A 288,358-nucleotide genomic window follows, 5' to 3' on the forward strand; every position below is an offset into this window, starting at 1 on the left:
TTAAGGGGGCTTTACACGCGACATCGCTAATGCGGAGTCGTTGGGGTCACGGAATTTGTGACGCACATTCGGCCGCATTAGCGATGTTGCTGCGTGTGACACCGATGAGCGATTTTGCATCGTTGCAAAAACGTGCAAAATCGCTCATCGGTTACATGGGGGTTCCTTTCCGATTATCGTTACTGCAGCAGTAACGATGTAGTTCGTCGCTCCTGCGGCAGCACACATCGCTATGTGTGACGCCGCAGGAACGAGGAACCTCTCCTTACCTGCCTCCCGGCCGCTATGAGGCAGGAAGGAGGTGGGCGGGATGTTCCGGCCACTCATCTCCGCCCCTCCGCTGCTATTGGGCGGCTGCTCAGTGACGTCGCTGTGACGCCGCACGGACCGCCCCCTTAGAAAGGAGGCGGTACGCCAGTCACAGCGACGTCGCCGGGCAGGTAAGTATGTGTGACGGGTCTGCGCGATGTTGTGCAGCACGGGCAGCGATTTGCCCGTGTCGCACAACAGATGGGGGCGGGTACCCACGCTAGCGATATCGGGACCGATATCGCAGCGTGTAAAGTAGCCTTTACTCCAGCACACTCTTCATCAACACTAGAATAAAAACATCAATCTTTATGATTCAATACGATTGATGGTGTGTGTGCAAACATCAAAGAAGCAGAAACAGATATAATCTGAACTTGATAGAAGTGGAGCGAGGTTATATTTGCCAATATCTTTCTCGCACCTCAGAATAACACTGTGTAATTTTGAGCACATACACGAGGTAATTCATTTAGTCATTATGCCAGAAAAGTGTTGTAAAAGTGTTGAATAGTCGCAAAGTTTTTGAGCAACACTGTTGTTGTGCAGAAATGATGCAACTTTTGGTGTTTTCACACCATTTTGAATCAGCTCCGCTAAGCTCGTCCAACTCATCTTAAGTGCCGGCGTTTTGTACGGCCGAAATGCCATACACCAGTCCCTGATTGGAGCAGCATTTCTAGTGCAGCTTTCACCACTCAGAAGGTGCACTGAATTCATTAAGGTGGGCTGCTTTCACACTACGTTTTTTTAACATGCCTCATGAACTTTTTTTTGCTGCAAAAGCGGATCCTGTTTTTGGAAAGAGAAAAGCATGCAAACGCATGTGTTATTTTACAGGATCCTGTCACTTGACGTTTATGGGCGGGCATTGGAGTTATGTGATCGAGAGTGACTGAACGTGAAAGACTGGAAATTCAGATGCAGCTGGGGGCCAAAGAGAGGAGAAAGTGGGAGGAGGAGAGAGAGGAGAGAGAAAAGAGGGGGAGCAGAGAGTAGAGGTGAGAGAAGAGAGAGGAGAGAGAAGAGAGGAGAGAGAAGACTGATCACGCCAGGCTGATTTGTGGCCAAACAGGATCCTGTTTATCAGTATACCACCGTTCACCTGCGTTTGCATGCTGTTTAGTCAGTATCCAGCAATTTGCAGTATTTGAACGCAGCTCAAAAATGCTACAAGTAGCGTTTTTGAAAAAAGTAAAAAAAAACTGCAAGTCGCTGGATCCTGACTAAACCGCACGCAAACGCATGTGAACGCATGTTGATGCAAGTCCATTGCAAATGCATTGAAATGAAAACGCATTTGCACTGGATCCGTTTTTGCGTTAAAAAAACGTTCCGGACGCATGTTAAAAAATTGTAGTGTGAAAGCAGCCTTAAGTGCGTCTGTTAGGTCCCTTTCACACATCAGTTTTTTGCCATCAGTCACAATTCCTTTTCTCAACAGATCGGTCGCAGATTGTGGCTAAACTGATGTGATGGATCCGTTTTTCAACGGATCCGACTAGATGGGGGCTAAATAATAAATTGGAGCATGCTCAGTTAAAAAAAAAAAAAAAAATAGAATCCGTCGGCGGATTCTATCATTTAATGGATTACGACGTATCCTGCACCCATAGGCTTCCATTCTACCAAACGACGGAGGGCAACGAATCCGTCTTTGTCCGTTTTTCGACGTACACAGAAAAGTTACTTTGTCCGTCGCCTCCATCCAACAGACAACATTTTTCAACAGATCCGTCGAACGATGGATGAAACGTGAGGCCATCCGTCGCAAATACAAGTAGATGGAAAAAAAAAAAAAAGGATCCAGCGGCATCAGTTGCCGGATCCGTTTTTCAAAATTAGACGGATTGTGACTGATGGCAAAAAACTGATGTGTGAAAGGGGCCTTAATGAATTAAGCACCTTGTACGCTATGAAGACTGGCGTAGCCTGACCATACACTACCCCAGAGTTGATAAATCGCGCCCACAATCTTTCCCTTACATGGCAAAAACTTCTTTACTTTATACATTAAAGGGAACCTGCAAACAAGACACAGGGATGATATGTTCAACAAATTGATTTTGCAAATGAAATGAAGGGAATTTTGTTTACTTACCGTAAATTCCTTTTCTTCTAGCTCCTATTGGGAGACCCAGACAATTGGGTGTATAGCTTCTGCCTCCGGAGGCCACACAAAGTATTACACTTTAAAAAGTGTAACCCCTCCCCTCTGCCTATACACCCTCCCATGGATCACGGGCTCCTCAGTTTTGGTGCAAAAGCAGGAAGGAGGAAACTTATAAATTGGTCTAAGGTAAATTCAATCCGAAGGATGTTCGGAGAACTGAAACCATGAACCAAAAGAACAATTCAACATGAACAACATGTGTACACAAAAGAACAACAGCCCGAAGGGAACAGGGGCGGGTGCTGGGTCTCCCAATAGGAGCTAGAAGAAAAGGAATTTACGGTAAGTAAACAAAATTCCCTTCTTCTTTGTCGCTCCATTGGGAGACCCAGACAATTGGGACGTCCAAAAGCAGTCCCTGGGTGGGTAAAAGAATACCTCGATAAAAAGAGCCGAAAAACGGCCCCCTCTTACAGGTGGGCAACCGCCGCCTGAAGGACTCGCCTACCTAGGCTGGCATCTGCCGAAGCATAGGCATGCACCTGATAGTGTTTCGTGAAAGTGTGCAGACTCGACCATGTAGCCGCCTGACACACCTGCTGAGCCGTAGCCTGGTGCCGCAATGCCCAGGACGCACCTACGGCTCTGGTAGAATGGGCTTTCAGCCCTGAAGGAATCGGAAGCCCAGACGAACGGTAGGATTCAAGAACCGGTTCCTTGATCCACCGAGCCAAGGTTGACTTGGAAGCCTGCGACCCCTTACGCTGGCCAGCGACAAGGACAAAGAGCGCATCAGAACAGCGCAGGGGCGCCGTGCGAGAAATGTAGAGCCTGAGTGCTCTCACGAGATCTAACAAGTGCAAATCCTTTTCACATTGGTGAACTGGATGAGGGCAAAAAGAAGGTAAGGAGATATCCTGATTGAGATGAAAAGGGGATACCACCTTAGGGAGAAATTCCGGGACCGGACGCAGAACCACCTTATCCTGGTGAAACACCAGGAAGGGGGCTTTGCATGACAGTGCTGCTAGCTCAGACACTCTCCGAAGTGATGTGACTGCCACTAGGAAGGCCACCTTCTGCGAAAGGCGTGATAGAGAGACATCCCGCATCGGCTCGAAAGGTGGTTTCTGAAGAGCCGTTAGCACCCTGTTAAGATCCCAGGGTTCTAGCGGACGCTTGTAAGGTGGGACTATGTGGCAAACCCCCTGCAGGAACGTGCGGACCTGCGGAAGCCTGGCTAGATGCTTTTGAAAAAACACGGAAAGCGCCGATACTTGTCCCTTGAGAGAGCCGAGAGACAAACCCTTGTCCATTCCGGATTGAAGGAAAGAAAGAAAAGTGGGCAAGGCAAACGGCCAGGGAGTAAAACCCTGATCAGAGCACCAGGATAAGAAGATCCTCCAAGTCCTGTGGTAGATCTTGGCGGACGTTGGTTTCCTGGCCTGTCTCATAGTGGCAATGACATCTTGGGATAACCCTGAGGACGCTAGGAGCCAGGACTCAATGGCCACACAGTCAGGTTGAGGGCCGCAGAATTCAGATGGAAAAATGGCCCTTGAGACAGCAAGTCTGGTCGGTCTGGGAGTGCCCACGGTTGACCCACCGTGAGGTGCCACAGATCCGGGTACCACGACCTCCTCGGCCAGTCTGGAGCGATGAGGATGGCGCGGCGGCAGTCGGACCTGATCTTGCGTAACACTCTGGGCAGCAGTGCCAGAGGAGGAAATACATAAGGCAGTCGAAACTGCGACCAATCCTGAACTAATGCGTCTGCCGCCAGAGCTCTGTGATCTTGAGACCGTGCCATGAATGCCGGGACTTTGTTGTTGTGCCGAGACGCCATTAGGTCGACGTCCGGCGTTCCCCAGCGGCAACAGATCTCTTGAAACACGTCCGGGTGAAGAGACCATTCCCCTGCGTCCATGCCCTGGCGACTGAGAAAGTCTGCTTCCCAGTTGTCTACGCCCGGGATGTGAACTGCGGAGATGGTGGAGGCTGTGGCTTCCGCCCACAGCAGAATCCGTCGAACTTCTTGGAAGGCTTGACGACTGCGTGTGCCGCCCTGGTGGTTGATGTACGCAACCGCCGTGGCGTTGTCCGACTGTATTCGTATCTGCTTGCCCTCCAGCCACCGCTGGAACGCCTTTAAGGCTAGATACACTGCCCTTATCTCCAGAACATTGATCTGAAGGGAGGACTCTGTCGGAGTCCAGGTTCCCTGAGCCCTGTGGTGGAGGAAGACCGCTCCCCACCCTGACAGACTCGCGTCCGTCGTGACCACAGCCCAGGATGGGGGCAGAAACGATTTCCCCTTCGACAAGGAAGTGGGAAGAAGCCACCACTGAAGAGAGGTTTTGGCTGCCCGTGAAAGGGAGACGTTCCTGTCTAGGGACGTCGACCTCCTGTCCCATTTGCGGAGAATGTCCCATTGAAGTGGACGCAGATGAAACTGCGCAAAGGGAACTGCCTCCATTGCTGCCACCATCTTCCCTAGGAAGTGCATGAGGCGCCTCAAGGGGTGTGACTGGGCTCGAAGGAGAGAGTGCACCCCTGTCTGTAGTGAACGCTGTTTGTCCAGCGGTAGCTTCACTATCACTGAGAGAGTATGAAACTCCATCCCGAGGTAAGTCAGCGATTGGGTCGGTGTCAATTTTGACTTTGGGAAGTTGATGATCCACCCGAACCTCTGGAGAGTCTCCAGAGCAATGGTCAGGCTGTGTTGGCATGCCACCCGGGAGGGTGCCTTGACTAGAAGATCGTCTAAGTAAGGGATCACCGAGTGGCCCTGAGAGTGTAGGACCGCCACCACTTCTGCCATGACCTTGGTGAAGACCCGTGGGGCTGTCGCCAGGCCGAAAGGCAGTGCCACGAACTGAAGGTGTTCGTCTCCGATGGCGCAACGCAGAAAGCGTTGATGCTCTGGTGCGATCGGCACATGGAGATAAGCATCCCTGATGTCGATTGATGCTAGGAAGTCTCCTTGGGACATCGAGGCGATGACAGAGCGGAGAGATTCCATCCGGAACCGTCTGGTTCTCACGTGTCTGTTGAGCAGTTTGAGGTCCAGAACGGGACGGAATGATCCGTCCTTTTTTGGCACCACGAACAAGTTGGAGTAAAAACCCCGACCACATTCTTGAAGGGGAACGGGGATCACCACTCCTTCTGCCTTCAGAGTGTTCACCGCCTGAAAAAGTGCATCGGCTCGCTCGGGGGGCGGAGATGTTCTGAAGAAACGAGTCGGAGGACGAGAACTGAGCTCTATCCTGTAACCGTGAGACAGAATGTCTCTCACCCATCGGTCTTGGACATGTGGCCACCAGGCGTCGCAAAAGCGGGAGAGCCTGCCACCGACCGAGGATGCGGTTTGGGGAGGCCGAAAGTCATGAGGAGGCCGCCTTGGGGGCGGTTCCTCCGGCGGTCTTTTTAGGACGTGACTTAGACCGCCATGCAGAAGAGTTCCTCTGGCCCTTCTCCGACCTGTTGGACGTGGAGGAATGGGACCTGGCTGAGGGCCGAAAGGACCGAAACCTCGGTTGTATCTTTCGTTGCTGAGGTCTGTTTGGTTTGGACTGGGGTAAGGACGAGTCCTTTCCCTTGGATTGTTTAATAATTTCGTCCAATTGCTCGCCAAACAAACGGTCGCCAGAAAATGGCAAACCGGTTAAGAACTTCTTGGAAGCAGAGTCTGCCTTCCATTCGCGTAGCCACATGGCCCTGCGGACTGCCACCGAATTGGCGGATGCTACCGCTGTACGGCTCGCAGAGTCCAGGACGGCGTTCATGGCGTAGGACGAAAAAGCCGACGCCTGAGAAGTCAAAGACACAACCTGCGGAGTAGAGGTACGTGTGACCGCATTAATCTCAGACATACAAGCTGAGATAGCTTGGAGTGCCCACACGGCTGCGAATGCCGGAGCAAAAGACGCGCCTATGGCTTCATAGATGGATTTCATCAGGAGCTCTATTTGCCTGTCAGTGGCATCCTTGAGCGATGAGCCATCTGCCACTGATACTACAGATCTAGCCGCCAGTCTAGAGACTGGAGGATCCACCTTGGGACACTGAGCCCAACCCTTAACTACGTCAGGGGGGAAGGGGTAACGTGTGTCATTAAGGCGCTTAGTAAAGCTCTTGTCCGGAAATGCTCGGTGCTTCTGGACAGCATCTCTGAAGTTAGAGTGATCGAAAAACGCACTCCGTGTACGTTTGGGAAATCTAAACTGGTGTTTCTCCTGCTGTGAAGCCGACTCCTCTATAGGTGGAGTTGGAGGAGAAAGTTCTAGCACCTGGTTGATGGACGCTATAAGGTCATTTACTATGGCGTCCCCTTCAGGTGTATCAAGATTGAGAGCAACGTCGGGGTCAGAGCCCTGAGCTGCGACCTCCGCTTCATCCTCCAGAGAGTCCTCATGCTGAGACCATGAGCAGCGTGATGAAGTTGAGGAAGGTTCCCAGCGAGCCCGCTTAGCCGGTCTGGGACTGCGGTCCGTGTCGGAGTCCTCACCGTGGGACCTAGGTGCCACCCCAGGAGCACTTTGCTGTGCCGACCGAGGGGGGCCTGGGGGCGATGAACTCACAGTGCCCTGGGCCTGTGTTACCGGTCTGGACTGCAAGGCTTCTAGTATCTTAGCAGACCATCTGTCCATAGACTGAGCCATGGATTGTGAAAGCGACTCAGAGAGTTTCTCAGCCAAAACTGCAAACTCTGTCCCTGCCACCTGGGCAGTGGAAGCCGGTGGTTCTACCTGAGCCGAGGGTCCCACCAGTGCCTGAGGCTTCGGCTGAGTGAGTGCCACAGGGGCCGAGCATTGCACACAATGAGGGTAGGTGGAACCTGCAGGTAACATAACCGCACAAGAGGTACAGGTTGCAAAATAAGCCTGTGCCCTGGCACCCTTGCTCTTTGCGGACGACATGCTGTTGTCTCCTCTTAGAGTAATCAGTGAGGGTATATAGCCAAAAGCAAATAATGCGGCCGAACAGAGAAAATGTATACAATATATATATATATATATATATATATATATATATATATATATACACTTCGGCACCCAAGGGGGCCAGCACCTGGTAACCGGTGCGGCTTACCGACCGCCCAAAGCGGTTGTGTGTCCACCAGATTCCCTGCCTGGGCCTCCCAGAGCTGTGGAGCTCGTTCTGAAGTCCTCCACCGGCAGAAGTGATTATAACAATGGCTGCCAGCGTTCTTAGGGGAGGAGGGAGCCGTGGGCGTGACTAATAAAGTGCGGGAATCTGGTGCCCCACAGTGCTCAGTGAGGGGGGAGGAGGATACCTAAGTATGCTCCAGCCCTCACTGCCGACGTCCAGTCGAGCGTCCCGCCCTTACCCCTGACTGGCAGGCCCGGGGGCGGGAGTTATGGTACTAGGCCGCAGAAGCCGGGGACTAAATTTAATAACGCGGCCGGCAAACAGGCGCGGTCGGCGCGGTAGTCCCGGCGTCACAAAAAACACAGCAGCCGCTGCAGGGTCTGTTACACAGGCGCTCCATGCGCCGTCCCCAAGGGGACACAGAGTACCTCTTAGAAGCAGGGCCTGTCCCTGATGATACCCAGTCTCCTGTCCGTCAGATTCCCCCAGGGGCTGCGGAGGGAGCCCGGTCCCAGTGCATGGTGACCGGTTAGGATCCCACTTCTCCCAGAGCCTCTAAGGGATGGGGAAGGAAAACGGCATGTGGCTCCAGCCTTTGTACCCGCAATGGGTACCTCAACCTTAACAGCACCTCCGACTAAGTGGGGTGAGAAGGGAGCATGCCGGGGGCCCTCTTTTCTTCCATCCGATAATCAGCAGCTGCTGCTGACTAAAATGTGGAGCTTGCGTGAATGTGTGCCTCCTTCAACACAAAGCATAAAAACTGAGGAGCCCGTGATCCACGGGAGGGTGTATAGGCAGAGGGGAGGGGTTACACTTTTTAAAGTGTAATACTTTGTGTGGCCTCCGGAGGCAGAAGCTATACACCCAATTGTCTGGGTCTCCCAATGGAGCGACAAAGAAAACCTGTATTACGAATAGTATTGCCAATAAAGTGACCTGTGCAGAATATCAAGAAAATTAATGCATAAAAAGAGCTAGTTTTATATGATAATAGTAATAGCAAAATGTCTATAACAATAACACTATCTTTGAAGTAAGGTAAATAGCAGCAACAATTGATAAGGTGCAGAGGTGCTTATGGTAATATGACAATTGCTTACCAAAAAATAGTACATTAGATAATAATGTGATAGTAATAATCACTAAATTAGCAGCACTCACATTAAAGTAGAGTAAAATAGTAGCAAAGGTTAACAAGGTGCATAAGTGCTTAAAGTAGTAGAGCAATTGCTGGCAATGAGGTGTTACGGTATACAGTCAGCAATATATCATTGTTGTCAGTGAAAGTTAATAAGGTACCAAAACTAGCAGAATTGAAGCATAATACCTGTGTTAGGAATAAAAAAGGCGATGATCCAGCACCATCTAAAATTCAAAAGGGAAAAAGAGGGGCATACACCATCTCCATAAAAGCTTTTATGGAGATGGTGTATCCCCCTCTTTTTCTTTTATTTTAAATGATGAAATAAAGAAGAAATTTTGAATTTTATATGGTGCTGGATCATCACCTTTTTTTTGTCCATATTACCATAAGCACCTCTGCACCTTATCAATTGTTACTGCTACTTGTATTTACCTCAGTTCAAAGATAGTGTTATTGTTATAGACATTTTGCTATTACTATTATTGTTACACATAGCACTATCTCTTTTTATGTGATCATTTTCTTGATATTCTGCACAGGTCACTTTATTGGCAATACTATTCGTAATACAGGTTACTTCATTTGCAATATCAATTTGTTGTATGTAGCATCCCTGTGTGTTGCAATATATGTTCATTTTTTTCTGTATTTTATTTTATTCAATAAAGAAAAAAATTTATACTGATTTTGGTCCTTGGTGCATATTTATCTTGTAGGTCTCATTGTATGATGCTTGACCATTTATTTTAATATATGCATACTGTGTGTATGTATATATGTATATATATATATATATATATATATATATATATATATATATATACATACATATATATATATATTAGTACAGACCAAAGGTTTGGACACACCTCATTCAAAGAGTTTTCTTTATTTTCAGGACTCTGAAAATGTAGATTCACATTGAAGGCATCAAAACTATGAATTAAAACATGTGGAATGAAATACTTAAAGTGTGAAACAACTGAAAATATGTCTTATATTCTAGGTTCTTCAAAGTAGCCACATTTTGCTTTGATTACTGCTTTGCACACTCTCGCCATTCTCTTGATGAGCTTCAAGAGGTAGTCACCGGAAATGGTTTTCCAACAGTCCATGGAAATGGTTTTCCAGAGATGCTTAGCACTTGTTGGCCCTTTTGCCTTCACTCTGCGGTCCAACTCGCCCCAAACCATCTCGATTGGGTTCAGGACTGGTGACTGTGGAGGCCAGGTCATCTGGCGTAGCACCCCATCACTCTCCTTCTTAGTCAAATAGCCCTTACACAGCCTGAAGGTGTGTTTGGGGTCATTGTCCTGTTGAAAAATAAATGCTGGTCCAACTAAACGCAAACCGGATGGAATAGCACGCCGCTGCAAGATGCTGTGGTAGGCATGCTGGTTCTGTATGCCTTCAATTTTGAATAATTCCCAGCAGTGTCACCAGCAAAGCAACCCCACACCATCACACCTCCTCCTCCATGCTTCACGGTGGGAACCAGCCATGTAGAGTCCATCCGTTCACCTTTTCAACAAAGACACGGTGGTTGGATCCAAAGATCTCAAATTTGCACTCATCAGACCAAAGCACAGATTTCCACTGGTCTAATGTCCATTCCTTGTGTTCTTTAGCCCAAACAAGTCTCTTCTGCTTGTTGCCTGTCCTTAGCAGTGGTTTCCTAGCAGCTATTTTACCATGAAGGCCTGCTGCACAAAGTCTCCTCTTAACAGTTGTTCTAGAGATGAGAAGGTGTGTCCAAACTTTTGGTCTGTTATATATATATATATATATTTTTTTTTTTTAAATGGAACCTGTCAGGTCCAATATGCACCCAAAACCACGAGCAGTTTTGGGTGCATATTGGAATTCCCTGCCTCTTGTAGCATAGATAGAGAAAAAGTATTTCTAAAGATCCTATATGATATGCTAATGAGTGCAGGGACTAGTCACAAGATGTTCGTTCCTGCGCTGTTTCTGCCTCTTAACATGTTTGCACACTTAAGAGGCGTGCTAACATGCTATTCAATGTCCATTGCCCAGTGTCATTGGTGGTGACATGCGTGCCTGTGTCCGTTGTCACCGCCTCAGTATGCCGGTTTTAGGGTCAGTGTGCATGTTCAGAAGTCCCAGTCTTCCAGTCATGCACACTATGAAGCCGGGTATACATGTCCTGACTTCAGAGAGGTGTAGTGTACATGACCAGAAATGCCAGGACTTCTGACCATACGCACTGACCCTAAACCCGGTGTCTGATGTGGTGAACGGACACACGTACGCAGTCACCAATGATGATGCCGGGCATTGAATAGCATGTTAGCATGCCCCTGTGGCTGTGCTAACATGCTAAGAGGGCAGACTACTTGAGTCATATAACACCCTTGTGACTAGTCCCTGCGCTGATTAGCATATCATAAAGGATATTTAGCGATACTTTTTCTAAAGATGTCATTATCTATGATAGTGTATACAGGGACGGTTAGGCAGGGATTAGAAATATGCACCCGGAACTACTCAAGGATCTGGGTGTATAATGGAAATGACAGGGTCACTTTAAGTAATTATTTGACCCTTGCAAGTGGCCAGAATATGTTTTGCCCACTGTATATCTAGAAAGCCTAGAATAATAGAGGCGCACTATACTTGCAGATCACGCACACATGACGTGTAGTTATCAGTAGAGTGGACGTCAGCGGCCCCACTCACCACTCAAGTGGAGCAGGATACCCCTTTAATAACAGACGTATGTCAAACTTTCTGACCATAGAGTCTAACGCAGTTTTACAGATCTCAATAAACAAGCTCAATTAGTGGTAACCCTGAGATAAAAGATTTATTAGCGAGAGGTAATCAGGAAACACTTTATAGTACAAAAAATAAAGAAAACAAAATGTAGCTGCAAATTTTTGTCAACACTCACTGTTGGACCTCCCCGACAGATTAATATGACCATTCTGTGGACGCTCTACCTATACCACCATCAAACCTTCCCTTTACAGAGCTGAGCCAATTCCATATGCAGCCACTGCCATAAGCCGTCTGCTGTAGCTCGCTAGCTTGCAATGATGCTCTGATAGTAAAGCACTGGAATTCGCAGCCATTATATCAGCCACAGGACCAGCCCACTATATCCGCTGCTAAACTGCAGGCTGTTATACCACTTATCTGGATAATTTGTGTAATTTTGTTCTCTGTTGCAGCCATGGACAGATACTACTGCTCAACGTCAACAAGACAAAGCTGGAGTAGAGTCCAAGATTTGCAAAGCTGCTGCAATCTGCTGGACATGTGCCATTTGAAGGCTTGAGAGACCAGTCATTTCATGGAGCTGGTTCTGTACTGCAGAGCTGCGCTCACATTGCTATCATGAAAGTGCCCTCTTTAGTTGCAGGATAATATCTCATTTCATTTCTCCATGATGGAGAATAATAAATGAACCCTTTCTTTTCTTTAGTTCAATACTGAAACCTCCCTTTTAAAAACACACAGAGCCATGAACCTCTCCATTCAAGCATGGTGGTGGAAGTGGAGACCACTGGTTTGGTGGTGAGATGCTGCACATCGACATGTTGCTTTATTCTTAAATTTACAGTCAATAGGAGGCGGCAGCAACGTTTCAGTCATTGCCAGCCCTGCACATGTGCACTAGGCCGGTGCTCCTGGAGAGAGGTATCTCCGTCTCCACCCTGGTCACTCTTTCTAGGGGTGTCTTTGGGGAACATTGGGTGTGAGGGCATTGTGGGGCCTCCATTAGGAGCAGCTAGGTGTTTGGGATGGATGGAGACACAGACATCTCTGCCCCTGCATGGTGACCCCTGCATAAAAGGATCCGGCGAGAGGCGTGGGGGGTCTGTACAATATGATACAGGCAGATGAAATGTAGCAAAATTTCAAGTGGGGAGTTTGGGCTCCAGCCGGAGAGAAGCTTCATAAAGACCTTCTTCATCCAGCACTCCTGTGGTGTCCAAGAGGTACTGTGTAACCTGTAAGATACCAAACACTTCATGGTTAGATGTGTACAGTTACATCTCAGGTACTGAACCCTATAAAATATTGTGTTAAAGAGAACCTGTTAAGTCCAATATGCACCCAGAACCACAAGCAGTTCTGGGTGCATATTTCTAATCCCTGCCTAACTGTCCCTATATCTAGTAGCATAGATAAAGAAATCTTTAAAAAAAAGTATTTCTAAAAATTCTTTATGATATGCTAATGAGTGCAGGGACTAGTCACAAGGGTGTTAGTTCCCCCAACTAGTCAGCCCTCTTAACATGCCCACAGGGGCGTGCTAGTGTACTATTCAATGACCACTGTCCAGCGTCATCAGCGGTGATGTGCGTACCTGTGTCACTTGTCAGCGCCTCAGACACTGGGTTTAGGGTTAGTGTGCATGATCATAAGTCCTGGCACGTCCAGACATGCGCACTAGACCTCTCTAAAGCTGGGATGCGTACATCCGCCTACATAGTGTGCATGACTGGAAGTGCCGGGACTTCTGATCATGTGCACTGACCCTAAAGCCGGCGTCTGAAGCGGTGACAATGGTCACGCGTCACTACCGATAACGCTGGGCAATGGGCATTGAATAGCATGTTAGCATGCCCCTGTGGGCGTGTTAACATGTTAAGAGGGCAGACTAATTGGGGGAACTAATACCTGTGCGAATTGTCCCTACACTCATTAGCAAGGGTGTTAGCTCCCCCAACTAGTCAGCCCTCTTAACATGCCTACAGGGGCGTGCTAGTGTACTATTCAATGCCCACTGTCCAGCGTCATCAGCGGTGATGTGCGTACCTGTGTCAGTTGTCAGTGCCTCAGACACCGGGTTTAGGGTTAAGCCTGCTTTACACGTTGCAATTTCGCATACGATATTGTATGCGATTTGCAACGCCCCCATCGTATGTGCGGCACGTTCAATTTGTTGAACGTGCCGCACAAACGATTAAACCCCGTCACACGTACTTAACTGTCCATACGACCTCGCTGTGGGCGGCGAATGTCCACTTCCTGGAGTGGGAGGGACGTTCGACGTCACAGCGACGTCACGCGGCAGCCGGCCAATAGAAGCGGAGGGGCGGAGATGAGCGGGACGTAAACATCCCGCCCACCTCTTTCCTTCCGCATTGTGGGCTGGGAGCCGCAGGACGCTGGTAAGATCTGTTCATCGTTCCCGGGGTGTCACACACTGCAATGTGTGCTACCCCAGGTACGATGAACAATCTGATGTGCAATTCTAGAGAAAGGTACGATGTATATGCGTTGAACGTTTTAACGTTCAATCGCAATTGCACGTACCTGTCACACACTGCAATGTAACTTACGATGCCGGATGTGCGTCACTTACGACGTGACCCCGCTGACACATTGTAAGATACATTGCAGTGTGTAAAGCAGGCTTTAGGGCGGCTTTGCACGTTGCAACATCGCATGTGCGATGTCGGTGGGGTGAAATCGAAAGTGACGCACATGTGGCGTCACTTTCGACATCGTTGTGTGTAAATTCTAGATAATAGGATAAACGAGCGCAAAAGCGTCGTTATCGTATCATCGTTGCAAGCTCCGACTTTTCCATAATTTTGCTGCAGCGATGGTACGATGCTGTTCCTCGTTCCTGCGGCAGCACACATCGCTGTGTGTTACGCCGCAGGAGCAAGGAACTTCACCTTACCTGCCGCCGGCAGCTCTACGGAAGGAAGGAGGTGGGCGGGATGTTTACATCCTGCTCATCTCCGCCCCTCCGCCGCTATTGGCCGCCTGCCGTGTGACGTCGCTATGATGCCGCTTGACCCGCCCCCTTAGGAAGGAGGCGGGTCGCCGGCCAGAGCGACGGTCGCAGGGCAGGTGAGTGCATGTGAAGCTGGCGTAGTGATAATGTTCGCTACGCCAGCTATCACAAGATATCGTACCTGTGACGGGGGAGGGGACTATCGCATGCAACATCGCAGCATCGGCTTGCGATGTCGCAATGTGCAAAGCCCGCCTTAGTGTGCATGATTAGAAGTCCTGGCACTTCCGGTCATGTGCACTAGGCCTCTCAAAAGCTGGGATGCGTATATCCGGCTTCATAGTGCGCATGACTGGAAGTGCCGGGATTTCTGATCATGTGAACTGACCCTAAACCCGGCGTCTGAAGTGGTGACAACGGACACAGATACACGCATCACTACCGATAACGCTGGACAGTGGGCATTGAATAACATGTTAGGAGGGCGGACTAATCGGGGGAACTAATGCCTGTGCGAATTGTCCCTGCGCTCATTAGCATATCATGAAGTATCTTTAGAAATATTTTTTGTAAAAATCTCTTTATCTATGCTACTATATACAGGGACAGTTAGGCAGGGATTAGCAATATACTCAGAACTGCTCGTGGTTCTGGGTGCATATTGCACCTGACAGGTTCCCTTTAATCATTCTATAGCCATAAAAACCTGCACTTTTGTCTCTCTAGGAGATAATCCACCATCGGAGATTTCTGCGAGCGGATCTTTCAAACCTCCCCACTAAGGGCGGCTTTGCACGTTGCGACATTGCACGTGCGATGTCGGTGGGGTCAAATCGAAAGTGACGCACATCCGGCGTCGCAGTCGATATCGCAACGTGCAAATCCTTTTTGATACGATGAACGAGCGCAAAAGCGTCGTTATCGTATCATCGCTGCAGCCTCCGACATTTCCATAATGCCGGTGCAGCGACAGGTGCGATGTTGTTCCTTGCTCCTGCGGCAACATACATCGCTGTGTGTGAAGCCGCAGGAGCGAGGAACTTCACCTTACCTGCCGCCGGCTGCAATGAGAAGGACGGAGGTGGGCGGGATGTTTACATCCTGCTCATCTCCGCCCCTCCACTTCAATTGGCCACCTGCCGTGTGACGTCGCTGTGACGCCGCACGACCCGCCCCATTAGGAAGGAGGCGGGTCGCCGGCCAGAGGGACGTCGCACGGCAGGTATGTGCGTGTGAAACTGCCGTAGCGATAATAATCGCTACGGCAGCTTTCACTAGATATTGCACGTGCGACGGGGGCGGGACTATCGCTGCAGCATTGGTAACACATTGTTACCGATGTCGCAGCGTGCAAAGCCCGCCTAAAAACATGTGAACAATCTATTGAGACAAGCATTATTTGGAATGGGGATGTCAGGAGAGCCAGCGGTCAGAGACACATCTGTATGGCTAGGTTATTGCTGTGGCTGGCTTACTTACCTTAGGCTGGTGCTCTATTTTGTAGGACGTCTGCTGAAACTGTCTTATCTCCCGAATTATATGTGAAATCTGAAGTTAAATATAAATCATTGAATTAAGCAGAATTAAGAAAATAGCGATAATTGGAGGAATGTGTGTCTACTAGGACTTATCCCCTGTGAAAACCCTTCCTTTGTTGTACTACATGTTGCTTCTGTTGTACCTAAAAAGCATTTAGCATGATATGTAAACTATGCTGCTCGGTGCGTCTTAGGGATGGTCAGGAAATTTGGTGCAGCGGTCAGACCCCTCAATTAAAATGAACCGCCGCTTCTATATGATTTACAGCACGCACTTGGCGAAAGCAAGTGTTGCCTAAATTAACAATCAGGAGCCGGCGTCCATGGTCGCAGCCTGTTCTCTCTGTTGTGTCACTGCGATCCTCCACTCTGAAAATCGTATCAGAGGATCGAGCGGTCACAGCAGAGGTTCGTGAGCACATATAAATTGTGTGCGGGCACACCGGAGGATTCTTTTCATGCAGCATCCGCTATAGCCAATCTAGCGCTGTCAATCTACAGCGGGATCTAATGATTCAAGAGAATCGAGGAGGCTGAACAATGCACGAAATCTCTTGGCCATGTCCGGGGTACATAGCAAACCAAATGCTTTTTCTGCACAAAAAGGCAGCTTTTACTACAAGGTAGGGTTTTTATACGGGATAAGTCCCTTATAGGACTAGTTTAAACAGTCATTTTAGGTTGACAGTTTCTTTAAGGATTAAGACAAAAATGTATCAACATTTCCTTCATACGAAACAAATATTCATTACTTCATAGACCTTATATGCTGTGTTTCTGTATATATAGCTCACCATCCTCATCTTTGAGAAATTGACCAGGCCGTCCTCTGTGTAATTCGGGGTTCCTTCCTCTATAAATGCCAAATCTGTCAGATACATGCCCAGGTATGGCACACAAGGAGGATCACAGCTGGTGGCAGAAGAGAAAGCCAGGTAAGATCTGCTTCTCTGTGCAGTTTTAATATAGCAACAAGACAGCAGGGGGTGAAATTCTGAAGGTCTTAGGCTAGTTTCACACATCCAACATTTCACCGGATTGCTGGATCCGGCACACTCCAGTACAGTGTTAATACTGTACAATGGCATCGCGTCAAGCTCCGGTCACATGACAGCATATGACCGGAGGTTGCCGCGATGCCATTGTACTGTACTACACTGTACTGGAGTGTGCCGCATCCGGCGAAATGCCGGATGTCTGAAACTAGCCTAAGCAGCTCACGGAAAGCTGGTACGAGGGCCTATCACTGTTTACAAATGATGAAGGGTGAAACCGGAACTGGCAGTGCTTCAAGTGTATCAGAAATTTTAGAAAACATGTGAAAAGTCATAGAGACATCGCAGACGTTCTACTGAGTCTGTCTTCTGAGCGCTTCTGCTCCTTTGTTTTACTGATCGGTGAGGATATTGGCACCTGGACCCCACCAATCAAACCTTCTCAAGTATCCGTGGCATTTCTTGCTTTTTGACAGTTCGGTTACACTTTATTAAAAGTTATACTATGAAAGGTCTTTTGTAATGCACGTAAATCCCACAGTTGTTACACCGATGTTTCTCCCACGTGAACATGCAATACTTAAGAAATAAAAAGCTTACTTCTTCAAGGCCTCTCTGAGATTCTTAAATCGCCCTTCTGAAGACACCAACTTCTGAAGTCGGTCAATTAAGGTCTTTGTCTAAAATAAATAATCAGGGTTCAGAATTAAAGTAAATAAATTACACAGTTACATAGGTTGAAGAAAGATCTAGGTCCATCTAGTTCAATCTTCATCCACCAATTCTACATTTTGTTACTAAATCATTTATAACAATAATATGACAATGTTGCGTAGTGAGCTAATCATCCAGCCCTTTTTTTAAAAAAGTTGTTATAGTATCTGCCATTACTACCTCTTGTGGTAGGACATTCCACAGTCTGACCGCTCTAACTGTAAAGAACCCTTTCCTATTTAGCTGAGGGAATCACCTATCTTCCACTCACAGTGTATGCCCCCTGGTCCTTAGTATTGTCTTTGGAAGGAATAAGTCATGTGCCAGTCCTTTATATTGTGAATTAAAATTTCAGTCTGGTTGAGCGCTAATGAATGGGCTGCCAGCTTTGTGGATGATTTGTTTTATTATTAATAGTAATAAAAAGGATAAACTCCTGTTTTATACAACGCGTTTCAGCAAAGTCTCTGTTGCTTTCCTCAGGTATCAGAGCTGCTTTGAGGAACAGGACCTGCCAGGCAAAATTTGAACCACTCCAACCTGAAGGACGGAGGATCGCACAGGAGCTCCAGGATCTAAGGTGCCGGAGAATCCTAGGAGCCAGCAGCGATTCCTAACTCGGATCCACAATTTTTATTAATAACTCCAGCCCACGGGTGCTTCTCATATGCGCTACCCTTTTCCTTTTCCAGTCCTTTATATTGATCACACATATATTTATACATATAAATGAGATCTCCTCTGAGACGTCTTTTTTTTCTAAGCTAAACAAATCCAACTTTTCTTATCATATGTGAGGCCTTTCATTCCTTGTAGTAGTCTAGTTGCCGCCTTTGAACTAACTCTAACTTCTGAATATCCTCTTTAAAATGTGGAGCCCAAAACTGGATCCCCTATTCCAGATGTGGCCTTACAAGTAATTTATAGATGGGTAACAATATGTTGGGATCACGGGATCTAGTTTATCTTTTTTTTACACACCCTAAAATCTTGTTTGCTTTTGCAGCTGCTGCCTGACATTGAGAAATTATTATATTTGCCACAAATTCATTACACAAAGTTAATATATTCCAGTATTGAATTTAGATACCTACAGAACCACGAAGAATTATACAAAACAATCGTGTCTAAGTAAAAGTTCTGTGGCCCAATGGTCTATATTTTTTGTTAATTTATAATTGTGAAAAAACAACCTTTAGGGCTAATTGCCTGATACGGCACTGGCTATGGAGAGGTCGGGTGTTTACTAGTAAGAGAAATGCCGAGATAGACATCAACAAAGCTTAGTGTTACTAGGGAAAAAAAAAATCTTCACAAACATAGGCCTATATTTACGTGTCCTGGCATTATCGACTTTTTGACCTTCCCACTGGCAGCCATGACAGAGGACATACCTTGTTGATTTCCCCCCTCTTGACCCACAATTTGGAGAAGTCTAGTGACTAATTTTCTGACATCTCAGAATTTCAGTGGTCCCAGTTTTGCCTTCAAGCTCTCCACTGAATTGTAAATGCTGGAACCAATTTTAACAATTTTACACCATGCTGGACTGAATTTCACTGTGTTACCTGTTTGGACACTTTGATCCAGGTCCTCTTGAGCCGGAATATAGCGCTCCGATTCAGTGATGAAGTGATCTCCAGAACAGCGTTATAATTGTGTAGACACCGGCAAATATCGGCCACTGCCACCCACTTCTCAATGGTACACCCACGGATGGCTGGCTCTTCACTCCGCAGGATCTCAGTGGCAATCAGGTTACTCATCTGACACATCCAAATACATGGTTAGTATATTATTAAAACTCGCAGCTTCTCATATTAGGTATACATTACAGCTTATCATGGAGGATAAGTCAGTACTATAAGAACAGAGCTCCAGATTGGCACAAGAGAACTATCTATACTGCGGATTTGCCATTGAGTCCTAGCCATTGTAACAATTCTGGGCAGGTTACAAGAGTATATGGAAGGGGACAATATTTATTCCGTATTAAAGCTATTAACTATATACATAAACTGCATTTTATGCATACGAAATATATTACATGATTGAAGTGTTTGCTTGTGCCCATGATGTAGGGTGTCCTCTCGTTCTTGTCGGCTTTCATCCAGCCTTGACCAAAAAATTCCCTATAGGAAAAACCCCAGATAAAGGATTAGGACAAGAATACATATACTGTAATTCGTAGAACTGATTACATAGGAAACTATATAAGTACATGAAATAATGGATCATGACCGCTCACCAGTAAAATGGAAACTTTTAGTATTTTCTAATATAATATGATAATGTACAAGTAACATGTATAACAGCCATACCAAGAGAGATGTCTCATAGACAACTATGTACAGCGAGACACTCCGCACTCTCAAGACTCGCTACTCTGATGGTGATATTTTTTATAAGGAAGGAAGGATTTTATAATGATAGAATGGAATATCTTCTTAGGGCTCGTTCACACAACCGTATATTTGGTGCGAGTGCTACCCATGAAAAAAAATGGACAGCAGTCAGACCAAGGTTATTCAATGGGGCAGATTGTGGGAACTGGAAAGACAAAAGGCGCAGGTGGGGTAAATGAAGTTAGGTGGAGTCTCACTCATCTGAGGTAGTTGTGAGAGTCAGAACTAGTATATGCGCATGGATGGAGAGATTCTGGCTGCAGCAGTCCCTATAGCAGATGAACAGGATCACTTATGGAAATGAAAGGATTAACACTGCGCTGCCATCCCGGAACAAAACCTCAAAGGTAAATTGAAGGTCAAAAGTAATATTTATTGGGGGGCGTGGCCTGCTTGCTAATGGCACCGGTCACCTAGCTGCTGAGCTCCAGCCACCTCGACTCCTAACCGGCTCACTGCGGCTCACCAGTGGCACCAATCTCTCTGCACACGGGGGGAAAGTGCTGCGGAGGTACCCAGGAACGTGGCATGCCAAGGGGAAAGTCCCAGAAGAAGCCGTCCCCGGCGAAAGTTACAGACTTCTTCTCCAGCACGGGAAGAGGGAAAATGGCAGCAGCATCCTCCTCCACAGCTTCCTCACGCTCATCCAGGAGGGGATCCACAGCAGGCCCAGACTTGGACACAGACGCTGCAGATATACCGCTTACCAAAGGTACCATGCAGAAACTGCTCAGTGCCCTCCGCTCATCACTGCAGCAGGATTGGAAAGATATGGTGGCTGAGCTGAGGGGAGATATCACTGCCATAGGCAGTCGCACAGCACACATTGAAACTAAAATGCAGGAGCTGACAAAGTCACACAATAGCGTCATTGATGCCAATGCAGCACTGGAGGAACAAGTGCAAAAGCTCCATACCAAGGTCTTGGATTTAGAGGACAGGTCCCGCAGAAACAACATAAGAATCAGAGGAATTCCAGAGGCCATACCAGACAAGGGGCTGCAGAGCTTTCTAGGCTCCTTGCTGCAGGAGCTGCTCCCAGACCTGTCTGCAACTGATTTCCTGGTGGACAGAATACACAGAGTCCCTAAGCCTAAATCCCTCAGTGCTGATGCCCCCCGGGACACTTTGGCTCGCCTGCACTTTTACAAGACCAAAGAAGCCCTGCTGCAAGCCCTGAGAAGGAGGCCGCCTCTGTCTGAGCAATTCCAGCACCTGTCCATTTTTCCGGATCTGTCTGCAGGAACCCTGGCAAAAAGGAGGGAATTTGCCCCTTATACCAAAATTCTCAGGGATGAAGCTATATCCTATAAATGGGGTTTCCCTGTAAAGATCCTGCTTTTCCGTGCAGGAAACACCCACGTCTGCCATTCCCCACAACAGTTGGCAAAGCTCCTATCCTCATGGAACATGGCAAATCTCCCGGCCAGATCTCCAAGAGCCACAGGATCATCCCAAAGGGATAAAGTGAATGAAGATTGGTCCGTCGCGTGAGTTATGTGATATGTCTGAGTCGCGGCTGAGACTTAGTTGCTACTTTTAAGGTCCGCTGGTTCTGTTCAACCAGGACCCTGAGCCCCCATGGCGGTACATTTCCACCATACCGCAGGCCCCCTTTTTGGGCTTTTTTCTATGTGGACTGATGCTCCCTACATCAGTAATGTTAGTGATGTTAATGTTGTCAGTGTTACCTCTTTCCTGCCTAACCTTCCTTTCTCCCCCCGCAGCTCTAGGCAAGGGATTTTTTTTCATGTACAATGGTACTGAACTGTATGTCTATAAATGTTAGGGGCCTGAACTCGCCGGCCAAGAGATCCATGTTTTGGCGGGAAGTGGTTAAATCCAAATGTGACGTGATTTGTGGTCAAGAGTCTCATCTCCTCCAGGGGGACTCGCACAGGTTAAATAATGCTAAATTTCCTTTCATACTGCTGGCTTGTGGGAAAAAAAAAAAGGCTGGAGTATTCATTTGTGTAAAAAATACTGTTGCGTTCACACTACATTCCCAACATTTAGACCCTGAAGGTAGATACGCCATTATTAATTGCTCCATAAATGGATCTAAGTATACTATTGCAACCCTTTACGCCCCCAACTCTGGTCAGATCAGCTTTCTGCGGAGGTTTCTTTCCAAGCTTTCATCTGTTACAGAGGGTAAGCAAATAATCTGCGGGGATTTTAACATGTTAATGTCCAGCACTCTGGATTGCTCCAATACTGCTGTAAAGAGGAAGGAAATGAGCACAATAATTTCAGAAAGGCATCTCCATGATATATGGAGATACCAACATGCAAATGAGAGGGACTACACATTCTTCTCACCTCGGTTCACCTCATACAGCAGATTGGACTACTTTCTGGTTGAAAGCTCACTTATTATGGATTGCTCAGATTCAAAAATTGGACTTATAGCTTGGTCGGACCATGCCCCCATATACCTGACAGTCCAGGAGCAAAGCCGCACGCCCGTTTTTACCCGGTGGCGCATGAATGACTCCCTCCTGGCCTGTAGACAAATCTCTGAGGAGTTGCAGGCCGACCTCGCAGAGTTTTTTAAATTTAATGACAACAAGGAGGTGATAGAGGAAACGCTATGGTCTGCACACAAGGCCTTTATTAGGGGGTCATTCATCAAAATTGCCACTAGGGAGAAAAGGAGGCGTCAGGCAACTTCCAAAGCTCTACTGTCCCACATAGCGCTTTTAGAAGCCCACAATAAATCTGCCCCAAACATGTCAACATCTGACGAACTCAGGAAACTAAGAACACAGCTCCGCCAATTGCTGATGGTAGACTATGAGAAAAATTTAAGATCCCTCAAACAGCGGTACTATATGATGGGTGACAGGGCGGGTGCCTTACTAGCCAGGAGGGTTAAAAAACGAGAAATGCAAAGCAAAATTGAATACCTCGTGACGGGTTCTAATGCCACAATACGCAACCCAACGGAAATAGCCAATGCATTCGCTGATTTTTATCAGTCTCTCTACAACCTTAAAAATGACCCCAATGCCCCAAAGCCTACCCAATCGGCAATTAATTCCTTCTTAAACAATATTAATCTTCCTCGGTTATCTACAGTACATCTAGAGCAACTAAATTCCCCTTTCTCCCTGGAAGAGGTTCGCCAGGCGGTGATCACAGCCAAAAGAAATTCAGCTCCAGGCCCAGACGGCCTCACTAACTCCTATTATAGGCAATTCACTGAAACCCTGTCTCCTTTCCTCCTGAGACTTTTCTCCTCTTGGCGAGCCACAGCAGATATTTCACCAAATAATCTAGAGGCCATTATAACTACCCTGCCAAAGCCAGGAAAACCCCCTACATCACCAGGAAACTTCAGGCCAATATCCCTCCTAAACTGCGACTTAAAATTGTACGCCAAAATAATCTCAGCTAGAATACATAAAGTCCTTCCATCACTGATTTCCCCGGATCAAGTGGGGTTTGTGGCGGGGAGGCAGGCGAAAGATGGGACGAGACGTATGCTGGACCTGATTGCGGTGGCTGAGGGGAGGAAAATCCCCAGTGTATTCCTGTCCTTGGACGCAGAGAAGGCGTTTGACAGGGTGCACTGGGGATATCTGAAATCTGTACTGGCCAAGTTTGGATTTGAAGGCCCCATACTTACCGCCATAATGGCACTATACTCCAACCCTAACGCCAAAGTTCTGGCATCCGGATTTATATCTCGGAGTTTTGAATTATCCAATGGGACACGCCAGGGGTGTCCGCTCTCCCCTATCATCTATGCCCTTGCTATAGAGCCTCTGGCGCAGACTATCCGTGAATGCCCTCGGATCTCGGGGATTCGAGTGGGGAGTACAAACCATGTGATTAGTCTATATGCGGATGATGTGATTTTATCCTGCACTAATGTAGAGGTGTCCCTAAAACACGTAATGGAGATCCTGTCCTCCTTCGCTCAAGTCTCGTATTACAAGCTTAATATTACCAAGTCCTTAATTTTTCCGCTCTTCCTGCCCGCCTCAACTAGAGCCACTCTTTCTCATCTTTACCCTTTCAAATGGGAAGACGAGGGTATCCCCTACCTGGGTATTATACTGGCCCCGCTACACTCCGTGATCCGGAAAAATCTGCTGACCCTGCACACCTCACTGGATAGAGAACTTACTCGCCTTTCTCTTCTCCCGCTCTCTTGGGTGGCGAGAATGCAGACCTTTAAAATGATCTGCCTCCCAAAAATTATCTACTTACTTCGGTGCCTGCCCCTAACAATTCCGCAACGGTATCTCACCAAAATTCATTCGCTAATGAGTAAATTTATATGGGCTGGGAAAAAACCTAGAATAGCCCTGAGATGCATGCATGCCCCGTTAAGTGGTGGAGGAATGGGTATTCCTAATATTCTAACATACCACAGAGCCGCTATCCTGGAACCGGCTCGAGATTGGTGGAGGAATGATTCAGACTTAAGATGGTTACAGATTGAGTACACCTGGGCACAGGTCCACTCCCCTAAACAATTCATAGACTCCCTGCTCCTAACCCCTTCGCCCCCCGGCGATCTTCTACCCACCACAGCAGCTCTAAAGAAAGCTTGGTCCTTGTGGAGCAAGCCAGTGTCACATGCTTTAGGTCCCAGCATTCCCCTTAGATCGCTAGAAGCCTTCATTCCGAACTTGAATCTTGCCGCCTGGACACGTGGAGGTCCAATCACCCTAGCAGATCTCTATAGAGAAGGCGTCCTACTCCCGTACTCAGAAATGTGTGATAAATTTAACCTTCCCCGACATAGTCTATTCCAGTTTTTTCAAATACGTCACTTTCTTCAGTCCGCTCCTCATCTCCCGGCTCCCACGACAGCTGACCACGCCTCAATTAAAAAATTCTTTCAAAATAGCAAAATCAAAGGCCTTTCATATATCCATAATATGCTAAACTCCCCACAACCGGACAAACAATTGCCGTATATGCTCAAATGGGAAAAAGATCTAGCTTCTCCGCTTCCGCCGCAAGAATGGTTCGCGGCCTCAAAATGGATCCACAAGTTCTCTTCTTGTCTCAATCATAGAGAGCAATTAAAAAAGGTTCATCTGAGGTGGTACAACTCCCCTACTAAACTGGCTTCTTTTTCCCCACATGTGTCACCACTGTGCTGGAGGGGCTGCAACCACAGGGGCACCTTATGTCATATGTGGTGGTTTTGCCCTAAGTTATCTAACTTCTGGCAGGAGGTGTTCAATCTAATCCATGAGGTTACTAGTCTCCGCCTTTCTCCAAACCCAACCTTAGCGGTGCTACACATTGGCTTAGATGGGATCCCGGATCTTTTAAAAAACATCATTTCTCACATTCTCATAGCTGGCAGGTACTGTGTGGCATACAAGTGGAGGTCGGTGAGCCCCCCTACAAAAAGAGATCTAATTGAGAGGATCAACCTACACTGGCTATACGAAACCAACTTGGCCCCCAACCTAGAGAAGAGAACGGTGAGACTTAAACAATGGCACCCGTGGGCCACTTCCCTTTATGCAACGGCCCTCCCCCAGATACCGACACCTACACCATAAATAAATTGATTATGCCTAAGAATGTCTTGTAGAGCTGCTTCCCCCACCCCCTCTCTTTCCCCCCTCCCTCCCTGCTCCTATGTTCAGGTTGTTGTTGTAAGGGGTATTTAATGTCCCAGATTGATATTCTGATAATGGCTTGAGGCTATTCCACCTCTTGCTACTCAATGCTCCTGTTCTTGATGTTGTTGTATGAGAAGTTTGTATTTTTCTGAAAACTCAATAAAAACCTTTATGATAAAAAAAAAAAAAGTAATATTTATTCTACACGTTTCGAAGCAGGAAAGCTCCTTCTTCAGGAATAAATCACAAATGACTCCTGAAGAAGGAGCTTTCCAGCTCCGAAACACGTCGAATAAAAATCACTTTCTTCATCGTTCCTATGGGAGACCCAGACCATGGGTGTATAGCTTCTGCCTCCGGAGGACACACAAAGTACTACACTAAAAAGTGTAGCCCCTCCCTCTGAGCATATACACCCCCTGGATAACCAAATATAGCCAGTTCAATGCTTTGTGTTCAGGAGGCACACATCCACACATGCATTCTCATCTGATTTTGATTTTTGGAAAGAGTTTGAAGAAAAGCGGGTCCAAGCCTGGACTCCCGGCATGTCCCTTCTCACCCCACTGTGTCGGCGGTGTTGTTAAGGTTGATTTCAGGGCTGGAGCCTTACATGCCGCGCTCCTTCACCATCCCTCGGGCTCTGGCTTGAAGTGGGAGCCAGCACGGTTCTCCCTGCCTTGCAGGAGACCAGTCTCCATCCGCAGCCCTTTCAGGATCCTGCCGGACGGAGCACTCATCCCTCAGGGACCTGGCCCTGCGTCTCACAAGCTAAGTATCTGAGACGTTATTGTCGGAGGATCCCTTGTACTTTATTGTTGGGGAGAGTGTGCTGTGTATCTATTCTGACATTTCCGGACGGTTCTCTGGTTTTCACCTGAGAACCGCGCCGATGGTGCCTGCTCGCCGGCCGCATTGTTAAATTTAGGCCCCGGCTTCGCCTGAGGCCTAGTTTCGTTTTCACTGCCCCTGCATGCCAATCATGCAGAGGGACAGTGCGGCTCCGCCCAGCGGCCGTTCGGCACAAAGGAGGGACACTCCTCTCTGAGGAAATATTCCCTCCCCTGTATATCTCCTTGGCCCTCCGGATCCCGCTCTTAGAGTAGGCCCTGCCCCCTCTCCTCGCTCCGGCGCCATTTTATCAGCGTTCTTATGCATGTCTGCATAACCACATTGTGACAGCGATCGGCGCTGGCCATCTCTCTGGGGGTCCGGGCCGTGGGATCTGGAGGGCACAGAGATGTCCCAATGTCAAACGGTCTGGCAAGCCACAACCTCCGGTTGTGGACCTGCTTATATACTCTGCGTATATACTCTGCTGGGGGTCATTCTGGCTCAGAGCCCCCACTTCAGCAGCATGTCTCACGCGAGGAGTAAGGCTGCAAGGCTGTACTTAATATGCACTGCATGTAGGCTCGTACTGCCTGTACTGAGCACATAACCACATTGTGATGCCTGCTCTAACATGGTGGTGCCTCAGCCTGGAGGCTCATCCCCAGTGGTCGGCTGAACCCCCGACTTGGGTAGAATCCCTCTCTCCAGGGGACAGATGTCCCGGACACTGCTGAACATGCATCAGCCCCCTTCTCAGGGCGCTTCTGCTGCTATGGCTTGCTCAGCAAAGCTCACAGAGGATTCTTCATCTGGCTCAGACCCCGTCCTCCTAAAATGGAGACGCAGGGTCCCCTCTCCTTCCTCGTCCCGCGGCTCTGATTCACGAGCTGACTCGCAGGACAAGGAGGATGCCTTTACTGGGGGCTCGGACGCTACCTCCATGTACCCCATTGATCTGTCCGAAAGTGACGCAGATGCTAGTGATTTGATTGCGTCCATTAATTTTGTACTGGACCTCAATCCGCCTGTATCAGGGGAGCACCCCTCTCTGGCAGAAAAGCATCAGTATACCTTGCCTAAGAGAACAAGGAGTGTGTTCCTTAACCACTCCAGTTTTCAGGCCACTGTGACCAAGCCCAGAGCCTGTCCTGACAGACGCTTCCCAAAGCGTGGTTCTGATGACCATTTTCCGTTTCCACCAGAGGTGGTCAAGGAGTGGGCTCATTCACCAAAGGTAGACCCTCCGGTGTCTAGACTCTCAGCCCAGAAGGTTGTATCAGTGGCTGATGGCAACTCTCTTAAGGATTCCACTGACCGCCATCTGTATATGAGGCGACAGGGGCCTCGTTCTCCCCATCTTTTGCAGCAGTGTGGGCTTTCAAAGCCATCTCTGCTTCTCTAGAGGAGATGCATTCCCTCACCAGGGACTCTATGCCCGAGATGGTTGCCTTAACTGCCAGGCTTCAGCCTTTTCATCCTGCCATGTCTGCCATGCTGGAGGCTCCGCACTGCGGTGGCTTCGGCCAATTCTCTCGCTATCCACAGGATCTTGTGGCTTCGAAAGTGGAAGGCAGACGCTTCTTCAAAGAAGTACCTTGCTGGGCTCCCATTTGCTGGGCCCAGTCTGTTCGGTGAACAACTGGATGAAATTATTCAGGAAGCTACTGGCGGGAAGAGTACTTCCATGCCACAAACCAAATCCAGGAAGTCCAGGGCAGGAACCAGTCGAGGTTTCGTTCCTTTCGTTCCTCCAACTAGTCATTCTCTAAGCCCTCGGCCTCGTCCACTGACTCAGCCAAGGACCAAAAACCCAACTGGCGCACAAAGGCGCGTCCACAAAAGACTGCAGGAGCTGCTGCCACTAAGGCAGCCTCCTCTTGACTATCTGGCCGCGCCAGCAATGTCCTTGGTCGGTGGCAGGCTCTCCCGCTTGGCGACATGTGGTTTCAACACGTCTCCGATCAGTGGGTGCGGGATATCATCTCCCACGGCTACAGGATAGAATTCTATCCAGCCCGCCAAACAGATTTTTTCTGTCAACTCCCCCCTGCTTCAAGGCCGCCGCCTTCTCTCAGGCCGTGGCATCCTTGCAGGCCAACGGAGTAATTGTACCGGTTCCCGCCTGGGAACGGTTCAGAGGTTTCTACTCAAATCTCTTCCTAGTCCCCTAAAGGGACGGTTACTTCCGGCCCATCCTGAATCTCAGGCTTCTCAACAAGCATGTTCAGGTGCGGCATTTTCGCATGGAGTCTCTGCGGTCAGTCATTGCATCAATGACCCAAGGAGATTCCTTGCACCCTCGACATCAGAGATGTCTATCTGCATGTGCCAATTGCGGTTTCACACCAGCGTTGGCTACGTTTTGCAATCAGAGAGGAACATTTCCGATTCGTGGCTCTTCCCTTCGGGTTAGCCACGGCCCCTCGAGTATTCATCAGGGTCATGGCAGCTGTGGTTGCGGTTCTGCACCTCCAAGGGTTGGCATCCCTTTTCCTAGACGGCCTTCTAGTCAAGGCTTCATCCAGTGCAGACCGTCAGCGGAGTGCTTCACTCACTCTCGCCACTCTAGTCCAATTCGGGTGGCTTGTCTTTTTCCCAAGTCCACTCTGACTCCGACCCAAAAGCTCATGTACCTAGGGATGCAATTCGAGACTCTGCCGGCACTTGTGAAGCTGCCCTTAGTCAAACAGCAGTCCCTTCACTAGCGGTGTGCTCTTTGCTGAGGCCCCGCCGTCATTCCATCAGGCACCTAATGCAGGTGCTGGGTCAGATGGTGGCATCAATGGAAGCGGTTCCCTTGCCCAGTTCCATCTGCGTCCTCTGCAGCTGGACATTCTCCGCTGTTGGGACAAGCGGACTTCCTCCTTGCACAGGTTAGTGGCTCTGTCGCCACAGACCAGGGGCTCCCTTCAGTGGTGGCTTCGGCCCCTCTCTCTTCAGGGACGCTCCTTCCTGGCCCCGTCCTGGGTGATCCTCACCACGGATGCCAGTCTATCCGGCTGGGGAGCAGTATATCTCCACCACAGAGGCAGGGTACTTGGACTCCGTCCGAATCAGCCCTCTCGATCAATGTGCTGGAAATCAGAGCTGTGCTTCTAGCTCTCTTGGCCTTTCACCAAGTTGGCGGGCAAGCACATTCGAGTCCAGTCAGACAACGCCACAGCGGTTGCCTAAATCAACCACCAGGGCGTGACACTCAGCCGCCTGGCAATGTTGGAGGTCCAACGCATCCTTCAGTGGACGGAGGATTCCAGGTTCACCACATCCGCAATCCACAACCCAGGCGTGGAAAACTGGGAGGCAGATTATCTCAGCCGTCAAACCGTGGACAGCGGCGAGTGGGCTCTGCATCAGTCAGTGTTTCGGTCAATCTGCCGCACTTGGGGCACTCCGGAAGTGGATCTTCGCTCCCACGATCCTCAGGCCTCTGCAGCAGACGCGCTGGTTCAAGATTGGTCCCAGTTTCGTCTGTCTTACGTGTTTCCCCCTCTAGCTCTTGCCCAGAGTCCTGCGCAAGATCAGAATGGAGGGCCGTCGGGTCATTCTCATTCCTCCAGACTGGCCCAGGCGAGCTTGGTACCCTGACCTGCTCCATCTGTCCGTTGAGGTGCTGTGGCATCTCCCGGACCGTCCAGACCTTCTCTCACAAGGTCCGTCTTTCCGCCAGAATTCTGCGGCTCTCAGATTGACGGCGTGACTCTTGAGTCCTGGATCTTGACGACTTCTGGTATCCCTCCTGAAGTCATCTCCACTATGACTCGGGCTCGGAAGTATTCCTTGGCCAAAATCTATCACAGGACCTGGAGAATTTTCCTGTCCTGGTGTCACCCTTCCGGCCATGCTTCTTGGCCTTTTTCCTTGCCGACCCTCCTGTCCCTTCTACAGTCCGGTCTGCAGCTAGGACTATCCCTCAATTCCCTCAAGGGACAGGTCTCGGCTGTACCAGTGTTGTTCCAGCGGCGTATCGCCCGGCTGGCTCAGGTGCGCTCCTTCATACAGGGCGCACCTCACATCATGCCGCCTTACCGGCGGTCTTTGGATCCCTGGGACCTTAATCTGGTCCTCACGGCTTCCAGAAACCCCCCTTTGAGCCTCTTAGGGAGGTTTCTTTGTCTCGTCTTTCACAGAAAGTGGTCTTTCTAGTGGCCATAACTTCCCTCGGGAGAGTCTCTGATTTGGCTGCACTCTCTTCGGAGTCACCTTTTTTGGTTTTTCATCAAAACAAGGTGGTTCTCCGTCCGACTCCGGTCTTCCTCCCTAAGGTGGTTTCTCCTTCCACCTTAACCAGGACATTTTCCTGCCTTCCTTTTGTCCGGCTCCTGTTCATCGCTTTGAAAAAGCGTTGCATACTCTGGATCTGGTGCGGGCGCTCCGGATCTTTGTGTTTCGCACCGCTGTTCTTAGGCGGTGCACCTCTCTTTTTGTGCTGACCACAGGTCGGCGTAAGGGCCTCTCGGCTTCCAAGCCGACCCTAGCTCGTTGGATTGGGTCAGCCATTTCCGATGCCTACCAGTGTACTCGAGTGCCTCCCCCGCCGGGGATCAAGGCACACTCGACCAGAGCTGTCGGTGCCTCTTGGGTTTCAGGCACCAGGCTACGGCTCAGCAGGTCTGTCAGACTGCCACTTGGACTAGTCTGCATGCCTTTTCGAAGCACTACCAAGTGCATGCTCATGCTTCGGCAGATGCGAGCTTGGGCAGACGCACCCTTCAGGTGGCTGTCGCCCATTTGCGAAGTTAGGTTTCGCCTACTTCTCAGTTTTCTGTTTATTCCCACCCATGGACTGCTTTGAGACGTCCCATGGTCTGGGTCTCCCATAGGAACGATAAAGAAAAAGAGAATTTTGTTTACTTACTGTAAATTCTTTTTCCTATAGTTCCGTAATGGGAGACCCAGCACCCTCCCTGTTGCCTGTTGGCAGTTTCTTGTTCCGCGTGTTATCACCAGCTGTTGTTGTAGACAGAGGCTCCGGTTGTTCCGGTTCTTGCTCTATCTCTACTTGTGGGTGGCTATTCTCCTTCAGCTTTTGCACTAAACTGGCTATATTTGGTTATCCAGGGGGTGTATATGCTCAGAGGGAGGGACTACACTTTTTAGTGTAGTACTTTGTGTGTCCTCCGGAGGCAGAAGCTATACACCCATGGTCTGGGTCTGGGTCTCCCATTACAGAACTATAAGAAAAAGAATTTACGGTAAGTAAACAAAATTCTCTTTTTTGACCTTCAATGAAACTTTGAAGCTTTGTTCATCGAGAGCAGCACAGTGTTCACCCTTTCATTTCCATAAGTGATCCTATTCAATGGGGCAATGCAGATGACCAATTTTATTTTTTTTTAACTGAGTGTGGGAAAAAAATTGCAGGATGTCCGATTTTCCTGCAGAAATCGGATGAAACTCACCCATTCACGTCTATGGGTGCGAGAAAGAAAACGGATAACACAGTATAGCATCTGTTTTTTACGAATACATTGCACTTCTGGAATATAGGAAACTGTAAATGCTGCTGCTGTAAAAACACGGATTGTACACGGATGACAAGTGAGAAAAAAAAATGGCCTTACTTTTCTAGATAAAATATCGGACTAATTTTTAATACTGTCGTGTGACACCATCTTTATAGTGTCTAAATATTAAACTGTTCACATGAATAAGGCTATGCTCTCAGGAGTTTTTTCATTTTATAAATGAGGTTTCATGTAGATACCACTTCAGGAACTTGTCATTTTTTGGGAGAGATTTTAGAGGAGTTTTCCTTTTCCTGAAGCTCAAGAATTTTTTTTTTTTTTGCAGTCTTTTGTTTAGACCGTGGCTAATTTGGAGTGGTTTCCCTCAAGATCTGCTTTAAAGGAGTAAAATGCATTTATTTTTTGCACCAAGAGTTTTTCAAAACCTGTTAGGCCATGTGTGCACTAGTACTTGACTTTCTTTAGGAAAATCCGGACCCTCTGAAAGAATCCCACACTGGTGGTAAAATCTGCACCAAAACCGCAATGAAATCCGCATGCTGTTTTGCCGCGTTTTGGTATGGTTTTGGTGTGGATTTGCCGCGTTTTTTCCGCAGGTTGGTCCCTGCAGATTTTTACCATTATCTATGGCAGAAACCGCAGGAACCTGTGGAAAAGAAGTGACATGCTCATTAATTTCGCAGCGTGAATTCCGTGGGTAAATCCGCAACCGCAGTGTGCGCACAGCATTTTTTTATACCCATAGGTTTTGCTGGAGAATGACTGCAGAAAGGTTAGACCCATTTTCTGCAGCAAATCCACGATAAAATCCATGGTAAATCCGCAGCGTATGCACATAGCCTTAATGAGGGTTTTTTCAGCTTTTTTTTTTACCAGCAAAGTGGATTTGAAATAGAAATTAATTGGAAGGGTTTTCTAAGAGTTTTTGAAAGTGTTTTTAGAATGATCAAAGTCTGCCTCTGCAGGACTGCAATGCCGCCTTGTGTGGATGACGTAGGATGTGTCATCCATACTGGGCGGGAAAGAAGGAAGTTGGCGATCGCCGTAGAGAGGAGGCACCGGACCTGTGAGCATCAACACCCATTGGACCGGAGCACCCCTTAGGTGAGTATTACAAAGGTGTTTTTTACAGAGCGGCCTGGGCACTTATATACAGTATTCTAGAATGCGGTATATTAGGGCTCACTGGTGGAGGCCGCAGCTTCTAAAGCCCGCTTTACACACTACAATATATCTTATGATATGTCGGCGGGGTCACGTCGTAAGTGACGCACATCCGACATTGTAAGGTACATTGTACTGTGTGACAGGTACGTGCGATTGAACGTTAAAACGTTCATCGCATACACGTCGTTGAATCCTGACGAATTGCACGTCAGGTTGTTCAATGTTCCCGAGGCAGCACACATCGCAGTGTGTGACACCCCGGGAATATTGTACAAATCTTACCTGCCTCCCGCGGCTCCAGCCGGCAATGTGGAAGGAAAGAGGTGGGCGGGATGTTTACGTCCCGCTCATCTCCGCCCCTATGCTTCTATTGGCCGGTTGCCGCGTGACGTCGATATGACGCTGAACGTCCCTCCCACTCCAGGAAGTGGACGTTTGCCGCCCACATCGAGGTCGTATGGACGGGTAAGTACGTGTGACGGGGGTTAATCGTTTGTGCGGCACGTTCAACATATTGAACGTGTCACACATACGATGGGGGCGTTGCAAATCGCATACGATATCGTAAAGCAGGCTTTAGGAACAAATCTGGTGACAGGTTCCCTGTTAGAGCTGTAATATGGCATCCCACATGCACATACTTTGTATGATGGGCCCAATTTGTTGTTTTTTTTTGTGATAGCCAAATTGTGATCACTATAGTTCTTGGGTCACAACACAACTCCCCACTCATGATTATCAGCTACGATGTTGTAATGTGACACTGTCAATAGAGTCATCATGTAGCCATAGACTAAACATTCTCGGTTTGATAATTTCCTTGGATCATAAATCACTAATTAGTAAATATTTTAAAGGACAAGTCAACTCTTTTGACTGCCTCTGACCTATCTACCTAACTACAGGCTGATGAGACAAAATATTGCTTCCAGCACACTGACAGCTGATGGTGTGTATGGAGTAATCTGGGCCATGTTATGGTTTCATGTCTTGCTGTCACTCACTCGTATGGGATCTTCTTGAAGATCAGATGATCTAATAACGTGACTTGTTCTGCCATCTCCAGAGCAGAGAGAGACTCGAATGGTTCCACGGGAGAGTTCAGCACCTGGAAAGAGTAAGACAACGCAACACTTCATAGTATTGGTCAAAGTTTCACCATTAATTCTATTTTATTCATTAAAATCCTGCTCATTCTGGTCCTAAGTTATGTGTTCACATGTGGTGTAATTATAGCAGATTGCCCTAAAGAGTTGGAGGGAAAAATGCATACAATAGCCATGTTTTATGCATTTTTACAGTGTTCTTACTATTGTTTATAAGTTGAAAAATGTTGCGAAAACACTGAATTGACATGCTGCGGATTTTGAAAAATTGCAATCATGGTTAAAATAGGCAAGAAAAAAAAGCAGAGTAAGCATGACATTTTCAGTAATCTCATTCATTTTACTGGTACTGCGAAACGCTTTGTATTTTGTGCACCAAAATCAGAAGTGGAACAATCAGAGGAAAAGTATAAGGCTCCTTTCACATTGCGTTTCAGTGGCTCCGTCGGGGCATACATCCGAAATCCCGCCCCTCCCCCCACAAAACGTGTTTCTGACGTATGCGCCAACAGGGCCATTGAGTATAATGGAATAATGGAGCAGACAGAGCACGCGTATGTTCTGTCTTGCACCATTTTCAGGTGTATACACTTTTTGCAGGCGGACACCCGAACGTAGTCTGCTACGTCTGGGAATCCGCCTGCAAAAAGTGTATACAACCGAAAATGGTGCAAGATAGAACATACGCGTGCTCTGTCTGCTCCATTATACTCAATGACCCTGTTGGCGCATACGTCAGAAACACGTTTTGTGGGGGGAGAGGCGGGTTTTCGGACGTATGCCCCGACGGAGCCACTGAAACGCAATGTGAAGAGAGACTAATAGAGACACAGGCACCACTTCTGTATTTATCACCCACTCCTGGTTTTTGACTTACAAATATGGAGGTAAAAAAGACCTCACCAAATACTCAATGTGTGCAGGTGTTCTTAGGGTGGACAGAGTAGTGATTTACATGAATAAAATACAAATGTCACTGCATAATTTATCACAAGGCTATATATATATCTATATACCGTGCGGTGCGCTCAGTTTACTTATTTGGCACATAGTTTCAGCAAAATGTCAGGAAACAAGGCGACTTGCAACAGGTATGTAACAAATGTTACATCCTACAGTCCAGTACAACATGCAAACATTTCATCCATGGGAAAAACTTTCCAACTTGTGGACAGGATTACACGATAACAAACTAAAGACAAGTTTTCTATCAGTCAGGGCCGGCTCCAGGTTTTTGTGGGCCCCGGGCGGAAGAGTCCCAGTGGGCCCCATAAACACGCAGACACACACACATACACAGATACGTACATATACATATTTAAAGACAAACTCACAAAAATACATATAAACAGACAAATCTATACAGTCATATACACTGACATACATAGATACACATCATTCATGCATACATACAGAGACACACACTGCTATGCTGCATACATACATATAGACAGACACACACACATACTGCTCTGCTACATACATACAGACACACACATACTGCTCTGCATACATACATACATATAGACAGACACACACACTGCTCTGCTACATACATACATATAGACAGACACACACATACTGCTCTGCTGCATGCATACATACATACACACACACACACACACTGCTCTGCTGCAGACATACATATAGACTGACACACACACACACACACTGCTCTGCTGCATACATACATATAGACAGACACACATATACTGCTCTGCTGCATGCATACATACATACATACAGACACATACTGCTCTGCTGCATACATATATATATAGACAGACAGACACATACTGCTCTGCTTGCATACATACATGCATACATACATACAGACAAACACGCATACTGCTCTGCTGCATACATACATACATACATACATACATACAGACAGACACGCATACTGCTCTGCTGCATACATACATGCATACATACAGACAGAAACGCATACTGCTCTGCATGCATACATACAGACACGCATACTGCTCTGCTGCATACATACATGCATACATACAGACACGTATACTTCTCTGCTGCATATATACATACATACATACATACATACAGACACGCATACTGCTCTGCTGCATACATACAGACACGCATACTGCTCTGCTGCATGCATACATACATACAGACACATACTGCTCTGCTGCATACATATATAGACAGACAGACACAAACTGCTCTGCATGCATACATACATGCATACATACATACAGACAGACACGCATACTGCTCTGCTGCATACATACATACATACATACAGACAGACGCATACTGCTCTGCTGCATACATACATGCATACATACAGACACATGCATACTGCTCTGCATGCATACATACAGACACGCATACTGCTCTGCTGCATAAATACATGCATACATACAGACACGTATACTGCTCTGCTGCATATATACATACATACAGACACGCATACTGCTCTGCTGCATACATACAGACACGCATACTGCTCTGCTGCATACATACATGCATACACGCATACTGCTTAGCATGCATACATACAGACACGCATACTGCTCTGCTGCATACATACATGCATACACGCATACTGCTTAGCATGCATACATACAGACACGCATACTGCTCTGCTGCATACATACATGCATACATACAGACAGACACGCATATTGCTCTGCTGCATATATATATACATACATACAGACATGCATACTGCTCTGCTGCATATATACATACATACATACAGACACGCATACTGCTCTGCTGCATATATACATACATATAGACACGCATACTGCTCTGCTGCATGCATACATACATACAAACACACACCTTGCTCTGCGGGGCCTACACACGCGGCTCCGGGGGCCACACACGCGGCTCTGCGGGGCCCACACATGCGGCTCCGGGGGCCACACACGCGGCTCTGCGGGGCCCACACAAGCGGCTCTGCGGGGCCCACACAAGCGGCTCTGCGGGGCCCACACACGCACGGGGGGACAGGGAGGGGCGGGGAGGGAGTGATGTCCCACATACTGATCAGGTCACGGTGTAGATGAGGCCCACACAGCGCTGGAGTGAAGCGATGTGCTGGGGGTCGCTGGCTGGCACTGTGACTCCTTCATCTGTGCGACCGAGCAGGACGCCGGGCGGTAGCTCCGCCCACAGATGATGCTCAATGCAGGAGAACACAGTGAACGCTGTCTCTGCGGGCCTTAAAGGGCCGGCAGCCACAGTTTCCAGTGCCAAGGACTGCTGTCCCGGGAACTCGGCCCGGGGGCAGCAGAACTGACGAGGCCGAGTGGGCCCCCCCAGCTCTCCAGGGCCCCGGCATTTGCCCGGGTATGCCGCGTGCTGACGCCGGCCCTGCTATCAGTCTCACAAACAGAAACTGTTGAAAACACGTAGAAGACATCTAATGTTATCTAAACATATACAAAGTTTAGAGGCAGAAAATGTGGAGAATATCATTAGGAATAAGGCTATGTGCGCACGTTGCGTAATTGCATGCAGTTACGCTGCTATCTGCACTGCAGCGTAACTGCATGCATCCTGCGTCCCCAGCATAATCTATGAAGAATATGCAGGAGACGTATTAGAGCGCAGCGCTTCAGCTGCTGCCCGAAGCGTGAGTTCTAAGAAGTGACATGTCACTTTTTTCGTGCGCTCTGCCTGCAGGTCCCGCTCTGTCTATGGGAGGAGCTGCAGGCAGAGCGCATGAAATCGGCTTTTTTTTTTTTCATTACAGACTCTTTCTGCAGCGATTTGAAGTGCATGTATGCTGTTCAAATCACTGCAGAAAGTTCTGCACTGACAGTACGCAACGTGCGCACATAGCCTAACACTATATCTGGCCATTACATTACTTGTATCCTGTGCTCTCAATATTTTCCCATCTGCAGACTATCTCTACATTGCAGTCCACTCTGAGCTGGTGGGAGGATACTAGCTGCTGTGATGTCTCCTATGTACAGCACAACACACAGGGATTCCTACTCTTCATTCCTTTTTTTGCAGAGGCAAGCAACATAATAGGAAATTATACAGCAGAACTGAGCTGTCTGGATATGATTCAGCTCCGGTGAAGAAACAGATTTGTTAGAAAGTTCCCCACGCCCTTTCAACTTCTCCATTTGCCTGTTTCCTCTCCCTGCTCCTCACGTCTCCTCCCATCCCTAAAGTATAATGGGTTCTGTCACATGACACCTTCAGTCCATGTTGACGGATTTGAACAGGTTCTTCAGAGTAGCAGGAGAAATAGTGGCTGATGGGGAAGGAAGCTGATTTCTCTGAGTTTCTTATAGCCACTTGTACTATTAATTTCTACAAAGTTTATTGAATGTGTATTTCCTTTTAAAGATTCTGCCAAGCATCCCAATACACTGTGTTCCAAATTATTATGCAAAAAGAGTTTAGGAGTGATAAGGTTAGAATTTTTTGGTTTGTCATTTAAACTCATTGCTGGTGATGCGTGTCAGGGCTCTTCATATCACTGAAAGCAATTGCAGATACCTGTGCAGATTAGTTTGGCAAGTGTGTCCAAATAAAGGCAAGACTACTTAAGAAGACTGTTCCACATTATTAAGCAGCCTACATTTTTTGCCAAACTTGGAAAGAAAAAGGATGTGTCGGCTGCTGAGAAGCAACAAATTGTGGAGTATTTAGGGCAAGGCATGACTACAATCAACATTGCCAAGACACTTCATCGTGATCATCGCACAATCAAGAAGTATGTAGCTGATGCACAGCACACGCATGTGTGTGCTGATAAGAAAAAATTGAGGACTCTTTCCAACAGGCAATTGCGTCAGGTTAAAAGAGCAGCTGCTAAAATGCCTTGTCATAGCAGCAGACAAGTTTTTGAAGCTGCTGGTGCCTCCAACATCCCCCGAACAACAAGATGCAGGGTCCTTCAGAGGTTTGCAGCTGTGCGTAAGCCATCCTGGCGACCACCTCTATCCACTGCACACAAGCAGAAACGGCTCCAGTGGGCCAAACGATACATGAAGACCGACTTCCAAACTGTTTTGTTCACCGATGAGTGCTGTGCAACGCTCGATGGTCCAGATGGATGGAGTGGAGGATGGCTGGTTGATGGACACCCCATGAAAACACGGCTAAGGCGCCAACAAGGAGGAGGTGGAGTAATGTTTTGGGCTGGAATCATGGGGAGAGAGATTGTTGGCCCCTTTAGGATCCCTGAAGGGGTAAAGATGAACTCCATAATCTATGTGGAGTTTCTACAACAGCACTTCCTGCCATGGTTCAGCAGGAAGAACTGTGCATTCCGCAGCAAGATCATTTTCATGCTTGATAATACACCGTCTCATGCTGCAAATAACACATCTGCATCTCTGGCTGCTATGGGCATAAAAGAGGACAAACTTATGGTGTGGCCACCATCTTCCCCTGACCTCAACCCCATTGAGAACCTCTGGAGCATCATCAAAAAGAGTGTCTATGATGGTGGGAGGCAGTTCACATCTAAGCAACAGCTCTGGGAGGGTATTCTGTCCACATGCAAAACAATTGAAGCACAAACCATCCAAAAACTGACAAATTCAATGGACGAGAGAGTTCAGAAGCTTCTTTCGAACAAGGGGTCCTATGTGCAAATGTAAAATCACCTAGCATTATGTTTTGACTTGAAAACTGTTTGATTTCATTTTGTAATAAGCTGATAATGCTTATAATTTCACAATTGATCATTTTGTTTTTCAAAATAAAAAAAAAAAAGGTTGAAAACTCTGCTGTGCATAATAATTTGGAACATACATTTTGAGTGCATTTTGAGTGTTTATTATTTTAAAAAATATACTGTTTTCATAGGCAGTTTGATCAAAAACATTTCAATTATACTCTAGTAGCAGATGACTGGAAAATAACTGACTGCAATTCATAAAGTTAATTTAGGAAAGTATGAAAAAATATTTTTTGCATAATAATTTGGAACACAGTGTATTGCTGGTATGAACAGCGCAAACTAAATTGATATTAAAATAAAACAAGAACCCCATAGAAATCATTAGCAGTTTGTATAGGGATTTGTTAGCATCAATTCAAAGAAACAGATCTGGTATAACTGCATGTCTCTGTTATAAATGAAAGCCAATGATGATAATATTAAATAGAATGCGTAATCAGAAAATGACAAATGTTTTTGGTTTTTTTTGCGTTTAGGTTTTTTTTGTTAAACATTTTTGCCAGTATATATATATATATATATATATCTATATATATAATTGCCTTATTCTGTCTGTCTATCTGTCTGTCTGTCTGTCTGTCTTGCTCCAAAATTGTGTCCTTACGGTGACACAAAGCTGATTGGCCGCTGGGCTCGCCATGGCCCCGCCCCCCCCGCACGGATTGGCCGCTCGCCCAGGCTGCGCCCCCACACGGATTGGCCGGCCGCTCGCCCAGGCTCCGCCCCCCACACAGATTGGCCTCTCGCCCCGGCACCCTGCAGGCATTGGCAACTCGGCCACGCCCCGCCCCCCTCACGCAATGCACGCTAGCTCTGGCCCCCCCCACGCATTCCCCGAACCGACACGGTCACGGAGCCACGACTACCAGGTGAGTACTGTACCCCTGGGAGCCCACATCAGCGTACACCGCCAAACCAGCCGACACATACCCTCGCATTGCTGGGGCTGGCCGGCGTATGCTGGTGTGGGCTCCCGTGCGAGCGGGGGACGAGATACGCTGGTAACCATGGTAGCATAGTTACCAGCGCATCAAGGTCCTGCAGCGGCGGAAAATACACACACACACGCACATAACAGCACACACACACACATACACACACATACACACACACACACACACATCAGATCACACTCACTCTCACACACACCTCACACACACATCACATCGCATCCACACATCAAGGTCCTGCAGCGCCGGAACATACACACACGCACACACATAACAGCACACACACACACATACACACACACACACATCAGATCACACTCACTCTCACACACACCTCACACACACATCACATCGCATCCACATACTCACAACATCCTGGGATATCGCTTGCTTCTCGGCGGTGATACTGTGCTGTGAGCTTCCAGGACCTGCCGGAGGATCACATGGCCAGAAGCATGTGGTATCTCCGGATGTTGTGAGTATGAGCGCGTATGTGCAATATCGTCAATGTGTGTGTGTGTGTGAGTGTACGCGATCGGGTGTGAGTGTATGCGATCGGGTGTGTGCGAGTGTATGCGATCGGGTGTGTGTGAGTGTATGCGATTGGGTGTGTGTGAGTGTATGCGATCGGGGGTGTGTGGGTGTGTGTGAGTGTATGCGATCGGATCTGTGAGTGTCGGCAGAGGAGCACGGCGTGCTGGAGGAGGCTGGGAGGAGAGAGGCTGATCCTGGGGAAGGCTGGGATGGGGAGGCTGAGAGAAGAGAGGCTGATGCTGGGGGAGGCTGAGGCTGGGGTAGGCTGGGAGGAGAGAGGCTGATGCTGGGGACCGAAAAGGCTGATGCTGGGAGGAGACAGGCTGATGCTGGGGGAGGCTGAGGCTGGGGTAGGCTGGGAGGAGAGAAGCTGATGCTGGGAGGAGAGAGGCTGATGCTGGGATGAGAGAGGCTGATGCTGGGGACAGAGAGGCTGATGCTGGGATGAGAGAGGCTGATGCTGGGATGAGAGAGGCTGATGCTGGGGACAGAGAGGCTGATGCTGCGGGTAGAGAGGCTGATGCTGCGGGTAGAGAGGCTGATGCTGCGGGTAGAGAGGCTGATGCTGCGGGTAGAGAGGCTGATGCTGGGAGGAGAGAGGCTGATGCTGGTGCAGCATGGGGGATGGAGCACGATGGGGGGTGCGCAGCATGGGGGATGGAGCACGTTTGGGAGTGCGCAGCATGGCGGATGGAGCGCGTTTGGGAGTGCGCAGCATGGCGGATGGAGCACGTTTGGGAGTGCGCAGCATGGCGGATGGAGCACGTTTGGGAGTGCGCAGCATGCCGGATGGACCACGTTTGGGAGTGCGCAGCATGGCGGATGGAGCACGTTTGGGAGTGCGCAGCATGGGAGATGGAGCACGATGGGGGGTGTGCAGCATAGGGGATGGAGCACGATGGGGAGTGCGCTGCATGGGGGATGGAGCACGATGGGGAGTGCGGAGTATGGCGGATGGAGCACGTTTGGGAGTGCGCAGCATAGCGGATGGAGCGCGTTTGGGAGTGCGCAGCATGGCGGATGGAGCACGTTTGGGAGTGCGCAGCATGGCGGATGGAGCACGTTTGGGAGTGCACAGCATGGGAGATGGAGCACGATGGGGGGTGCGCAGTATAGGGGATGGAGCACGATGGGGAGTGCGCTGCATGGGGGATGGAGCACGATGGGGGGTGCGCTGCATGGGGGATGGAGCACGATGGGGGGTGCGCTGCATGGGGGATGGAGCACGATGGGAAGTGCACACCTCCCCCCAACACACACACACACACACGCGCGCGCACTGCACAACACACCACACACACACACTGGGAACCACAAACAACTGGCCTACACAGACACCCACACACACACAGACAACGCTGCACACACACAACACCCAACACACAAACACCGCGGCACACACAAATATACGCACATACCGCACAACATACACATTGCACAAAACATACCTCCCCCCAAAACACACTACACACACACAAACCGCGCAACACACACACACACAACGCGACAGACACACAGCGCTCCACAAACAACGCAACACACGCAACACACATACAACACCGCTCTCACCCCCCGTCACACTCAGACAACACCCAGAACATGTACAGCGCCCTACACAACCACTTGGTAACTACACACAACAACATCTATATATATATATATATATATATATAACAAAAATCATATATGAACTACACAATATGTAAATTCTAGAATACCCGATGCGTAGAATCGGGCCACCTTCTAGTATATATATAATCACAATCTGTGTTAAGAAATAAAGTAACCTTACAATTTTCACACTGACCACACAGGCTATTTTAGACTCGTGCTTCTTGTTCTGTACAGACGGCTTTTCACAAGTCTCATTATCATCACAGGCTGGATTATAATGACATATTAGACTTCCATGCACAGCTGATAATACAGTATCCACCAATCCTCTCCCATCACAATGATCTTCACACACGCTCATTAGATGCTTTAATACAAAGAAGGGAATTTTGTTTACTTACCGTAAATTCCTTTTCTTCTAGCTCCTATTGGGAGACCCAGACAATTGGTGTATAGCTTCTGCCTCCGGAGGCCACACAAAGTATTACACTTTTAAAAAGTGTAACCCCTCCCCTCTGCCTATACACCCTCCCGTGGACCACGGGCTCCTCAGTTTTGGTGCAAAAGCAGGAAGGAGGAAACTTATAAATTGGTCTAGAGTAAATTCAATCCGAAGGATGTTCGGAGAACTGAAGACCATAACCCAAAAGAATAACCAGCCCAAAGGGCACAGGGGTGGGTGCTGGGTCTCCCAATAGGAGCTAGAAGAAAAGGAATTTACGGTAAGTAAACAAAATTCCCTTCTTCTTTGTCGCTCCATTGGGAGACCCAGACAATTGGGACGTCCAAGAGCAGTCCCTGGGTGGGTAAAAGAATACCTCAATAAGAAGAGCCGAAAACGGCCCCCACTTACAGGTGGACAACCGCCGTCTGAAGGACTCGCCTACCTAGACTGGCGCTGCCGAAGCAAAGGTATGCACTTAATAGTGCTTCGTGAAAGTGTGCAGACTAGACCACGTAGCTGCCTGACACACCTGCTGAGCCGTCGCCCGGTGCCGCAATGCCCAGGACGCACCTACAGCTCTGGTAGAATGGCCTTTCAGCCCTGAAGGGAGCGGAAGGCCCGAAGAACGGTAGGCCTCGAGAACCGGTTCCTTGATCCACCGAGCCAAGGTCGACTTGGAGGCTTGAGAGTCCATACGCTGGCCAGCGACAAGGACAAAAAGCGCATCTGAACGGCGCAGGGGCGCCGTGCGAGACACGTAGAACCGGAGTGCTCTCACTAGATCCAAAGAGTGCAAAACCTTTTCACACTGGTGAATTGGATTAGTGCAACAGGAAGGCAAGGAGATATCCTGATTTAGATGAAAAGGAGATACCACCTTAGAGAGAAATTCCGGGACAGGACGAAGAACCACCTTATCCTGGTGGAAAACCAGGAAGGGAGCCTTGCATGACAGCGCTGCAAGCTCAGACACTCTCTGAAGAGATGTGACTGTCCCTAGGAAGGCCACCTTCTGCGAAAGACGGGAGAGAGAGACATCCCGAAGCAGCTCAAAAGGCGGCTTTTGAAGAGCCGTCCGGACTCTGCTAAGATCCCAGGGTTCCAACGGACGTTTGTAAGGTGGGACCATGTGGCAGACCCCCTGCAGGAACGTGCGGACCTGCGGAAGCCTGGCTAGACGCTTTTGAAAGAAAAACACGGAGAGCGTGGATACTTGGCCCTAGAGAGAGAGCCGAGGGACAAACCCTTGTCCATTCCAAATTGTAGGAATGAAAGGAATGTGGGTAAGGCAAACGGCCATGGAGGAAAGCCGTTATCAGCACACCAGGATAAAAAGACTTGCCAAGACCTGTACTAGATCTTGGCGCTGAGATAACCCTGAAGACACTAGGAGCCAGGACTCAATGGCCACACAGTCAGGTTGAGGGCCACAGAATTCAGATGGAAAAACGGGCCTTGTGACAGCAAGTCTGGGCGGTCTGGAAGCATCCGCGGTTGACCCACCGTGAGATGCAACAGATCCGGGTACCACGACCGCCTCGGCCAGTCTGTAGCGACGAGAATGGCGCGACGGCAGTCGGACCTGATCTTGCATAACACTCTGGGCAGCATCGCCAGAGGAGGAAACACATAAGGCAGTCGAAACTGCGACCAATCCTGAACTAACGCGTCCGCCGCCAGAGCTCTGTGATCCAGAGACCGTGCCATGAATGCCGGGACTTTGTTGTTGTGCCGTGACGCCATGAGATCGACGTCCGGCGTACCCCAGCGGCAACAGATCTCTCGAAACACGTCTGGGTGCAGAGACCATTCCCCCGCGTCCATGCCCTGACGACTGAGAAAATCTGCTTCCCAGTTTTCTACGCCCGGGATGTGAACTGCGGAGATGGTGGAAGCTGTGGCTTCCACCCACTGCAGAATCCGTCGGACTTCCTGGAAGGCTTGACGACTGCGAGTGCCGCCTTGGTGGTTGATGTATGCGACGGCAGTGGCGTTGTCCGACTGGATACGGATCTGCCTGCCCTCCAGCCACCGATGAAAAGCCAATAGGGCTAGATACACTGCCCTTATCTCCAGAATATTGATCTGAAGGGATGACTCTATCGGAGTCCAGGTTCCCTGAGCCCTGTGGTGGAGAAAAACCACTCCCCACCCTGACAGGCTCGCGTCCGTGGTGACCACAGCCCAGGTTGGGGGTAGGAAGGATTTCCCTGAGACAGAGAGTTGGGAAGGAGCCACCACTGAAGTGACGTCTTGGTTGCAAGGGAAAGAGAGACGTTCCTGTCTAGGGAAGCCGAACTCCTGTCCCATTTGCGGAGAATGTCCCATTGGAGTGGCCGAAGATGGAATTGCGCGAACGAGACTGCCTCTATAGCTGCCACCATCTTCCCCAGGAAGTGCATGAGGCGCTTTAAGGGGTGTGACTGACTCCGAAAAAGTGATTGCACCCCCGCCTGCAGAGAAAGCTGTTTGTCCCTGGAGAGTCGCCAGAGCGACGTGTTGACACGCCACCTGAGAAGGGGCCCAGAGGTACTGAAGAAACGAGCCGCAGGACGAGAACTGAACTCTATCCTGTAACCATGAGACAGAATGTCTCTCATCCATCGGTCTTGAACTTGTGGCCACCAGGCGCCGCCGAAGCGGGAGAGCCTGCCACCGACCGGGGATGCGGCTAGGGTAGGCCGAGAGCCATGAGGAGGCCGTTTTGGAGGCAGTGCCTCCTGCGGCTTATTGGGGTCGTGACGTGGGCCGCCACGCATATGAGTTCCTCTGGCCTTACTCCGGCCTGTTGGACGAAGAAGAATGTGGCTTGGCGGAGGGACGAAAGGACCGAAACCTCGATTGGATTTTTCTTTGCTGAGGTCTCTTAGGTTTGGACTGGGGTAAGGAGGAGACCTTTCCCTTGGATTCCTTAATAATATCATCCAATCGTTCGCCAAATAAACGGTCGCCAGAAAAAAGGCAAACCAGTTAAGCCGAGTCTGGTTCCCTTTCGCGCAGCCACATGGCCCTGCGAACTGTCACGGAGTTAGCATATGCTACAGCCGTGCGGCTAGTGGAGTCCAGGACGGCGTTCATGGCGCAGGACGAAAAAGCTGATGCCCGAGAGTCAAAGACGGAACATGCGGAGCAAAATTCCATGTGACAGCATTAAACTCCTTCAGACAAGCCTAGATTGCTTGGAGAGCCCACACAGCTGCAAAGGCCGGAGCGAAAGACGTGCCCGTGGCCTCATAGATGGACTTCACCAAGAGCTCTATCTGTCTGTCAGTGGCATCCTTCAGGGATGAGCCATTTGCAACAGACACAACGGACCTAGCAGCCAATTTGGAGACTGGAGGATCCATCTTGGGAGAATGAGCCCAACTCTTAACGACTTCAGATGGAAAGGGGTAACGCGTGTCAGTGTGACGTTTAACCCAACGCTTGTCCGGGACCGCTCCGGGTTTCTGGACAGCATCCCTGAAGTTAGAGTGATCAAAAAACGTATTGTGTACGTTTGGGTAACCGAAACTGGAGTTTCTCCTGCTGAGAAGCCCAGCACCTGGATGATGGACGAGATAAGATCCTTTACTAAGGCGTCCCCCTCAGGAGTATCAAGGTTAAGGTTGAAGTCAGGGCCAGAGCCCTGAGCTCCCCTGTCCGCCTCGTCTTCCTGAGAGTCCTCAAGCTGGGATCCCTAGCAGCGTGAGGAAGCCGGGGAAGAGTCCCAGCGAGACGGCGTAGCCGGTCTTGGACTGCGGTCCGGGCAGGAGTTCTCCGCCTGAGACCTAGGGCTCAACCTGGGAGCGCGCTGCGGCGCTAACCAAGCGGGGCCTGGATGAGACAAGCTAACAGGGCCAGGGCCTGTGAAAGGTCCAGTCTGGACTGCCATGCCTCAAGGAGCTTAGAAGACCATTTGATCATATGAAAATGACTGAGGGCCAACACCGGTGACTCTGTCCCTGCAGCCTGCTCAGAGGGAGCAGGGGGGTCTAAATGAGCCGAGGGGCCCACCAGTGTCCGAGGCTCCGGCTGAGCAAGCTAGGCAGGAGTCAAGCATTGCTCACAGTGAGGGTAGGTGGATCCCGCGGGAAACATAACCCCACAAGAGGTACAGACCGCGAGAAAAACCTGTGCCTGTTGTCTTCTAGGAGAGTGACCACTGAAGGTAAATGTGAACAAAGGGTATACAGTCTGTCCGAACAGAAATATATATAATATATACATATGTATCCGGCACCCTAGGTGGACCAGCAGCGGGTGCTGTGTTCACCCTGAGCTCCCCTGAGAAGCACCCACCGGCAGAATGCCAGAAAATGGCCGCCGGAGCTCTCAGGGGAGGAGTGGGGCCGAGGGCGGCGCCAGCAAAGAGCGGGAGTCTGGGTTCCCCACAGTGGTCAGTGAGGGGGGAGGAAGACATGCAGGATGTTCCAGCCCTCACATCCGACGTCATGTCGGTAATCCCGCCCTTACCCCTGACAGGCAGGCCCGGGGGCGGGATTTTCGCGACTAGGCCGCGGTGAAGCCGGGGACTAAATTTGAGGCCGCGCCCGACCAGCCGGCCCGGTCGACGCAGAAGTCCACCTGCCTCCTCAGTTTTACAACTACCGCGGCTTCTGGGAAGAAGGTGCGCTCCCTGTACAGTCCCCAATGGGGACACAGAGTACCTTTAAGTAGCAGGGCCCGGTCCCTGGGGTTGAAGAGGCTCCGGTCCGGCAGGTTCCACCAGGGGCTGCGGATGGAGCACGGTCCCAGCAAATGGATGACCGCTCAGGTCCCACTTCTCCCAGCCGCATAAGGGATGGTGAAGGAGACGGCCTGTGGCTCCAGCCTCCGTACCCGCAATGGGTACCGTCTGGGGTCCCCACAGTGGCCAGTGAGGGGGGAGGAAGACATGCAGGATGCTCCAGCCGTCACATTCGACATCATGTCGGTAATCCCGCCCTTACCCCTGACAGGCAGGCCCAGGGGCGGGAGTTTCGCGACTAGGCCGCGGTGAAGCCGGGGACTAAATTTGAGGCCGCGTCCGACAAACAGGCCCGGTCGGCGCGGAAGTCCACCTGCCTCCTCAGTCTTACGACTACCGCGGCTTCCGGGAAGAAGATGCGCTCCCTGTACAGTCCCCAATGGGGACACAGAGTACCTTTAAGTAGCAGGGCCCGGTCCCTGGGGTTGAAAAGGCTCCGGTCCGGCAGGTTCCACCAGGGGCTGCGGATGGAGCACGGTCCCAGTAAATGGATGACCGCTCAGGATCCCACTTCTCCCAGAGCCGCATAAGGGATGGTGAAGGAAAACGGCATGTGGCTCCAGCCTTTGTACCCGCAATGGGTACCTCAACCTTAACAACACCGCCGACATAGTGGGGTGAGAAGGGAGCATGCCGGGGACCCCGTGGGGGTCCTCTTTTCTTCCAACCGACAACTAAGTTATGAGAATGCATGAGTGGATGTGTGCCTCCTTCCACACAAAGCATAAAACTGAGGAGCCCGTGGTCCACGGGAGGGTGTATAGTCAGAGGGGAGGGGTTACACTTTTTAAAGTGTAATACTTGGTGTGGCCTCCGGAGGCAGAAGCTATACACCAATTGTCTGGGTCTCCCAATGGAGCGACAAAGAGACATAGAGTATGAGTCTGTTCATTGCTGCTAATATACATATGCATTTCCAGTCTACAGTCTAGAATACCCCTAAGGGCCAGTGTTAAAATGCAAGAATTCTAATTTTTAATATCGAATCTGATATGTATAAAACATTGCAAAAAAAACCACAAAAATCTGATTTACAGTGCCTTGCGAAATTTTTCGTCTCCCTTGAATTTTTCAACCTTTTCCCACATTTCAGCCTTCAAACATAAAGATAAAAATTTTAACGTCATTGTGAAGAATCAACAACAAGTGGGACACAATTGTGAAGTTAAACGATATTTATTGCTTATTTTAAACTTTTTTAAAAAATAAATAACTGAAAAGTGGGGCGTGCAATATTATTCATCCCCTTTACTTTCAGAGCAGCAAACTCACTCCAGAAGTTCATTGAGGATCTCTGAATGATCCAATGTTGTCCTAAATGACTGATGATGATAAATATAATCCACCTGTGTGTAATCAGGTCTCCGTATAAATGCACCTGCTCTGTGATAGTCTCAGTGTTCTGTTTAAAGCGCAGATAGCATCATGAAGACCAAGGAACACAACAGGCAGGCCCGTGATACTGTTGTGGAGAAGTTTAAAGCTGAATTTGGTTACAAAAAGATTTCCAAAACGTTAAACATCCCAAGGAGCACTGTGCAAGCGATCATATTGAAATGGAAGGAGTATCATACCACTGCAAATCTACCAAGACCCGGCTGTCCATCCATACTTTCATCTCAAACAAGGAGAAGACTGATCAGAGATGCAGGCAAAAGGCCCATGATCACTCTGGATGAACTGCAGAGATCTACAGCTGAGGTGGGAGAGTCTGTCCATAGGACAACAATCAGTCGTACACTGCACAAATCTGGCCTTTATGGAAGAGTGGCAAGGAGAAAGCCATTTCTCAAAGATATCCATAAAAAGTGTTGTTTAAAGTTTGCCACAAGTCACCTGGGAGACACACCAAACATGTGGAAGAAGGTGCTCTGGTCAGCTGAAACCAAAATCAAACTATCTGGGCACAATGCCAAATAATATGTTTGGCGTAAAAGCAACACAGCTCATCACCCTGAACACACCATCCCCACTGTCAAATATGGTGGTGGCAGCATCATGGTTTGAGCCTGCTTTTCTTCAGCAGGGACAGGGAAGATTGTTAAAATTGATGGGAAGATGAATGGAGCCAAATACAGCACCATTCTTGAAGAAAATCTGTCAGAGTCTGCAAAAAAGAGAATTTTGTTTACTTACCGTAAATTCTTTTTCTTATAGTTCCGACATGGGAGACCCAGACCATGGGTGTATAGCTTCTGCCTCCGGAGGACACACAAAGCACTACACTAAAAGTGTAGCTCCTCCCTCCGAGCATATACACCCCCCGGATGACAAATCCACCCAGTTTAGTGCAAAAGCTGAAGGAGGACATCCACCCACAAGTAGAGAGAGAGTAAAACCCGGAATAACCGGAACCTCTGTCTACAACAACAGCCGGTGAAAAACACACGGAACAAGAAAACTGCCAACAGGGAGGGTGCTGGGTCTCCCATGTCGGAACTATAAGAAAAAGAATTTACGGTAAGTAAACAAAATTCTCTTTTTCTTCATCGTTCCTTATGGGAGACCCAGACCATGGGACGTCTCAAAGCAGTCCATGGGTGGGAAATAAACAGAAACTGAGAAGTAGGCAAAACCTAACTTCACAAATGGGCGACAGCCGCCCGAAGGATGCGTCTGCCCAAGCTCGCATCTGCCGAAGCATGAGCATGCACTTGGTAGTGCTTCGAAAAGGTGTGCAGGCTAGACCAAGTGGCAGCCTGACAGACCTGCTGAGCCGTAGCCTGGTGCCTGAAAACCTAAGAGGCACCGACAGCTCTGGTCGAGTGCGCCTTAATCCCCGGCGGGGGAGGCACCTGAGAACATTGGTAGGCATCGGATATGGCCGACCTAATCCAACGAGCTAGGGTCGGTTTAGAAGCCGAGAGACCCTTGCGCTGACCTGTGGTTAGCACAAAAAGAGAGGTGCACCGCCTAAGAACAGCGGTGCGTGACACATAGATCCAGAGCGTCCGCACCAAATCTAAAGCATGCAACGCTTTCTCAAAGCGATGCACAGGGGCCGAACAAAGGGAAGACAATGAAATGTCCTGGATAAGGTGGAAAGGAGACACCACCTTAGGGAAAAAGCCCGGAGTCGGACGGAGAACCACCTTGTCTTGGTGAAAAAACCAAAAAGGGTGACTCCGAAGAGAGCCCAGGCAAATCAGAGACTCTTCTGAGAGAAGTTATGGCCACCAGAAAGACCACTTTCTGTGAAAGACGAAACAACGAAAGCTCCCTAAGAGGCTCAAAGGGGGGTTTCTGTAAGGCCGTGAGGACCAGATTAAGGTCCCAGGGATCCAGAGGCCGCCAGTAAGGCGGAATGATGTGAGATGCGCCCTGCATGAAGGTGCGCACCTGGGCCAGTCGGGCGATACGCCGCTGGAACAACACTGACAGAGCCGAGACCTGTCCCTTGAGGGAATTGAGGGACAGTCCTAGCTGCAGACTGGACTGTAGAAAGGACAGGATGGTCGGCAAGGAAAACGGCCAAGGAGCATGGCCGGAAGAGCGACACCAGGACAGGAAAATTCTCCAAGTCCTGTGGTAAATCCTGGCCGAGGAAGACTTCCGAGCCTGAGTCATAGTGGAGATGACCTCGGAAGGAATGCCTGAAGCCGTAAGGATTCAGGGCTCAAGAGCCACGCCGTCAATCTGAGAGCCGCAGAATTCTGGCGGAAAACGGACCCTGTGAGAGAAGGTATGGGCGGTCCGGGAGATGCCACGGCACCTCTACGGACAGACGGAGCAGGTCTGGGAACCAAGCTCGCCTGGGCCAGTCTGGGGCGATGAGTACGACCCGACGGCCCTCCATTCTGATCTTGCGCAGGACTCTGGGCAAGAGAGCTAGAGGGGGAAACACGTAGGCCAGACGGAACTGGGACCAATCCTGAACCAGCACGTCCGCCGCCAAGGCCTGAGGATCGTGGGAGCGAGCCACGTAAACCGGGACCTTGTTGTCGTGCCGGGATGCCATTAGATCCACTTCCGGAGTGCCCCACTTGCGACAGATTGACCGGAACACTGCCGGATGCAGGGCCCACTCGCTGCTGTCCACGGTTTGACGGCTAGATAATCTGCCTCCCAGTTGTCTACGCCTGGGATGTGGACTGCGGATATGGTGGACTTGGAGTCCTCCGTCCACTGAAGGATACGTTGAACTTCCAACATTGCTAGGCGGCTGCAAGTCCCGCCCTGGTGATTGATGTAGGCAACTGCTGTCGCGTTGTCTGACTGGACTCGAATGTGCTTGCTCGCCGACAGGTGGAGAAAAGCTACGAGAGCTAGGAGCACAGCTCTGATTTCCAGCACATTGATCGAGAGGGCTGATTCGGACGGAGTCCAAGTGCCCTGTGCTCGGTGGTGGAGAAACACTGCTCCCCAGCCGGATAGACTGGCATCCGTGGTGAGAATCACCCAGGACGGGGCCAGAAAGGAGCGTGGAGAGAGGGGCCGAAGCCACCACTAAAGAGAGCTCCTGGACTGTGGCGACAGAGCCACCAGCCTGTGCAAGGAAGAGGTCCGCTTGTCCCAACAGCGGAGAATGTCCAGCTGCAGGGGACGCAGATGGAACTGGCAAAGGGAACCGCTTCCATTGACGCCACCATCTGACCCAGCACCTGCATGAGGTGCCTGATGGAATGACGGCGGAGCCTCAGCAGAGAGCGATCCGCCAGATGAAGGGACTGCTGTTTGACTAAGGGCAGCTTCACAAGTGCCAGCAGAGTCTTGAATTGCATCCCTAGGTACGTAAGTTCCTGGGTCGAGGTCAGAGTGGACTTGCAAGCGTGGCGAGAGTGAGCGAGACACTCCGCTGACAGTCTGCACTGGATGAAGCCTTGACTAGAAGGTCGTCCAGGTAAGGAATCACTGCCAACCCCTAGAGGTGCAGAACCGCAGCCACTGCTGCCATGACCTAGGTGAATACACGAGGGGCCGTGGCTAACCCGAAGGGGAGAGCCACGAATTGGAAATGTTCCTCTCCGATTACAAAACGTAGCCAACGCTGGTGTGAAACTGCGATGGGCACATGCAAATAGACATCTCTGATGTCGATGGATGCTAAGAAATCTCCTTGGGTCATTGACTGATCGCAGAGATTCCATGCAAAAATGCCGCACCTGAACATGCTTGTTGAGAAGCTTGAGATCCAGGTCGGAAGGCACTGTCCTTTTTGGGGACTAGGAAGAGATTTGAGTAGAAATCTCAGAACCGTTCCCAGTCGGGAACTGGTACAATTACTCCACTGGCCTGCAAGAATGCCACGGCCTGTGAGAAGGCGGCGGCCTTAGAGCAGGGGGGAGTTGACAGAAAAAAATCTGTTTGGCGGGCTGGATAGAATTCTATTCTGTAGCCGTGGGAGATGGTAACCCACACCCACTGATCGAAGACGTGTTGAAACCACACGTCGCCAAAGTGGGAGAGCCTGCCACCGACCAAGGACGTTGCTGGCGCGGCCAGATAATCAAGAGGAGGCTGCCTTGGTGGCAGCAGCTCCTGCGGACTTCTGAGGACGCGGCTTCATGCGCCAGTTGGTTTACGGACCTTGGCTGAGTTAGTGGACGAGGCCGAGGGCTTAGAGGACGACCAGTTAGAGGAACGAAAGGAACGAAACCTCGACTGGTTCCTGCCCTGGACAGGTTTCCTGGGTTTGTGGCATGGAAGTACTCTTCCCGCCAAAAGCTTCCTTAATAATTTCATCCAGTTGTTCACCGAATAGACTGGTCCCAGCAAAAGGGAGCCCAGCAAGGAACTTCTTAAGAAGCATCTGCCTTCCACTCTCGAAGCCACAGGAGCCTGCGGATAGCGAGGGAAGTAGCCGAGGCCACCGCAGTGCGGTGACAGTCTCCAGCATGGCAGACATGGCATAGGATGAAAAGACTGGAGCCTGGAAGTTAAGGAAACCATTTCGGGCATAAAGTCCCTGTGAGGGAATGCATCTCCTCCAGAGAAGCAGAGATGGCTTTGAGAGCCCGCACTGCTGCAAAAGATGGGGAGAACGAGGCCCCTGCCGCCTCATATATAGATTTGACCAGAAGGTCAACCTGGCGGACAGTGGGATCCTTAGAGAGGTGCCGTCAGCCACTGATACAACTGTCCGGGCTGAAAGTCTAGACACCGGAGGGTCCACCCTTGGTGAATAAGCCCAGCCCACTCCTTGACCACCTCTGGTGGAAGGGGGAAACTGTCACGCTTTGGGAAGCGTCTGTCAGGACAGGCTCTGGGCTTGGTCACAGTGGCCTGAAAAACTGGAGTGGTTAAGGAACACACTCCTTGTTCTCTTAAGGTATACTGATGCCTTTCTGCCAGAGGGGGATGCTCCCCTGAAACAGGCGGATTGAGGTCCAGTACAAATATAATGGACGCAATCAAATCATTAGCATCTGCGTCACCTTCGGACAGATCAATGGGGTACATGAAGTAGCGTCCGAGCCCCTAGTAAAGACATCCTCCTCGTCCTGCGACTCAGCTCGTAAATCAGAGCTGCGGGACGAGGAAGGCCAGGGGACCCTGCGACTCCATTTTAGGAGGACGGGGTCTAAGACCAGATGAACAATCCTCTGTGAGCTTTGCTGAGTGAGCCGTAGCAGCAGAAGCGCCCTGAGAAGGGGGCTGATGCATGCTCAGCAGTGTCCGGGACAGCTGTCCCCCGGAGAGAGGGATTCTACCCAAACCGGGGGTTCAGCCACCGGAGCCGGAGCAGCTGGGGGGACCACTGATGAGCTTCCAGGCTGAGGGACCACTATGTTAGGGCAAGCATCACAATGTGGTTATGTGCTCAGTACAGGCAGTACGAGTCTACAGCAGTACATATTAAGAACAGCCTTGCAGCCTTGCTCTGATGTGAGACATGCTGCAGAAGTGGGGGCTCTGTCCAGAATGACCCCCAGCAGAGTATATAAACAGTGTATATAAGCAGGTCCACAACCGGAGGTTGTGGCTTGCCAGACCGTTTAACATAGAGACATCTCTGTGCCCTCCAGATCCCCCAGCCCAGGCCCCCAGTTGTCACAATGTGGTTATGCAGACATTGAGAACGCTGATAAAATGGCGCTGGAGCGAGGAGAGGGGGCGGGGCCTACTCTGAGAGCGGGATCCGGAGGGCAAATGAGGCATACAGGGGAGGGAATCTTTCCTCAGTGAGGAGTGTCCGTTCCCTGTGCTGAACAGCCGCTGGGCGGAGCCACACTGTCCCTCTGCACTGACTGAGATGCAGGGGCAGTGAAACCGAAAGTAGGCCGCAACTGAAGCCGGGGCCTAGATTTTTCCATGCGGCCAGCGTGCAGGCACCATCGGCGCGGTTCTCCAGTGAAAACTGGAGAACCGGCCGGAAATGTTAACACAGACATATAACACACTCTCCCCAATATATAAAGTACAAGGGACCCCTGGAAAGACCACTTTCTGTGGTAATAACGTCTCAGTACTTAGCTTGTGAGACGCAGGTGCCAGGTCCCTGGGGGATGAGCGCTCCGTCCGGCAGGATCCTGAAAGGGCTGCGGATGGAGACCGGTCTCCTGCAAAGCAGTGAGAACCGTGATGGCTCCCACTTCAAGCCAGAGCCTCAGGGGATGGTGAAGGAGCGCGGCATGTGAAGGCTCCAGCCTTGTAAAATCAACCTTAACAGCACCGCCGACACAGTGGGGTGAGAAGGGACATGCCGGGAGTCCAGATTGGACCCGCTTTTCTTCCAAATCTTTGAAATCAAAAATCAAAATTCAGAGGATGCATGTGTGTGTGACCTCCTGAACACAAAGCATTGAACTGGGTGGATTTGTCATCCGGGGGGTGTATATGCTCGGAGGGAGGAGCTACACTTTTAGTGTAGTGCTTTGTGTGTCCTCCGAAGGCAGAAGCTATACACCCATGGTCTGGGTCTCCCATAAGGAACGATGAAGAAAGACCTGATACTGAGACGGAGATTTGTCTTTCAACAAGACAATGATCCCAAACATAAAGCAAAATCTACAATGGAATGGTTCACAAATAAACGTATCCAGGTGTTAGAATGGCCAAGTCACAGTCCAGACCTGAATCCAATCGAGAATCTGTGGAAAGAGCTGAAAACTGCTGTTCACAAACGCTCTCCATCCAACCTCACTCAGCTCCAGCTGTTTGCAAAGGGAGAATGGGTGAGAATTTCAGACTTTCGATGTGCAAAACTGATAGACACATACCCCAAGCGACTTGCAGCTGTAATCGCAGCAAAAGGTGGCGCTACAAAGTATTAACTTAAAGGGGACGAATAATATTGCACGCCCCAATTTTCAGTTTTTTATTTTTTACAAAAGTTTAAAATAAGCAATACATTTTGTTCAACTTCACAATTGTGTCCCAGTTGTTGTTGATTCTTCACCATAACATTAAAATGTATGATTGAAGCCTGGAATGTGGGAGAAGGTTGAAAAATTCAAGGGGCCGAATACTTTCGCAAAGCACTATAAATAATAGATAATTTTCAGATGAGACATTTTCTCTAACAGCGCCTAAACTAGACAACATTCCCAGCATCATGCCTGCTATATAATAAAAAAGAAATATTGATTTTGCTCTGTTATCATTCACATGACTTACCATGTGCTCAATCTCTTCCAGCGTGACCTGACTGTCTCCAGGATCCTCCTGTGTCAATGTGCTGCCAACAGAACACAATGTTAGTACCGAGATTCCTGTGTGTGATTGTTAAGACATTATTGTCTATATCACTATATGGGTAGGTGATCTGCAGCAGAGCGGATCAGCTTTTAGTAAAACAGGACAGGCATGCTAATTCAATTTACACTACAGATACACATTGGTGATTTTTCTTGAGTTTCATCAGTCTTTGGTCACTGTGTTTTTACCATCATTGATTTTAAAAAATAAAATTAAAAAAATCAACTGCAACACTCCTACTTATTTTGGCAATTTTAATCAAGGACAGTAAACGGAAATCTCACTGATACCATTTGCGAGCGATCAGTGATTCACAGACCATATACCTAACAGCAGAGAGCGACGCCGGTGACAGAGCTGCCGCACAAACAACGGCAAAAACGATTTCCTGAAGCAGCTTCTTCACCCGGGAAAACTCCATGGCTCTGTTAGCATCTAAGGCCTCTTTCACACGTTCGTGAAAAACGCACATTTTTCAAGGACGTGTCAGAGGTGCGTTTTGCCCTCCATGAGCCGTGTTTATTGCCTACGCGTGTTCTCCGTCTGTTCTCCGTGATAATACACGGAGAACGGGAACTTTCTACTCACCTGTCCCTGGCGTCGCTGTCCGTGGTGCTGAACTTCGGTCTCTGGTCCTGCCGACTCCCCGCTGCTGCTGCTGCTTCCGGCCACAGTGAAGTGAATATTCAATGAGCATAATGAGCGGTGGTCGGCAGCAAGTGACAGCAGCGGCAGAGACAGCAGGGCTGGAAAAGGTGAGTAAAGATTTGGGGGTTTTTTCTCGCAGACACATGTCTTTTCTCCGGTGTGTGTCACACGGAACACATCCGTGTGGTCTGTTTGCATTACGTGTGACACGTTTGCGTTCCGTGTGACACCCGTGATGCCAGAGAGAAAACGGACATGTTGCCGTGAGAAACACACGGACACACGTTCTGTGCGTAACTACATACGTGTATCCAAATCTATTGGAATACCTAGGTCTACGTGTGTACGTGTCTCCGGTATGTGCGGAAACTGACCAAACACGTACCGGAGGCACGTACGTGTGAAAGAGGCCTAAGAGGACATGGATTTTTCAGCCAGGAAAATGCACATAAAAATACTCAGTGTGAATATTCCCAAAGGGCGCAGCTAAAACTCTCCACCAACTTTTGTGATAGACAATGGCTGCATGATTGAGGGTCATACTCTGATTTTTTGCTTTGCGTTGTTTGGTGTCCGCTGTGCATTTTGTTCATTTAAGGCTATGTGCACATGCTGCAGATTTGGTGCAGAAATTTCCTGCATAAAATCTGCACCTTCTGACAGAAAAATGCACCAAAAAACGCATGTGTTTTGGTGTGTTTTTGTGCCATGCGTTTTTTCTTTCTAAATGAAGTCAATAGGTGGAAGGGTAACAAAACAAAGGAAAAACAAGCAACAAGAATTGACATGCTGCAGATTATTTTCTGCACCAAATCTGGAAGGAAAAAATAAGCAACGTACATACAACGGGGACTTCAGAATTCATGACTTTGCTGGCATAAGGATAGGCATACAGATTTGGGCTACAATCAATCTGCACCAAAACTGCATCAAAAACGCCCCATGCGCACACAGCCTTATGGGCGCTTTTTCAGCCATGTGCACATTTGCAAGACACCGTGCATATAGTCTGAAAACATTTTTTGGAGGCAGAAAGATTCAATGGGGTTTTCCAGAGAAATCTAGGTCAGAATCAGGGTGAGTTTTTTCACAAGGTTTTCAGATCTGACATTACTTCTTTTTTTCCTACGACAAGGTAATACTATACACAGACTTTGGATCAAAGTGTCGCTATTTCTGAAAGACAGCTGCCATATTTTATACATTATTAATTTATTTCTATAATTTTATACACCCCTTAAATTTTAGGATATCAGCATTTTGGTAAAGGGAATGTGTCACCATGAAAATACAGTCTAATCTGCCGGCACCATGTAATCTAGCAGTTGGATTGGAGCAGATTGGTAGATAGTTTGGTGAGAAAACATTAAGTATAATCTGTTTTTTGTTTTTGTTTTTTTTTGTTTGCTTTTGTAAATCATTTATTTCTCTGCTCTTACTGGAATTTTGAGTCCAGTGGGCAGTCCTCTGGCATTTTGAGTCCAGTGGGCAGTCCTCTGGCATTTTGAGTCCAGTGGGCGCTCCTCTGGCATTTTGAGTCCAGTGGGCAGTCCTCTGGCATTTTGAGTCCAGTGGGCAGTCCTCTGTCATTTTGAGTCCAGTGGGCAGTCCTCTGGCATTTTGAGTCCAGTGGGCGCTCCTCTGGCATTTTGAGTCCAGTGGGCGCTCCTCTGGCATTTTGAGTCCAGTGGGCGCTCCTCTGGCATTTTGAGTCCAGTGGGCGCTCCTCTGGCATTTTGAGTCCAGTGGGCGCTCCTCTGGCATTTTGAGTCCAGTGGGCGCTCCTCTGGCATTTTGAGTCCAGTGGGCGCTCCTCTGGCATTTTGAGTCCAGTGGGCGCTCCTCTGGCATTCTGAGTCCAGTGGGCGGTCCAGTGTGCATACAGGGACAGCTGTGGGTCACTGATAGGACCACCCATTGGACTCAAAATCCCAGAAAGCGCAGAGGTGTATATATTAAACAGATGATACTGAATTTTTACTCACAATACTATATACCAATGTGCTCCGCTCCTGCTGCATTATAACATGGTGCTGGCAGATTGGACCGCATTTTCATGGTGACACATCCCTTTAAATTACACTTAACCTGATCTTCTTTCACATGAATTGAGTGTAAATTAGTCAGAAAATCCTGGTGTGACTTAAGGCCTCATTCAGACGCCCACCTTCCACGTACCTATTCTATCTGTGGTTATCACAGATAGTGCAGGTACCCGTTATAGTCTATAGGGCTGGTCAGCTGGCATCAGTTCCATGTACTGTCCATGAATAATAATGTAAAGGATAGGAAAGATTTTGTCACTTATTATTTATTTTTCCATATGTGAAAATCAATGAAACTCTGACGGCAAAAACTGACACTCAGACAAGACACTGACAAAATCCGGATCCAAAACACTGTTGATACTCGGAATATTTTTATGCGTATGTGAACAATCACCGATGTCTGATTGGGGCCTAAGTGTGCACTGGGTACAAACTGTACAATCATATTAGGATTTACTTTGTGTGCACAATCCAGTGTATCTCCTCACCGAATAATATTGGCTGCAGCCTTCCTCTCCTGGGCTAGTAGCTCCGGGTTGTGGATAACCTCCTCCAAGAAGCTAATTACTTTGCTCTTCAGTTGCAGGTTTGTCTCAAAATCCTAGAAATGACAAACAATGCATAAGGCATGTAAGTTAACCATTTCATCACTGGGACATTTTCATGTTTTATCATACATGCACTTTTAATGGCTCTAACATTTTTTCTTGTTCAGATATTCAAATAATTTTTGCCCCTTTTTCACATTGGGCTTAATTTTTATCCTTTTTTGTGATATTAGAGAAAAATGTAAAAGCAGAATAGGAAATACGAGTATTTTTTCTATTTTTACAACCACACATAACAGGTTAAAACCTTTAAAATGTATTTCCCCTCTCCGTAAAATTAATTTTTAGATATTGCAAATGCGGTTTTTCAATGGGGGAAGAGGGCTTGAAACAGCAATACACGCTTTTTTCTATTATATTTTTTATTTATTCTATACAAATTTTAACATATGAATAAATTTTTTTATTGCCGATTTTCCCTGTAACTGGTGCTCTTATATTACACCCAGTTACAGGGGAGCTGCCTGCCTGAATAGCAGAGCAGGCTGAATCTCCAGCTCCTCTTCCCTCCCTACAATGATCACATGTTCACATTGTCCAGAAGAGAAAGCATGGTAGGTACTTCTTAATCTACATACAAAAGCTCTAGTACAGTGCTGTCTATAAAGATACTGGAGAGGTATACATGGTAATTAATGGTGTTTATCTTCTCTGTGGGAAGTCTGGCTGTGTCTGTCAGTCGCCTCCCCAGGATATTGCACTGGGTATATTGCAGGATATTGTGCAAGGTGATTAGACTGCACTGACATTTTAGAATATCTGTGCAGAATAATGTATAGGCTGCCTGAATGTTTATAGTCTATGGGCAGTTAAGAATCAGTTAAAGAAGCACATCAATTAAGTTTTTTCTGCATTAAATCTGTTTATATGTGTATGTGGTGTAGTGTGTATGTATTACTATACTCATATGCCGCCTCCTTATCTGAGATCCAGCGCCCTCCTCCTCTTCTCAGTGACATCACCGCACTGGAGGAGCATAATGGCACTGAATCCCGGAGAAGGTGGGTTTAGGTGAGGATATTCACACACTCACATTACACTACATACACACAGATTTAATGATAAAAAAAACTTCATATATGGGCTTTAAATTCGTGCCATTATATTGATCCAACTGGAATCGTCCTCAAGTCTCATGTAATTCCTGGCTGTAGAATGAGTTAACTGATGATAATGCAGTGAGCTTTTTTTTTTTTTTTGCAAAGTTATATTCCCACCATGAGCTTTTGGTAAGTATTTGATGTTGCAGAATTTCTGCACCTACTATATAAATTACGTTACTTGCATTTTTGACACTGCTTTTTTTAAATTCTCTTTGGTATGTCAGGCTTTAAATACAGCTATTTTGTTTTTTAAACTCCCTGGTATTTAGCTTTGACAAAACTTTATTGCCATTCTTAGTTGCAGATTACATGCGTTTTTATACGTTACCACCGAGGAAATGCACTAAGAACGCATAAGTGTTTTTACCTGCTGATTTTCCGCATTTGATGAAAGTCTATGGGGAACATCCTTACAGAAAACGTAACGTACCCGCAAGATGAATTGACATGCTGCAGATTTGAAAAACGCACCGCAGTTCAGATTACACTGAGTAAAAAAGAACACAGAGGCAGGAAATTTCTATAAATCCCATTCACTGTGCTGGAACTATAAGACGCTGAGTTGATGCACTGAAAATACGCAGCATCAAAAACTCACCAAAAGTTCATCGTGGGAACGCAGTATCTTTTATGTCTTTTTCTGAATTTCGCTGTGCTGATCACAGATTTCATCAAAATTAAGCAGAACTCTGATGTGGTCTTAAATCAGCTGAGAAGTGACAAAATACACACGTTTTTCACTGACGTGATAAAGGTGCGTATGTCCCTCCGTGTGCTGTGATTTTGGCACACGTGTGATCTCTGTGTGCTATCCGTGATAATACACGGAGATCAGGCTCTTAGGCTACATGCGCACGCTGCATCTTTTTGTGTTCAAAAACTGCAGCCAAAATGCAGCCAAAACTGCACGTTGTCAAAGAGAGCCTGGAAAAGTCACAAAAAATGCTTGTAATGGTAGGTACGGTTTTGCTGCGTTTTTGTGACAAATGTTGACAAAAACACAGAAAGAATGAACATGCTGTATTTTTTTGTCACAAACTTTTGACAAATAAAGGCTGACAAACTGCAATGTGCGCACAGCAAATCTGACTTCTCATAGACTTTGCTGGGAAGTCAAATGTCAGAAAGTTCTGACGATAAAACTGCAGCCAAAAATGCAGCAAAAAACGCAGCGTGCGCATGTAGCCTTAGGCTACCCAGCAAAGTCTGAGAAGTCAGATTTGCTGTGTGCACATTGCAGTTTATTTGTCAGCGTTTTATTTGTCAAAAGTTTGTGACAAAAAAATGCAGAATGTTCATTCTTCCTGCATTTTTGTCAACATTTGTCACAAAAACGCAGCAAAACAGCATGTTGTGAAAAACGCACAAAAAATGCACCGAAAATGCAGCAAAAACGCAGCAAAAACGCACCTACAAATACAAGCATTTTTTGTGACATTCCAGACTCTGACAAGGTGCAGTTTTGGCTGCATTTTGGCTGCAGTTTGTGAACACAAAAAGATGCAGCGTGCGCATGTAGCCTTATACTCACATGTTGACACTGCTGCTGTCCGTGGGTGCTGAAGTTCCCACGATACTGTGTCTGATTGCTGCTGTCTCCCCGCTGCAGCTACTTCTGGGTCGGCTGTGCAGTGAATATGCAGGAGCATAATTAGCTGGCCTGGAAGCAGAGACAGCAGCGGCTGGAGACGGGTGAGTTTAAGAAGGGAATTTTGTTTACTTACCGTAAATTCCTTTTCTTCTAGCTCCAATTGGGAGACCCAGACAATTGGGTGTATAGCTATTGCCTCCGGAGGCCACACAAAGTATTACACTTAAAAGTGTAAGGCCCCTCCCCTTCTGGCTATACACCCCCAGTGGGATCACTGGCTCACCAGTTTTAGTGCCAAAGCAAGAAGGAGGAAAGCCAATAACTGGTTTAAAGACCAATTCAATCCGAGGAAACATCGGAGAACTGAACCATACCACATGAACAACATGTGTACCCGAAAAAACAGAAAAACCCCGAGAAAACAGGGCGGGTGCTGGGTCTCCCAATTGGAGCTAGAAGAAAAGGAATTTACGGTAAGTAAACAAAATTCCCTTCTTCTTTTTCGCTCCTAATTGGGAGACCCAGACAATTGGGACGTCCAAAAGCAGTCCCTGGGTGGGTAAAAGAATACCTCGTGATAGGGCCGTCAAACAGCCCTTTCCTACAGGTGGGCAATCGCCGCCTGAAGGACTTATCTACCTAGGCTGGCGTCTGCCGAAGCGTAGGTATGCACCTGAAAATGCTTGGTAAAAGTATGCAGACTCAATCAGGTAGGTGCCTGACACCTGCTGAGCCATATCCTGGTGCCGTAATGCCCAGGATGCACCCACGGCTCTGGTAGAATGGGCCTTCAGCCTTGAGAGAACCAGAAGCCCAGTAGAACTGTAGGTTTCAAGAATTGGTTCCTCGATCCCCCGAGCCAGGGTGGATTCAGAAGCTTGCGACTGTTTACGCCGACCAGCGACAAGGACAAAGAGTGCATCCGGGTGGCGCAGGAGCGCCATGCGGGAAGTAGAACCTGAGTGCTCTCACCAGAACCAACAGATGCAAATCCTTCTGAAATTGATGGACTGGACGAGGACACAAAGAAGGTGAGGTGATATCCTGATTGATATGAAAGTGGGATACCACCTTAGGGAGAAATTCCGGAATCGGACGCAGAACTACCCTGTCCTGGTGAAGGACCAGGAAGGGAGATTTGTATGAGAGCGTTGCTAGCTCGGAAACTCTTCTAAGAGACGAGACCGTTACTAGAAGGCCACGTCCCGAGAAAAGCGGGAAGGGAGACCTCTTTCAAAGGCTCGAAAGGCGGCATCTGGAGAGCAATTAGAACCTTGTTCAGATCCCAGGGCTCTAACGGCCGCTTGTACGGAGTGCTGAGACGACAAACTCCCCGTAGGAACGTGCGTACCTGAGGAAGTCGTTTCTGAAAAAATACAGATAGCGCTGAGACTTGTCCCTAAAGGGAACTGAGCGACAACCCTTTTTCCAACCTAGATTGCAGGAAGGAAGGAAACATAGACGATGCAACCGGCCAGGGAGAAACACCCTGCGCCGAGCACCGAGATAAGAATATCTTCCACGTCCTGTGGTCAATCTTGGCGGACGTTGGTATGCTAGCCTGTCTCATGGTGGCAACCACGTCCTGAGGTAATCCTGACGACACTAGGTTCCAGGACTCAATGCCACACCATCAGGTTGAGGGCCGTAGAATTCAAATGGAAGAATGGCCCTTGAGACAGCCAGTCTGATTGGTCTGGTAGTGCCCCCGGTTAGCCTACCGTGAGGCACCACAGAACCGGGAACCACAACATCCTCGGCCAATCTGTAGCGACGAGGATGGCGCGGCCGCAGTCGGTCCTGATCTAGCGCAGCACTCTGGGCAACAATGCCAGAGGTGGCACATAAGGTAGCTGGAACTGCGACCAATGCTGAACTAAGGCGTCTGCCGCCAGAGCTCGATGATTGTGAAACCGTGCCATGAAGCTGGCACATTGTTGTTGTGCCGTGACGCCATTAGATCGACGTCCGGCCTCTGTCAGCGGCGCCAGATGTCCTGAAACCCGTCCGGGTGAAGAGACCATACCCTTTCGGCCACACCCCGGCGACTTAGGAAGTCAGCTTCCTAGTTTTCCACGCCTGGGATGTGAACTGTGGATATGGTGGATGCCGTGTCTTCCACCCACATCAGAACCTGCCGGACTTCCTGGAAGGCTTGCCGGTTGCGCGTTCTTCCTTGGTGGTTGATGTATGCCACCGCTGTGGAGTTGTCCGACTGAAGTCGGATTTGCTTGCTGTCCAGCTGCTGTTGGAAGGTTTGTAGGGCAAGATACACTGCTCTGTGTTCAAGAACATTGATCTGAAGGGTGGACTCTTGCTGAGTCCACGTACCCTGAGCGCTGTGGTGGAGAAAAACTGCTCCCCACCCTGATAGACTCGCGTCTGTCGTAACTATCGCCCAGGATGGGGATAGGAAGGACCTTCTTTTTGACCATGAGGTGGGAAGAAGCCACCACCGTAGAGATTCCTTGGCCGCCTGAGAAAGAAAGACGACTCTGTTGAGGGAGGTCGACTCCCCGTCCCATTGGCGGAGAATGTCACATTGTAGTGGACGCAGATGAAACTGCGCGAAAAGAACTGCCTCCATTGCTACCATCTTACGTAGGAAGTGCATGAGGCGTCTCAATGTGTGCGACTGGTTCTTAAAGAAGAGATTGCAGCCTGTAGTGAATGCTGTTTGTCTAGCGGAAGCTTCACTATCGCTGAGAGAGTATGAAACTCCATGCCTAGATATGTTAGCGATAGGGTCGGGGTCGGATCTGACTTCAAAAAGTTGATGATCCACCCAAAACTCTAGAGAGTCTCCAGCGCAACGTTCGGGCAGTGTCGGCATGTTTCCTAAGAGAGTGCCTTGACAAGTAGATCGTCTAAATATGGGATCACAGAGTGACCCTGAGAGTGCAGGACTGTGACTACTGCTGCCCTGACCTTGGCGAAGACCAGTGGGACTGTCGCTAGCCGGAAGGTAGAGCTACGAACAGAAGGTGTTCGTCTGCTATAACGAAGCGTAGAAACGCTAGTGCTCTGGATCAATCGGCACGTGTGGATAAGCATCCTTGATGCCTAATGATGCTAGGAAATCTCCTTGGGACATTGAGGCGATGACATGGCGGAGGGATTCCATCCGGAACCGCCTGGTGTCCACGAGCTTGCTGAGCAGTTTTAGATCCAGAACGGGACGGAACGGCCCGTTCTTATAGGCACCGCAAATAATTTGGGGTAAAAACCGTGACCTTGTTCCTGAAGAGGAACGGGGGTCATCACTCTTTCTGCCTATAGAGTGCACCCTGTTTGCAGAAGAGCAGCGGCTCGGCCGGGAGGTGGAGAAGTTCTGAAGAATCGAGTTGGAGGACGAGAAGTGAGCTCTATCCTGTACCCGTGAGACAGAATGTCTCACACCCAACGGTCATTGACCTATGGCAGCTAAATATCGCCAAGGCGGGTGAGCCTGCTACCGACCGAGGATGCGGAGAGAGGAGGCCGCAAGTCATGAGGAAGCCGCCTTGGAAGCGGGTTTTCAGACTGTCTCTTTTTTGGGCGTGACTGAGCCCGCCAAGAATCTGAGCTCCTCTGATCCTTTTGAGTCCACATTGGACGAGGAAAAATGGGACCTGCCCGAGCCTCGAAAAGACCGAAACCACGACTGCCTCCTGCTCTGTTGGGGTTTGTTGTGTCCGGGCTGAGGAAAGGATGAATCCTTACCCCTGGACTGTTTAATGGTTACATCCAAACGCTCACCAAACAGTCGGTCAGCAGAAAAAGGCAACTGGTTAAGCAACCTTTTTTGGAAGCAGAATCCGCCTTCCATTCACTTAACGAGCAGACCAGGCTCTGCTTAAAAACACGGAGAAGCGTAGGCTACTGCCGTACGGTTCGCAGAGTCTAGGGCAACCTGAATCGCGTAAGAAACAAATGCAGACATTTGAGAGGTTAAGGATGCCACCTGCGGCACAGATGTACGTGTAACCGTGTCAATCTGTGTAAGACAAGCTGAAATAGCTTGGAGTGCCCCAAGGGTGAGAATGCTGGGGCCAACGGTGCGCCGACAGTCTCATAGATGGATTTAGACCAGAGATCCATCTGTCTGTCAGTGGCATCTTTAAGTGCAGCTCCATCTCCCACTGCAACTATGGATCTAGCTACAAGCCTGGAGATTGGAGGATGCCGCTTGGGACACTGGGTCCAGTCCTTGACCACGTCAGGGGGCAGGGATAACGTGTATCCTAAGCCGTTTGGAGAAGCGCATATCTGGATAAGTGTGGTGTTCCTGGACTGCCTCTCTGAAGGCAGAGTGGTCCAGAAAAATACGTGAAGCTGACTCCTCCACTGGAGGAGCTGGGTGAGAAATAACCAACATTCTATTGATGGACGCTATAAGATTATTCACTATGGCGTCACCATTAGGTGTATCCAGATTGAGAGCGGTCTCAGGATCAGAATCCTGAGCCGCTACTTCCGCCTCATTACACAGAGAGTCCTTCTGCTAGGACCCTGATGAAACCGAGGGCCGCTCATAGTGAGCCCGCTTAGGCTGTCTGGGGCTGACGTCTGTGCAGAGCCGTGACTCTGGGATGCGTGTGACATTCCCGGAGCTGTTAGTTGTTCACACTGAGGGGGGCCATGGATCAATGATTCAACAGTGCCCATGTTGTGAGAGACATGTCCGGACTGCTAGGCTTCTAGTATCATAGCCATAGTCTCAGAAAATCTGTCAGTAAATACTGCAGACACCGTCCTCATCCTCTGGCCATTAGCAGAGACTCCGGCTGAGTTAGACATAATGGGGGTCTATGTAACCTGCCGGCCGTATAGCCGTACAAGCTGTACCGGCTGCATAGAAAAACATGTGGTTCTGCACCTTTGTTTTACACAGAGAATATGCTGATAACTCCTCCGCACAATCCAGGAGGGTATATACAACGTGCGACCAAACAGTGCAATGTATATAGTACAAGCATATCTATAAGTGCACTTCTGCACTAGTGGGGTTAGCACCACAGGTGCTGCTTAACGCCTGTTGCAGCGATTGTGTGACTATCAGAATGCCAGGGTCTTCCACACTTGTCTCTGTATCGTACAGAAACTGACACTAATGGCTGCCGGCGTCCTTGTAGAGAAGGAAGCCGTGGGCGTGCCTGAGAAAGTGCGGGAATCCGGTTTCACAGTGCACACAGTGAGAGGGGTGGAGTATGCAAAACATACTCCAGCTCTCAGCGCTGCTGTGCTATGCAGCGTCACGCCCCTACCCTGACTGTCAGGCCTGTGGGCGGTAACGAAGGGAGACTAGGCCCAGAAGCCGGGGACTCGAGTTAATAAGCGCGGCCGGCATATCAGTGCTGGCCGGCGCGGAAGTCCCCGGCGCACCACAAATCCCAGCGGCGCCTTAAATAAAAGTGGCAGCGGCGGTTAGCGCAGTAGTCACCCAATACACTAACACACCCAGCAACGCTGTGGTGTGCGATGGCACTAGTGCGGACAGCGCCGCTGTCCCTGGCGCACTAACACACCCAGCAGTGCTGCCGTGTGTCTGCGCGGTCCCCACAGGGACACAGAGTACCTCCATGTAGCAGGGCCATGTCCCTGAAGATACTCCGCTCCATGTCCAGCAGATACCAGGGGCTGTGGATGGAGCACGGTCTCAGTGCCTGGAGACCGATAGAATCCCACTTCACCCAGAGCCCTGTAAAAAGGGATGGGGAAGGAAGCAGCATGTGGGCTCCAGCCTCCGTACCCGCAATGGGTACCTCAACCTTAACAAACACCTCCGACATGAAGTGGGGTGAGAAGGGAGCATGCTGGGAGCCCTGTATGGGCCCTCTTTTCTTCCATCCGACATAGTCAGCAGCTGCTGCTGACTAAACAGTGGAGCTATGCGTGGATGTGTTGCCTCCTTCGCACAAAGCACAAAACTGGTGAGCCAGTGATCCCACTGGGGGTGTATAGCCAGAAGGGGAGGGGCCTTACACTTTTAAGTGTAATACTTTGTGTGGCCTCCGGAGGCAATAGCTATACACCCAATTGTCTGGGTCTCCCAATTAGGAGCGAAAAAGAAAAAGCTTTTTATTTTAAATGTTTTTCTGGTACGTGTTTCAGGGATCACACCACAGTGTGGTCTGTGGGACATCAGTGATGCCAGAAAAAAACAGACTTGTCTCCATGCGTGTACGCCACAGGTGAAAAATCACCAATGTGTGCGCAGAGCCATTGATTTTAATGGGTCTGCATAGGTCTGTGATTCTGGTACGTATAAAAACAGCAACATATGTACCAGAATCACTGATGTGTAAAGGAGGCCTTAGAATGGATTCTCATAGTGCATTCAGTGGCCTTATTGGGGATTTAGTCTGCACAAGCGGATTCGAGCATATGCACCAAGAGGCAATTGACTATAAAGATGCAGTCGGAATCAGTGTGTTCTGTTGTGCATTATTTTTGTCCATATACGCCTATTGGAGGTGTGCAGCAAGACGTAGTGGACTACTAACACAGAATTTTGGCACGTACCTGGGCATGTTTGGAAACCCAATGTCTCAGGACATTGAGTACACGGTTTGTTGCCGCTCTTCTGATTACAAATTCTTTGTCACCATTTCTCTGATCTGAAGGAAATCCTGCAACACAAACCACATGCAGATACATGAATTCAGGCTACATGACATTTATTGTAACGCAGTGCCAATGAGAATACATAGTTCTTGGACTCGGATGCTGGAAAAAATTGAGCTTTCCTTAAACCTTTAATTTATCTAACCTGCTTCTGTTAACAAGTTTTGAAGAGATTCCCTAGAATCTTAGGGACATTTCAAAAAGTCATAGTCTTTAAAATAAGACCAACTGAAAGAAAAGGTCCTATTTTACCATTGTGATTTTCTCTTTTTATGTTTTGTGGCATGTGTTGCTATTTTTTGCATCAAATTCTATAAAACGGCTGCATGCGGCTCAGGAAAATTGTGCGAAATCAAACATGCTTATTTGTTCTTTGCTTTCAGAGTAGACATGTCGCATGTTAGTCTTCAACTGTGCAAAAATAAGATTATACAGATTTTGTGCTGGAAAAGATTTCTCCAAAATTTGTTGAATTTTTTTTAAAAGTAGCAAATGATGTAGTAGGATAAAATATTTGGATAACCAAAACTACGCCCAAAACAGTAACAATGCAGTGGCATGATAAGAATCTGCATCACTTATCATATGCTAAATAGCTGCAAGCAAATATTCACAGAAACCTGCCACCACAAAGTCTTTTTGAGACGTAGCGATATCTTTCAAAACTAATGATTGTTATATTTTGCGTTTGCATTTTTTATTATTGAGGCGCTATAATATTTTGGTTTGGTTATGCTTAGAAAATCAAAAGGATGTGTGCAGGAATTTTTACGTAAATACTGTACCCTTGGAGAAGCTACCGTGTTTTTCCAAAAATAAGACCTCCCCCAAAAATAAGCCCTAGGAGGAATTTTCAGCATTTTCAGAGCAAGGCTTAAGGGTGCTTTACACGCTGCGACATCGCTAACGATAGCTAGCGATGTCGTGCGCAATAGCACCCGCCTCTGTCGTTCTTGCGATATGTGGTGATCGCTGCCGTAGCAAACAATATCGCTACAGCAGCGTCACACGCACATACCTTTTCAGTGACGTCGCTGTGACCGCTGAACAATCCCTCCTTCAAGGGGGAGGTGCGTTCGGTGTCATAGCGACGTCACTGCAGTGTCACTAAGCGGCCGCCCAATAGCAGAGAAGGGGCGGAGATGAGCGGGCCGGAACATGCCGCCCACCTCCTTCCTTCCTCATTGCCAGTGGACGCAGGTAAGGAGATGTTCGTCGTTCCTGCGGGGTCACACATAGCGATATGTGACGCCGCAGGAACGACAAACAACCAGCGGCATGCACTACCAACGATATTATGAAAAGGAGCGACGTGTCAACGATTATTGAAGTTTTTGCGATCGTTGATCGTCGCTCCTTGGTGTCACACGCTACGATGTCGCTAACGGCGCCGGATGTGCGCCACTAACTACGTGACCCCAACAATATATCGTTAGCGATGTTGCAGCGTGTAAAGCACCCTTTAAATATAAGACCTACCCTGAAAATAAGCCCTAGTCACAGTTCAATAATGAAGTGTCCGTGCAGCTGAAAAAGTTAAGATATTGCAGCACACTTCATTATAGAAAGCGGATAACTGCAAACATTCTCACCAGATGCCGAGCGGAGGACCTGCAGTGATCGCACCCCCGCACACATCTGATCTCACACACACAACCATCGGATCAACACACACAGAACAAACACGCAGCGTGCGAGGTCCTGAAGCAAAGTGTGCAGGATTTGAAGATAAGTGTGGCATAGTTTCAACACAATTACATAGTTTAACACAAGAACATAGTTTGAATTTATCTTTATACGTTTCCCATTTTTTTTTTTCCTCTTGTTTTTCTACTTTAACGTTTATCCCCATTTAATAGGTGCTCCATGGACAATGCTACCAGGTGTGTATCTTGTCAGATGTATGCATGCCTTGAGCAGCCGTTTGAGGGTGAATATGTCTGCACTCGATGCAAGCATGTTGCGTATTTGGAAGCCAAGGTAACTGATCTAAATAAGCAGCTTGCAACACTCAAGGGCATTGCAAACCTGGAGAGGAGTTTAGAGCTCACTGAGCTTTCTCTGGCTGGGGCCAGTGGTATGAAGGAGGGTGGAGGTGGAGAAGATCAGGACCCAGAGGTAGGTAGCTGGGTAACAGTTAGAAGAAGAGGTAGGGGGAAAAGTGTCAGGGAGCCTAGTCCTGACCTGGCACAACCTGGTAAATATGCCTGTTTGGCTGATATTAGGAATGAAGGGCCAGGACTAGGGTCACTACAGCAGGACATTGCTGCTAGCAACCAGGAAAACAACTGCTGTAGGAAGGAGGGAAAAAGGAGTGCAGCAAAGCCCAGACAGATGTTAGTGGTAGGGGACTCTATAATTAGGCGGACAGACAGGGTCATCTGTCGCCGAGACCGTGAATACTGAACAGTGTGTTGTCTGCCGGGTGCTCGGGTTCGGCATATTGCGGATCGGATAGACAGATTGCTGGGTGGGGCTGGGGAAAACCCAGCAGTCATGGTGCACATTGGTACTAATGACAAAGTTAGAGGCAGGTGGAAGGTCCTTAAAAATGATTACAAGGAAGTAGGAGAGAAGCTGATGTCCAGGACCTCCAAGGTGGTGTTTTCAGAAATACTACCGGTGCCACGAGCGTCACTAGAAAGACAGCGGGAGCTTAGGGAGATAAATACGTGGCTTAGAAATTGGTGCAGGAAGGAAGGGTTCGGGTTCATGGAGAACTGGGCTGACTTCTCAGTCGGCTACAGGCTCTACGGTAGGGACGGGCTGCACCTCAATGGGGAAGGTGCAGCTGTGCTGGGGGAGAAAATGGTCAGACGGATGGAGGAGCTTTTAAACTAGGATCTGGGGGGAGGGAGGGTAGTGGAGCAAATAAGGGGATAGATAGAGCAGATAGAGACAGTGAGATGGTAGGGGTCAAGGAAGGATTAGGGGGATGGGACATGCAAGAAACGTAGGGAGGCTAGGAGTAATAAAGGTGTTAATAGGATTAAATGTCTACTGGTAAATGCAAGAAGTCTTGCAAACAAAATGAATGAATTGGAAACTCTTATGTCAACCATGGATTATGATGTGGTCGGCATTACGGAAACCTGGCTGGATGAAAGCCATGACTGGGTGACAAACATACAGGGTTATAGTACATTTAGGAGGGACAGGAAAGACAAAAAAGGTGGTGGGATGTGTATATTTATCAAATCTAACCTAAAACCTGTGTTGAATGATAACATTGGGGGGAACTGCAACAATGTAGAGTCAATATGGGTAAATGTACATGGGGAGGGGAATAATGGAAAAATGCTAATTGGAGTTTGCTATAAGCCTCCTAACATACCTGAACAAATAGAGGGTGAAATGCTGGAACAAATTGAAAAGGCAGCTAATAATAATAATCGGGTTCTTATTATGGGGGATTTCAACTATCCAGACATACAGTGGGACATAGAATCTTCTGGTTGTGCTAAAAGATGTAAATTCTTATCTACCATTCAAGACAATTACCTCTCTCAGATGGTAGATGAACCGACGAGGGGAGATAATTTGCTAGATTTGGTCCTGTCAAATAGACCGGATACAATTTCAGATCTACAGGTCCGGGAGCACTTGGGCACCAGCGATCATAATATGGTAAGCTTCAACGTAATATTCAATAAAACATTTCAAAGGGGAAATGCTAAAACCTGGAATTTTAGGAAAACTGATTTCAACAAATTAAGGGCTTAAATGTGTAGATTGGGACAAAGTCATGGTAACTGGGGATACTGAACATAAATGGGGAAAGTTTAAGGATATACTGCTAGAGTCCTGTAAAAAACTTATACCCTCTGGTAATAAAACGTCCCGGAATAAAAAGAAACCACTATGGATAAATAAGACTGTACAAAGTATAATAAAACAAAAACAAAGGGCGTTTAAAATCTTGAAGGCTGAGAATACAGAAATAGCATTTCAGGAGTATAAAGATATCAATAGGCAATGCAAAAAAGAAATCAAACAAGCAAAACTAGCTACTGAAACAAAAATCGCCAATGACATTAAAATAAATCCCAAAATCTTTTATAAATACATTAATGCCAAAAGGAAAACAAAGGATAGTATTGGCCCCTTAAAATATAATAACAAGTTAGTTATAGAGGACAAACAAAAGACTGAGATATTAAATAGGCATTTCTCTTCTGTGTTCACCAAGGAACTGACTGTACCAGACATCATTCAACAAGTGAAAAATCAAAGTTCACCACCCGATATAATTAATTTAACACAAAAAGAAGTACGCCTACGTCTGAGTAAATTAAACATTGACAAATCCCCAGGGCCAGATGGCATTCATCCACGAATATTGAGGGAATTGAGCTCCGTAATTGACAGACCGCTGTATCTTATCTTTTTAGACTCGCTTGTAACAGGGTTGGTGCCTCAGGATTGGAGGATTGCTGGTGCGGTACCGATATTTAAGAAAGGTAAGAGGATAGATCCAGGCAACTACCGTCCAGTAAGCCTGACATCAGTAGTATGCAAAGTTTTTGAGGGCATTTTAAGGGATGACATGCAAAAATATGTTGCAGAAAATAATATAATAACTGACAAACAGCATGGATTCATGAAAGATAAGTCGTGTCTAACCAACCTGTTGGGGTTCTATGAGGGGGTAAGTGCAAACCTGGATACTGGTAATGCAGCTGATGTGATTTATTTGGACTTTGCAAAGGCATTTGATACTGTACCACATAATAGCCTTATACTAAAGTTCCAGAAGCAAGGACTAGGGGAAACTATATGCAACTGGGTAAGGAATTTGCTAAAAGATAGGAAACAAAGTAGTCATAAATGGAACATTCTCTAAATGGGCTGTAGTCAGCAGTGGGGTGCCGCAGGGATCTGTGCTAGGACCAATTCTTTTTAATCTCTTTATTAATGACCTTGTGGATTTGATTGATAGTAAAGTGTCAGTCTTTGCTGATGACACCAAACTATGTAGGATATTAAAAACTGACCTTGATAGTATAATATTACAAAAAGATCTGAATAAGATGTCAGAATGGGCAGATACTTGGCAAATGAGATTTAATGTTGATAAATGTAAAGTAATGCACCTAGGACGGAGTAATCCTATAGCTGCGTATACATTAAATGGAAGTAAACTCGGGACTACAGAACAGGAGAAGGACTTGGGTATTCTCATTACAAATAAGCTGAGCAGCAGCACTCAATGTCAAGCAGCAGCTGCTAAAGCAAGCAAGATTCTAGGGTGTATAAAAAGAGAGATTAGATCCCGTGATCCCAACGTATTGTTACCCCTCTATAAATCACTTGTAAGGCCACATCTGGAATATGGGATACAGTTTTGGGTTCCACATTTTAAAAAGGACATTCAGAAGTTAGTCAGTTCAAAGGCAGGCAACTAGACTACTACAAGGAATGGAGGCCTCACATATGATGACAGGTTGAAAAAGTTAGATATGTTTAGCTTAGAAAAAAGACGTCTCAGAGGAGATCTCATTTATATGTATAAATACATGTGTGGTCAATATAAAGGACTGGCACATGACTTATTTCTTCCAAAGACAATACTAAGGACCAGGGGACACTCACTGCGAGTGGAGGAAAAGCGATTCCGGCAGCTAAATAGGAAAGGGTTCTTTACAGTTAGAGCAGTCAGACTGTGGAATTCCCTACCACAAGAGGTAGTAATGGCAGATATTATAACAGCTTTCAAAAAAGGGCTGGATGATTTCCTCAGTACACAAAACATTGTTGGTTATAAATGACTTTGTGACCAAATGTAGAACTGGTGGAGGAAGGTTGAACTAGATGGACCTAGGTCTTTTTTCAACCTTAGTAACTATGTAACTATGTAACACACAACCATCGGATCGCACACACAAACTTCGGATCACACACACATCAGATCTCACACACACACAATCAGATCTCACACACAAACATCGCATCACACACATACTCACCACATCCAGCGACACCGATTTCTGCTGGCTGTCAGAATCCTGAGAGGCTGTGCAGTGGAGTGCAAGGACCTGCCGCAATGCTTGCTTACAGGACTTGCGACACGTGACTTCCTCCCATCATTCCCTGCGGCCGCAAGCATTTTTTAATGTTGGATTTGATAAGTGAGTGTGTGAGTGAGTCTGTCTGTCTGTCTATGATCTGCTGTGTGTGAGATCTGCTGTGAGTGTGTTGGCCAGAAGCAGGGGAGGACGGCGTACAGCACCCAACAGGGAGGACCTGGGAGCCACGCATATGTCCGGGTCTGGTAAGTATGAGTCTCCTGGGAAGTGGGGGTTTGCTTTTTTGGGGGTTAACTTGCTCCCCAACCATGTTTCTCCAAGAATAAGGGGTACTTTGCACGCTGCGACATCGCTAGCCGATGCTTGCGATGCCGAGCGCGATAGTACCCGCCCCCGTCGCACATGCGATATCTTGTGATAGCTGCCGTGGCGAACATTATCGCTACGGCAGCTTCAGACGCACTTACCTGACCTGCGACGTCGCTCTGGCCGGCGACCCGCCTCCTTCCTAAGGGGGCGGGTCGTGCGGCGTCACAGCGACGTCACACGGCAGGCGGCCAATAATAGCGGAGGGGCGGAGATGAGCGGGACGTAAACCTCCCGCCCACCTCCTTCCTTCCTTGCGCTTAGCTGGTGGAGGCAGGTAAGGAGATGTTCCTCGCTCCTGCGGCTTCACACACAGCGATGTGTGCTGCCGCAGGAACGAGGAACAACATCGTATCTCCTATTGGTGCGACATTATGAAAATGTCCGACGCTACACAGATCACCGATTTACGACGCTTTTGCGATCGTTTATCGGTGCATCTAGGCTTTACACGTTGCGACGTCGTTACCGGCGCCGGATGTGCGTCACTTTCGATTTGATCCCGACGATATCGCAGTAGCAATGTCGCAACGTGCAAAGTACCCCTAAGACCTCCTCCAAAAATAAGCCCTAGTGCTTTTTTGGGGGGCAAAAAAAGTATAAGACAGTGTCTTAGTAGTCAGATCGATCCCTTTCTCATATTCACAGAGATCTAGATCTCAGCATACTGTACATACCTTTTATCTCTTATCTTTATTTATCCCAATTGTAATTTTTATTCTAAACAAATGTCTTTTTTTTAATAAAATCAACCGTGAAGGTCAAATTTTTGCTAGAGGAGCTCTTCTATATCAATACAGTAGCTAAAATGCAAAAATTAACCGTCTGACCTGTCTTGTGTAATATTACTTTCCGCATGGGTCCATCACTAGCGGGTCCATCCTATATTCACCCCTCATTGCATCTACTCTTCAGCACAGAGCCGAGCACTTACCTGCTGTCGCCAAAGACATCCGCCTGTACGTCTCCTTGGTTGGAGTACCCTCATTAGCTCCAGCAGTTGCTATGGCAAAAGCAGAGGCTGCGGATAAATTGCTGCGATTGCTGTCATGTTCCCGGCAGGAAGTCATCACAATGCCATTATTATATGAGAAGAGAGTAAAGTCTGTACAGAAAAGTTAGCATGGAAAGTGTGAATGACAGCATCACACCATGTGGTATACACCAAGCTCAAATACATAATATTATGGATTCAGCAATCACTGCAATCTGAATATTCACAGATTACAGGCTGCAGTGTAGGATGCTTTAGGAGGGCCACATATCATTTCTTCCTTGACTATGCCATAAACACACATATTAAAATACTGGGGCTTAGATATTGGGAAATGAGTGCTAAATGAGCAATCAGCCAATGTAAATCAATTTAAATACATGTAAACTACAACATCTTTGATAAAGAACGATAGAAATGTTGCAGCTGAATTTCTGAATCCATCAGCTCTCCTGACGTCTGTTTCACTCCATATTTGTAATTTCCATATTTTAATTATTCTTGGGCATCATTTCTTAAAAACACTACATTGTGCTATTCTGCTGTTATTTCTCCTATAAATTTAGGGATAAATTGACAACTGGGTGTTATCAGGTGAGGTGTCCCTACACAGAGCATTGAATTCAGAGGCGGACGTACTATTGGTGTAATCTGTGCAGCCGCACAGGGACCCAAGAGGTATATGGTCCCATTTCTGCCTCCAAAGTAGTTGCAATTTTGCATTTTTATGAGCTCTTGGGCCCATATATTCTTCTTGCACCGAGGCTCTTTTCTGCCTGTGTCATAGAATCATAGAATATTAAGAGTTGGAATGGACCTCCTGGGTCATCTAGTCTAACCCCCTGCTCAAAGCATAATTCACTAAATCATCCAAGACAGATGTCCGTCCAACCTCTTTTTAAAGACTTCCATTGAAGGAGAACTCACAACCTCTCGTGGCAGCCTGTTTTACTCATTGATCACCCTCACTGTCAAAAAGTTTTTTCTAATATCTAATCTGTGTTTCCTCCCCATCAGTTTCATGCCATTGCTTCTAGTCTTTCCTTGTGAAAATGAGAATAAAACTGATCCCTCTACAGTGTGACAGCCTTTAAGATATTTGTAGACAGCTATTAAGTCTCCTCTCAGTCTTCTCTTTTGCAAGCTAAACAATCCTAAATCCTGTAACCGTTCCTCATAGGACATGGTTTGCAGACCAGTCACCATTCTGGTCACTCTTCTCTGAACTTGCTCCAGTTTGTTGATGTCTTTTTTAAAATGTGGTGCCCAACACTGGACACAATATTCCAGATGAGGTCTGACCAAAGAGGCGTAAAAGGGGATAATGACTTCACGTGATCTAGACTGTATGCTTCTGTTAATACATCCTAGAATGGTGTTTGCCTTTTTGCTGCTACGTCACACTGTTGACTCATGTTCAGTCTGTGATCTATTAGTATACCTAAGTCTTTTTCAGACATGCTGTTGGATAGCTCTATTCCTCCCATGCTGTATTTGCTCTTTTCATTATTCTTGCCAAGATGTATGTCTTTGCATTTCTCCCTGTTAAAAAACATTCTATTAGTTGCTGCCCATTGTTCCAGCTTGTTTAGATCTTGTTGAATCCTCTCTCTATCTTCTCTAGTATTAGCTATTCCTCCTAGCTTTGTGTCATCAGCAAATTTAATCAGTTTACCCTTAATACCTTCATCTAAATCATTGATAAAGACGTTGAACAACATGGGGCCTAGGACAGAGCCCTGTGGTACCCCACTTGAGACAGTCTTCCAACTGGATGTGCAGCCATTTATGACCACTCTTTGACTGCTATCACTAAGCCAGTTATGAATCCATCTAACAGTTGCCTTGTCCATTCCACACTTGGTAATTTTTTCAATAAGGATTGTATGAGATACTTTGTCAAATGCTTTACTGAAGTCAAGATATACTATATCTACTGCATTTCCCTGATCCATCCAGTCAGTGATTTTATCATAGAAGGAAATTAAGTTATTCTGACATGACTTATTAGTTACAAACCCATGCTGGCTCTGGTTAATCACTTCATTCTCATCCAGGTACTTCCATAAATGTTGTTTAATAATTTGTTCAAAGATCTTTCCTGGTATGGAAGTCAGGCTCACAGGCCTGTAGTTCCCTGGGTCCACCTTCTTCCCCTTTTTGAAGATAGGGACAACATTTGCTCTTCTCCAGTCTTCTGGAACTTCTCCTGTTCTACAAGAATTTTCAAAAATTATGAAGAGTGGTTCTAATATTTCCTCTGCTATCTCCTTCAGTACTCTGGGGTGTAATTCATCTGGACTTGGGGACGTGAATTAATGTTAACTAAGTGTTCCCTCACTATCTCTTTGTTTATTGATGGCCTGGATTCTTCTAATCCTACGATAGAATGGTGAAGATCAGTTGATTTTACTTTTTCTTTTTCAGAGAAAACCGATGCAAAATAACAATTTAAAAGTTCGGCCTTCTCAACTTCATGTTTTACAACTTTACCATTTTCATACTGTAAAATTCCTATAACATCTTTGACTTTTATTTTATTTTTGACATAACTCCAAAATCCTTTTTTATTGCTTTTGACATCTCTTGCAAGCCTTATTTCATTTTCAGCTTTAGCTAATCTGATGTGTGCCCTGCAGGTTTTGCAGACGGTGTTATATTCTTCTTTAGATATGCCTCCCTCTTTCCATTTCTTTTTTCCTTTTTAGCATGTGTTTAAGTTCTGTGTTCATCCATCCTGATTTCCTTAAATGTTTCTTATTAACATTCTTATAACAATTGCGCTTTGAGAATCTCATTTTTCAAGATGTTTCATCCTTCCTGGACATTTCTGTCCTTAAGGACATAAGGCCATTGAATCCCTGCTATCCTCTTTCTGAGTCCCTTAAAATCTGCCTTTCTGAAATCCAGCCTTGAAGTCTGAGTTTTCACTGGTCTTCCTCCTCTAGTTATCCAAAACTCTATGATAGCATGGTCACTGCTGCCCAGGATCCCAGCCACCCTTATCTCCTCAACCATTTCCTCCCTGTTTGTAAGGATTAGATCCAAGGTAGCAGATCCCCTTGTTTTCTCCTTGTAAGACAAAGTTGTCAGCAACAGATGATAAGAATTTGTTGGAACTGTTACTTTTGCCTGAGAGAGATTCCCAACAAATGTCTGGATAGTTGAAATCTCCCATGATCACAACATCATATTTTTTTTTGAGAAGTTGGTCATCTGATGTATAAAGAGTTTATCCATATCCTCCTCTTGTTGAGGCGGCCTGTAGTACACGCCTACAATGGTGTTCTTTCCCTTGTTTTCTCCTTGTATTCTTACCCAAACAACTTCCACAGAACTCCCAGTCTCTGAAGCTTCAATCTCTGTGGAAATATATGATTTTGTAACATACAATGCGACACCTCCTCCTCGTTTATTATGTTTGTTTCTTGCAAATAAGTTGTATCCTTCTAGCCTTGTATTCCAGTCATGTGTATCGTTCCACCAAGTTTCAGTGATGCCAATGACATCATATTTCTTTTCCTGAGTTAGTAACTCCAATTCTCCTTGTTTGTTGCCCATTCTTTCCCCCATATTTTCATTATTCTGATTTTTTTGTCTTAGTTCTTCCTTTCCATTTCTAACAGCAGAGTTTTCAATAGTATTTGTCACCTGTATGGCTTTCCCTGGCCTTTTTCTTCCCTTCCCACGCTGTTCTAGTTTAAAGCTCTCTTGATGAGCTTAGCAAGGCGATTTCCAAATATGTGTTTTCCAGTCTTGGTAAGGTGCAGCCCATCTTTAGCAAGTAGTCCATCATACAGGTAATTCACTCCGTGATCCAGAAATCCGAATCTTTGTTGACGGCACCATCGACGTAGCCAGTTGTTCACCTGTAGAATCTTGTTCCACCTCCTTGTTCCATGACCATCCACTGGGAGGATGAATGAGAAGACCACCTGCGCTCCCAGTTCTTTCACTTTCTTGCCTAAGTCTTCAAAATCACTGCAGATGGTTTCCAGCTCGTTTCTTGCAGTTTCATTTGTCCCCACATGTATTAGCAGGAATGGGTAGTCATCTGTTGGTCTGAAGAGTCCCGATATCCTGTCAGACACATCTTTGATTTTTGCACCTGGAAGACACCACATTTCTCTTGAGGTTATATTCGGTCTACAGATGGCGGCCTCTGTTCCTCTCAACAGTGAATCCCCCATGACCACCACTCTCAGTTTCTTCTTCTCAACAACATTTTTGTTTCTCCATCCAAGTGTCCACCAGTAATAAATCAATGCTGACAATGGCAGATTGGACTGTGCAGAAATACACCCCCTTTTTGATAAAGGGAATAGTAACACCCAGTTGACAATGTAATTTTATAAACTACTCAACGTTGAAATACCAAGAAGGAAAAGTCACAGGATTGATAGGCATGTTAATGATGTGCAAATGATGAAAACATGTAAACAACATTTTCAAAACATCTGATACATTCAGTATCGAGAATGTGTAAGGGCTTGTAAGGTGTAGCAGCGGTCACTGTGTAGTGTTGGAAATTGATATGACAGTGCAATGTGTTCAGATAGCCACTAGGTGGCCACAATGCAGTGACGTCTCTGGTACCTTTGGGTTAGGTATGGTATACGGTGCCAGCTACAAGACGTCTGCAAGTTGGACCATGAGAGAAGCCAGCCTTTTACCAGGCCAGGACCCGTAAGAAGAGAAGACGTCGCCCGGAGGAGCCCAGTCGCCCAGTGCTAGAAGAGGAGAAAAAGTTCCCTCTTGCTTCACCTGGAGAAGTGCATGCCAACAAACCTTGCTATCTCTGGAGAGAGACAGTTTCTCAGGACGGTACTGTGAGTCTGCATTCATGCACCTTGGTTAGGGCATAGTGTAGGCCGCAGTTGTTAGAGCACGGTAGCTGCGCGGCTCCAGTAGTGGAGGCCAGTCAGACTGTAGCAAAGTGTACATTTGATGTTCTGTACTGTTCCCACTCTGTTTTGTGATAGTTGAGGAGACAGTTGAAGTGTGCCCCAGCTAAACAGTTTACTTGTTTTTACCTGTGTAATTCCGCATACCCCCTGTCCGCCATCTCGCAGCAGTTGCGCGTCCCTGCCTGTAAATAAACCCTGTTGAACTGTAGTCTCGTCTTGTGCCGTAACTAACTCTGCACTGCGGTGGATCCTGGCTCTCACTTCATATGATCGCCACAAGCAGAAATACATAGAATGTGATTGGTCGACAATTACAAAGGCGGCTGCCAGCAGAGGATCTTGGTAATTTGCTCAAGTGCAATCAATGTGGCAGAACATTCCTCAGACATCCATTAATAACGTCACTGATAGGTAAGTTCATGTATTTCTTCGCATGATGTTCATACTCGATATTAAATAAATTGAGACATTTTGAAAATATTGTTTCCATTTTTTCAATCGTTTGCAAATCATTAACATATCTATCCTGATCCTGCAATTTGCATATGCCCACAACTTTTATTCTTGGTGTTGCAATTTGAATGTTGAGAAGTGTCTTTACAGGAGGTATAGCAGGGATTGCACCATGCAGCTCTCCAAGGAATTGTAAATGTATAGAAAATATAAGTATTCACTATAAGAAACACATCTGACGTGCGGATAGTCCTTCTTTAAGATGTACTCACCTGCAGAGTTACGACCACGTTGAGAGATCGGCGTGGTTGGTGAGCGGGTTGGTGATGTATCAGTCTCTGCCTCATCGCTCTGTGTCTGTTCAGTGTCTGATTCTGCTCGACATGCTTCAGAGTCTGGATGACAAAGTGAGTGAAAAATAGATTATCATTACAGGTAAAAGTAAAAAAGTCAGTACACACTGTACACCAAAACAGCAGCAATGCCTCTTATGCTCCATTCACACCATCAGCTTTTGGTGAGTTTTGCCGAATTTCTGCACCTATTATGTAAATGAGGTTACTTGCATTTCTCATTGTCTTTGTATGCAGTGTTTACATATGTTTTTATTGCGTTTTTGATGCTACTTTGTGTGGTTGCATTACTGTAGGAACATTATTAATGCAATTATAATCTCTATCGGTCATGTTGACTTCCTTCACAAATCACGTTCACTGTAGTGTCATGTTTCACGTGAGCACAGACTACACTAAGCCCCCTGATGAATTATCTTTAAGTGGTACCCCGTAGTAGTAATTTACACCACTTCCAGTCCTGCGTCATGTGACTAATCATGTCACAGAGTGTTTGATCTACTCATTGAATGAGAAATGGGAGTCTCCATTTTGGAATGGCGTGTGATGTCACTTCCGCCAATATGGCGACTCGCATCCTAAACATAATGACCTGTTTTTTTAAGTTATATTTCATCATGACTGGCTACATATACATTGTATTGCATTGTGAGTATCGATTTGCAAAACTATTATGTGATATACCCATCATAAAACATACATACAAAAAGTACTGACATAGGAATACAAGGCTGGCAAGTAAAAGAATAATATCCAAAAAAGTGTACTATATATATATATATATATATATATATATATATATATATATATATACAGTTAGGTCCAGAAATATTTGGACAGTGACACAATTTTCGCGAGTTGGGCTCTGCATGCCACCACATTGGATTTGAAATGAAACCTCTACAACAGAATTCAAGTGCAGATTGTAATGTTTAATTTGAAGGTTTGAACAAAAATATCTGATAGAAATTGTAGGAATTGTACACATTTCTTTACAAACACTCCACATTTTAGGAGGCCAAAAGTAATTGGACAAATAAACCAAACCCAAACAAAATATTTTTATTTTCAATATTTTGTTGCGAATCCTTTGGAGGCAATCACTGCCTTAAGTCTGGAACCCATGGACATCACCAAACGCTGGGTTTCCTCCTTCTTAATGCTTTGCCAGGCCTTTACAGCCGCAGCCTTCAGGTCTTGCTTGTTTGTGGGTCTTTCCGTCTTAAGTCTGGATTTGAGCAAGTGAAATGCATGCTCAATTGGGTTAAGATCTGGTGATTGACTTGACCATTGCAGAATGTTCCACTTTTTTGCACTCATGAACTCCTGGGTAGCTTTGGCTGTATGCTTGGGGTCATTGTCCATCTGTACTATGAAGCGCCGTCCGATCAACTTTGCGGCATTTGGCTGAATCTGGGCTGAAAGTATATCCCGGTACACTTCAGAATTCATCCGGCTACTCTTGTCTGCTGTTATGTCATCAATAAACACAAGTGACCCAGTGCCATTGAAAACCATGCATGCCCATGCCATCACGTTGCCTCCACCATGTTTTACAGAGGATGTGGTGTGCCTTGGATCATGTGCCGTTCCCTTTCTTCTCCAAACTTTTTTCTTCCCATCATTCTGGTACAGGTTGATCTTGGTCTCATCTGTCCATAGAATACTTTTCCAGAACTGAGCTGGCTTCATGAGGTGTTTTTCAGCAAATTTAACTCTGGCCTGTCTATTTTTGGAATTGATGAATGGTTTGCATCTAGATGTGAACCCTTTGTATTTACTTTCATAGAGTCTTCTCTTTACTGTTGACTTAGAGACAGATACACCTACTTCACTGAGAGTGTTCTGGACTTCAGTTGATGTTGTGAACGGGTTCTTCTACACCAAAGAAAGTATGCGGCGATCATCCACCACTGTTGTCATCCGTGGACACCCAGGCCTTTTTGAGTTCCCAAGCTCACCAGTCAATTCCTTTTTTCTCAGAATGTACCCGACTGTTGATTTTGCTACTCCAAGCATGTCTGCTATCTCTCTGATGGATTTTTTCTTTTTTTTCAGCCTCAGGATGTTCTGCTTCACCTCAATTGAGAGTTCCTTAGACCGCATGTTGTCTGGTCACAGCAACAGCTTCCAAATGTAAAACCACACACCTGTAATCAACCCCAGACCTTTTAACTACTTCATTGATTACAGGTTAACGAGGGAGACGCCTTCAGAGTTAATTGCAGCCCTTAGAGTCCCTTGTCCAATTACTTTTGGTCCCTTGAAAAAGAGGAGGCTATGCATTACAGAGCTATGATTCCTAAACCCTTTCTCCGATTTGGATGTGAAACTCTCATATTGAAGCTGGGAGTGTGCACTTTCAGCCCATATTATATATATATAATTGTATTTCTGAACATGTTTTTGTAAACAGCTAAAATAACAAAACTTGTGTCCCTGTCCAAATACTTCTGGACCTAACTGTATATATATTCTCTAACAGGGGGAGGGGATAAATATATATATATATATATATATATATATATATATATATATATATATATATATATATATGTATATATATATATATATATATATATATATATATATATATATATATATATATATATATATATATATATATATATATATATATATTTATCCCCTCCCCCTGTTATAATTGGCATAGGTATTATGCAATCGATTTAATTTTTCACTAACAGGATCTGTGTGAGGTCATACCCATGTGACCAGAAGAAGCGGGGCCTCAGCAAACAAAGCTGATACCAGGAAGCAACATTTTTCTGTTGGCTGAGGCCCCTCCCCTTCTGGTCACATGGATATGACCTCACACAGGTCCAGCAAGTGAAAAATTAAATCGATTGTATAATACCTATGCTAATTCTAATAGGGGGAGGGGATAGCTATGAATTCCCCCTAGATGTTATCTGATCCTCAGCTGCTGTCACTCAAGAAGCTGCCGATTTTATAAACTTTACTTCCTTGGATTTCAAAACCTATACATCCGAGCTGACCACTACAGGTACATATAGAATCAGTACAGCACTGGTTTTAGGTTATATATGAAAATCCTGGTGATTTTGTTCCCTTTATAGGCTTCAATGCTTTAAATAAAGGCGCTTTGTTTTTAACATCTCCTGGAATTTGGCATTATCAATACTATTAATACTTTACTGACATTGTTAGGTGTGTTTTTGATGCGTTTTCACAGTTGAAACAGATTAATGAATATGAGTTTTTACTTGTGGATTTATACCATCTAATACAAGTTTATGAGGAAAATCTGCACAAAAAAAGAAAATTTTGGGTACTCACCCTAAAATCTCTTTCTCAGAGTTTTCATTGAGGGACATAGGAAACCCACCCACCAACCAGAGCCAAGCTGACCAGTTAGTATGAAAGCAATAGGAGAAGCAACCTAAAATTAATATAGACTGGTCCAACAGAAATACGTAAGCAGAGAGGGTGCAGTATGCCACAATGAAGGCTCAAAGAAAGATTTTATGGTGAGTACACAAAATCTTTTTTCTATCGCTTCATTGGGGGACACAGGAAATTATTGGGATGTCCCAAAGCAGTCCTCAAGAATGGGGAAAAAGGACTAGAAAATTAGAAGAGCAAAGGACAATGTAACTTGCAAGACCTTTCTGGCTAGGCCCGAACCTGCCAAGGCAAAGGGGCAAGAAAGGTGAGAACTCTGAAGAATATGGAAAAGGTAAGCACGAATACAAGGAAGCAGCCAACAGGGCTGCCAGATAAAGGCATGATAACAAATGGTCCAGGAGGTCCCAGAGACAGGTGGAGAGCTGCAACCTCAGAGAGGGTGCCCCGTCCCTTGCTCAACATGCATCCATAACTATAGAGCAGATGCTGACTGGAAGACTGATATGATGACTCTTCGGATCATGCACTATGAATCCGAGCATCTAAAGAAGCTGTTCTAGACAGAAAAGGGCGCTGAGACGCACTGACCAGGCACAATATATCTTAAGAGACCAGTCAGTAGGAGGAAAAGCAAAAGAGTGGAGCAAGAGACTCTCCCGTAAGGAAGACAAAAGAGTAAAGATGAGGAAGCAAATACAAGAATACCATGACCAGAAGGTCACGAAGGAAGGATAGAAGGGCGACAAGATAGGGCTACTAGTTCTGAGACACGCCCAAGGAAGAGATTGTCGACGAAAAGATCTATCCGGAAAGTAAGGAAGATTGACTAGAAAGAATACTAAGGAGAGCTTCATAGAGTATTCATCATCAGATGGGATCCCAGAGATCCACAGGAGGCCACTAGGAATTTATCAGGCGAGCACACATCACAGGTAATCTAGAACGGAGAACAAGAAACTAGTTCCCTATGAAACAGACAGAAACCTTACGTTGGAGAGCTGAGGCACAGCCAGACTCAAAGACGGACCGCAAGAAGGTCAAGAGGTATGGAAGTAGAAGAGAAAAGATCAAATGGACTCAATGCGTAGAACACGATCAATGACAAGATCAGAGGAACTGGAAGTCTTGAGCACTGCAGCCCATGAGCCAAACCGATTAACTGAGAGAAGTAAAATTCTGATGAAGGAAGGAAGGGGAATCTGAGAAACAGATATGAAATATTCCAGTAGGAGTCTGAGAGAAGGCAGACCACCCCCGTTAGATAATAGTAAACTACCTCAATAGTCCCAAATCCCATGGACATTTTGGAACTAGAGGGTGACGAAAGGAAGGGGAAGATGAGAAGCCCAGAAGACCACCAAAGCGATGGAGGACAACTGCTGAGGGTTGCAGAACCTGGATGGGGGCTGAGAGACCCCATAGAGCACCATGGATGTCATCAGAACAAAGTGAGGAATGTTCCACAGTCAAAGACTATGGATGAGGACCATTTAATGAGACAACCACACTCCTATCAAAGGCCTTTCGCAGGTTAGGAAGTCGGTGGTCCAGAGCTTACTCGAACTGACCTGCTGAAAAACACTGGCAGACCAAGTTGAGTCTGTGACCAGACACTTCTGCCGAAAACAAAAGGAATAGGGTATCCCCTTGGTGATGAAGAAAGAAGGGAATTTTGTTACTTACCGTAAATTCCTTTTCTTCTAGCTCTTATTGGGAGACCCAGACGATTGGGTGTATAGCACTGCCTCCGGAGGCCACACAAAGCAATTACACTAAAAAGTGTAAGGCCCCTCCCCTTCTGGCTATACACCCCCAGTGGGATCACTGGCTCACCAGTTTTAGTGCAAAAGCAAGAAGGAGGAAAGCCAATAACTGGTTTAAACAAATTCTCTCCGAGTAACATCGGAGAACTGAAAACCGTTCAACATGAACAACATGTGTACCCGAAAAACAACCAAAAATCCCGAAGGACAACAGGGCGGGTGCTGGGTCTCCCAATAAGAGCTAGAAGAAAAGGAATTTACGGTAAGTAACAAAATTCCCTTCTTCTTCGGCGCTCTATTGGGAGACCCAGACGATTGGGACGTCCAAAAGCTGTCCCTGGGTGGGTAAAGAAATACCTCATGTTAGAGCTGCAAGACAGCCCTCCCCTACGGGGAGGCAACTGCCGCCTGCAGGACTCTTCTACCTAGGCTGGCGTCCGCCGAAGCATAGGTATGCACCTGATAATGTTTGGTGAAAGTGTGCAGACTCGACCAGGTAGCTGCCTGGCACACCTGTTGAGCCGTAGCCTGGTGTCGTAATGCCCAGGATGCACCCACGGCTCTGGTAGAATGGGCCTTCAGCCCTGATGGAACCGGAAGCCCAGCAGAACGGTAGGCTTCAAGAATTGGTTCTTTGATCCATCGAGCCAGGGTGGCCTTAGAAGCCTGCGACCCTTTGCGCTTACCAGCGACAAGGACAAAGAGTGCATCCGAACGGCGCAAGGGCGCCGTGCGGGAAATGTAGATTCTGAGTGCTCTCACCAGATCTAACAAATGTAAATCCTTCTCATACCGATGAACTGCATGAGGACAAAACGAAGGCAAAGAGATATCCTGATTAAGATGAAAAGAGGATACCACCTTCGGGAGAAACTCCTGAATGGGGCGCAGCACTACCTTGTCCTGGTGGAAGACCAGGAAGGGAGCCTTGGAAGACAACGCTGCTAGCTCAGACACTCTCCGAAGAGATGTGATCGCTACCAGAAAAGCCACTTTCTGTGATAGTCTAGAAAGTGAAACCTCCTTCAGAGGCTCGAAGGGCGGCTTCTGGAGGGCAACTAGTACCCTGTTCAGATCCCATGGATCTAACGGCCGCTTGTACGGGGGTACGATATGGCAAACCCCCTGTAGTAACGTGCGCACCTTAGGAAGGCGTGCCAAACGCCTCTGAAAAAAGACGGATAGCGCCGAGACCTGACCTTTAAGGGAGCCGAGCGACAAACCTTTTTCTAACCCAGATTGCAGGAAAGAAAGAAAGGTAGGCAATGCAAATGGCCAGGGAGACACTCCCTGAGCAGAGCACCAGGATAAAAATATCCTCCACGTTCTGTGGTAGATCTTAGCGGACGTGGGCTTCCTAGCCTGTCTCATGGTGGCAACGACCCCTTGGGACAATCCTGAAGACGTTAGGATCCAGGACTCAATGGCCACACAGTCAGGTTCAGGGCCGCAGAATTCCGATGGAAAAACGGCCCTTGGGACAGTAAGTCTGGTCGGTCTGGGAGTGCCCACGGTTGGCCGACCGTGAGCTGCCACAGATCCGGATACCACGCCCTCCTCGGCCAGTCTGGGGCGACAAGTATGACGCGGCTGCAATCGGATCTGATCTTGCGTAGCACTCTGGGCAAGAGTGCCAGAGGTGGAAACACATAAGGGAGCCGGAACTGCGACCAATCTTGCACTAGGGCGTCTGCCGCCAGCGCTCTTTGATCGCGAGACCGTGCCATGAAGGTTGGGACCTTGTTGTTGTGCCGTGACGCCATTAGGTCGACGTCCGGCACCCCCCAGCGGCGACGGATTTCCTGAAACACGTCTGGGTGAAGGGACCATTCCCCTGCGTCCATGCCCTGGCGACTGAGGAAGTCTGCTTCCCAGTTTTCTACGCCGGGGATGTGAACTGCGGATATGGTGGAGGCTGTGGCTTCCACCCACATCAGAATCCGCCGGACTTCCTGGAAGGCTTGCCGACTGCGTGTCCCCCCTTGGTGGTTGATGTATGCCACCGCTGTGGAGTTGTCCGACTGAATTCGGATCTGCCTTCCTTCCAGCCACTGCTGGAAGGCTAGTAGGGCAAGATACACTGCTCTGATTTCCAGAACATTGATCTGAAGGGTGGACTCCTGCTGAGACCACGTACCCTGAGCCCTGTGGTGGAGAAAGACTGCTCCCCACCCTGACAGACTCGCGTCTGTCGTGACCACCGCCCAAGACGGTGGTAGGAAGGATCTTCCCTGTGATAATGAGGTGGGAAGAAGCCACCACTGCAGAGAGTCTTTGGTCGTCTGGGAAAGGGAGACTTTCCTGTCCAGGGATGTTGACTTCCCGTCCCATTGGCGGAGAATGTCCCATTGAAGTGGACGCAGATGAAACTGCGCAAACGGAACCGCCTCTATCGCCGCCACCATCTTCCCGAGGAAGTGCATGAGGCGTCTTAAGGAGTGCGGCTGACTTTGAAGGAGAGCCTGCACCCCAGTCTGTAGAGACCGCTGCTTGTCCAGCGGAAGCTTCACTATCGCTGAGAGAGTATGAAACTCCATGCCAAGATACGTTAGTGATTGGGACGGTGACAGATTTGACTTTGGGAAGTTGATGATCCACCCGAACGCCTGGAGAGTCTCCAGTGCAACATTCAGGCTGAGTTGGCATGCCTCTTGAGAGGGTGCCTTGACCAGTAGATCGTCCAAGTAAGGGATCACAGAGTGTCCGTGAGAGTGCAAGACTGCTACCACTGCCGCCATGATCTTGGTGAACACCCGAGGGGCTGTCGCCAGACCAAATGGCAGAGCTACGAACTGAAGATGGTCGTCTCCTATCACGAAGCGTAGAAAGCATTGGTGCTCTGTAGCAATCGGCACGTGGAGATAAGCATCTTTGATGTCTATTGATGCTAGGAAATCTCCTTGAGACATTGAGGCAATGACTGAGCGGAGGGATTCCATCCGGAACCGCCTGGCGTTCACATGCTTGTTGAGCAGTTTTAGGTCCAGAACAGGACGGAAGGAGCCGTCCTTTTTTGGAACCACAAAGAGATTGGAGTAAAATCCTCGCCCCCGTTCCTGAGGGGGGACAGGGATCACGACTCCTTCTGCTCTTAGAGAGTCCACCGCCTGCAGCAGGGCATCTGCTCGGTTGGGGTGTGGGGAGGTTCTGAAGAACCGAAGTGGAGGCCGAGAACTGAACTCGATTCTGTACCCGCGAGACAGAATGTCCGTTACCCACCGGTCTTTGACCTGTGACAGCCAAATGTCGCAAAAGCGGGAGAGCCTGCCACCGACCGAGGATGCGGAGGGAGGAGGCCGAAAGTCATGAGGTAGCCGCTTTGGAAGCGGTTCCTCCATTTGCTTTCCTGGGGCGTGAGTGAGCCCGCCAGGAATCTGAGCTCCCTTGTTCTTTCTGAGTCCTTTTGGACGAGGAGAATTGGGCCTTGCCCGAGCCTCGAAAGGACCGAAACCTCGACTGCCACTTTTTCTGTTGAGGTTTACTTGCTCTGGGCTGTGGTAAGGAAGAGTCCTTACCCTTGGACTGTTTTATGATTTCAGCCAATGGCTCACCAAACAGTCTGTCTCTAGATAATGGCAAGCTGGTTAAGCATTTTTTGGAACCAGCATCTGCTTTCCAGTCCTTTAACCACAAGGCTCTGCGCAAAACCACAGAATTGGCGGACGCCATAGCGGTACGGCTCGTAGATTCTAGGACAGCATTGATAGCATAGGTCGCAAACGCAGACATTTGCGAAGTTAGGGACGCCACTTGCGGCACTGCTGGACGTATGAAAGCATCCACCTGTGCTAAACCAGCTGAAATAGCTTGGAGTGCCCACACGGCCGCGAATGCTGGAGCAAACGACGCGCCGATAGATTCATAGACAGATTTCAACCAAAGGTCCATCTGTCTGTCGTTGGCATCTTTAAGTGAAGCGCCATCCTCTACTGCGACTATGGATCTAGCCGCAAGCTTGGAAATTGGGGGATCCACCTTTGGACACTGGGTCCAGCGTTTGGCCACCTCAGAGGGAAAAGGATAACGGGTATCCTTAGAACGTTTAGAGAAACGCTTGTCTGGATGAGCGTCGTGTTTCTGGATCGATTCTCTGAAGTCAGAGTGGTCCAAAAAAGCACTTAATTTACGCTTGGGATATAGGAAATGGAACTTCTCCTGCTGTGCAGCTGCCTCCTCTGCAGAAGGGGCTGGGGGAGAAATATCCAACAGTCTATTAATTGCCGATATAAGGTCATTAACCATGGCGTCACCATCAGGGGCATCCAGATTGAGAGGGGCCTCAGGATTAGAATCCTGATCACCGTCCTCAGTCTCATCACAGAGAGACTCTTGTCGCTGAGACCCTGAGCAGTGTGATGACGTGGAGGGTCTTTCCCAGCGAGCTCGCTTAGGCTGCCTGGGACTGTCATCTGAGTCAGAGACTTCAGCCTGTGATGCTTGAGACCCCCCTGAAGTACGGATTAGTTCCAACTGAGGGGGACCGGAGAGCATAGACACAGCAGTGTCCATGGTCTGAGCAACTGGCCTGGACTGAAAGGTCTCCAGGATTTTTGCCATAGTCACAGACATTTTATCAGCAAAAACTGCAAAGTCTGTCCCCGTCACCGGGGCAGGGTTCACAGGCGTCTCTGCCTGGGCCACTACCACCATAGGCTCTGGCTGACGAAGTGCCACTGGGACTGAACATTGCACACAATGAGAGTCGTTGGAGCCTGCTGGTAGATTAGCCCCACATGCAGTACAAACAGTGTACACAGCCTGTGCCTTGGCACCCTTGCGTTTTGCGGATGACATGTTGCTGCCTCCTCAGAGCAGTACAGGGTGTCCAGCCAAGAAGCGACCTTACAGTGCAACTATATATATATATATGGTACCAAGAAAAAAGTACACTAATATAACACTGAGGCACTAGTGGGGCCAGCACTAAAGTGCAGCTTACCGCCCGCTTAGGAGCGGGTGTGTGGTCGCCGAAATCCCTTTAGTCTGGGTCCCCCAGAGCCTGCTGCCTTTCCCCAGCCAGACCGCATGTGTAATGGCTGCCGGCGTCCTTGTGGAGAGGGGGGGCGGGCCCTGGGCGTATACAGACGAAGAGCGGGAAGCCTGCTTCCCACTGTGCCTAGTGAGAGGGCTGGAGCATGTAAATAAAGCTCCAGCCCTCGGCGCTGCCAATTGAGCAGCGTCTCTCCCCTACCCTGATTGACAGGGTGGGGGCGGGAACGAAGCGGCGCTAGGCCGCAGAAGCCGGGAGCTAAAGTTAGAAGCGCCGCCGCCGTAAAAGCGCGGTCGGCGCAAAGTCCCCGGCGCACCACAAGTCGCAGCTGCGCCGCCGCTCCAGTAGCGGTCGGCGCAGTAGTTCCCAACATGTAACGTCACTCAGCAAAGCTGCAGTGACCTAACCCCAGCGCACAGCGCTACTGTCCCCGGCGCACTATAACGCTCAGCAAGCCTTGAGAGTGTCCGTGCCTGCCGGGGACACCGAGTACCTGAATGATGCAGGGCCTTGTCCCTGAACGGCACTCCCGCTCCCAATCCAGCAGGTTCTCTGGGTCTGTGGATGGAGCCCGGCCCCAGGGCTTGGGGGCCGGCAAGATCCCACTTCCACAGAGCCCTCCAGGGGATGTGGAAGGAAAACAGCATGTGGGCTCCAGCCTCTGTACCAGCAATAGGTACCTCAACCTTACAAGCACCACCGCGGGTGAGAAGGGAGCATGCTGGGGGCCCCATATGGGCCCTCTTTTCTTCCATCCGATATAGCCAGCAGCTACTGCTGACTACAAACAGTGGAGCTATGCGTGGATGTCTGACCTCCTTCGCACAAAGCAGAAAACTGGTGAGCCAGTGATCCCACTGGGGGTGTATAGCCAGAAGGGGAGGGGCCTTACACTTTTTAGTGTAATTGCTTTGTGTGGCCTCCGGAGGCAGTGCTATACACCCAATCGTCTGGGTCTCCCAATAGAGCGCCGAAGAAAAGATGCGGCGTTACCAAAGTAGAGCAGAACCAGACTCAAAAGAGAATCCTGCCAAGGAGGAAAGACAAGAATGGCTCTGAGTTTCAGATGAAGAAGTAGTAGAGCACAACCACCAAGCCAAGATTAAGTGACTGAGGTGGAGACTGTTATACAAAGGGAATTGCTTGGAAGAAGTGGAATAATGAATTCAGAGAGATTGAGTTCCAAGAAGAGATGAAAACTATTCAACAGGGAGGGGAACTTTTGTTCATGTGGGACGACCTGCTGAAGGTCTATCCCAAAAGGGAAGAGTGCTCCGAGAGACATAAAATTCTCATAGAGTACAGAAGAGTAAAGCCTTGAACCTATGTGATCTGGATAAAGAAGGCTAAGATACATGTGTAAACATTGGAAGGCTCTTCCGCTGACTTGATCTTCGTAAGGTCAAGAAGAGGCTAAGCAGAATGGAATGTCAAGAGCAAACAGAGAGATACTTGGACCACCAGTCCAGAAAAAAGAGAATTTTGTTACTTACCGTAAATTCTTTTTCTTATAGTTCCGTCATGGGAGACCCAAACCATGGGTGTATAGCTACTGCCCCCGGAGGACACACAAAGTTACTACACTCAAAAACGTGTAGCTCCTCCCTCCTAGCATATACACCCCCTGCTAGCCAGATCTAGCCAGTTTAGTGCAAAAGCTGAAGGAGGACATCCACCCACAAGAAGAGACAGAGTAAAATCCGGAAGAACCGGAACCTCTGTCTACAACAATAACAGCCGGTGAAGACACACGGAACAAGAAACCTGCCAATAGGCAATAGGGAGGGTGCTGGGTCTCCCATGACGGAACTATAAGAAAAAGAATTTACGGTAAGTAACAAAATTCTCTTTTTCTTTATCGTTCCTATGGGAGACCCAAACCATGGGACGTTCAAAAGCAGTCCATGGGTGGGAATAAACAGACAACTGAGAAGCAGGCAAACCTAACTTCACAAATGGGCGACAGACGCCGGAAAAATGCGTCTGCCCAAGCCCACGTCTGCCAAAGCATGAGCATGCCTTGGGTAGTGCTTCGAAAAAGTATGCAGACTAATTCGAGCTGCAGACTGACAGACCTACTGAGCCGTAACCTGGTGCCTGAAAGCCCAAAAAAGGCGCCGACAGGTCTGACCAAATGTGCTCTGATCCCCGGCGGGGAAGGCACTTGAGTACACTTGTAGGTCTCGGAAATGGCCGACCTAAGCCAACGATCAGGGTCGGCTTAGATGCCGAGAGACGGCTACGCTGACGAACAGTCAGCACCAGAGAGGTGCACCGCCTAATAACGGCGGTGCGAGACACATAGATCCGGAGCGCCCGCACCAGATCCAGGATATGCAACGCTTCCTCAAGCGATGAACAGGAGCCGGACAAAAGGAAGGCAGGAAAATTGCCCCGGATAAGGTGGAAGCAGTAACCGCCTTAGGGAAAAAAGTCCGGAGTCGGATGAAGACCACCTTGTCTTGATGCAAAAGACCAAAAAAGGGGGAGACTCCGAGAGAGTGCAGCCAGAACTCTCTGGCGGGAAATTATAGCCACTAGAAAGACTACTTTCTGTGAAAGATAAAACAAAGAAACCTCCCCAAGAGGCGCAAAGGGGGGTTTCCGGGAACCGTGAGGACCGGATTAAGGCCCCAGGTCTCCAAAGGCCGCCGGAAAGGCGGAATGATGTGAGATGCGCCCTTAAAGGAGCGCACCGGAGCCAGCCGGACGATACGCCGCTGGCACATACTGACAGAGCCGAGACCTGTCCCTTAATGAGGGATAGTCCTAGCTGTAGACCGGACTGTGGAAGGGACAGGAGGGTCGGCAAGGCCAAAAAGGTCAAAGGACACTTTGGAGCTCGAGTCATAGTGGAGATGACTTCAGGAAGGATATCAGCAGTCGCCAAGATCCAGGACTCAAGAGCTACGCCGTCAATCTGAGAATCCAGAATTCTGACGGGAAAAAACGGACCTCTTGAGAAAAGGTCTGAACGGTCCGGAAGATGCCATGGCAACCCAACGGACAGAAGGAGCAGGTCAGAGTACCAAGCCTGCTTGGGTCAGTCTGGAAGAATGACCCGACGGCCCCCTTTACCGATCTTGCGCAGGACTCTGGACAAGAGGTAGAGGGTGAAATTCGTAAAGAGACAAAGCTGGGATCAAACATGAACCAGTGTGTCTACCGCAAAACCTGAGGATTGTGGACCACGGTTGGACAGCTGACATAGCCTGCCTCGTAGTTTTCACATCTAGGATGTGGACTGCGGATACGGTGGACTAGGAGTCCCTTGTCCACTGAAGAATGTTGAGCCGCCAAGATTGCCAGGCGGCTGAGTGTCCCGCCCTGGAAGCTGATGTAGGAAAACGCTGTCACGTTGTCCGACTGGACTCTAATGTGCCTAGCCGCCCACAGATGGTGAAGGCTTAGAGAGCCAGAAATACAGCTCTGATTTCCAGCACATTGATCCAGAGGGCTGATTCGGACAGAGTCCAAGCGCCCTGCGCTCCACGGTGGAGATATACTGCTCCCAAGGCGGATAGGCTAGCATCCTGGTGAGGATCACCCGGGACGGGCCAGAAAGGAGCGCCCCTGAGACAGAGTGGCCAAAGCCACCACTGAAACGAGCCCCTGGTCAGTTTCGAAGCCACCACCCCGTGGGAGAAATGAGTCCGCTTGTACAGCGGAAAACATCCACTCTCAGAGGACACAGGAAGAACTGGGCAAGGAACCGCTTCCATTGACGCCCTGAGAACCTCTGGTTCGAAGTCAGAGTGGACTTGGCAGAAAGACAAGCCACCCGAAAAGGTCAGAGTGGCGAGAGTGAGCGAAGCACTCTGCTAAGAGTCAGCACTGGATGAAGCCCCGACAAGAAGGCCGTCCAGGGCAAACGATCACTGCCAAACCCTAGGGGGGCAGGACCCTAATCACAGCTGCCCCAATGAGAATACTCGAGGGGCCTTGGCTAACCCCAAGGGAAGAGCCACGAATTGGACCACTCCGATTGTCAAAACGTAGTCAACGCTGGTGTGAAACTGCGATTGACTCCTGCCGATAGGCATCTCTGATGCCGATGGCTGCTAGGGAATCTCCTTAGTTTCTTGATTGATCCGGTGAAAAAAACACACGGAACAAAACCAAGACTCAATGTGAAAACGCCACACCTGGCTATGCTTGAAAAGCTAAAGATCCAGGTCGGAAGGCACCGCCCTCTTCGGGGACTAGGAATAGATTTAAGCAAAAATCTCAGAACCGTTCCCAGTCGGGAACCGGTACAATTACTCCATTGGCCTGCAAGAAATGCCACGGCCTGTGAGAAGGCGGCGGCCTTGGAGCCGGGAGGAGTTGACAGAAAAAATCTGTTTGGCGGGTGGACAGAAGTCCATCCTGTAGCCAAGGGAGATAAAATCTCGCCCCCACTGACCGGAGACGTGTTAGAACCCTACGTCGCCAAGTGGAGAGAGCCTGCCACCGACCAAGGAGGTTGTTGGCGTGGCTAAATAGCTCGGAGGAAGCTGACTCAGTGACAGCATCTCCTGCGGCCTTCTGAAGACGCAGCTTCGAGCCATTTGGTTCTATGAACCTAGGCTGAGCTAGAGGACGATCAGATGGAGGAACGGAAACCACCGAAACCTCAACTGATTCCTGCCCTGGACGGGTTCCTTGGTTTAGGTTTGTGGCAAGGAAGAACACTCCCCGCCAAGAGCTTCCTTAATTTCACCCAGTTGGTTCCGAGGAAACTGGTCCCACCAAGGGGGAGCCCAGCAGGGAACCTCCATAGAGGCATCTGCCTTCCAATTCCGAAGCCACAGGAGCCTGCGGATAGCGAGGAAGGTAGCCCAGACCACCGCCGTGCGGCGTCCAGCATGGCAGACCTGGCATAGGATGAAAAGACTGAAGTCTGGAAGTTCAGGCAACCGTTTTGGGCATAGAGTCCCTGTGAGAGAATACATTTCCTCCAGAGAAGCAGAGAAGGTACAAAAAAACCGCACTGCTGTAAAGCTGAGGAGAACGAAGCTCCTGCCGTCCCCATACCGACTTGGCCCAAAGGACAACCGGGCGGACCGCAGAACCTTAAGAGAGGAGCCATCAGCCACTGACATAACGGCCCGGGCTGAGCCACCTGAGGTGAATGAGCCCACTTCTTGACCACCATTGGTGGACAGGGGAAAAACAGTCCTCAGAATCACGCTTCATGGGAAGCGACTGTCAGAGCGGACCCTGGGCTAGTCACAGGGGCCTGAAAACTGGAGTGGTTAAGGAAAACACGTTGTGTTCACCTAGATAAGGTAACACCGGCGGATTGAGGTCCAGTACAAAATTAATGTACCGTAGGATCCATATAGAGGTGCCGTCAGCCACTGATACAACTATCCGGGCTGAAAGTCTAGACACCGGAGTGGCTACCCTTGGCGAATGAGTACACTCCTTGACCACCTCTGATGGGAGGGGGAGACAGGCAGCAGAACTCCGCTGTGGGGTCTGCAGGATAGGCTGTGGGCTTGGACGCAGCGGGCTGAAAACTGGAGTTGTTAAAGAACACACTCCTCGTCCTGTTAAAGGTATACTGATGCCTTTCTGCCAGCGGGGAATACTCCCCTGATCAGGCGGATGGAGGTCCAGTACAAGAATAATGGACGCAATTCAACCATTCGCATCTGCGTCACCTACGGACGGATCAATGTACATAAAGTAGCGTCCGAGCCCGTGGTAGAGACATCCTCCTCGTCCAGTGAGACAGCTCGTAATCGGAGCTGCGGGACGGGGAGGACAGGGGACCCTGCGTCTCCCTGTCAGGAGGACGGGGTCTGAGCCCAGAAGGAGAGTCCCTTGTGAGCTTTGCTGAGCGAAGCAGAAAACGCCCTGAGAAGGGGGCTGCATGCTCAGCAGATGCCGGGACAGCCGACCCCTGGAAATAGGATTCCCACGGGGGTCAGCCACCGAAACCGGAGCAGCTGGAGGGACCATTAATGAGCTCCCAAGCTGAGGGGCCACAGTGGTTATGAGCTCGGTATAGCCGTACGAGACTACCTGCAGTGGATAATAAAAAACAGCCTGCAGCCTCGCTCTGTGAGACATGCTGCAGAGGTGGGGGCTCTGTCTAGAATGGCTAGAATACCCAAGACAGGGGTTCAGCCTGGGGAGACTCCCGGCTGAGGCATCTTGACCACCATCCACCACATAAGAACCATTACAGTGTGCCGGTTCAGGCAATATGAGGTTACATGCAGAACATGTTGTACAGCCTTGGAGCTTTGCTGCTAGAGTGAGACATGCTGCTGAGGAGGAGGTTCTATGATAAAGAATTAACTCCTTCAGAATGCCCTGAGAGTGAATAAAAGTGCACAACCAGAGGTTGTGACTTATCAGGCCGCTATTATGTGTGCCATCCGAATTCCAAGCCTGGACCCCCAGCCAGAAATTCACTCCCTCTGCACTGCAGAGCAGCCAGCGCCGACCAGTGTACTAAGACGCTGAGAAAATGGCGCCAGAGTGAGGGGGGGGGGCGGGGGTTAACCCAGGAGCGGGAATCGGAGGGCGAAGGAGATGTACAGGGGAGGGAATCATCTCCTCAAAAAGGAGTGTCCTCCCCTGTGCAGAGCGGCCGGCGGGCGGCGCTGCAGTGTCCCCCTGCATGACTGACATGCAGGGGAACGAAACGAAACTAGGCCGCGGCTGAAGCCGGGGCCTAGAGTATATGCATGCGGCCGAGAATCAGGCATCATCGGCGCGGTTCTCAGTAAAAACCGTGGAACCGGCCGGAAACACAGTAAAAAAGCAGCATTATCAAGCAATCACTGTCCCCCCCAATAAAAGTGCCCCACATTGCAGAAGGACCCTCTGAATAACGTCTCTATACTTAGCTTTGAGACGCAGGGCCCAGTCCCTGGTGGGGTGGGGTTCAGTGCTCCTTCCAGCAGGGTCCTGCACAAGGGCTGCGGATGGAGGCCGGTCTCCTGCAAGGCAGTGAGAACCGTGTTGGCTCCAACTTCAAGCCAGAGCCCCTAAGGGATGGTGAAGGAGCGCGGCATGAAGGGCTCCTGCCCTGAAGTCAACCTTAACAGCACCGCCGCCAGGGGGGTGAGAAGGGACATGCCGGGAGTCCAGTGGACCCGCTTTTCTTCCAAATCTTTAGAAAAAATGAAAAATCAAAAAAGGATGCATGTGTGTGTGTGATCCTCCTGACACAAAGCAAGAAACTGGCTAGATCTGGCTAGCAGGGGGTGTATATGCTAGGAGGGAGGAGCTACACGTTTTTGAGTGTAGTAACTTTGTGTGTCCTCCGGGGGCAGTAGCTATACACCCATGGTTTGGGTCTCCCATAGGAACGATAAAGAAAATAAGCAAACGGAAGGATCCTCAAAAACGCCAGTATAATCTGGGAGTTATCTCCGTTAGTGCAAAGTAACGCTGCCAAGCCCTGGGCTACCATGGTGCCGAAGCTAAGAGGATGAAAATGCCTCGATGGCGAAAGATGAATTGGTAGTGACTGACTGGTTGTGAGGGAGAAGGAATAAAACCGGTTTGAAAAGGGTCATTGTATTAAAGAGGAGGTCCCTTCTGATACGTGGGGGAAAAGCAAAGAGACAACATTGGTGGAGACTCTGCTCACTATGAAGGCGATTGATCCTGTCCATGGAATTAAATATTTTTAACTTGTGGCTTCTAGGGTGACTACTGATCGTCGCAGTCCCAGGAAGGCGACCATCTTGAAAAGGAGAAGCGATGAGCCCTCTGCATGGAGAAAAGCCTATCTTGACTTGAGGCATGATGACGATGAGAACTGTCAACAGCTGTAAGGAGAGAACATGGAGGTAATTACTCATATGGGCAGACTGCTTTGCAACGTCCAACTACACGCTGATGGAACTCCGGAAGTATGCCTGGCGCAGGAAACTGGACAGATGGTGACAGTCTTGCCAACGCACACACAACCGGCAGGAATACTGCACGCAAGGGCTGACCTTGTGAACTGCAGGCGCAGAATTTGCCAGGGATCCGTTATGCTGGCATGGGCTGTCCGGTTGGGATTGCACTGAAAATGGAGAATGAGAGATGTGATCTGGTCACTAAAAAGGAAGGACCAGAATTCAAATACTAAAAAAGGATACAAATTCTTGATGTAGAGGAGGACCCAGTTCAGGAACTGTATCCTGTGCTGAAGAGGCTCTCGTACCATGACTATGACATGCAAAGGACCTGCTGAGATCAGATTTCTGCAAGAAAGAAAAGGTAAGGGCCAACAACAGACATGGGTACTGAGGTAATGACACCTTTCGAGGACACTTGGACCATGCTGCAATCAGCCATGTGGTTCGTGGTAGCGGGCGGGTCTGCACACTGGATAGTGGGTAGAACGCTTGGAAAACTGTTGTGATCAGTTATCAGTTGTACAGTGGTAGAAGGTGAGTCTGACTCACTAATGTAATTAGCAGAGCACTAGAACTGCTGCTGAGATCAGCTATGTGGTTTTTGGTAGTTGAACGTGATGTGTCTGACTCACTGGGTGGTGGGCAGAGCTTTAGGACCACGGTTGCGGTCAGGCATGTGGTTGGTGGTAGATGGAGGGTTTGACTCACTGTGGATAGTGAATAAGGGACCAGATGGTTGTCGGTTGTTGCAGTTGAGGAAGAGTTTTGGCTCCATGGTTGGATCAAGCACAGGTCTGAACAGAATATCAGTCAGTGAATGAAGGGATGTTCTCTAGAAACCGGCTGAAGAGAAAATTGGAGTGCACTCACATTGCTGGCAGGTGGGGGGTGGGAGGAAGGGGGCTTTTGGGGGAATTTTCATGAGAGAGATGATCTGTCTCTAGTATGCAGAGCTTACCCCATTCTGTAGCCTGTGATCTAGGAGGATGAACATCCACTGGAGATTGAGGTTCTGTGGATCCATGGTGGAGGATTGCAAGGACTATAGGAGCCTTGGAGACCAAAGGGTTAATGAAGTGCCAGAGTGCAGAATATGATGTTGAGAAAAGGAAGGGGTGACGCTGGAAAGCGCACACAGAGTTTCTGCACAACTGAATGACACAAGCAGAGTGCGAAATTGTGTGAGAGAGCCTGTTAGTGTGATTGGCCGACTGGGGGTGTGATCCAGCCATAGGAGAAGGCCCGTCAAACCAAGGTGCAGCGGAGATGAAGACCCATTAAAAAGGCAAAATTTAGGCTATGGGAGAGGGAGAAGAAAAACAAGGGATACACTGCTATTTGGATACCTTACTGGAGACTCAAGAGGTGGCCCCAAGAAAGCTCACGGAGAAAAGCTGCACGGTGAAAGAGAGGGGAAGGGGGATGTGGGCTAATGGCGCGATAGGCCGTGACCTAAATTTTTAGCTAAGGCTGAGAAAAGCACTGGGGCGACCCAGTAAGGACGGGGTCCCCAACATGTGAGAAAAGAAGAAGAGTGCCTGGAGATCCCTGAAGGCAGTGTAGACAGTCAATGAAAACCTCTGGAAGGACTTCATGGGATTGTGGACCGTCTGATCCAGGTACTGTCTACTTATGGTGGACGATCGGGCCGGAGAGGCAAGGGCAAGGACTGTCCATCTGGTAACCTCAACACTCTTTATGCATTAGGGGTTAGGGTCCAGCAATGCAGACCAGAGAGGGTACCATGTGATGGGTTGTACATTGTTCTCTCGGTCTTTAGTTGGGATAATGGATGGAGTGATTACACTCTGTTTCCCTTACAAGCTGAATCTGGAAGAAAATAGAAAAGATTAATAAAAAAAAATCCCCAAAAGACTATAGGTAAAAGCAGGACTGAATCTGCACCGTGTCTGCCTCCTACGGACACTAAGCTAAAATTTGTCAGCTTGGCTTCAGTCGGTGGGTGTATATTACTGAGGAGGAGCTAACTTTTTTACTGCCTAGTATCAGCCTCCTAGTGACAGTAGAATACAACCATAGTTTCTTATGTCCCCCAATGAATCGCTAAATAATGATGAGCCAGTTTTTCAAATAGTCGGTTTCGCGATTCTCGTAACGAGTACTGTCTAATACTCGCGTATGCATTCCGAATAGTGTGTGCAATGCAAGTCAATGGGGAATACTCGCAATGTAACGAGTAACCCGAATGCCGTACTATTCGCTACTCGCACGAATAGTGCGGCATTTGAGTTACTCGTTACATTGCGAGTATTCCCCATTGACTTGCATTGCACACACTAGTCGGAATGAATACGTGAGTATTAGACAGTACTCGTTACACGTATCGTGAATCCGAGTATTTTGAAACCTGCTCATCATTAGTGCTAAAGTTAGCGTACCCTGCAAAAGAAATTGACATGTTACAGATTTGAAAAACACACCGCAGATCATTTTACACAGCGTAAAAAAAGCTCTGTGGGCCGGAGATTTCTATAAATCCCATTCACTTTGCTGGAACTGTAAGATGCTGCATTTCTGAAGCAAGGAAAACACGCAGCAGCAAAAGCTCATCATGTAGGACAAATTGAACAAAAAAAAAGATAACATTTGTGCTTAGGAGTCTGGTGTAAATAGTGCATCAAAAATTTTCCTGGAGAGGTTAGGGAAATATTAAAAATGATGATGTACTGATCATATGCACCTGACCGCTGCAGGCAATCACTAGTTTCAGAGATCATTTGCCAACCATGCTACCATCACCACTGAAGACGGTGATTCACTGGAAAAACAGCAATTCTGACATGTAGATTTATTTTCTCTCTCTACAGCCTTTACCAAATGGTTAATTAATTTTATATTTTGACAGATGAGACTTTTACTGAAACAATAATATATATTTTCTTTACCCAGTATTGCAGTATATAGTAAAATTACTTATCTCCTATAAAGCCCTGATATAGTTTAGACTTTATAGAAGCACCAAGATGACGGTAAAGGTGACCTTCAGAGGGCCCCCAATTGCTATGGCGTGCTACACCTGTGAGCCTTTTAAATGCTACTGTCAGAGATTGAAAGCGGTGTTTAAATGGTTAACCATTATACGAATGCTGCTGTTAGTGGCAGATGCTGACTGTAAAATGCTGGAACCTACATGAATTGCACTGTATGGAGTCAAGTTCATCCACTCCCACCCGAAATGTGATGGACATGGGCGGCACGGTGGCTCAGTGGTTAGCACTGTAGCCTTCTAGCGCTGGTGTCCTGGATTCAAATCCCACCAAGGACAACATCTGCAAGGAGTTTGTCTGTCCTCCCCGTGTTTGTGTGAGTTTCCTCTGGGTACTCTGGTTTCTTCCCACATTCCAAAGACATACTGATAAGGAATTCAGATTGTGAACCCCACCGGGGACAGTGTTGCTGATGTATGAAAAAGTGCTGCAGGATATGTTGGCGCTATATAAAAATAAAGATTATTATTACATGTATGTCAAATGTAGAGATGGGATTACATTATAACCTTTGTGTCACCTGCAACCACCACTACAAGGCGTTTAGGTCCTAACTGCATACATGTATGTATTGAATTGACTAATAAATCAGTATTATGGAAGCTCCAAAGCTCCCCCTACTGGTGGCTGAAAGTAGCAAGAATGTAGCCAGAACTCTGCACAGCACATGGAGCTATGAGTAAAATTAAAAAAATAATTTTATCTATGAGACCCTTCAATACCTGGGTTGGGTACTTTTCTACAATTTTTAGTAAGAAGAGATTAGCATTCACCAACCTTTATTTTGGCGTGGTACAACCGGCTCCTCATCCTTCTCAGCGGGTGGCTCCTCTCCTTCTCCCACCTTGCTTGGGAAACTTCCAGATACATAGAGTTTGTTGATGTCCAGGCTCGTCTTGCTGTATGGAGGAGGAGCAGGACAGGCACTTGAATATCCATTGGAAGAGCAGCTCAAGGCGGCCAGGTCCAATGCTTTTCCACCAGTAATTATGGGAATATTAAGCGACAATTTGCGTCTACGACTTGGGGATGATGACTTGGTGATGGAGAGGGGTGGTGGGGATGAGAACTTGCGTGTAGCTCTAGGAGACTTAGGCGGTTCGCCATACAGAAGTTTATTATTCTGATTACTTGCAAACAGTAGTTCTAAAGATCTAAAGATGTGAAAATGCAAACAAAATATGATATAAATAGTGATGCTCTGATCACAATGGAACATGCAAGAAAATGAAAGGAAATTCACAATGATTTATCTAGAAATAATAAAAAATAATGGTTAATTCTGGGAAGTTTTGTTGATTCTCGCAGTTCTCTAGTTTTCCTGCTTTTTTCCAAAAACAGCACTTCAACAGGTTGTCCGAAGTACTGCAGCTCAGTCGCATTCACTTTAATGGAGGGAGCTGAAATACCAGACACAACCCATGGACTGGTGTGGCATGATTTTGGTCAAAAAGGTCACATTTGACCAAAAATTGAAAAGTTAAATATCTAGTTATGAATGTTTATGTTCTATTTGTCTTCACAGTATTTTAACTGTTAGAGCAGCAGTTTGTGCTTCAGAGTTGCTTTTTTTTTTTACAGTATTGTTATTCCTAGATGCCTGATTGGTGAGACTGGAGTAAATACCGTATTTTGCGCTTTATAAGACGCACCTGATTTTTTTTTTTAATGTTAAATGGGGTCCATCTTATAATGCCAGTGTCCATCTAACAAATCATATAGGGTATATGTTCCTCATAGCCCCCTCATCCTAAAATTAGCCCCCTTAATCTGGATATGGCTCCCTTATATTGAATATAGCCCCCTTGTGCTGGCACACGTCCCCCAGTGATGCCACATGTCCCCCATTGATGGCACACGTCCCCTATTGCTGGCACATGTCTCCTATTGATGGAACACGTCCCCTATTTATGGCACACGTCCCCCTGTGCTGGAACATGTCTCCTATTGCTGGCACATATCCCCTACAGCTGGCACAGGTCTCCTATAGATGGCACACGTCTCCTTCAGCTGGCACAGGTCTCCTATGGATGGCACACGTCCCCCTGTGCTGCCCATGACCCCCTATGGATGGCACACGTCCCCCTGTGTTTGAAATGGCCCCCTATGGATGGCACACCTCCCCGTGTTAGATATTGCCCCCTATGAATGGCACACCTCCCCCTGTGTTAGATATGGCCCCTTATGGATGCCACATCTCCCCCTGTGTTAGATATGGCCCCCATGCTGTTGCCCATAGTAAAATAAAACTCTTTCCTTACCTTCTCCAGCGCTGTCCTCCCTCGTGTCTCCCTCCGTGCTGCTGAGCTCCTGCACTTCCTGGTTCTCGGTGTCGGTCATGTGATCGGCACAGCAGTGACATCATCTCTGCGTGCCTGATCACAGCGGCAGCAGAGAGACCGGGAGATCAGCGCTGGAGGACGTAAATAAAGAGTTTTTTATTTTACTATGGGCAGCAGCATGGGGGCCATATCTAGCACAGGGGGGGCATGTGCCATCAAAGGGGGACGCAGGCAGATATAATAAGTGCCGCTGCCACAGCCCATCACCGCGGTGCTGTTTCAGCACCACGGTGATGGACAGCGGCAGTGCATATTATATGAGCGGGAGCAGGAGATCTAACGCTGCCTCCTGCAGCTTTCACCAGCCCCGAGCAGCACTCCAGAGCTGCCCCCACCTCCCCTGGACTCTGTAGTGTGTGTATATGTATATATATATATATGTACCCCCCCTCCCGTATATTCGGATTATAAGACGCACCCCCTACTTTCCTCCAAAATTTGGGGGAACAAAAGTGCGTCTTATAAAGCGAAACATACGGTAATCCTCTCATCTTGTATCTGTACCCACAGACATTCAGAAAATCAAAATATTGTATCCCCATAGATTACGATGTGGATTACTTTGAACTTGTTGGGCTGGCCTTAATCTACTTTCCATGTACCCACCTGGCAGGGATGGCGCTGACCGGTTTCCTATAGATAGCTATGAGCTTGTCGAGAACAATATCTGCAGTAGTGAAGACCCGGTAAGAGTGCAGAAAGGTGTTGAGGAAATCAATGCTTAAAAAGCGCAGGTCTGTGAGACGCTCCAGTAAGCGCTCAACACTTGCGTAGCGTATCTGAAGAACCTTGCATGAGTTCATTGTTTTACTGAATCGAATGTCAATATCGTCACAATACAGGCTGCTGTCTGACCTGTGGGAACACCAAAAATAACATTTCAAATGTATACAACTAGGAAAATGAAAACATCTCTGTTTAACTCAGTGATAACAGCTCTGGCCTTTAAAAAAAAAAAAAAAAACCCACAGTCTGTAGTTGGCTCTCAACTGTGGCACTATTTTGACATCTGTCTGAGACTTCCTGCTTATAGAACTAAAAAGATACAAAGAGCGCAAAATAGGTTTTACCAGATAAACGGTGAGTAGGATAAATGAAACTTACTCACCCGGTAAGGTTGTGGAAGGCACAACTCCTCTTAGCAGCGTATAATAATAAAGAAAGGGGTGGTGGCTGCAGCTCCACAGATTAGATCAATCAATCGCTGGAGGGAAAATGGAATTGTAGCCGCGCTACCACCAATGCAGAATAATGTTGATAAATTTTAGTATTTTATTTTAACAGGTTGACGCGTTTCTGGGAACAAGCCCCTTTCCTCAGGACCACATAAATCAACAATAGTCAATTATAAGACTATTGTTGACTTATGTGGTCCTGAGGAAGGGGACTTGTTCCCAAAAACGCGTCGACTTGTTAAAATAAAATAAAAAAATAATCAACGTTATTCTCCTTTTGGTGGTAGCGTGGCTATAATTCCTTTTTCCCTCCAGCGATTGATTGAGACTTCCTGCTTCTGTGATAGGAGATACCAGTGTGTGGGGGAATAAGGCAAAGAGAGATCCCACTTATTTAAATGGAAACGATGTAAAACCAGCTCTGCCTCCATCTTCTTGGCGGTCGGTAGACACAAGTATGAGTGTCACGGTTCCGCCTCCCCGTCCACATGGCTAGGGGGCGGAGCCTTCTCCCGAGCCTCACTTCGGAGCTTGGATGCTTTAAAAACTAACATCTACAGTGAACCAGCGCCGGCTATAAGCTTAGCGCTGCTTTGCTTGTGATTGCTGGTCCTGTAAGTGTTATCCTGATCCGTCTGCTCCTGTGCCCTGTCTGTGTTCCGTCCCCTAGTCATCCCTTCATTCCTCTATCCACTCTCCTACCTCCCCACTCGGTTGTTTCCTCTGGGACTGACCTCGGCCTGACCTTGACTCCGCTTCTGCTTGTTCCTCTGGTCCTGCTTCTGCCCGTACTGTGTCTGACCCAGCCTGCCTGACCATTCCTCGCGCACCCCGCAGCTCTACTCCCCAGCTATGCTGTGAGGCAGTGCACGAGCACACACTGTGTATCTACTTCCTGGTTCTTGTTGCTCTGTGTAGTGTCTTCTGCTGCAGAGCTCCAGCTCCCCCTGGTGGCAGCTTGACAATGAGGTTTTAATTTTAGAGGTAAAGACCATCCCGATTGGAGTACACCTTGTCGCGGTGGGATAGCTTTTACGCTTTTATTTTTTTTTAAACCAAAAACAGTTTTGCTAAGTACCCTATGTTATTTATATGTATTATTGCAGGCTATATGCTCATTCTGTTTCTATCTTAGTTCTTGTCTGTTATGGCCAGTGTGAACACTCTCCTATACGCCGCGTGTATACTTATCCTCCAGCTCATTTCTTTATTTTTTTTTATGCAATACTGCCTGCATGACCGCTGCAGGAGAAATATTTGGCTAGCTGTACATTCTGTCAGTAATCATCCTTGAACACGTAGTTCTGTAGACAGACTTGCGGCTCATGCGCACGTTGCATAATTACATGCATTTATGCTGCGTATTGCACTGCAGCATAAATGCATGCGTCCTGCGTCCCCTGCACAATCTATGAAGATTGTGCATGAGACGTGCGCACGTTGCTTTTATGAATGCAGTGATTTGGGTGCTAAAATTTTGACCCAAATCCGTGGGTTCAGAAATGAGCATGTCAATTATTCTGTGCGCTATGGATGCAGCTCCCACTCTGTCTGTCTATGCGCATGAAATCGGCTTTTTTATACAAAAACCGGCATTCATTACGCAGTGTTTCTGCAGCGATTTGAAGCGCACATGTGCTGTCAAATCGCTGCAGAATACTCAGCAGTTAAGTGCGCATGAGCCCTTACAGTACCAGTTGGGACAACCCTTTTAATATATTGCGGTTGCTTATTAAAGGGGTTGCAACATCTTCTTTATTGATCAGAAAACACCCCTCCTCTGCTTTCCGATTTCCTGCTTGCAGGGGACAATGTTATGAAGATTGACAATTCAGACCAGTCGAGTTTTGACCTGAACTGTGCACTCTGAAGCTGCAAGAGGAGGCAATTTTACCTCTACAGCATGGGATGAGCCCAGTGGCTCTCAAATAGGTCTGATCCAGCAATCCAGACAGCTTCACGGCAGTGTATGCGGATTATAAAGTATATGGCATGCAGGCAAACACTGCTTGCCTAGGAAATAGGCCACCTCTGATAGAATGCAGTGGTGGCCGGTAACCTAGGCAATGAGCAGTACACGCACGAAATAAAAAAATCCCTCCCTTCTTGAGAACGGAACCGATTTTTAATAAGAGGTAAATTGCAAAGCTGACATATAACTACTGAACTGAACTGGAAACATGTAATGTTCTATCAGGATAGAATAGTATTTCTTCTTTATTTACTCACTTGATCATCTGGGGAACAGTGACCTTGGAATTCTCCTCAAAGGCATTCATCATCAGTCCATTACAGCGAATGTTATCCACACACTAGAGAGCAGACTCACGGTCAGATGTAGGTAGAAAGAGTGATACAGAACGTGGAAGGGAATAATGGGGGACAGAAAACACTGGGGTAGTCACACAGACAAATGGAGAACAACACCAGTCTGATAGCAATTATACTCAGCGCTTTCTATCACATAGAATGCACAGACAAGGCAGATTTTATATCTGTACTATCAAACCAGCAAGGTCTTCTGATTTTGGAAAAACTAACTTTCAAATACATTATTAGGTCATTCCGAATTAAAGAGGTATATCCTCTGTTCAGGACTCTCCTTTATCAGCAACAAAGAGATTTCGTCCCGCTGGAGGCCCAATCAAGTTTATTCACTTTATGGATGACACATTAATTTCAACGGTGCAGTACCTCACTTCCCCTGCGGAGGCGCTGCAGGAACAATGAACACTTACAGCTGGGATCACCCAGATATTAAAGACGCTAGTGCAAGACTAAATGAAGCCTTCTAACAAAAAGAGATAGCCTAAGGGGGCAATGTGCACACGTGGCTTTTTTGCGGGTTTTTTATGCGTTTTTCCATATTTTACTCAATAAAAGCAAGGAAAAAGCATGCCAGCAAAGTCTATGAGAATCGTGACTTGCTGTGCACACACGACTTCTATTTTCTTGCAGATTTTGTTGCTGAAAAAAGAAGCAGCATGTCACTTGTTTCTGTGTTTATTTCTGCATTTCTATAATCCATTGCAATGCTTTATCACTACAGGAGATTACAGCGCAGCACTTCGCCTCACACACTATGCATACTGCATGGTCTGTGAGGCTCACTGTAGCTCAGTAACCCAGGGTCATCATGGTGACGACCCAGGGTTACTATGGCAGTGATCAGGTCCCTGTGATTGCATTACAGGGAACCGATTGATAGGGAGAGGTAAGCGATTCCTCTCCCTGCCTTCTGAAAGCTGCAATCGCATTGATTTAGTGGGTTAAATTGCTGGGAGCAGCGCGGAGACCGCTCCTGACAGAGCCAGGTCCTAACTGTAACATTAGTCGGAGACCCAGCGGCGATCGCAGGGGTAGAGCGCCTGAACCCACGCAATCACCATGACAAGGAAAAGCACTAAAAAAACGCAAGTGAAAAAATGCGCAAACGCAATAAATAATGTGCGGTTTTTCAGCTGCTTTTTTTCCTGCCAGAGCATGCTTTTTGTGTGCAGAAGAGAAGCACACAAGAAGGCAACATGGGCACAAAGGCTTATCTTGTACTTTCGAATGGCCATGTAAGTGGATTGCAGTTTAGAGAAAACAGTCAGCAAAAGTGCAGGAAGCACTGAACAAAAAAAATAAAAAATTGGAATTTCTTTTTCACATCTTGCTCTATTGATTTCTTTTGTGCCAAACTTTTTAAAATGGCGAACAGGATTGCTTAATTTGGCTCAAATAAAAAAAATGCTGTTTATTTTTGCCTTTTGAAAAAAAATAACAGGCAAATACATATAAAATAAACTTTAAAAAAAGCACAAATTAAAAGAACAATAGGTCGTAAAATAAAAATAGGCAAAAACACCAAAAACTAGACAAAAAAGGTGCAAATGCAATAATCAGGCCCTAGACTAAAACTTTAAAACCTGGTAATGTGGCCATGCTTGGACATACACATTAGATAGTTGTGAGTTAAAGGGAATCTGTCACCAGGTTTTGCTACCTCATCTAAGAGCAGCATAATGTAGAGACATAGACCCTGATTCCAGCGATCTGTCACTTACTGAGCTATTTGCTGTCATTTTGATAAAATCAATGTTTTCTCTGCTGCAAATCTAGCAGTTATACAGAGCTCATGAATATACTGGACTTCCCGACAGCAGGCCAAGTAGTCCTGTAGTGATAATCTCCTGGTGATTAATCAGTGATTTTATCAAAACTACACTAAGCAGCCCAATAGATGAATCAGGATCTCTGCCCCTACATTATGCTGCTCTCAGATTAGGTGGCAAAAACCTGGTGACAGATTCCCTTTAAATGCTTTTCCCACTAATGCCTCTCTCACCTAACCTCCATATACATATTCGCTGGACTCTGCTTATCACCCATGGATCATAAGGATGGGGGAGATAAAATCTAACTGCCTAATCCTCCCTTGATCCTACATCTGCCCACAAGGGAGAGTCGGGAGCCACCATACAGTTTAGATGATCGTCCGGTCTGGGCACTATCAGAGGGTTCAGACTATACATTTCTAATATGTATGGGCAGCTGACGATCGGGAAGATTTAGGAGTATTGTGTCAAGTCAAAAAATATCACATCCAGAACCATTCCGAGATAGGTTGAGAGAAGAAGAAACACAGAGACTGGGCCCACAAGACTGGATAAACTGATTAGTACGGTAGTAATGGGAAGAATAAATGGAAGTGGTGATGATACCATGAAGATATAAAGACATCATGTCACTTATGGTGGCTAGGAGATGACACAGTGATGACAGTGGTGACCTGGCTGATGTCACTGGTCCATGCTGCTTTCTCCTGCCTGGAAGATGCCAGCAGAATGACAACAAATGGTGCAGAATCTTTGGGTTCCACTGAGATCTTAAAGTCCAAGTGATCCCCATCCTGTGTGGGAGGTCTGTCTGCAACAGGAGACAGTGGACAAAATGGTAAGTATGCATGGAGCCCGCATGCAATGTCATAGAGCACAGTAAAAAGATGATTTACGGGACGGCATCTTTTTGGTTTAATGCTAAGTAAATTAGGTGTCATGGTGGTGAATTATCAAAAGAAAGGTTAACTGGTGATTTAATGGCTTTACTAACTGTCATCGTCATCCTGGTCTTCAAGTAAGGTGCAATCCATCAGAGATATCACCCCATTCTGGAAGAGACGCAGAGAAGAAGGGTAATCAGAGACTTTTCTGGGATTCAGTGATGTTCAGCAGATATGTTCTCACACAGATATACTGGGATCCAAACCCGCAACTCCAGCACTGACCGACCAAACACAACTGGACACCATCAGAGCGGACAGAAATCACAGATGTATTGTGCCATGAAGCTGTGCCCGCTGGCCAGACACCGAAATAACAACTGTAAATCTCTTAATCATTTCACTAAAGTAGTGATGGCCTCAGCAAAGTGATTGTTAGGATGTGAAAAGAGTCGTGGGACGGGATGTACTATTAGAGGAGAGGCCCAGCACTGACTCTGGGGACGTGGTAAAATGTACATTGCTTAACAAAGTAAAAAAATATCCATCATCACCTCTGACGCTTCTGTCCAAACTTATTAATGCAATCAATTGAGTCACTGGGACATCATGCACCTGAAAAGTGATGTAACCACTGGGACACATACAACCATTGGGTCACCATGTGATTATTATGACACCCATGTTATCAGCAAAGTGCCATGAAATGATACGGACACCATATAATCATTGGGATCACAAAGAAATCAATTCAACACTATGCAGGAACAGAAACACCATGCGATTCCCTGGAGGCCATACAAGCCCTGAGAAACCAATGCAATCATTGAGACACTGAGCAATCACTAATACACCATGTAATCTCTGCGACACAATGCAATCTTTGGTGCACCAAACTATTTACCATGCTGTACTTCAGTCACCCATGCAATCACTGGGGCACCAATCAACCTCTAATATACCATACAATTAATGTAACAGGATTACCTAGACAGGATTACATGGACACTGTGCAGTGTGCAATCACCGAGACCCTGCGCAACCATCGGGACACAGGAAAACCACTGGGACACTGGGCAATCAACGAGACACTGGGCAATCAACGAGACACTGGGCAAGCAACGAGACACTGGGCAAGCAACGAGACACTGGGCAAGCAACGAGACACTGGGCAATCAACGAGACACTGGGCAATCAACGGGACACTGGGCAATCAACGGGACACTAGGCAACCAACGGGACACTGGGCAACCAACGGGAGCCTGGGAAGCAACTGGGACACAGTGCAACCAGACATACACTGTGCCACCACTGGGACAATGGGACACTGGACAACCACCGGGACACTACGCAATCATTGGGACAGTGCGCAACGGGATACCAAACATTTACCAGGGCCCAAAGCAATTCAGCTTATGGTAAATAAAGCATTGTTACTCCTTTATACAGGTGAATCTACGCTTTAAACAAATGAAAAACATGTAACCTATACTTGCACAATCCAAATATTTTGGGAATAGCTTTGTTGTGGAGCAGAAAAAGGAGAAATGCACAGCTCACTAGATAAAATTAAGGGTGGTGGTACACGGACAACCTGCTTTGGCTGGCAGGTGAAGAACAAAATTAGAAGGTGAAAAAATTCAGCACCAGCAAATAAAATGTAAAAATTGTATTGAAACATAATTAAAAAGCCCATAACAAAAATTGTTAGGGCGGTACAGAGCAAAGAAACGTTAACGCGTTTCAAGCAATTCATGATTAAGAGCCTTTTTCGCTTGAAACCCGTTGACGTTTGTTTGCTCTGTACCCGCCCTAACAATTTTTGTTATGGGCTTTTTTGTTATGTTTCATAAAATGTTTACATTTTATTTGTTGGTGCTGGATTTTTTCACTTTGTAGCTGTGTTCTGCGCTTACCTTGGTGAGGTGCAGCTTCCCCCCCGAGCTCCGTGTACATATTAGAAGATGTTTGGAGAACAGGAAACACTGGCGCTCTCCTTCTTTCCGTAGAGATAAGGATCCCAGACGCCCTCGTGTCATCCTACTTTTCTCTGACATTGGCACTTGAATCAGGCAACCTACAGTTTTAAGAAGACATATTATTTCACAATGTCATCCTAAACACTACATAACGTCTGGCATAACAATGCACGTTTGTAAAAGAAAAAAAATCTCTATCAAATCCATTTTATAAAATATATGATTACAACTTTTTAGATGGTTTGTTGTGTTGAAAGCAATGGTGGGCAACTGGTGCCCCACAGAAGCCCTCCTCGTGACCCCAAGCTTCCCTTCCTGCTTCTGCATAGTTTAGATGACACATATTAAATACAACCAACAGGTGGCAGCATCCCACAGTAAAGCTTCTACGCAGCATTGGTATATGTAGTTTCTTGGGGGGTTGCTGCCCTGTTTCTTAAAGCAGATGTCCAATTTCAGTATACAAACACCATACGTTATTAGATTTCTTGGATCTGATACAGATACTGTATTTACTTTGAGAACCCATGTCACAATAGCTGTATTACCCTTTATGAAAGTTTACGTTAATCTCTTAATTGACAGCTGACAGCTCCTCAGGGTCCCTCCTCTCTGCTGCTGCTTGGATCTCATATTACTCAGTACAAGCTGCAGCTCTCAATCAGGTTAGCTGGTGGGTGTGCAAAGGCCGAATATACTTTGACTCATGAACTGTCTCATTCTGTCACTGGACTCAAAGAATATTCATCTTAATATTAGGACTATGCAGCCTTTCTGACTTCTATTTTCAAAGTAAATAGACAAGCCTCATCAGGTCTAATATACCTATTAAATAATATATAGTTTGTTTTAGGAAATCTGGTGAAAGATCTGCTTTAAAGGGTTATTTCAACAATCACATTATTTTTAGAGTAAGCCTAAAATAGCTCTTTTGTGCTTTTGTCTCTTTTTAACTCTATTCATCTCTCTGCATCCAGCTTTACATAGCTGAATGAATGGGCTTAACAAAACTAAATTTCTCAGCAGCAATAGCTGCTCATTAGTGCTACAGACTACTCCATCCCTTTAGTGTATGCCAAGGAGTAGCCTCATTTCAGAGTTATCATCAACCTAGCCTTAGGCGGGCTTTGCACGTTGCAACATCGCAAGCCGATGCTGCGATGTCGCACGCGATAGTCCTCGCCCCCGTCGCAGGTACGATATCTTGTGATAGCTGGCGTAGCGAAAATTATCACTACGCCAGCTTCACATGCACTCACCTGCCCTGCAACCGTCGCTCTGGCCGGCGACCCGCCTCCTTCCTAAGGGGGCGGGTCGTGCGGAGTCATAGCGACGTCACACGGCAGGCGGCCAATAGCGGCGGAGGGGCGGAGATGTAAACATCCCGCCCACCTCCTTCCTTCCATATAGCCGCCGGCGGCAGGTAAGCTGATGTTCCTCGCTCCTGCGGCGTTATACACAGCGATGTGTGCAACCGCAGGAGCGAGGAACTACATCGTACCTGTCGCTGCAGCATAATTATGAAAATTATGAAAAAGTCGGAGCCTGCAACGATGATACGATAACGATGCTTTTGCGCTCGTTAATCTATCATCTAGCATTTACACACTACGATCTCGAAAGTGACGCCGGAAGAGCGTCACTTTCGATTTGACCCCACCGACATCGCATGTGCGATGTTGCAACGTGCAAAGCCGCCCGAAGTGTAGAATTCACTATCTGATTCCTGCCTAACTGATTTTATCTTCTGCCGTCTACATCAGTATAGCTGCAGTGTGGTTTACATCATGAGACGTAAAAACCACTACCCTGTACTCCTACACAATGGAGTTTTCAATAACTAGGCAGTGCACGATCGAGCTGTGTCTTTTGAAGATGTTAGTGATGTGATACTGCAAATGCTGCTCTATTGATGCATATGACAGAAGAGAATCCTTTGCCATAAGCATCAGCAAAGCAGCATTTAGAGTTTCACATCACTGATCTGTCAGTAGCAGGCAACAAATACAGCTCAACTCTTCATTGCCCAGTAATTACAAGCTCTGTTGTGGAGGAGTGCAGGCGAATTGAGCTTTGAGAGAAACACGCTAACAATGATAGAAAACCACACAGCAGCTATACTGATGTAGATGGCAGAAGATAAAATCAGTCAGACAGGGTACTATCTAAAAGCAAAGAGTGCACAGAAGCAAAGAGTGCATTGTATAGGTAGAATACTGGAGGCAGATCAGAGCTATGCTAGCAGGTTGCCAACTGAGAGACATTGCAGTGCACATGATCAACAAGACAATTCCAATGGCAAGGGTAAACAGAGCCTGGAGGAGCATCCTTTCGTGGGTGAAATGAGCAAAAAGTAGCAGATTTAAAAACTAGTTATATTGGCATACAAAAATCAATATATAGGTGGGTGCATATGTAGGCATACAGTGTCTAGTCATATTATGTTTTTATTGTTATAAGTGGGTAGGTAGACGGGGCCTGGTTGACCTACCGCCATAGTCGCCAGACCTTGCCCAGATGGACTTTTTCTTTTGTGCACTTTTTAAACATTAGGTATATTCAAAAAACCATAAGATGATTCTAATTCAACTATTATTTAAACTATACCTACGTGTGCACCCCTGTATGTGTACATTAATATTGAACACATTGTCATTTTATGAAAAACCCTTTAAGCATAAAGCTCTGTCGTTTCTATTGGTTCAGACCACTGTAAGATGTAATGTACGTCATGTGCAACCTTTCTATTGAGTCGCAGGCTGCCTCCATTATGTGTTATTATATTTTGGCTGCTCACCATTGGCCGTTTTTGCCATGCTCTATCACGGCATAATGCACTGGTATCCGAGGCCACGTGCCACATATATCTTGAATCTCCACTTGTAAAAGGTGATATCTTTTCACATTAATAACTGAATGTATGGACCACTGGCGGATACATACAGAAAAAGGCCCCTGTGCAAGAACAATATATGGACCCTTTGCAGCCCAAAAGCTCATCAAAATCCACAGTTCCACCTGCTTTGGAGGTAGAAATGGGCCCCTTGACCTCCTGGACCCCGGTTGCACCAAGGCTATGTCCGCCCCTTGTTTGGATACAGCTCCTACATTACCTCCGATGTTGAGATTGCTATTGGCAAATCCCTCAGCAATATCAACTTTATTCCAAACGACTGCACACTAAGATCGCAGTGGTCCAAAACTGAGAAGGTTTATGTAGTGTGTAGCTTAATCCAGATACGAAAAAAAGATTTTCTCACCTGGTCACGCAAATATTCCATTTAAGGTCATTGAGCTGTGATTTCTCAAAGAAGCAAAACCCAATCAACCTAGCAGTAACCCAAGGATCATGGTAAGCGACCCATATATCATACCTTGACGTACAAAGGTCTGACTGGTATCCAGCAATATTTCACAGCCCTCAACAATCATCCTCTCAATGGCCAAATTCTTTCGGATATTTTCCGTTTCACTGACTTCATCGTGCATTATCCTGAGGAAGAGATGCAGAAATATCTGTACCGGGCGGTTGCTTTTATATTATATGTATGACACATGTCTACAAAGCGGAATTATGGTATTAGGAAATAGGCCTCACCTTGACAGCTCTTCGAGTTTGGACTTGGCGTACTCCAGACTGTTTCGCTCCACATGTTCATGTGGTGTATGAGCCAGTAATTCATGTAATGTGAGGATGTAGCGAGGGATCTGCAGAAAATGATTATCCAATTAATGCATTTCTACTTAATCTACTTTTTTATATTTCCTCAATTAAAGGGGAAGAAGGGAATTTTGTTTACTTACCGTAAATTCCTTTTCTTCTAGCTCTAATTGGGAGACCCAGACAATTGGGTGTATAGGCTATGCCTCCGGAGGCCGCACAAAGTATTACACTTAAAAGTGTTAAGCCCCTCCCCTTCTGCCTATACACCCCCCGTGCTCCCACGGGCTCCTCAGTTTTGGTGCAAAAGCAAGAAGGAGGAAAAGATTATAAACTGGTGTAAAGTAGATTCAATCCGAAGGAATATCGGAGAACTGAAACCAAACATGAACAACATGTGTACACAAAAAAACAGGGGCGGGTGCTGGGTCTCCCAATTAGAGCTAGAAGAAAAGGAATTTACGGTAAGTAAACAAAATTCCCTTCTTCTTTGTCGCTCTATTGGGAGACCCAGACAATTGGGATGTCCAAAAGCAATCCCTGGGTGGGTAAAATAATACCTCGTAATAGAGCCGTAAAACGGCCTCTTCCTACAGGTGGGCAACCGCCGCCTGAAGGACTCATCTACCTAGGCTGGCATCCGCCGAAGCATAGGTATGCACCTGATAGTGTTTCGTGAAAGTGTGCAGGCTCGACCAGGTAGCCGCCTGACACACCTGCTGACCCGTAGCCTGGTGCCTCAAAGCCCAGGACGCGCCCCCGGCTCTGGTAGAATGGGCCTAGAGCCCTGAGGGAACCGGCAGCCCGGTAAGCTTCGAGAATTGGTTCCTTGATCCACCGGGCCAGGGTTGATTTGGAAGCCTGTGACCCTTTACGCTGGCCAGCGACAAGGACAAAGAGTGCATCCGAGCGGCGCAGGGGCGCCGTACGAGAAATGTAGAGCCTGAGTGCTCTCACCAGATCTAACCAGTGCAAATCCTTTTCACATTGGTGAACTGGATGATGACAAAAAGAGGGTAAGGAGATATCCTGATTGAGATGAAAGGGGGGTACCACCCTTGGGAGAAATTCCAGAACCGGACGCAGAACCACCTTGTCCTGGTGAACACCAGGAAAGGGGCTTTGCACGACAACATTGCTAGCTCAGACACTCTCCGAAGTGAAGTGACTGCTACTAGGAAAATCACTTTCTGCGAAAGGCGTGAGAAAGAAATATCCCTTATTGGATCGAATGGTGGTTTCTGAAGAACCATCAGCACCCCGTTCAGATCCCAGGGTTCTAACGGCCGCTTGTAAGGATGAACGATGTGACAACCCCCTGCAGGAACGTGCGTACCTGTGGAAGTCTGGCTAGGCGCTACTGGAAAAAACACAGAGAGCGCTGAGACTTGTCCCTTAAGGGAGCCGAGCGACAAACCCTTTTCCAGTCCAGATTGAAGGAAGGACAGAAAAATGGGCAAGGCAAAAGGCCAGGGAGAAAAACCCCGAGCAGAGCACCACGACAGGAAAATTTTTCCACGTCCTGTGGTAGATCTTGGCGGACGTTGGTTTCCTAACCTGTCTCATAGTGGCAATGACCTCTTGAGATAATCCTGAAGACGCTAGATCTAGGACTCAATGGCCACAGTGTCAGGTTGAGGGCCGCAGAATTCAAATGGAAAAACGGCCCTTGAGACAGCAAGTCTGGTCGGACTGGTAGTGCCCACGTTTGGCCTACCGTGAGATGGCACAGATCCGGGTACCACGACCTCCTCGGCCAGTCTGGAGTGACGAGGATGGCGCGGCGGCAGTCGGCCCTGATCGTGCGTAACACTCTGGGCAACAGTGCCAGCGGAGGAAACACATAAGGGAGTTGAAACTGCGACCAATTCCGAACTAAGGCGTCTGCCGCCATAGCTCTGTGATCGTGAGAGCGTGCCATGAATGCCGTGACCTTGTTGTTGTGCCGGGACGCCATTAGGTCGACGTCCGGCCTCCCTCAGCGGCAACAGATCTCCTGAAACACGCCCGGGTGAAGAGACCATTCCCCTGCGTCCATGCCCTGGCGACTGAGAAAGTCTGCTTCCCAGTTTTCGACGCCCGGGATGTGAACTGCGGAGATGGTGGAGGCCGTGGCTTCCACCCACATCAAAATCCGCCGGACTTCCTGGAAGGCTTGCCGACTGCGTGTTCCGCCTTGGTGGTTGATGTAAGCCACCACTGTGGAGTTGTCCGACTGAATTCGGATCTGCTTGCCTTCCAGCCACTGCTGGAACACTTTTTAGGGCAAGATACACTGCCCAGATCTTCAGAACATTGATCTGAAGCGAGGACTCTTGCTGAGTCCACGTACCCTGAGCCCTGTGGTGGAGAAAGACTGCTCCCCACCCTGACAGACTCGCGTCCGTTGTGACCACCTCCCAGGATGGGGGTAGGAAGGATTTCCCATGCGATAATGAAGTGGGAAGAAAGCCACCCCCTAAGGGAAGCTTTGGTTGCCTGAGAGAGGGAGACGTTCCTGTCGAGGGACGTCGGTTTCCTGTCCTATTTGCGTAGGATGTCCCAATGAAGAGGACGCAGGTGAAACTGCGCGAAAGGAACTGCCTCCATTGCTGCCACCATCTTCCCCAGGAAGTGCATGAGGCCCTTCAAGGGGTGTGCTTGACCTTGAAGGAGAGATTGCACCCCTTTCTGTAGTGAACGCTTGTTGATCAGCGGAAGCTTCACTATCGCCGATAGGGTATGAAACTCCATGCCAAGATATGTCAGCGATTGGGCTGGTGTCAGATTTGACTTTGGAAAATTGATGATCCACCCGAAACTCTGGAGAGCCCCCAGAGAAGCGTCGGGGCTGTGTTGGCATGCCTCTTGAGAGGGTGCCTTGATCAGCAGATCGTCCAAGTAAGGGATCACCGAGTGACCCTGAGAGTGGAGGACCGCAACTACTGTAGCCCTGACCTTGGTGAAAACCCGTGGGGCTGTAGCCAGGCCGAACTGCAGTGCCACGAACTGCAGGTGTTCGTCTCCTATGGTGAAGCGCAAGAAGCGTTGGTGCTCTGGAGCCACCGGTACGTGGAGAAAAGCATCTTTGATATCGATCGATGCAAGGAAATCTTCTGGGGACATTGAGTCGATGACGGAGCGGAGGGTTTCCATCCGGAACCGTCTGGTCTATACGTGTTTGTTGAGCAGTTACGGGTCCAGGACAGGACGGAAAGACCCGTCCTTCTTTGTAACCACAAACAGGTTGGAGAAAAACCCGTGACCCTGTTGCTGAAGAGGAACAGGGACCACCACTCCTTCTGCCCTCAGGGTGCCCAGCGCCTGCAGAAGAGCCTCGGCTCGCTCGGGAGGCGGGGATAACCTGAAGAATCGAGTCGGGGGACGAGAGGCGAACTCTAACTTGTAACCGTGAGACAGAATGTCTCTCGCCCAACGGTCTTTTACCCTTGACAGCCAGGAGTCGCAAAGGCGGGAAAGCCTGCCACCAACCGAGGATGCGGATTGAGGAGACCGAAAGCCATCAAGAAGCCGCTTTGGTAGCGGCACCTCCGGTGGTCTTTTTGACTTAGACCGCCATGAATCGGAGAGCCCTTGATCTATTCAGAGGCCTTTTGGACGAGGAGAATTGGGACCTGCCCGCGCCCCGAAAGAACCGAAACCTCGACTGCCCCATCCTCTGTTGGGGTATGTTCGGTTTGGGCTGGGGTAAGGATGTATCCTTTCCCTTGTATTGTTTGATGATTTCATCCAAACGTTCGCCAAACAGTCGGTCGCCAGAAATTGGCAAACTGGTTAAACGCTTTTTTGGAAGCAGAATCTGCCTTCCAGTTCCGTAGCCACAAGGCCCTGCAGAGTACCACCGAATTGGCGGAAGCAACCGCCATACGGCTCGCAGAGTCCAGGACAGCATTAATAGCGTAAGACGCAAATGCCGACGTCTGTGTGGCTGCGTCAATTTGCGCTTGACCTGCTGAGATAGCTTGTAGCACCCATACGGCTGCAAATGCTGGTGCAAAAGAAGCGCTGATAGCTTCATAGATGGATTTCAACCAGAGCTCCATCTGCCTGTGAGTGGCATCTTTGATTGATAGACGCTATAAGATCGTTCACTATGGCGTCCCCGTCAGGCGTATCAAGATTGAGAGCGGCCTCAGGATCAGAATCCTGATCAGCTGTCTCCGCTTCATCATCCAGGGATTCCCCCCGCTGAGACCCTGACCAATATGAAGATGTCGAGGGAATTTCCCAGCGAGCTCGCTTAGACGGTCAGGGGCTGGGGTCTGTATCAGAGACCTCACTCTGGGATCTATGAGACACCCCGGGGAGACCTCTGGTCCAACTGAGGTGGGCCAGGGAGCAATGATTCAACAGTGCCCCTGTGCTGAGATACCGGTCTGGATTGCTCAGTGGATCCTGCCGGCAGAGGGGTCGTACATGCGGCGCAGGCAGCATAGTAAGCCTGTGGTTTGGCGCTCCTGCCTTTTATGGGCGCCATGCTGTTGACTTCCCTGAGCAACACAATATATATACAGAATCAACTGTGCACCATACAGTGTAAAGCATATCTTATAAACATATGATTTAAAATTACACTCCTGCACAAATGTGGCTAGCACCACAGATGCTGCATACCCCCCGCATAAAGCGGTTGTGAGGCCACCAGGGTCCCTGCCTGGGTCTGTCAGAATTTGTCCCCCTCTGCAGCATTCAAGGAGCTGACAGGAATGGCTGCCGGCTTCTGAGGAGAGGACAGTGAGGGGGGTGGAGTATGCAAAGCATGCTCCAGCCCTCAGTGCTGCTCATCCTGTGCAGCGTCCCGCCCTTCCCCTGCTTGTCAGGGCTGTGGGCGGGAGGAAGAAAGACTAGGCCGCAAAAGCCGGGGACTCGAGTAATAAACGCGGCCGCCGTAAAAGCGCGGCCGCGCGGAAGTCCCCGGCGCACTACAAGTCCCAGCCGCGCCTCAGTGTCAAAACATGGCGGCGGCGGTCAGCGCGGTAGTCTCCCTACATAAACACACTCAGCGATGCTGAGTGTGTAATGGCACGGCTGCCGGCGTCCTGAGAGAGGAGGAAGCCGTGGGCTTGACCCTTAGAAAGTGCGGGAACTGGTGCCTCACAGTGCAGTGAGGGGAGTGGAGTATGCAAAGCATGCTCCAGCCCTCACTGCAGCTCGTCTGTAAAGCGTCCCGCCCTTCCCCTGCCTGTCAGGGCTGTGGGCGGGAGGAGGAAACACTAGGCCGTACAAGCCGGGGACTCAAGTAATAAGCGCGGCTGCCATAAAAGCGCGGCCGCGCGGAAGTCCCCGGCGCACTACAAGTCCCAGCCGCGCCTCAGTGTTAAAAACATGGCGGCGGCGGTAGTACGGTAGTCCCCCTACATAAACACACTCAGCGACGCTGAGTGTGTAATGGCACATTAACCCGGTCAGCGCCGCGGTCCCCGGTGCACTAGCACACCCAGCAAAGCTGGAGTGTTGCTGTGCGCTGTCCCCACAGGGACACAGAGTACCTTCAAGTAGCAGGGCCATGTCCCTGAACGATACTCGGCTCCTATCCAGCAGAGTCTTAGGAGCTGTGGATGGAGCACGGTCTCAGTGCCTGGAGACCGGTAAGATCCCACTTCACCCAGAGCCCTGAGGGGGATGGGGAAGGAAAACAGCATGTGGGCTCCAGCCTCCGTACCCGCAATGGATACCTCAACCTTAACAACACCGCCGACAAGAGTGGGGTGAGAAGGGAGCATGCTGGGGGCCCTATATGGGCCCACTTTTCTTCCATCCGACATAGTCAGCAGCTGCTGCTGACCCATCTATGGAGCTGTGCTGTGCGTGTCTGACCTCCTTCGCACAAAGCAAAAAACTGAGGAGCCCGTGGGAGCACGGGGGGTGTATAGGCAGAAGGGGAGGGGCTTAACACTTTTAAGTGTAATACTTTGTGCGGCCTCCGGAGGCATAGCCTATACACCCAATTGTCTGGGTCTCCCAATAGAGCGACAAAGAAACTCTGATTTAATAGCTTTAATTATTCATTCCAATATGCTTAGTCTCCAGCTATGAAATGCTGGTGACACATCCATACCAAGCTTTTCTGGATGTACAGATATACGAGAGGCTGATGATAAGTCTTTGGCTTTACCCAGAAAGAAACGAGATAAGATGATGAAACTACATTTATTCCACATACATCGGTATTCCAAGTTCTATAAGCCTAGCAAAAAGAAGGATTTCGGTTGGGCTTCAAACCAGGCATCCATAGCAGCCATGGCATTAGAAATTGTGTGAACTTTGGTACCCTTAGGCGGGCTTTGCACATTACGACATTGCAAGCCGATGCTGCGATGTCGAGTGCAATAGTTCCCGCCCCTGTCGCAGCTGCGATATCTTGTGATAGCCGGCGTAGCGAACATTATCGCTACGCCAGCTTCACATGCACTCACCTGCCCTGCGACCGTCGCTCTGGCCGTTGACCCGCCTCCTTCCTAAGGGGGCGGGTCGTGCGGCGTCATAGCGATGTCACACGGCAGGCGGCCAATAGCGGCGGAGGGGCGGAGATGAGCAGGATGTAAACATCCCGCCCACCTCCTTCCTCATTGCAGCCGGGAGGCAGGTAGGAGATGTTCCTCACTCCTGCAGCTTCATACACAGCAATGTGTGCTGCCGCAGGAACTAAGAACATCGTACCTGTCTCTGCAGCGGCATTATGGAAATGTCGGAGATTACACCGATGATACGATAACGACGCTTTTGCGCTCGTTAATCGTATCATCTATGATTTACACACTACGATGTCTAAAGTGACGCCGGATGTGCGTCACTTTCGATTTGACCCCACCGACATCGCACGTGCGATGTTGCAACGTGCAAAGCCGCCCTTAAGGTGTTTCTTCAGGTTTGAAAACAGATGATAGTCGGATGGAGCTAGATCTAATAAATAAGGTGGGTGGTCAACCAGCTGGAAGCCCAGCACTGCTAGTTTTGCTGTGGTCACTTGTACAGTGTGAGTGTAGGTGTTGTCTTGCAGGAACAAGATTCCTTTGGACAGCTTGCCGCGCCTCTTGGCCTTCATAGCTGCCTTCAATTCGTCCAAAAGTTCAATGTAATATCTATTGATGGTGGAACCCTTTTGAAGGTAGTCCACTAGGAGCACGCCCTCCTTACCCCAGAACACAGACGCCATCACCTTAGTGACTGATTTTTGCACCCTGAACGTCTTTGGATGAGGAGAACCACTGTGCCTCCACTATTTTGACTGCTCCTTGTTTTCAGGGTCATACAAATAAATCCAGGTCTTATCCATAGTGACCAGTCATCCAGGAAGTTCTTATCAGTCTGGAAACGCTGACAAATGGACCGGGAAGTTTTCACTCGCATGCTTCTCTATTCTGTTGTCAAACATTTGGGGACCACTTTGCAGATCGCTTTCTCATGTCCAAATATTCATGGATAATGACACAAACACATTCACGGGAAATCTCCATGAAAGCTGCTATTGCTTTAGCTGAAATTCATTGATTCTCCAGTATGAGGTTGTGCACAGCATCGACAATCTCCGGAACAACAACTACTCTCGGTCGTCCAGGACGTTCCTCATCATTGGTGCTGAAGTGGCCAGTTTTAAATTTGGCAACTCAGTTTTTAACTGTGGAATATGAAGGGCATTGATCCCCCAATGTCTGCAACATATCACCATGAATATCCTTCGCAGGTTTTCTTTGCAGAAACAAGAATTTTATCACTCCTCTGCTCTCAGTTGCTGTGAATATCGCATTAGATTCTGTAATTTTGTTTTCCCGCATGCGTAGAGCACTATTGCCATAAGCAACAAACACAAAATTTTGGAAACATATTAGACACATAAGGCTTTCATGTGATGTAACATGCGTTACCATTGAATCAAAAAAGGATCACAAAGCCAAAGACTTATCAGCAGCCCCTCATAATGAATCAATGTATAAATTGGGATAAACAATCTGCAATTCAATTTCTTGCTAAGTAAAAATGATCAATTAATATACTTGTGATGTAAATATGCAGAATTCCACTAAATTCCACTATTCATGTCAGGGAATGTAATGCTATTTTTTATGGCCAACAGTAAATCTCCACATGCGCCAGTATAACTGTCTCCCATACCATTGCATATTTTTGAAAATGCCCCCTTACCTACCGTAGTAAGTTGTACCCGCTTGACCCCATGGCACATCAGTTTCATATTAGACTACGTTCATATGTACCAATTGTGGTACCAGGCAGAATACAAAATGCACAGCAAGTAACGTGGTTTTGCGGAGTAGTTTTCTTAAGGATGGAGTATTTATCAATATTCACTAAGTTAAAACCAAGAAAGTAGCCAAGAAATCCAAGTGATTATCGCACAACCTACAACGGAGTTAGGCCCCCCTCTTTGGCAACCTGTGCCATTCCGACAACACCTGCCTCCTGTGCTTGCATAAACCTGGCCAATTTTTTGTGCTAAGCATCTCAATTTTTACATGTTTTTCATAGCAGTAATGCATGTCTATATTCCCATATTCATTGTTCTACATATCTTTGCACTACAGAGTGCAGCCGTCTCCTTTTTGATACTATTTGTCATGTTCAGTTTGCACCTGCTCACATTAGAAAGGTAGGCTGTGTCATCAGTCTTTTTCTTAGATTCCTGTGCCTGACTGACAGGTCACTTTTGTTTCAGTGACCTGCCTCCACTGACCGACATCTATTACAAGTGCCGTTGGTGTCTGGGCCGGTTCATGTGCTGATTGACTCACTGGTTCTAGTGACATCATGAGGACCTTGCTGCCTATGCACCACCCCTGGCATTGATGGTGCTTATGAGAGATCTTGGTCAGGGAAAGCAGTCTCTAGAACAAAAGTGACCCGTCAGTCAGACACAGGAGGCAAGCAGAGGGTGGAGAGTAGTGAGAGAGGCATGGAGAGTTGCAAGAGCAAGGTACGCCTTGCGGCATATTTGTCTACAATTTCAACTTTGGATTTCTCAGAAACTGCACATCGGATTTCTACAATCAAGGTATGGATTTAATCAGCATGAAAGTGTCTGTACATACCTGCCATTAGTCTGAAGTGTAAAATTATTATGACTGATTGCCTTTAAGGCCATGTGCCCATGGAAGAAAGTAACTGCGGATTTTGCTGCAGAAAACGCAACGCGGTTTACGCAAGTACAAACCATCCCCATGTTATCCTATGGGATTTGGGGAGTGCTGTATCAATGCTGCGGTATTTGCGGCTGCGGAAAATGCTGCGGATTTCCCATAGCCGCACGTAACTGCAAGTCAATTATTCATGCAGAATTATCTGCGGAATTCCTGCCTTTCCACTATGGAGATACAGGGCGGGAAATCCGCAGGAATTCCGTGCGAAGTCGGCACTTTCCACATGTTTACCGCAACAATTCCGCAGAAATACCGCATCAATGGATTGCTGCGGATTCCGGGGAGTTGCTGAGTGAACCTGCGGAAATACCTGCAGAAACGTCTGCAGGTACGAGCTCCCATGGGCATATGGCCTAAGATAGACCATCTATGTTTATTTGGTTGGTGTCAAGTTTTCAAGACAATCAACATTCTCCATATTGAAGGTGTTGCATCATTGTCACAAGAGACATTTATGGCATAGATGTGGAATATGTCATAAATCCAAGTGGACACTCTGCCGAAATCTCAGACATTTATGATCTATTCTATACATATGCCATAAAAGTCTACCACGACATTACCCCTTTGATTATTTCCTCTGGCACAGTGATTCCTTTACATGGGTGATTGTACCTGCGGTTTCAGATTGTCTCATGGGACACACTGAAGGCAAGTGAATGCCATTTCATTCAGTGCTATTCAGTGCTATGCAGTGCCAGGTACCTGTATGTAAACAATGAGGAGGGTAAGCCCTCCGACTCCTTTATTGTGAAGAGCAGACCCTCATCGATAAAACATTGATGATCTAGCCATAGAATAGCCCTTCAATATTTAAAGGGAACCTGTCAGGTCCCCTTTGCCTTCTAACCCAGCTACAGTCGCCCCTGTATTCCCAAATTCCCTCCCTAACCAGCCCTGTATAATGTTATTCACTAATATGACTGTTTAAAATAACATAGATAAAGGGCCAGTCAAAGGGTTTTAAACCTTCATATTAGTGATTAGCATTATATAGGGCTGGTTAGAGAGAGAATTTGGGTATGCAGGTAAGAATGCTGCTGGAGGGCATGGAGGACCTGACAGGTTCCCTTTAAGTTCCAGAGCAAGCCCTAGCATTCCTAACTACAGGGAATCTGACACCAGGTTTTTGCTGCCTCATCTGAGAGCAGCATAAAGTAGGAAAGAAACTGTGATTCTGAAGCTGGGTCACTTACTGGGCTTCTTGCTGTAGTTTTGATAAAATGCTCTTTTATTTGCTGCAGCTCTGTTGGTCCTCTCATTGATGAGTTCCTACTATGTAATCCCCGATAGTCAAAAGCTCCAGATCTAATTCTCCCCCACCATTATTTTTCAGCTTTTTGGCTATACACAGCGTGGGCAGAAAACTGTGAATTAATGGTGCAGGTGGGAATATAAAGAGCCCATGACTATCGAGGACGACATAGCAGGAGCTCATTATTGAGAGGAGGAGCAGATCTGCAGCAGATAACTCGGTGTTTTATGAAAACTACAGCAAGAGCCCATTAAGTGACCCAGCACTGGAATCAGGGTTTCCACCCTATTTTACTCTGCTCTCAAATTGGGAAGCAGACAGTTGGTGACAGATTCCCTACAAAAAAAATGAGTAACAATTCTTTATTACTGTTATTGACCTGGAACATGGGGTAGGTTAGAAAGGTTTCCAGAGTCCGCTCCTCACAGTCCGGTTTGGCCTCATATTGTTTCAGCAGTTTATCAAAGTCCCGGTTCTGCTTGCAGTGGGCCAGGATCTGCAGACTGTACTGATGGTTCCGCACAAATTCTTGGTAAATGTTCAGCATCGGTAAAAGAATGTCAAATAGATCCGCTGAAGAAAGAGACAAAACAGATTAACGGGGACTGAAGATCCAAGAAATGACCGACCCAGAAGCAGAAACCACATCTCACCCAACACCAGTGTGGGCCAGCTGGAGATCCTCGCCTTCAGGCCCTGATAGAAGATCTGGTGCAAAAACATGATGGTTTCACTGCAAAAGAAACAAGAGAAAACATTTGGAAAGTCCGTAATATGAGAAGCAGGCATAACACGTTACAGATAAAACCATAGAAAACTTTTCATAGTTCACCATGAAATGATACCCACCTATTGAGAAAGATGCTGCTGACATCATCATGAGTGATCGGAGGTTTCTTAGAACTGGCGGCCATACGTAGCGGGCGCAGGAAGTTATTGACCAGGATATGAAGTTGCTGCACATATTCTGCCTCGGCCTCCAGCATGCTGAACACCACCTGGTTCCTCTTACGCATGCTGTCTGCATGCGGAGATCTTGAGTAATCCTGGATAATGCTCTTCCACTTCCGCCGGCACAGCCAACCTCGTAAGAAGCTCTGCACCTGCAGACAGTGCACACAGAGAGAATATAAAAGACTTTCTCAAGGCTCCATTGCTAAAACAGCTCCTGATCCAGAAGGAGAAGAGGCATCATTCACCTTTTTGATTTTCCTGATGTCAGTGTCCTCAGTTGATGCTGAGCTCGGAGTGGACTGGATCCGCTCATTGTCCTTAAGTAATGATGCAATCTGGAAGAAGCATATTCATGGGGATAAACATTAAAAACAACTATTTTACAAAGATAAGACACGTTGTTGTATTGATTTGATGGTTTATTATGATTTATAAGGATTTGATGGTTTATGGATTATAGCCTGCAATATATATCTGGGAGTTACATTCTACAGACCCCCGAGATAGGTGAAAATTGGAAAAGTAGCTGAGTTATATTTACTTTGTTATTTACCTGTATATTTCAGATTATAAGATCCACTTTTCCTCCCAAAAATTTGGGAGGAAAATGAGGTTTGCGTCTTATAAGGCTAATCTAGCTTACCCGGGGGTGGTGGAGAGGAGTCACAGGAGGCAGGGACTGTGCGCTGCGGGCGGCAAGGCAGGGGCTATTCTGAAAATGTTTGCGGTGCGGGCTTCAAATAATGGCGCCCGGAGTCAGTGCGTCTCAGCTCAAGATCTCATGTGCGTATGCGCCGCCTCCAGCCCATTGATCTCCCAGCAGCGGACTAAAGCCTGCTTTACACGATACGATCTATCGTGCAATTTCACGATCGTACCTGCCCCTGTCGTTTGTGCGTCACGGGCAATTAGTTGCCCGTGGCGCACAAAGTCGTTTACCCCCGTCACACACACTTACCTGCTGTGCGACGTCGCTGTGGACGGCGAACATCCTCTTCCTGAAGGGGGAGGGACGTTTGGTGTCACAGCGACGTCACACAGCGGCCGGCCAATATAAGCGGAGGGGCGGAGATGAGCGGGACGTAAACATCCCGCTCACCTCCTTCCTTCCGCATAGCCGGCGGGTGCCGTGGGGCGGAGGTAAGCTGCTGTTCATCGTTCCCGGGGTGTCACACGGAGCGGCGTGTGCTACCCCGGGAACGATGAGCAACCAGCGCCATTTTAATTAAACGCGATTATGAAACCGATCGACGAGTATACGACTCACAATTTGTGAGCGATACTGCGGCGCTCGGAGGTGTCACACAGCCCGACGTCGCAAGCGATGCCGGATGTGCGTCACAAAAACCGTGACCGCCGACTAGAGGTGGCGTGTGCACAGATGAGATCTCGGTTCGTTATTGAGCTGATGGCTCAATCTGTGCACGCGCCAACTCCGTGCGCCATATCTTTGAAGCCCGCACCGCTGACAGTTTCTGGATGTTCCTGCCAGCGCCCGCAGCAAGCACCTGGGACACCTGCTGCACCATCGCCCTGCTCCACCACCACCCCTGCCTCCTGTGACCCCACTCCACCCCACCACCGGTGCCCCCCGATACTTTGAAGCCGCAGTAAGTGAACCGCGATATAGCGGGGTACGACTACTACTTCCAGCCATATTCCAACTAGACGTATCTGTCCTCGCTCAATTCATTTGCATTGAGCGAGGTCTCACACGTCTAGTTGGCATGTGACCGTCATGTAAATCTGCGTGATCTTTTAGAGTGGCATATTTTGAGTTTTCCCACTGGATACTATGATTACATGTATTCAATGTCGTAATAGGAGCATACACTCTCTACAGGGCAACAGAAAACTTTACATTGGCTAATAATAAATTTGAAAAGATTTCTTCTTTTCCCAAATTGATATGTATTACTGATCACCATTTTCATTTTATACTATTTTTGATTTGTTTTGTTTTTTTATCTCCTATTAGTGAATGGAAAACTTGTGCTATAGAAGAAGGGAATTTTGTTTACTTACCGTAAATTCCTTTTCTTCTAGCTCCTATTGGGAGACCCAGACAATTGGGTGTATAGCTTCTGCCTCCGGAGGCCACACAAAGTATTACACTTTAAAAAGTGTAACCCCTCCCCTCTGCCTATACACCCCCCCCGTGCATCACGGGCTCCTCAGTTTTGGTGCAAAAGCAGGAAGGAGGAAACTTATAAATTGGTCTAAGGTAAATTCAATCCGAAGGATGTTCGGAGAACTGAAAACCATGAACCAAAAGAACAATTCAACATGAACAACATGTGTACACAAAAGAACAAACAGCCCGAAGGGAACAGGGGCGGGTGCTGGGTCTCCCAATAGGAGCTAGAAGAAAAGGAATTTACGGTAAGTAAACAAAATTCCCTTCTTCTTAGTCGCTCCATTGGGAGACCCAGACAATTGGGACGTCCAAAAGCAGTCCCTGGGTGGGTAAAGAATACCTCAGTAAAAAGAGCCGAAACGGCCCCCTCTTACAGGTGGGCAACCGCCGCCTGAAGGACTCGCCTACCTAGACTGGCGTCTGCCGAAGCATAGGTATGCACCTGATAGTGTTTCGTGAAAGTGTGCAGACTAGACCAGGTAGCTGCCTGACACACCTGCTGAGCCGTAGCCCGGTGCCGCAATGCCCAGGACGCACCCACGGCTCTGGTAGAATGGGCTTTCAGCCCTGAAGGAATCGGAAGCCCAGAAGAACGGTAGGCTTCAAAAATCGGTTCCTTGATCCACCGAGCCAAGGTTGACTTGGAAGCCTGCGACCCCTTACGCTGGCCAGCGACAAGGACAAAGAGCGCATCAGAACGGCGCAGTGGCGCCGTGCGAGACACGTAGATCCGGAGTGCTCTCACTAGATATAACAAATGCAAATCCTTTTCACATTGGTGAATTGGATGAGGGCAAAATGAAGGTAAGGAGATAGCCTGATTGACACCACCTTAGGGAGAAAGTCCGGGACCGGACGCAGAACCACCTTATCCTGGTGAAAAACCAGGAAGAGGGCTTTGCATGACAGCGCTGCAAGCTCTGACACTCTTTGGAGTGATGTAACTGCCACTAGAAATGCCACCTTCTGCGAAAGACGTGATAGAGAGACATCCCGCAGCGGCTCAAATGGTGATTTCTGAAGAGCCCGTAGAACCCTGTTGAGATCCCAGGGTTCCAGCGGCCGCTTGTAAGGTGGGACTATGTGGCAAACTCCCTGCAGGAACGTGCGGACCTGCGGAAGCCTGGCTAGACGCTTTTGAAAAAACACGGAAAGCGCCGATACTTGTCCCTTGAGAGAGCCGAGAGACAAACCCTTGTCCATTCCAGATTGAAGGAAGGAAAGAAAAGTGGGTAAGGCAAACGGCCAGGGGGTAAACCCCTTATCAGAGCACCAGGCTAAGAAGATCCTCCAAGCCCTGTGATAGATCTTGGCGGACGTTGGTTTCCTGGCCTGTCTCATAGTGGCAATGACCTCTTGAGATAACCCTGAGGACGCTAGGAGCCAGGACTCAATGGCCACACAGTCAGGTTGAGGGCCGCAGAATTCAGATGGAAAAATGGCCCTTGAGACAGCAAGTCTGGTCGGTCTGGGAGCGCCCACGGTTGACCCACCGTGAGGTGCCACAGGTCCGGGTACCACGACCTCCTCGGCCAGTCTGGAGCGACGAGGATGGCGCGGCGGCAGTCGGACCTGATCTTGCGTAACACTCTGGGCAGCATTGCCAGAGGAGGAAATACATAAGGCAGTCGAAACTGCGACCAATCCTGAACTAAGGCGTCCGCCGCCAGAGCTCTGTGATCCTGAGACCGTGCCATGAATGCCGGGACTTTGTTGTTGTGCCGAGACGCCATGAGATCGACGTCCGGCGTTCCCCAGCGGCAACAGATCTCTTGAAACACGTCCGGGTGAAGAGACCATTCCCCTGCGTCCATGCCCTGGCGACTGAGAAAGTCTGCTTCCCAGTTTTCTACGCCCGGGATGTGAACCGCAGAGATGGTGGAGGCTGTGGCCTCCGCCCACAGCAGAATCCGCCGAACTTCTTGGAAGGCTTGACGACTGCGAGTGCCGCCCTGGTGGTTGATGTACGCGACCGCCGTGGCGTTGTCCGACTGTATGCGGATCTGCCTGCCCTCCAGCCACCGATGGAACGCCTTTAGGGCTAGATACACTGCCCTTATCTCCAGAACATTGATCTGAAGGGAGGACTCTGTCGGAGTCCAGGTTCCCTGAGCCTTGTGGTGGAGAAAAACCGCTCCCCACCCTGACAGACTCGCGTCCGTCGTGACCACAGCCCAGGATGGGGGCAGGAAAGATTTTCCCTTCGACAGAGAAGTGGGAAGAAGCCACCACTGAAGAGAGGTCTTGGCTGCCAGAGAAAGAGAGACGTTCCTGTCTAGGGACGTCGACCTCCTGTCCCATTTGCGGAGAATGTCCCATTGGAGTGGACGCAGATGAAACTGCGCAAAGGGAACTGCCTCCATTGCTGCCACCATCTTCCCCAGGAAGTGCATGAGGCGCCTCAAGGGGTGTGACTGGGCCCGAAGGAGAGATTGCACCCCTGTTTGCAGCGAACGCTGTTTGTCCAGCGGTAGCTTGACTATCGCTGAGAGAGTGTGAAACTCCATCCCGAGGTAAGTCAGTGATTGGGTCGGAGTCAATTTTGACTTTGGGAAATTGATGATCCACCCGAACCTCTGGAGAGTCTCCAGAGCAACGGTCAGACTGTGTTGACATGCCACCCGGGAGGGTGCCTTGACTAGGAGATCGTCTAAGTACGGGATCACCGAGTGGCCCTGAGAGTGCAGGACTGCCACAACGGATGCCATGACCTTGGTGAAGACCCGTGGGGCTGTCGCCAGGCCGAAAGGCAGTGCCACAAACTGAAGGTGTTCGTCCCCAATGGCGAAACGCAGGAAGCGTTGATGCTCTGGTGCGATCGGCACATGGAGATAGGCATCCCTGATGTCGATTGATGCTAGGAAGTCTCCTTGGGACATCGAAGCGATGACAGAGCGGAGGGATTCCATGCGAAACCGCCTGGTTCTCACATGTCTGTTGAGCAATTTGAGGTCCAAAACGGGACGGAATGAACCGTCCTTTTTTGGCACCACGAACAGGTTGGAGTAAAAACCGCGACCACGTTCCTGAAGGGGAACGGGGATCACTACTCCTTCTGTTTTCAGAGTGTCCACCGCCTGAAAAAGTGCAATGGTTCGCTCAGGGGGGCGGAGATGTTCTGAAAAAACGAGTCGGAGGACGAGAGCTGAACTCTATCCTGTAACCGTGAGACAGAATGTCTCTCACCCATCGGTCGTGGACATGTCGAATTGGCGGATGCTACGGCTGTACGGCTAGCCGAGTCTAGGACAGCATTCATGGCGTAGGATGAAAATACCGACGCCTGAGAAGTCAAAGACGCTACTTGCGGAGCAGAGGTACGTGTGACCGCATTAATCTCAGACAGACAAGCTGAGATAGCCTGGAGTGCCCACACTGCTGCAAAGGCTGGGGCAAAAGACGCGCCTATGGCTTCATAGATGGATTTCATTAGGAGCTCTATCTGCCTGTCCGTGGCATCCTTGAGCGATGAACCGTCAGCCACTGCTACTACGGATCTAGCCGCCAGTCTAGAGACTGGAGGATCCACCTTGGGACATTGAGCCCAACCCTTAACTACGTCAGAGGGGAAGGGGTAACGTGTGTCATTAAGGCGTTTAGTAAAGCGCTTGTCCAGAAAAGCTCTGTGCTTCTGGACAGCCTCTCTGAAGTTAGAGTGATCGAAGAAAGCACTCCGTGTACGTTTGGGAAACCTAAACTGGTGTTTCTCCTGCTGTGAAGCCGACTCCTCCACAGGTAGAGGCGGGGGAGATAGATCTAGCACCTGGTTGATGGACGCTATAAGGTCATTGACTATGGCGTCCCCTTCAGGTGTATCAAGATTGAGAGCAACGTCAGGGTCAGAGTCCTGGGCTGCGACCTCCGCCTCATCCTCCAGAGAGTCCTCAAGCTGAGACCCCGAACAGCGTGATGAAGTCGGGGAAGATTCTAAGCGAGCCCGCTTAGCCGGTCTGGGACTGCGGTCCGTGCCGGAGTCCTCCACGTAATAGCTAGAGGCCACCCCAGAAGCACGCTTCGTCGCAGACCGAGAGGGGCCTGGGGGCGATCCCGCAGTGCCCGGGGCCTGTGTAAGGGCCGGTCTGGACTGCAGGGCCTCTAGTATCTTAGCAGACCATTTGTCCATAGACTGAGCCATGGATTGTGAAAGTGACTCAGAGAGTTTCTCAGCTAAAACTGCAAACTCTGTCCCTGCCACCTGGACAGGGGAAGCCGGCGGTTCTACCTGAGCCGAGGGTCCCACCAGTGCCCGAGGCTCCGGCTGAGCGAGTGCCACAGGGCCCGAGCATTGCTCACAGTGAGGGTAGGTGGAACCTGCAGGTAGCATAGCCGCACAAGAGGTACAGGTTGCAAAATAACCCTGTGCCTTGGCACCCTTGCTCCTTGTGAACGACATGCTGTTGTGTCCCAGGAGAGTGATCACTGAGGGTATATAGCCACAAGCTAACAGTACAGCCGAACCGATAAAATGTATACCAATATAATATATATATATATATACAGTTCGGCACCCTAGGGGGACCAGCACCGGGTGACCGGTGTGGCTTACCGACCGCTCAAGCGGTGTGTGGCCACCAGATTCCCTGCCTCGGGTCTCCCAGAGCTGCAGCCAGAAGTCCTCCACCGGCAGAATGAGCTTAAAACATGGCTGTCGGCGTTCACAGGGGAGGAGGGAGCCGTGGGCGTAACTAAAAAAGTGCGGGAATCTGGTGCCCCAGAGTGATTAGTGAGGGGGGAGGAGGACACCTAAGTGTGCTCCAGCCCTCACTGTCGGCGTCAGGCCGACCATCCCGCCCTTACCCCTGACTGGCAGGCCCGGGGGCGGGAGTTTAAGGCACTAGGCCGCAAAAGCCGGGGACTAAATTTAAAACCGCGGCCGGCAAGCAGGCGCGGTCGGCGCGGTAGTCCCGGTCGTCATACTAACACAGCGGCCGCTGCAGCGTCTGAGGCCAAGGTGCTCCATGCACCGTCCCCAAGGGGACACAGAGTACCTGTAGATGCAGGGCCCTGTCCCTGATGATACTCAGTCTCCTGTCCGTCAGAATCCCACAGGGGCTGCGGAGGGAGCCCGGTCCCAGTGCCTGGATGACCGGTTAGGATCCCACTTCTCCCAGAGCCCCTAAGGGATGGGGAAGGAAAACGGCATGTGGCTCCAGCCTTTGTACCCGCAATGGGTACCTCAACCTTAACAACACCGCCGACTCAGTGGGGTGAGAAGGGAGCATGCCGGGCGCCCTGTTAGGGGCCCTCTTTTCTTCCATCCGATACAATCAGCAGCTGCTGCTGACTAAAATGGGAGCATGAGTGAATGTGTGCCTCCTTCAACACAAAGCATAAAAACTGAGGAGCCCGTGATGCACGGGGGGGGGTGTATAGGCAGAGGGGAGGGGTTACACTTTTTAAAGTGTAATACTTTGTGTGGCCTCCGGAGGCAGAAGCTATACACCCAATTGTCTGGGTCTCCCAATGGAGCGACAAAGAAATGAATGTTTTATAAACTATAGGGGAGATCTAATAAATATGTCCAAACATATCAGAGGGCAATACAGAGATCTCTCAGATCATTTGTTTGTACCAAGGACTATGACAAGAACAAGGGGGCATTCTCTTCGTTTGGAGGAAAGAAAATTTCTGCACCATCATAGAAGAGGGTTCTTCACGGTAAGAGCAGTGAGGCTATGGAACTCTCTTCCTGGGGAAGTGGTGATGGCCAACTCACTGAATGAATTTAAGAGAGGAATGGATGCTTTTCTTGTTAGTAACAGTATAGAAGGTTATAAATAGCATAATATTCCAGGTAGATAGTTGACCCAGATTAGGAGTTGGGAAATAATTTTTTTCCCTATGAAGAAAACTGGCTTCTACTCTGTGGGTTTTTGCCTTCTACAGGTTCCACACTGGAGAACAGCAGCACTAAAAATAGGCTGAACTAGATGAACATAAGGTCTTCCTTCAGCCTTAAAAACTATGTTACTATATATGTGATGGAAGCAATGAACAGACTTAAGGCTGCTTTACACGCTACGACATCGCTAACGAGATATCGCTGGGGTCACGGAATTCGTGACGCACATCCGGCCTCGTTAGTGACGTCGTTAGGTGTGACACTTACGAGCGACCGCTAACGATCCCAAATACTCACCAAATCGTTGATTGTTGACACGTCGTTCATTTCCCAAATATCGTTGCTCGTTTGGGACGCAGGTTGTTCGTCGTTCCTGAGGCAGCACACATCGCTACGTGTGACACCCCGAGAACGAGGAACAACACCGTACCTGCGTCCTCCAGCAACGAGGTGGGAGTGACGTGAATGCGGCAGCTCTCAGCCCCTTCGCTTCGATTGGACGCCTGCTATGTGACGTCGCTGGGACGCCGCAGGAACCTTCCCCTTAAAGAGGTTGTTCGTCGGCCACAGTGACGTCGCTAGGAAGGTAAGTATGTGTGACGTTTACCTGTGATATTGTTCGCCATGGGCAGCGATTTGCCCGTGATGCACAAACGACAGGGGCGGGTGCTTTCACCAGCGAGCGATGTCACTGCGTGTAAAGCGGCCTTTAGGCTAAGTTCACATGAGTTTATTTTAGGTACGTGTCTCCACAAGAGAGCACACACAGACAGCACATAGACTACATATGGGCGATTTAGCTCGCAAACCTACAAGAAATATTGCAGCACTCGCTAGTGTGCTCCATTTTACAGACCAGTGCATACAAATAGTAGATCGCGCCTGCACCCGGAGCCTGTTGCGTTCACAATTTGGAGATGTGACTGGTCAGCAAGAATCAGCCCTCATCTGAACTTAGCCTTAGGGGCTTCAGAATTTGGTTGATTGAAAACTGTTGCATACTGCTCCAGTATCCAAGGGGTTAATGATAGCAATTGTTTATGAAAAGCACAAAATCTTAGTCATAAATATTCAAGTTTTTAGCTTGTAATATCAAATAATTCTCATTAACACATCAAAGTGTCAGCAGCTGTGACACCGACATCACATCCCAATGACACCATGTCCTCCTCCCATTTATCTCTACACAAAGGGAGCAGCACATGAAAAGTGCAGGGAGCGCAGCGCACTAACACTGCACACAATAGAGCATTAAAGGGAATGTGTCATCAGGAAATGACCTATTGTTTAATCAACTTTCTGATAAACATTTTAATTTATTTATTTTTTATTTTAACAAGGATTTTTTTCCCTTATCCTTATCAAAATCTGCCTCAAACATATAAAATAGAAATCTTGTCATTTTCACGCTGGCCAGTGTGGATTTTTAGACTATAACTTTTTTTTAAGGAAATCCCCATGTACATTCATAACAATGAACAGATTCTGGACCTATTGCTTGTCCTGAAGCATCTAATGAGCGTGTGAAAAGGTCACCTATTGTCATTGGTGGATTGTGTGTTATCAGTGGTGTATAGAGGTGTTACCCGTCATTGTTATCTTGCCTCTGATGATAGTGAGCCTGCTGAAAACTCTTCCTATAAGGATAGAATGTAACAGTCTAAAAAAAGCCCCAGATGCCAGTGTGAAAATTGCAAGATTACTACATTTCTTTATTAACTCCTTACCGACATGTTATGTCATATGCCGGCTACCTGACATAGATGCGGGCTCCGGAACTGAGCCCATAGCTTTCCTGGCAGATAATGGCTGTGTTATTTAGCCATCATCGGCCTATAACAGAAATGTGTTAAACGTCACTGTCAATCTTGGACAACAGCATTTACAGCGCATTGGCGGGGAGGTGCGCTTTTCTACCTGCTCATTGGCGTCCCTGTGAAATGATAATGGGGTACCTATGGGCTGACATGATGGCCAGGGATCTTTTAAAAGGAACCCATCAGGTGCAATATGCACCGAGAACTACAAGCACTTCTGGTTACATATTGCTAATCCCTGCCTATCCGTCCCTATATCTAGTAGCATAGATAAAGGGATCTTTAGAAAAAGTATTTCTAAAGATTCTTTATGATATGCAAATGAGCGCGGGGACTAGTCGCAGGAGCGTTATTTCCCCCCGACGCGTCCGCCCTCTTAGCATGTTACTGGCAGAGTTGGCGATACTGAGGGTGTCAATGCAGTGTTGTGGCGGAAGCGGGTGCCTGATCTGATTGCGGGATCCATTGAATTGCCCGCAGTTGACGAGATGAACTTCAAGAAAATGGCTGAGGGGGTGGCGCGTGTGCAGATTGATGCAATGGACTTCAAAAAAATGAATGCGGAGGCCTTTCTGGGCACTCACCGCCTCAGCGGCTATTTTCTTGAAGTCCATCGCATCAACCATGGACGATTCAATGGAGCCCGCAGACATATCAGGTGCCCACCATCGCAGCGGCACCCCGTCCTGTTACCCTCCGGAGTCTCTCCACTGCAGTGACACCCCCGCCGCACGCTGGCAGATCAATGGCATCCACCACAGCGACACTCCCGAGGCCTCAGTACTGACGACCCTCCGTCCACTGATGCAACACCCCCTCCTCTGGACCCGCAGCATCGCTGTGCCTCCTGTGACCTTCCAGAGCCGCTCCCCCTGGTAAGCATTAGGATTAAGACACACTAAGATTATAAGACGAACCCTCATTTTAACATTAAAAAATATTTTTTCCTACTTTCCTCCTCTAAATTTGGGATGTGTCTTATAATTCGGGGCGTTTTATAAACCGAAAACACAGTATATAGCATCTCCTTAAGGCCTCATTCAGATGTCACTTTTTTGATTATGGAGAACAATGGACGAATCTTCATCAGAGATTAGTCTAAGTTTCATCAATCTTGTTTCACTGATTAGAAGGAAAAAAATAAAAAATAAAAGGTCCTCCACCTTCTCCTGTGATCAGTCAGCGAAAAATGGAACGCAAAGATGGCAAATGAATACAGTCAGATTTTTTCACTGACAAATAGACTTGCATTGCCATTTTAGATCTGAACTTGGATCAATATCTGACACGTCTCTGCGATTTTGCATGGACCACTCGGTCCGAGGAAAAAATGTGACACGTGAATAGCTCCATAGGCTGTCACACATATGGGTCCTGAGGGTGAAAAACAAGTATAAAAATGTGAAAAACTGACGCATGAATGAACCCCAAGGCCTCGTGCAGATGACTGTATTTTTGGTCTGATTGCTATCTTTCAAAAAATCGTATTGCACTCGGACCAATGTTACTCATTGAGTCAATGCACATGTGTGATTTTTTTCCTCAGACAGAGTGATCCAAGTATAAAAATTATTTGCTGCATGTATGACTTACCTCCGAGAATTGCATGGCACTTGCCCATTCAAGCGTACACTGCCCATAGTTTGCCACCAGCCCATACTATACCTCTTATTTATAAGCAGCCCACACTTTAGAGCCAAGGTTGGGACACTTTAGGGGTTTTATAAAGGCCTGTCTACCAAGCTACAGTGGGGCCTTGGTTTACGAGCATAATCCGTTCTCTGGGAGTGTGTTTGTAAACCAAGTTAGGGCTTGTTCGCACGTAAATGCTGAAATCTCTGCAGCGATTTGACAGCACATGCACGCGTCAAATCGCTGCAGAAACACTGCGTAATGGATGCAGTGTTTCAGCAGATTTCATGCGCTATGGATGCTGGCTCTCCCATAGACAGAGCGGGAGCTGCATCCAAAGCGCACAAATTAATTGACATGCTGCATTTTTGAACGCAAGGATTTGGGTTAAAATTTTAGTATCCAAATCGCTGCGTTCAAAAAAGCAACGTGCGCACGAATTATGCACAATCTACATAGATTGTGCTTGGGACGCAGGACGCATGCAATTACGCAACGTGCGCAAGAGCCTTAACTCATCTAGCAAAGCAAAATTTCCCATAGGAATAATGCAAGCTCAGACAATTCGCTCCACAACTGGTTCAATGTCCCATCCTGGTCCCCTATTGTGCCATTCCACACATGCACAAACACACACACACACACACACATATTGTGCTCACCTTACCTTTCGTTCCATCGCCAGCCTCCCAGTTCTTGTAGTTCGCCGGTACAGGATGTTAATCAGGTAACCATCGCGACCGAGAGCGCTGACGTCAAAGGCATGAGCCGCTTGCCTCTGATTGGTCAGCGCGCTGCCTTTGAGTAGCAGCTGACAGTGGAAGTTCCTCCATCGTTGCGATGGTTACCCGATACACATCCTGTACTGGCGAACTACAAGGCCGGCGATAGAACGGAAGGTAAAGCGGGCTTTACATGCTGCGACATCGCTAATGCGGAGTCGTTGGGGTCACGGAATTTGTAACGCACATCCGGCCGCATTAGCGATGCCGTTGCGTGTGACACCGATAAGCGATTTTGCATCGTTGCAAAAACGTGCAAAATCGCTAATCGGCGACACGGGGGTCCGTTCTTAAAAATCGTTACTGCAGCAGTAACGAAGTTGTTCCTCGTTCCTGCGGCAGCACACATCGCTGCGTGTGACGTCGCAGGAACGAGGAAGCTCCCCTTACCTGCCTCCCGGCTGCTATGCGGAAGGAAGGAGGTGGGCGGGATGTTACGTCCCGCTCATCTCCGCCCCTCCGCTTCTATTGGGCGGCAGTTCAGTGACGTTTCAGTGACGTCGCTGTGACGCCGCACGGACCGCCCCCTTAGAAAGGAGGCGGTTCGCCGGTCACAGCGACGTCGCCGGACAGGTAAGTATGTGTGACGGCTCTGGGCGATGTTGTGCGGCACGGGCAGCGATATGCCCGTGTCGCGCAAAAGATGGGGGCGATTACCCACACTATCGATATCGGGACCGATATCGCAGTGTGTAAAGTAGCCTTAAGGTGAGCATAATATGTGTGTATGCGTGCGTGTTTGTGTGTGTTTGTGCAGACTGCAAGAGTGGGTCAGAGCGCGGTGAAATAATGGAACCGGAAGTGTGTGCGGCGAGTATTTGCTCGTACGGCAAAGCTTTCTCGTAAACAGAGTTACAAATTTACAGCAAGCTTTGCTCGTATAGCAAAATACTTGTAAACCGAGGTTCCACTGTATAATGAAAGTCTAATACTCAAATACTGGAAATACTTTACAGGAATTGCCTCTCAATAAAAAAAAGACCCCCACCTCAGATTTGAGGCGCTCGACCTCCACCTCGCCGTCTTCTATCTGTTGTCTCAATTGTTTGGCAACCGTCTTCTCAGTTTCAACAATCTGCAGTAAATGTAAGTATTTCTGCATCAAAGCTTCATGCTCGGTAACCAGGGTCTTGTAGCTGGAGGAGATTCAGATAAGAAAGAGACAGTCAATAGGTGAGAGAATACGACAATACTTACAAAGGAAATACGGCTGTAAAGAACAGATGGCACCGATGTAGGATACATTGATCACAAATGGACGGGTAAGCTAAATTCATCCCATTTACATTCCTTAACTTTTAAAAGATAAGTTTAAGATGTAAGTGCATGAATAGCAATTCCCTTCTGGAGACCAATGTTCAGAATTGTTCCCATAAAAATAAACAGCAATCTGGTAGAGGTTTGGGGCCACAATTCCTCTGGCCGATCAGACATGGCTGACCTAACTTAAGGATAAGCCATCAAGATAGGCCATCAATGTTAAAGTAGTGGACAACCTCTTTACAGATTAACTAAACTTTTTTTATTATAATTTATTATCCTCCAGACATTGAGACGTTACATATTTTTGTAATATAGCTCATTATCTCATTTCATTTCTGACAAGCATTCTACCTTACTTTGCTTCCTTTTCTACCAAATACTATGCTGCAATTCTATTTCAATGCCCAGTTCATGTTCTTTTAGAATCCGCTTTCAACTGCTACTCAGCAAAATTCCTTAAACTATTTACAAACAGCCTTTGTGTCGGAATTGCCTTGTCTGACAAGTTAGAAAGCAAATCGGTTGGTTCAAATAAGAATTCCCATTCACAGACTGTTTGTAACTAGAGCGTGGATTCTTGATGAGCAGCAGTTAAAAGCAGCTTCTAAAGGAACGTGAACTGGGCAGTGAAACTGCACTACAGCATATAGTATATGCGATAGAAGGAAGCAAAGGGAGGTAATAAAGTACATTAGAAAAATTCATCATTTTGCAAATGACAGCAGAATAATAATGAAAAAAAGTTTAAACATTTACGACTTCTCCTTAGTATTCCAGTAAATAAGACTAAGCTGCAGCACCAAGCACAGCCACACACATATGAATGGTGCTGTGCGAACTATGAAGAGGATGATGAACTGATAAATTTGGCATTTTTTATACTAGAAAAACGGACACAAATGTCCTTATAGTCTATTTCTTCATCTTTAACCCTCCGAACACCAAAATATTGGTAGTAACCAAGACAAAAGACGATAAGCAAAGTTTCGGAACTTCAGGTCCCAAATTATGTTTAGTTAGCTGCATTGTCCCATATTAATCCCACTGCTTTGCTATGTGGCTCTCCGTGCTTGGAGGAAAGGAGAATAGGAGAGAAAGTAAAGCTCTGCCCGAAGCACTTTAATTCCTTTTCACTTGAGTGACCAAAGAATTAAATCTCATGTGATCTCTGACATCTAGATAACACAAGCTGACGGTACTGACCCTACTGGGCCAGGTGCTACTGCTTATGTGCATACACGTCTATGGCATAGAGGTAGCGGAAAAGCCAGTAGCTATATACAGTATATATATACATATATACACACAATTTATTTACAGAAGATTTTATACTTATTTCATTAACAAGATATTTTGAGCTTTTAAAGCACACCAACCACCAGGATTTTCTTATATAGCCTAAAGCCAGTGCTATGCTGGCACTATCAGGCTGATCCTATACATACCTTTAGTGGTCAGCTTGAATGTATAGGTTTTGAAACACAAGCAAGTAAAGTTTGTAAAATGAGCAGCTCTTTGAGTGATAGCAGGTACTACTGTTCAGCTGATAGCTGGGGTGGGTATTCATAGTTATCCCCTCCCCCTGTTATTTATGTTAATTCTATTATACAATCGTTTTACTAAGTGACTAGAATGACCTGTGCTAATGTCATACCCATGTTATCAGGAGGGGCAGAGCCTCAGCCAACACAAAAATAATGTTGCTTCTTGGTATCAGCTATGTTGGCTGAGGCCCCACTCCTTCTGGTCATATGTATGTATGTATGTATGTATGTATATATGTATGACATCAGCACAGGTCCTTCTAGTCAGTTAGTAAGACGATTGTATAATAGAATTAGCATAAATAACAGGGGAGGATGGACCGGAACGGCAGTCAGGAATTACTATGAATACCCCCCAGCTATCAGCTGATCAGCAGCTACTGCCAATCAAAAAGCTGCTCATTTTACAAACTTTACTTGCTTGTGTTTCAAAACCTATACGTCATAGCTGACAACTAAAGGTATGTATAGAATCAGCCTTATAGTGCCAGTATAGCACTGGCTTTAGGTTATATAGGAAAATCCTGGTGATTGGTGCACTTTAAGAGAAGACACTATTGACAGATACTTGGTTGTCACTTTTTTGGGGTTAGCATATATTTGCATGTATTGGATTGTTTCTGCTGAAGAATAGGCCTAAAATCTTCTGCAAAATGTCCATGTGCTAAGTGTGAATCTCCAGCAGTGTGACTGGAAATCTGCAAAAAACCTGTGAAAATAAATTAGGATGCTCATGTGCACTGCCAATTTATTCTAATGGGGATAACAGTGCCCTGTTCTACCAATCGGTTTGGTTCCAGTGGTCAGTCCCCACCTACCTATACGTTATCATCCGTCCGGTGTATAGGTGATAACTTATTTTCGTTGGACTAGAGCAGGGGCAAAACTATGGTGGGACAGATGCCTGGGTGCTGGATGCCTTTGGGGTGCCAATAAGATACTGTGTCCTCATCAATTATATACAAGCATAAGCAAAATGATAGGGGTTACAGTAAAACATGGCCTCTTTGGCCCATTCTGCAGATCAATACTAATAAATCTCCATGGTATTTGGGGCTTGTGATACAGATTTTTAATTTAAGGTTGCAAACTCCAAGTTTTGCCTCTGGTTACAAAGCTGGGTCATGACTAGGTAAGGTTTGTTTTTTTTTACACCTTGACTAGGAAGTTTTAACCACTTCCAGACAGCCCAGACAATTACTGCTCAAACATATCACTGCATAGTATAATAGCTGCACAACATGGTGCGGCTGAGGAAACCGGCTGTCAGATACAGCCAGACTCCCTATAGAGAATGCAGAAATAGTTTATTATCATTTCTGCCTTCCATATCAATATATACACAGCGCTGAAGAAGTGTTATGTATATAGTATAACGTTGGAGTCCCACTTGAGCGAGGATCGCATCGCATTGCCCGGGTTGGCTGCTGGCTCTCCTGACAGGAGCATGCAGCTGCATAGCAATACATGCAGCTAACCCAGTCCTGTCAGAAGAGCCGCAGACCAGTCCAGACAAGGTGATGCGATTTTCGGGCGAGTCCCACACAAGTGGGACTCCAGCCTAAGAAGCACTGACAACACTTCCTCCTCCTGACCCAGTGATCATGTGATCACCAAATCTCCTGGAGGGAGCAGGAGCTGCTGGGTCCTAAGAGATTAAGTCAGCTCTGCTCTGCAACAACAAGATTGAGTTCCCACTGTAACTGGGGCTAACATAACAACCCCAGTTACAGGGAATATCAAATAAAAACTAACTAACTAACTAATAATAACTGAAAAATAAAAAAGCAGCTATTAAATCAAAATTGCTTTTACTAGCCACAAGATTGTATAATTTATTTTAATGGTAGTTTGTGTCTATAAAAAAAAATAAGCAAAAAAAAGCGAAAGACACATGTTTATTTTTTAATTAACACCAGTATTGTTAAAAAAAAAAAAAATAAAATAACAAAACTTCTGCAGCACATATGAAAAAGGTGCAAAAATTATTTGTATATCCCAATAAAAGTAACATGTGTTGAAGCTCTTTAAACGAAAAAATGTGCCTGAACAGGAACAAGGTTAAATGGCCCAGTCCTCTAAGGGTTAATAGGGGTAAGGTGTTTTCATGTTGTTTATTATTTTTGTTCCTTTTTGTGATCCATATTATTTTTGAATGACAATAGGTGAGAACAGACTGACCCGCTAAATCTATAAGACTCTCCCCATGCACTGTAGATATTTCATTTTGCATTTTTTCATGTTTACCTTGGGTTACAAATGTAATATTGTAACTATAGCATTTTTCAGGTTATAAGTTGCACTTTTCCTTCCAAAAATTTGGGAGGAAAATTAGGGCTGTGTCTTATAATCCGAATGTAGCTTACCGGGAGGTGGAAAGTGGTCACTGCGCTGGCTGTGGGGGTCGTGCTGGCTGCAGGGAGCAGGGCGGCGCAGCGGGTGTCCCAGATGCCCTGTCAAATAATGGCGCCCGGAGTCAACGTGTGCGCAGATGGAGCTCTTGGCTCAAGATCTCATCTGCGCATGCGCAGCATCTGGCCCATTCATGTTCCAGCAGCGAACTTAAGGAAAATGGTGCCTGGAGGTGGCGCATGCGCAGATAAGATCTCGGCTTGTTATTGAGCTGAAAGCTCAATCTATGCACGCGTCGACTCTGGGCGCCATTTCTTTGAAGCCCGCACCACTGACAGAGTATCTGGGACACCTTCCACACCGCCTGCTCCACACAGCCAGCACAGTCCCCACCACGGCGCCTGCAGCATCGCCCTACTCCAGCACCTCCCCTGCTTCCTCTCACCCCGCACCCCCTCCACCACTGGAATATATAGAAAAAAACCTTTTTTCCGATAAATTTTGGGTGCGTCTTATAAAAGGAAAAATACGGTAATTAAAATTAATTACAATATGGCGTCCTGCTCCATTTCTAGGCACTTTCAATCAGGGCTGTGGAGTCGGAGTCAGTGTTCATTTTGGTGTAGTCGGAGTCGGTATAAAATGGACCGACTCCGACTCCTAAAATATATAATAAATTGGGTCAAGTAGTGCAATGCAGAATGTGCTGAATATTTTTTCATAGGAATTTGGGAAAGTTATGAAATGTCCTATAAATGTCTGTTCTATTCCTGATCTAAGACTACATTCACACACAGCGTTTTTGCTGCGTTTTTTGAGGATACGTTTTTCAGCTGCAAAAGCAGATCAGCTTTTTAAAAAACAGCATCACCTGAAAGGTTTTTGAGCTCATAGATAACGTTTTCAATAGCAAAAGCAGATTAGAAAACCGCCACAAACTGATTGCTCATTCTTTGTGAGGATCCGTTTTTGAGCCCAAAAACGGATCCTCACAAAACGATGTGTCTGAATGTCATATCTTGAAACCCATTGACTTTGCTGGGATGCCCAGAGTCACTGCATTTCACGGAATTATTTTGCCATCAATGTTTGATATGTTTGTGACAAGAAAGAAATTGTTACCAAGACACTGGCAGTAAAAGATACTAAAGCTCATTACACCAGCCAGTTTCTCCAGGCCTTTGTGGAAAAAGTTCTGCAAGATTAGGAACGCAAAAAAGAACAGGTTCTTGCTATTGTAACGGACAATGCTCCAAACATGATAAGTACAATTAAACTGATGAATGAGAGCAATGATAAATAATAATAATAATAATAATAATAATGAACAACAGCTAGAAGAAAATTTAGGATTCAGTATGTGTGTGATGGAGCCACAGCGCTGTTCATGTAACTGAGGAACAAGCAGATATTACAACAGAAGAACAGCAAAATGATACTTTAGAATTAGATGATCTTGTTGAAGCTGCTTGAAAACACTTTCATATTCATCACATGTGCTGTGTTGTGCACATGCTGCAGCTGCCAATAAGAGATAGTCTGCAAGAGGGACATGCTGGAAATCTGATTGGAAAAGTGAGGAACTTGGTTATTTCCACCAGAACCCCTAAAATTGATTCCATCTTGAAGAGACGTGCTGGGAAAGGGGCAATTGTCGATCATGCCACTCGGTGAGGCAGCAGTTATTTAATGATTGAGCGATTGCTTGAACTAAAACCGTTTCTTATAGAAATGGCGCACCTTCAGGTAACCTTAAATGAAAGTCAATGGACACAGGTGGCTGAATTGAAGGAATTGCTTACTCACGCATTTACCATGACTGAAAAATTACAAGCTGAGGATTTGACTCCTGGCATTTTCATAAGGGAGTGGAAGAACTTGCTATTTTGCTTGTCCCAAAGAGGAGGTTTAATCACAGATGGCATTTCTGCTTTAATGAAACAGAGAGAGACACAGCTATTGGAAAATAAAATTCTTCTGGCAGCTGTTTATGTGGACCAAAGTCATCATATACTGCTTGATGATCAACAGCTTACTAAAGAAAAAGAAGCTATGACTGAGGTAGCAATTAGGATGAGCGGCCTACAGGACTGCCAGGCGCAAGAGGACTTGGGTCCTGAAAGTGCTACTACTGCCATATCTTCATCCTCATCAGATGAGGAGTTTAACTTTGACAAGTATTTTGATGACATGGAGCAGGCAAAGCATTGCCGCAAGGAAAAAGATTTCACTCCGTCTCCTATAGCAGCAGATTGACCAGATGTCAGCAAAATTTTTCACTTGCTCTCAAAGAAATGGAAAATTTCAACCGTTCATCAAAACTGACTGTGCATGAGGCAATTCCTTTATACCTGGAAATTGCTAGAGATGTTGCCCATGTGGTTACAGCTTTGCCTCCAACCCAAGTTACTTTAGAGAGGTTGTTCTCCAGCCTTAAAATTATTAGGTCAGATTTGAGGTCATCTATGAAGGAGGATCTGATGGAGGCAATTCTACTGCTTAGAACAAATTCATAAACTGCACAAATGTTATTTAGTATGTTTTTGTTGAAAACTGTTGTTTGCCACCTAAATAGTTTATTACATATATATATATATATATCTATATATCTATCTATCTATCTATCTATCTATCTATCTATCTATCTATCTATATATATATATATATATATATATATATAGATAGATATATATAGATATATATATATAGATATATATAGATATATATATATATATATAGATAGATAGATATATCTATCTATCTATATATAAGTCTATATTACATATTGTATTACATATTTATAATTTATTAGTTTTTTGTGTTCTAAAGTTGTATTCCAATAAATATATTTTATGTTCTATCTAAATATCTTGATTATTGTATAATAAAAATGATTAAATGTCTGATGTTCACATTGTACTACAATACATTTTTCACTTAAATATAAGCAATATATGTGGGAGTCGGAGTTGGAGTCGTGTTGTCGGAGTCGGTGCAAGGGAAATAGAGGAGTCGGAGTCGCAGGTTTGGCTTACCGACTCCACAGCCCTGCTTTCAATACAAGAAACCTGAGCACAGACCATGCAACACTGTAGTAAGTGGCTGTGAGCGCCCGTCTGCCTTACCTCGCTCGTGAGATCGCGTTGATCCACTCATCACAGTCATTGCAATCCTCTGTACGCAGCTCCAAGGGCTTCTGATTCTCGTGATTAAAGTTGATGATGAAACAATACTGTCAAAAAAAAGACAAAGTCAGCAAAATACCCCAAGTGCAGTGAACACATCCAGAGGCCACGCACAGAGAATACCTAAGTAACAGAAACAGACGGAAAACACACACTGCAAAATGCTATGGGATTCTGGAGCAAAATGGGAAAACGGCTATTCCACTACCATTTGTTATTAGAAGCCTATAAAAAGGTCCCTGTAAGTATTACCCTCATATTCCGCAATTCCCCATGTTTTCTACTTATAAGTTAAAATAACTTTACTAGAAAAAGACTGAACAAGAGATACAGATTAAAATTAGTCATAAGATCTTTCAGGGTTTTTTTTCCCTTTCTGTTTATTTAATAGGACTTATAATTTTCGATGTACGTTTTATTTGATGATTATGTGTTTGTTACTTAGTAAAAAAAAAAATTAAAAAAATTCAATAAAAAACTATTGAAACATAAAAGTTACAAAAATAAAAATAAAATCCAAAAAAACTAAGGGTATGTTCACAAATTGTTATTAGAATGAATTCTACTTCAAAATTCACATTAAAACTGCTTCATAGGCTCTTCCTGTTGATTTCAATGGGAGATCCACATTGCCGTTCATACGGTGGATATTTTTTCCTGACAAGGCCTTGAAAACTCTCACTAAAGGTTAATCTTGCTTTTTTTTTGCAGCCTTTTGACTTTAATGTAAAGTTTGATATGGACTAAATACCGTCAGTTTCATGTTATTCCTCTTTTTTTTGTTGTGGTGCTTTTTTTTTTTCAGAAATTCAGCAAGAAAAAACTTGCTGTATAAACAATATGGATTTCCCATTGGAATCAATAGGACGCTTCTTGAAAGAGTGACTGAAGCAGCTTTGATGCAATTGTGGAATGGATCCACAAAAAAGCTGTGTGAACATACACTTAGTAGGTCTGTGACAGTTTATGATATACCGTATATTGGATTAGCAGCTTATGAATAAAGTGGCCATGCTTTCTTGTCATGCACCAGACAATATATTACTCCTTGGAGCTGGGTCCGTGCCCACGATCAGTGTTCAGTGTTTTGGATGCAGGATGCTTCAGCTGCGTCCAAAATGCTACACTGTACAGTACAAGCAAAGTGGACGGGATTTCTACAAATCCCTTGCCCATTGTGCGTGTACGGCCCGCAGCATAAACTGACCTGCAGTGCGGCTTTCCTGAGCTGCAGCATGTCAATTCTTTGCTGCGGAGTTGCAAGCGTTCTTCATAAGGAGAACACAGCGAGAGACCGCAGCGCACTGAACCCTGATCGGAGTTTCCTGCATTCTCCTGCGGAGGAGACTTGCGGCCCCACAGGTCAGGACTCACCATGTTCAGGACACAGCAAGTCCTCATCGTGGGCACGTATGTACTCCTTAGGCCGGGGACTACTGCGATCCTCGCATGACACTCGGCTCATGCTGACAGCATAGCGGGAGCCGAGTGTCATGCGAGTGTCACTGCGACTGAGATCCGATCATGGGGGGCGGGCCTGCTCTGAGGAGGGGCGGGCCAGTGCTGCGGAGGGGAGGGAGGGATTTATTTCCCTCTCTCCTCCGTTGCCGGCTATTGCCATTCTTGCCCTGCACTCGCGGTACACCAGTATACTGCAAGTGCATTGCAATGTTTCTCTTGCCCCATAGACTTGAATGGGTGTGAGAGAAAAAGACTCACATTGCACCCGGTGCATGCTGCGACTGTTTTCTCAGTCCGATTAGGGCTGAGAAAATAATCGCTCATGGATGCTGACACACAGGCTAATATTGGTCCGGGTAGAATGTGATGTTTTATCGCATTCCACTCGCTCCGATTTTCACGCCGTGTGTCTTAGGCCTTAGTGTGCACATACCATTATAGAGTGGCGCAATCAGGACACACTGCATCCTGGATGCAGCGTGTCTTCTCATGTGAGGCCGCGAGTGCTCTCTGCAGGAGTACGCAGCGGCCCATGCCCACAATGAGGATTCTGAGCGCTGTGGAATTTCACTGTGTTCTCCCACTGAGTACACTCGCAGCTCCACAGAATAAATTGACATGCTGCTTGCAAAGCCGCGCTTCAGGTCCGTTTACGGAGCAGAGAAAAGAAGCACAGCGGGCAGGAGATTTCTATAAATCCCATCCACTGCTTATACTGCACAATGCAGAGTTTTGAACAAAGGGAAAATACCCTGCGTCCAAAGCGCTGCAAACCCTGATCATGGGCACATAGCTTAAAGGGGGCTTTACACGTAGCGATGTCGCTCGTGAAAGCACCTGCCCCTGTCGTTTGTCACGGGCAAATCGATTCCCGTGGCGCACAATATCGCTGGGAGCCGTCACACATATTTACCTTCCTAGCGACGTCGCTGTGACGCCGCATGAACTGCCCCCTTAGAAAAGAGGCTGTTCGCTAGCAGGTAAACAGCCTCTTTTCTAAGGGGGCGGTTCGTGCGGCGTCACAGAGACGTCACACGGCCGGCGTCCAATTGAAGCGGAGGGGCGGAGAGTAGCCGCAGAAAGTCACACCCATCTCGTTGCCGAAGGACACAGGTACAGTGTTGTTCATCGTTCCTGGGGTGTCACACATAGCGATGTGTGCTGCCTCAGGAACGATGAACAACCTGCGTCCTGCAAGAGCAACGATATTTGGGAAATGGACAACGTGTCAACGATCAAGTGAGTATTTTACATTGTTAGCGGTCGCTCGTAGGTGTCACACGTAACGACGTCGCTAACGAGGCCGGATGTGCGTCACGAATTCCGTGACCCCAACGACATCTCGTTAGCGATGTCGTTGCGTGTAACGGGGCCTTAGGACTACTCGCTTTTGAAATGGCAACCTGCATTCAACTAACAAGGAAGATGCAGAGAATCTGATAGTCTGTGCTGTCCCGGAGGTTATTATTTGCATATTCGTAATAATGAAATGGGACAAATCCATTAAACTTAGTATAGCATTTTCTCCATATATGCTTTGGAGTGGAGCCAGGGTTAGAGCTTTCCTTCTCATTCATCCCCCCACTTCAGTATAGTTGTTGAATCATGGCAGATGGCTCTCACTCAGTAACTTGGCGCTTATGCCCGGGTCTCAGGATGCTACACAGAATGAGATTTACTTCCACCGCAGCCCTTTACTATTAATATAAATCGCAGCATCACTGACCATCGGGGCAGACTGACAGTAAACTGGGTAAAGGGCATTAAAGGTCATGGATCCAAGAACTACAATAGCCTTCATACACGAGGTAGATATATTACTTTGGAGGAACTCTTATTACATGAATTGTTTACTGATTAGTCAATGCCACACGTTTTCTTATTGAAGAATGAATGGTGGGCTCCTTTTGGCCAAGGATCCTTTGGCATTATTGGCTATAGATTTCTACGGGCGCACATATCTTCCTTTAACTAACGTATGGCTTCCATTTTACACAGAGCTCTGTACGCACAAATATAACCACACGGGGACACAAGAAACCTTGTTATATATCCCATCAGAAAAAATAGGGTTCTTTCACCACTAATTTTCATCTCCCTGGCTCCCGATTTGCCTTAATTTGTCTTATTCAAGAAAACACAAACTGCCAGCTACTTGAGGGATCAGATTACAGGTCCCTAGTGAAGTCAATGGAGTGGGCAGGGGGAGGAGAAGCAGAGAGAAAAAGAGAGTAACAGCCACAACTATGCTGCTGGTTTCTAGTAAGTATTTATCTCACCCAAAGCTGGATTAACAACTACACTGCTCAGTACTGCTGTATGATGTCCTCTGTGCTGCTGTGTTTGATGCTGATACATAGAGATAGGAGAACAGGATCCCTCATGTCTGTGTCTACTGTGTATTGGAGACATCCAGGGGTGGAACGATTGCAGTTGCAGAGATTGCGACCGCAACCGGGGGTGAAGGGGGCCCGCTGACTCCAGCACCTGCTTCAGCTGGATGTGCATCCAAGGGTACACCTCCAGCTGAAATGCATTGCAGTGCAAAGACCTGTCGTGTCCCTTGCATTGTGATATAAGCTGCCAACTATTTGGCCGGCATCGCTAGTTGACATCGTTGTTCACGTGACTGAGGGCGGCGTATGACAGTGACTTAATTTGTTGCTATAGCAGGGACGCCGATGTCAGCTGCCGGAAACTGCAAGCTGTCAAAACAGGAGGACGCCGCGCAACGTAGGAGCCGGGGAAGATGAGTACACTGGGGTTTTTTTATTTTTTGCTCTGAGAAACAGAACTGAAATATATTTATTAGGATGGGGACATATATCAGGAAGGACCCAGGAGGAGGACAAATAAAGCAGCAGGGGGATATGTACACCTGGAGGTGACATATAAACCAGGAGGGGCCAAGGATGAGGTCATTTATACAAGGAGGGGGCCATTTACCTGCATAGAGACATATATACTAGGATGGGGGGCATATATACTATGATGAGGGTTATATTTACCAGGATGGGAGACATATATACCAGGATGGGGGACATATTAACTAGGATGGGCTCAGAATCAGAGACATTTACCAGGATGGGGGACATATCTACCAGGTTGGGAGGCATTTATACCAGGATGGGGACATTTTTTCCAGGATGGGGGACACATCTACAAGGATGGGGGGCATACAGTATATACCAGGATGGAGAATGTATTTACCAGTAAGAAGCCAAAGATTGGGGACATAACTATATAATGTGGGTGAGGGCAACTCGTATCTCTTTATAGGATTTAGAATGCTTAATGTATAGATACATATATATATATATATATATATACACACACACACATCTGACCAACATGGAGTGGGGGCCCAGGTCCAAATTTTGCACTGGGACCCATCAAACTCTAGTTACGCCACTGGAGACATCAAATCATCTAATTTACTTAACATATATAATGGCCAGAAATGTTGTTATTCCTCAAGTACAAAACAGCTAATTCTGAGAACTGACGCATACACTTTATTGATTCACTTGGGAGGAAAGCACACAACCTGCACATTTCCTTCTGAGAAGTCTTTAAAGCATAAGTATTATACAAACAATTCACATTGTCTCTTGCAGGACCTGTGTGAGGTCATACCCATGTGAGCAGAATGGGTGGGGCCTCTGCCAACAGAGCTGGATACCAGGTCACATGGGTATGACCATTACACAGTTCCTGCAAGAGACTAATGCCGGCGTCACACGGTACGATATATCGGGCGATATGTCGTCGGGGTCACGTCGTTAGTGACGTACATCCAGCATCGTTAAACATATCGTAGCGTGTGACACCTCGGAACGACTGTGAATGAGCAAAAATACTCACCTTATCGTTGCTCGTTGACACGTTGTTCATTTTCAAAAAGTCATTCCTCCTTCTGTGCTCCGGTTGTTCATCGTTCCCGAGTCAGCACACATCGCTCCGTGTGACACCCCGGGAATGACGAACACTGCTTACCTGCGTCCCGCCGGCAATACGGAAGGAAGGAGGTGGGCGGGATGTTACGTCCCGCTCATCTCCGCCCCTCCGCTTCTATTGGCCGGCCGCTGTGTGACGTCGCTGTGACGCCGAACGTCCCTCCCCCTTCAGGAAGAGGATGTTAGCCGCCCACAGCGAGGTCGTGCGGGAGGTAAGTACGTGTGATGGGGGTAAACGACTTTGTGCGCCACGGGCAACTAATTGCCCATGATGCACAAACGACGGGGGCCGCTACGATCACTCGTGTGATCGCACGATAGATCGTCCCGTTTGACGCCGGCCTTAGAATCGTTTGTATAATACTTATGCTAATTCTAACAGAGGGAGAAGATAAGTATTACCTGCTTCTTTGGTGCTGTCACTCAACAAGCAGCTCATTTTATAAACTTTACTTTTTTGTATTTCAAAACCTAAACATCCGAACAGGTATGTATAGAATCCGCCTGATAGTGCCAGTATAGCACTGGCTTTAGGTTATATACGAAAATCCTGGTGATTGGTTCCCTTTAAGGATCTGCTATTCATAGTGATGCAACCATGAAACTTCTTATTTCCCGTCCTGCCCAACTGATGTCTGAGCAGGTAAACTCTGGCGGTGAATGTTGCGGCCTGTCCATACACATTACAGTGACATCTGCCGGGGAAACAAGATTTCTCCTCAAATTACTGACTCGTCTATAGGCAGTTATCTTCTGACCCACTTTGAACAGGGTCTACACGGACTAACAAAAGACGAGGGAAGATATTAATTAAGGGGCTACGACATCAGACTAATGGGCCTTTAAAATGCGGTGAAATTACCATCCGTCAATAACGAAAAAGTAGAGATCAGCAAAAATAGGACCTCAGCCTGACAAAGCTATGAAATCAATGATTTCCAAACACTGCATGCATATAAATCACCTCTACTTGTTGTCGAGATGTCTGCAAGGCTGAAATCGCACTTTTTTTTGTCTTTTTACCATCTACCTTTGTAACCATTTTTTTTGTAAAAAGGAGCAAAATAATGTCTCAATAAAAAATAAAGGTAAAATATTTATCAGTTGTCATTAGAAGTTTTGAAGTTTGTAAATAGAATAAGAGAAATGAGTAAATATTTAGATTCACTTTCCTTTATTTACAGTCCGCATTATAACTAAGAGCTGCACTCACAACCTTCAAAAACCTTGAAATCTCAGATGTCTCTTGCTCTTGACTATGCAATGTTTTGTTGGTCTTCAAAGTAATAAATGAGCAGTATCTGGTGGCTCAGTGGTTAGCACTGCAGTCTTCCAGCGCTAAGGTCCTGGGTTCAAATCCCACCAAGGACAACATCTGCAAGGAGTTTGTATGTTCTCCCTGTGTTTGTGGATTTCCTCTGGGGTCTCCGGTTTCCTCCCACACTCCAAAGACATACCGATAGGGAATTTAGATTGTGAGCCAAAATGGGGACAATGTTGCTGATGTACAGTGGGTATGGAAAGTATTCAGACCCCTTTAAATGTTTTCACTCTTTGTTTCATTGCAGCCATTTGGTAAATTGTAAAAAGTTATTATTTTTCTCATTAATGTACACTCTGCACCCCATCTTGACAGAAAAAAACAAATGTAGAATTTTTTGCAAATTTTTTAAACAAGAAAAACTTAAAATATCACATGGTCATAAGTATTCAGGCCCTTTACTCAGACACTCATATTTAAGTCACATGCTGTCCATTTCCTTGTGATCCTCCTTGAGATGGTTCTACTCCTTCATTGGAGTCCAGCTTTGTTTAATTAAACTGATAGGACTTGATTTGGAAAGGCACACAACTGTCTATAGAAGACCTCACAGCTCACACTGCATGTCACACCAAATGAAAATCATGAGGTCAAAGGAACTGCCCAAGGAGACAGAATTGTGGCAAGGCACAGATCTGGCCAAGGTTACAAAAGAATTTCTGCAGAACTCAAGGTTCCTAAGAGCACAGTGGCCTTCATAATCCTAAAATGGAATAAGTTTGGCACAGCCAGAACTCTTCCTAGACCTAGCCGTCCAGCCAAACTGAGCAATCGTGGGAGAAGAGCCTTGGTGAGAGAGGTAAAGAAGAACCCCAAGATCACTGTGGCTGAGCTCCAGAGATGCAGTAGGGAGATGGAAGAAAGTTCCACAAAGTCAACTATCACTGCAGCCCTCCACCAGTCGGGCCTTTATGGCAGTGGCCCGACGGAAGCCTCTCCTCAGTGCAACACATATGAAAGCCCACATAGAGTTTGCAAAAAAAAAAAAAACACATGAAGGACTCCCAGACTATGAGAAATAAGATTCTCTGGTCTGATGAGATGAAGATAGAACTGTTTGGTGATAATTCTAATAGGTAAGTGTGGAAAAAAACAGGCACTGCTTATCACCTGCCCAATACAATCCCAACAGTGAAACATGGTGGCAGCATCATGCTATGGGGGTGTTTTTCAGCTGCAGGGACAGGACGACTGGTTGCAATTGAAGGAAAGATGAATGTGACCAAGTACAGAGATATTCTGGAAGAAAACCTTTTCCAGAGTGCTCTGGACCTCAGACTTGGCTGAAGGTTCCCCTTCCAACAAGACAATGATCCTAAGCACACAGCTAAAATAACAAGGGAGTGGCTTCAAAACAACTCTGTGACCATTCTTGACTGGGCCAGCCAGAGCCCTGACCTAAACCCAATTGAGCATCTCTGGAGAGACGTGAAAATGGCTGTCCACCAACGTTCACCATCCAACCTGACGGAACTGGACAGGATCTGCAAGGAAGAACGGCAGAGGATTCCCAAATCCAGGTGTGAAAAACTTGTTGCATCATTCCCAAGAAGACTCATGGCTGTACTAGCTCAAAAGGAGGGTGCTTCTACTCAAAACTGAGCAAAGGGGCTGAATACTTATGACCATGTGATATTTCAGTTTTTCTTGTTTAAAAAATTTGCAAAAATTTCTTTATTTCTGTGTTTTTTTCTGTCAAGATGGGGTGCAGTAGTGTGATGACTATTTTAAAAATTTTGCAAAACGAAAATGAAACCCCTTACATTCGAGGAACAATTGCATTCAAATGACATTAGTATCATCAAATTTGTAAAATATTCAAAAAAGTTCCCCCTCTTCATTTCAAAATAACGATTTTTTTAAATCCAAGTATTCCATATGTTGAAAAGCTCTCCAATCTCACGCGGATGCCAACAAACTGCCAAATTCTTGGAAACTTCAGTTTTCTGTGCAACAGCGAGAAACGGCAACTGGATCGAATAAAAATATGATAATGGATATAGAATTGCTCTGGAGGGAAACTCTAGACTTCCCACTTTTATCCAATGCACTATTCAGAAAGAAACTCAATCGTCCGATTGATCTAAATGACAAAAACAAAAAGAAACCTTCTGATAAATTCACTGCAACACTTTCTCAGTTATTTGATGTCACCAACGTCAATGGAGAATGGAAAAACTCGGAGGATAAAGAGCTCTACCTGAGGCAAGTTGAGAGTGGAGGCAAGGTTGGTTATTTGACGCTCAAACAAGCTCCTTTTGGAATCAATTCATCCAAAAAAACGAATCCGACTATCAATATTTCAAGCTCAAGCCAGCATTTCACAATCGCAACCCACACATGATACTGTCTCTGAATCTTTACCCGAGACTCCAAAGCCAACCTCTTCTTCCGCGTCATCTTCTCCTGAACTCACACCGAAATACAAAAGAGCAAGCACTACAACAGCGAGTTTACTGGTACTGAAAAACAACATTTCTACACATAAAGCAAATAAAGTGCTTGCAACCATTGCTGAACAAGGTCATGATGTACCGGTTCCAACTCAGTCGGGTGTCTGGAGACGAATAATCTCAGGAGGACAGAAAATGAAAAACAAAATTTTTGAAAAACTTCAAAGCAAAGATCCCTATTGTCTCCACTTCGATGGTAAAAGAATCCAAGGGGAAGAGTATCAAGTAGTTCTGCTGAAAAATGCCACAACCAAAATCAAACTTGGTATTCTGAAATCTGAGAATGGTTCTGCCACGGCTATTCACAAGGAACTACATCAGCTAATTGATGAATACGACGCTTGGGAAAATATTTGCATGATAATCTGCGACACGGCAGCAGTAAATACTGGTCGTTTGAACGGGATTGTAACGCTGATACAGGATGATGTCTTGATAAGGGGCTTTCAGAAGCCACAATACATTGGCTGTCAACACCATGTACTCGACCTCCTACTGAAGCACGTCATGAATTTCCTTATTCCAGAGTCAACGAAGAAACCAGAACTCAATTATTTCTTCATTGACAAATTAACAGAAAACTATGCCTCACTTCAGATTGATTACCACCAAGTTGCAACAGATGATGTCAACACAGGCGAGAATCCTGGATGGCGAGATGATTTCAAGTTCTTATATGAACTATGTCAGGCATATCATCATAGCAAAACATCACGTTGGCCTCGAATCAGTTGGAAGAAACTCCCAAACCTGCTCATGGCAAGATGGAACTCGCAAGCTGTATATGCTGTGATAGCATTTTTTCTGAAACCAGAGTGGCGCCGCGTCCTCGGTATAGCATGCGACTTCATCTGCTATGAATGGGCAAATGCCTGGTTCCAGTCGCAACTCTACAACGAAGCTTCCTTCAATGAACTGTTAACCTCACTCACCAAGACAAAGTGCAAGAAGGCAATTAAGTGTTTGAAGGCACACTGGTTGGTCGAGGAGTCATTAATTGACATTCCCAGATCTAACCAAAATGCTGAACGTGCTGTAAAGCTGATGTAGGAACTACATGCGAAATCGAAAACAATTGAATTTTTGAATCTAAAATTCATAAGAAAAAATAATTTTTAAACACTTCTTTTGTACATATTGTACTTATAATTAACTGTTTTATACCGTATTTGTTAAAAAACGAATAATAAAAGTTGCTTAGTTATTACTATTATCATTTCAATAATGCAAAATTGCATGTCCTTTTTTGGGGGGAAAAAATAATTTTTGCCTTATTTCATTTGAATGAAAGGGGGAACTTTTTTTAAAAAAACAAAAAAAAGCAATACTTACTCTTAAATTACCCATAAAAGTTAAAAAAAAAAAAATTTGTCATTACACTAGGGTGCAGGGTGTACATTAATGAGAAAAAAAATAACTTTTTTTAAATTTACCAAATGGCTGCAATGAAATAAAGAGTGAAAAATTTAAAGGGGTCTGAATACTTTCTGCACCCACTGTATGTAAAGTGCTGTGGAGTTAATGGCGCTATATAAGTGAATAAATATTATTATCTAACCCCAATATAAAGGAATGGGATGCGCTAACTTGTGAATTCAGCTCTGGAGTATAATGCAGGTCTTTTAAAATGATTTGTTTTTGAAGCCTTTATTTATACCTCCTAAAATGCTCCCTGTTAAAATGTGGTCCTTAAAGTACCGATCTAAAAAAAAACTCTATGGGAGAGTTTATCCTTGCCCCTACAACCATTTTCTGGAGTAAAAAAATCATAGATATGGCACCCATCACATTTGCACAATAATTTGGAGCTTTATTTCCTTCCTAGACTTTTGCCGTCTGTGCACAAGAAAATCAACTGTACACCGATATAGATTTGTGCTATAATTTACAGCCATTCTTGCATTTTCACAAAAAGTTATCAGAGCCTAACCTAAAGGGAATCTGTCATGACGTTTTTGCTCTCCCATCTGAGAGCAGCATAATGTAGAGACAGAGACCCTGATTCCAGTTATATGTCACTTACTGAGCTGTTTGCTGTCATTTTGATAAGATCAATGTTTTCTCTGCTGCAGATCTAGCAGTTATATAGAGCTCATGAATATGCTGGACTACCTGGCAGCAGGACAAGTAGTCCTCTAATGATAATTTACTGCTGATTAGTGATTTTATCAAAACTACACTAAGCAGCCCAGTAAGTGACACATCGCTTGAATCAGGTTCTCTGCCCCTGCATTATGCTGCTCTCAGATTAAGTGGCAAACACCTGATGACAGATTCTCTTTGAAGGAGTTGGGTCCTGCAGCCTGACAAATTAACTATAATGTATACCGGTAATTGATGTAAATGATAGTGTAAATCTAGATCGATGTGCAGTCGATTTTCCTGTGCCTAGGCGGCATGAGATGTACCCAGATTTTAATAAATGTTACCCCATGAATATGTCCCAACCTTGTAGAAACTGTTTAAAAAAGGTTTGTCACTAGAAATTGTGTAAAAGAAGCATATTATAAGGCAGATAACAAGAGATAAGCAATGTCAGTCAATACATGTGTCTTCAGACCACTCAAACGAGATTTAGGGGTGACAAATAACCCCAAAGTTCATGTGAACACACATTCACCTGTGCCTGTAATGGCTAATAACTGGGAACAATCCACTGCATGGCAAAAGGAAATAACCTGCATCAATAATTAAAGAGATGCTTCACCACTATGCAATAGTGACCACCTCTGAGATCCGGTGATGTCACGTCAACTTCCAGTTGACCAAACATCACCGAGGCGGCTCCAGTCTTCCTGAGTGACTGGGCTGTGGGTGCCGTTTCACTGCTCATCACAGCGCAGCATGTCGCGGACTCTCTTCTTTGCTGCAAAGCGTCACAAGCAGGAGAGATACTGCGACGCTGGGCCGTGATGAACGGCGCAACGTCGCCCACAGCCCAGTCACTCAGAGAGACTGGGGCCGGCCTCGGTGAGGTCAGGTCAACTTCCAGTTGACCTGACATCACCGGATCTAAAGGTCCAGTCACACTAAACAACTTACCAGCGATCCCAACAACGATAGGGATCGCTGGTAAGTTGCTAGGAGGTTGCTGGTGAGCTGTCACACTGCGACGCTCCAGCGATCCCACCAGCAACCTGACCTGGCAGGGATCGCTGGAGCGTAGCTACACGAGTTGCTGGTGAGCTCACCAGCAACCAGTGACCAGCCCCCAGTCTCCTAGTTACAGCACACATCAGGTTAATTAACCCGATGTGTGCTGCAGCTAAATGTGCACAGAGCAGGGAGTAGCGCACACTGAGCGCTGGCTCCTTGCTCTCCTAGTTACAGCACACATCGGGTTAATTGCCCGATGTGTGCTGCAGCTAAATGTGCACAGAGCAGGGAGCAGCGCACACTGAGCGCTGGCTCCTTGCTCTCCTAGTTACAGCACACATCGGGTTAATTACCTGATGTGTGCTGCAGCTACATGTGCACAGAGCAGGAGCCGGCAGCACAGGCAGTGAGAGCGGAGGAGGCTGGTATCAAAGGTAAATATCGGGTAACCAAGGACAGGGCTTCTTGGTTACCCGATGTTTACATTAGTTACCAGCCTCAGCAGAAGCTGGCTCCCTGCTCACTGCACATTAGTTGTTGCTGTCTCGCTGTCACACACAGCGATCTGTGCTTCACAGCAGGACAGCAACAACTAAAAAATGGCCCAGGACATTCAGCAACAACCAACGACCTCACAGCAGGGGCCAGGTTGTTGCTGGATGTCACACACAGCAACATCGCTAGCAACGTCACAAAAGTTGTTCGTTACCAGCGATATTGCTAGCGATGTTGCTTAGTGTGACGGGGCCTTAAGAGGTCATGGAGCCTGGGGGTCACTTCATGGGGATGAGTGGACCGGAATAGCGCCACTCAGAGGGAGAATTGCATGAACAAAGTATTTAGAAAAAGCCTTCCCTATCAGTTTTACAGAGCTGTGGGCACTAATGCTAAGTAGTGAACCACCTCTTTACCCCTCGGAAAAACACAGCCATTTTGCACCTTTTTTCCTCCCCTTAAACATTTGTTATCTTTGTTTTTTTGCCTTCAATTTTTTTTTCAAATCACTATTTGGAGAAATTTCTTTAGACACTAAAATTTGCAGTTGTTTAATCACTTTTACTATAGACTGTAGTAATTTAGAATAGCAAGTACATTGCATAAATAACGATCGCCGATGAAACACAGCCATTTGCTCATACGACCAACAAGATGATTGCAAAGGGGGCCATGATAACACATTTGGCACAGCACGATTGCATTGCAGAGGAGGAACGCGACAGGCTCCAATATGGATGGCTGATCCATCTAAATGCCCCAATCGGAGAATGACAGTGTCACTAAAATGGCCAAGCAGCAGCAATCAGAGGTAGCTCTGGTCACTGCTGGTAGAGGTAGGCGTATAACAAGTGAAAAACTCAGCTCCCAATAATTAGGAGCACTGCTTCATCACATCATACACAGGTACCCAAACTGTGACTAATATATATATATAATCAGATTAAGGGATTAGGCTGACTGTGTCTAGCTTATCTTTAGTTGCATATTTCCACTCTGGTGCCATGATACATAGACAGGGCGGTCACTCAGTGGATGGTAGTGTGGCCTTGCGACACTGGGATACTGGCTTTGAATTCCATGGAGGAAACTGTCAGCATGGAGGATCAATGTTCTTGTCAGTTTCCCCACAGATACTCCAGCTTCCAATGAAATTTGCCCCCGTGTATCTTTTATATAGAAAAATCACGTTGTGATCACAGGGACTGATGTGACAGCAATCTCTATACAGGGCTGTGGAATATCTGTGCATTACACAACCAAATAATAACTAGCACCATAAGTAGCCATCAGTAGTTATTACACTGCAGATAAGGAGATCAAGCCTCACGTCTCAGCACCATCAGTCTCCCGGCTGTATTACAGTAATTGCTGGTCCATCCCACAAAATATCTGGCTTTGCTCTATGTGCATTACCTGTATGCAGGGTTTCTAGATGTGTACCTGCTGCAGACGTGGCCATTACTATATAACAATCATCCTATATTTCATGTATTCCTACCATACCATGCTGAATATATAACTCGCCCTCCTTCTTCTATACTGTCTCCATTTTCATATTTCAGTCACATCTGTTCACTCACAAAGATTAAGTAATAAGCTGCCCACACGAGTTTTGCCTTCAGCAGAATGTTCCTGCCATGTTTACTTGTACTTCATGTAGAACAATACATTTCTCTCACCTGACATAGTCCTAAGTCTTAAAAGTAACCCGGTCACTAAGTTTGAGGCTACTGGAAAAAAAAAAAGCATCCAAAAACATTAATGTCAAAAATAGCCGTCATGGAAATAGGTATCAAGCAGATTTATACATTAAAGAGAACATGTCACTTGATCAAGAAATTAAATACTTTGTAAAAATCCCTGTGCTCCCCTCATCATACCACTCTTTTCCCTATTGCTCTGCGTCGCTCCATTGCAGGGATAGTCACATTTGTTACTTTTGGAGCGCAGTATGTGAAATCTCTGCTTGAAGACCACCTGGGTGTTTCTTTAGAGTCTCCTGCACTTTCATCCATCCCTCCCAGACGCTGACAATCCCAGCTGACAACAAGCACAGACTGAAGAAACACCCAGGGGGTCTTCAAGCAGAGATTTCACATACTGCGCTCCAAAAGTGACAAAATTGCAATGGAGTGACACAGAGCGAAATGGATGAATGGCTGAATCAGAGGAGATCAGGGGCTTTTACTGAGTAATGAGTTCAATTTTTTTGAGCAAGAGACAGGTCCTCTTTAAGAGATGAGTTCAGCAGCAAAGGACGCCACAAAATCCTCAGCACAATCTACGAAAAGCGCATTGAAAAACGTTATGGCCAGAGCCGAAACCTTGTGTACAAAGCTTTTGAAATGGAAGTGCTGACCTTTTCTATACAGTAGTCCAATACTTGGACTCTGAGACTTGCACTTGCACTTTATTCGATTGTTGCTGCTTTATCTTTTTTTTTTATATCTTTAGATTTCAATTTCATTTACTGTCCCGTCACTATGGGATATTATATCAAAGTAAAGTTGTGCGCTGTCAAACTCCATTTTCAGTTCAGCCCCTAATCTAGGACTAATACATCACCGCACCTGGTGAGAACCACAACTGGAGAGGACTCCCAGGGATCACCTATAGATACAACGTCTTTATGTGACATGTAGAAGGGCCTGTGGGCTCTTATCGAAATCTTAGGCAACCCTACTGGTATATACTGTATGTAGCTCAGGTTATGAGTCTCCCTTGGCACTGGCAGATATTGGACTTGATGTTAGGTGGTGTAGTTTGCAGTCATTAAAGGGAACCTGTCAGGTCCAATATGCACCCATAACCACGATCAGTTCTGGGTATATATTACTAATCCCTGCCTAACTGTCCCTGTATACACTAGCATAGATAAAGAGATCTTTAGAAAAAAGTATTTCTAAAGATCTTTTATCGTATGCTAATGAGCGCAGGGACTAGTCCCCTGGGCTTTAGTTTCCCGGTCAGTCGGCTCCATTAGCATGTTAGTACACCCCTGTGGGCGTGATAACATGCTAATGAATACGCAGCGTCACAGAATGATCTCACTCACCTCTCCACTGACATTGCCGCTTGGATTTCGACTCAGTGTGCATGACCCCGAAGTCTGGGTCATGCGCACTACTTCAGTTTAAAACCAGGATGCGTACACCTGGCTTCACAGTGCGCATGACCCAAACTGCGGGGTCATGCGCTCTGAACCGTAATCCCCTGTCGGATGCGATGGTGGTGGAGAGGTGAGTGAGATCATCCTGTGACGCTGCGCATTCATTAGCATGTTAGTATGCCCACAGGGGCGTATTAACATGCTAATGGAGGCGACTGGCCGGGAAACTAGCGCCCAGGGGACTAGCGCCCTCGCTTATTAGCATACGATATAAGATCTTTAGAAATTCTTTTTCTAAAGATCCCTTTATCTATGCTAGTATATACAGGGACAGTTAGGCAGGGATTAGCAATATGCACCCAGAACTGCTCGTGGTTCTGGGTGTATAATACACCTGACAGGTTAACTTTAATTTGTACTATGCACCCATCTCTCAGTTTTATTTCTGGAACTCCTACTTCATCTCTTGCTTTCTATTACTATAAGCCCATACCGCCATTTATTCTACATATGTCAATCAATGGTTGTGTACAGGCACAGGGGAATAAAGCCACTGGCGGAAACAAACAGCAAAGGGCCCCTGTGCAAAAACAATGTATGGGCCCTTTTCAGTCCAATAACTCATCAAAATGCACAATTCCACCTGCTTTGGAGGTAGAAATGGGTCTCCTGACCTCTTGGACCCCTGTGCAGCTGTAGAGGTTGCACCAAGATATGTCCGCCCCTGGGTATAGCATTATATGTGCTGGGGCTCAGGGTCGGTATCATATAACCACTCTGCCTTATCCAGGGCACAGGGCTAGGAAGCAGCAGTTCTGGGTTGTGTAATACTGTCTGAGTGACCTTCTTACTGGCATGTCTCTCAGGTGTATGCATTAACTATGTATGGGCTTTTACCTTCACGTTACACTGAAATATGGGTAATCTTATACAGGCCAACTTTTCAGTAGTTCTTTCTGTCAGAGGTAATTGGCTATAAAGCCTTCCTATGATCTAGATCAGTGATCCCCAATTCCAGTCCTCAAGAGCCACCAACAGATCATGTCTTCAGGATTTCCTTAGTATTGCCCAGGTATTGGAATTATCACCTGTGCTGGTGATTAAATTATCACCTGGGCAATACTAAGGAAATCCTGAAGACATGGTCTGTTTAGAGTGAATACTTATGTCTTATCAGAGGTTTACACATTTTTCCCCAGACCCTCCTTTCCTACTGATATTATCAGTTATGGCCCAATCTTACAGTATAAATCTGGGACACCACAGATCTACCTGGTCCATCCATGTCTCCTAAAAATCCATGAATCCCTCAACTCTCCTAATTTCACAAGAAATCATAAACCCATGTCTCACTGCCCACCTCACCAATTCTGTACAATGCCCATCCAACGATGCAGCCCACCATGACCAGCCTACTCCAGTATTCATTAATTTATCATTAAGCTTTCTCCTTGTCTATACTTTCAACAATACGAGTATAAGGCACATTCCCTTAAGAAAGCCACTATAGGAGAAACGCGCGTCGGGGCTGCCAGGGCCCCCTGAGAGGTCTTCTTTATTCAATATGGGTAAGCTGATATTCCAGTATTGCTATATTTCACTATGTGGGTGGTTTATGAGGGTAGATCCATTATGACTAACATAGCGGTGATATGATACATATACTCACTATCTCATCCCGCTCTGAGATTAATGTTATATAGTCAGCTATTAACCCTTTGAATATAGTTTGACCTGCTTCGGGTTCCTTCACCTACTAGTGGGATTTATGTCTAGAACTTTTCTCCTTATATTTTGACCTCTGTACTGTTACTGCACTAACATTCAATAATATAGACCATCGAAGCTACAGGCCTCATGTCCAATAGGCCGTAGGACATATATACTATACTCTCATGTACTCCCTGTGCCCACCACTCCTATTTGCATTTCAAGGTGAGCTCCTATCTATACACATTCACTTGTACCCTATCCCACTCCTCAATGTTTCATTAACCAGTCATTTCACCACGACCACAATTTTTGAATACCACCGCCACCATTTACATATATCTACTACTGCTAAGCTTCATGGCAATTTCCACCTCCCCATACACTCTTCTGTACAATTGTCAAACGCATTTTCTGGATAACATTGATCTGCTTCCATATTGGACATCAGGACAGAACTAAAGCAGGAAAAAAGTGCAATAGGGATTTTACTGATTAACGGGGTAAAGGGGATGAGGGAATCTCCTCAGCTAGAGTGTTTAGGTGAGACACAACTAGTGATGTCCATGAAACTGGTGTCCAAGACCAAGTCAGAGATCATAGGAGAGAGCGCGGTTCCATGAAAAATCAGGTGAAAAGACTCCAACGGGTTTTTGAGATGAATTGTTGGTTTATTTCTCTACACGTTTCAAGGCTTCTTCATCAGGAATGTTTTTCTCTGATGACGATGCAGGATTGCCTTGAAAGGCATAGAAAAATAATCCATACATTCATCTAAAAAAAATCTGTTGGACTCTTTTCACGCACTTATACACGGCAGTGCAGAGGAACCGCTCACTTTCCTATAATCGGAGATCGGGCACCACTAGTATCATAATCATGCCCCCACCCTGTGACCATCCAAGTCTAACGGCTATTTCACACTTTTTGGCCTCTTATAAAGTCTTGATGAGATTAAAGCACCACCCCAGCATTAGTTGTTTCAGTGCTGGAGTGTCACCTTATCTAAGTCCCCGGTCATATACTCACCTTCTGGCGGCTTCACATTCTATCGCTGCTGCTCCGTCAGTCTCACTGATTTGTGACTTGCCGGCAGCTGCAGTGTTTCATGGAGCCAGAGATTACAACTAAATACATCACTATGAGAGCCTTGCTCTGGCTCTCATAGACTTGAATTGAGTTCTTGTGACATAACTCCTGACTTCCGGCCAGACACAAGTCAGAAATTATGGGCAGAAGATGGCACCATGGGACCTGAGCGGTGTCAGTAAATAGTGAAGCCACTGGAAGGTGAGTATATGACAGGGGGCAGGGAGTTTAGATATACAGCGCCAGTCCAGTACTGAAAACCCCCCACAATAAACGCTGGTGTGAGACTTTAGAAACATTTGCCCAAGCCTATAACTGCATACACACACACATATGGTATACACCGTGTGCAGAATTATTAGTGTATTTTAGAGGATTTTTTTATTATTGATCAACCACTGTGTTCTCAATCGACCCAAAGACTCATAAATATCAAAATTTAATATTTTTGGAAGTTGGAGTGTTTTTTTTTTAGATTTGGCTATCTTAGGAGGATATCTGTTTCTGTTTGTACAGGTAACTATTACTGTGCAGAATTATCAGACAACTTAATAAAAACCAAATATATTCCCATCTCACTTGTTTATTTTCACCAGGTAAACCAATATAACTGCACAAAATTTAGAAATAAACATTTCTGACATGCAAAAACAAAACCCAAAAAATTAGTGACCAATATAGCCACCTTTCTTTCTGATGACACTCAACAGCCTACCATCCATAGATTCTGTCATTTGCTTGATCTGTTTACGATCAACATTGCGTGCAGCAGCCACCACAGCCTCCCAGACACTGTTCCGAGAGGTGTACTGTTTTCCCTCCCTGTGTATCTTACATTTTATGAGGGACCATAGGTTCTCTATGGGGTTCAGATCAGGTGAACAAGGAGGCCCGGCCATGTCATTATTTTTCATCTTTTAGACCTTTACTGGCCAGCCACGCTGTGGAGTAGTTGGATACATGTGATGGAGCATTGTCCTGCATGAAAATCATGTTTGTCTTGAACGATACCGACTTCTTCCTGTACCACTGCTTGAAGACGTTGTCTTCCAGAAACTGGCAGTAGGTCTGGGAGTTGAGCTTCACTCCATACTCAACCCAAAAAAGTCCCACAAGTTCATCTTTGATGATACCAGCCCATACCAGTACCCCACCTCGCTGGCGTCTGAGTCTGAGTGGAGCTCTCTGCCCTTTACTGATCCAGCCTCTGGCCCATCCATCTGGCCCATCAAGAGTCACTGTCATTTCATCAGTCCATAAAACCTTTGAAAAATCAGTCTTAAGATATTTCTTGGCCCAGTCTTGACATTTTATCTTATGTTTCTTGTTCAAAGGTGGTCGTTTTTGAGCCTTCCTTACCTTGGCCATGTCCCAGAGTATGGCACAGCTTGTGCTTTTTGATACTCCAGTAACATTGCAGTTCTGAAATATGGCCAAACTGGTGGCAAATGGCAACTTGGCAGCTTCACGCTTGATTTTCCTCAATTCGTGGGCACTTATTTTGCGTCTTTTTTGCCCAACACGCTTCTTGCGACCCTGTTGGCTATTTGCCATGAAACACTTGATTGTTCGGTGATCACGCTTCAAAAGTTTGGCAATTGCAAGTCTGCTGCATCCCTCTGCAAGACATCTCACAATTTTGGACTTTTCAGTGCCCGTCAAATCTCTCTTCTGACCCATTTTGCCAAAAGAAAGAAAGTTACCTAATAATTAAACACACCTTATATAGGGTGTTGATGTCATTACACCACACCCCTCCTCATTACAGAGATGCACATCACCCGATTTACTTAATTGGTAGTTGGTTCTCAAGCCTATACAGCTTGGAGTACGACAACATGTATAAAAAGTATCATGTGATCAAAATACTAATTTGCCTAATAATTCTGCACACAGTGTATATACACACACATACGTACCTTGTACATGACTTCATGCCCAGCCCGTCTACTCTCTATTCGCACCCCATACTGCTCATCATCACACACCTCCCAGTCACCACGGACTAATGCCACAACATAGTGTTATATCCCTTACCCCTCTCCCATGGGAACCCCCTTACCTAATTCCTGTACCTGACTGTGTGCCCCCTAAACACCTAAACTCTTACCGTCACCATCCTTTACACTATAATGTACGTGGGTCACTGTGGGCCATGCTTAATTTATGCCTGGTGATCTTGTGTGCTCCCAAAGTAAACAACTGCCCGAATCCACCAGCGCCCCTATTCTGCAGTTTCTGTACAGCGGCAATGCCGTCCACCTCCATCTATGACACCTGCCTTTTGCATCACTTACCTGTGCAGTACATTAATCCCTTCACACCTACTGTCCCCCTGCCCCCGCTCCACCCCCACGTGCAGCCGAGTGCCCACCATGCAGGGTACCTGTCGCTCCAGGCCCCAGTTCTGCCACCCACAGGCAGCCCTATCCCGCCCACTCGGTGCCCACCATGCAGGTTACCTTTCGCTCCGGGGCCCCCTGTACCCACACCTGCAGCCCTGTCCCTTGCACACTGGGTGCCCAGAGCCCACCATGCAGGGTACCTGTTGCTCTGGGCCCCCCTTGTACTCACCAGCTGCAGCCCCGTCACCCATACTGGGTGCACAACATGCTGGGTATCTGTCGCTTCAGGACTCCCTGATTTACCCCTCCTACACCTCCATGCCCACCATGCAGGGTACCTGTTGCTCCGGGCCCCCTTGTACTCCCACACCTTCAGCCCTGTCCCCCTGCACACTCGGTGTCACTCCAGGCCCCTTTTGTGCCACCCACCTGCAGCCCTGTCCCCCCGACACACTCGGTGCTCAACATGGAGAGTACCAGTTGCTCCTGGCTCCCCTTGTACCTCCCACCTGCAGCCCATTTCCCCACCACACTTTGTGCCCACCATGCAGAGTACTGTCGCTCTGGGACACCCTTGTACCCCCCACCTGTCTCCGCAAGCAGGGTACCTGTCACTCCAGGCCTTCCTTGTACCCTCCACCTGCAGCTCCGTCCCCCAGCACAGTCGGTGCACACCATGCAGGGTATCTGTCACTCCAGGCCCCCCTTGTGCCCCCCACCTGCAGTCCCGTTCCCCTGCACACTTGGTGCCCACCATGAAGGATACCTGTCGCCCTGGGCCCCCCTTATGCCCCCACCTGCAGCCCGGTCCAAGCGCACACTTGGTGCCCACCATGCAGGGTACCTGTTGCACAAGGCCCCTCTTGTACCCCCCACCTGCAGCCCTGTAACCCAGCACATTCGGTGCCCTCCATGCAAGGTACCTGTTGCTCCAGGACCCCCTTGTACCCCACACCTGCAGCCCCATTACTCGCACACTCGGTGCCCACCATACAGAGTACCTGTCGATCCGAGCCCCCCTTGTACTCCCCCACCTGCAGCCTCATCCCTCTGCACACTCGGTGCCCACCATGAAGGGTACCTGTAGCTCCAGGCCCCCCCTTGTACTCCCCACCTGCAGCCCCGTCACCCCGCATACTTGGTGCCCACCATGCAGAGTAGCTGTCGCTCTTGGCCCCCCCTTGTACCCCCCACCTGCATCCGCGTCCCCCAGCACATTTGGTGCCCCCCATGCAGGGTACCTGTCACTCCGGGCCCCCCTTTATGCCCCCACCTGCAGCCCCGTCTATCCACACACTCAGTGCCCATCATGCAGGATACCTGTCGCTCCGGGCCTCATTTATGCCCCCACCTGCAGATCGACCCCCCCGCACACTCAGTGCCCACCATGCAGGGTACCTGTCGCTTCGGGCCAACCTTGTACTCCCCACCTGCAGCCCGTCCCCCTGCACAGTCGGTGCCCACCATGCAGGGTACCTGTCGCTCTGGGTTCCCTCTGGCGCCCCGCTAGCAGCCCTGTCCCCCCCGCACACTGGGTGCCCACCATGCAGGGTAACTGTCTCTCCGGGCCCCCTTATACTTCCCACCTGCAGCCCTGTCCCCCCTTCACTTAGTGCCCACAATGCAGGGTACTTGTTGCTCTGGGTCTCCCTTGTACTCCCCACCTGCAACCCGTCCCTCCGCAACCTCGGTGCCCACCATGCAGGGTACCTGTCGCTTCGGGCCCCCCCTTATACTGCCCACCTGCATCACCGTCCCGCCGCACACTCGGTGACCACCATGCATGGTACCTGTCACATCGGGCCCCCCTTATGCTGGCCACCCGCAGCCCCTTTCCCCCTCACACTCGGTGCCCACCATGCAGGGTACCTGTCACTCTGGGCCCCCTTCTAATCCCCACCTGCAGCCCGTCCCCCCGCACACTCGGTGCCCACCATGCAGGGTACCTGTCACTCTAGGCCCCCTTATATTCCCCACCTGCAGCCCGTCCCCCCGCACACTCGGTGCCCACCATGCAGAGTACCTGTAGCTCTGGGCCCCCCCTTATACTCCCCACCTGCAGCCCGTCCCCCCGCACACTCGGTGCCCACCATGCAGAGTACCTGTAGCTCCGGGCCCCCCCTTATACTCCCCACCTGCAGCCCGTACCCCCGTACACTCAGTGCCCACCATGCAGGGTACCTGTCACTCTAGGCCCCCACACTCAGTGCCCACCATGCAGGGTACCTGTCACTCTAGGCCCCCTTATATTCCCCACCTGCAGCCCGTCCCCCCGCACACTCGGTGCCCACCATGCAGGGTACCTGTAGCTCTGGCCCCCCCTTGTACTCCCCACCTGCAGCCCGTCCCCCCGCACACTCAGTGCCCACCATGCAGGGTACCTGTAGCTCTGGGCCCCCCCTTGTACTCCCCATTTGCAACCCGTCCCCCCGCACACTCAGTGCCCACCATGCAGGGTACCTGTCACTCTAGGCCCCCACACTCAGTGCCCACCATGCAGGGTACCTGTCACTCTAGGCCCCCTTATATTCCCCACCTGCAGCCCGTCCCCCCGCACACTCGGTGCCCACCATGCAGAGTACCTGTAGCTCTGGGCCCCCCCTTATACTGCCCACCTGCAGCCCGTCCCCCCGCACACTCGGTGCCCACCATGCAGAGTACCTGTAGCTCTGGGCCCCCCCTTATACTCCCCACCTGCAGCCCGTCCCCCCGCACACTCAGTGCCCACCATGCAGGGTACCTGTAGCTCTGGGCCCCCCCTTATACTGCCCACCTGCAGCCCGTCCCCCCGCACACTCGGTGCCCACCATGCAGGGTACCTGTCGCTCCGGGCCCCCCCTTATACTCCCCACCTGCAGCCCGTCCCCCCGCACACTCGGTGCCCACCATGCAGGGTACCTGTCGCTCTGGGCCCCCCCTTATACTCCCCACCTGCAGCCCGTCCCCCCGCACACTCGGTGCCCACCATGCAGAGTACCTGTAGCTCTGGGCCCCCCCTTATACTCCCCACCTGCAGCCCGTCCCCCCGCACACTCAGTGCCCACCATGCAGGGTACCTGTAGCTCTGGGCCCCCCCTTATACTGCCCACCTGCAGCCCGTCCCCCCGCACACTCGGTGCCCACCATGCAGGGTACCTGTCGCTCCGGGCCCCCCTTGGCGCCCCGCTCGCAGCTGCAGCCCTCCAGCAGGTACAGGGCACACGGGCGGCCGCTGGATTCGCTCTCGAAGCAGAAGAGCAGGTTGTGCAGCAGCGAGAAGCTCCGGCTCTGCCAGCGGCTGTTGTCCGAGCTGCGCTTGCTGAGGGTCCCCCTCCGCGTCCCGTCCTTCCTCGCCAGCTGCCCCAGGTACACGGCATGAGCCTCGTTCAACCGGAGCCGCTGCATCTTGTGGCCCCCGCCCACGTTCCCCCCCTGCACCCGGGTCCCCCCTCCTCCTCACACGCTGCCCTGCTCTCCGGTACTCCCCGTACAGCCCCCGTTGTACGATCGCCGCACTCCTCCTCCCAGTGCCTGGCACACTGGCTCCTCCCCCCGCCCCTCACTGTCCCGGTGATCTCCGGCGGTCCCGAGTCTCCGGAGTCACGTGATGCTGCCCGATTCAGCACCACGGACAGAGCCCAACCCAAACCACGGGAGGCGGGGGTCTGCGGTGTACGGGGTCCGGGGCCCGGATACAAGGGGGCGGGGGGACAGGTGAGGAGAAGACAGGGGCTAGGAGCCACCGCAGCACAGGTACTAGGAGCAGGGAAGATGGCAGCAGAGCCAGGGAGAAGGAGCAGAGGGACATGCTGGGCACAGGGAAGGGTACACTGCAGGCACGGCTCTCACCTCTGCCCACTGGCACAGTAATGCCCTTGTCACTGACCCTGGGGTATACCTGCTATACTGCCACCACACCGTCCAGTATGAAGAGATGTCCAGGGAATGTCCATTACTGTATGAAAGACATCTGCCCCACACCAGCCCCAATGGATGCAGCCCTATTACACCACAACCACAAGGGCCACAGACGAATATGAGAGGCGACCACCCTACTGCACCATGACCACAAGGGCCACAGCCGAATATGAGAGGCGTCCACCCTACTGCACCATGACCACAAGGGCCACAGCCGAATATGAGAGGTGACCACCCTACTGCACCACAACCACAAGGGCCACAGACGAATATGAGAGGTGACCACCCTACTACACCACAACCACAAGGGCCACAGCCGAATGAGAGGTGACCACCCTACTGCACCACAACCACAAAGGCCACAGCCGAATATGAGAGGTAACCACCCTACTACACCACAACCACAAGGGCCACAGCCGAATATGAGACGTGACTACCCTACTGCACCACAACCACAAGGGCCACAGCCGAATATGAGAGGCGACCACCCTACTGCAACATGACCACAAGGGCCACAGCCGAATATGAGAGGTGACCACCCTACTGCACCACAACCACAAGGGCCACAGCCGAATATGAGAGGTGACCACCCTACTACACCACAACCACAAGGGCCACAGCCGAATATGAGAGGTGACCACCCTACTGCACCACAACCACAAAGGCCACAGCCGAATATGAGAGGTGACCACCCTACTACACCACAACCACAAGGGCCACAGCCGAATATGAGACGTGACTACCCTACTGCACCACAACCACAAGGGCCACAGCCGAATATGAGAGGCGACCACCCTACTGCACCATGACCACAAGGGCCACAGCCGAATATGAGAGGCGTCCACCCTACTGCATCATGACCACAAGGGCCACAGCCGAATATGAGAGGTGACCACCCTACTGCACCACAACCACAAAGGCCACAGCCGAATATGAGAGGTGACCACCCTACTACACCACAACCACAAGGGCCACAGCCGAATATGAGACGTGACCACCCTACTGCACCACAACCACAAGGGCCACAGACGAATATGAGAGGTGACCACCCTACTACACCACAACCACAAGGGCCACAGACGAATATGAGAGGCGACCACCCTACTGCACCATGACCACAAGGACCACAGCCAAATATGAGAGGGGACCACCCTACTGCACCATGACCACAAGGGCCACAGCCAAATATATGAGGTGACCACCCTACTGCACCATGACCACAAGGACCACAGACAAATAAAAGAGAGGCGACCACCCTACTGCACCATGACCACAAGGACCACAGCCTAATATGAGAGGTGACAACCCTACTGCACCATGACCACAAGGGCCACAGCCAAATATATGAGGTGACCACCCTACTGCACCATGACCACAAGGACCACAGACAAATAAAAGAGAGGCGACCACCCTACTGCACCATGACCACAAGGACCACAGCCGAATATGAGAGGTGACAACCCTACTGCACCATGACCACAAGGGCAACAGCCAAATATGACAGGTGACCACCCTACTGCACTACAACCACAAGGGCCACAGACAAGTAAAAGAGAGGCGACCACTCAACTTCATCATGACTACAAGGGCCACAGCTGAATATAAGAGAGGTGACCTGACCACCCTACTCCACCATGACCACAAGGACCACAGCTGAATATGAGAGGTGACCTGACCACCCTACTGCACCATGACCTTAAGGGCCACAGCCGAATATAAGAGGTGACCACCCTACTGCACCATGACCACAAGGGTCACAGGCAAATATGAGAGGTGACCATCCTACTGCACCATGACCATAAGGATCACAGACGAATATGTGAGGGGACCACCCTACTGCACCATGACAACAAGGGCCAAACACGAATATAAGAGAGTTGACCACTCAAATGCACCATGATCATAAGGGCCATAACCAAATATAAAAGGTGACCACCCTGTTGCACCATTGCCAAAGTCGAATATAAGAGTGACCTCCCTACTGCACCATGACCACAAGTGTCATAACCAAATATATGAGGTGACCCCCTTACTGCACTATGAGCCTAAGTGTCACAGCCAAATATGAGAGGTAACCACTCTACTGCCCCCTGACCACAAATGTCATCGTCAAATATATGAGAGGTGACCCCCTTACAGCACCTCGACTACAAGTGTCACATCTAAATATAATAGAGGTGACCACCTTACTGCACGATGATCACAAGAGCCACAGTCGAATAGAAAAGAGGTGACTACTACACCATGATTACAAGAGCCGCAGCCAAATATAAAATGTGACCACCCTACTGCACCATGACCACAGCCTGATATGAGAGGAGACCCCCTTACAGCACCTCGACTACAAGTGTCACAGCTAAATATAATAGAGGTGACCACCTTACTGCACGATGATCACAAGAGCCACAGTCGAATAGAAATGGGGTGACCACTCTACTGCACCATGATTACAAGAGCCACAGCCAAATATAAAATGTGACCACCCTACTGCACCATGACCACAGCCTGATATGAGACCACCCTTTCTTTCTTTTATAATTTTTTTACATATTCCGCAGCTCTTCACATACATCATCAACATCACTGTCCCCATTGGGGCTCATAATCTAAATTCCCTATAAGTATGTCTTTGGAGTGTGGGAGCAAACCCACGCAAACACAGGGAGAAGATACAAACTCCTTGCTGATGTTGTCCTTGGTGGGATTTGAACCCAGGACCCCAGCACTGCAAGAGTGCAGTGCTAACCACTGAGCCACCGTGCCGCCCTACTGTTCCATGATCACAAGAGCCACAGCTAAATATAAAAGTGGTGACCACCCTACTGTACCATGACCACAAGGGCCACAGTCAAATTAAAAGGTGACCACCCTACTGCACTATGATCACTAGTGTGAGAGGTGACCACCCTACTGCACCACGACTACAAGTGTCACAGCCAGATATAAGAGGTGAGCACCCTACTGTATCGTGACCACAAGTTCCACAGCCGAATATAAGAGAGTTGACCGCCCTATAGCACTGTGACCACAAGGGCCACAGCTGTACATAAGAGAGGTGAGCACAATACTACACAATATCCATAAGTGCCACAGCTAAATATGAGAGGTAACAGCCCTATATATTGAGGAGTATGTGGTAGAAAATAACATTATAATACTGTACAACCATCACGAACATATGGCAAGACAATAGAATTACTTATTGATTTTACTAAGGACAGAAGTTATAAAACTAACCTGATGAGTTTTTATGAAGAAGTAAGTGGTAACCGGAACAGAGGGTTAGCTGTGGATATATAGTTACATACTATAGTTACATACGTTGAAAAAAGACCTAGGTCCATCAAGGTCATCCTTTCTCCACCAGTTATACATTTTTTTGTCACTAAATTATCTATAACCTACAATGTGGTGTGTACTAAGGAAATCATGCAGCCCTTTTTTAAAACTTGTTATAGTGTCTGCCCTTTCTACCTGTAAAAAACCCTTTCCTATTTAGCTGCCATAATTGCCTTTCTTCCACCCGTAATTAGTGCCCCCTGGTCCTTAGTATTGTCTTTGGAAAGAAGAGCTGTCTGAGGAATTAAGAACCAAAATTGTTGAAAAATACGAACAATTTCAAGATTACAAATCCATCTCCAGCAATCTTGATGTTCCTTTGTCCACACTGCGCAACATAATCAAGAAGTTTACATCCCATGGTACTGTTGCTAATCTCCCTGGATGTGGATGTCAGAGAAAAATTGATGATGTGTTGCAATGCAGGATAGTTTTGATCGTGGAAAAGCCGCCCCAAACAAGTTTCAAAGAAATCCAAGCTGTCCTGCTGGTTCAGCGTGCACCAGTGTCAGCATGAGCTATCCATCTACATTTGAATAAAATTTGATGCTATGGCAGTAGACCCAGGAGGACTGCACTGCAGATACAGACATAGTTACTAAGGTTGAAAAAAGACCTAAGTCCATCTAGTTCAACCTTCATAAAAAAAGCTACACTGCAGTTTGCCTAAATGTATATGAGTAAGTCAAAATCCTTGTGGGAAAGTGTCTTGTGGACAGATGAGACCAACATAGTGGTTTTTAGTAAAGCACATCATTCTAGTGTTTTAAAAAAATGGGATGAGGCCTACAAAGAAAAGATCACAGTACCTACAGTCAAATATGGTGGAGGTTCAAAGATGTTTTGTGGTTGTTTTGCTGCCTCTGGCACTGGGTGTCTTGACTGTGTGCAAGGCATCATGAAGTCTGAAGATTACCAAAGGATTTTGGGTTGCAGTGTAGTGCCTGGCTGGGTTTACATCTTAGGTCATGGTATTCCAGCAGGACAATGGCCCCAAACATACTTCAAGAAGCCTCTAGAAATGGATGGAAACAAAGCACTGGAGAGTTCTGAAGTGGCAGCAATGAGTCCGGATCTAAATCCCATTGGATATCTGTGGAGATGTCTTAAAATTGCTGTTAGGGGAAGGCACCCTTCCAATATGAGAGACTTGAAGAAGCTTGCAAACCAAGAGTCCAACATTCCAGATGAGATGTGTAAGAAGCTTGTTGATTGTCATAGTAAGCAATGGATTGCAGTTATTTATTCCAAAGAGTGTGCAACTAAATATTAAGTTGAGGGTGCCAACATTTTTGGCCAGCCCATTTTTGGGAGTTTGTGTGCGATTATGTCCAATTTACCTTTTAAGGTTTTTTTTGTATTTTTCCAATACACAAAAAGGAAATAAACGTGTGTAATTGAACAATTATCTGGGAGAAATACTTCATTTTCTGGAACAATTTCAAGGGTGCCAACTAGTGATGAGCGAGCATGCTTGTTACTACTCGGTACTCGCACGAGTATCACTGTACTCGGGTTACTCGGCGGGGACCGAGTAATCTCGCGATACTCGTGCTGTACTCGTGGTCTTCATTTCTGCATGTTGGCGCTCTTTTGAGAGCCAGCCCTCATGCAGGGATTGGCTGGCAGACCACTGCAATGCCACAGCCCTGTTAGTTGTGGAATTGCAGTGATTGGCCGGCCTGCACAGCGTGACCGAGCCTTTATACCGGCGGGCGCGCTGTGCTCTGCTCACAGCCATCCAGACAGTCAGTGCAGGGAGAGGGTCGCTGCTTCAGGGAAAGGTTTGCGGCCCTTTATAGCTATTTCCGTAGCAGGGCTGCAAACAGTGTGACCAAAAGTCCTTCTCAAGACTATTCTAGTTGTATACAGGCAGGCAGGGTATAGCCAGGTCGGAGTACAGTAGCAGAGTCCTTCTCAGGACTATTGTTGCTGTATACAGGCAGGGTATAGCCAGGTCGGAATACAGGCTAGTGACCAAAAGAGTCCTTGTCAGGACTATTGTAGCAGTATACAGGCAGGCAGGCAGGGTATATAGCCATTCCTAGTGGTGACCGTATACCAGCCTTCATCATATCTGGGGCTGGTGTACACAGTCTAAAACAGTCCTGATAGTGTCAGAATTCTCAGCAATTGTCGCTCCTAAAAACCTGTTAGGTTCTTAGTCCATCTGTGCTTGCATTTAAAAACCGCACGTGTGTGCCTGTCGGTGGCAGCGTACAGGTGCACTTGTGTGCGTTTTTACCAAACTATTATATAACGCACAAGTGTAGTGTATAATACACGTCAGTCAGCAGTGGCTGATAGTGTCAGAGTTCTCGTCATTAATTTTTGCTCCTAAAACCTGTTAGGTTCTTAGTGCGTCCGTGCTTGCATTTAAAAACCGCACGTGTGTGCCTGTCGGTGGCAGCGTACAGGTGCACGATTTGCACAAACTTTGATATAACGCACAAGTCTAGTGAATACACGTCAGCACAGCATTGCAAAATGCGCAAGGGCGTTGGCAAGGAACAAGGAAGTGGACGTGATGGTGGTGCAGGCCGAGGTCGTGGGCAAGCTCTAATTTTGCCACAACAAAGGGCCACATCTAGTCGCTCGCACGTCCTGTCCCAAATTCTTGGGGACCGCAGCAGTACACCGCTCTTGAACCAAGACCAGTGTCAACAGGTTGTTAGTTGGATAGCGGATAATGCTTCCAGTCAGATTGGCACCACCACAAACACTCTGTCTTCCACACGGTCAAGTGTCAGTAGCCGTGATACTGCACCGCACATTTCAGAACCTGATCCTCCTTCCTACCACAAGGCTGAGTACACGTCCTCGGACATTAATGATCCCACACTTGGACACTCGGAAGAGCTGTTCACGTTTCCATTCGCACATTCTGGCCTCTCGCCAGCTCATGTTGAAGTGGGTCATGAGGAGATCGTATGTACAGATGGCCAAATATTTGAGCAGCCACGTTCTCACGAACTTGGCAACGTGTCTCAACAAGGGGTGGACGATGATGAGACACAATTGTCAGGAAGTCAGGAGGAGGAGCAGGGTGCGGAAGAGGAAGACGACGTGGTGGATGATCCAGTAACTGACCCAACCTGGCAGGAGGATATGCAGAGCGAGGACAGCAGTGCACAGGGGGAGGGAGGCGTAGCATCCCAACAGGCAGTAAGAAGCAGGGTGGTGGCTCCAGGCAGAAGTCAGGCAACCGTTCCCCGGAACAACAACACGACACAAGGTGCCTGTACAAATGTTAGGTCTTCCCGAGTCTGGCAGTTTTTTAAGTTGGATCCAGATGATTCTAAAAAGGCCATTTGCAACACCTGCCGTGCCAGCATCAGCAGGGGTACCAAAACTAGCAGCCTGACCACCACCAGCATGATCAGGCACATGTCAGCCAAGCACCCGACTTTGTGGGAAGTACAACAGAGTCGAGGAGCAGTGCTTGCTAATGTCACTGCTACGTCTTCGCTGGTTGTGCATGCGAGCCAATCCCCTGTCCATGCTGCCTGCGAACAAGCCTCCTCCGGTCCTGCACCTGCAGTTGCCTACGCAGAAATAACACCATCATCAAGCACGTCCTTGTCCCAGCGCAGCGTTCAGTTATCCATTCAGCAAACCTTTGAACGCAGGCGCAAATACACTGCCAACACCCCACATGCCACAGTTCTAAATGCTAACATTTCGCGACTGCTTGCGCTGGAAATGTTGCCTTTTAGGCTGGTGGAGACAGAAGCATTCCGCGACCTGATGGCGGCAGCTGTCCCACGTTACTCGGTCCCCAGCCGCCACTATTTCTCCCGGTGTGCCGTCCCCGCGTTGCATAACCACGTGTCACAAAACATCACACGTGCCCTGAACAACGCTGTTTCACCCAAAGTCCACCTAACCACAGACACGTGGACAAGTGCTTGTGGGCAAGGCCGCTATATCTCGTTGACGGCACACTGGGTTAATATTGTGGAAGCTGGGACCCAGTCTGAGCGAGGGACGGAACACGTCCTTCCCACACCAAGGTTTGCAGGCCCTACCTCAGTCAGTGTTTCACCCACACTCTACAGCTCCGGAATGTCATGCTCTTCAGCCTCCTCCTCCTCCTGCGCATCCTCATCCACTGTACCCTCCACACCAGTCCCAAGCTGGAAGCACTGCAGCACTGCCTCGGCGAAGCGGCAACAGGCTGTGCTGAAGCTAATCTGCATAGGTGACAAACCCCACAATGCAGAAGAGCTGTGGACAGCTCTGAAACAGCAGGCAGATCACTGGCTCACACCTCTGAACCTAAAGCCAGGAAAGGTCGTGTGTGACAATGGCCGGAACCTGGTGGCGGCTTTGAGGCGAGGCCAGCTGACACATGTTCCATGCGTGGCCCATGTGCTCAACCTCGTGGTTCAGCGGTTTCTAAAGTCATATCCAGAGCTGTCTGATCTGCTGGTAAAAGTTCGCCGCCTGTCTGCACATTTTCGAAAGTCACCTACTGCTTCAGCCGGCCTTGCCGGCTTTCAGCGCAGTTTGCATCTTCCGGCTCACAGACTGGTGTGTGATGTCCCCACGCGTTGGAATTCAACTCTGCACATGTTGGTCAGGATATGTGAGCAGAAGAGGGCAGTTGTTGAGTACCTGCATCACCTAAGCCGTCGGGAAATGGGTCAAACGCCACACATAACACCTGAGGAGTGGAGATGTATGTCCGACCTATGTACCATCCTCCAAAACTTTGTGGACTCCACCAAGATGGTGAGTGGTGATGACGCCATTATTAGCATCACCATACCGCTACTCTGCCTTCTAAAACGGTCTCTGCTCAAAACCAAACATGATGCATTGCAGGCGGAGCGCGATGAGTTGCAGCAAGAAACAGTAGTGGGTGTGGGTGATAACACACAGCCCAGCCTCGTCTCATCACAACGTGCAGTGGAGGACTATGACGAGGAGGAGGATGAAGACATGGAGCAAATCTCCGGCAAATTGAGGATATGACATGCACACCAGTCATATCCTCGGTTCAGCGTGGCTGGCCAGAGGACAGGGTAGATGAGGAGGAGGAGGAGGAGGAGGAGGAGGACAGCATGTTCAGTCAACGTGTTGGTCAGGCTACTGAAGTCCTGGCTGTTAAGAGTCTGGCGCACATGGCTGACTTTATGGTAAGCTGCCTGTCTCGTGACCCTCGCGTTAAGAACATCTTGGCCGACAATCATTACTGGTTGGTAACACTGTTAGACCCACGCTACAAGGAGAACTTTATGTCTCTTATTCCCGAGGCGGAGAGGTCAACCAAAATGCAGCAGTTCCGGAAGGCCATAGTCACGGAAGTAGGCAAAGCATTCCCCTCACAAAACGCTAGCGGCATAGGTCAGGAATCAGTGGACAACCAAGGCGTACAGCCGAGAGAGGCACAAGTCCAATCCGCCAGAGGTAGGGGAACAGTCTTTAAGATGTGGGACAGTTTTCTCAGCCCCTCACGTACCACAGCCCCTGAGGTGCGGGGTAGTGCCACAAGAAATCCTAAGTTTGCCCAGATGCTCAAGGAGTACCTTGCAGATCGAACAACTGTACTCCGACATTCCTCTGTGCCTTACAATTATTGGGTATCCAAGGTGGACACGTGGCATGAATTGGCTCTCTACGCCTTGGAAGTCCTGGCCTGCCCTGCCGCTAGCGTTTTGTCAGAGCGTGTTTTTAGTGCCGCAGGTGGAATCATTACAGATAAACGCACCGCCTGTCAACTGAAAATGCTGACAGGCTGACTCTGATCAAGATGAACAAGGGTTGGATTGGGCCAGACTTCACCACACCACCAGCAAATGAGAGCGGAATTTAAAGTTTGTAACGGGAATTTGCCATGTACCTTCAGTCACCCATGGGTACACACTCTGGACTTTGGATAATCGCTGGACTGCTCCTCCTTCTCCTCATGCGCCACCATGATGACCGTTACAAGAGTTAGGCCTTTGTTTCAGGTATACCCCCAGTGGTAAATTTTTTCGCCCATTCTTTGCAGAATGGACATTACAACGACAGGAGACCCGCTCCTTTGCAATGGGAACAATGTTTTGAGGCCCTCATGCACGTCTCTATGCAGGGACAACGTGGAGCCTCCCAATTTTTGGCTGCCCTGCCAAAGGGCTATACTATAATACACCCACTTCCTGACAATGGACACTTAATGTTTTGAGGCCCTCATGCACGTCTCTATCCAGGGACAACGTGGAGCCTCCCAATTTTTGGCTGCCCTGCCTAAGGGCTATACTATAATACACCCACTTCCTGACAATGGACACTTAATGTTTTGAGGCCCTCATGCACGTCTCTATCCAGGGACAACGTGGAGCCTCCCAATTTTTGGCTGCCCTGCCTAAGGGCTATACTATAATACACCCACTTCCTGACAATGGACACTTAATGCTTTGAGGCCCTCATGCACGTCTCTATCCAGGGACAACGTGGAGCCTCCCAATTTTTGGCTGCCCTGCCTAAGGGCTATACTATAATACACCCACTTCCTGACAATGGACACTTAATGTTTTGAGGCCCTCATGCACGTCTCTATCCAGGGACAACGTGGAGCCTCCCAATTTTTGGCTGCCCTGCCTAAGGGCTATACTATAATACACCCACTTCCTGACAATGAACACTTAATGTTTTGAGGCCCTCATGCACGTCTCTATCCAGGGACAACGTGGAGCCTCCCAATTTTTGGCTGCCCTGCCGAAGGGCTATACTATAATACACCCACTTCCTGACAATGGACACTTAATGTTTTGAGGCCCTCATGCACGTCTCTATCCAGGGACAACGTGGAGCCTCCCAATTTTTGGCTGCCCTGCCTAAGGGCTATACTATAATACACCCACTTCCTGACAATGGACACTTAATGCTTTGAGGCCCTCATGCACGTCTCTATCCAGGGACAACGTGGAGCCTCCCAATTTTTGGCTGCCCTGCCTAAGGGCTATACTATAATACACCCACTTCCTGACAATGGACACTTAATGTTTTGAGGCCCTCATGCACGTCTCTATCCAGGGACAACGTGGAGCCTCCCAATTTTTGGCTGCCCTGCCTAAGGGCTATACTATAATACACCCACTTCCTGACAATGGACACTTAATGTTTTGAGGCCCTCATGCACGTCTCTATCCAGGGACAACGTGGAGCCTCCCAATTTTTGGCTGCCCTGCCTAAGGGCTATACTATAATACACCCACTTCCTGACAATGGACACTTAATGCTTTGAGGCCCTCATGCACGTCTCTATCCAGGGACAACGTGGAGCCTCCCAATTTTTGGCTGCCCTGCCTAAGGGCTATACTATAATACACCCACTTCCTGACAATGGACACTTAATGTTTTGAGGCCCTCATGCACGTCTCTATCCAGGGACAACGTGGAGCCTCCCAATTTTTGGCTGCCCTGCCTAAGGGCTATACTATAATACACCCACTTCCTGACAATGGACACTTAATGTTTTGAGGCCCTCATGCACGTCTCTATCCAGGGACAACGTGGAGCCTCCCAATTTTTGGCTGCCCTGCCTAAGGGCTATACTATAATACACCCACTTCCTGACAATGGACACTTAATGTTTTGAGGCCCTCATGCACGTCTCTATCCAGGGACAACGTGGAGCCTCCCAATTTTTGGCTGCCCTGCCTAAGGGCTATACTACAATAGACCCACTTCCTTACAATGGGCACTTCAGGTTTACAGGCCATCATGCACGTCTGTATGCAGGGGCATTGGTGAACCTCACAATTTTGGACTGCCCTGGCAAAGGAAAATACTACAAAGACTCAGTTCCTCAAAATGGGCACATTAGACTCAGAGGCCTTTATGTACGTCTCTTCTCAGGGACATCGGAGTGCCACACAATGTTTTACGTAAAATCTTTCATGTATTGATCTCAAAAAGTAACATACATTAGCTCTATCTCACTATTGGGTATGTGCCCTTAACATTTCCGCCATGAAAAATCATTTTGGTGTCATTTTGGAAGGTTTTCTGGTGAGTCCGTAAAAATGGCGTACAACGCGGACAAAATTGTTCACAGCTGTGACTTTTGAGTGATAAATGCTTCAAGGGGTCTTCCCCATGCTGTTGCCATGTCATTTGAGCACTCTTCGGAGACTTTTGTGCCATTTTTAGGGTTTCTACATGCTGCCGGTGGTCATTTCACAAAAATACTCGGGTCTCCCATAGGATAACATTGGGCTCGGTGCTCGGGCCGAGTACACGAGTATCTTGGGAGGCTCGGCCCGAGCTTCGAGCACCCGAGCTTTTTAGTACTCGCTCATCACTGCCAACGTATATATAGAATCATTAATTGTTTGGGAACCTTTTATCTAAAAGGGAAAAATAGTGATATGCATACCTGCATTGCATATTATGTCAGACCTAAGGTTAGTCATGAAAAGTATTACAACTTAAATGGTTTTTCCCATCTCCAAGATCCTATCCCAATATGTAGTAGGCGTAATAATAATAATAATATTAGCAAATAGCTCCAATTAGAAATGTAGTATAGTTCTGTTATAGGCATGTCTTTTCCCTCATGTGCAGGGCATTACAACTTAGGTATCTATGGTTACGACTATGAGTATTTAACTAACTGTCACTATATGAGTGGATATAACCATGCCCTACCCAGGAGGTAAGAGACATGGCTATATCAAGAGAACTATACTACATTTCTAATTGGAGGTATTTGCTAATATTATCATTATTACACCTACTATATATTGGGATAGGCTCTTGGAGATGGGAATACCCCTTTAACTAGGAGGGCCAATTGGTTTCAATTAAAGGGGTTATCCGGCTTATATTGACTTTTTTTTCAGAGAGTCCGATGTGTGTATGCGGTGCAGAGCCCGATGTGTGTATGCGGTGCAGAGCCCGATGTGCGTATGCGGTGCAGAGCCCAATGTGCGTATGCGGTGCAAAGCCCGATGTGCGTATGCGGTGCAGAGCCCGATGTGTGTATGCGGTGCAGAGCCCGATGTGCGTATGCGGTGCAGAGCCCAATGTGCGTATGCGGTGCAAAGCCCGATGTGCGTATGCGGTGCAGAGCCCGATGTGCGTATGCGGTGCAGAGCCCGATGTGCGTATGCGGTGCAGACCCCGATGTGCGTATGCGGTGCAGAGCCCGATGTGTGTATGTGGTGCAGAGCCCGATGTGTGTATGCGGTGCAGAGCCCGATGTGTGTATGCGGTGCAGAGCCCATTGTGTGTATGCTGTGCAGAGCCCGATGTGTGTATGCGGTGCAGAGCCCGATGTGTGTATGCGGTGCAGAGCCTGATGTGTGTATGCGGTGCAGAGCCCGATGTGTGTATGCGGTGCAGAGCCCGATGTGTGTATACGGTGCAGAGCCCGATGTGTGTATGCGGTGCAGAGCCCGATGTGTGTATGCGGTGCAGAGCCTGATGTGTGTATGCGGTGCAGAGCCCGATGTGTGTATGCGGTGCAGAGCCTGATGTGTGTATGCGGTGCAGAGCCCGATGTGTGTATGCGGTGCAGAGCCCGATGTGTGTATGCGGTGCAGAGCCTGATGTGTGTATGCGGTGCAGAGCCCGATGTGTGTATGCGGTGCAGAGCCCGATGTGTGTATGCGGTGCAGAGCCCGATGTGTGTATGCGGTGCAGAGCCCGATGTGGGGCTATTATTTGCAATGCTGTAGTGATAACAGGTCAGGTGCTGGGGCAGAATATACTGACAGGGACTGTGTGTGCAGGGGGCGAGGCTGGACACTGGGGTGGGGCTGGACACTGAGGCTGGGCGCTGCCAGCTCTGACTGGGAGGTTTGGCACAGGAAGTGGTCAGTTTGCTGGAGCTGAATGTAAACAGAGAGCTGCAGAGAATAGAGGGATAATTCAAGAGGAACAAAAGTTAGAAAACAAAAAATAACAATGTAGGGGTGATTTATATGACAATACAGCACAGATTAGCTTAAACTCAAAAATGTTTGTTATGTCGGACAACCCCTTTAAGGTGTCCAGCATTTCGAAGATACCCTTATGGAAACTAAACAAAACCCATTATAGATAAAGGGATACGTATGATGTTTTTTACGTCCTTTATGCAACAAACACAGCTTGCACAAAACTGTACTGATTCTGGTTCTGGTGCCATATTCCTGTACTGATGGTGGTTCTGGTGATGTTTTCATGTACATAAATAGAGCACCAGAACATAAATTAGTAAATAAATAGGCCTCTAAAACACAGTTACTTTTTTATTCACCAAAAAAGCAGCAAAAACACGGCAGTTGCATTTTTGCACTTTCTCATTGCTTTCCATGGTGAAAAATCTGAAAACACTGCAAAAACACAACGAATTGACATGCTGAAGTGTTAAAAAATGCAGTTTTCCATTTCAGTCAGGGGAAAAAAAAGCAATCATGTGTATAAGGTTTTTGAAATATCATAGCTTTTGATGGTATTGTAAAAAGCAGCTTTTAATTTGCATTACAAAAATGCATAAAAAAGCAAGAAAAATGCAACGTGTGAACATAGCCTTACACACTCTATATCTCCACACGGTCCCTCCACCATGTTATCCTGACTCTATACTGTGCCCCTATTTCAAACTGCCCTCCTCTCCATATCAATTCTGTGCCTTTATATTGCCCACCACATTGAAAAACTGTACCCTCTTCTCACACCCTCCCCCTACATGGTATGATGGTCACCATAGTCATCCATACTGTTTGATATCCACTACAGCCCCCAAATATACATTATGATGTTGACCAAAGGCCCTCATGCAGTATGATGTACACTACAGCCCTTCAATTTACAGTATGATGTCCACCACAGTCCCCTATACAGTATTATATCTCCACAGCCCCAAGCATAATACCCCCCACAGTCTTCTATACATTATCATGTCCCCCACAGAGCCCTATACAGTATGATATCACCGCAGACCAGGTATAATGTCTCTCACAACTACCAGTATACAGTAATATGATATTTGCACAGCCAGACCCTCTTGTAATGTCCTCACACCCAGCCCCTTTAGTAATGACCTTACAGGCAGCCCCACGTATGTCCCCAGAGCCAGACCCTCATATATGTCTCCACAACCAGTTCCATGGATGTCACAACAGCCAGCCCCACGTATGTCACTACAGCCATCCCCACATATACTACCACAGCCAGCCCCTCGTATATATCCCCACAGCCTGCACCATGTATGTCACCAAAACAGGCCCATGTATGTCACCACAGCCAGCCCCACATATGTCCCCACAGCCAGCACCACGTATCCTCACCACAGCAAACCCTTCATATATGTCCCCACAGCCAGTCTCATGTATGTCACAACAGCCAGCCCCTCATATGTCCCCCAGTTAGCCCCTCATATGTACCACAGGTTGCTTCACGTATGTCCCCACAGCCAGACCCTCATATGTCCTACAGTCAGCCTTTCCTGAAATATCAACCATTCAATGGCAAACTAATATAAGAACAATAAAAAAAATATACCGTATTTTTCGGACCATAAGACGCACCCTGGTTTTAGAGGAGGAAAATAGGAAAATAACATTTTTAAGCAAAAAAATGTGGTCATGACACACTGTTATGGGGCGAGTATCTGCTGCTGACACTGTATGGGGGTAATTTAAAAAAAAAACAAAAAACGGCGTGCAGTTCCTCCAATTTTGATAATCAGCTAAGATAAAGTCTCACAGCTGAGCGCTGGTATTCTCAGGATGGGGAGCACCACGTTATTTGGAGCCCCCCAAGCCTAAAAATATCAGCCAGCAGCTGCCCAGAATTGCCGCATCCATTAGATGCGACAGTCCTGGGACTTTTCCCAGCTCATCCCGATTGCCCTGATGTGGTGGCAATCGGGGTAATAAGGAGTTAATGGCAGCAGCCCATAGCTGCCACTAAATCCTAGCTTAGTGATGGCATTCGTCTATGAGACACAAACACATAAAAATCCTTTATTTGAAATAAATGACAAAAAATCAGGGTATCGCTGCTACAGCCTGCTCCTGCCTCTGATGACCCGCTCCACCACCACCGCACCCGCCTTCACCCGCTCCACCAACACCTCACCGCAGCTATCGGACTATAAGACGCACCCCCCACTTTTCCCCAAAATTTGGGGGGAAAAGTGCGTCTTATAGTCCGAAAAATACAGTAATCCAGGCTCTCTTTTCAGCGTAGTTCCATATTCTCTTCTATCCTGTACAACAGTGGGCATCGGATGGCGCAATGACGTTACTGCATCACGTCATCTGATGTCCCTTGCATGCGCCACCTCCAGCAGGTCACCTCTGCTCCTGTGCAGGCCACGCCAACTGCAATTGTATATACGTCTTAAACTGAGGGCATTGAGTGAGCGATTGCCGGGTGCAGGCAGAGAGAGGTGTTAGTGGTGTCACTTACACCTCTCACGTGTATGCCTGTGCCCAGGGCCGTATTTACCATTAGGCACCCGTGGTCCGGTGCCTAGGGCGGCAGATTGTGAGGGGCGGCACCTTCTGGCAGCAAAAAAAAAAAAAAAAAAAAAATTTTTTTTTTTTTTTTTTTTACATTTTTTTTTTTGTGGCTGCGGAGCACAGGGAGCTGATTGACCCCGGAACTGCCGGCGCCTGCACTTCCGGGGTCACAGGCGCGCGCCAATCAGCTCCTTCCTCTGTGCTGCGTCCACTGCTGTGTGGACGTCACATGCAGAGCTCACAGCAGGACGCCGCGGATGACGCCGTGATGGAAGCTGGTGTCAGAAGAGGATACTCACGTGAGCCAGGAAGATGGCGGCGGGCACTGGAGCAGGTAAGTGGATTCATAAGGAGAGTGGGAGTGTCTCTAATGCAGACCGGAGATCTGCGCATGCGGGGGGGGAGGCGGCAAAGGCTGATACTGGAGGGAGGCAGAGGCTGAGACTGGGGGGAGGCTGCAGGGAGGCAGAGGCTGAGACTGGGGGGAGGCTGGAGGGAGGCAGAGGCTGAGACTGGGGGGAGGCTGGAGGGAGGCAGAGGCTGAGACTGGGGGAAGGCTGGAGGGAGGCAGAGGCTGAGACTGGAGGGAGGCAGAGGCTGAGACTGGGGGAGGCTGGAGGGAGGCAGAGGCTGAGACTGGAGAGAGGCAGAGGCTGAGACTGGGAGGAGGCTGGAGGGAGGCAGAGGCTGAGACTGGGGGGAGGCTGGAGGGAGGCAGAGGCTGAGACTGGAGGGAGGCAGAGGCTGAGACTGGGGGGAGGCTGGAGGGAGGCAGAGGCTGAGACTGGAGAGAGGCAGAGGCTGAGACTGGGGGAGGCTGGAGGGAGGCAGAGGCTGAGACTGGGGGGAGGCTGGAGGGAGGCAGAGGCTGAGACTGGAGGGAGGCAGAGGCTGAGACTGGAGGGAGGCTGGAGGAAGGCAGAGGCTGAGACTGGAGAGAGGCAAAGGCTGAGACTGGGGGGAGGCTGGAGTTAGGCAGAGGCTGAGACTGGAGGGAGGCAGAGGCTGAGACTGTGGGGAGGCTGGAGGGAGGCAGAGGCTGATACTGGTGGAGGCTGGAGGGAGGCAGAGGCAGAGACTGGGGGGAGGCTGGAGGGAGGCAGAGGCGGAGACTGGGGGGAGGCTGGAGGGAGGCAGAGGCTGAGACTGGGGGGAGGCTGGAGAGAGGCAGAGGCTGAGACTGGGGGGAGGCTGGAGGGAGGCAGAGGCAGAGACTGGGGGGAGGCTGGAGGGAGGCAGAGGCAGAGACTGGGGGGAGGCTGGAGGGAGGCAGAGGCAGAGACTGGGGGGAGGCTGGAGGGAGGCAGAGGCAGACACTGGGGGGAGGCTGAGGGAGGCAGAGGCAGAGACTGGGGGGAGGCTGAGGGAGGCAGAGGCAGAGACTGGGGGGAGGCTGGAGGGAGGCAGAGGCTGAGACTGGGGGAGGCTGGAGGGAGGCAGAGGCAGAGACTGGGGGGAGGCTGGAGGGAGGCAGAGGCAGAGACTGGGGGGAGGCTGGAGGGAGGCAGAGGCAGAGACTGGGGGGAGGCTGGAGGGAGGCAGAGGCAGAGACTGGGGGGAGGCTGGAGGGAGGCAGAGGCAGAGACTGGGGGGAGGCTGGAGGGAGGCAGAGGCAGAGACTGGGGGGAGTCTGGAGGGAGGTAGAGGCTGAGACTTGGGGGAGGCTGGAGGGAGGCAGAGGCTGGGACTGAGGGGAGGCTGGAGGGAGGCTGAGACTGGAGGGAGGCTGGAGGAAGGCTGAGACTGGGGGGAGGCTGGAGGGAGGCTGAGACTGGGGGGAGGCTGGAGGGAGGTTGAATCTGAGACTGGAGGGAGGCTGAGACTGGGGGGAGGCTGGAGGGAGGCAGAGGCTGAGACTGGGGGGAGGCTGGAGGGAGGCAGAGGCTGAGACTGGAGGGAGGCAGAGGCTGAGACTGGGGGGAGGCTGGAGTGAGGCAGAGGCTGAGACTGGAGAGAGGCAGAGGCTGAGACTGGGGGGAGGCTGGAGGGAGGCAGAGGCTGGGACTGAGGGGAGGCTGGAGGGAGGCTGAGACTGGAGGGAGGCTGGAGGAAGGCTGAGACTGGGGGGAGGCTGGAGGGAGGCTGAGACTGGGGGGAGGCTGGAGGGAGGCTGAATCTGAGACTGGAGAGAGGCTGAGACTGGGGGGAGGCTGGAGGGAGGCAGAGGCTTAGACTGGGGGGAGGCTGGAGGGAGGCAGAGGCTGAGACTGGAGGGAGGCAGAGGCTGAGACTGGGGGGAGGCTGGAGGGAGGCAGAGGCTGAGACTGGAGAGAGGCAGAGGCTGAGACTGGGGGGAGGCTGGAGGGAGGCAGAGGCTGAGACTGGGGGGAGGCTGGAGGGAGGCAGAGGCTGAGACTGGGGGGAGGCTGGAGGGAGGCAGAGGCTGAGACTGGAGGGAGGCTGGAGGGAGGCAGAGGCTGAGACTGGAGAGAGGCAGAGGCTGAGACTGGAGAGAGGCTGGAGGGAGGCAGAGGCTGAGACTGTGGGGAGGCTGGAGGGAGGCAGAGGCTGAGACTGGGGGAGGCTGGAGGGAGGCAGAGGCAGAGACTGGGGGGAGGCTGGAGGGAGGCAGAGGCAGAGACTGGGGGGAGGCTGGAGGGAGAGGCAGAGGCTGAGACTGGGGGGAGGCTGGAGAGAGGCAGAGGCTGAGACTGGGGGGAGGCTGGAGGGAGGCAGAGGCAGAGACTGGGGGGAGGCTGGAGGGAGGCAGAGGCAGAGACTGGGGGGAGGCTGGAGGGAGGCAGAGGCAGAGACTAGGGGGAGGCTGGAGGGAGGCAGAGGCTGAGACTGGGGGGAGGCTGGAGGGAGGCAGAGGCTGAGACTGGGGGGAGGCTGGAGGAAGGCAGAGGCTGAGACTGGGGGGAGGCTGGAGGGAGGCAGAGGCAGAGACGGGGGGAGGCTGGAGGGAGGCAGAGGCAGAGACTGGGGGAGGCTGGAGGAAGGCAGAGGCAGAGACTGGGGGAAGGCTGGAGGGAGGCAGAGGCAGAGACTGGGGGAGGCTGGAGGGAGGCAGAGGCAGAGACTGGGGGGAGGCTGGAGGGAGGCAGAGGCAGAGACTGGGGGGAGGCTGGAGGGAGGCAGAGGCAGAGACTGGGGGGAGGCTGGAGGGAGGCAGAGGCAGAGACTGGGGGGAGGCTGGAGGGAGGCAGAGACTGGGGGGAGGCTGGAGGGAGGCAGAGGCAGAGACTGGGGGGAGGCTGGAGGGAGGCAGAGGCGGAGACTGGGGGGAGGCTGGAGAGAGGCAGAGGCTGAGACTGGGGGGAGGCTGGAGGGAGGCAGAGGCTGAGACTGGGGGGAGGCTGGAGCGAGGCAGAGGCTGAGACTGGGGGGAGGCTGGAGAGAGGCAGAGGCTGAGACTGGAGGGAGGCAGAGGCTGAGACTGGGGGGAGGCTGGAGGGAGGCAGAGGCTGAGACTGGGGGGAGGCTGGAGGGAGGCAGAGGCTGAGACTGGAGAGAGGCAGAGGCTGAGACTGGGGGGAGGCTGGAGGGAGGCAGAGGCTGAGACTGGGGGGAGGCTGGAGGGAGGCAGAGGCTGAGACTGGAGGGAGGCAGAGGCTGAGACTGGAGAGAGGCAGAGGCTGAGACTGGAGAGAGGCTGGAGGGAGGCAGAGGCTGAGACTGGAGAGAGGCAGATGCTGAGACTGGAGATAGGCTGGAGGGAGGCAGAGGCTGAGACTGGAGGGAGGCAGAGGCTGAGACTGGGGGGAGGCTGGAGGGAGAGGCAGAGGCTGAGACTGGGGGGAGGCTGGAGGGAGGCAGAGGCAGAGACTGGGGGGAGGCTGGAGGGAGGCAGAGGCAGAGACTGGGGGGAGGCTGGAGGGAGGCAGAGGCGGAGACTGGGGGGAGGCTGGAGAGAGGCAGAGGCTGAGACTGGGGGGAGGCTGGAGGGAGGCAGAGGCTGAGACTGGGGGGAGGCTGGAGGGAGGCAGAGGCAGAGACTGTGGGGAGGCTGGAGGGAGGCTGAGGCTGAGACTGGGGTGAGGCTGGAGGGAGGCTGAGACTGGAGGGAGGCTGGAGGGAAGCTGAGACTGGGGGGAGGCTGGAGGGAGGTTGAGACTGGGGGGAGGCTGGAGGGAGGCAGAAGCTGAGACTGGAGGGAGGCTGAGACTGGGGGAGGCTGGAGGGAGACTGAGGCCGAGACTGGGGGGAGGCTGTAGGGAGGCTGAGGCTGAGACTAAAGGGAGGCTGAGGCTGAGACTTGAGGGAGACTGAGGCTGAGACTGGAGGGAGGCTGGAGGGAGGCTGAGGCTGGGGGGAGGCAAAGGCTGAGACTGGGGGAGAGAGGCTGATGCTGAGGGAAGATAGAGGCTGATGCTGGGGGAGAGAGGCTGATGCTGGGGGAGTGGGAGAGAGGGGCTAATGCTAGAGACAGAGGACAAGGGATGAGGGATAGTGCAATGACAAAATCGATTGGGTGGGGGGAGTGTAAGGACACAGAATAAGAGGGGGCAGCATTGGGAGCTCATTGTGAAGAAGGGGCAGCATGTGTGGGATCAGTATGGAGTGGAGCAATGTAGGGGAGTCAATATCAAGAGTGGGGTAGTGTGTGTGGGGGGGTCTCAGCATAAGCGTTAGTGTGGTGGTCTTAGCATGAGTGGGGCAACATGAAGGTCTCATGGAAAAGAGGAAGGCAGCATTAGGAGCTCATGGAGAGGGACAGCATGCATGGGACATTGTGAGAAGGGGGCAGCATGCATGGGACACTGAGGAGGGGGCAGCATGCATGGGACACTGTGAGGAGAGAGCAGCATGCATGGGACATTGTGAGGAGGGAGCAGCATGCATGGGACATTGTGAGGAAGGGGCAGCATGCATGGGACATTGTGAGGAGGGGGCAGCATGCATGGGACATTGTGAGGAAGGGGCAGCATGCATGGGACATTGCGAGGAGGGGGCAGCATGCATGGGACATTTTCCTCACATCATGCTGCTCCCTCCTCACAATGTACAGATCATATTTCATAATCGAGGAAGGTGTGGTGGATATACAGTAGTTTATAAGGGAGGGCACAGTGGTGTTTTAGTTTATTAGGGGCAGTGTCACAGTCACAGTATATAAGTGGGGATGGTGGGAATATTTTATACTCATGCTATGTTTTGATGTGCCTGTGGTGATTCCCATTGGGGGGGGGGGGGGGTAGTTTCTTATTGATACTTTTTAAAGTGTGCTACAGAGTAGATCTGCCTTAAACAGATGTCATGTGCGAAAACTCAGTTTTACGTTGTCACTAAGGGGCGCGACCACTTAAAGTGCCTAGGGCAGCATGAAGGCAAAATACAGCCCTGCCTGTGCCTCAGCTGTCAGTGCACTGAATACCTGCGGCTATAGAAAGGAGTCGGGTGGTCGCAAGCATTCAGCAACATCACTCCAACCTCCCTTCAAAAAGTGCACCCCTCTCTAGGAGGTGGGAGGTAGCGCCTTAGGCGGGTGCCTACCCTTGCACCCACCCCTTGCTTAACTTATTTATTAATGATATAGCAGACAGGATTAATGATGCTGTTTCTTTTATTGTAGATTGCAGTAAACTATGTAACATAGAGCAGTCTCTGGAAGATATTCAGAAGTTTGGTCATCCACTCGTCAGATGAATTTCAAAGTGGATAAATATAAAGTTATGTATCTGGGTATTAATAACATGCTGGCTTCATTTCTTCTAGGGGGATAAACTAGGAGTCACTTGTGGAGAAGTTTCTTGGTGTAGAACACAGACTAAATTTCAGTATCCAATGTCAATCAGCAGTTTATAAGACCAGAATAATATTGAAATGTATAAATGTATTAAAGGAAGCATGGACTCGCAGAATATGGACGTAATGGTGCCACTTTACAAAAAAGAAGTAAACCTCATTTCATCTGGAATCTGGAGTTTAAAGTCATGGCCAAAAGTTTTGAGAATGACACCAAAATTATATTTTCACATGATCTGTTGCCCTCTGGTTTTTAATTGTGTTTGTCTGATGTTTACATCACATACAGAAATATATAATTGCAATCATATTATGAGTACCAAAAGGTTATATTGACAGTTAGAATGAGTTAATGCAGCAAGTCAATATTTGCAGTGTTGACCCTTCTTCTTCAGGACCTCTGCAATTCTCCCTGGCATGCTCTCAATCAACTTCTGGATCAAATCCTGACTGATAGCTGTCCATTCTTGCATAAGCAATGCTTGCATTTTGCCAGAATTTGTTGGTTTTTGTTTGTCCACCCGTCTCTTGATGATTGCCCACAAGTTCTCAATGGGATTAAGATCTGGGGAGTTTCCAGGCCATGGACCCAAAATCTCTATGTTTTGTTCCATGAGCCATTTAGTGATCACCTTTGCTTTATGGCAAGGTTCTCCATCATGCTGGAAAAGGCATTGTTGGGCGCCAAACTGCTTTTGGACAGTTGGGAGAAGTTGCTCTTGGAGGACATTCTGGTACCATTCTTTATTCATGGCTGTGCTTTTAGGCAAGACTGTGAGTGAGCCGATTCCCTTGGCTGAGAAGCAACCCCACACATGAATCGTTTCAGGATCATTAACAGTTGGCATGAGACAGGACTGGTGGTAGCGTTCACCTCTTCTTCTCCTAATAAGCTGTTTTCCAGATGTCCCAAACAATCGAAAAGGGGATTCATCTGAGAAAATGACTTTACCCCAGTCCTCAGCAGTCCACTCCCTGTATCTTTTGCAGAATATCAGTCGGTCCCTGATGTTTTTTCTGGAGAAAAGTGGCTTCTTTGCTGCCCTCCTTGAAACCAGGCCTTGCTCAAGCAGTCTCCGCTTCATAGTGCGTGCAGAATCACTCACACCAGCCTGCTGCAATTGCTGAGCTAGCTCGACACTGCTGGTAGTCCGATCCCGCAGCTGAAACAGTTTTAAGATACGGTCCTGGCGTTTGCTGGTCCTTCTTGGGCGCCCTGGAGCCTTTTTGGCAACAATGGAAGCTCTCTCCTTGAAGTTCTTGATGATGCGAAAGATTGTTGACTGAGGTGCAATCTTTGTAGCTGCGATACTCTTCCCTGTTAGGCCATTTTTGTGCAGAGCAATGATGGCTGCACGTGTTTCTTTAGAGATAACCATGGTTAACTGAAGAGAAACAATGATACCAAGCACCAGCCTCCTTTTAAAGTGTCCAGTGGTGTCATTCTTATTTAATCATGACTCATTGATCGCCAGCCCTGTCCTCATCAACACCCACACCTGTGTTAATGGAACAATCACTAAAACAATGTTAGCTGCTCCTTTTAAGGCAGGAATGCAATGATGTTGAAATGTGTTTTGGGGGTTAAAGTTCATTTTCTTAGCCAATATTGACTTTGCAAATAATTGCTGTTAAGCTGATCACTCTTTATGACATTCTGGAGTATATGCAAATTGCCATTAGAACAACTTAAGCAGTAGACTTTGTAAAAATTAATATTTGTAGCATTTTCAAAACTTTTGGCCATGACTGTAGTTCTGGACACCAGTTCATAGAAAGGATACCCTGGAGTTTTAAAAATTTTAGGGAAAAGTGACTAAACTGAGAAGGGGTATGGCAGATCGTACACTCCCTGACAGAAGTTCTGTCGCTTATCCATGTTATGTAGATAAAAGCTTATAACCTGTCTTTAAATTCATCCATTGGTTTTACAAATTACTCTTTTGAAAGCTGAAACCCTTCCAAATTTGGTTTAGGTTATGAAAATAAAGTTGCTGAAAAGCTGAAATATTGATCATTTAATGAACACAGAAAGGTCAGATTTTGGCAAGACAAAAGTTTTGTCGCCCACAGAAAGTAATGTGAAATTCAAACAAATAAGTAACTTTTAATGCAAAGATACGTTGCATAACATTGGTGAATGAAGTTGTGGTGCTATTAGAGCCATATTTAATATTTTGTGTGACTTCCATGAGCTTGAAGGACTGCATCCATGTGGTTCAACAATGATTCATACAATTTATTGATGAAGTCATCAGGAATAGCAAAGAATGCAGTCTTACATGCCTCCCAGAGTTCATCTAGATTCTTTGGTTTTGTCTTCCAAGCTTCCGCTTTCTTCTTACCCCAAACAAGTGATGTTCATGTCTGGTGACTAGGCTACTGGGCTGGCCAGTCCTTGAGCACCTTGATCTTTGCCAGAAGGAACTTTGTTATAGAGATAGCTGTATGAGATGGAGCACCATCCTGCTGCATAATTTGACCCCTTTTATGATTGGGAATGTAAAAGGTAGCTAATATTTCTTGATATTTTAGGCTATTGATATTGCCTTCCACCTTGCAAATGTTTCGCACACCCCATACTGAATGTAACCCCAGACCATGATCTTTCCACCACCAAACTTAACTGTTTTCTGGATCCAGGCGGGCTCCAGTAGGTCTCCTGCAGTATTTGCGGCGGCTGTGGTGTAATTCAACTGAAGATTCACCAGAGAAATCCACCTTCTGCCACTATTCCAGCATCCATCTGTTTATCAGGCTGTGGGACTTGGTAAATGCCACACATTTTTTTAATTGCCTTTTTTTTAGTGCTGGCTTCTGGGCACTGATTCAACCATGGAGGCTATTTCAAGATAGAATCCTACAAACTGTTCTAGTTGACACAGGGACTTGAGGTGACCAGGCCTTTTGGAGCTCTGCTGCATTGGAAGAGGGGCTGGCTTTGGATTTTCTAACCAACAAACGTTCCTCCTGAGCAGTTGTCTTGCGGGGTCTGCCGGACCTGGGCTTTTCAAAAACATCTCCAGTCTCTTCAAGTCTTTTTTTAATTCTTTGTACTTGATGCTGAGCCACATTAAAGGTGCCAGCCACCTCTGCAGTGGATCTGGTCTTCAGCCTCTTGATAATCAAGGCTTTGGTCACAGGGTGGATTTTTGGCATGTTGTCAGAGGTCAAGTTGCAGTTCAAGTGAAGGTCTGGGGTGCTGGGTTTCTTTTTTACACACCCACTAATTAAGCGATCATTTAGTGAGCACAGGTGAGGATGTAAACTAGGATCGGGTGCATTATATGACAAGGCAACAAAACTTTTGTCTTGCCAAACCTGACCTTTCTGTGTTCATTAAATGATCAATATTTCAGCTTGGCAGCAACTTTATTTTCATAATCTAAACCAAATTTTGGAGGGTTTCAGCTATCAAAAGAGTAATTTATAAAACCAATGGATGAATTTAAAGTCAGGTTATAAGCTTTTATTTATATAACATGGATAAGCGACAGAACTTCTGTCGGAGTGCAGCGATGAGAAAAAAAATGTAAATAATTAGATTTATTTAGTCCTTAAAAGAGATGTCTAGATGTCTAAGATTCTATATCATTAACTTGTGCAGGTACATAAAGGCCCATACAAAAAGTGTAGTCATAATAAGGCTCTGTCTGAGTTTGTCTGGCAGCTCTAAATAGGGCTTCCATTGTCAGTCTTTGCTCTGTCTACTCTGACTATTGGGTTCCAGAGGAGCCCTTTCATTTAGTCTTTAGCCCCTGTACAGGGTTGTGGACTTACACAGAAAGCCTAAGTGGAGTCTTTGGAGTAGCTGCTGGCTAGTGTATTGGTAAGGTAGTTGAGTCACAACAAGGAGATACTGAAAGGTACCACACCGTGAGGTAGAGGAATTTCCTGTAAATGAGTTGAGGTTTGAAACAGGAATATTCACTAGAAGCACAGTGTGATGTTGACCCATGGAATAACTAAGCAACTACCTGGTCTTCACTAGAGCCTTTGGTGGTGAGGTTAGGCTTAATCTGCAGATAGTCGCCGAGTGCTACCCCAGTGCAGTCTCTGTCCTGCAGAAGCTGACCGGAGAATTAGGATGCAGGGACGTAAGGCAATACCCAAAGGCACGGACAGACTGTACGAGGACAGGACACACAGCACAAGTACAGGAAGGCTAAAGAGGAGAGGTCAGGAACAAACAAGAGGAAACAAGGGCAAAAACAGGCTATATGAAGCCAAAAATAGACTGACCAGACAGACAGACCGAGCCAAACAGGCAAACAGGACGAGAAACAATACAAAACGGGCAGACAGAGCAGCTAACTAAGTAAAGGGGCTGACACCAGAGTGGAGGGATGGGGAGCCTAACATGGCACCTGCTGCAGTGGCTTGGCCAGGGAAGCAGAACTCTGCTGGACACAATGATATAAATTCCAGCAGAGTCTGGAAGCTCCTGTCTATAGTGTGAGACTGTGACCGGGGTTATCTATGACGGCCGGTATGTCTCGCCCCGGTTGTGCTCACTCCATGATAGAAAGTAAATCCACTATAGGGTTAATGCTGTTTCCCTACAGGCTGAAGGAAGGGTTAAATAGAATCAGGAACAAGGGCAGGTGTGCCGGGTGTGGGGGAAGTGACCAGAACTTCCTGAGCCCTCTGCTGGAGAGGCACATGTATTTTGTTATGGACTTTTTGTTTGGACATTAAAACCGTGTGCTGTGAACCTTGATGCCTGGATCCCGTGTCTTCTGCTGCGCAGCCGACCGTGCTACCTCACATATGGTGGAGAATCGGCGGGCATGACAGCCGGTGAGGTGTAGCATCCATCCCTGGTGACCCAGCTGCGCATGTCCTGGATTCGAGCGGCTATACTACAGCCCAAACCCGGCGACGCCATGGAGGACATACTAAAGCATTTGGCTCAGGCTAATGCACAGCAGCAACAGGCTAATGCACAGCAGCAACAGACCAATGCACACCTGCTCCAATCCTTGCAAGTGCAGGAAAAAAAATTCCAAGAACAGATGGATCAGGCCAATGCACGTCAGCAGCAATCCTTGCAAGTGCAGGACAAAAGGCACCAAGAACAGATGGAGCAGGCCAATGCACGTCAGCAGCAAGCCTTGCAATTGCAGGAAAAAAGGCACCAAGAACAGATGGTTCTCCTGGCCAAGTCGATCCGTGCCGGACCGGCAGCAACAACCCCGGGACCGGGTGACGACGGCAGCGTCCGGAAAGCGGTGAGACAAGCGTTGCAAAAGATGACCCCGGGTGATGATGTGGAAGCGTTCCTGGCGGTGTTTGAGCGGGTGGCCGAGCGGGAAAAGCTGCCGACCCCGCAGTGGGCTGAGGTATTGTCGCCCTATCTGACGGGGGAACCCCAAAAAGCGTACCTGGACCTCTGTGCCGAGGACGCCATTGACTATGTGACCCTGAAAGCCGAAATACTGGCTCGGTTGGGGGTGAATACCTATGTACGGGCTCAGCGGGTAAATCAGTGGTTCTATGAGGAAGCCAAACCCGTACGCTCCCAGGCCTATGACTTGTTGCATCTTGTAAAAAAGTGGTTGCAGCCTGACACTCTGAGCCCGGCGCAAATGGTGGAAAGGGTAGTAGTGGATCGTTTTGTGCGCACTTTACCCGTCACCATTCAACGGTGGGTCGGACAGGGTGACCCGAGTACCCTGGACCAATTAGTGTCCCTGGTAGAGCGGCATGTGGCTACGCAGGACTTGATACGGGACACTGAGACTTTGCGTACCGCCCGTCGGTCCGGCCCCTCCAAGCCTAGGGCCAAGGACCCACCGCTGACAACGGTACAGGAGTCCCCTACCGTCCCGTCTGAGGCCGCGGCCGCCATTCCTGAGGTCCGGAAGGTTCTGTACCCTAAACGACAACCCGTCAAGGGGGTTTCCGTCCCCATTAGATGTTGGCGGTGCCAGCGGGTGGGACATATGGAAGCCCAGTGTCCACTCACCACGGAGCCCATGGATTGTGGGGTTACCCGGCGGGGTTCAATGTATGCTCAGGTGGTGTGTACCGCTGACCTGGTCTCCCCAGAGACGGAGCCCCACTTGTGCCAAATACAGGTGAATGGATGTCCGGTTACAGGATTGTTGGATTCCGGAAGCTTAGTGACCCTTGTGCGATCCACCTTGAGAGCTAAAGTAAAGGCCACAGGACGCACCGTGGGGGTGGTTTGCATACATGGGGACCGCCGCGACTATCCCACGGGGATTGTCACCATCACAGCACCTTGCGGTCAGGTGCAACATGAGGTGGGACTTCTTAACACTCTTCCTTATGACGTGATCCTAGGAAGGGATCTGCCCTATTTTTGGACTTTATGGAGGGGACCCCCTAAGTCCCCTCAGATATTGGTCGGTCCGGGACCTGAGCCCTACAATCCTGAATCCGGGACACCTGCCGTAGGGGTCACCATGATAGGGACAGAGTGTGAACCCGATAGGTCGCCCCTAGAGGTATTGGCAGGAGAGGCTGAGACGGTCGAGCCCATCCCGGAGTTGGAGGCGTCCCCGGATACGTTTGGGACAGCCCAACTCCAGGACCCTACGTTAATACATGCCCGGAGTCGGGTGACAGTAGTCGACGGGGTGGCACAGCTGCCCGGTGCCCAGGTAAGGTACCCCCATTTCGCTCTTAAGCAGGATTTACTCTACCGGGTAGATGAAATACGGGGCGTAGGGGTAGAACAGTTGGTGGTGCCCCAGCCGCATCGCCGGCGGGTCCTCGACTTGGCTCATAAACACCTGATGAGTGGCCACCTAGGGGTCAAGAAAACGCAGGAGCGAATATTGCAAAGGTTCTATTGGCCCGGGGTCTTTGGGGAGGTAAAACGGTTCTGCGAAACCTGCCCGGAGTGTCAGCTTACTGCACCCCTGACCCATTTTCGCAGTCCGTTGGTACCGTTACCCATTATAGAAGTCCCTTTTGAACGGATAGGGATGGATCTGGTGGGGCCCCTCGTAAAGTCCGCTCGAGGGCACCAACACATCCTAGTGATCGTTGACTATGCCACCCGGTATCCCGAGGCGATACCTCTCAGACATACTGCAGCAAAGCTTATAGCTCGGGAGTTGTTTGCTGTGTTCTGCCGGGTGGGATTGCCCAAGGAGATCCTTACGGATCAGGGGACCCCATTCATGTCTAAAGTGACCAAAGAGCTATGCCGGCTACTCCAGATCAAGCAGTTGCGTACGTCTGTGTATCATCCTCAAACGGACGGTTTAGTCGAGCGTTTCAATAAAACCCTGAAAACCATGCTAAGAAGGGTGATTTCAAAAGACGGGAAAGACTGGGATATGATGCTTCCCTATCTGATGTTTGCCATACGAGAGGTGCCACAGGCATCCACGGGGTTTTCGCCTTTTGAATTGTTATACGGGCGACATCCCCGGGGATTGTTGGACCTGGCAAAGGAAACATGGGAGCAAGAGCCCACCCCCCATAAAAGTGTGATTGAACACATTTTGGGTATGCAGAACCGCATAAGCGCGGTCATGCCAATTGTGAAGGAGCATTTACAGGAGGCTCAGGCCGCGCAAAGCGGCCGCTACAATAGACAAGCCACCGTGCGGACCTTTAAACCCGGGGATCGGGTGTTGGTATTGATCCCCACGGCGGAGAGTAAATTCCTGGCTCAGTGGCAAGGCCCCTACGAGATAAAGGAAAGAGTAGGGGTGGTTAACTATAAAGTATTGCAGCCCGGTAGGCGGAAACCTGAACAAATATACCATGTCAACCTATTAAAACCTTGGCAGGAACGGGAAAACCTGATGGCTGTTTTTTCCCCACCTCCCTCCTCTTCGGGTCGTTCACATCCGGCTCCAGCGACCTCCGGAGAGGACGAACCGGAAGTAAGGATTGGAGAAGCCCTCACCAAGCAACAGAGGCGAGAGGCCAGACGGTTGGTTCAGCAGAACCCCGATGTCTTCTCCGAGCTGCCCGGTAGGACCAGTCTGATACGACATGATATTGTCACCGAGCCCCACCTGAAGGTACGCCTGAAGTCATACCGGGTACCGGAGGCTCGACGACAAGCCATATCGGAGGAAGTAAAGACAATGTTACGCCTGGGGGTCATCGAAAAATCCCGGAGTGAATGGGCTAGTCCGATTGTCCTAATACCAAAACCCGATGGCTCCTTAAGGTTCTGCAATGACTTTAGGAGATTGAACGAAATATCCAAGTTCGATCTCTACCCCATGCCCCGGGTGGATGAGCTGATTGATAGGCTGGGACAGGCGCGATATTTTACCACGCTCGACCTGACCAAAGGGTACTGGCAGGTGCCACTAACGGAGTCCGCCAAGGAGAAAACCGCTTTTGTTACGCCTGAGGGTCTCTTCCACTATGTTGTCTTGCCTTTTGGGTTACATGGCGCTCCGGCCACGTTCCAGAGGTTGATGGACTTAGTGCTGGAACCCCACCAGGCGTATGCATCAGCGTACCTGGATGACATCATTATTTACAGCTCCGATTGGCAGACCCACTTGGAACAGGTACAAGCGGTGGTGGACGCGCTTCGAACAGCCGGATTGACAGCCAATCCCAAGAAATGTGCATTGGGACTCACGGAAGCCCGCTACTTGGGCTACGTGATAGGCCAAGGAGTGATTAAGCCCCAAATTAACAAGGTTGAGGCGATCCAGAAGTGGCCTAGACCCCTGACCACGAAGCAGGTTAGGGCCTTCCTGGGTATCGTGGGGTACTACAGGAGGTTTGTAAAGGATTTTGCGGGACTATCAGCCCCCTTGACGGACCTTCTCAAAGGCAAGAAGTCCGTCATGGTGCGCTGGACTCCGCAGGCCGAGGACTCCTTCCGGGCCCTGAAGGAGGTCCTGTGCGGACAGCCCGTTCTGGTCAACCCTGATTTCCGGAAGGAGTTCATAGTACAGACTGACGCCTCGGAGATCGGCCTGGGGGCAGTGCTGTCTCAGGTGGTTCAGGGGGAGGAACACCCCGTCACCTTCTTAAGTAGGAAGCTCACCCCTCCCGAGCGGAATTATAGCGTAGTGGAGAAGGAGTGCCTGGCGATCAAGTGGGCCTTGGAGTCCCTACGCTATTACCTGCTGGGACGGCAGTTTCGCTTGGTGACGGATCACTCTCCACTGGTCTGGATGAGGTCCGCCAAGGAACGGAATGCCCGGGTTACCCGGTGGTTCCTTTCTCTGCAAAACTTCCGGTTTACGGTTGAACACCGGGCCGGTAGGTTGCAGGGCAACGCCGATGCCTTGTCCCGCGGCCCGTGTTTGATGGCGGGAGTTCAACCCCGCACGCTTGAACTGAGGGGGGGGGTATGTGAGACTGTGACCGGGGTTATCTATGACGGCCGGTATGTCTCGCCCCGGTTGTGCTCACTCCATGATAGAAAGTAAATCCACTATAGGGTTAATGCTGTTTCCCTACAGGCTGAAGGAAGGGTTAAATAGAATCAGGAACAAGGGCAGGTGTGCCGGGTGTGGGGGAAGTGACCAGAACTTCCTGAGCCCTCTGCTGGAGAGGCACATGTATTTTGTTATGGACTTTTTGTTTGGACATTAAAACCGTGTGCTGTGAACCTTGATGCCTGGATCCCGTGTCTTCTGCTGCGCAGCCGACCGTGCTACCTCACAATAGCCAGGTGGAGAGTACAAGACAGCTCAGCAAAAGACCTGCCACTATGGGAACAGAGCATAGAACACGGTGAGTAACGGTACTGATAAGGTGTGTGAGAAACCTGTGTGACACACAGGAGCTGAGAACAACAGGGAGTTAACCTAAGCTAATATAACGTATCACTCAAAGCAAGGATCATCAAGCTACGACTTGCTTACTTTGGACACAATATTCGAATACAGCAGGCACTGGAGAAGGTCATCATGGTTGGAAGAATAGAAGGAACAAGGCAAAGAGGAAGACCAGCAACCCTATGGCTTGATACAGCAGAGAGGTCATTGGTTGACCTTGCTAGACTTGCAGAAATTGAGTTTCCCACAGATTGTTCATCCATCAAGTCTCCATGGCTTGAGAATGACCCAAAGGCCATTAGAAAAATAAGTATAAACTATAAGTGGTAGACAGGGACTGATTGCTTGAGGTTTAAATAAGAATGAGTCCTGGCCATGGCACCAGCAGAAATCTAATTACCTAAGACTAATGAGCTCACTGAGGAGAAACCGTGCTGGGGGTCATGAGAAACACGCCTTTACTTCCCAATATGGGCAGACTTGGCACCAGACATGGATGTTACAATAGTTAAAAGCTGGTTCATGAAAACCACAAATATAAGGGGGCTCATCCTCCTTCTAGAGATAAAAGAGAATATCCCCCCCACATACTGCCTCTCTGTATAATATATCCACATACTATGCCCCAGTTTACAATATCCCCCACACACACACTGCTCCTCTGTATAATATCCCACACACACTGCTCCTCTGTATAATATCCCCACACACTGCTCCTCTGTATAATATCCCCCACACACTGCTCCTCTGTATAATATCCCCCACACACTGCTCCTCTGTATAATATCCCCCACACACTGCTCCTCTGTATAATATCCCCCACACACTGCTCCTATGTATAATATCCCCCACACACTGCTCCTATGTATAATATCTCCCCACACACACTGCTCCTTTGTATAATATCTCTCCCACACACTGCTCTTCTGTATAATATTCCCCACACACTTTGCTCCTCTGTATAATATCTATCCCACACACACTCCTCCTCTGTATAGTATCCCCCCACACACTGCTCCTCTGTATAATATCTCACCCACACACTGCTCCTCTGTATAATATACCCCCACATATTGCTCCTCTGTATAATATCTCTCCCACACACACTGCTCCTCTGTATAATATCCCCCCCACACACTGCTCCTTTGTATAATATCCCCCACACACATACTGCTCCTCTGTATAATATCTCTTCCACATATACTGCTCCTCTGTATAATATCTCTCCCACACACTGCTCCTCTGTATAATATCCCGCCAACACACTGTTCCTCTGTATAATCAAGGTTAGTGATGTACCTTGCTGGCCCTAACCTCTCAATGAGCAGCTCATTGACACGGGGCATCGGATATGCATGAAAATTGGAGACTTCATTCAATTTGCGATAATCATTACAAAATCGTCATTCTCCATCTGGCTTCAGCATGTGACTGGACCAACCACTTTTAGATTAGGCTAATAATCTCAGTGATACATACCTCCTCTCTTGTATTTTACCAGTGATCATCTTACAGCTGCTCCAGTATTTCATGGATTTCACTAGAGGTCACAAATCAATGTAGCTCTATGAGACTCTCATTCTGGCCTTGTACTGGTTCCCATAAAGTTGTATTGAGCATTTGTGATGTAATTTAAGACTTCCGGCTAGACACTTGTTAGGCCCGTTTCACACGTCAGTGAAAAACACTGACGTTCTTCACTGACGTTCTTCACTGACATGTAAAACACGCACATGTCCCTCCATGTTCCGTCATTCACGGCACACGTGGGTTGTCCATGTGCAATTCGTGATCCGTGATCTCTGATCCGTGATTGCATATGGACATTACTCACCTGCCTTCGCTTCTGCTGTCCATGGTACTGAACTCCTCGGCTCTGCAGCGTCCGCCCACCGCTCTCAGCAGCTACTTCCTGGTCGGGTTTTCCTGCTCTCATGAATATTCATGAGCCAGGCAGAAGCTGCTGAGAGCGGAGGCTCCAGAGCTAATCGCAGGCAAGGTAAGTTGAAAATATTTAATATTTAATATGTCCGTGATTTTCTGGTACATGTTACACTGATCACACACGGATCACACCATAGTGTGGTCCGTGGGTCATCAGTGATGCCAGAAAAAAACTGACTTGTCTCCGTGCAGAATCACGGCCACGCGTGCACGCTGCACGGAGACACGTTCAGTGAAAAATCACTGATGTGTGAGCAGACCCATTGATTATAATGGGTCTGCGTATGTCAGTGATTCTGGTACGTTTTAAAAAAAGACACAAACGTACCAGAATCACTGACATGTGAAAGGGGCCTTACAGTCACAAGATGGAGCCACGCGACCGGACCGGCACCAAAAAAGTCTAAAAACACCAGAGCGTGACCATAAGACCTAGAGCAGGGGCCTAAAGCGGGCTTTACACGCTACGACATCGCTAATGCGGAGTCGTTGGGGTCACGGAATTCGTGACGCACATCCGGCCGCATTAGCGATGCCGTTGCGTGTGACATCGATAAGCGATTTTGCATTGTTGCAAAAACGTGCAAAATCGCTAATCGGCGACACGGGGGTCCATTCTCAAATCTCGTTACTGCAGCAGTAACGAGGTTGTTCCTCGTTCCTGCGGCAGCACACATCGCTCCGTGTGACGCCGCAGGAACGAGGAAGCTCCCCTTACCTGCCTCCCGGCCGCTATGCGGAAGGAAGGAGGTGGGCGGGATGTTACGTCCCGCTCATCTCCGCCCCTCTGCTGCTATTGGGCGGCGGTTCAGTGACGTTTCAGTGACGTCGCTGTGACGCCGCACGGACCGCCCCCTTAGAAAGGAGGCGGTTCGCCGGTCACAGCGACGTCGCCGGACAGGTAAGTATGTGTGACGGCTGTGGGCGATGTTGTGCGGCACGGGCAGCGATATGCCCGTGTCGCGCAACAGATGGGGGCGGGTACCCACACTAGCGATATCGGGACCGATATCGCAGTGTGTAAAGTAGCCTTTAGATTTAAAGCACAACTGGTGCTTTAAGTCTCAAGATAGCTAAACCTGCTATCTTATAAATGACATAATAGTGCAGTACTAGGGGGCACAATAGCGTCAACTAAATAGCCCCTAATATACCAGTCACAATTTTACTACATTTTAGTCTCACTTATTTTAGCCATTCAGTAGAGTCAATATGTCACGCATTACAACCTTCTCAGTAGCCCCGGCTTTGGGTAATGCGTGACTTATCGACTCTACTGAATTCTGGAGTGACAGAGGCTTCAGATCTACAATATCCATTTTCATATCAATTCAAGCGCTTGTTTCTCAGAAACAGAGGCATAAACTGGACATGTAAAGGTAATGCTCGACTTATCTTTGAAAGAGCTACAAACGCATATAAATAGTTTGGGGTGAAATCCTGCTGACAGACTGCCTTTACTCTTTTGCCACCTTAAATGGGTTGTCTCAAAAAGATCCTAATCTTTAAGACACTGTTGAGAGCAGCTAACTATGAGTGTATTTTGCTCTAGTAAACATAGACTGTCCATGTATCACGTTTCACCATATACAGTTATGGCCAAAAGTGTTGGCACCCTTCAAATTGTTCCAGATAATGTAGAATTTCTCACAGAAAATTATTTCAATTACACATGTTTTGTTATACACATGTTTATTTCCTTTGTATGCATTGGAAAAACACAAAAAAACCTGAGAAACAAAGGCAAATTGGACATAATTTCACACAAAACCCAAAAATGGACTGAACAGAATTGTTGACACCCTCAACTTAATATCTGGTTACACACCCTTTGACATAAATAATTGCAATCAATCGCTTCCTATAAAGGGGGTGTTATACGCAGCGAAACCGTCGCGTTTGTCCGTCACGGGCAAATCGCTGCCCGTAGCGCACAACATCGCTAGGGCCCATCACACATACTTACCTGCCTAGCGACGTCGCTGTTGCCAGCGACCCGCACAGCGGCGTCACTAAGCGGCCGACCATTAGAAGCCGAGGGGCGGAGATGAGCAGGACGTAACTTTCCACCCACCTCCTTCCTTCCTCGTTGTCGGCGACCGCAGGTAAGCTGCAGTTCGTCGTTCCCGAGGTGTCACACTTAGCGATGTGTGCTGCCTCGGGAACGACAAACAACCTGCGTGCTCAACTATCAACGATTTTTTGAAAAGGAACGACGTGTTAACGATGGACGATAAGGTGAGTATTTTCCATTGTTAACAGTCGTTCTTTGCTGTCACACGCAACGACGTTGCTAACGATGCCGGATGTGCGTCACGGAATCTGTAACCCCGGCGATATATCGTTAGATAAGTCGCTGCGTGTGACAGGGCCTTATCAATTAACAAGATTCTTACGCCTCTCAATTTGGATTTTAAATCCTTCTTCTTTTGCAAACTGGAACAGGTCTCATACTTGAAGGCGCCTTCTACAGCAATTTTAAGATCTGTCTACAGGTGTTCAATGGGATTTAGTTCCAGACTCATTGCTGCCACTTGAGAACTCTCTCTTCCTGTTTCTATCCATTTCTAGGTGCTTCTTGAAGCATGTTTGGGGTAATTATACTGATGGAAGACCCATGACTTAGGAAATCCAGCTGTCTGACACTGGGCACTACAATGCAACCCAAAATCCTTTATTAACCCTTAACGACCACGGACAGTAATATTACATCCCTGCGGTTATAGTGTTAATCCCCACCGGCTGCAGCCGGCGGTGATCAGCGCACATGTCAGCTGATTTAAACAGCTGACGTGTGCTCTGCAGGTACGTGTGGAATCGCTATCCACTCGTACCTGTTAACCCCTTAAATGGTGCTGTCAAAATGAGACAGCGCCATTTTAATGGTGATCACGGTTATCGCATACTCATTGGCCTCCACCAGAAGAATCTGATGGTTGTCATTGTAGCACAGGGTCATGTGATGACTCCTATAGCTCACATGACTCTAGTCCTGTAACAAGCAGCAGGGTACAGCAGGTTACAAGAGCTGAGTTTTTCTGCCAATCTGAGCTGTGCTGCTCTGATCGGGAGAAAAGAATGAGAAATCAGACTGCTTATCCTTGAAGCGCCCTAGGGGGACTAGTAAAATAAAATAAAAAATAAAAGTTTTAAAAATTTTTTAAAAAAAATTAAAAAACTTAAAAGTGCAAATCACCCCCCTTTCGCCCCATTGAAAATTAAAAAGGGTTAAAGAAATAAAAAAAAATAAACACATTTGGTATCGCCGCGTTCAGAAATTCCCAATCAAAATATAAAATCAATTAATCTGATTGGTAAATGGCGTGGCAGCAAAAAAATTGCAAACGCCAAAATTACGTTTTTTTGGTCGCCGCAAATTCTGCACAAAATGCAATAACAGGCGATTAAAATGTAGCATCTGCACATAAATAGTACCATTAAAAACGTCAGCTCGAAACGCAAAAAATAAGCCATCTCTGAGCCATAGATCCCGAAAAATTAGAACGCTTCCACTCGCAGAAAATGGCGTAAAATCTGCGCCACAATTTTTGGACAAACTTTTGATTTTTTTTAACCCCTTAGATAAAATTAAACCTATACATGTTTGTGACTACAAACTTGCATCGACATGAGGCATCACACCAACACATCAGTTTTATCATATAGTGAACACAGTGAATAACATATATCAAAAACAATCATGCAATCGCACTTTAGCAATTTTTCTGCATTTGGAACTTTTTTGTCATTTTCCAGTACACTATATGGTAAAACTCATAGTTTCATTTAAAAGTACAATTCGTTCCGCAAAAAAACAAACCCTCACATGCCAAGAGTGACTGAACAATAAAAAAGTTACGGCTCTCGTAAGGGAGCAAAAAAAGCCCCCGGAAAACGGAAAATCGTCCGGGGGTTAAAGGGGTTCATCTCCAGATTTTACTATCCTTCCACACAGTCAAGGAACCCTGTGCCTGAGGCAGCAAAACAACAAAAAAAATCTTTAAACCGCCACCATATTTGATGGTAGGTACTGTTATTTTCTTTTTACGCCTCATTCCATTTTCATTAAACAGTAGAATTATGTGATTTACTATAAAGCTGTATTATGGTCTCATCTATCCTCAAGACTCTTTCCCAGGTGGATTCCACCTTACTCATGTAAATCTTGGCAAACTGCAGTCTAGCTTTTTATGTCTCTGTGTAAACAGTGGGGTCCTCAAAGGTCTCCTGACATAGCGTTTCATTTCATTCAAATGTCAATAATAGTTTGCACTGACACTGATGCACCCTGAGCCTGTAGGACAGCATGAATTCCTTTGGAACTTGATTGGGACTGCTTACCCACCATCTAAACTATCCTGCATTGTAACCTTTCATCAACTTTTCTCTGCTGTCCACATCCAGGGATATTAGCTAGGATGCCATAGTTTGTAAAGTTCTTGATTCTGTTGTTCCCTGTGGACAAAGGAACGTCAAGATCTCTGGTGATGGACATACAGTATATCCTTGAAATTGTTGATATTTTTTAACAATTTTGGTTCTCAAGTGCTTAGACAGTTCTCTTCTCCTCTTTCTGTTCTCCATGCTTAATGTAGCACAGACACAGACGACAATGCAAAGATTGAGTCAACTTTTTCCCTTTTTATCTGGTTTCAGTTGTGATTTTCATATTGCCCACATGCCCACACCTGTTACTTGCCACAATTTTGTAAAGGTTCCAACAATTTTGTCCAACTCATTTTTGGGGTTTTGAGTGAAATGATTTCCAGTTTGTCTTTTCTTTTGTGTTTGTGTTGTTCCAATAAGCACAAGGGAAATAAACGTGTATAATAAAACATGTAATTGCAATAATTTTCTGGGAGAAATACTTCATTTTCGGGAACAATTTCTAGTTGGCCATCACATATAGTGCCTTGAAAAAGTATTCATTCCCCATGAACCTTTCCATTTTTTTCATGTTACTTCCACAAACAGCCCCCCCTGAGTCAGTACTTTGTAGGACCACCTTTTGCTGCAATTACTGCTCTAAGACTTTTGGAGTCTGTCTCTACCAGTTTTGCATGTTTAGAGGCTGACATTTTTACTCATTCTTCTTTGAAAATTAGCTCAGTGTGATTGGATGGAGATGTAGTGCCCAGAGAAGGGGGTACTCGGTCCCAGGCCGTAACAAATGGGAATGTCACTCTGGTTGCCGTTCCCCGAACCCGTGCTCTGGGCCCCTTTTGTTAATGGGGGGGGTAATTACAGGGGAGATAAGAGTTTTTGTCATGTGACGCCACCTGCGGGTTGCGGTTAATGATGGAGATCCGCCTCTGCTTAACGTGGTTACTCCCAGGGCTGTTGGTAGTGGCAGCTGTGATGGTAGGCCCTCCGCAGGAAGGGCTGTGCCTGGGAGATCTGGTGTGGTCTCCATTATTGCCACACTACGTTGTCTTTAACAGTCTCTACTCACTGTGGACCCAGGGGTTGCTGGTTCACGTCCCCGGAGGACCAGTGCCAATGTAGTGACCCAGGTTGCTCTGTCCCCGGCACTCTCTGTAGATTGAGTCCCCGTAGCGTGGAGCGTTTGGGGACGCCGACAGTCCCTTTTGGGGTACAGTTTCCTTCTCCGTATGGCGGGCAGTGCGGACCCTGCAGGGAGGTAAGTGTCCGAACCCCGATCCTAATTTACTGCTGATGCCACCGGAATATTTGGTTCGGTTAAGTCCGTGAAGATGTCCTCACCGGGCAGGTATTTGCCAAACAGTCTAACAATTGTGCTTGACCTAGGGCCCTGTGACCCGCGTGTGCTCCGGTCCCAGCGGTATCTCGGTACCCATCCTGGCGACCTCTCTCCTGTGCTCCCGGGGCACCATTACACGGCCCCAGCTCAGGCACGTCCGCACACCTCTCCTGTGTGCTCCCCACTCTGTCCTCACTACTGACTCACTAACCCCTCCCACCAGGCTGGCTATACCCAGGGACTCGTTCCCATGGCGACCATCCCCTTATGTGGTTAACCCTCTATGCCCAGTGTGGAGAGGAGAACTAGGATTTAGATTATGTTTTGGTGGAAAAGGCACTGATACTCCAGGTCCCAGGGGGTAGATCCTGCATCCCCAAGAGGATGCAGTTCCCTGTAGTGCCATGAGGGTCTCAGGGGCGCTACAGAGATGTCTGTAAACAGCAGTCTTTAAGTTTTGCCACAGCTTCTCAATGGGGTCTAGGTCTGTACTTTGACTGGGCCATTCAAACACATGAATATACTGTTATCTAAACCATTCTGATGTAGCTCTGTCAAGATATTTAGGGTCATTGTCCTGCTGGAAGATGAACCTACACCCCAATCTCAACTGTTTTGCAGCCTCTAACAGATTTTCCTGCAGGATTGCCCTGTATTTAGCTCCATACATTTTCCCATCAACTCTGAACAGCTTCCCTGTCCCTGCTGAAGAAAAACATCCCCACAGAATGATGTTGCCACCACCTTGCTTGAGAGTGGAGATTGTGTTTGGAGGTTGATGTGCAGTGTCAGTTTTCCATCACAGAAAGCGTTTTACATTGAACACAAAAGGCTCTACTTTGGTTTCATTTGGCCAGAGCACCTTCTCCCACATACTAGTGTAGCGCCCTTGAACCACTCAGGGCACTACTAGGTACTACATCCCCACAAGGATGCAGGGTCTACCCTCTGGGACCTGGAACATCAGTGCACGACCGGACTGGACCAGTCTAGGCTGCAGGATGCAACCCTGGGAGACCCGACGACCACTGAAGGAATAACCGGTGACCGGACCGACCTGATAACCACTAATGGTGATCTGGATGCGGGTTATTCGGGTTCGGGTAGTCTGAAGTTCGAGAGGGAGTCCGGTATGGCTACTGCGGCACAGAGGGCTGTCATTGATGAGGTCGAGAGAGCCTGCCAAGTCACCATTCGGCAGCTGGCCCAGTAGCAGCAGGAGCGTGTAACCAGAAAGAAGCAGGTGAGAGCCCGTGATCTGCATGAGAAGCAGAGCCTGCGCCAAGCCAACCAGGGAGCCGGGAGCGGTTCCAAGATGCAGCTGTGGTAGCTGAACCAGGCTACCCCAGTTTGTTGTGTTTGTTTAATGGACTGCTCCAGATCATTTGTGCTGTAAAGTTTTAAGTAATGTTTTGAAAAATGTTGAAAATGTTGATAAAATTGCCTACATAATCCCTGAAGAAGTCACCAGATTGTCTACAATGTTTGAAAAATTAATATAAATATTGACCACTGGTCATTAGACTGGGAATGACCCGAACTCTTGCAGTGTAAATAGTTGCACCAAGTGTGTCTCCCAGAGTAATCCTTTTTGCCATCAGGACATTGACACCGCCACCAAGGAAAGGAAGATTGGAGGAAAGGTCTGGGATAGAGCTGACCCAGACCTGGTCACCAAAAGGACTGGTGACCTGCCTCCTTAGAGGGTTCTGGGGACCAGGACCTTTGGGTGGTTGGTTTTTTGGGCGATCCTCATGCAACTTAAAGCTTGAACCTCCCCTGCGCGGGAAGAATGTTATGTAATATGTTTTCCTTTGCTGTTTAATAAACCCTTTATTCTCTTTACAGCCCGAGGACATGCTGTGTTTAACCAAGGGGGAATGTAGCACCCCTGAGCCACTCAGGGCATTACTAGGTACTGCATCCTCACAAGGATGCAGGGCCTACCCTCTGGGACCTGGAACACCAGTGCCAGTAACACCAACACACACCTAAATTCCCAGTTGCCACTCACACCAGGGCTCAAAGGATTAGTCAGATAAGGGGAGGTCCACCCAATGGGCAGAGCCAGCCCAGGGACTAAACCACCTGGTTGGAGGGGTCAAGCCAGTCTGTTAGAGTTGTGGGAGGAGAGACCACAATGTGAGGTGCAGTAGGAAGTGTGCCTGGAGCTGGGTCCGTGTAACGGTGACCCGGGGGCACAGGAGTCAGGTTGCCAGAATAGGGGCACCTAAGGACCTCTGAGCCGGAGTCAAGACCCCAGGGATGGTTCGAGGGAGCACCACTAGAACCTGGGCACGCACAAGGCACGGGGCCCCAGGTCAGGCGACAGTTTTATACCGCTTGGCAAATTCCTGCACGGTGAGGGTCTTCCACGGGCCTCACTGACCTACAGATCTGGGGGCATCAGCAGTAAAGCGAGGATCGGGGTTCGGACACATACCTCCCCACAGGGTCCACACTGCCAGCCGAACGGACAGACCGCTGTATCACAGCTGGGGAACTCCCAAGTTCCAAGCTTTGGGGTCTCAACTACACTGAGAGTGGCGGGGACAGAGCAACCGAGTCATTAAACTGGCACTGGAAATACAGGGACCTGAACCAGCCGTCCACAGGTTAAAGTGAGTAAAGACTGTTCATTACAACCCTGTTGTGGTCTCCTTCATTATAAAGTGCAAAGCTCCTGTCTTGCAGATCCCCTGGCTCAGCCCTGCCTTCGGAGGACCTACCACCATAGCTGCGATCACCATCAGCCCAGGGGTAATTCCACTAAGCAGCGGCGGTTCCATCCTATTGATCGCAACCGGCAGGTGGCGTCACATGAACATTAACTCTTATCTCCCATGTAAATACGGTACTCCCTCTATAAAAAGCACCCAGGGCACGGGACCGGGCAACCGCCACCACAGTGACATCCCCAATTGTATACACCGCCCGGAACCGAGTACCCCATTCCCTGGGTGACACACTAGCTGTGTCCCTTGCGTGGCTTTTTGCAAACTGGACATCTTATTGCCTGCATTAGATAATAGCTTTCTTCTTGCCACACTTCTATAGAGGCCAGATTTTTGGAATACACGACTAATATTTGTCTTGTGGACAGATTCTGCCACCTGAGTTGTGGATCTCAGCAGCTCCTCCAGAGTGACAATGGCCCTGATGTGGTTTCTTCTCTAATTAATACTCTCCTTTCTTGGGATCTCAATTTAGGTGACGGCCATGTCTTGGTAGATTTGCAGTTGTGCCATACTCATTCCATTTTTAGATGATCTATTGAACAGTGAGTGCTCCATGAAATATCAGAGTTTGGAGTATTTTTTTTTATAAACCAGCTCTGCTTTACTCTTCTTTACAACTTTATCCCTGATCTGTCTGGTGTGTTCCTTGGTTTTCATTATGCTGTTTGATCTCTAATGTTCTCAAACCTCACAGGTGCACTCAATTTACTAATTAGGTAATTTCTGGAGGCAATTGGTCATTCAGGATTTTATTTAGGTGTATTAGACTACGGTGGACTGAATAAAAATGCGTGTCACAATTTTCAGGTTTATATTTTTAAAATATTTAGAAAACCAGGTGTCATTTCTTTAAGGCCCGTTTCACACGTCAGTGAAAAACACAGACGTTCTTCACTGACGTGTAAATCACGCACATGTCCCTCCGTGGCACACGTGGGTTGTCTAAGTGCAATCCGGGCTCCGTTCTCCGTGGCCCGTGATTGCACATAGAGATTAACTCACCTGTGCCCACTCCCGCTCTCCATGGTGCTGAACGTTCCCGTGGTGCAGCATCCGGCCGGCGCTGACCTCCGCAGCAGCTGCTTCCGGGTCGGCTGTGTCGTGCATTCATGATTATGCACGACAGTAATGAGCCGGCTCAGAAGCAGCAGGCAGAACAGGCTGCAGAGAGCGCCGCTGAAGCCGGGTGAGTAAAAATTATTTTTATTTTATATGCACGTTTTTTAAGGCACGTGTTTCACGGATCACACCACTGCGTGGTCCATGGGACATCAGTGATGCCAAAAAAAAAAATGGACATGTCTCCGTGCGGCAATCACGGACACGCGGGTACGCCGCACGGAGACACGTTCAGTGAAAAATCACTGATGTGTGAGCAGACCCATTGATTATAATGGGACTGCGGATGTCAGTGATTCTGGTACGTAGAAGAAAAAAGCACAAACGTACCAGAATCACTGACGTGTGAAACAGGCCTAACACTTGCTTCTTAGTGATGGTATGTCATATAAAATCCACATTTAAGTTTGTGGATGTAACTTGTAAAAAATGTGGAAAATTTTGCAGGGTGTGAATACTTTTGTAAGGCATTGTAATACCACAACAGCCATTGCTGAAGAATGATCCCCCCGGGTAATTGCTGGGCTATCTTTATTGCTCAAATAAAATCTTGCTGAGAAGATCTCTGCAATTCTGAGGGTATATAATGACATAAGCTTACTTTTACATATACTGTACTATTTATGCTTAACCAAACTCTGCAGTAATATGGAGTTTGGATATCCATAATGCTATATCTAAAAATACACATATCTTCTCTTCCATTCTTTATGGTTGGTTAACAAATTTGGGCTAAAGGCCGCTTTACACGCTACGACATCGCTAATGCGATGTCGTTGGGGTCACGGAATTTGTGACGCACATCCAGCCGCTTTAGCGATGTCGTTGTGTGTGACACCTATGAGCGATTTTGAATTGTCACAAAAACGTTCAAAATCGCTAATCGGTGACATTGGGGTCCCTTCTCAAATATCGTTGCTGCAGCATGTACGATGTTGTTCATCATTCCTGCGGCAGCACACATCGCTCCGTGTGACGCTGTAGGAACGAGGAACCTCACCTTACCTGCCGCCACCCGCAATGCGGAAGGAAGGAGGTGGGCGGGGTGTTACGTCCCGCTCATCTCCACTCCTCCGCTTTGATTGGGTGGCCGCTTAGTGACATCGCTGTGACGCTGCACGGACCGCCCCCTCAGAAAGGAGGCGGTTCGCCGGTCACAGCGACATCGCCGAGCAGGTAAGTAGTGTGACGGGTCCGGGCGATCTTGTGCGCCACGGGCAGCGACTTGCCCGTCTCGCACAACCGATGGGGGCGGGTACCCACGCTAGCGATATTGGTACCGATATCGCAGCGTGTAAAGTAGCCTTAAGAGCCTTCCCATCAATTCTGCCCGTTGGATTAGTTTATCCAATGCATGGATCAATAACTGCAGACAGCTAGTTTCCCCCACCCCAAAGTCCAATAACATAGTGATCCCATAAGTAAAGACCATTTCTATAAAAGTATAAATTTAGCCAGAGCAACTCTAAAGGGGGTGTTAAGCGCAGCGATATCGCTGGTGAAAGCACCCGCCCCCGTCGTTTGTGCATCACGGGCAAATCGCTGCCCGTGGCGCACAAAATTGTTTGGAGCCATCACACGGGACTTACCTGCCTAGCGACGTAGCTGTGTCCGGCGAACCGCCTCCTTTCTAAGGGGCGGGTTCGTTCGGCGTCACAGCAGTGTCACTAAGCGGCCACCCAATAGAAGCGGAGGGGCGGAGATGAGCGGGACGTAACATCCCGCCCACCTCCTTCCTTCCTCATTGCCGGCGGCCACAGGTAAGCTGTACTTCTGTACTTCGTCGCTCCCGAGGTGTCACACATAGCGATGTGTGCTGCCTCGGGAACGACAAACAACCTGTGTGCTCAACAATCAATGATTTTTTGAAAAGGAATGATGTGTCAACGATGGACGATAAGGTGAGTATTTTCCATCTTTAACGGTCGTTCCTTGCTGTCACACGTAACGACGTCACTAACGATGCCGGATGTGCGTCACAGAATCCGTGACCCCGGCGAGATATTGTTAGATACGTCGTTGCGTTTAACGGGGCCTTAAAGGCCCTGTCACACAGAGAGAAATCTGCGGCAGATCTGTGGTTGCAGTGAAATTGTGGACAATCTGTGCCAGGTTTGTGGCCGTGTACAAATGGAACAATATGTCCAAGATTTCACTACAACCACAGATCTGCCAAAGATTTATCTCTGTGTGTGACTGGGCCTTAAGACTCTGATCCACTAAGGCTGGCATTTCATACACTAGTCTTAATGAGTGGGATGCAAGAACAAGGTCCACCGATTTCATTAAGAGGCATACTCTATTTAATGAATTTGGTGGAATCTTATCGGTGGCATGAATGTGAATCAGAGTAACATTTCTGGCCAGAGACTGGAGTAACATTTCTGGCCAGAGCAGGAGTAATATTTCTGGTGTAAGGAGCATCATCAGTTTTGAAGAATTTAGTAGAAGAAACAGCCACACTCTCATGGAATCTTGAATTTAGCAAACAAGTGACTTTTATTTGTGAAAAATCTGGACGTTTCGACCCTCCTTCATCTTTTTCATACAGTCTAAGTGCCAGAATATGGAATGCAGTGAAGAGAGTGCACGCTGTGCTTGGTTTAGTAATTGTTTGCTGAATTCAAGAATCCAGTAACGCTAGGTACGGGGAAGTATCAAACGAATGAATAACGAAGGTAAGGGAAAACCTGTATTTAGGAAAGTGGGAAATGGTGAACCCTGAACAAACCTACCACTGGTTCCTGGGGTCCCTCACCGTCCTAGATAGATTCCACACCTATGCACTGAGCTGGATACCTGACCCTAGTTATTCCTAGTGCTGGACCCAAAATAGGGAATGGGTGAATTGAGCTATTTATCAACCCCCACTAAACACTAAAGAAGACACCAGAAGGACACAGGGGTAAAATGAATGAACTACTTATCCATGGATGACTCAGGTAGGAGTTCAGCAAAGCTTTAGCAACTATGCCACTGATGAGTACAAGTCTCCTGCTTGCAACCAGAGCTTGTATGAATTGTATAATATCACCAGCCCCAGTCCAAGGAAGAAGGGAGTATTTAAACACATGGAAAATTCTGATAATTTGCAGCTGGATGGAAGGAGAGCTCTGATGGGTCCTAAAGGGGAAGAGATGAAAACCCAGCAGGAAAGATACCTAATACTATGAATACTAACAGCAGGAACAATGGAAAGTCAGTGAGCATTTTGTGCAGCCAAAAGCTGTGACCTTCTATTGCTGGAAACCACATGACTATCTGTTACTAGTGACACAGCCTTGACAAATCCATGAAAGTACAATTGTTTCTTCTACTGAAAATTGTGATAACACCCGATATAACCAGCACCTCCTTTCATTACCTTATGCATGCAAATTGCAATCTTTTGAAGAATTTGACCGATGGGTGTTGCCATGCCCTGTACCTCCCCGCCACATTCCCAGCTCCACCCAAAACTGGCATAAAATGCAAATAGTGTTTTATGCATGCCATAAACACTTTGATGAACCTGGGCTCATAAGCTCAACTATCTTGTAATAGTACCAAACGGTGACCCAACCTCTTTGAAAGTAGTTTGGTACCACCCATTCTGCTCCTGATATTTGTCTTTATAAAATAGAATACATATATGGGAGGCAATTTCTAACAATGCAATCCCTTAGTATATTTTTTAATGTTTCTCTCAAGGTGGAGCTTTATCGTAATGATAAGTGGTGATGAATATCTATTAATTGATCTAATGCACATTGCACACATGATCTCTTGGACAGAAAGGTTGCGTTGTATAGCATGGAGTGGTATATCCAGTGGTGATCTACAGGGGTTGGACAAAATAATGGAAACACCTAACGATTTGACATCATAATCTTCGAACATGTTATAAACATGCAAACCGTGACATATGTTAATGTTTTGTAGTTGATTATTTGTGATATGTGTATGTAAATTAACTGTTTGTTTTGCAGAATTGTAAGAACATTGATGAGAACCTGATACCAATGTCAGACCTCTCGGATTTTCAAAGAGGCCAAATTGTTGGTGCTCGTGTGGCAGGCGCTAGTGTAAGAAAAAGTGCCCAAATGCTTGGCGTGTCAAGAGGTACTGTCTCCAAAGTAATGACTGCGTTTGAAAGAGAAGGAAAAACGTCCGCAGCAAAGCACAGGTCCGGCCGAAAGTCGAAGTTGACTGAGAGAGACCGTCGGACTCTAAAGCGAATTGTGAGAGAGCATCGTAAGACCACAGCTCCAAAAATCACTGCTGAGCTCAATGAACTCCTACAGAACCCAGTTTCCACGAAAACTGTTCGTTGGGAGCTGCACAAATCTGGATTCCACGGAAGAACTGCAATTAGAAAACCGTTGGTTTCAATGACAAATGTGTCCAAGTGTTTAGAGTGGTGTAGAAACCTCCAGAATTGGTCCCTCGAGCAGTGGAAACATGTGATATTCTGAGACGAATCATCGTTTACCCTCTTTCCGACCTCCGGGAGAGTGTACGTTTGGAGACAGCCGAAAGAAGCATTCCATCCAGACTGCCTTTTGCCAACCGTAAAACATGGCAGAGATTCTGTGATGATCTGGGGTGCTATTTCATGGGGATCCGCTGGGCCAATGATATACCTTCATGGAAGCATTAACAGATGAGATTATTTAGGCATTTTGGGCGACCAAGTGCATCCCGTGGTTCAAGCAATGTTCTCGGAGGGGAACGCCATCTTTCAGGATGATAATGCACTAATTTATACAGCTAAAATCGTTAAAGCATGGCACGAGGAACTTCTTATGAAGTTGAGCATCTCATCTGCCCCCACAATCCCCAGACCTCAACATTATTTAGCATTTATGGTCGATTTTAGAGATTCAAGTTCGACGTTGATTTCCGCCAACATCGTCGCTCAAAGAACTGGAGGGTGTTTTAACTGCAAAATGGGCTAAAATTCCTTTGGAAACAATTCACACCTTGTATGAATCCATACCTCGGAGAATTGAGGCTGTAATTGCCACAAGAGATGGACCTACACCATATTAAACTAACTTTTGTTGATGTTTCCAGGTGTTTCCATTATTTTGTCCAACCCCTGTACATTTCATTCCCTTTCAAAGCAATGATACACTAAATAAAGAAAGCAGGTAGAGTCTGGAGATTTCTGCATCCAGGAGCACTCCTGTGTTGGTGCCTCCCTGCTCTGGATGTAGTGTGTGGGGTGTGCGCGCTGCAGCCCCATATTCCAGGCTGATGAATACTGGAGTAGAGAGATTGAATTTGGTGCAATGATCAGACTGAGAGACACAGCTATTTATAGAGTCTTGTCGCCTACACACTTCTAGCAAACGTCTCCCAGCATCCTCAGCACGGAAAGAAGAAGGTGGGGGCAAGTGGGAGGAAGGAGGACAGCGGCTGCTGGAGACACAAAGAAATTGTGTCTGTGTGGGTATAGATATATGTGCGGATTTGTACATAATAACATATAGTACATTGCATATGTACCGGAATGGGTGCCATGTGTGGACATGACAGGTGTAGCTGGCAGGATGTCGGTTAGGCTCCAAGTCAACTGCAGCCATGTGTCTAGTTGCAGGACAAAAGTAATCTATAACCTATGGCAGCCGCTACAGTGCTCACAAGGTGATGGTCAATACTAGGATGTAGGGTCTGACTACTCAGGCGCCCTCCGATCATGAGGAAGAAGGAGTCTCGGTCTCTACTGATTTCTAAGCACTATGACGGCACTTCCAATCTATGCAGAAAACGGAAAATCAGCCCAATAGACGTGAATGCGGCTTCATTGCAATATATTCATAGTGTAGGTAAATAATTTGGAAAAAAAATTGCAGCTCGACAGAGCACCATAGTCCTTTTTTTCCCATCAATCGGTGTGGAGCCACCAGCTGGCACTACATACGGCGTACCCCTTATAATATCTTATATATCTGCATTGTTATGTGGAGTCATATTATGACTCTTCTTTATATCTATTAGACTATAGGGTGCTTTACACGCTGCAACATTTCTAACGATATATCGTCGGGGTCACTGTGTTTGTGACGCACATCCGGCGTCGTTAGCAACATCGCAGCGTGTGACAGCTAGGAACGACGATCAACGATCGCAAAAACGTCAAAAATCGTTGATCGTTAACACGTCGCTCCAAATCATAATGTCGTTGATGGTGCATGCTGCTGGTTGTTCCTCGTTCCTGCGGCATCACACATCGCTATGTGTGACGCCGCAGGAACGACAAACATCTCCTTACCTGCGTCCACCGGCAATGAGGAAGGAAGGAGGTGGGCGGCATGTTACGGCCGCTCATCTCCTCCCCTCCTCTTCTATTGGATGTCCGTTTTGTGACGTCGCTGTGACGCCGAACGCACCTCCCCCTTGAAGGAGGGATTGTTCGGCAGCAACAGCGACGTCGCACAACAGGTATGTGCGTGTGACGCTGCCGTAGCGATAATGTTCACTACGGCAGCGATCACCACATATCGCAGCAACAACGGGGGCGGGTGCTATCGCTCGCGACATCGCTAGCAATCGCTAGCGATGTCGCAGCGTGTAAAGCACCCTTAAGTGCGCACTGGGTCTGTCCTCTTAGCCTACAATATACATCGGGAGCTTTTCCTGACGTATACTGTAATGTTCACATAGGCTCCCATTCATCAGACAGACGCAAGAAGTGTGTTCTTCCGGCCTCCGTCTCGCAGGTATATGTCTGCACACCCTTTATTTTGCAGACTGCGCTTTACCGTACATAAGGAAACTGCAGAGAAATGTATACCATGCGACATACTGTACGTTTTTTTATAATGGGTCCCTTTGGTGGACGGATTGAGACCAGTGCGCCGACGGGGCACAGAAGTAGTATGGACAAGCCTAAGGCCACTTTCAGATTGCGTTTTCATCTACGTTCACTGGTCCCATCGGGGCATTCGGCTGAACCCATCCTGCTCCCTCGCAAAATGTGTTTCGGACGCAAGCGCCGATGGGGCCATTGACTATAATGGAGTAGATGGTGTCAGCGTGTGGTCAGTCTTGCACCATTGTCAGTGCATATACGTTTTCTTCAGGCGGATGTGGCACTCCGGCCTAGCCAGGTCGTCACAGATAACACACAAACACCCCACCCCTACTAGACAGGGACACCAGCCAAACACAAAACCCTTGTTGCCTCCGTCCAGTGTCTGATGTCCACACCAGGTGGGGCGGAGCAAAGCGGTTGGCCCCACCCACTGAGGAGTTCACAGGCCTGGAGGCGGGAAAGTGACAGTTTAGTCCAGGAGGTGGAAGTGAGAGGAGTAAACACTTGGGTGTCTGGGTTTGTGGCCCAGGCACTGACAGCAAGGTTGGCAGACGGTGGTGGCCGTCTGCAGGAGTGGTGGAGCAACGCGGAACCGTAGGACCGGGGACGGGCAACGAAGTGAAGCAGGGAGCGAAGTGAAGCCAGCACTCACAGGCAGGGCCATCGGACCCCGACCAGGCTTGGAGCCGCCGACAATAGTCAGATCCAAATGTGACTGGAACCCCAGGGGTTTCATAACAGCAAAAGTCCTGATTGAAGGTAACCGCCCACACCGTGAGGGTAAACAGCTACCGCCTAAGGCTAGAGACCCAAGGGCCAGCGCCTGCGGGCAAACGGGCTCCTCCAGTGCCCATACGCTGGGGAGCGGACTACCGTTGGGGATCCACAGTAGTCAAAGGAGAACATCAAGGTGCAGGGAAAGACAGCCGCCATCACCTGTCCGGGGAGAGACACTGCAGCCGGCTGCGGGACCCGTCCATACAGCCGTTTGGTTTACCGAGGACTTTGTACCTTTCTTGCTGAGTGAGTACACCCGTGCCATCTGGCACCACGCCGCACTGTCCCTGCGACCCTGCACCTCACCAAACCTGCCTCCCCGTCTCATCCTCGGGCCCCGGGACCACCGACCCCTACCCACGGAGGGGGAAAACAACATCCCAGCTGCTCCCTACCATCGCTCCCGGGATCCCCGTCATCAGCAGCGGTGGTGCCCATCTTCACCACGACCCGTGGGTGGCGTCACGGACTAAATCCTCCAAACCAACCACCCCTTTCACTCACGGGCGAGGAGCGCCGCTCGAGTCCCCGGATCCGGCCCACCGCTCGAGCCACCGAGCAGCCGCAGCAGCGCCGGACCCGAGAGTTAGCGAGCGCAGCGCAGTAGCGTCCTCCCCGCCCGCGACAACTTGGAGTCATGAACAGGATTGAACCCATCTACTAACCAGTAGAAGTGTGCCTTATGATCTCCGCCGGCGGTGTCCGGCCGAAAATTTTGAAGTGCCGCCATCTTGGCGCGAAAATCTCCCGCTTGAGCGTCTTCTCCAAGCAGGGAAGGCGCGAAAGCGAAGCCCCGCCCCCAACAAACAGAAGTGCTGAAGAGAACCAAGGGGGGGGCAGGTGTGTGTCTGCCTAATGTAGCCGAGGCTATAAAAACGGGGACGCCAGGACTCTGCAAACAATTGGTTCCTGGAACACGGCTACGAATGATGTCCCGTCCGTCCGGCACCACGGGAATCCCCGAGCCCACACCAGGAACAGCGGCGTTGGTGGAAGCCCGGACCGCGCATATGTGCTGCCGCCTTCAAGCCCAGGTCCGGTTCCTGATGGAGCCCTGGGTGGCTGAGATGGAGGAAGTAGCGGCGGCCGTGCGGAGACGCGAGGTGGAGGCAGTGTTGGAGGAGCGGGTAAGCGACCCACGCCCCTGTGTCCGAGAAGGACCGGCCGCTGCGACTGAGGGGCCCGGCCTGCATCCGCTCACCCTCCTGCTTCCCCTGCCATCTGTACCGGCTGCTGTCGCCCCTCCGCTCGGTCCGCTACCCCCAACACCGGTAGCGGAAGCCAACCCGTCCGCCTTAGAGGACCGGCCTGGGGGCGTCGTTCGGGAACGACCTGCGTCCCTCCCGCTACCGTGGAAGGCCCCGCGGGAAGTAGCCGTCCGCGATGAGAAGCCATCGGCCCCGGAAGTGGCCGTACCTGAGACCGTGCCGGCTCCGGCAGTCCGCCTGGCCGTGGAGGAACCGTACGCTGCCGGTCCGAAAGCCCAACCGGTGAGGCCAACTGTCCCTGAATCCCCCGCCTCGGCTGAGACTGCGCCGGGCCGCCACTGCCAAGCAGCAGTACAGGCCACGACACCACAGGAGCCCCACGAAAGAGAACCGGTAGTGGCTGGTGTGGGCGCGGTTCAGCGGGGCCCGACCCGGGCGCAGGGGCCTGCCAACGCCCCTTATTGGGACAGGGAACCAAACCCGTTGGGCCGGTAGATTGCCGCCAGGGAGCAGCAGACGGCCAAAGTGATGGTGAGGGTGATCAGAGAGAAGGACGCAATCCGCCATGCCACCTTTCGGGTACGGGGCCCGGTGTACGAGGGCCAAGTCCGGCAGTTTGAAGAACGGAGGGGGTTCGGCTTCGTCTATGAGCCGGGCCTAAAGGACGAAGTATTCGTGGCCCGCTGCGATGTCAATTCGCACCTCCCCACGGGCCATCCAGGTCGTGACCTGTTGCCGGGCGACCTGGGAACTTACACCCGCCACTGCGGGGATAGGGGCTGGTTCGCCCTGGACGTCAAACAGAGGAAGAGCCGCAGTGAGCAGATGCAGCCCCAGCCCCCTCCTCCTCCGCCAAGCCGTTCGGATGTGGAGCTGGAAGAGGTCTCAGAGGAGTATGACCTAAAGTAGTGGCAGCGGACCGCCGTTGCAAGCAGTTGTCCCCCGTTGGGACCCTCAGCAATGTGATTGAATGACTCTAATGAACCATGATCCTCACCTGATTGTCTAAGTGATTATTCCGGCCGCTGCCGGCAAGTTGTCCCCGGAGGGACCCTGTGTGCTTTTACCCCCCCTGCATGAGAGACTACTCATGGACATGGCCGAGAACTGGCAGGCCACCCACGAACTTGTGGGCTTGTAAATAAGTTGAGGGGTGATTTTCCGTCGGAACTGCCTCCGGAGAGGCAGATTGGAGGAAGGGCCCGCAGCAGAGCAGGCTGGGGCCCGGCCACCACCAGGACCGGTGGCCATCCTCCGGGGGTCAGGGTCCCCCAAGGACGTGGGGTCCCCTGGAGTGACAGCCGGGTGCGAGTAACCATACCCGTTCCCGCTCGGGCAGCCTGAACCTGAACTGGGGTCAAGGGGTGCTGCACACTTCTTAGGGGCAGCATCAGGGCTAGGTTGCTTGAGTGGGAGAGCGGAAGACATCCGTCCTTCTGTTATTAAAAATGTTTATGTTTATATGTGCAACGTTTAAATGTCCTCACAAAAATACTTATGTTTGAAATGTTTACATGTTAATTTATATTTTTACAGTTGAAAAATAAAACCGGTGATGGACGGGCAGCCCGCGGCATAGCCAGGTCGTCACAGATAACACACAAACACCCCACCCCCACTAGACAGGGACACCAGCCAAACACAAAACCCTTGTTGCCTCCCTCCAGTGTCTGATGTCCACACCAGGTGGGGCGGAGCCAAGCGGTTGGCCCCACCCACCGAGGAGTTCACAGGCCTGGAGGCGGGAAAGTGACAGTTTAGTCCAGGAGGTGGAAGTGAGAGGAGTAAACACTTGGGTGTCTGGGTTTGTGGCCCAGGCACTAACAGCCAGGTTGGCAGACGGTGGTGGCCGTCTGCAGGAGTGGTGGAGCAACGCGGAACCGTAGGACTGGGGACGGGCGACGGCCCGCCGGTACCGACCGGTAAGCGAAGTGAAGCCAGCACACACAGGCAGGGCCATCGGACCCCGACCAGGCTTGGAGCCGCCGACAATAGTCAGATCCGAATGTGACTGGAACCCCAGGGGTTTCATAACAGCAAAAGTCCAGATTGAAGGCAACCGCCCACACCGTGAGGGTAAACAGCTACCGCCCAAGGCTAGAGACCCAAGGGCCAGCGCCTGCGGGCAAACGGGCTCCTCCGGTGCCCATACGCCGGGGAGCGGACTACATTTGGGGATCCACAGTAGTCAAAGGAGAACATGAAGGTGCAGGGAAAGACAGCCGTCATCACCTGTCCGGGGAGAGACACTGCAGCCGGCTGCGGGACCCGTCCATCCAGCCGTTTGGTTTACCGAGGACTTTGTACCTTTCTTGCTGAGTGAGTACACCCGTGCCATCTGGCACCGCGCCGCGCTGTCCCTGCGACCCTGCACCTCACTAACCCTGCCTCCCCGTCTCATCCTCGGGCCCCGGGACCACCGACCCCTACCCACGGAGGGGGAAAACAACATCCCAGCTGCTCCCTACCATCGCTCCTGGGATCCCCGTCATTAGCAGCGGTGGTACCCATCTTCACCACGACCCGTGGGTGGCGTCACGGACTAAATCCCCCAAACCAACCACCCCTTTCACTCACGGGCGAGGAGCGCCGCTCGAGTCCCTGGATCCGGCCCACCGCTCGAGCCACCGAGCAGCCGCAGCAGCGCCGGACCCGAGAGTTAGCGAGCGCAGCGCAATGGCGTCCTCACCGCCCGCAACAGCGGACACCCAAGCGTAGTCTACTACAGGACCTCTGAACATAGGTGAAAATGCAATGTCAAAGCGGCCTAATTAGTTTATGTTCATGATCTGTTTGATGCCGTGCTGCAGTGTGACAAATTGTAGGAGGGCAAATTTAGGCTATAATGAGACTCATAAAATTAAAAACTTTAGGAGTAAAAGGAAATAAAGTAGCAGCAGTAAATTACAAAATAGAAGAACAAACATTACTGACTGGCAAATGCCCGCTGCTCCTGAGCTGATCTTCTCCAGGTTCCCGCCTGTCTTTTTCCTTCTGTTCCCGAAGTGATGCCATTACATACTTGGCTTGTGGTAATGCAGCCAATCACTGGCTTTAGTAGTCATGTTAGCAAATGCTAGATTGACCACAATAGTCAATTTGGTACAGATAACTGTACCGCCCTGTGCTCGGCAGCCGAGCCGCTCGGACCCACCTTCAGTGGGTGGCTCGAGGGTCTCCGGACCCGGGGGTCTCGCGGTCACTTCAACTGAAAGGTGGGTTGTGTTTTGGGGACGTAGGTGTACGGCTGGAGCCGTGTTTAGTTCGTGACACCACCCACGGGATGTGGTGAAGGTGGACACCATCGCTGCAGTTACGGGGCACCCGGGGGAGATGTTCATCAGCAAGTTGTTAACCCCCTCTGTGGGCAGGGATGGTGGCCCCGGGACCCGTTGGGGGGAGATGTTTGATGGTGCAGGGAGATGGGCGACCGGAGGGTGCTTTTGTACTCACTATTAGTAAATACACGAGTCTCTGGTAAACCAGGGTGAAGGTGGTCGGTGCCCACAGCCGGCTGCAGTCTGGTCCCCTACCCGGCTGGTGGTCTCTGTCTTTCTCCTGCACCTGTGTGTGATGGTGGACTGCCTGTGCTTGCAACTTCAGGAGTCCGCTCCCGGCTTGTGGTCGCCTAAGGAGCCCGTTGCCTGCAGACGCTGGCCCGTGGGATCTCTGAGCCGTGGCGGTGGCTTTCTACCCCCCTCGTTGGGCTGTTGCCTTCAGTCGGGACTTTGGGTGGGACAGGACCTCTAGTCCTGGCCTCAGTCAGTTAATTAGCTATCCCCCAGTAGCTTCTGGACCTAGCTTCAGGGTCTGAGTACCCCCTTTGTGCTCCGGTTTCCGAGTTAGTTCCCCGGGTCGGTACCGGCGGGCTACAACCCTGTCCCGGTCCACCTCGGTTCCACCGAGCCGTCTTCCCGGCTCCTGCAGACGGAGACCGCCATCTGCCTCCCAGCCAAAGGTACCAGGGCTCCTACCCCGGCACCTGCTGAAATTGGTTTCTCTCCTCTGCTGGAGCTGCACACAGCTCCAGCCCAGACACCTCTCCAACTTGAACTCTCAAACTGTTGTGTTTACTTTCCCACCTCAGGCTGTCTGAGACTCCTCGGTGGGCGTCTTCCAACCGCCTGGTTCCGCCCCCTGGTGTGTCCATCAAGCCCTGAGGGGGTGACTAGGGTTTTAGTGTTTGGCTGTGTGTTACCTATGAGGGACAGGTGTAATGCGGGGCCCTATTTGTGACTACCTGGCCCGGCCAGGGCGTCACAAGAGCATTGGCACTGAAGACTTTCTGTCTTTGGCCTTTCTACAATTCAAGACAATGCAGTCCACCATCAGACAAGTGTTCATCCTGATCCTGCTAGTCTAGGAATAGAAAGTCATGTAATGTAATAAAAGCTAACACACTTTAACAAAAATTAAGATCAATATAAAAAAAGAGAAAAGGAATATGACTCTCCTTCACACTGTGGTTATAATTTATATGACATTAAAAATGAGTATTCCCTTTGTGATAAGTGTCAACAAATCGCTGTCAACTCTCGGACAACCCATTTAAGAGTTTATTGGACTTAAGTGGGCTTTACACGCTACAATATATCTAACGATATGCCGTCGGGGTCACGTCGTTAGTGACCCACATCCACGCCGTTTAACATATCGTAGCGTGTGACAGCTACGAGTGACTCGCCCAACCCAGAGCTATGGGACACCCGGTGCCGGGCCGGACTAGTCCGGTGGTAGTCAGTGGTGGCTGGGCCCGGCTCCGTGGCCCTGGTGGGTGTCAGTAGAATATGTGGCTTGATGAATAAAGTTTGTGTTCGTGACGCCACCTGTGGTCTGCGGCTATTAAGCCGCCGCTGCTGTGTGAGGCCTCCGGGGTGATGATATAGCAGCAATGGTGGTACTGCTCCCCACAGGTGGAGCGGAGCCCCGGGGACACTGTTAGTGCTCGTAAAAGTCTATGGTGTTGTGTGGCTAACACAGTGCAGGGCCGACAGGCAATGAAAGAACCAGGCACAAACAACAGTCTCTTTACCTTTTCCTCTTTTACTTTGGGAACAGTCCAGTCCTGGGAGACCGTTACAGGTGGTGATGAGGATCCGGTCGGCCTGGAAGTACTTGGGGGAATCTTTCTGGCCAGCTGAGTATGAGGCCTACTCCTGTGCTTTTCTTTGTTATGATAGGACCCTGCTTCTCTGAATCCAGCAATGGCCCTCTTTGCTGCTGGGACCGGTGGTACGTCCCTTTCCCTTTGTAGCAGGCTGCGCAGGCCCTCTCCGGTGCTTCTCTGCTGGAGTCCACACCGGGCCCTGATGCTGAAGCTGTGTGTTCGGGATGTATATGGGCCAGGTGCTTGCAGCTCTCCTGCCCTTCGGATTCGGCTACCAGGGAGTATTTTAAGCCCTAGTGGCCACAGACTCCGATGTCCGAGTCTCTTCGCTGCCTCTCTGCTACTCCTGCTTCCCTGGGCCAAGCTACTCTAGCTCTAGGCCCCAGATCCACAGGACACCTCACTCTGCGTCTGCTCAGTATCACCTCTCTCTACAGACTGACTACTTCCTCCCTCAGGTCAGGCTTGGGGAAGGCTCCCTGGAATTCCAGGTTCAGAGCTCCCCCTGCTGGCCGGAGGGAGAACTGCGTTGGGTGTTAAAACTTGCTGGCCAATGGACCACCCAATTACCTCCAGGCTCAGCATTAACCCTTTGGAACGGCAATGCTGTTGTGGCGACCAGGTCCTGGGGCGCCACACTCCCCCTTAGTTAAATTCAGTACTCCCGGACTGTAGAGACAAAACAAAACAGGTTACAACATTTCATCCCATTATGGGAGGCACATATAAGTAAACGTTGCAAACTTAAACACTACTATAAGAGTCCAGTGTGGCTCCCTGCCGGGTGTCCATTACACTGCTCCATGGGGGACCCGCCGCGATCAAACCCCCAACGTAGGCTCTGGGCGTGCGTCAGAGCATTGATGACCCCACTCTATGCACGCCGGACGGGTTTTTCTTCAGGGGTGTTGAGCACACTGGTGCTAACTATGAACAATTTAGGTGTTGGCCACCCATAGTCCAGTGGCCCAATTGTCCATTTACTTAATCACCTAAGACAAAAAGCATTTTATACACAACATTACAGACATTTCACATAACTATTTACATTCTGTTAGGTATTTTATTTTCTATGTTCTATACCTTGGAGGGGGCTGTCCCCGGGTGCTACGTTGGGACCGGCGTAGCTCTGGGGTTTGTCCCTGACTACTTGGAGTGTCTGCCCCCCCCCCGTGTTATTGGTAGGCCTAACCCTGACAGGGATGCACGTTGGTTGCCTACGGGAGCTCAGATTCGCCAAGGGTACGGCAGGTTCACCATTGGCAGGGGGTTGAACCTCCGGTTCCACTGCTGGCGTGTCATCTTGTGTTGCAGCGGATGGTTCTTTAGGTGGATCTGGAACCTCTTCTGTTTCTGGCTCGACCAACTGCGGGAACGTCAAAACTGGTACCACTATGGCATTGTTTATTCGGGTCCAAGTTTTGGGGAATTTTCCAAGGATTGTTTGGATCATCTCCTCCTCTTTTTCTTGACTTTGGGGACTTTCTTGTACTTCTTCCACTTCCCTTTGGATCCTGCACCGTTCAGGGCACGCTTTCAGGCGGTCTCGAGAAACTGCTTGATAGATCTTGCCTTCATCCTTGCTTATGAGGCATACCTTACTGTTGTCAAAGTTGGAGGGGATAATGGTGTAGGGTTCATTCTCCCACTGATCATCCAATTTATGCGCCCTCCGCTTCTTCTTGAGGACCTGTTCTCCAGGTGCTAAGGGAGTTGCTGGAGCTGTTTGATTGTAATGCTGCTCTTGTCTCGTTCTTGCTTGAGACAGGCTCCTTTCTACGCATTCCTGGATCTTACGGTACTGCTGCTGCCGCTCTGTATCCCAATCCTCTATTTCCTGAACCGCCTCAGGTGACACAGTCCCCATCTCAAAGTCTACAGGTAACTTGCCAGGTCTGGCTCGCATCAGGTAAGCAGGGCTGCAGTTGGTCGAATTTACCGGGATATGGTTGTACAAGTCTACCAGATCTGGTAACTTCTCTGGCCATTGGTTTCTTTCTTCCAAAGGTAGAGTCTTGAGCATATCAATAACCACATGGTTCATCTTCTCGCACAATCCATTGGTTTGGGGGTGGTACGGTGTGGTTCTGATTTTCTTACAACCGTACATGTTACAGAACTCTTGGAACACTTCTGCCTCGAATGCAGGACCCTGATCAGTCAGTACCCTTTCAGGATAACCGTGAGGTCGGCAAAAGTATGCCTGAAATGCTCTCGCTGCTGTTCTGGCTGTCTGGTCCTTCACGGGCACTACTACCAGGAAACGAGAGTAATGGTCCACAATGGTGAGGGCGTACACATAGCCTGACCGGCTTGGTGTTAACTTCACGTGGTCCAGGGCCACCAACTCCAGGGGCTGCTTCGTGACAATTGGCTGTAGGGGAGACCTCTGGCTGGCATCATCTTTCCGCCTCAGGTTACACGGACCACAGTCTCGGCACCACTTCTCGACTGTCTTTCTCATGTGCACCCAGTAGAACCGATCACGGAGTAGGGTCTCCAACTTCTTCCACCCGAAGTGTCCTGCGTTATCATGATAAGCTGCTAGGACCATTGGAGCATCCCTCTGCGGGACCACTATCTGCCAGACGAGTTCATTCGTTCGCCAGTTGACATATCTCTTGCAGAGCTTGCCTTGGTAGGTGAACAGTCGTCCCCTCTCCTTCCACAGCTGCTGGGCTTCTTCTGGAGCATCTGGGCCAAGATGGGTCTCAGCTTGTGCTAGCTTTTCTTTGACCAATCGTACGGCCGGGTCACCGTTCTGTGTCTCTTCCCAATTATGGTGGAGTAATGGGTTGACCGAGACCTCGTGCTGGCTCGAGCGCTTCACTCCTACAGCATGCTCACACTGGGAAACACCCTGATGATGGAAAGCCGGTAACTCTATCTCTTCGAGTTCATCCAGGTCTTCTCCAGACTCGGGTAAGTGAGGCATTCTGGACAGCGCATCAGCATTGTTATTCTTCTTGCCAGCCCGGTACTTGATGGTAAAGTCGAAGTTAGACAGCCGGGCCATCCATCGCTGTTCCAACGCACCTAACTTGGCTGTTGCCAGATGTGTCAACGGATTGTTGTCCGTGAAGATGGTGAACTTGGCCGATGCCAGATAGTGCTTGAAGCGTTCAGTCACCGCCCAAAAAATAGCGAGGAACGTCAGCTTGAAGGAACTGTAGTTTTCTGGATTCCTTTCTGTGGGCCGAAGCTTCCTACTGGCGTAAGCTATCACCTTCTCTCTGCCTCCCTGCACCTGGGACAGAACTGCTCCCAGGCCCACGTTGCTGGCGTCTGTATACAGTACAAACGGCTGGCTGTAGTCAGGGTAGGCCAGAATTTCTTCTCCCGTGAGAGCCCCTTTCAGCCGGACAAAGGATGTTTCTATTTGGCTGCTCCATTCAAATGGAGGGCTCTGCTTCTTAGCCTGCTTTGGCTGGCCCACCAGGAGATCTTGAAGGGGCGCTGCTATCTTTGTGAAACCATCAATGAACCTTCGGTAGTAGCCCACCAGCCCAAGGAACTGCCGCACCTCCTTTACCGTGGTGGGTCTTGGCCAGTCCTTGATTACGGTGACTTTCTCCGGATCAGGTGCCACACCTTCTGCGCTGACCACATGACCCAGGTACTGTACCTTTGGCTTCAAGAGGTGACATTTGGACGGCTTTATCTTCAGGCCATATTTCGACAAGGACTCAAACACTTCTGCTAAGTGCCTCAGGTGGTCTTCATAAGTCTTGGAGTAGACTATGACGTCATCCAGGTACAACAGCACGGTTTCAAAGTTGTGGTGGCCCAAGCAGCACTCCATCAACCTTTGGAATGTCCCTGGGGCGTTGCAGAGCCCGAATGGCATACAGTTGAACTCGCAGAGGCCCATTGGTGTCGTGAATGCAGTCTTCTTCTTGTCCACCTCTGCCACGGGAACCTGCCAATACCCACTGGTGAGATCCAAGGTGGAGAAATAGTTAGCTGACTTTAAGGCTGTTAGTGACTCCTCTATTCTGGGTAGTGGATAAGCATCTTTATGTGTAATGCGGTTAATTTGTCTGTAATCTACGCACATTCTCATTGTACCATCTTTTTTCTTTACGAGCACTAGTGGAGCTGCCCAGGGGCTACAACTATCTCTGATAACCCCAGCCTCCTTCATTTCCCGTAACATCTCCTTGGCACGCTGATACTGTGTGGGGGGTACAGGGCGGTATCTCTCTTTAATGGGATGATGATCACCCATGGGGATTTAATGTTTAACCCCTTTTACCTGCCCAAAATCTAGGGGGTGTTTGCTGAAGACCCGCTCGTACTCCTGTACCACCCGGTAAACCCCATGCTTTTGGTGTGAGGGGGTGGAGTCGGTGCCCACATGTAATTTTTGGCACCAGTCTTCCAGCTGCCCCTTGGAGCCATTGTCTTCCGCCTGGTCGGACGGGATCAAGGGTTCCACTGCTTTGATGGTATTGTTGCTGACAGTGTACAGTTTTGCTACAGTGGCGTACCGGGGCAATTTGGCTTCCTCCTCCCCACAATTCAGGACACGGACGGGCACTCTCCCCTTGCGAACGTCTGCTACCCCTCTGGCTATCAGGACTCCAGGCCTACTGTCTGAATACACCGGTTCTACCAAGGCATGGTAATCCTGACCCTTGAGGCCTATGGCTGCCCGACACCATATCAACATTTCACTTCTTGGGGGTATTGAAATGGGGAGGGGGTCACTTACCCTCACACTGCCAATTTCTCCTCCGGCCAGCTCTACCTGCTGCCTCCTCATCAGGGCTCTGATCTCCCTCTGTAGGGCACGCTGCTGCCCGGAGCTGGCAGTTTCAGACGCCTGTTGCAACAAAATTATCACTTCGGCAATACAATTTTCTATCACATTTGTACCAATGGTTAGCAGTGGGTCAGATTCTTTGCGATCAATATCTACAATTATCATCCCCTGACATGGCAATTCTACCCGCCCCACTTTAATGGTTACTTCTTTATACCCAATTTGAGGTAAGGGCTGACCATTACTGGCCACAATTGTTAAATCATCATCTGGGCCATGGTCAATGTCTGAATCAGCCCAATATCTTTTGTACAGTTTGTGGGGGATGGTTGTTACCTGGGACCCCGTATCCAGGAGGGCATTCAAAGGGATCCCATCCAGCACAATGGGAAGGACCGGTCGTCCTCCCACATACTTGCTGCGGCTGGGGTTTGAGCCGGGCTTCCTTACACCTGGGGGTTGGCTCCTGGCCCCAGGCTCAGCCCATTTAAAGGACAGCGTCGTGCAATGTGGCCCGCCTGGCTGCAGCGGCGGCAGATCGGTTGTCCCGTTGAATCATACCGGTCTGTGTCTTTTCCTCGAGTCGGCAGAATCCTCCTCTGTCGCATCCATGGGACGTCATCTGGGCTGGAGGCCAACTCGATTCTTGCAGGCGATGGGGTCACTTGTAGAGACTGCACGGTCTTGGCAAGGGCAGCTACAGTCTTGGTCAGCTCCTGGACCTGCTGTCTGAGCTCTGCAGTGGGGTCCTTATCCAGGGACTGCGCCTCAGCCCCTGCAGCGGCTCGTGTTGCAGGCACCACCCTGGGGTACGTGATAGCAAGAGGCCGGAGGGGTACTGGGTCATTCGGTCTAGATTCTCTCAGTACCCAGATGGCCTGGTCCTTAAACTTTGCATAGTCCAGAGCAGGGTTCTGCAGGACCATGATACGCAGCTGTGTCCTGTGGGCATCTGACAGGAGCCCCTCTATGAACTGCTCAGTTAGGAGTTTGTCTTCTTCACGTACACTCTCTGGATCCACCTGTTTAACTGCTTTCAGGGCCTCCTGCAAGTTTAAGGCATAGTCCTGTATGCTGTCTGCGGCCCGTTGTTTGCACCCAAAGAATCTCATCTTTATTTCTGCTGCGGTGCGGGTGTCAAAAGTACTCTTTAGCTTGGCCAGTATCTGGGTTGCTGTCCCTTTATCTGTATCAGGCCAGGACTTCACTTCACGCTGGGCCGCGCCGGCTAGCTGCCCCATTAATATGCCCACCTTCTGGCTCTCAGTCAGCGGATACACCCGGAACAAGCTGTGCAGACTTTCTCTGAAGTCGCTCAAGGTATGTGACTCCCCGGAGTACTGCGGCAGCCATTCCGCTTCCGGGATGTACGGCATTGTGATCGGCATTACCGGCGCTACAGCGGGGGCTGGGGGGGCGGCGGCGACTGGGATTGCTTCGGCCGGTGCTGCGGCACCTCAGGCTATGGCAGCCACCTGCTCTCCCTCTGAGTCGGACATCTTCCTCCCCCTTAGTGAACCTTACCAGGCTCCGTTCACTTTTCAAATTCCCTTCTGGGTCGCGCGGGGTTAACAGCGCTCTGCTCTGATGGCGCGCTCCCTTCGCGCTCTTTGTCAGGCACGCCCCCCTTCTTCCTGCGCTCGGCGAGGCTAATGGCGGCGGCAGTTTGCAAACAGTAACACAGTCTTTTAAGCACAGTTTCTGGCTCTGCAGGCGCACAGTACCCGGTGAAACCGGGCACGAAATCTTGTTCGTGACGCCAAAGTTGACTCGCCCACCCCAGAGCTATGGGACACCTGGTGCCGGGCCGGACTAGTCCGGTGGTAGTCAGTGGTGGCTGGGCCCGGCTCCGTGGCCCTGGTGGGTGTCAGTAGAATATGTGGCTTGATGAATAAAGTTTGTGTTCGTGACGCCACCTGTGGTCTGCGGCTATTAAGCCGCCGCTGCTGTGTGAGGCCTCCGGGGTGATGATATAGCAGCAATGGTGGTACTGCTCCCCACAGGTGGAGCGGAGCCCCGGGGACACTGTTAGTGCTCGTGAAAGTCTATGGTGTTGTGTGGCTAACACGGTGCAGGGCCGACAGGCAATGAAAGAACCAGGCACAAACAACAGTCTCTTTACCTTTTCCTCTTTTACTTTGGGAACAGTCCAGTCCTGGGAGACCGTTACAGGTGGTGATGAGGATCCGGTCGGCCTGGAAGTACTTGGGGGAATCTTTCTGGCCAGCTGAGTATGAGGCCTACTCCTGTGCTTTTCTTTGTTATGATAGAACCCTGCTTCTCTGAATCCAGCAATGGCCCTCTTTGCTGTTGGGACCGGTGGTACGTCCCTTTCCCTTTGTAGCAGGTTGCGCAGGCCCTCTCCGGTGCTTCTCTGCTGGAGTCCACACCGGGCCCTGATGCTGCAGCTGTGTGTTCGGGATGTATATGGGCCAGGTGCTTGCAGCTCTCCTGCCCTTCGGATTCGGCTACCAGGGAGTATTTTAAGCCCTGGTGGCCACAGACTCCGATGTCCGAGTCTCTTCGCTGCCTCTCTGCTACTCCTGCTTCCCTGGGCCAAGCTACTCTAGCTCTAGGCCCCAGATCCACAGGACAGCTCACTCTGCGTCTGCTCAGTATCACCTCTCTCTACAGACTGACTACTTCCTCCCTCAGGTCAGGCTTGGAGAAGGCTCCCTGGAATTCCAGGTTCAGAGCTCCCCCTGCTGGCCGGAGGGAGAACTGCGTTGGGTGTTAAAACTTGCTGGCCAATGGACCTCCCAATTACCTCCAGGCTCAGCATTAACCCTTTGGAACGGCAATGCTGCTGTGGCGACCAGGTCCTGGGGCGCCACACGAGCATCTGTTAACGAGCAAAAATACTCACCTAATCGTTGCTCGTTGACACGTCGCTCATTTTCTAAAAGTCGCACGTCTTTCTGCGCGCCGGTTACCGTGGCAGCACACATCGCTCCATGTGACACCCCGGGAACGATGAACTGCAGCTTACCTGCGGCCGCCGGCGATGCGGAAGGAAGGAGGTGGGCGGGATGTTTACGTCCCTCTCATCTCCGCCCCTCCACTACTATTGGCCGGCCACTGTGTGACCTCGCTGTGACGCCAAACGTCCCTCCCCCTTCAGGAAGAGGATGTTTGCCGCCCACAGCGAGGTCGTCCGGGAGGTAAGTACGTGTGACAGGGGTTTACGACTTTGTGCGACACGAGTAACAAATTTCCCGTGCCGCACAAACGATGGGGGCGGGTGCGATCGCAAATGCTACGATGATTTGATTTGATACATGTAAAGCGGGCTTAAAAAATGTGGTTGTTCAACATCAATTCCAAAAAACATCGGTCGCTGTGTAAAATGTAAAGAATGCAATTATTTTAAAATATCTTATCGGCAAATTTTATTCACAACAGAACATAGAACACTGATCAAAAGGTCAACGATAGATATTTTTTAATTTCATTTGAAAAAATTATCTCATTTAGTAATTGATGGGAGCAATACATGTCAAAAAATTGGCACAGGATTAATAAAAGGCTGGTAAAGTATGTGGCACTAATAAAAAGCAGCTGGAGGGTTTATTTTCGTCAAAGTCACATGACTGGGTATAAAAAGAGCATGATAGAAAGGCAGAGTGTCTAGGGTGTGTCACGCTGTAGAAGGTGTTTGGCTGTAGAAGGTCACAGCATTTGGCTACACAAACTGCTCCCTTACATTCTCTTCTTCTCTGCTCCTCTGCTTGTGGTTAATCCCTTTGCCTTTAGGAATCTGTGGATTTCATCACCTTTCAGCTGTTAGTGATCAGCACTTCTATTTGTGTCTTTAAATACTCTCATCCACCCTTGGTCTTTGCTGGTGATAGAGTTAAAAACCTTTACAAGCCTTGGATGCAAGCATTCGTCTTGTATCCATCTGAAGAAACATTGTTGTTTGCTGCTGTACCTCACCCTGAATCATCATTGAGATAAGTTGTCCATATGCTTTCCCCTGTGTGTGCTCCCTGTATATTGTTTAGAGTTTAGTGGGGTTGACTAATCGCTTACCCCATCCGTTCCCTACCTAGGGCCCAGATCAAGGTCAGTCAGGGCCAAGTATCTTGCTCAGCACATAGGTGCAGAACCTATCTAGGGTGGTCAGTGGAGCCAGGGACCCTCAGAAGGTTTGGTAAGGGGTCACCATCTCTCCCTTCCCTGGACACAGGGTTTCCCTTCCCTGTCGCCATACGAGTGGTACTTCCCCATACCTAGCATGACACAGAGTTTCTAAGAAGGAAAGATAGATCTTTGAACAACTGCATCTCAAAATTGTGAAACAATTTCAGAAAAATGTTGCTCAAATGGAAAATACTTTGAATTTCCCTCCATCTACTATACATAATGTCATCAAAATATTTACAGATTCTGAAAAATCCATGTGCACAAGAGACAAATTCGATGGTCAACATTGGATGCTTGTGATCTACAGGCCGTCAGGTGGCACTGTGTTAAAAATAGTCATAATTTGCACTTGGAAATTACTGCATAGGCTCAAGAATATTTCCAGAAATCATTGTATGGTGAACTGTGTTCACAGACAATCTACAAATACAAGTTAAAGCTCTATCATGCAACTAAGAAACCATTTAGCAACACAATCCAGAAAGACTGACGTCCTCTCTTTACCAAAGCTAAATTCAAATGGACGGAGGAATAATGGAAAACTGTTCTGTAGTCAGATGAATTAAAACGTTAAATTCTTTATGGAAACTAAGCATGTTGTGTCCTGCAGACTCAAGAGGAGAGGGACCAGCCAGCTTGTTATCAATACACACTTCTAAGACTTTATCTCTGATGGTATGGGGCTGCATTAGTGAATATGGCATGGGGAGCTTACACATCTTCAAATGCACTGTCCATGATGAGCACTATATAGAGGTTCTAGAACAATATTACTCCATCCAATGTATATTTCCTAAAAGGTCTTGTATATTTCAGAAAGACAACACTAAACTACACACTGTTGAGCAGCGAGAATCCAACATCAGACAAGAAGAGGACAAAATTCCTCTCTCAAAACTCCAGACATTTTTCTCCTCACTTTCCAGATAAATACAGACTTCTGTACAAAGAAGAGGGGATGACAATGGTAGACATGACCCATCCCAACTTTTTTGACATGTGCTGTTACTATTCATTGCTAAACATATTAAAAATGGAAAAATGTCTAATGTTCACCATTTAATCTGTTTTTTTTTTTTTTTAATGATCTGTTGTGGATATAATATGGTGATAAGACATTCCTAAATCATTCATTCTTATTTTCTACACATATTACATAGCGTCCCAACTTATTTGAAACTGGAGTTGTAAATCAGTGATTAATGCTGCCCCTTTTGTTTGAATATACAAACTACAGTGGGTACGGAAAGTATTCAGACTCCTTTAAATTTTTCACTCTTTGTTTCATTGCAGCCATTTAGTAAATTCAAAAAAGTTCATTTTTTTCTCATTAATGTACACTCTGCTCCCCATCTTGGCAGAAAAAAACCCAGAAATGTAGAAATTTTTGCTAATTTTTTAAACAAGAAAAACTGAAATATCACATGGTCATAAGTATTAAGACCCTTTGCTCAGTATTGAGTAGAAGCCCCTTTTGAGTTAGTACACCCATGAGACTTCTTGAGAATGATGCAACAAGTTTCTCACACCTAGATTTGGGGATCCTCTGCCAATCTTCCTTGTAGATCCTCTCCAGTTCCGTCAGGTTGGATGGTGAACGTTGGTGGACAGCTATTTTCATTTTCAGGTCTCTCCAGAGATGCTCAATTGGGTTTTAAGTCAGGGTTCTGGCTGGGCCAGTCCAGAATGGTCACAGAGTTGTTCTGAAGCCACTCCTTTGTTATTGTAGCTTAGGGTCATTGCCTTGCTGGAAGGTGAATGTTTGGCCAAGTCTGAGGTCCAGAGCACTCTGGAAGACGTTTTCTTCCAGGATATCTCTGTACTTGGCTGCATTCATATTTCCTTCAATTGCAACCAGTCATCCTGTCCCTGCAACTGAAAAACACCCCCATAGCATGATGCTGCCACCACCATGTTTCACTGTTGGGGTCATATTTTGCAGGTGATGAGTAGTGCCTGGTTTTCTCCAAACATACTGCTTAGAATTATCACCAAAAAGTTTTATCTTCATCTCATAAGACCAGAAAATCTTATTTCTCATAGTCTGGGAGTCTTTCATGTGTTTTTTTGCAAACTCTATGCAAGCTTTCATGTGTATTGCACTGAGGAGAGGCTTCCATTAGGCCACTCTGCCATAAAGGCCTGACTGGTGGAGGGCTGCAGTGATAGTTTACTGTGGAACTTTCTCCCATCTTACTACTGCATTTCTGGAGCTCAGCCACAGTGATCTTGGGGTTCTTCTTTACCTCTCACTAAGGCTCTTCTCCCACAATTGCTCAGTTTGGCTGGACGGCCAGGTCTAGGAAGAGTTCTGGTGGTCCCAAACTTCTTCTATTTAAGGATTATGGAGGCCACTGTGCTCTTATGAACTTTGAGTACTGCAGAAATTCTTTTGTAACCTTGGCCAAATCTGTGTCTTGCCACATTTCTGTCTCTGAGCTCCTTGGGCAGTTCCTTTGACCTCATGATTCTTATTTGGTCTGACATGCGCTGTGAGGTCTTATATAGACAGGTGTGTGCCTTTCCAAATCAAGTCCTATCAGTTTAATTAAACACAGCTGGACTCCAATGAAGAAGTAGAACCCATCTCAAGGAGGATCACAAGGAAATGGACAGCATGTGACTTAAATATGAGTGTCTGAGCAAAGGGTCTGAATACTTATGACCATGTAATATTTCAGTTTTTCTTGTTTAATAAATTTGCAAAAATTTCTACATTTCTGTTTTTTTCTGGTAAGATGGGGTGCAGAGTGTACATTAATGGAAAAAAAATGAACTTTTTTTTAATTAAAGGGGTCTGAATACTTTCCGTACTCACTGTATCTCTATGATTACCCTAAACTAGTTTTATGGGACAGATTTATTAATATGAGTGCACCTTACACCTATTCATTATATGTCCGAAACACTGTGCCTCCATATACAAATGAAGTGCAGTATAACAAGATGTTGTTTCTTATATGACATAAATGCACCAAAATTCTGGTTGAAAAGTAAGACAATCAAAACGTAGTGTAAAGAAAGAGAAAAAAAATGTTCAAATCTGCACCAGATTTATCATCCAACATAAGCCACCTTGATAAACATGGCACATCTTGCTGCTGGTTCATTTAACCCCCCTGAAAAAAAATAAACAAAAAAAGAAAATGATATTGTAAATACAGTGCCTACAAGTAGTATTCAACCCCCTGCAGATTTAGCAGGTTTACACATTCGAAATTAACTTGGCATTGTGACATTTGGACTGTAGATCAGCCTGGATGTGTGAAATGCACTGCAGCAAAAAAGAATGTTATTTCTTTTTTTATTTTTTTTTTTAAATTGTGAAAAGTTTATTCAGAGGGTCATTTATTATTCAACCCCTCAAACCACAAGAATTCTGTTTGGTTCCCCTAAAGTATTAAGAAGTATTTCAGGCACAAAGAACAATGAGCTTCACATGTTTGGATTAATTATCTCTTTTTACAGCCTTTTCTGACTAATTAAGACCCTCCCCAAACTTGTGAACAGCACTCATACTTGGTCAACATGGGAAAGACAAAGGAGCATTCCAACGCCATCAGAGACAAGATCGTGGAGGGTCACAAGGCTGGCAAGCGGTACAAAACCCTTTCCAAGGAGTTGGGCCTACCTGTCTCCACTGTTGGGAGCATCATCTGGAAGTGGAAGGCTTATGGAACTACTGTTAGCCTTCCACGGCCTGGACAGCCTTTGAATGTTTCCACCCGTGCCGAGGCCAGGCTTGTCCGAAGAGTCAAGGCTAACCCAAGGACAACAAGGAAGGAGCTCCGGGAAGATCTCATGGCAGTGGGGACATTGGTTTCAGTCAATACCATAAGTAACGTACTCCACCGCAATGGTCTCCGTTCCAGACGAGCCCGTAAGGTACCTTTACTTTCAAAGCGTCATGTCAAGGCTCGTCTACAGTTTGCTCATGATCACTTGGAGGACTCTGAGACAGACTGGTTCAAGGTTCTCTGGTCTGATGAGACCAAGATCGAGATCTTTGGTGCCAACCACACACGTGACGTTTGGAGACTGGATGGCACTGCATACGACCCCAAGAATACCATCCCTACAGTCAAGCATGGTGGTGGCAGCATCATGCTGTGGGGCTGTTTCTCAGCCAAGGGGCCTGGCCATCTGGTCCGCATCCATGGGAAGATGGATAGCACGGCCTACCTGGAGATTTTGGCCAAGAACCTCCGCTCCTCCATCAAGGATCTTAAGATGGGTCGTCATTTCATCTTCCAACAAGACAACGACCCAAAGCACACAGCCAAGAAAACCAAGGCCTGGTTCAAGAGGGAAAAAATCAAGGTGTTGCAGTGGCCTAGTTAGTCTCCTGACTTTAACCCAATTGAAAACTTGTGGAAGGAGCTCAAGATTAAAGTCCACATGAGACACCCAAAGAACCTAGATAACTTGGAGAAGATCTGCATGGAGGAGTGGGCCAAGATAACTCCAGAGACCTGTGCCGGCCTAATCAGGTCTTATAAAAGACGATTATTAGCTGTAATTGCAAACAAGGGTTATTCCACAAAATATTAAACCTAGGGGTTGAATAATAATTGACCCACACTTTTATGTTGAAAATTTATTAAAATTTAACTGAGCAACATAACTTGTTGGTTTGTAAGATTTATGCATCTGTTAATAAATCCTGCTCTTGTTTGAAGTTTGCAGGCTCTAACTTATTTGCATCTTATCAAACCTGCTAAATCTGCAGGGGGTTGAATACTACTTGTAGGCACTGTAAGTTGCTCTCATTTTGTCTATTGAGGTTATCACTCTAGTCTAGTACATAGTTACAAACTTGTTAGGGTGCTTTCACACTTGCGTTATTTTCCTTCCGTTACAATCCGCCCTTTTGGGAAACAGCGGAATCCGTTAACGGATTCCGCTGTTTCCCATAGACTTGTATGGTTGATGGATTGTACCAAAAGGACCTGCGTTGCTTCCGCTGGGCGACGCTCCGTTGCTTCCGCCCAGCGGGAGGAACGCAGCATGTAACGTTGTTTTGAGCAGCGGAATCCTCTGGATTTCACTGCGCACGCTCTTTTTTTTTTTTTTAAATCAAACTTTATTTTGGCTCGCGGTGGCCGAACGTTCAGCTGAGTACCCGCCCGCCGGCAAGCGACAGCGCTCAGCTGAGTGCCCCGCCGCCGGCATGCCCGGCCGCCGGCAAGTCACAGCGCTCAGCTGAGCGCTCGCCCGCTGGCATGCCCGGGCGCCGGCAAGTGACAGCGCTCAGCTGATCACCCGGCGGTCGGCTGCAGGGAGCGATCAGCTGATCACCCGGCGGCCGGCAAGTGACAGCGCTCAGCTGATCACCGGCGGTCGGCTGCCGGGAGCGATCAGCTGATCACCCGGCGGCCAGCTGCAGGGAGCGATCAGCTGATCACCCGGCGGCCGGCTGCAGGGAGCGATCAGCTGATCACCCGGCGGCCGGCTGCAGGGAGCGATCAGCTGATCACCCGGCGGCCAGCTACTGGGAGCGATCAGCTGATCACCCGGCGGCCGGCTGCAGGGAGCGATCAGCTGATCGTTCACTATAGTCTGCCGCTGGTAAAACCGGGAAAAAAAAAAATCAAAACGAATTGCGTTTTTTTGCAGCATCCGTTGCATCCGTTGTGCCACTATATGCAACACATCCGTTGCATCCGTTACACAACGCAATGCAACGGATACCGTTCAACGCAAGTGTGAAACTAGCCTTACACTGACAGAAACCTGTCCTAAAATGTTAGGACAGGACCTTGTGGGCATGTGCAGTAAAAGGTCCTGTGCCATGACCTTGCATTAACCAATACCAGGAACTATCCCATACTGATATACAGTACCTCCCTAGACCACACGAGTGTGAATTTCAAGTTAAAGGTATTTAGGAATTTATTTATTTCTTTCTTTTCTAATTTTGTTTTCTATTCTCGGAAAACTCCTTTAACAGCTCCACAGCCTGATCTTTGAAGCACCGGATTTACCGAAGCATTGCTATATCACCTTCATGTCTCCAAACGTCATACCCCTTTCTTCTCTAGGCCATAATAAAGTAGGAGATTTTCTCTATATTTGGTAGCTAAGCCTCCAATATAAAATACATCTGGAGGAAGTTTCATGGTTACAGCCCAGTAAAGAGAAATTATGGATTCTTTGCTTGCAGCTAAAACTTCCCTAAGATTACTACTGTATAATATACTATATGTCAGCATCCCCCCACCTTTATCATCTTCCGATCCACGAGTAATGCTGAGAGATCACCAGGGGTCTTATTATTATATGTTTGAATTAATAGAGCCCCGAAATTCTCATATCAAGAATCTCCTTCTCTCAACTTCCTTCCCTGGCGGATGGCAGTAATGAATTCCTAGTGTGTTGTGCCATCCGTAGGCCCACGGATTTCATAGAGCGACTGCACTATAAAAATGCAGTGTAGAGGGCAGCATTCTTCCTATAGCTCTGACACGACACACTAAGGGCTCACCTAAAGTGGGGCATGTGCCAAAGATGTTGAGTGCCAGAGAGGGGAGGCAAATGTGCCATTCACACATAGTACCCAATTTTCTTCCAGAAAGAAAACCAAAACCGACAATTTTTTATCTGTATTGTCATTCATATGACACCTACTTTCATACATCAGCAGTTACAAGACTAAATACTGATTCTTATGTTAATAATGGAAATGTATCAGTAAAAATCAGATGCTATACAGTTGATCCATATGGGATCCAATTTTGTTGCGCAGAAATAGACTTGAATAGATGAGTCTTGTCCAAAATATGAGACTAGTGCATGCTGTGATATTTTTCTTTCTGAATTTTTTTATCTGAATAGCCCAATTGAACAAAATTGGGGCTGTCAGTTATTTAGGGACAGCAGTCACACCAAAAAACAGTGGGTAAGCATACAGTCCCTGACAGAAGTTCTGTCGCTTATCCATGTTATGTAAATAAAAGCTTATAACCTGACTTTAAATTCATCCATTGGTTTCATAAATTACTCTTTTGAAAGCTGAAACCCTCCCAAATTTGGTTTAGGTTACGAAAATAAAGTTGCTGCAAAGCTGAAATATTGATCATTTAATGAACACAGAAAGGACAGATTTGGCAAGACAAAAGTTTTGTTCCCTTGTCATATAATGTACACAATCCTAGTTTAGTGAGCACACTCACCTGTGCTCACTAAATGATTCGTTAATTAGTGGGTGTGCATAAAAAGAAACCCAGCACCCCAGACCTTCAGTTGAACTGCAACTTGACCTCTAACAACAGGCCAAAAATCCACCCTGCGACCAAAGCCTTGATTATCAAGAGGCTGAAGAACAGATCCACTGTAGAGGTAGCTGGCACCTCTAATGTGTCTCAGCGTCAAGTACAAAGAATTACAAAAAGATTTGAAGAGACTGGAGATGTTTTTGGCAAGCCCAGGTCCGGCAGACCCCTCAAGACAACTGCTCAGGAGGAACATTTGTTGGTTAGAAAATTCAAAGCCAGCTCCTCTTCCACTGCAGCAGAGCTCCAAAAGGCCTGGTCACCTCAAGTCCCTGTGTCAACTAGAACAGTTTGTAGGATTCTGTCTTGAAATGGCCTCCATGGTCGAATCAGTGCCCAGAAGCCAGCACTAAACAAAAGGCAATTCAAAATACGTGTGGCATTTGCCAAGTCCCACAGCCTGCTAAACAGATGGATGCCGGAAAAGTGGCAGAAGGTGGATTTCTCTGATGAATCTTCAGTTCAATTACACCAAGAGACCTACTAGAGCTCGTATGAATCCAGAAAACAGTTACGTTTGGTGGTGGAGAGATCATGGTCTGGGGTTACATTCAGTATGGGGGTGTGCGAAACATTTGCAAGGTGGAAGGCAATATCAATAGCCTAAAATATCAAGAAGTATTAGCTATCTCTTACTTTCCCAATCATAAAAGGGGTCAAATTCTGCAGCAGGATGGTGCTCCATCTCATACATCCATCTTTACAACAAAATTCCTCCTGGAAAAGAAGATCAAGGTGCGCAAGGACTGTCCAGCCCAGTCACCAGACATGAACATCATTGAGCATGTTTGGGGTAGGATGAAAGAGGAAGCTTGGAAGACAAAACCAAAGAATCTAGATGAACTCTGGGAGGCATGTAAGACTGCATTCTTTGCTATTCCTGATGACTTCATCAATAAATTGTATGAATCATTGCTTAAGCACATGGATGTGTCGCGGGCGGGGAGGAGGGTGTCGGCACACCGCGCTCACCCCTTCTGCTCGGGTCCGGCAGCTGCTCCTGGTGGCTCGAGCTGTGGGCCGGATCCCAGGGTTTCTCGAGCGACACTCCTCGCCCGTGAGTGAAAGGGGGTGTTTGTTGGGTGTGGGGATTGTTATAGTTCGTGACGCCACCCACGGTTGTGGTGATTTCACCACCGCTGCTCTGTACGGGGGTCCCGGGGATGGTGATGCGGAGCAGCCAGGTATTGTGTTGCCCCTCCGTGGGTAGGGGTTGGTGATCCCGGGGCCCGGTGATGAGATGTAAAGTGTAGGGCCCGGTGGGCGCAGGGACGCGGGGGCAGCGCTGTGCCTTGCGGCACTGTGGTACTCACTCAGCCTGAGACACGGACACAGTTTGTACGGTAAACCAAACGGCTGGTAGGACGGTCCCACAGACGGCTGCACCTGCACTCCCGGTAGGTGACGGTGATGTCCCTCTTCCTTGCACCTTTGTTTGACTTGTGGTAGCGGTGGATTCCCTCCGGTTACCCGCTCCCCGACTGCAATCTGGGCCGGAGGAGCTCTACACTTTGCCCGCAGGCGCTGGCCCTGAGAAACTGGTGCCGTGGCGGTGGCGGTGTCTCTCCAATACGGGTTGGGCTGTTGCCTTCAATCGGGACTTGGTTGTTGGGGGATGGGATGTCCCCTTCACTGACGGATTTGGCAAATCTGGCGACTCCTAGCCTTGCCGGGGTCCGAGAGGCCCCTGCCCTGGTGCTGACTGTCCTTCGGAACACTGCTCCAGACCACCGGGAACACAGCCAACGGGGTCCTTCCAGGAACTTCCAAACGGTCCCCCTCCAGACAGTCACCGCCGTCGCTGACATTGCTGATCTGGCCCTCCACAAAGCTGGACCCTTCAGGCTGTCTTTCTCTTCTGTCACTTCACTTGCTTTCCTCCTTTACCACTTTCCTGCTTTCACTTTCACTTTCTTAACTCCTCTACTTAACTCCACTTCACTCTTGCCCTGCCTGGGCTACTCTCTGTTGTTACTCCTTCCACTTCCTCCTCCTGGACTCAACTGCCTGGTTTCTTCCTGCCTCCAGAGTTGTGAGCTCCTCGGTGGGCGGAGCCAACCGCCTGGCCCACCCCCTGGTGTGCATCATTAGACTCCTGGAGGAAGGCAACAAGGATTTGTAGGTTAGCTGTGATGTGCCTACCTGGAGTGTGGGGTGTAGTGGTGTGTGACCTGTGTCCCCTGGCTTGCCCAGGGCGACACAGATGCAGTCCTTCAAGCTCATGGAAGTCACACAAAATATTAAATTTAGCTCTAATAGGACCACAACTTTATTCACCAATGGTATGCAACATATCTTTGTATTAGAAGTTTATTACTTGTTTGAATTTCACATCACTTTCTGTGGGCGACAAAATTTTGTCTTGCCAAAATCTAACCTTTCTGTCTTCATTAAATGATCAATATTTCAGCTTTGCAGCAACTTTATTTTCTTAACCTAAACCAAATTTGGGAGGGTTTTAGCTTTCAAAAGAGTAATTTATGACACCAATGGATGTATTTAAATTCAGGTTATAAGCTGTTATTTACATAACATGGATAAGCGACAACACTTCTGTCAGGAACTGTAGACTATGACTAAGTTCCCACGATGAGTATTTCATGCTGCAGATTTTCTGCACCTAGTAGGTAAATTAGGTTACATGCGCTTTTTCCCCCCTTCATTTTTGATTCTGCAGTTTTTGTTTCTTGTTAATATGTCATTTTTTAAAAAAAGCTGCAATGTTTTTGATATTTCCTGGTATTTGGTTTTGAAAAAACTTTATTGATACAGTCGTGTGGATTAAATTCATTTTTTCACCTGTGGATTTTCTATATGCAATGCAATTCTATGTGCAATATCTGTACATAAAACTCAGCAAGATAAATTAACTTTGACGCTAGTCACTTCTCACGGCTAGGTGCGCACAGTGCATTTTTTTGCGGCGTTTTTGAACGTTTTTTGGGTGCGTTTTTGTTCAGAAAACTGCATGACTTTGCTTTTCATTTTTGCTGTCTGCACACAGCGGTTTTTTTTAGCTGCGTTTCTGTGGTGTCAGGGCCGGAGGACTGGTAGGCCCAGGAGGTGGATCCACTGGACCATGCACCCCACCGGATGGCAGGGTACACAGCAGCCAGAGCACTGGCATGGCAGGGACAGGTATAACCAGGTCACCAGGGTCATGGAGTTCTTTAGGACAGTAAAGGAAACAGGCACAGGTACCAGGGAGCAAAGACAAGAAGTCTACAGGACACGGCACCGGGGGCCTGAGCACCTAGCTCATAAGACTATGCTACAAGACACGTTGATCAGGCGCCACCCATATGGAAAGGCCAGTCTTATATACCCAGCAAAGCCTCATGTCATTTCCTGTTGCAGCAGTGCTGGGCCTATAAGACCAGGAGAGTGGGCGCGTCCCAGTCCTATACAGAAACATGTGGCTAAGACTCAGAGTCAAACCCAAAAGACCAGGAGCAGGACACAGGAGAGCACGAGCGGGAGCGGTGCTGGGACACCGGGAGCGTGACATGTGGTGCCCACAAAAACGCAGCATGTCAATTATTCCTGCTTTTTTCACTGCGTTTTCCACCCATTGAGTTCAATGAGATGTTCAAAAACGCAATGAAAAACGAAAATTGCAAATATAGCTGCACTTTAGTGCGTTTCTATGACTAAAAACGCAGCTATAAACGCAAGGGGTGGGTAGTAAAGTGACATGTATAGGAAGAGGATTCCTTTTGTTAGTAAACACAGAAGCGTGAATCCTCCCAGTACCGCCACCCCTGCTTCCACCTCCCGTCCGGCGCCATGTCCGCTCCCATGCGGCGCCATGTCCGGGCGGTAGGTGGAAGCAGCTGCAAAATCAAATGTGAACAGTAGAAAAAAAAAATCTCATACTCACCTCCCTGCTCCTCTTCCCGGTACCCGCCACCCCAGCTCCGGCTGTGTGCAGATTCCCGGGCACATCCGATAGATGCAGGAGCTGGCGATGATCACCTGATGCGGTCACCTGATGCGGCACTTGATTGTAAGTCTCGCGGTGACGACGGCTTTTTACCGCCCGGGTCGGCGGTCCTTGAACCTGACACATCATCTGATCGCTTTGCCTTCCAGCAAACCGATCAGATGATATTGGATCCGAATTGGACGGCGCGGGACCCTTGACCCAGGATTACTGCGGAGGGGGGTTCTTTATTTCAATAAGGATGGAGTCAATAATTGTGTTGTGTTTTATGTCTAATAAAAATATTTTTCTGTGTGTTGTGTTTTTTTGTCTTTACTAGAAATTCATGGTGGCCATGTCTAATATTGGCGTGACACCATGATTTCGGGCTTAGGGCCAGCTGATAATATACAGCTAGCCCTAACCCCATCATTACCCAGCGAGGCACCTGGCATCAGGGCAGCTGGAAGAGTTGGATACAGCGCCAGAAGATGGCGCTTCTATGAAAGCACCATTATCTGGGGCGGCTGCGGACTGCAATTCGCAGCGGGGGTGCTCAGAAAGCTTGGGCACTCTGCACTGTGGATTACAATCCCCAGCTGCCTAGTTGTACCTGGCTGGACTCAAAAATTGGGCGAAGCCCACGTCATTTTTTTTAATTATTTCATGAAATTCATGAAATAATTAAAAAAAAAGGGCTTCCCTATATTTTTGGTTCCCAGCCAGGTACAAATAGGCAGCTGGGGGTTGGGGTAGCCCATACCTGCCTGCTGTACCTGGCTAGCATACAAAAATATGGCGAAGCCCACGTCATTTTTTGGGGGGGGGGCAAAAAACTCCTGCATACAGTCCTAGATGGAGGATGCTGAGCCTTGCAGTTCTGCAGCTGCTGTCTGCTCACCTGCACTCACCTGCATACACTATTGGATGGAGTATGCTGAGCCTTGTAGTTCTGCTCTCCCTGCCTCCCCCTCCAGCATACAGTCCTGGATGGAGCATGCTGAGCTTTGTAGTTCTGCAGCTGTCTGCTCTCCTGCATTACACTAGTGGAGAAATAAAGAACATATTGTAAGAAGGAAATTACATCAGACCTTTTTTTTTGTTTTTTTTCAACAATCTTTAAAGGGGTGGTTCACCATTTTTTTTATTTTCTGTCGAAGTTCTACTTACAATTCTAGGTATTTTCCTCCATTGGGCTTGTATTTCCATTTCTGGCACTGAGCGGCGCTATCCTGCACGCTCAGTGCCTGTCACATGACCCCCTGGAGCTGTGGGCGGCCGGCATCCTCTGACGTCCCAGCATTTCCGGGCTCTCAAACAAGACGGGTACGTCACAGGATGCCGGCGCCACTCAGATTGAGTGACAGGGCTGTGGGCGGTGACTACCGCACGTCACAGCTCAGCATCGAGGGAGGATCCGGAGGACGTCAGTGTGGGCGTCCTGCAGATGGTGAGGCACAGGGCGCCAGTGTGCAGTACAGGGGGGGGTTCTTCAGCTGAATCCCCCCCTGCACGTAAGTATGTGATCACACTGTCCACCCGCCCGCTCTGCTGCGATGTCAGGAGAGCGGCCGGTGTCGGGCAGTGTGATCGTGTGCTCCTCCCAGCAGCAAGACACTGACAGGCATGTCACCGCTGTGCTCTGCCATCTGTCCTGCCTGCATGGGACCAACTGTCTGCACTCTGTCACCTGCTCCACAAGTCACAGAGTGGAGACCCCCTCTCTCTCTACTTCTCCCCCCCTCTCTCTCTTCTCCCCCCTCTCTCTCTTCTCCCCCCCTCTCTCTTCTCCCCCCTTCTCTCTTCCTCCCCCCCTCTCTCTTCTCCCCCCCTCTCTCTCTTCTCCCCCCCTCGCTCTCTTCTCCCCCCCTCGCTCTCTTCTCCCCCCCTCGCTCTCTTCTCCCCCCATCTCTATTCTCCCCCCTCTCTCTTCTCCCCCCCCCTCGCTCTCTTCTCCCCCCCCCTCGCTCTCTTCTCCCCCCCCTTGCTCTCTTCTCCCCCCCTCTCTCTCTTCTCCCCCCTCTCTCTCTCTTCTCCCCCCCTCTCTCTCTCTTCTCCCCCCCTCTCTCTCTTCTCCCCCCCCTCTCTCTCTTCTCCCCCCTCTCTCTCTTCTCCCCCCCCTCTCTCTCTCTTCTCCCCCCCCTCTCTCTCTTCTCCCCCCCTCTCTCTCTTCTCCCCCCTCTCTCTCTTCTCCCCCCCTCTCTCTCTTCTCCCCCCCCTCTCTCTCTTCTCTCCCCCCCTCTCTCTCTTCCTCTCCCCCCCTCTCTCTCTCTCTCCCCCCCTCTCTCTCTTCTCTCCCCCCTCTCTCTCTCTTCTCCCCCCCTCTCTCTCTCTTCTCCCCCTCTCTCTCTTCTCCCCCCCTCTCTCTCTCTTCTCCCCCCCTCTCTCTCTTCTCCCCCCCTCTCTCTCTTCTCCCCCCCCTCTCTCTCTTCCCCCCCTCTCTTTCTCCCCCCTCTCTCTCTTCTCTCCCCCTCTCTCTCTTCTATCCCCCCTCTCTCTCTTCTCCCCCCCTCTCTCTCTTCTCCCCCCCGCTCGCTCTCTTCTCCCCCCCGCTCGCTCTCTTTCTCCCCCCTCTCTCTCTTCTCCCCCCCTCTCTCTTCTCCCCCTCTCTCTCTTTTCCTCGCTCTCTCCTGGCATGGTCAGTACAGAAATCTCTCCATCGTGGAGGGGTGAGAGGGAGTAATAAACATGGAGTCCCTACTGTGTCTGTGTATTTATTTATAATAAAGTATTTTTCTCTGTGTGATGTCTTTTTTTTTTTTTAAAACCCTTTGTTGGAGATTCTTAATGGCCAGGTTAAACTTGGCCTGACATTAAGAATCTCGGGCTTTATACCAGCTGGTAAAACATAGCTGTTATTAACCCCTTATTACCCAGCGTGCCACCTGCCACCAGGGCCACTGGAAGAGTTGAATACAGCGCCTGAAGATGGCGCTTCTATGAAAGCGCCATTTTCTGGGGCAGCTGTGGACTGCAATTTGCAGTGGGGGGCCCCAGAAAGTTTGGGCACCCTGCACTGTGGATTCCAATCCCCAGCTGCCTAGTTGTACCTGGCTAGACTCAAAAATTTGGTGAAGCCCACATCTTTTTTTTTTTTTTTTTTAATTATTTCATGAAATTCATGAAAAAAAAGGGCTTCTCTATATTTTTGGTTCCCAGCCGGGTACAACTAGGCAGCTGGGGGTTGGGGGCAGCCCGTAGCTGCCTGCTGTACCTGGCTAGCATACAAAAATATGGCGAAGCCCACGTCATTTTCTTAAAAACGTTTTCAGGGAAAAACCTTTATAAAAAAAAAAAAATGCTTCCCTGCATTTCTATTGCCAGTGAAAGTAACACCAAGCAGCGGGGGCTAGCAGCCAGTAGCTGCTTTGGTTACCCTTAGCAATAGAAAATGCTGCGGGAGCCCACAAACAATGTGATTTTTTTGTTTTTTTTTATTTTTAATGAATTTTTTTTAAAAAAAATCGGCATGGGCTTCGCCCATCGAGCACCAGAGCATTTTACTGCTCAATTCATCCCAAGTAATCAGATGACTCAGTGTCGGCCGATTACTTGTTCTGTGTCCCCCTGCATCCATCGCAGCGTGTACGGGCTGTGAGGTCAGCGGAGTGGAGACAGTGACATGCTCTGCTCTGACACATAGTGTGCTGCATGTCACTATCTTTCTCCACTCTGGGACTTGTTGTGCAGGTGACCGGATGCTACATGTCACTAACTGTCTCCACTATGGGACTTGTTGTGCAGGTGAGAGTGTATACAGTTGGTACTATGCAGCAGAAATCACAGAGTGGGGGCAGTTAGTGACATGTATCATCCGGTCACCTGCACAACAAGTCCCAGAGTGGATACAGTGACATGCAGCACACTATGTGTCAGAGCAGAGCATGTCACCAACTTGCTCTGCTCTGTCACCTGCGGTGCTGCATGTCATGTTTTTGCCGCGATTTGGTGCCTTTTTTGCTGCGTTTTTGCTCACTGCGTTTTTAATCAGTGCACAATGCCATTAAAGATTGTTGATGAAAAAAAAAAAAAAAAGGTCTGATGTCATTTCCTTATTCAAAATGTTCATTGTATGCAGGAGAGCAGACAGCAGCTGCAGAACTACAAGGCTCAGCATCCTCCATTCACTAGTGTATGCAGGAGAGCAGACAGCAGCTGCAGAACTACAAGGCTCAGCATCCTCCATTCACTAGTGTATGCAGGAGAGCAGACAGCAGCTGCAGAACTGCAAGGCTCAGCATCCTCCATCCAGGATTGTATGCAGTTTTTTACCCAAAAAGAAAAAAAAAATGACATGGGCTTCGCCATATTTTTGTATGCTAGCCGGGTACAGCAGGCAGGTACGGGCTGCCCCCAACCCCAGCTGCCTATTTGTACCCGGCTGGGAACCAAAAATATAGAGAAGCCCTTTTTTTTTTTAATTATTTCATGAGCTTCACCTAATTTTAGTGTCCAGCCGGGTACAACTAGGCAGCTGGGGATTGGAATCCACAGTGAAGGGTGTCCAAGCTTTCTGGGCACCCCCCACTGCGAATTGCAGTCCGCAGCCACCCCAGAAAATGGCGCTTTCATAGAAGCGCCATCTTCTGGAGCTGTATCCAACTCTTCCAGCTGCCATGATGCCGGGTGGCTAGCTAGGTAATAATGGAGTTAGGGCTAGCTGTATGTTATCAGCTAGCCCTAAGCCCGAAATTCATGGTGTCACGCCAATATTAGACATGGCCACCATGAATTTCTAGTAATGATAAAAAAAAAAAACACAACACACAGAAAAATATTTTATTAGAAATAAAACACAACACAATTAGTGACTCCATCTTATTGAAAATAAACCCCCCTCCGCAGTAATCCTGGGTCAGGGTCCCGCGCCGTCCAATCAGGATCCAATATCATCTGATCGGTTTGCTGGAAGGCAAAGCGATCAGATGATGTGTCAGGTTAAACTACGTGAATCACATGACACATCAGCTGATTGTATAAAAGCCGATTATACAATTCAGCTGAAGCATCAGTGCAAAAAAAAAAAAAAATAAATAAATAAATACTCACGTCTGTGCTGATTACCGGCAGCTCCTGCAGCGGAGTCTGATCCTGGCCCATCACTGCAGGAGCTGCCGGTAATCAGCTGATGAAGTCCCCTGACGGCAGGATCAGCTGATAGCCGGCCGGGCGCGAAAAAGCCGGCGACACCACGAGAATCGATCAGCTGATGCGTCAGGTGACTGCATCAGGTGATCCACCGCCAGGTCCTGCAAGCTTCGTACGTGCCCCGGGGAGACTGCACACAGCCAGAGCGGTGGTACCGAGACAGGGGCTGGAAGCGAGCATGGCACCGGGACCCTGCAGACAGGTGAGTATGACATACACACACACACATACACACTGTATATATACACACACACACTGTATATACACACACACACTGTATATACACATACACTGTATATACACACACACACTGTATATACACACACACTGTATATACGCGCACACACTTTCTTCCCCTGGCTGTGTAGAGCTGCTGCTGTCTCTGTATGATTGATCTCAGTGCACATCCACAGGGAAGAGGCAGGGAGGAGGGTTTGGGTGGGATCAGAGTGGGTGTATTAGACACAATGGGTGTGTTAGATAAGCCAGACACCGCCCTAGAGCCACAAAGAATTCTGGGACTTGTAGGAACTGAACACAGGAAGTCAGAGGAGAGATTAACCCCATCAGAGCTGGAGCCAGCAATGACCGTGTGCTGCTAGTGCACAATAAAAGGTAATTTTGCTGAAAAAACATAATAGATGTGTTGAGGGGCACATATTAGCAAGATTTATCAGAAAAAAAAAATCAGTTTTGGTAACTGGACAACTTCTTTAATGGCATTGTTCACTGATAAAAAAATGCATAAAAACGCAGTGAGCAAAAACGCAGCAAAACACACCAAAATGCGGTAAAACGCATGCCTTTTTTGCTGTTGTTTGCCGCGGGTGCGTTTTTGTGCGGTTTTTGCGCAAAAAATGCACAAAAACGCAGCATCAAAAAAAACGCAGTGTGTGAACTTACCCTAATAGTGAGGCTGTGTAGTCAAGAGCTCTGTGGTCAGATAATCAGGTCTGTGGCAAGTAATAAACAAAGGGGTGAGACCAAGGCCTATTCAGGTCAAAGTCCGAAGTCACAATTCCAGGAAGGTAGCAGTTTAAGACAAAGGGGCCAACAGGCAAATGGATTGTCAGAGTGAAAATTTAAGGTCAGGTAAACAATAGATCAGACTGTGCACAGGAACAACAGACAGGCAGACACCACGGAGCTAAAGCTATGACTGGCAGTAATTGAAAGCAATGAGGCAGCAAAAGAGCTCCTAATTGGGGACAGATGGATTGGAAAGAGGCAGGTAATCACTCCAAATAGGGGACAGTTGAACTGGATGGCCCAGCTTTCCCTCACCATACTGACTGCTCCGTATGGTCCTTTCTCTGATTAGATGGCTGAACTGTCCATCATCATAATGACAGCTCAGCATGCCTCTGCTCATGATTGGATAGCTGAACAGTCATTTACTGTGTCCAGACACACCGGCAAGAAGAATTGTGACAGTACCTCCACTTCTAAGGGGCGACTATTGGGCTCCAAGGTTTCCAGGAAACCTACGATGGAAGGTGCTGACCAGGTGATCAGCCTTCACGGAATGAGCCAGCACCCAGGATCTCTCCTTGAGTCTATATCCATTCCAATGAATGAGATATTGGAAAGAATTCTGGAACCTTCGAGAATCCACAATCCACTATATCCTCTACTTAAAAACATCCACAGACAGAAACAGGGGAAGAAGAACAGGTAGACAACACTGACAGGACAAACTTTTTCAACAGGAATTTGTGGAACACATATGGGATGTGAAGCATAGGAAGAAGTAAGTAGGTGCCACCAGATGAACAACATCAAGAATCTCATATTGACCAATACATTTAGGACCCAACTTCACTGATGGACTTTTTAGCTTAATATTTTTTGGATGATAACCACACCTTATCACCTACATTAAAGAAAGGACCCACCAAATGTTTCCTATAGGACTTTCATTTTTGTCAACACTGAGCCATCTCAGTTTTCTTCTGAACCTCCCTTCAGACACCCCAAAGTTTTTATATGGCAGCCTCTGGGGTGCCCAGACCTCATCCAAGAGAATTCACCAAAATGAGGTTGAAAACCATAATTGCTAAAACAAAATGAGGTTCCAGTGGACTAAGTCACCCATCTCTTAAAGGCGAACTCTGCAAGAGGTAAATATGAGGACCAGTCCTCCTGTTGAGCTGCAAAGAAACACCTTAAACTTTCAGCAATTGATTGTTCCTTTCTGTCTGGCTGTTGGTTTCAATGTGGTAAGCTGAGGATAGTGACAACTCTTTCCCAAATATACCCAGCAGATACATTGTTCAGAGGGATTCCTTGCAGTCTCACAACATAATTGATAAGCAATTTGAAAAGTGTAACCCTGATAACGCGACAAAATGAGATTGTTTACTGAATTGGTCAACTACCACTCAAATCACATTTTTCCCACCAGATAAGGTAAATCCATGATGAAATCAATGGACAGATAAGTCGATTATCATTCCAGAATTGGCAACGAAGCCAACATCCCTGCCAGCCAGTTATGACAGACTTTAGTGCATATGCAAATTTCACAAGGCGAAATAATTCTTTAGTATCATTAAGAATGTATAGCCACCATAAAAGTCTAGCAATAGCTTCCTGCATAGCTGTGACCACAGGATAACCACTCAAGATCCTGGACATGTCTCTTTACTACCCAACCCTTGCGTTTATAGCTGCGTTTTTAGTCATAGAAACGCACTAAAACGCAGCTATATTTGCAACTTGCGTTTTTCATTGCATTTTCGAACATCTCATTGAACTCAATGGGTGGAAAATGCAGTGAAAAACGCAAAATTAATTGACATGCTGTGTTTTTGTTTGCAGCACAAAAACGCAGCTAAAAAAATGCTTTGTGCAGACAGCAAAAATAAAAACTCATAAACTTTGCTGGGGAAATAATGTCACAGCGTTTTCTAAGCAAAAACGCACCCGAAAAACGCAACGAAAAATGCACTGTGTGAACTTACCCTAAAATTCCCACAACAGATATAGTCTGAGGTACGCAGGCACAAATAATTTGGACCCTGGAGTGGTAGCAGGAGCCAACAACTGGACTTCACAGATCTCCGCTTCCATCTTCGAGGATAATATAAAAATGACAATACCCTGAAGAAGAATGGAGAATGGAGTTTCTGGAGGAAAAACTGAATCAAGACTGCGTGACAAAGCGTCAGCCCTCATATTGTTTGACCCCGGCCTGAACGTGATAGAAAAATAAGGACCAACTGGCCTTTGTTGGGGTCAACCATTAGGCTGATTCAATGTAAGCTAAATTTTTATCATTTGTCACAACTGTGGACTTGATAAATAGCTCTCTCCAAAAAATGTCTCCATTCATCAAAGCTAAGTTATGAGCGAGTGACCAGCAATTCCCAACAGCATAATTTTTCTCAGCAAACAAATTTTACTAGAGAAAAATGCACATAGCCACAAGTTGGTCAGTGTTTTGGGACCTTGAAGCAATGCAGCCCCTATACTGCTTTCTGAAACTCCCACCTCCACAATGAATGGCTTGGGGAGATCGAGCTGGATTAAAACTGGAGTGGAAGGCTGGGGCCTTCAATTTATTAAAGGCACCAACATAATTCTGCCACCAAACCCTAAGATACACCTCCTTACATGTGAGACCAGTACAAGGTTTGACAATCTGAGAAAAAGCCCTAATACATTTTTCTGTAGTAATTGGTGAATCCCAGAAACCATTGCATTACCTTAAGGTCATGAGATTGAACCCAATCAATTATAGCATGTACCTTCCATGGATTCATCTTAATCTCTTTAGCCCGAGGAATGATATTTCTTGTACAGAAAAAATACATTTATCCAATTTAACAAACAAAGAATTTTCTCTAAGCTTTTGTAAACCAAAATGGACATTTTCATAGTGTGATTCCAGAATTGTCAAGATATACTATAATAAACCTTCCAATAAAATCAGAAAAGATATAATTCATAAAGTTTTGAAAAACTGATGGCGCATTGGTTAACCCTAAAGGCATAGCAAGATTTTCAAATAGACGCTCAGACGATAAAAAAACATTTTCTACTCATCACCCACCCAGATCCGTATCAAATATAGCCCTCTAAGATCAAGTTTAGAAAATCATTTAGCTCCCGTAAGCTGATTATATAGGTGTGGGATAACTGGAAGTGGGTAAGTATTCTTAACCGTAACCTTGTTTAATTCAAAGGAAATTGAGGCAAGGATGGAGACCCCATCTTTCTTTTGAACAAAGATAAACCCAGTTGCTACAGGGGAGGTGGAAGGATTGATATGACCCATCTGTAAACTTTTATTAACATATTCTTTCATGGCGGTGCTTTCAGGACCCGATAAATTATACAGGCAAGCTAATTTAGCATTAGGGATAAGATTGATAGCACAGTCATAGGACAATATCTTTGCCACTATTTCTGAGAACACATCTCCGAAGTCTTTAGGAAACTCTCCAGACTAGCAGAGAAAACTTGTACAGAACGAAAACATTTCTTATGACAATTGGGGCTCCACTTAGCAATATCCTTCCGACACCAAACAAGATTGTGAATTTACAGCCATGGAAATCCCATTACCAACGCCGCAGGTAAGTTATCCAAAAAATAGCATGAGATGGACTAATAGTAACATATTCCAATTTCAAGTGTGAATTCCACCCATACCTGCTGGACAAAGTTCTAGAGTAATGGTGTTTTGTCAATTGCAACAATTTAAATGAATCCTTCCAACCTAACTGACCCTAATCCTAACCTCAGAACCAGTCCTGAATCAATGAAGGTGGTTGCAGACTCACAGTCAATGAAAGAAAATGCAGATAATACTGATTTTGGAAAAAAAAATTCCACATTCAGCAGGATTTTATGTGTGGAGTAAACGTAACTGGAAGTCTGGATAACCTCCTTGACAATCACCCTGTAACGCCTGCCTGGATCCACAGACTCAGATGGCTGTAATGGACAGGCTAGAGGGAAGTCACTCACCAAGCAGGACCCTCAGAACCTTGAAACCCTTTAACCCCTATACAAGGATTTGGAATTACACAGGGCCCTGGAGATCACTACCTGTGAAGGCTGCAGTCTGAGAGAGTAGTCATCAGGCAGGGTCAAACCAGGAATTGCGGAACTGGGACAGAATCGGCAGGCAAGGACGTAATCAAAAACAAGCAGAGGTCAAAACCCGGATCAGGCAGCGAGGTACAAAAACAGCATGTAGGAGGGTAGTCAGGAAACAAGCGGTAATCAGCACACAAAATCACAGAACAGGACGAAACAGGAGCCAGAATTTTCAGAACTATCTCTGGCAGAGGTCAGCAGACAGGAGGAGGGGCATTAAAAAGGGTGTGGTGTCTTTCCCTAGGCTGTGACAGAGAGGGATAAGTTATGCTCAGCTGCTATAGTCCTGGTGCTCGGGAGAAAAAATATAGTCAATCGAAAAGGTAGTCCCGGCACACAGTGCAAGAAAATAGGACAAGTCCATAGGAACATACCTATAAGTAATAGGATAAAGGTGAGAGCACCAGGGGAATACCTGCAATGTCATCAAGATATAGAGTAAGTCACATGGAAGAATCAGAAAAGGAACCGTAGTGGAGCAGCAAAGAGGAAACATCTTACCTAAAGCGGCATGGTGATTTGGCAGTATGTGGAGGGAGCCCAGGGACTGTGAGGGGGGTGAGCCTCTCTTCCCTTTAGTTCCCTTCTTGTCTTTGTTCTTGTCTTTGTTTTCCTTTTATATCTTTAGATCCTCCACTTATATCCCTAGCGGTTATATCCTTGTGTTCCACACTCCACACTATGACAATTGTCTCCCTTTGTCTTCATATTCCCATATAGGTTATTATTTATTTTCATGTTTTCTCCTGATGCAATGTCATGATGCAAATTGTAAAAATCCTTCTGTTTGTTTTCTTTCTCATACCATGTATGTCTTAGTACTCTTGGCCCCTGGTGAAGGCTCCTGTATGAGCCGAAACGTTGGGCGGGCAGTACCGTTTTTTGGTGAAAAATAAAAAAACCTTGTTCAAGCATACCATACCTGGACTTGTCCTATTTTCTTGCACTGTGTGCTGGGACTACCTTTTCGATTTCCCTAGGCTGTAGCTGAATGATGGTACTTCAGCTGGGAGACACCCGCCACTACAGTCAGCCAGTGGCACTACAGATCCCCAGGAAACCCAGACCAGTGGATGAGCGGAGCCTGCGCCCACAGGCGCCGCTGGCATCGACTCCTCTCACCGTCACCCAGCACTATCCACGGCAGGAACACGGCATCGCCTGGTGATCGGAGTAGAAGTCGATGGAGTGGACTCCGGTGGTGACGTAACACACCCAGACTTGCTTGAGGGTGTATTGGGCAGTCCTTGAGAAAATGACTAGTGTAACCAAAGTATAGGCAGAGTTCGAGATTGTGTCACCGTCTCCTCTCAACGTAATGAGAGCTAGCAGCTCCAACTTCAATCGGTACTGCCTTAGATAAGTGGAGCAATTCAGGAAAAATAGGCAAAACCAGATGTCACTCATCTTGCCTTTCCCGAATCCTGTGATCCAACCAAATGGCCTTAGTCATGGGCTCCTCCAAGGAACAGGTTGGAGTATGCAGAGCCAAAGCGTCCTTAAGGGTATCCAAAAGGCCACAGCAATAATGGACACTTGAAAACTGCATCATTCCACTGAACCTCGATGGACCACTGCCGGAACTCAGTGGTGCGGCCCCCTGTGTCAGGTTCATGATCTTTGCCTCCACAACTTGGATTCTGTCAGGCTCGACATAGATTAACCTTAAGGCGTCAAAAAAGGTGTCAATAGGTGGTTGTTCCGGGATATGCCCTATCACAAGAGGCAGTAATGGCAGATACTATAACAGCTTTTAAAAAAGGGCTGGATGATTTCTTCAGTACACACAACATTGTTGGTTATAAATGACTTAGTGACCAAATGTAGAACTGGTGGAGGAAGGCTGAACTAGATGGACCTAGGTCTTTTTTCAACCTAAGTAACTATGTAACTATGTGGGGTCAAAGAAAATAGCCAATTCTGAGGACCCCTTGCCTCACAGTAGGGACATGAGAATTCCTAACTTCTGGGACTCATTTCCTGATGACTGGGATTACAGGATGCAAAATTACCTTCAGCTGTCCCTGAACACCTTAGGCTATGTGCGCACTAGAAATGTGAAGTTTCTCAAGAAAATTTCTTGAGAAACTTCTGGGAGTGAAAGATTTCCGGACCTCCGGAAAAAATCCGCACCAAATCCGCATGCGGATTTGCCGCGGATTAGCCGCGGAATAGCCGCGAATTTGCCGCGATTTTCCCGCGGGTGGTTCCCTGCGGATTTTGCAGGCTGTACTGCCGAAATCTGCAGGGTACCTGCGGAAAAGAATTGACATGCTCATTTTCTCAAGAAATTTTCTCAAGGAAATTTCTTGAGAAAAATCCGCACAGTGCGCACAGCTATTTTTTTTTCTCATAGAATTTGCTGGGAAATGTCTGCACAAAGATTGCAGACATTTCTCAAGAAGTTTCCGCGGCAAATCCGCGGGTAAATCCGCGGGTAAAAAGCACTAGTGCGCACAGAGCCTTAAACTGGTTTTTATCCCCTGAACATTTGTCAGGGAGAGCCACTACTATTCCGGAGAGCGCATCAGAAGATACAGTCATCAAAGTTACTGCTGGCAGCGTAGGCCTCTGGGAGGCATCCATCACACTAGGGAACTGACCTTGCAATATCTCTGGTGCTCCCTTGCAAGATCCTGAACCACCTGGGTCAGATTCATCATCTCATCGTGTAACGGGGTGCCAGGGGTGCCTCGGGGGTTGTAGTCGTGGCTCCTTCTGCTAGGCTTACCCCTGGTGCCGCCGTCACTCTGGGGACAGGAGATGACTTGGTGGGGCAGAGTGTGGTGGTGCAGACGCCGTCGTCATTTGTACAGAGACTCTGCAGACATGGATCAATTGAACCAGCAGGCATTTTTATTAAACACTTCTTCACAGAGGCACAACACTTCAGGTGACTTCACACTTTTTGCTGAGGGGAAAAACCTGTTCCTGACGTCTCCTCCAGTGGGGATGTGCCCGGCTAATCCACTTCACCTGGCTCCCACTCCGGCTAACACCTACTGGACCCACACCAGTATTGCTTCGCACTTGAGGCTACTCCTTCTCTTCTTTTCTCCGGCTTTCCTATTCACCCAGCTCCCACACTCTGCCCCCTTCTGCTTCTTTTCTCCCGTCCCGGACTCGACTGCCTCTGGTTCTAATTTTTCCTTTACAACTCTCCTTCTCCCTCCCCTTTCTGCTGCCGGCTCCTCCTTTCCTCTACCCTGTTCCTATGGGGACAGCCCATCCCACCCGGCCACCAGGGGATCCCACTAAAACAGTGCAATAACAATAAAACATTTTTATTAAATAACATCAACATTCCGGGGAAACTGTACCTCATTGTAAGGGGTCTGCCCACCCCTTACAATCGCACAGTGTACGAATAGGATCCATACTGGTGGGCTGGAAAAAATCTTGGGCCAATCGCAATGTGACTCTAGTTACAACTCACAGGTTAGACGGGAGGCTGAGTATTCAAGAGGTCCAGGGTTAGATACCAGGAGGGCAAGCAATAAATAAATGGGCGTAGTCAATAGTATAATAATCATGGCACTTCTTGTTTGTGGGGTGCACAAATAGGATTGAAACCCGTAAATGCAGTAAAAATAAATATGGCATTTTCAAATGATTAAAAATTAATGAAACTGTATTTACAGTGGAAATCCATAAAATGAGACGTTTTGGTCTTACAATCAGTCCTTGAGAAAATGAATGAGAAGGATCTACAGTGGACTAAGGGTGGCTTTACATGCTACGAGATCGCTAGCCGATGCTAGCGATGGCGAGCGTGATAGCACCCGCCCCTATCGTTATGCCAATATGTGAAGATCGCTGCGAACATTATTGCTACAGCAGCGTCACACGTACTTACCTGCTTGGTGACGTCGCTGTGATCGGCGAACCGCCTCCTTTGTAAGGGGGCGGTTCGCTCGGCGTCACAGCGACGTCACTAAGCGGCCGCCCAATCAAAGCGGAGGGGCGGAGATGAGCAGGAGGAACATCCCGCCCACCTTCTTCCTTCCTCATTGCGGGCGGGGCGCAGGTAAGGAGAGGTTCCTCGTTCCTGCGGCGTCACACGTAGCGATGTGTGCTTCCGCAGGGACGAGGATCAACTTCGCCCAAGCGAAAGCAGCGATAATTGGGAGAGGACCCCCATGTCAACGAGGAGCGATTTTGGACGTTTTTGCAACGATCCAAAATCACTCCTAGGATTCACACACAAGATCGCTACAGCGGCCGGATGTGCGTCACAAAATCCGTGACCCCAACGAGATCGCTGCAGCGATCTCGTAGCGTGTAAAGCCCGCTTAAGTAGATCTCTACAGAACTGACAGCGTCTATGGGAGACAGGTGTATCAGCATAAGGTGTAAAGGTTGAATAACACATGGAGAGCAGCCCTCTGCCACGGGGCCAAATATGAAGGAATGGATTAGGAACAATTCTACAGTAGAATGAAGAAAGAGAGAAATGAATGCTATGATAAAGCACAATGCAACAAGATCAATATTCAGGATAGATATTTATTAAAGGGCTAGTACACAGAAAAAGTAAAAACAAAATTTAAAAAGTCAAAGTTAATAAAGCATATTTGAGAACACTGCTATGTTATCCATGTTTCTCATTCTCTGCTCGATTTTATTTTATTTTGTCCCTCCTTTTTTACTTTTTTTTTTACTTCTGCTGCTATTTTAAATTTCCTTCCTCTTTGTGTGATTTCTTGTAGACCTCTTCTTACAAGTATCCTGCTCCTGACATCTGACCATCATACCACTGTTGATCTTTATACATAACTTGGACAGATCTTTGTGGGTGTGCCTGGGGTATTACAAACATCTGCTATAATTACCATATATTTGCTTCAGATCAATCTTTTTTTCAATGTCTTCTTTTTATTTTCCTTTTTTCTTCCTTTCTCTGCTTTCTCATTTTTGATGCTTTTTCTTGCTTTTGTCATAGCCAAGAATGGATACTCATCTGTCACTGGTGATGGTGTCCTCGATGCTCTCCCCGGCGATGCTGTCCCTGATGCTGTCCCCGGCGCTGTCCTCAACTATGCTCCTGCTTCCAGTTCTGAGGTGCAAATGCATATTCAATGAGCATAATTAGCAGGAGTCAGAAGCAGGAGACAGCATCACTGGATACAGGTGAATATAGAAAATCTTATTATTTCAAAGACACGTGTATTCTCCGGTACGTGTCACACTGATGTCACATGGATCACAGCAGTGTGCGATCCATGTGACACTCGTGATATTGGAGAAAAAATGGACATGTCTCTGTGTGTACGTGAGGGGCCATGCCGGGTCACATGGTCAGTGTGAAAACATGGATATGTGTGTATTTCCAGAGAATAACAAGGGTACGTGTGGCATCCGTGTTAAAAACGGATGTCACATGTACCTGAAAAATGGATGTCTGAAACCGGTCTTATATGTGTAGCACCCCTGAAGCCCTCAGGGTGCTACAAGGTTCTGCATCCCCACCAGGATGAAGGGCCTACCTCCTTAAGTACCCAGAACCCCAGTGTGGGTACCACCAAAAACCCAGGTAATCCCAGTTTTCCCCGACAATCCCCCACACAATGGTACCCAGCTAGGGTGGGACCATGGATGGCCATCTAGAGGTGGAGCCACTCTAGTCCACTAGTTGACCAGGTGGGAGGGGAAGACTGTGGAGAGTAGTCAGTTGAGAGTTGACAGCAGAGGTATAAAGGTGGAAGTGAAGCGACTCCCTGGCTTGGGTTGACGGTGACCTGGTACCCAGGAGAGGTAGTTGCCGGTGGAGTACGGTGGAGTACTCCCGGAACTACGCACCGATGGGTTACAGGACCCTAGGACAGGAAAGAGCTTCAAGCCGACCTGTTAACACCTGCACAGCAAGCACATTGCTGACCCTAAAGAATCCGAAGACTCAGTAGCAAAGAGAGAACCGGGGAACGGACCAGAGACTCCAACCTCACAGGGTTCACGCTACCGCTACCATCACGCGGACAGAGGTGGACAAACCCCAAATCTGGGACCCCCAGTGTTCCATACCACGGGGACCCACTTACCAGAGACAGGTGCAGGGGAAGAAGGTACCAGAGAACCTTACTGGCACTGGGACGAAGGGCACCTGTAGGCGAAACCAGCTGGCCTCGGGCAACCAGTTAACACCTGAAAAGTGAGTAAACCAGTTGCACTGAATACCTGTCTGGACTCCTTCTTCCGACGTCTACTGCACCATACACCTACTGGGGTAATACCCTACTTGCGGAGGGCCCAAGTCATGAGAGCTGCACATTCCATCAGCCCCAGCAAAACGTGCAGCGGCGGCCTCCCTACTCTAAGTGTCGCGAGCGGGGAGGGAGCCGTCGCTGCTGCGCCCTCACTAGCGCTCGGGTCCGGCGCTGCTGCAGCCTGCTGCTCGCTGCTCGTTGGCTCGAGCGGTGGGCCGGATCCGGGGGCTCGAGCGGCGCTCCTCGCCCGTGAGTGAAAGGGGGTAGTTTTTGGGATTGGGAAGTCGGTTCGTGACGCCACCCACGGTTTGTGGTGAGGTTGGGACACCACCGCTGCTCTGGACGGGGATCCCGAGAGCGATGACAGGGAGCAGCCGAGATGTTTCTCTCCCCTCCATGGGTAGGGGGTTTTGGTGGTCCCGGGGCCCGGTTGGGAGGGTAACTGGAGGATGGATGGCAGGGTTTGGTGAAGTGCAGGATCGCGGGGGCAGCGTGGTGCCAGACGGCACTGTGGTACTCACTCAGCCAGTAACGTACACGGAGTCTCTGGTAAAACAAACGGCTGGATGGACGGGTCCGCAGACGGCTGCGGTGGTCACTCCCGGTAGGTTGGCGGTGACTGCCTTTCCCTGCACCTGTAGTGTGTTTTCGGCCCCGATGGCTTCCCACCGGTAACCCGGTCCCCAGCGTGGATAGATGCCGAGGGAGCCCCTTTTGCCCATAGGCTCTGGCCCTGGGAACTGTAGCCTTGGCGGTGACTGTATTTCCCTTCACGGATGAGCGGTTGCCTTCAATCGGGTCTTTGCTGCTGGGAAACCCCGGAGGTTCCCGTCGCTAACGGATTTGACCGGTTTTTATGGCGACTCCAAGCCTGGTCAGGGTCCGTAGGCCCTGCCGAAAGGTGCTGGCTTCTCTTCACTCCCGTGTTCGGTACCGGCGGACCACCACCCGTCCCTGGTCCTACGGTTCCGCGTCGATCGGCCCCTCCTGCAGACGGTCACCACCGTCTGCCAACCTTGCTGTATGTGCCCGGGCTACGTACCCGGACACGGTCAGACTGCTCCTCCACTGCCACTTACTCCTTCCACTTCACTCTCCCTAACTCAACTCAACTTCCGTCCTTTCCCGCCTCCAGGACTGTGAACTCCTTGGTGGGTGGGGCCAACCGCCTGGCTCCACCCCACCTAGTGTGGACATCAGCCCCTGGAGGGAGGCAACAAGGATTTGTGTGTGACTAATGTGCCTAACCGGGGTGTGGGGTGTGTTGTTGCAGTACCTGTGATGTCCTGGCTTGTCCAGGGCGCCACATAAGCCGCATCACCGCAAGTGGCATCACAAATAACTTTCTTCACAAATCCCCTGTAAATATCCCCATTACAGAAATGGCCCAGGGCATGGAACTGGGAACGGCCACCACCGTGACACTCCCAATAGAGACACTGCCCGGAACCGAGTACCCCATATCCCTGGGTGCTACATATGCATACTGCCATGTGCTGCCCCTAACCATAATGTTCCCTCCTCCAAACTTCACTGTTGGTATGTTGTTTTTGGGGTGATATGCAGTGTCTTTTGGCTTCCAATCATGGTGTGTATTATGTTATCAAAAAAGTTCAGTTTTGGTGATCTCATCTGAACAGACCATATTCTTCCAGTATTTCACAGACTTCTCTACATGTTGTTGAATAAACTTTAACCAGTTCAAGACCGCCAACGGTAAATATACGTCGGCTTCTGTTGGGGTTTGTGCAGACCTGACGTATAATTACGGTCAGCGTTTAGGAGGGGATCGCAAACCCCTGGGCGCCGCAATTGCCGGGGTTCTGGTGCAGAATGGTAGTTCTGCCCGGAGACATCATCAGGACCTGATTGGATCAGGTTCTGATAATGTTAACCCTTTGCGATCTTCTCTGTCGTAATTCATAGCAATTGCGGCATATAAAAGGTAGAGATAAGCGTAGAGATAAGCAGTGAACTCCTTTTCTTACCTCTCCGGCTCCTTTGTGACACGATCATAGGGGAGCCAAGGGTTGTCATGGCAGCCTGAGGTTATATGATAGTCTTTGGGTCTGCCATGTACGGTGGCCTATCAGACTCAGCCTGCAGTCTGACACTGACGGTATATTGCATTATACTAGCCATCAGACTAAGAAAAGTTAAAGTCCCATATAGGGACTAAGTAAAAAAATAAAAAAAAAAAAACCCTGCAAAATGTAAAAAATAAAAGAAAAAAATTACAAAAAAAAAATCCAAAAATAAATTTATTTATATAAAAACAAAAGAAGTACACATATTTTGCATTGACATGTCCAGCCCGACCTGTTCTATAAAACTGTCGCACTATTTAACGCCTTCAGTGAACAGTTAAAAAAAGTACGCCAACAAAATGTTTTTTCATCATACCTCAGAAAAAAAGTGGAATAAAACGCAATCAAAAAGTTGAACATAAATAAAAATGGTATTACCAAAAACTACATTTTGTCCCACAAAAACAAGCTGCCTCACAGCTCCATCAGCGGAAAAATAAAAAAACGTTATAATTCTCTAAAGAAAAAAAAGCCCTTTCTCAGAGCTGAATGTGGCTCTCGCCCCTCTTTCGCAGCTGAATGTGGCTCTCATGGTCAGAAAGGTTGATGTAGAGAGCACTACTAATACTTTCTGACTTGATCGGATACACACCAGCAGTGCAGGTCACCTGCTATCTCTAACTAAACAGTGTACACAGAAAGCTGTCAAATAGGCCCCTTTCACACATCAGTTTTTTTGCCATCAGTCATAATCCGTCAAATTTTGAAAAAAAAACAAACGGATCCGGCGACTGATGCCGCTGGGTCCATTTTTCTCTCATCGACTTGTATTAGCGGCGGATGGCCGTCAGACGGAGACAAAGGACAAAGTAAAAATTTTTTTCTACGTCGAAAAATCGGACAGCAATTTTGGATCCGTCGTCGTCTGTTGTTTGGTAGAATGGAAGTCTATGGGCGCAGGATCCGTCGTCATCCGTCAAATGACAGAATCCGGCGACGGATTCCTTTTTTTTTAACTGAGCATGCTCCAATTTATTATCTATTCTAGCCCTCAACTAGTTGGATCTGTCAAAAAACGGATCCACCGCATCAGTTTTTCCATCCGTCGATTCATCAAGAAAACGGATTGTGACTGACGGCAAAAAACTGATGAGTGAAAGGGGCCTTAGTGGTATGGTCTGGGTTATACAGAGCTCATCATTCAGCACACAGATGAAATAGTGATTTTATCAAAACTGCAGGAAGCAGCCCAGTTAGTAATATATTGCTGGAATCAGGGTCTCTGCCATTATGTTATGTTGGGGTAGCAAATGGGGACAGATTCCCTTTAAAGATATAATAAGAGTTCATAATGTACATGGAGCGTTAATGCAGTGACATTTTTATTTTTGTGTCTTATGACCTCCATTTATTTTGATAACATTATACAGCAAGGGGCTAAAAGAAAAAAAGGTGTAACGGAGCGGTGCAGAAATACTCCCCGTCCCAGGTGCCATCCTTGAGTTAGTCTTTATGGAATGACTTTGCCATTCAGTTCACGTAGTTATTATGATGACACGGCCAGATCAGGCACAATGGTGGGTGCAATGATGCAGTGTGCGGGGTGGAGCTCCCATTATGACTCCCTCAGTGCTGTCACTGCTGCAAGTATCTTGTCTTTAATGGAATCTGCTGTTGTTAGGATATTCTATAGCTAATAGATTACTGAAAACCCTGTATTATCAGATTATATTTCCTCTGACCCTGAACATTAAATGATTCTGCACCACTAAGCATGTCACAGTCAATCATCGTGTGTTAAGCACTTTGTCTTAGCAGGTGGAGAGTGACAGAAGCACAATACATGTTACATCTCACTGGCTGCAAAATTGAAGTTATATTGGATTGGTTGCGGAATATTAGATTTTCTGCACATCGTCTGTTGTGTGCAAAGTGCAAGTTAAATGCAAACGAGATGTTTGTCACATTACGTTCCTGCAAATGCATTACGTTACACAATGTCTGTAACACAAGAGCCACAAAAGGATGACTGCAGCTTTTCTATGGTCTGACACGCTGCGTAAGGATGTATCTGAATAGTGAATACCGCGTGTAAAAACTCAGCAACATCTTTGCTGAAAAGGAGCGGATTTTATACACATTTCATCCCTTGCATTGCACAGGGTAAAATACGCAGTGACATGTGCGCCATAATAGGGAGGGAACTCCGGCACACTACCCCAAAATAAAGGAAAATGCTCAAAATATATATTCAATCAATTTATTCATTTATTTCAAAAGAAAAAAAGTCCACATGAGTGAGACGTTTCGACCGAACCCGGTCTTCCTCAAATGGACTTATCTGTACATAGACAGGAAATCAAAAGTTATTAACCGAAAGTTTCAGTTGTGATAACATACATAAAGTGAATCATAGAGGAGGAGAACAATAAGAGGAGAATATCGGGAATACAAAATCACAAACTTAATCAAGTGTGTAGACCCATGCTGGTCAGGGGAGTGGTGGTATCTCTATATAGAGAAGAAGTTGTAAATGCAGGAGAGTGTGGGACTTAAAAAAATGGATTGATTACCTCAGTGCAGAGTATATAAATGGGAATACCATCAGAGATGCAGCACAGTAGATGAGCATGGATCCTAATTAGGATCTGTGAGGGAGGGCTTGACCTACTGGCCAGAGAAATAATGAGACAGTTAGTCCATTGCAGCCATTATGAGATCATAAAAGACAGAATAAGGGAAGGGAAGGGGGTGCTTTCAATGTGTGGACTCCCTATCATTGAATGAATGATAGGTAATTAATCGATTTTTTAAATCACACACTCTCCTGCATTTACAACTCCTTCTCTATATAGAGATACCACCACTCCCCTGACCAGCATGGGTCTACACCAGGGTTCCCCAACTCCAGTCCTCAAGGGCCGCCAACAGTGCATGTTTTCAGGATTTCCTTAGCATTGCATGGTTGTTGGAATCAACAACTGTGCAGGTGATTAAATTATCACATGTGCAATACTAAGGAAATCCTGAAAACATGCACTGTTGGCGGCCCTCGAGGACTGGAGTTGGGGAACCATGGTCTACACACTTGATTAAGTTTGTGATTTTGTATTCCCGACCTTCTCCTCTTATTGTTCTCCTCTATGATTCACTTTATGTATGCTATCACAACTGAAACTTTCGGTTAATAACTTTTGCTTTTCTGTCTATGTACAGATAAGTCCTTTGAGAAAGACCGGGTTCGGTCGAAACGTCTCACTCATGTGGACTTTTTTTCTTTTGAAATAAATGAATAAATTGATTGAATATACATTTTGAGCATTTTCCTTTATTTTGGGGTAGTGTGCCGGAGTTCCCTCCCTATTATTCGTCTGTTTTTCTCCAGAGCACCTATAAGGTGAAGCAGGGTCCTATCTCTTCTACATCTGCGCCATAAACTGCCATTTTGCATGTATCAGCTAACAGGTGCCCTTTAAGTTTGCATTTACCACTGTTCTCCATAGAATACAATGGAAATGGACACAAAAACGCTACTTTCAAGATAATACAAAATTTGCATCAAACCCCTTTGGGCAAAATTTAGGGTATGTTCACATGTAGCATTTACATTGTCTTTATTTTCTCTGAATGAAAAATAAATATAGCCAGAAAAACACAAAGTTAATTATGTATGTTTTCAATGCATTTTTGGGTGCTAAATAATAATGGGTGTTCGTGGACAACAAAAAAAAGGTCCGCCTCCATGAGGTTTCTAAAGTATCCGGGTGCCCGACCCGGGCCCGGAGTTCTCAAGGAACTCCAGCTAATGATCCGGATCTGACCCGGTAACTTGGGAAATAAAAAAAATAAATAACGACAAATAAAAATAAAGCAAGCGCGCTATACTTACTGAGTCGCCAGCGCGGCTGTAACTGCTTCCCGGCCACTCATTAGCCTCATACATACACATTGCTTCTCCCACAGACTTTACTGAGGTCACCTGAGGTCAGGTTACCTGCGATCACAGGTGGAGGACTGTGGGAACCTCCAGCTGTGACTGCAAATAACCTGAGAGATGTCACCACTCATCATGCGGCTCATTCTCTCCCTGAAGCTCACAGTGGGCAATCATGTTCTATGATCGCCCCCTGTTACGTCAGATGTAGCAGAGCTGGAATCATCGTGGGACCTTGTGTGGATTGCGTCGGACCTGGGTGCTTTTAGGGTTAATAAATTGGTGAAAGAGGGTGGAGTTTTTGTATTTTATTTCAAATAAAGGATTTTTGGGGTATTTGTGATTATTTCTTTTCACTTACAGATTAGAAATGGGAGGGTCTCATAGACGCCTCCCAGTACTAATCTAGGGCTTAGTGACAGCTGTGAGCTGTCATTAACCCCTTATTACCCCGATTGACACTGCACCAGGGCAATTGGGAAAAGCCGAATAAAGTTCCTGGGATTGTCACATCTAATGGATACAACAATCCTGGGCTGCTGCTGGCTGTTATTTTTAGGCTGGGGGGCCAAACAAGCATGTGTCTCCCCAGCCTGAGAATACCAGTAATCAGCTGTATTTATTATGGCTGGGTATCAAAATTGGGGAGAACTGCATGCCATTTTTTTGAAAAATATTGATTTAAACAATAAAAAAGCAACATGCAGTTCCTCTTATTTTGATACACTGTCAAGATAAGTGCACGACTGGGTGCTGCAGCCTGTAGTTGTATGCTTTATCTGTGCTGGGTATCATAATATGGTGGACCCTACGCCAATTTCTTTATTTATTTTTATACCGCGATACAGACCCGCAGACAGGGTCTGTGATTGCAAGCAGCCAGATGCTGTCACACAGGCTTGGGGCATGTCTGACTGCAACCAATCACAGACTTTAGGATTATCGGAGAGCGGGGGAAGCATATGCATGAAGGTAAATGAGTGGACCCAGAAGATGAATGAGTGGCCTGGAAGCAGTTACAGTTGCCAGAAACGAGGTAGGTATAGCATGATTGCTCTAATCCTCCTATCCTGTCTACCACCATTTTTAAGCGCCGGATTCTGATTCCCAAAGTCTTATATGGGGACCGGCGTCTTGTCAGATATCTGGGATCAATTCTAGGCCAGAACCGATTTTTTTCTTTTAAGTCCTGTTTGTCCCGTCGATCCCGGATATCTGCGAGTTTGCCCATCGCTAGTGCTAAACCATTCTTTTCTCAATAATGGAAAATTGCACAAATATGCTGAAAGGCCGATTGCGCACTTTTTGGATTTTCCCCAAAATTGCTCAATGGTATCGGTAGGGATTTACAAAGCATTTAAATCCAATAACCAAAGTGGACATTAAAATTAAACTCTATTCCTTATTGGTCCTACCTATATTTAAATGTGGCCCAAATGGGAAAATTACTGCACTAGTTGAGTCATTCAGTTGTAATACACATGCAGATAGATCTACCTATTTGTAGCTACATAGGTGTGCAACATCAATAGCCTCAACTTGTATAACTAGCATAAAGCAAAGGGACTGCGTCCATTATCTAGCCATCAGGCATGGTACCCTATTTTGTACTGTTTAATGACCATTAGAACAAGGCACTATTCAAATAGAAAAAGAGCCTCCGCAACGTTTTGCCCTTACAGGCTTCATCAGGGTAATGAGGAAAATGCAAACCAAAATGGATGAAGAAACTATTCATAACCTCCCCCTCTGACATCAGACCTGTCTCATCATGATGATTTCGATTTCCAATCTGCAGCCAATTTCAGCATAATATTAGGCCAACATGCATCTACCAGAGTGGGGTCACAGATATACTAACCCATCAGAATCTATTACCAGTTTTTTTGCCACCTATTCTGAGAGCAGCATGATTCCAGCGATGTGTCACTAACTGGGATGCTTAGTGTAGTTTTCATAAAACTACTGTTTAATCAGCAGTAGATTATCATTAGAGGACTACTTTTCCTGCTGCCAGTTAGTCCAGCATATTCATGAACTCTGTATAACTACCAGATCTGCAGCAGAGAAAATATTGATTTTATGAAAATGACAGCAAACAGCTCAGTAAGTGACACATCACGGGAATTATGGTCTCTGTCTCTACATTATGCTGTTCTCAGATGGGGGAGCAAAAGCTGGAGACAGATTCCCTTTAATAAACATGTGTATTTTTGGAACGAGTTTGAGAAAGCCCTAGTGACCAATGTAAAAATTGCCAGATTAATATTTATTTATTTCTTTAATAAAATGTGTGATTTTGAAAAAAAAAAAAAAAACAAACTGTATTTTATTAAAACAATGTTATTTTCTGATTACACATACCACTATGTATTACTCCATTCTCCAATCTCATGGCAGAATCAGCGGGGGCACCTGCATTTGTGACGCCCAGGACTATCAGGTCGTCACAGGGTATTGCACAATCTGCCCTCCCGTGCAATATCCACCTCCTTCTTGGTTATGGGTCCCAAACTACATGATGTTGCCTACATCAGCTAATCAAATTCTAGGTACACTCTGCACCACACCCACCAAACACACCAGTGACCGGCCTGAGTGGAATAGGGTTGACCACTTGGGGGGTTGGTTAGGGGAGGTCAGGAGTAAAGAGAAGTGTGTTGGAAGTGGAGAGAGGAGGTCAGGAGCAGGGCTCCTAGATAGCTATCTAGGTGGCAGACGGTGGTCTGGGCCTAGAGGAACTGGACCCCCGGTCGCAGGGGATCATGGCAAGGGGCACGGAACTGTCGAGGAGGACAGCCGGCGGCCTTGCACCATCACCGGGCTGAGACCAGGGCACGACGGGGTATGTGGACCCTAGGTTAAGGAGTAGATACAGGCAACCTGACAATTTACCCGACGAGAAAGGAGCCTTCAAGATCCGCTCTCCACCCACTCCAAAATCGGGGTACTAGCGCAACGAGAGGGATAGGACTTTCCACTCAAACGGTCCAGGAAATCCCAAGCGTGAACCCTGAGAGCAAGCTCCCACACTTAGCCATAGTGGGGAGCGGGACCCGGAAGGTTCCATACTACCGGGACCAACAGAGCAGTAAACTTAGTGCCAGAAGGAAGGTCACGGATCACCAGGCAGCACCATTGGGGACGGGACCCGAACTAGCTCCCTTCAGCGGCAGCGGTATCCAGAAATTTGGTTTATCCAGTTGTCGGTGTCAGCTTAATGGACTGAGTGGGTACGCAAGTGACCACTTCGCTCCCCGCGGCACTCCCCAATCACCATCACCGAGTCCCGGGGCATTTCTCCCTACCCGTGGAGGGTTCTAACACCTGGCTGCCCCATTCCATCAACCCCAGGTACTCCCAACTGCAGCGGTGGTACTCCAATTACCACATTCCACGGGTGGCGTTACGAATGCTAACACAATCCCCTGTAAATACCCCCTTCATTTGAGTGGTCGCATGACCCCCGGGTCCGGAGGCCCCTCGAGCCACCGCGGATCCGGATCCGAGCAGCTTTTCTGCTGGCACGGGGGCGGCACACATTTACAAGGGGGTCATCTGTGGTGTGACACCAAGAGATCGTGTCCAAAGTGAATGGTTGTAGTGGTATCCAGCTGCACTCTGGCTATTTTAATTCTCCATTTGCAGGTTTCTGTCCGCCCATAAATTGTAGCGGTTTTTTAACCCAAAGAGAGGCATTAGTTTGGTAGGGACCAACAAAAATGAGGTCGCCTTGCCGGCTGTTGGGCTCACATAAAACTGGCCATTTTTGTGTGCTACGAATCTAAATTTTTACACGTTTTTGTCATAGCAGTACAGAGTACAACTGTCTCCTTTTTGTTGCTGTTTAATGTTCAGTTTGTACAGGTTCACATTAGAAAGGTAGGATGTGCCATCAGTCTTTTTCTTAGATTACAATGTTATCCAGCACCAGACAAGAGCTTTATTTTAATCTTTGCTATAGGCACTGACGGACAAAGACAATAAAGGGCCCCTGTGCAAGAGAAAAGTAAATGTGTCCTTTGCAGTTCAATAGCTCAATAGGTCATCATTGTGCAAAATTCCAACTGATTTGGAAGTGGAAATGGACCCTCTGACCTCTTAGGTCCCTGAGCGGCTGCACCAGTGATATGTCCACCCCTGGCTATGGGCCCCTAACCTCTATGTCTGCCTCTGGCATCAACATGCCATAGATAGTATTACAGCAGTAGGTATAACCTGTTTTCCTTAGGCATTACTTGGCAGGTAATAAGGGCAAATACAGAGAATTTCTTCTGTGGCTTCTGCTTGTGGGGACTAGTTAGATACCTGCAGATTCCCTGAACTATTTAATGGAATAAAATGCATAAAAACATAAAGGAGATGGAGCTTCGTGCTATGATCGCGCTCTGCACACCAGGCCAGACAACTTCCCGACACGGATAGGTTTCTGAGCTGGCTGATTCACAGTGAGAGGTTCCAGTGTGTGAGACTGACGGATGGATGGAGCTTCTGCATGAATGCCCCGTGATGTCACATGAATGCACACCGCTGACCCAGTGTTCATACCCAGGTGTATACACACAGATTCTCACACATGCATGTATACTGCAGATGCTGACAGAGCAGGGACCTTAGAAAATGACCCATGTTACAAAAACTCATTATTTTCCACTTTAAATCAATTTGGGAGAAACTCTCTATTAGGCCCGTTTCACACGTCAGTGAAAAACACATACGTTTTTCACTGGCGTGTAAAACACGCACATGTCCCTGCGTGTGCCGAAAATCACAGCACACGTGGGTTGTCTAAGTGCAATCCGGGCTCCGTTCTCCGTGGCCCGTGATTGCACTTAGAGATTCACTCACCTGTGCCCGCTCCCATTCTCCATGGTGCTGATCGCTCCCGCTGTCCGTGGTGCGGTGACCCCTGCAGGAGCTGCTTCCGGGTCGGCTGTGTCGCGCATAATGAATATGCGCGACAGTAATCAGCCGGCACAGAAGGAGCAGGGAGAACGGGCTGCAGAGGACATCGCTGGACTGCGTGGTCCGTGGAACATCAGTAATGCCAGAAAAAAATGGACATGTCTCCGTCCAGCAATCACACACACGCGGGTACGCCGCACAGAGACACGTGCAGTGAAAAATCACTGATGTGTGAGCAGACCCATTCATTATAATGGGTCTGCGTATGTCAGTGATTCTGGTACGTTTAAAAAAAAGCACAAACGTACCAGAATCACTGACGTGTGAAAGGGGCCTTAGGCCTCTGCCACACATACGTGAAAATCACGCACGTGCCGCGAGACACGTATTTGCCCTGCATGTTGCGTTTGGTAAGTACGTGTCTATGGTACGTGCGAACCATGTGTGTTATACGTGTGCTATCCACGATAACACATGGAGAACCGGTAATTTGCATACTCACGTGGTCCTTCCTGCTGTCTGTGGTGCTGATCTTCGGTCTCCATCCCTGCCGACTTCCCGCTGCTGCTGCTTCCGGCCGCAGTGAAGTGAATATTAAATGAGCATAATGAGCGGCGGTCGGAAGCAAGTGACAGCAGCGGCATAGACAGGAGGGCTGTGGAGAAAGTAAGTAAAGGTTTGTTATTTTTTCTCAGACACGTGAGTTTTCTCCGGCACGTGTCACACGGGACCGCATCCACACTACATCCGTGTGGTACGGGTGCGGGCCGTGTGACACCCGTGATGCCAGAGAAAAACGGACATGTCAGCGTGAGAAACACACGGACACATGTAAGTATGGAACGGACACACGCTCCGTTCCAAAATACTTACGTGTGTCCAAACCATTCGGAACACATAGGTCCACGTGTGTTCGTGTCTCCGGTAAGTGAGAAAACTGTCAAACACGTACCGGAGGCACGAACGTGTGACAGAGGCTTTACTGTGTATGTTTTCTCAAAGCAGAAATGTATTAATTAGATTATTAAATTAAATAGCATCAACTTATTGGAAGATCCAATTTCACTCTTACTAATATATTTGAGAATTGTATTTTGCGTAATTGTCCAAAAAACACTGACAATCAAAAGGGTAACAATGTTTTGATCTTTTGACTTTCAGGCTCCATATTTCATCATCCACTACGCTTGGGACAATCCAATCACCTGACTACAGGCTTTGCGGTCCTCAGCCAGCTTCCTAAATCCGGCGTTATTCCATTCTAGGTCTGTGCCCGTCGAAAGCGGGGTGCTGCTGGTGTCGCGGGCGGGGAGGATGCCGTCGCTGCTGCGCTCTCGCTAACGCTCGGGTCCGGCGCTGCTGCGGCTGCTGCTGCTGCTCGGTGGCTCGAGCGGTGGGCCGGATCCGGGGACTCGAGCGGCGCTCCTCGCCCGTGAGTGAAAGCGGTGGTTGGTTTGGGGGATTTAGTCCGTGACGCCACCCACGAGTCGTGGTGAAGATAGGTGTGGCGCCCTGCACTAGCCAGGTCGTCACAGGTACTACAACACACACCCCCACCCTGAGACAGGCACATCAGCCAGACACAAAATCCTTGTTGCCTCCCTCCAGGGGCTAATGTCCACACCAGGTGGGGTGGAGCCAGGCGGTTGGCCCCACCCACTGAGGAGTTCACAGTCCTGGAGGTGGGAAAAGGAAGTCAGAGAAGTTAGGGAGTTGAGTTAGGGAAGTGAAGGAGTAAGGAGTAGAGTAAAAGTGGAGGAGTAAACTGACCGTGTCCGGGTGTGTGGCCCGGGCACCAAGAGCAAGGTTGGCAGACGGTGGTGGCCGTCTGCAGGAGAGGCGAATCAACGCGGAACCGTAGGACCGGGGACGGGCCGTGGCCCGCCGGTACCGAACCGGGGAGCGAAGTGAAGCCAGCACACACAGGCAGGGCCTGCGGACCCCGACCAGGCTTGGAGTCGCCATTAGAGGTCAAATCCATCAGTGACCGGAACCCCAGGGGTTTCCTAACAGCCAAGACCCGATTGAAGGCAACCGTCCGACCAGCAAAAGGAAATACAGCTACCGCCACAGCTAGAGTTCCAAGGGCCAGAGCCTGCGGGCAAAAGGGCTCCTCCGGCACATATACACGCTGGTGAGCGGGTTACCGGTGAGAATCCATCGGGACCGAACATACACAAAGGTGCAGGGAAAGGCAGCCACCACCAACCGTCCGGGAGAAGTAGCAGCAGCCGGCTGCGGGACCTGTCCATCCAGCCGTTTGGTTTACCAAAGACTTTGCGTACATTTGTGGCTGAGTGAGTACAACCGTGCCGTCCGGCACCGCGCTGCGCAGTCCAGGTGACCCTGCACCTTGCCAACCCTGCTTCCCCGTCACCTCACTGGGCCCCGGGACCACCAACCCCTACCCACGGAGGGGGGAAACAACATCCCAGCTGCTCCCTACCATCGCTCCTGGGATACCCGTCACCAGCAGCGGTGGGGTCCAACCTCACCACAACCCGTGGATGGCGTCACGGACCAAATCCCCAAACCAAACTACCCCCTTTCACTCACGGGCGAGGAGCGCCGCTCGAGCCCCCGGATCCACCCACCGCTCGAGCCACCGAGTTGCCATCGCAGCAGCGCCGGACCCGAGCGTTAGCGAGCGCAGTGCAGCGGCGTCCTCCCCGCCCGTGACAACTTGGCATCACGAACAGGGTCTTACCGTTCTGCCGGCTGGTAGAAGTGCGCCTTGTGCCCCGCCGGCGGTGTCCGGCCGAAAAATTTCAGAGTCCGCCATCTTGGGCGCGAAGATTTTCCCGCTCGAGCGTCTTCTCGAGCAGTGGAGGCGCAAAAGCCGAAGCCCCGCCCCTGAAGAGAAGGTGCCGAGAAAAGACCAAGGGGGGATGGATGGCGTCTGGCCGCATGTGAACCGAGGCCATAAAAGCAGGGACGCCAGGATTCTGCCGCCATTTGGTTCCTGAAAGATACCGCTGCCAGCATGCACCGTCCGTCTGGTAGCCCCGCAGTCCCCGAGCCCGCACCCGGCACTACAGCGTGGGTGGAGGCCCGGACCGTCCAACTGAGCAGCCGTCTGCAGGTGCAAGTGCAGCTCCTCCTGGAGGAGTGAGAGGCCGACATGGCGGATGTGGTGGCGGCCATACGGAGACGTCAGGTGGAGGAAGATTTGGAGGAGCGGGTAAGCGACCCACGCCCCTGTGTCCCTACAGGATCGGTCGTTGCGGCTGAGGGGCCCGGTCTGCGCCCGCTCACCCTGCTGCCTCCCCTGCTACCCGTGTTGGCTGCTGCCGCCCCGCCACTAGGCCCACTACCCCTACAACCGGTAGCGGAACCCTGCCTGTCCGCCCGAGCGGACCAGCCTGCAGACAAGGTCCGCAGACGACCCGCACCGCTTCCGTGGAAGCTCCCGAGGGCAGCATCCGTCTGCGAAGACGCACCGGGGCATCGGAAGTGACCGCACCCAGTACCGTCCCGGCTCCGGTGATCCGTCCCGTACAGGAGGCCGAAGAGCCGGCCCAGCCCCCTCTTCCGGCCTGCGATGTGGACTTGAAGTAAGGCAGCGGTCCCTCCATTGCACCGTTGTCCCCGTTGGGACCACCAGTACCGTTACCTGTTAAGTAAATGAATGAATCAACCGAGAAAATAACCTGATTGACACCGTGATTGACCCGGCCGTTGCCGGCAAGTTGTCCCCGCAGGGACCCTTTGTACCGTTGGCATGAGGAACTCTTCATGGACATGCCTGAGAATTTGCAGGGCACCCACGGACTGGTGGGATTGTAAATAAGTTGGAGCATGTCTTGCGCTGCCGCCTCCGGAGAGGCAGGTTTGGAGGATGGGCCTGGAGGAAAGTGATGGCCCAGGCCCGCCTCTACCGCAACCGGTGGCGATCCTCCGGGGGTCAGGGGTCCCCCATGGACGTGGAGTCCCCTGAAGTGACAGCCGGGTGCGAGGCACCGTACCCGTTCCCGCTCAGGCAGCCTGGATCTGGACTGGGGTCAACGGGTGCTGCCCACTTCTAAGGGGCAGCATCAGGGCTACGTTGCTTGGGTGGGAGAGCAGAAGCCGTCCGTCCGTTATTATTAAAAGTGTATATCTATGTGGTTTGTAACGTTTAAGTGACCTGCCTCCCGTAAGGGAAGATTTAAAAATTCATAAACTGTTGATGTTTTTTATATTTTTACAGTTAAAAAAAAGGAAAAATAAAACCGGTGATGGACGGGCAGCCCGCGGACGGTGTGCATTTAACGAAGGGGGAATGTGGCGCCCTGGACTAGCCAGGTCATCACAGGTACTACAACACACACACACCCACCCTGAGACAGGCACATCAGCCAGACACAAAATCCTTGTTGCCTCCCTCCAGGGGCTGATGTCCACACCAGGTGGGGCGGAGCCAGGCGGTTGGCCCCACTCACTGAGGAGTTCACAGTCCTGGAGGTGGGAAAAGGAAGTCAGAGAAGTTAGGGAGTTGAGTTAGGGAAGTGAAGGAGTAAGGAGTAGAGTAAAAGTGGAGGAGTAAACTGACCGTGTCCGGGTGTGTGGCCCGGGCACCAAGAGCAAGGTTGGCAGACGGTGGTGGCCATCTGCAGGAGAGGCGAATCAACGCGGAACCGTAGGACCGGGGATGGGCGGTGGCCCGCCGGTACCGAACCGGGAGCGAAGTGAAGCCAGCACACACAGACAGGGCCTGCGGACCCCGACCAGGCTTGGAGTCGCCATTAGAGGTCAAATCCGTCAATGACCGGAACCCCAGGGGTTTCCTAACAGCCAAGACCCGATTGAAGGCAACCGTCCAACCAGCAAAAGGAAATACAGCTACCGCCACAGCTAGAGTTCCAAGGGCCAGAGCCTGCGGGCAAAAGGGCTCCTCTGGCACATATACACGCTGGGGAACGGGTTACTGGCAGGAATCCATCGGGACTGAACATGCACAAAGGTGCAGGGAAAGGCAGCCACCACCAACCGTCCGGGAGAAGTAGCAGCAGCCGGCTGCGGGACCCGTCCATCCAGCCGTTTGGTTTACCAAAGACTTTGCGTACATTTGTGGCTGAGTGAGTACAACCGTGCCGTCCGGCACCACGCTGCGCAGTCCAGGCGACCCTGCACCTTACCAACCCTGCTTCCCCGTCACCTCACTGGGCCCCGGGACCACCAACCCCTACCCACGGAGGGGAGAAACAACATCCCAGCTGCTCCCTACCATCGCTCCCCGGGATCCCCGTCACCAGCAGCGGTGGTGTCCAACCTCACCACAACCCGTGGGTGGCGTCACGGACCAAATCCCCAAACCAAACTACCCCCTTTCACTCACGGGCGAGGAGCACCACTCGAGCCACCGACCAGTAGAGATGAGCGAACCGGTCCCGGTTCGGCTCGAGGCGGTTCGCCGAACGGGGGGTCTGGCTCGAGTTCGGCTCGTCGAACGTTCGACGAACCGAACTCGAGCCCATAGGAAACAATGGCAGGCAATCACAAACACAGTAAAACACCTAGAAAACACCCTGAAAGGTGTCCAAAAGGTGACAAACAACTCACAACATAACACAAACACATGGGAAAGTGACAAGGACATATACTCATGTGAAAACAAAACAGCTGGACAAGGAAAAAGAGGGAGACACACAGATATATGAGTATATGCAAAGAAACATCGATTCCATTATTGTGCAACTTGAGCCCTGCTCATTTTAGGCTTACAATCTGGATAAATTGCCTGAGCTCGCCACGTACGCCTTGAGGATCTTGTCGTGTCCTGCAGCCAGCGTTCTCTCGGAACCTGTCTTCAGTGCTGCTGGGGGTCTGCTGGCAGATAAGCACACGTGTCTGTCCACTGACAATGTGGACCTGGCTCTCAGAGGACTTTTCTTCCCCTGGGTCAGCCAGGGGAGGCGAAAGGCACGCGTATTTTTGAGAGTGCTTCATGCAAAGCATCTTTTTCTTTGTCAAAAGGGGGGCTCAACCGATGCCAGTCAAGTGGGGTGTGTGTGGCCCAGTTAGTGGCAACGAGGGAGACTGTGGTTGGAGTCCCCTCGCTGTGTCTCTAAAAGAACCAAGATGAACAAGTCATGGCTCTCAGAGGACTTTTCTTCCCCTGGGTCAGCCAGGGGACGGGAAAGGCACGCGTATTTTTGAGAGTGCTTCATGCAAAGCATCTTTTTCTTTTTCAAAAGGGGGCTCAACCGATGCCAGTCAAGTGGGGTGTGTGTGGCCCAGTTAGTGGCAACGAGGGAGACTGTGGTTGGAGTCCCCTCGCTGTGTCTCTAAAAGAACCAAGATGAACAAGTCATGGCTCTCAGAGGACTTTTCTTCCCCTGGGTCAGCCAGGGGACGGGAAAGGCACGCGTATTTTTGAGAGTGCTTCATGAAAAGCATCTTTTTCTTTGTCAAAAGGGGGGGTCAACCGATGCCAGTCAAGTGGGGTGTGTGTGGCCCAGTTAGTGGCAACGAGGGAGACTGTGGTTGGAGTCCCCTCGCTGTGTCTCTAAAAGAACCAAGATGAACAAGTCATGGCTCTCAGAGGACTTTTCTTCCCCTGGGTCAGCCAGGGGACGGGAAAGGCACGCGTATTTTTGAGAGTGCTTCATGCAAAGCATCTTTTTCTTTGTCAAAAGGGGGGGTCAACCGATGCCAGTCAAGTGGGGTGTGTGTGGCCCAGTTAGTGGCAACGAGGGAGACTGTGGTTGGAGTCCCCTCGCTGTGTCTCTAAAAGAACCAAGATGAACAAGTCATGGCTCTCAGAGGACTTTTCTTCCCCTGGGTCAGCCAGGGGACGGGAAAGGCACGCGTATTTTTGAGAGTGCTTCATGCAAAGCATCTTTTTCTTTTTCAAAAGGGGGCTCAACCGATGCCAGTCAAGTGGGGTGTGTGTGGCCCAGTTAGTGGCAACGAGGGAGACTGTGGTTGGAGTCCCCTCGCTGTGTCTCTAAAAGAACCAAGATGAACAAGTCATGGCTCTCAGAGGACTTTTCTTCCCCTGGGTCAGCCAGGGGACGGGAAAGGCACGCGTATTTTTGAGAGTGCTTCATGCAAAGCATCTTTTTCTTTGTCAAAAGGGGGGGTCAACCGATGCCAGTCAAGTGGGGTGTGTGTGGCCCAGTTAGTGGCAACGAGGGAGACTGTGGTTGGAGTCCCCTCGCTGTGTCTCTAAAAGAACCAAGATGAACAAGTCATGGCTCTCAGAGGACTTTTCTTCCCCTGGGTCAGCCAGGGGACGGGAAAGGCACGCGTATTTTTGAGAGTGCTTCATGCAAAGCATCTTTTTCTTTGTCAAAAGGGGGGGTCAACCGATGCCAGTCAAGTGGGGTGTGTGTGGCCCAGTTAGTGGCAACGAGGGAGACTGTGGTTGGAGTCCCCTCGCTGTGTCTCTAAAAGAACCAAGATGAACAAGTCATGGCTCTCAGAGGACTTTTCTTCCCCTGGGTCAGCCAGGGGACGGGAAAGGCACGCGTATTTTTGAGAGTGCTTCATGCAAAGCATCTTTTTCTTTGTCAAAAGGGGGGGTCAACCGATGCCAGTCAAGTGGGGTGTGTGTGGCCCAGTTAGTGTCAACGAGGGAGACTGTGGTTGGAGTCCCCTCGCTGTGTCTCTAAAAGAACCAAGATGAACAAGTCATGGCTCTCAGAGGACTTTTCTTCCCCTGGGTCAGCCAGGGGACGGGAAAGGCACGCGTATTTTTGAGAGTGCTTCATGCAAAGCATCTTTTTCTTTTTCAAAAGGGGGCTCACTGATGTGTGAGCAGACCCATTCATTATAATGGGTCTGCGTATGTCAGTGATTCTGGTACGTTTAAAAAAAAGCACAAACGTACCAGAATCACTGACGTGTGAAAGGGGCCTTAGGCCTCTGCCACACATACGTGAAAATCACGCACGTGCCGCGAGACACGTATTTGCCCTGCATGTTGCGTTTGGTAAGTACGTGTCTATGGTACGTGCGAACCATGTGTGTTATACGTGTGCTATCCACGATAACACATGGAGAACCGGTAATTTGCATACTCACGTGGTCCTTCCTGCTGTCTGTGGTGCTGATCTTCGGTCTCCATCCCTGCCGACTTCCCGCTGCTGCTGCTTCCGGCCGCAGTGAAGTGAATATTAAATGAGCATAATGAGCGGCGGTCGGAAGCAAGTGACAGCAGCGGCATAGACAGGAGGGCTGTGGAGAAAGTAAGTAAAGGTTTGTTATTTTTTCTCAGACACGTGAGTTTTCTCCGGCACGTGTCACACGGGACCGCATCCACACTACATCCGTGTGGTACGGGTGCGGGCCGTGTGACACCCGTGATGCCAGAGAAAAACGGACATGTCAGCGTGAGAAACACACGGACACATGTAAGTATGGAACGGACACACGCTCCGTTCCAAAATACTTACGTGTGTCCAAACCATTCGGAACACATAGGTCCACGTGTGTTCGTGTCTCCGGTAAGTGAGAAAACTGTCAAACACGTACCGGAGGCACGAACGTGTGACAGAGGCTTTACTGTGTATGTTTTCTCAAAGCAGAAATGTATTAATTAGATTATTAAATTAAATAGCATCAACTTATTGGAAGATCCAATTTCACTCTTACTAATATATTTGAGAATTGTATTTTGCGTAATTGTCCAAAAAACACTGACAATCAAAAGGGTAACAATGTTTTGATCTTTTGACTTTCAGGCTCCATATTTCATCATCCACTACGCTTGGGACAATCCAATCACCTGACTACAGGCTTTGCGGTCCTCAGCCAGCTTCCTAAATCCGGCGTTATTCCATTCTAGGTCTGTGCCCGTCGAAAGCGGGGTGCTGCTGGTGTCGCGGGCGGGGAGGATGCCGTCGCTGCTGCGCTCTCGCTAACGCTCGGGTCCGGCGCTGCTGCGGCTGCTGCTGCTGCTCGGTGGCTCGAGCGGTGGGCCGGATCCGGGGACTCGAGCGGCGCTCCTCGCCCGTGAGTGAAAGCGGTGGTTGGTTTGGGGGATTTAGTCCGTGACGCCACCCACGAGTCGTGGTGAAGATAGGTGTGGCGCCCTGCACTAGCCAGGTCGTCACAGGTACTACAACACACACCCCCACCCTGAGACAGGCACATCAGCCAGACACAAAATCCTTGTTGCCTCCCTCCAGGGGCTAATGTCCACACCAGGTGGGGTGGAGCCAGGCGGTTGGCCCCACCCACTGAGGAGTTCACAGTCCTGGAGGTGGGAAAAGGAAGTCAGAGAAGTTAGGGAGTTGAGTTAGGGAAGTGAAGGAGTAAGGAGTAGAGTAAAAGTGGAGGAGTAAACTGACCGTGTCCGGGTGTGTGGCCCGGGCACCAAGAGCAAGGTTGGCAGACGGTGGTGGCCGTCTGCAGGAGAGGCGAATCAACGCGGAACCGTAGGACCGGGGACGGGCCGTGGCCCGCCGGTACCGAACCGGGGAGCGAAGTGAAGCCAGCACACACAGGCAGGGCCTGCGGACCCCGACCAGGCTTGGAGTCGCCATTAGAGGTCAAATCCATCAGTGACCGGAACCCCAGGGGTTTCCTAACAGCCAAGACCCGATTGAAGGCAACCGTCCGACCAGCAAAAGGAAATACAGCTACCGCCACAGCTAGAGTTCCAAGGGCCAGAGCCTGCGGGCAAAAGGGCTCCTCCGGCACATATACACGCTGGTGAGCGGGTTACCGGTGAGAATCCATCGGGACCGAACATACACAAAGGTGCAGGGAAAGGCAGCCACCACCAACCGTCCGGGAGAAGTAGCAGCAGCCGGCTGCGGGACCTGTCCATCCAGCCGTTTGGTTTACCAAAGACTTTGCGTAC

At 48.3% G+C, this 288,358-nt stretch overlaps 1 protein-coding gene across 2 annotated transcripts; it reads right to left on the bottom strand.

Moving 5' to 3' along the window:
- Nucleotides 1-11,492: 11,492 nt before the first annotated feature.
- On the bottom strand, nt 11,493-174,013 carry RASGRF1 (Ras protein specific guanine nucleotide releasing factor 1). 2 transcript variants are annotated; one of them, XM_075346106.1, is made up of 27 exons: nt 173,753-174,013; nt 149,520-149,626; nt 142,224-142,371; nt 129,271-129,360; nt 128,921-129,174; nt 128,725-128,804; nt 128,451-128,644; nt 117,602-117,711; nt 117,378-117,496; nt 113,941-114,101; nt 112,135-112,192; nt 111,815-111,951; nt 109,270-109,352; nt 106,472-106,720; nt 104,301-104,422; nt 82,442-82,564; nt 76,750-76,920; nt 69,322-69,428; nt 60,004-60,116; nt 56,739-56,799; nt 34,123-34,226; nt 19,698-19,782; nt 19,219-19,416; nt 17,537-17,616; nt 16,736-16,853; nt 15,883-15,951; nt 11,493-12,661 (listed from the first exon to the last, which is right to left on the bottom strand). In XM_075346106.1, exons 1-27 carry the CDS (start codon nt 173,999-174,001, stop codon nt 12,569-12,571), a joined length of 3,483 nt encoding a protein of 1,160 aa, XP_075202221.1. In that variant the 5' UTR covers nt 174,002-174,013; the 3' UTR covers nt 11,493-12,568. The 2 variants fall into 2 exon arrangements, with proteins under 2 accessions (XP_075202221.1, XP_075202220.1); XM_075346105.1 differs by having other exon boundaries at nt 104,301-104,677.
- Between the last annotated feature and the right edge of the window lie 114,345 nt (nt 174,014-288,358).

Source organism: Anomaloglossus baeobatrachus, chromosome 4 (assembly GCF_048569485.1).
Source record: "Anomaloglossus baeobatrachus isolate aAnoBae1 chromosome 4, aAnoBae1.hap1, whole genome shotgun sequence".
Taxonomy (NCBI): Eukaryota; Metazoa; Chordata; class Amphibia; order Anura; family Aromobatidae; genus Anomaloglossus; species Anomaloglossus baeobatrachus.

What these genes read in the sequence shown, in the direction of transcription:
- RASGRF1 (XM_075346105.1), bottom strand. Translation starts at nt 174,001, where the DNA reads ATGCAGCGGCTCCGGTTGAACGAGGCTCATGCCGTGTACCTGGGGCAG. An exon ending in AACGCGATCTCACGAGCGAG is followed by an intron (nt 142,372 to 149,519) that starts GTAAGGCAGACG and finishes AATCTCCTCCAG; the next exon opens with CTACAAGACCCTGGTTACCG. An exon ending in GGGTTTCCAAACATGCCCAG is followed by an intron (nt 60,117 to 69,321) that starts GTACGTGCCAAA and finishes TGTCATTTCTAG; the next exon opens with GATTTTGAGACAAACCTGCA.